At 41.0% G+C, this 288,358-nt stretch overlaps 5 protein-coding genes and 1 non-coding gene across 7 annotated transcripts; 3 read left to right on the top strand and 3 right to left on the bottom strand.

Annotated features, from left to right (window-relative positions):
• Nucleotides 1-6,920: 6,920 nt before the first annotated feature.
• LOC140212056 (acyl-CoA desaturase-like) lies at nt 6,921-23,235 on the top strand. Its single transcript, XM_072282521.1, has 5 exons — nt 6,921-7,312; nt 7,705-7,835; nt 12,595-12,800; nt 14,752-14,984; nt 20,579-23,235. The coding sequence occupies exons 1-5, from the start codon at nt 7,060-7,062 to the stop codon at nt 20,776-20,778; spliced, it is 1,023 nt and encodes a 340-aa protein (XP_072138622.1). The 5' UTR covers nt 6,921-7,059; the 3' UTR covers nt 20,779-23,235.
• A 59,325-nt stretch (nt 23,236-82,560) lies between these two features.
• On the bottom strand, nt 82,561-82,633 carry trnaf-gaa (transfer RNA phenylalanine (anticodon GAA)). The gene has a single exon. It is a non-coding gene; the product is annotated as a tRNA-Phe (tRNA).
• An 8,994-nt stretch (nt 82,634-91,627) lies between these two features.
• Nucleotides 91,628-99,697, top strand: wnt8b (wingless-type MMTV integration site family, member 8b). The gene is made up of 6 exons (XM_072282003.1): nt 91,628-91,695; nt 92,008-92,041; nt 93,091-93,229; nt 95,108-95,233; nt 95,335-95,477; nt 99,134-99,697. The coding sequence occupies exons 1-6, from the start codon at nt 91,628-91,630 to the stop codon at nt 99,695-99,697; spliced, it is 1,074 nt and encodes a 357-aa protein (XP_072138104.1).
• Nucleotides 99,698-113,610: 13,913 nt separating this feature from the next.
• sec31b (SEC31 homolog B, COPII coat complex component) lies at nt 113,611-206,988 on the bottom strand. Of its 2 annotated transcripts, XM_072282519.1 has the most exons (27): nt 206,884-206,988; nt 202,907-202,999; nt 201,079-201,202; nt 199,284-199,470; nt 197,590-197,685; nt 192,704-192,844; nt 191,538-191,680; nt 190,235-190,334; nt 189,881-190,042; nt 187,874-188,026; nt 185,823-186,053; nt 174,902-174,976; nt 174,253-174,345; nt 168,398-168,503; nt 165,337-165,515; nt 164,345-164,471; nt 157,621-157,766; nt 156,989-157,162; nt 154,137-154,322; nt 153,222-153,423; nt 151,917-152,315; nt 148,257-148,295; nt 146,161-146,219; nt 125,124-125,270; nt 123,081-123,200; nt 117,400-117,471; nt 113,611-114,346 (listed from the first exon to the last, which is right to left on the bottom strand). In XM_072282519.1, exons 2-27 carry the CDS (start codon nt 202,983-202,985, stop codon nt 114,167-114,169), a joined length of 3,720 nt encoding a protein of 1,239 aa, XP_072138620.1. In that variant the 5' UTR covers nt 202,986-202,999; nt 206,884-206,988; the 3' UTR covers nt 113,611-114,166. The 2 variants fall into 2 exon arrangements, with proteins under 2 accessions (XP_072138620.1, XP_072138621.1); XM_072282520.1 differs by lacking the exon at nt 148,257-148,295.
• A 5,037-nt stretch (nt 206,989-212,025) lies between these two features.
• On the bottom strand, nt 212,026-223,351 carry ndufb8 (NADH:ubiquinone oxidoreductase subunit B8). The gene is made up of 5 exons (XM_072282518.1): nt 223,202-223,351; nt 221,477-221,603; nt 217,781-217,880; nt 216,931-217,086; nt 212,026-212,222 (listed from the first exon to the last, which is right to left on the bottom strand). The coding sequence occupies exons 1-5, from the start codon at nt 223,290-223,292 to the stop codon at nt 212,130-212,132; spliced, it is 567 nt and encodes a 188-aa protein (XP_072138619.1). The 5' UTR covers nt 223,293-223,351; the 3' UTR covers nt 212,026-212,129.
• A 201-nt stretch (nt 223,352-223,552) lies between these two features.
• On the top strand, nt 223,553-262,968 carry hif1an (hypoxia inducible factor 1 subunit alpha inhibitor). The gene is made up of 8 exons (XM_072282515.1): nt 223,553-223,824; nt 241,877-242,121; nt 249,483-249,631; nt 251,121-251,266; nt 252,176-252,282; nt 254,854-254,917; nt 255,305-255,415; nt 257,844-262,968. The coding sequence occupies exons 1-8, from the start codon at nt 223,696-223,698 to the stop codon at nt 257,898-257,900; spliced, it is 1,008 nt and encodes a 335-aa protein (XP_072138616.1). The 5' UTR covers nt 223,553-223,695; the 3' UTR covers nt 257,901-262,968.
• The last annotated feature ends 25,390 nt before the right edge of the window (nt 262,969-288,358 follow it).

Here is a 288,358-nt window from a genome sequence, read left to right as displayed (position 1 = left end):
AATGAGACTCATAAATTATCACTATATGCAGATGATCTACTATTATATATTTCTAACCCAGGGAAACCTATTCTGGCAGTATTAACTTTGCTTGCTCAGTTTAGTAGTTTTTCTGGTTATAAACTGAACCTAAGTAAGAGTGAACTCTTTCCATTAAATATGCAGGTTGCCTTTTATAGAAACTTTCCATTTAGAGTGATTACTGATTATTTTACTTATTTGGGAGTTAAAATTACTAAGAGACATAAGGATCTATTCAGTTTCAACCTTTTACCGCTAATTAATCAGGTTAAAACAACTGATTACTAAATGGTCCCCTTTGTCTCTATCATTGATTGGCCGTATTAATGCTTTTAAAATGATTATTTTGCCCAAATTTTTATATTTATTTCAAGCAATACCGATTTTCATTCCTAAATCTTTTTTTGATATTGTTGACTCTAAAATTTCCTCTTATATATGGCAAAATAGAAATCCCAGATTAAGTAAGAAATACTACAGAAATCTAAGAAAGAGGGCAGTTTGGCATTGCCTGTCCTAAGATTTTACTACTGGGCAATTAATATCCGATACTTAATATTTTGGACACAAGATTGGAATATAATTCCAAGTCCACATTGGGTAAACCTTGAAGGCCATTCTGTAAAGGGTTTTCTTTAGGTTCCATTTTAGGAACTTCACTGCCTTTTGCACTATCTAAATTGAATAAACAAATTTTCAACCCCATAGTTAAACATACATTGCGAATATAGTTTCAATTCTGTAAATTTTTTGGCCTGAATGAATTTATGTTATCAAGCCCTATTATATCTAATTTCTTCTTCCAACCCTCGGTAATGGACCAAGCCTTTTTGATATGGAAAACGAAAGGTATAATATGTTTTCGTGATCTATTGCTGGATAACTGCTTTATGTCTTTTGAGCAGTTATCTGAGAAATTTGATTTGCCTAGATCCCATTTTTTTAGATACTTACAAATAAGAAATTTTTTAAATACTACGTTGCCTACCTTTCCGATTTCAAATCCTTCTGGCATTTTTGATAAAATTTTAGGTTTTAATCCTTTGCAGAAGGGATTAATAGCAATAATTTATGATATAATTATGAAATTATAGCCAGATATATCTGATCAAATTAAAAATGATTGGGAAAGGGAACTTCAACTTTCCCTACCTATAGAGAAATGGGATAAAATTTTTCAATTAGTTAGTACTTCTTCTATATGTGCCAAACATACTTTAATACAATTTAAAGTAGTACACAGAGCTCATATGTCCAAAGATAAACTAGCTCGTTTTTATTCCCATATAAACCCTACTTGTGATAGATGTCACTCTAAAGTGGCTTCTTTAACTCATATGTTTTGGTCCTGTCCTCTTTTGGAAAAATATTGGCAAGACATTTTTGATATTATTTCAACAGTCTATGCTTTGATTTAAAACCCCATCCTATTACGGCAATCTTTGGATTGCCAATGGTAGAACATAGATCTTTGTCTTCTTCAGCCTCTCAAATGATAGCTTTTGTTACTTTAATGACGAGAAGATCTATTTTGTTGAACTGCAAGGAGACTAATCCTCCAACTGCATTCCAATGGTTTTCTCAAACCATATTAAGTTTAAATTTAGAAAAAATTAGAAGTGATATTTTTGACCCTTCGGTTAAATTTGAAGATACTTGGAAACCTTTTATGCAACATTTTCATATGATGTAATCTGACCTTTCCAAATGTTTTTTCTAAAATTATATGATGAGAGGAGCGGAGTTAACGACATTATTGATCATGTCTGATACAAGCTGTTGCTCTAGCCCTGTTTTGCCTTTTTTTGGGGTTTTTTTTTCTCTTTTTCTTTTGGGTTTTTTTGTTTATATATTTTTCTTTTTATTTCTTTGTTAATGTTTAATCTCATTATGAGTTTGGAAGTCTTTTATTTCTATGTTACTTAAAATTTATTTTATATATGCTGATGAACATTTTTCCAATCTCTTTGTACCAACTTTGTTAATGAGTTTATAATTTTGAAAAACTAATAAAAAGATTTAAAAAGAAGGAAAGAATAAAGGCCAATGTACCAAAAGCTCTCTTTACGACCCTATCTACCTGTGATGCCACTTTTAGGGAATTTTGTATCTGTATTCCCAGATCCCTCTGTTCTACTGTGCTCCTCAGCGCCTTACCATTTACTCTATATGTTCTGCCTTGATTTGTCCTTCCAAAGTGCAATACCTCACACTGGTCTGTATTAAACTCCATCTGCCATTTTTCAGCCCATTTTTCCAGCTGGTCCAAGTCCCTCTGCAGGCTCTGAAAACCTTCCTCGCTGTCCACTACACCTCCAATCTTTGTATTGAATTTCCCTTCTCAAACATCTTATCTACCTCTGCTGCCACCTTGGACATGTACCAAGGTCCCGCTCTTCCTCTGTACTTTCCAGGGCCCAACAATTCGTTCAGTCTATACCCAGCTTTATGAGTTTTCCCAAAATGTACCAACTCACTTATTCCATGATCAAATTCCACCTGGCAGTTCTCTGCCCATCTTACCAACTGATCAATATCATTCTGAAGCCAAAGACAATCTTCCTCACTGTTGACAATACAACATTATCAATCTTTGTCTTATGCTCAGAATTATTAAACACACCTCCAACTTTCATTACTGTACAAACAAACAGCAAGGGTCCGACTACCATGCCCCAGCTTCCAATTGTAAATACCATAAGACCATAAGTCATAGGAGCACAATTAGGCCATTCAGCCCATCGAGTCTCCTCCTCAACTCGATCATGGCTGATTTATTTTCCCTTTCAACCCTATTCAAAGTTTGCAATTTCAAAGCAAAATTTATTATCAGAGTACATACATGTCACCACATACAACCCTGAGATTCTTTTTCTGCAGGCATACTTAGCAAATCTACAGAACAGTAACTGTAAACTGTAAACATCAGGAACTGTTAGCTGTAAACAAACTGTGCAAATGCAGATATGAATAAATAGCAATAAATAACGAGCATCAAATAACAATATAACAGAGCCCTTAAATGAGTGTAGCTACCCCCTTTTGTTCAAGAGCCTGTTGGTTGAGGGGTAGCAACTGTTCTTGCACCTGGTGGTGTGAGTCTTGAGGCACCTGTACCTTGTACCTAATGGTAGCACAGAGAGAAAACCATGGACGGGGTAGTTAGGAATTTTGATGACAGCAATGTTTTATGCAAATGTGCTCAAGTGGTTGGGAGGGTTTTACCTGTGATGTACTGGGCCAAATCCACTACTTTTTGTAGGATTTTCCACTCATTGGTGTTCCCACACCAGGTTGCAATGCAGCCAGTCAGAACACTTTCCTCCCCACATCTATAGAAGTTTGCCAAGGTTTTCAATGACATGCCGAACCTCCACAGACTCCTGAGGAAGTAGAGGCACTGCCGTGCTTTTTTTGCAAGAATATTTATATGATGGGTCCAGAACAGGTCCTCTGAGATAGTAACACCCAGGAATTTAAAGTTACTGACCCTCTCCACCTCTGATCCTCTGATGATTACTGGCTGGTAGACCTCTGGTTTCCCTCTCTGGAAGTCTACAATTAGTTCCTTGGTCTTTTTGACATTGAGTGAGAGGTTGTTGTTTTCAGTCAAGTTTCAGTCTCCCTCCTCTTTGTTGATTCATCACCCCCTTTGATGCAGCCAACAACAGTGGTGTTGTCAGCAAACTTGTATATGGTTTTGGAGCTGAACTTAGCCATACAGTCATAGGTAGAAAGGAAGTACAGCAGAGGGCTAAGCACACAGCCCTGTGGCGCTCCTGTGCTGATGGAGATTGTGGAGGAGATGTTTTTGCCAATCCGAAATGACTGGGGTCTACAAGTGAGGAAATCTAATTGCATCAAGGGGGTATTGAGGCCCATGTCTTGGAGTCTAATGATTAGTTTTGAGGGGATGATGGTGTTGAATGTCGAGTTGTAATCGTTAAAGAGCATCCTGATCTTTGCAACTTTGCTGTTCAGATGTTCCCGGGTTGTGTGAAGAGCCAATGAGACAGCATCTGCTGTAGACCTATTGCTTCGGTAGGTGAATTTGGATCCAAGTCACCATTCAGGCAGGAGCTCATATGCTTCAACACCAGCTTCTCAAAACATTTCACCACTGTGGATGTAGGTGCTACCGGCTCTGTGGATATAAGTGCTACTGGTTATGTGGATCTAGCACAGAGGAGGCAAGGGCATATCACCTATGATCAAATTGAATGGCTTGTGGGAACCCACTCCTGTTCTCCTCATAACCTTTGATACTCTTACTAATCAGGGACCTATCAACTTCCACTTCAAATATACCCATTAACTTGGCCTCCACGGACATCTGTAGCAATGAATTCTACAGATTCATCACTCCCTGGCTAAAGAAATTCTTCCTTATGTCTGTTCTAATGGGATATCCTTCCGTTGATGCGCCCTCTGGTCCTAGACTCTCCCACATTTGAAAACATCTTCTCCACATCCAGTCTATCCAGGTCTTTCAGTATTTGGTGGGTTTCAATGATTCCCATTCTTGAAAGATGGCGTACACAAGATACACATCATTTTATCACAATAGTACCCTCTCATTCTTCGAAACTCCAGTGAGAACAGGCCCAGAGCCATCAAACGCTCCTCGTACATTAACCCTTTCATTTCCAGGATCCTTCTTCTAAACCTCCTATGGACACTTTCTGTCCTTCTCCACAAGAGGCCCAATTCTCTCACCCTAAAGGATTAGATCTTTGGAGGTATTTAAAGAGGAAGTAAATATATATTTTTAAAGATCAGAGAATTGAGTTGATCTGAAACAGAGGAGGAGTTGATCCTGGGGCAGATCAGCTATGGTCATACCGAATGGCTTGATGGAATCCACTCCTGTTCTGATTATTTTATGACCTCGCCATAGTAAACACAGGTGAAAAGTCTTCATTTCTCAGGCTCCAGCTCCATCCAGATTGCTACTTTGGGTCTTACTCCTTCCCTGGTTAGCCTATTGTTCTTAATATACCTATAAAATGCTTTGGGATTCTCCTTAATCTTGCTCACCAGTGCTCTTTCTCTACTCTCAATAGTCTACATCAAATATATATGATTCATTCCACCTCACATCATCTAATCAAATCAGTCCTGCTAATTATGTTATTGAACCTGGAATCAGAATGCAAAGAATTTTGGAATGTATTTTCCCACTTGAATTGTTGTGGATTCTTTCAATTGCCTTTATTTTTAGATCACTTTTGTTTAATTGGAACACACTAGTAGACGATGCACACGAACATGAAACAGGGAACACACACTCAATGCTGGAGACACTCAATGCTGGAGGAACTCAGCAGGCCAGGCAGCGTCTATGGAAAAGAGTAAACAGACGACATCTGATAAAGGGTCTCGGCCCGAAACATAGATTGTTTTCTCTTCTCCATAGATGCTGCCTGGTCTGCTGAGCTCCTCCATCATTTTGAGTTTGTTGCTTGGACTTTGGATTTCCAGCATCTGCAGACTTTCTCGAGCACGTGAACATGGATTGGTTTCAAACTGCAACATTTACTGCCACCCCTCTGAGATTAGATTTGTAGAAATTTCCAAGTATTCACGACTCATGAGATGTATTAGTATCGTTGAAAGATAAGGAGCGAGGTATGTTGTAATTGAAAGGACGGTGCCAATCCTGCTGTTGTACGCTATTCTTTTAACGCGTTCCGACGAAAAACGCGAGACGAGGGAGTGTGTCAAATTTCACCTCTCGCTTTTACTTGCTCAACACCGCCGGAGGTCCCGCCCAGGCGATCACGTGACCAGAGACCGCGGAGGTTACTATCGGATAAAGTTAAGTCAGGCCGTGAGCCAAGTAAGAACATGTAGGAATCAGCGAGCACAATATGCCTTTGATTGTAAATATCAAAGTGAATCGTATCGTTCCCTCCTGCCTCCTCGCGTAACCACATAATGGTAACCACATGTAGCTAATGTAGTGCAGTTAAAGGTTTGGGGGAATCTTAAAAAAAACTCACATGGCTACAGCGCATGTTGTGCTTGTTTGGGAAAGAAATGCAGCAATATCAATGAAGCTGGAAAAAACCCTTTCGCATTATTTAGTATGCTTCACCAACTCCAAACTGTATAAAAATATTGCTTTGCCACCATGTTGAGTTACAGAAAGTGCAGTTTAGATTTCCCCCACTGGCCGTGCCTCCTATATACATTTAAATGTCATGGACTGAGTTCCGCGGAGATTTGATGTCTCTTCGAGGTAATAATTTCATCAAAGCGCCAATAAACAAATTTTTTTTGTGTTTCAGTATTATAACGTGAGTGAATTATAAATGTGCTATATTAGTATAACAATTTTTAAAAATAAAATCTGGGTTCAGAAATTGTGATTTAATTTTATAACATATGCTTACAGGGCATCGTAGGGAGCAAAATAATAGGATAATATTTTTTAAGTCACTAAAATGGCATAAATTTCAAGTTTCCGACGAGAAATGGTGGACGCTAGGACCTGCCGGAAATCCTGGCACAATGACCCACATTTTCCTTGGGTTACTGTAGGCCGTTGACTCGCCCGCTCAGGTGCTGCTTCGCTGCCTCCAACCAGAAAGGCACGTTGCCTTACAACAACTGAAAATTAAAGAGTGCTGCAACATCAATACATGAAATAAATTTATTTTTAAAGTTTTAAAATAAATTTAGATCATTAATTCTCTGCATTAATTGAAAATTTATAAGCTATTCCGCCCTCATTTAATGCATAATTCAAAAATTGCATTGCGTTGCGCGTATATTAGATATGCAATTGCTTCTATACGGGAGTGTTGCAAGCATAACATGCCACCAATATAGAACCAATCAGGACTGGGGTGTGGTGGTACCAAACCAAGCTGGACCAATGAATGCAATGCGATTCCGTCTTCCGAAAAGTATCAGCCGGCTTTATTGATCATCTTCATCCCCAACAACACCCACTTGTCTATCAGTATCTGGAAGGCAGCACAGCGCCACGGACGGGGATCTGGAGTTCCTTCATCTGCAATTTGCCGCGGCGACATGACTACCACCGCCCGCAGTCAGAACCAAGCACCGGCCGCCGACTCCGACTCCGAGCTCCCAACCCCGTCAGACTTAGTGGACGACCGTCCGCTGGTCGACGATGCCTTCGACACCACGTATGTGGAAAAGAAAACCAAACCGCCCATGAGGCTGGTGTGGCGGAATATCTTCCTGATGGGGGCCCTCCATCTCTTGGCAATCTATGCCGTCACCCTGGTGCCTTCTGCCAAGCTTCTGACCTGGCTCTGGTGTAAGATAACCTTTTATTTTATAATTAACCTTCATATTATTCGATGTAGTTTCATATTTTTACAGCCATGTGTTCAAATATTAAAATTTGTAACGTTCAAGTAAAACAACATGCGTCATAGTGGTTTAACCGTTGCGGTTCGATTGAAATGCTATTTAAAATGAACGCGCTGCTTGAACGGTTGGATTGACTTTCGTTCTTCGATGTAATCCAGGTGCCGAGCTCTCAATGGCGCACGGTTTCAGTCTGAATGTTCGCTGCGTATTAGTATTTCGCACTATCCTTTGTTCTCCCTCTCTCTCTCTTCACCCTCAGTGGTGGAAGCCGGGTTGCAGTTGTTTTATCGAGGTTTTCACTGGCTGCTTCAACTACGTCTTTTTCTTCCGCTGCAGCCGCCTTCTGTTTCTTGTTGAGCGCCCTTGGGGTGACGGCGGGCGCCCACCGACTCTGGAGCCACCGATCCTACACTGCCACCACGCCGCTCAGAGTGTTCCTGGCCACCGCCAATTCAATGGCTTTCCAGGTAAGGTGGGGGGGGGGGGGGTCCCATTATAATTTTTCGCTCAATGATTACAACAGAGGACGAATATAATAAATTTGTCCCGGCCAAGCGTGGGGGGGGGGGGGATGGAAGTAACTGCTAGAAGCATTCAGTACATAGAAATGCAGTTAACTAACTCAAGCTTGCCTTCCTACAGATGATTCTTGACCTGCTTGTTTCCAGGATTTTTTAAAAATTTCAGATCAATATTGCATTTTAAGCAAACGGAGTCATGTTTCACTTGTTTTCCTTCCCGGCTTCATCCATTGGAGAATTTTGAACTCAGTAAAATAGCCTCCATCTTTGGAGCAACGGAATGATAACGACGGAAGACTTTATTCATTAAAGGGGTGTTCTATGCATTCTTAATTCTTGATACTGAGCAGAGTCATTGATCAACTGAGGTAAAATAACGAAGGGAGGATAGCGGGTGGGAGAGAGTAGCACAAGTTGCTTGTAACCTTGTTTCATTGCTGTCATTTACTGGAGCTTGTACATTTTCCCTATAACTGTGTGGGTTTCCTCCCACACAATGAAGATGCGCTGGTTGGTAAGTTAATTGGTCCCAGTAAACTGCTTCTGGTTTATGTGAGAGTGAAAAGGTTACAGGGGAAGCTAAAGTGGGGTTGCTGTAAGAACTGGGGTATACTTGAGGGGCTGAATGGCTGCCATCAATGTTGTAAGAAATTAGGAGCCAAAATTCTGGACCATTGATCCAGAGATGAGAGTTTAAACCCTGCATAGTAGTTGAGGGATTGAAATTAGAGTAATTTAGAATTTTAAGTTGATTCTATAATAGTAACCATGAAACTCATATAAATTGTGGTTTTAAAAATGCATCTGGTTCACCAACGTCCATTGAGGAAGAAAATCCTTTACCTAGAATGACCTTTTGAGTTTTCAGACCTATTAATGTTAATTCTTGGGGATGTACAGTAATGAGAGTACTACTTGACTGTCTTGCTAGTGACATCCGTGTTCAATGAATGAATTGTAAAAATCATAAAACAGTTTTATCTTCATTGATACATCGGAATATCATTTAACAGGTTAGAAAAAGAGCAAAGAAAAAGTAACAAAGTTAGAAATCTCCCAATGGTTCTAATGCCACTGAGTTGGAAATCGCCTGTTAAAAGGAAGGCTCAAGATTCCTGGGGGTTTGGGACATACTGTACTGTCCATGGGATTGTAGCTCAAAAAGATCTGAACAATGCTGTCATGGCTAGAGTTGAAAGTGTCCTTGGGGAGGGTTTAAAGTAGTTGGACGGGGATGGGAACCTCATGTTTTAAATGGGAAGAATGGGATGAGGAGGCCATTGGTTTCCTGAGGAAAAATTGAAAAGCACAAGTTGGAAAATACAGAAATGGAGTCTAGTTGCGCTAAAGTGCATGGTGTTTTTTTTTAAATAATAGCTAAAGGGACAAGTTCAGAAGCTTCATGTCCTGGCTAGATGAGATCGAGGTATAGCAACATTGGCTAAGGAACGGTCACTGATGTTCGGAGGGCCATGGTGAAGGTATTTGGATTGAAGAGCAGAAAAAACTCACATTTGGAAGCAAACTATAAACTTCAAGGGCAGTAATAGTGGAAAATTACAGTTATCTTCAAACTGCAATACAGTCAGTGGGGGGGGGGGGAGTGGTGTGAGCACAGCAGTGGGAGAATGATTTTATAGCTAGAATATTAAAGTCCACTAAGAGGGTGGTCACTTTTTGATTTGTTTTCGGGAAATGTAGCTAGGCAAAGGGAAGGAGTAGCAGTGAGGGCATTCTGTTTAATATGGTTATGAAAGAAGGCAAGATTAAATGGGAGCAAAATTTCCAGACGAAGGCCAGTCAGGCTGAAGTGAATTGGGGAAAGGCTACTTGAAATTAATAGGAATTTTAAGAGGTGGTTTGAGAGATTTGGAATAGACATGTTCTCACAAAGCAACCAAAACTCATCCTCTAGATAATTACATGCGTGAGGTTAGGATAATCAAAAGGAGAGACTATGGAAGGGCTTGTGGAGCACAGTGAAACTGAAAAGTATGAAAGCAAATGTTTTGTTGTAAATTAAGTCAGGATCAAAGCAGTTTTAATTACATAAAAAATCAAGAGGTTAAACTAGAGAGTAGTATCTATGGAGGACCAAAGATGACCTGTAAGCAAAGGCAGAGGATGTGAATAAGGTTCTTAATGAGTATTTTGTGACTCTGTTCACAAAAGAAGATAGTGATTTTGTGGTTTAAAATGAAATGACTGCAAAATATTGAATGGATTAACATTAAGAGTAAGTATTAAAGAGACTGAGTTTTTAAAAGGTGGATAAGTCACCAGGCTTGCATGAAATGCTTTCTAGGCTGTTCTTATAAAAGCAAGAGAAAAAATTGTAGAGGCTTTGACTTATTTTTCCTTTGGCTACATGAATGGTGCCGGAGGACAGTTCATGAACTGTTATTAAAATGGCAATAGGAGCATGAGAATTACAGGGCAGATTGGTTTGATTCGGCAGCAGGCAAATTACTGGAATCCACGCAGGGGTTCAGAATAAATTTTCATTGAGGAAAGCCCAAATAAATTACCCTCTAGGTTTTGGGAAAAGTTGTGCCTGACTTATTTTTTAGCTGATAGTAAGTAGTGAATTCTGTGTATTGGGATTTTTGGCAAGGCCCCGTGATTGACTAGTCAAAAGTGAAAGTTCATGGCATTCAGAAAGAGCCACAAGATGAGAAGATGCAGAGTAAATGGCCTGATCTTGAGTGGAGGAGTTGAGGGGGCCTTGGAGTGTTCAACGGGCTGTTCAAAATGCTTATGGGATGGTTAACTTGTATTAGCTGAGGCGTACGTTAAGAGAGCAAGGAGACGGTTTCAGAACAGGTCCGGATGGATCAAAGCTGGAGTGTTATACATAGCTTTGGTCATCACATTGCAAGAAAGATGTGGCTGCTGAAGAAAGTGCAGAGGAAATCTATCATGTTGCCAGCACTAGAAATTTGTTAACTGAAGGAAAAATTTGATGAGCTGCTTTAGAACAGAATAACACAGAGCAGTACAGACCCTGTGGCCCACAATGTTGTTCCAACCTTTTAACTTACTCCGAGATCAATCTCAATGCTTGCCTCCCAAATAGCTCTTTTTTTTCTTTCATCTATGTATGTTTCTAAGAGTCTCTAAATGTCCTTAATGGTTTCTTCTTTTGAGTATAAAAGACTAATGTGAGGGCCATAAAACTGAGAGGTCTAGATAGGTCCTTATTTACTCTAGTTTTTCTTTAGAAATGGGGTCAAAAATCAGGGACATAATTGATAAGATTAGAGATTGTGTGATGCATTAAGGTGCTCTTCCACTGTTAAAAGGCAAGCACTTGCCATAGTGTGTGTTTTTTTTAAAAAAAAAGCAAAAGCTACCATAAATACACTTGGAGAGTTGACCTCCAGGCCTTTGTGCTCCTGGGGAAAATATTAAGCTGCCTACATGCACAATATGCTGGAGATTTTCAGAATCTCTTGTGTTTATGATTAGGTTGGGTTGCTCTTTATCAATCAGCACAGACACAATGAGCCAAGTGACCCATCTCCTATATCCTGAATTCACTATCATTCTTTGGCTGTTGTAAGAAATTACACAGATAAATCCAAACTTGTGTGATATTTATGAAAATAAAGAATATAGTACTGTAATTCAGTTAAGCTATTGCTATTCTGCAAAATGATTGTTCTTAAAAGCTTTGTCATTGTTAATGAAATCAACGATTACACTCACTTGTGTTCTTTCAAATCTGACTCTGTCCTTGGTTTACTGTACAGTACATTTGCTCTGTTGTACAACTGAGTTCTACAGTTCCTTTGCTTCTTTAAACCCTAACTGACTACACCCATACTTCTACAGCATAGGTACATTTTGTACTGTTTTTTTTTTATCAGTAGCTCAAGAAATGTTCCTAGATTACAGATGCTGTAAAATTTCCTGTTTTTTGTTTCACCCTGAACAGTCCACAATAATGTTGCAGTGTGAATTATAGTACTCTGTGAAAGCTATACTCAATACTTTAAACTTTAACAGAAAATCCTAAAAGCAAGAAAATCTACATTTGTTGAAAATATGTAACCAGAGATGTTTAGCAGGTGAATGTTCGTGGTGAAAACTCATTGACCTGTAATGAGAACTTACTTTCTACAGACAACCTGACCTGCGGAGTATTTACAGTATTCTACATTGGTGCACAAATGCAATGAAACTACACCAGCTTGTTGGCATCTGATGTAGCAGTGTCTGTTTACATTTTGTGCAGCATGTTAGATTTGTGCTGTGCAAAATTTAAACTACCCTGAGTCCACTTGGCATGCAAGGATGTTAAAGTGACAAGATCTTATACCAAGAGAGCACTTGAAAAAGCACAAAATTCTGCCTTGCTGCTTAACCCAGACAGTGTACGTGCTACAAACACGAGAAAATCTGCAGATGCTGGAAATCGTAAGGCAAAAACATCCAAAATGCTGGAGGAACTCAGCAGGCCAGGCAGCATCTATGGAAGTGAATAATCAGTCGACATTTCAGGCCGAGACCCTTCATCAGGACTGCTTATGTGTATGTGGTATTGGTTAGCTGGTGTGAGAAGGAACGCTGTAAACTAATAGACTTTGGGTAGGAATGTCCTGGCAGCATTGGATGGTAAGATGCATCGTGGAGGAAGGGGTAAAGGAAAGACATTTGAATCGCCTGTGTTGCATTTATTAACTTAATTTTCCCTTTCATTTAGAACCATATTTATGAATGGGCAAGGGACCATCGGGTGCATCACAAGTTCTCTGAGACAGATGCTGACCCTCACAACGCCTCCCGTGGCTTTTTCTTTTCCCACATTGGTTGGCTGATGGTTCGGAAGCATCCAGATGTGATTGAGAAGGGGAAGAAGCTGGACCTTAGTGATCTGAAGGCAGACCCTGTTGTCATGTTTCAGAAAAAGTTAGTAGTACTTCTAGTGTCTGCAAGTTTTGCACATGATAATGTTAAACATAAGATACTCCAAGTGACACAATTTTCATCTAATCCAATGATGAAATGCAGATCTATTCTGTTACTCATTCCAACTTCATAGAAACCTGCTACATATCTGCCTGTGGTTCAGCATGGTTCGGGTGCAATGGGAGGACACAAGTATCTATGCATAACTAAGGGCAGAGTGTAGAATATGGGAACATTGGGACTTTAAGTTTAGAGCTAAAACCATACTGAAGCAGAATGTGTAGGAACGTTCCTCTGCAGTGGGGTTCCCAATCTTCTTTATGTCATGGACCCCTACCATTAACCAAGGGGTCTGTGGGCTCCAGATTGGGGGCCCCTGCTCTACAACTTGAAACGTGAAATGCTGAAGGTTGATACCAGATCTGACATAGTACTACTGAAATCCTAATTTCAAGGCAGCATTAATTAAATACACAGTATGCGCAGCTATTCTTTAATGTAATCAAGTCTGATGGTGATGGGTATTAGATATGGAATGCATGGTCTTCACTGCATCTTGAGCTTTCTGAATTTGTGGAGAATTGTGTTTGGCCCTGTAGAGCAGATTTGTTAGCTTTTTTTTTAAATGTGATCTGTCTCCTTTTCACAAGTTGAAAATGGCTTTCAATGAAAATAGCAAATGTCATCTTGGGGGGTGGGGGGGGGAAGGTTTGGATGTTCACTATGCCAAGCTGTCCAGGCATGGCCCACTCTTGATAATTGTATTAACTTAGGCTTTGAGCTGCAATATCATGTGTAACCCAATGCAACAACCAGTCTTCAGCAGAAAGTTCTTTATTGCTCCAATAACTGTCCAACTTTGGAATTTAGCATATGTGGTGCACCCTAAACTCTGGGATGAAAGCCAGAAAAAAGTTGCCCATTGTTATCTTTACACTAATTAATGGGAGCAAGAGTGCACCAGGGTTCCTTGGAACCAGAGGCTGTCTCTGCGCTCTGCACCACCTGATTTGTTTAGCTAAACGAAAAATGGAATTGGATTGCCTTGGCAAGCTGGTTTTTCCAACTTGGCTCCCCATACAAGAATGCTGAGGCTGTTTAAATGTTACTTTTCCAGCTGCAATTTACCATAAGTTTGTCTTAATGGGATGAATACTTAATATTTGCCTCAATTGGTATTTGATCTAAAATGATCATGGGAGCTACACTGCAGGGCCATTAAGAGTATTTTCACCTGAAAATATTCCAGGGTATCTCTAAGCTTGATGGTAGATTGGCAGCTAATTTATGTAAGGTGAAGTGAATAAAACCATTGGTTAACATTTATTTTCCAACCAATCACTGGGAGGGAATCCCATGTTTCTTGAGATAACTTCCTGGGATCTTCATACTTGACTGCTGATAGGGTTTCCAGTTGTAACATTTTTTTTCCCCATAGTGTCAGGTAGTTAATAATGCAGCACTCCATGTAACTGTTGACCTAGGTGTGGTTCTTAGATCTCTTGAGTGGGACTTGAAAGCTTGCAGACTGAACCTCAGTATATTGAGTTAACCACAACCTGGCACAGGAATTAGTGGTACAACATTAGTGAGGGTTTTTTTCTTTTTAAGCAGTCCTCAGCTCCACTCCTTTTGACAGTGCATAAGGTATCGTGTGTGTTTGCTACTTAAAACTGAGTTACTAGTTTGGTATTGTAGCTGCCATCATTTTGCCCAGTTTGCAGCTGAGGATGTACTGTGCTGGCAGTGGGTAAAATAAATGAAGACGTAGAGAGACTGAATTGCATGTTTTCAATTTGAGGGATGATTTTTTGCTACAGATGCCAATTTGCCTATACAGTAACCATTTGACAACCAGTTATAGCCATTTACATCCAGCCAATCACAATGTCGGTGTATTTAATCATCAATTCCGGGTATTTTTCTTGTAACAAGTACCACCTTCTTTCAGGTACTATGAACCCTCTGTGGTGCTACTGTGCTTTGCCCTCCCAACGTTTGTTCCCTGGTACTTTTGGAATGAGACCCTTTGGAATTCCTACTTCCTGGCTGCCATTCTGCGCTACACGTTGGTGTTGAATGCCACCTGGCTGGTGAACAGTGCAGCTCACATGTTTGGCAATCGACCTTATGACCGAACGATTAATCCCCGGGAGAACAGATTTGTTGCATTTGGGGCAATAGGTAAGAAATCTGCCTGATTTTGCATAAGTCTCTGGTCCTCCAATGGACACTACCTGCACTTCTAATTTTATCCAACTTTCTTTCAGATCTTTACAACTTCAGTTGCTGATATTCATGTAACCATCTCTGCTTGGCTGTCATGGTTTTCCCTGTCCACAATAATGCTTATTTGGCTTCTTTATTCTTGAGCTAATCTAGTCAACTGTTGTACAAGTACAGTCAGACATAACTTTTGACTTTGCTATCCAAGAGGAGGTATGACCAGAAGCTTGGTCAGTCTTCTTGAAGGCGAATCTTACAGGAGAGATCGAAGTATGGAGCATGGGCATCTGAAGCCACAGATGGTAAACAGGGACAAGCCAGGATGCACAGACTGCCAGAAAGGGGAATGTGAAAGGGTTTGAGGGCTGTACAGTTGCACAGGATCCAGAAACTGTATGGATCAGGTCTTGGAGAAATGGTTTTAAAATCTGAAACTTTCTGAGAAAAGAACCATGGGGAGAACAAGTGAGTGAACGGTTGCATTTGGATGACGTCCATTTAGGAGGTGCCTGGTGGGTAGCTGTCTTGCAGTGTGAGTCGGTTCCATAATAATTGTGGACTACCTTTATTGCCAGTGCTGAATAGGCCCAGTCCTTCAAGCCACACTGTACATCAACCACCTATTTAATCCTGGCTTTATCGGAGGATGATTTATGATGTCCAATTAACCTACCAACCAGGATGTCTTTGGACTGTGGGAGGAAACCAGAGCACCCAGAGGAAACCCACGTGGTCATGAGGAGAACGTACAAAATCCTTACTGGCAGTGGTGGGAATTGAACCCAGGTCTCTAGTACTGTAAGGTGTTGCGCTAACTAACTACACGACCATGCTGGTCTTTGTGTATTATCTCCTGCTAGCTGACTTCCGTATTCAATTTGGTCATTGCGCAGTAAAAATTGATTCTTTTTTTAAACTTGAGTGTAGAACATGTATTCTTTTTGCTCACAAAGAGACTAAGAACTTGGCATTGGGTTATTGGGAGAAATGTGAGCATGCCTATAGCTCTGGCTGAGGGAAAGAGTAGACTGTCACAGTGTAACCTGCTTGAAGGTTGTCTCAATGTAAAGATACAACCGAGCACTGAGAAACTATCTTGTTGTTCATGTTCTTTCCACTTTTTATTCCCTGTTGTATTTTCAACCCACTTAAATCTCTGAAGGAAGAACTAAATAAATATTCCCTCAGCCTCCAAGGCAATCCAGCAAATCTTTGAAAAATTAGCATCTGAAATTGTTTGACTGTGGTCTGCAAATCAATTTGAAGTGGCCAGTGTTTCTCCTATAAGAACTGTACCTATGGTCTTGCACAGGACGAATCTTGTTTTGGGTTAATTTGACATTTTTAAGAAGTTTTCATTAGGGTTTTTTAAATCGAAATCTCTGATCAGCCCTGCCCTTCCAGCCAACACTCAAACTACAATTTAAAACAACCAACACTAATTTTTCCCCTCGTGGTGTAATAGACTTCAAGGCATAATGGAAGAGAAATTGGATAAGATTTAATTCTGCCCCCCATCTATTAAAAGCTTAATGGAGATACTAAAGCTTCAAGCCACAAAATGCATGTAGCTTGACAGAACTGGGCTTTGAAGACTCTTAAAGAAAAGAGACAAGAGTATAGAAGAGAATTCCAGAGTATGGGGGCTTGTGGTAAAGCCACAGCACTACCATAGTGAAAATCCAATGAAGGTTGTAATGCTGGGTTTGCTTATCATAAGGAAATACGTGCTATACTTATCAAAGGAAATGATGGTCAATCGGCTTTGAGTAGGAAAACATTATTCACACCTCGTGAGCCAGTCAAAATATTTGAGCTGAGAAATTATTAACCATCAACCATATAACCTGTTTAAAGGTCTGGTTCTGAATTGAATGCATCTCAAAGGCCACTTCAGTTGTTTATCATTGGTTCTTTTTTAAATGTAGACTAAGGCTTTGAGTTATTGCTGACAAAATCAACAAGATTTCATAATGTGTATTTAAGCTTCTGGGAGTATGTTTTTCAAATAGCAAATATTTTTCCCTGAGCAATGCATGCTATCTCAGCCGATGGGCTGTAGGCAGTGCTGAGAGAAATGATCATTTCTGGGTTATCAGTAGGCAGTTGGCAATGTCTGTTAAAGTCAGAGTTGGGCCATGGTCAGAGTTTTCGTGCTATTGAAAAATGATGGAAACAAGTTAACCACACTATCAGTGCTTATATCGCATGGGGATGAGGGCAGACTTGTGGTAAGAGGTAATGAAATTCAAGCTGCTGAAAATGGTTGAACTAGGGAGCAGGTGTGCAGGGAAATATATTCATGCCAGTTTGCCTGGTTGGAGCTGGGGAGGTTGGATTCCAGTTCTGATGTGCTGAGTGTTTCCAGCACCCACCATTTTGCATTTGTTAAAAGCAACATGACCGGCTGGTGGCGCAGTGACATCAGTGCCGGACTCCGGAGCAAAGGTGCCCGAGTTCGAACCCAGTTGGGCCGCTCCCGGCACTCTTTCCATCCGTGCCGGGTTGAGTATCGAGCTCACAACTCAGCCTCGTAAAAAAAAAAAAGGACTGCGCTGTGAGAAGGACATGGAGGACCACTCACAGAATCTTTCCTCCAAGACAACCACTTTAAAAAGTGGTTGCTGAGGCTCTTGCAGAGTATGGCACACAAAATTTTAAAAAAGCAACATTCATCAGTTTGTTTCAAAAATACTTACTGTTGTACTAGTGTCACTGACATAAACACAGAAACTGGCTTTTCATTCTGCTGCATCCATGCTGGTCTCTTGGCACACTTAACAGATTTGTCTGCATTAAGACTGTATCCTATATTGACTTACCTATAAGTCTTGTCTTATATGCCTCTTAAATGTAGTAATTGTATTTCATCCTACCACCTAAGACAGCATGTTCTAGGTATCATCTTTGCTGTGTGTATATATAAAAGAATTTCCCCTCAGATCCCACTTCAAAACTACTCACCTTGAACCTATCCTTTTTTTTTGATAATCCTACCATGAAAAAGGGTTTTGACTATCAATGCTTTTCGTCATTTTATATACCGTGGTTATCTTCACTCCAGTGTGAACCAATCCAGTCTAGCCATCCTAACTAAATCCTCCAATCTCAGCAACATCCTTGTGAATCTCCTTTATGTGTATATACAGACTTGAAGATGTACTTCTATTAATGTAAACCCATCAAGACCATTGTTATGTCTTACTTGGCACAGAACTACCTAATGGTGACTAGTCAAAATAGGTTTTCTGGAACATCTTGAAGGAGAGGGGAAGAGGAGTTTGATGGTGGGGCAAGGTGCTTGTTTTGGAGCCAAGATGAGATGCGGCATAGTTTGATTTGCAAGACTGAACTGAAGGAGTAATTAGATCCTCAAGTGTTTTAAAAGTCCCAAAGGAATAATGTTTTAATGGAATTTTAGTTTTGAAGTGGTATTAGACTAAAGCGCGCAGAGAGATTTAGCAAATAACACATGAAACAAGTCAGAAATCAGGCCAGAGTACAGGCTTTTGGACAAATTCTGCTTTATGCAAAAGTGGGTGTTAAAATTATTCCATCTGGAGCTACCAAAATGTGGACAATGGCCAGATCTTCCAGACTCCACCTACTGTTTTAGTCATTGGATCTGTCTGCAAATTGCAGTTGTACATATTTGCGTTCAGAAACAAGCAGCCTGGTATGTTGTTCAGATGCCATGTTCTGGTTGTACCAGACACTGGCCAAGAAAGCATATAGTGCCTCTACTTCCTCAAAAGCAAAGGTAATTTGGCGTGTCTCCAATGACCCAATTTTCATACGCCGTAGAAAGCTCTGCAACCAGATCCTTGACTGACTTGCGGAGAAAACATCTCACTGACAGCCAACACTGGTACACCTCAAGGATGCATGCTTAATCCACTGCTTTACTGTCTACACCCATGACTTTGTGATTAGGCACAGCCCCAACATCTGCAAATTTGCTGATGACACAACTATCGGCAAAATTTCAGATGGTGCTGAGATGTACAGGAGTGGGATAGATCAGCTGGTTGAGTGCTGTCACAACAGCAACCTTGCACTCGATGTAAGTAAGACCAAGGAATTGATTGTGGGCTTCAGGAAGGGAAAGTTGAGGGAACATGCACTTGCCAAGGGATTGATCAGCAGTGGAAAGGGTGAGCAGTTTTAGTATCAACATCTCTGAAGGTCTAACCTGGACCCAACATACTGATGCAGTTACAAAGAAGGCACAACAGTGACTGTTATTAGGAATTTTGAGGAGACTTGGCATATCATCAAAGACACTTGCAAATTTCTGCAGGTGTATGGTGGAGAACATTCTATCTGGTTGCATCGCTGTCTAGTATGGAGGAGCTACTGCACAGGATCAGGAAAAGGCTGCATCTATCATTAAAGGGACCCGCATCGCCCAGGACATGATCTCTTCTCTGGGAGAAGGTACAGGAGTCTAAAGAGAGGTGCTCAACATTACAGGAACAGCTTATTTCTCTCCTCCAGATTTCTGAAAGGACAGTGAACCCATGAAAACTATTTTTCCTCTTTGCACTAATTATTTAATTTATATATTGTAATTTAGTTTTTTATTGTGTATTAGAATATACAGCTGTAATAAAACAACAAATTCCATGACCTGTGCCAGTTGAAATGAACCTGATTCTGATTTGTCCAAATCTACTGCACCCTGGCATGCAACCACTCTGCTCAAGACCACTACAAATTGCAGAGTTCAAAACACGGCCCAGTTCAACACAGAAACCTCCACTGATTCTGTCTATACTATCTGCTGCCTCAGGAAAGTGAAGGCATCCGTTAGTCTTGTGAGATCATGGATCTGTGCCTGGAAAGTCTTCACTCTCCAGGGTGCAGGCCTAGGCAAGGTTGAATGGAAGACCAGCAGTTGCCCATGTTGCAAATCTCCCCTCTTCACGACACCGATGTTGTCCAAGGGAAGGGCATTAGGACCCATACAGCTTGGCACCAGTGATACCAATATGTGATTAAGTGCCTTGCTCAAGTTCACAACACGTTCCCTCGGCTGGGGCTCGAACTCACGACCTTCAGGATGCTAGTCCAATGCCTTAACCACTTGGCCACGTGCCCACACCTCAGGAAAGCAGTCAGTGTAATCAATCACCTTTTTTACCTCAGTCAGTTTTTTTGCTCTTCTCCTCCTCCCCTGACCCCCACACCATTGGATAAGATAAAAGCTTGAAAGCATGTATCACCAGGCACGAGTTCAGCTTCTATCTCACTGTTACCAAACTCATGAACAAGCATCTTGTACAATAAAGATATGTCAATATACTTTGCTATGGCCATTGAACTTTGTCTACACCCCACTTTTGCAACTGTAGCAGTATATTCTGCATTAATTTTTAATTTTGTGCTATCTTAATGTAAAAGGAGTGATCTGTCTCAGTGGCATGTAGAACAAAAGATTTTTTTTCATACCCTATCTTGGTTCTTGTTATAATAAACTAATTGACAACTAATTGAATTTCTGGATGCTGCTAGTAAATTGGATTTGACAAGTTTCTTTTCCTGCTTTACAGGAGAAGGTTTCCACAACTACCACCACACGTTCCCGTATGACTACTCAACCAGTGAGTATGGCTGGCGAGGGAACATCACCACCTGCTTCATCGACGCTGTGTGTTGGCTCGGGCTGGCCAGTAACTGTAAGAAGGCCCCGCGGGAGGTGGTTATGGCCCGCAGGCGGAGAACTGGTGATGGCAGCATCAGAAGTGGCTGAGCGTGCTTGAGTGAGCAGACTGTCAACATACTCTATTGCTCCCCCAATGCCAAAGACTCCACCAGTCACGAAGGCAGTTTTGTCAGCAGTTATGATTTTTAAGGTGGAATCCTTTTTAAGAAGTCTTCTATCCACATACCAGTAAACTGATGAAAGACCTGAGAATAGAAGGCCGCTTTAAATATAACAATTGTGCTTCATTATTGATAATAGACATGGTTCATGCTGAATTTTGGAATTGGCACCTTGCTGAAAGGTAATCTTTGGGGCATCAGGTATACAGCTTGTTGTTTTACCAGAACTGTTTAGTACCAATGTGTTAGTATTGTAAGCTCCTAACCCCCTTCCACACATACCCCTGCTTCAAAGATTCCTTGCACAGGTAAAAGATTTTGCATTTAAAGGATTCCATCTTAACTCCCTCAAACAGGTGCTAGGGATACAAATTTAAAACAAAAACCTGGATTAGAGGGAAGTATTTTTGCAAATATTTGGCGCCAAATGCCAGCATTAATGATACAGAAAATGATTTGGATTGAGATTGAGGTGCCTCAAATTCTGGCTACTCTAGAGTCCTTTCAAAGGTTGATGGCATGCCATTAATTGCTGTCTATTCAACATTTCAAGTTTGTCACATTCAATAACCATGCAGTATATCACTTTTACCCATTGCCTTTTATAATTTTTGATTTTCTTTAAGTTTGTAGTTGCAAAACTCTGTACCCTAGATCATTAGTTGATTTTTTTAAAATTTATTTTGTCAGCATTTGAGTGGGGTATTGGCCTTAAGATCACCCAATCAGTTCAATCCACAACCTTGATCCCCCTCCATGCTGACCAGTAATATTGTTTTTGACCCAAGGAAGACAGATGTTTAGTTACTAATTTTTTTTTGTGTGCATCAAACATTCAACACTACTGCATTTTCCCCATTCCCCTCTCCACCTCACTTTCTCATGAACGTAAATAACAGTTCTAATAAACTGAAAGCCAGAGTTTAGCTTCCTTTACAGGGGAACGGGGAGAATTGAGCATTAGCACACATTGTGCTCTGTACACTTGGATAATGATTGATATGATAGTTCACACCAAACTTTACTGAGGGTGAGGATCTACCTGCACCAAACACAATCTTTGTTTCAACTAATTCAGTGTATCAATGTACAGGATTGCCTGTGGATTTTTTTTTCTCTCTGGAGATGGAACTTAGATGGTCAAGAATGCATATGAAGTTTCCTTTTGAAAGATGCTTTATTCTTGATTTTTTTTTTCCCAAGTCTTTGAATTTCCTTTTTGGTGTAAGGTGTGATGCCATTGTTGTATTTTGTGAGACAATGTTGTGCTTCAATAATCATGCTGAAATACTAATATAAAACACTGCAGAAAAAAAAACTCACTGTTGAAACTGTCCCAGGTCTCCAGGGTTGATTTAAGTTTCCTAAAACTCGGCTTGCTGCACAGCATTGTTCCAGAACCTGTGAAACAGCAGCTCTTGCATCCTCCCACAGTACAATGTGAGCTACAGTGAATGCAGAGTAGGTTGGGCTTCAATCCAGAAATGGCTGAGCAAATGTTTCGGGTGCCTCATAAATGGGTAATAGCTGAAGTCAGTTTGCTCTTTGAACAGCAGTAATGACACTTACGAGATTTTTATCCCCCCTCCAGCTCCTGCTCTTGCCTCTGGAATTTCTCCTTTCAGATAACCCTCTAGTGCAGAGTTAAGGGTTGGTAATTTCCCCTGGATGTGGTCTGGGCATGAGTTGTTCCAAATAGTTGGATTGAAGGGTTAAAGTAAATTCTCGTAAAGTACCTGACTTGCTAGATGCTTGTAACAAAAATTCCACCAGTAATTCATTACTTTTCCACTTATTGCTACTTATATTATTGCAAGCTGACCTTGCCTAGTAAACAAACTTGGTTTTACACAGGTTGTGAAACTTAGCTGGGTTATGAGTTGCAATGTGCTGTGATTTAAGATATTCCCTTAATTTGAAGGAAGCCAAACCTATCACTTAATTAAGATATTCCTTTCACCTACAACCTTAATGATTCATCTTGGGAGGAATGAGGGGAGAAGGTTTAACACCACCAAGTTGCAGAGATGTACTGCTCCACTGTATTCAAGTGAAACGCTTACATCCCACAATAATACTGGCAATGGGTCTGCAGATGCTGGAATCTATTAAACCATGGGACAGAATCCCAACTTGCCTTTGCTTGATGTATCCACTTTAACAAGAGCTTGAAGAACAACTACTAATCATGCCAATCAGCAACTCTGAGCAGAACACTCTGTAAAGTCAATATCCCAAAAGTGTGGCAATCTCCTGTTCACCAACACTGTCGTCTGGAACCTGCTGTGAGTCATGTTATTGTGTTGATCTTTATGCACTTGTATCAGTGCCACTTGTTCCTGTTTTAACAGAGGCAATATTTAAAATAAACAATTTAACTTCCTTTCTCTTGCATTTTATTTTTTTGCCATTTTCACTAATTGGTTGGGGGGTTTTCGAGTTGGTTGCTGGAACTGTTCTCTGCCGGTGCCTTGTGTGGAAGCACTGAAATAAAGTATTCTCAGACTTCAGTGTAGGGTAGTGTAATGGGTGACAGATGACACATATTGTTCATAATAGAAACTCTTCTACATAATTCACAGGCATTCAAGTCATTGCATTGTGTTCACTTTAAGAGACTGTGACACAATGATGTCAGTTCAAGGCAACTGCTTTTGGTTTGTAATGGTGGAAAGCTGCAGCTTTTGTTAAGCACATAAAACAACTCCCGTTTTATTCACTAAATCCTACAGTAGCATTCAGAATGGTGTTTGAAAACAGCTCTTAAAAGCTTTAGCATAACAAACTTTCATTGTTTCTTGCAGATAAGTTGCTATTGTCCAGCACTTTTGCAGGTTTTCATTTATACTATGAATCTTTTGATTTTATATTAAGATGAATATTCTTACTGATCTGATAGAACGCAGCAAGTCTGCTAGGAATTTCTGTAGTATGTGCACGTGATCTAGTGCAGTTTTAGAAATAAATACTTTGCTCTAATTTGTTTAATTAATGAACTATGAGTAATTATGCTGCACCTCATCTTGGTAACCTTACATTACATAGCTGTTGAGTCTTTATCCTCACAAAATACACACAGTACAAATTTGCCTCAAAGTACTTTAGAAGGGAATGATGCCCTTGATAACTAAGGAGGTCTGAAGCTGAGAGCTTCCCTACTATTTTGAAGCACACCTATTTGTTTCGAACTTCCACTATCTGCACCTTGGATGTCTCCCACTTACCGGTTTTCAGGGAAGCTGCTGCTTTTCTATGTTCTAGTGAAGCATGTCTCAAGTCAGTAAAATGAGCTTTGGCCCTATCTTTATCCTTTCCATAATCCAGTGAATTATGATTACCACCACCCATAACCTCTCCCACTGCCACGTTTTCCACACAAGTAAACCTGTAGAATTCTCTACCTGGTGAATTCTCTTGAGAGTGAGTTGTGGAAATTGAATAGGAATAAGGAACCTTAGTTCTCAAGGGATATTGCAACTCTGATAAAGAAGAAGCGGGAGTTGTATGAAATGTAAAGGAAACGGGATAAATCAGGTGCTTGAGTATAAGAAGTGCAAGAAAATACTTAAAGAAATCAGGAGGGCTAAAAGAAGACATGAGGTTGCCTTGGCAGTCAAAGTGAAGGATAATCCAAAGAGCTTTTACAAGTATATTAAGAGCAAAAGGATTGTAAGGGATAAAATTGGTCCTCTTGAAGATCAGAGTGGTCGGCTTTGTGCAGAACCAAAGGAAATGGGGGAGATCTTAAATAGGTTTTTTGCGTCTGTATTTACTAAGGAAGCTGGCATGAAATCTATGGAATTGAGGGAATCAAGTAGTGAGACCATGGAAACAGTACAGATTGAAAAGGAGGAGGTGCTTGCTGTGTTGAGGAAAATTAAAGTGGATAAATTCCCGGGACCTGACAGTGTGTTCCCTCGGACCTTGAAGGAGACTAGTGTTGAAATTGCGGGGGCCTTGGCAGAAATATTTAAAATGTCGCTGTCTATGGGTGAAGTGCTGGAGGATTGGAGAGTGGCTCATGTTGTTCCGTTGTTTAAAAAAGGATCGAAAAATAATCCTGGAAATTATAGGCCGGTGAGTTTAACGTCAGTAGTAGGTAAGTTATTGAAGGGAGTACTAAGAGACAGAATCTACAAGCATTTGGATAGACAGGGGCTTATTAGGGAGAGTCAACATGGCTTTGTGCGTGGTAGGTCATGTTTGACCAATCTGTTGGGGTTTTTTGAGGAGGTTACCAGGAAAGTGGATGAAGGGAAGGCAGTGGATATGTCTACATGGACTTCAGTAAGGCCTTTGACAAGGTCCCGCATGGGAGGTTAGTTAGGAAAATTCAGTCACTAGGTATACATGGAGAGGTGGTAAATTGGATTAGACATTGGCTCGATGGAAGAAGCCAGAGAGCGGTGGTAGAGAATTGCTTCTCTGAGTGGAGGCCTGTGACTAGTGGTGTGCCACAGGGATCAGTGCTGGGTCCATTGTTATTTGTCATCTATATCAATGATCTGGATGATAATGTGGTAAATTGGATCAGCAAGTTTGCTGATGATACAAAGATTGGAGGTGTAGTAGACAGTGAGGAAGGTTTTCAGAGCCTGCAGAGGGACTTGGACCAGCTGGAAAAATGGGCTGAAAAATGGCAGATGGAGTTTAATACTGACAAGTGTGAGGTATTGCACGTTGGAAGGACAAACCAACGTAGAACATACAGGGTTAATGGTAAGGCACTGAGGAGTGCAGTGGAACAGAGGGATCTGGGAATACAGATACAAAATTCCTTAAAAGTGTCGTCACAGGTAGATAGGGTCGTAAAGAGAGCTTTTGGTACATTGACCTTTATTAATCTAAGTATTGAGTATAAGAGCTGGAATGTTATGATGAGGTTGTATAAGGCATTGGTGAGGCCAAATCTGGAGTATTGTGTTCAGTTTTGGTCACCAAATTACAAGAAGGATATAAATAAGGTTGAAAGAGTGCAGAGAAGGTTTACAAGGATGTTGCCGGGACTTGAGAAACTCAGTTACAGAGAAAGGTTGAATAGGTTAGGACTTTATTCCCTGGAGCGTAGAAGAATGAGGGGAGATTTGATAGAGGTATATAAAATTATGATGTGTATAGATAGAGTGAATGCAAGCAGGCTTTTTCTACTGAGGCAAAGGGAGAAAAAAACCAGAGGACATGGGTTAAGGGTGAGGGGGGAAAAGTTTAAAGGGAACATTGGGGGGGGGCTTCTTCACACAGAGAGTGGTGGGAGTATGGAATGAGCTGCCAGACGAGGTGGTAAATGCGGGTTCTTTTTTAACATTTAAGAATAAATTGGACAGATACATGGATGGGCGGTGTATGGAGGGATATGGTCCGTGTGCAGGTCAGTGGGACTAGGTAGAAAATGGTTCGGCACAGCCGAGAAGGGCCAAAAGGCCTGTTTCTGTGCTGTAGTTTCTATGGTTCTATGGAGACTAGACTACTGTATTTTTAACTTAAAAGTGAAAGAGCTGGAAATTGAGGGCTATGCGGAACTGGTATAGAAGAGGAACAAAACTTGGAATAGGTCAGCCGTGGTCATATTGAACCACGGCGGGGCCAAGTGGCCACCTCCTTGTGGATACGTTTCCTGGCCCTTGGTCAAGTGCTCCTCCATCTCACCACTCCTCCCTCCAAGCAGGTGACTGGGCTATCACATGCTTTTAGGGTGCACGTCAATGTATTCTTAAGTCGTTTCAAAAGCTTACTTCTAGTGCTTTCCCAGTTACTCTACTCTGTACAGCTGAGTTGACTCTGGTTCTACTCCCATCATCTCTAGTACTCAGGAGTCAATATTTTCATTAGATACCAGCCATCCATTCCCTCTCTGCCTGCAATGTGGTTCTTTACGGCTGTGGTCCCCATCCTGTGGTTACAGAATAATTGAAATCTCCAACTATTCCTACTATGTTGTATCTCAGAAATCTGCTTAAATACTTGCTCATTAATTTTGTTGTGACTGGATGGTCTAGACTACACTCCTATCAATATAATTGTTTTGTTGCTTGTTTGGGCCATCACATGACCTCCTTTGTTATTTCTGTTTCTTGGTATCTTCTCAGAGCTCTAATTGCTTCCTTCACCAATATTTCCTCACCCCTCTTGCTATACTTCACATTTTCATCTGAAAACCCTGTAACCAGGAATGTTCAGCCTTTGCTCCTGCCCATATTGCCATAATGACCAGAGTCTGTATAGTTCCTGTTTGTCTGTGCTCCCGGTTCATCACCTTTGCTGCCTAATTATCATTAAGAGCTAACAGACCCAAGCCTCTTTAAAACGTCCTCACCAGCACTAGCAAACCACCTTTGCCAGGAGGTAGATCCCAGCCCTGTTGAACATCTCCATGACTCAGTGATTTAGAGCTCAATTTATTTGGCCATTATTATGTAAATTATTGTTTTCTTCCATATGTCCATTAGATTAGAAGTTACTACCTTTTGAGGTCCTATGCATTTGCCTATTACCTAGGTTACTTAAATGTACCAGCAAGTTCTTATCAATATGATCTTAGACAGCAAGAAAACAAGCCCTTTGGTCCAACTGATCCATGCTGAGTACAATGATTTCAAGCTCTTCCAAACACTTGTCTACATTTGGCCCAGATCCTTCTAAATCATTGTACCTGTCCAACCCCTTGGAATATCCCTGAGTTTAGCACTTGGAACACCTACCTGTGTCCATAGAAGCAGCTATCTGGCCTCCTAACTACTGAATCTCCAATCACTGCAGCTCTCCTGTACTCCTTATCCCTACTCTGTACAGCTGAGTTGACTCTGGTTCTACTCCCATCATCTCTAGTACTCAGGAGTCAATATTTTCATTAGATACCAGCCATCCATTCTCTCTCTGCCTGCAATGTGTTTCTTTACGGCTGTGGTCCCCATTCCCAGAGCTCACCACCAGCCGTTTTCGATATCCATAGGAAGCAGCCTGAAAGACATGCGCCTTCGGGGTAAGGCCCTGCGGCCTTGAGGATGAGCAGATTCCAAGCTGGAGTCACCAACAGGCGTTGCGGGAGAACGGAACGTTGCTACAGCGCATGCAGCTGTTGAAGGCCCCAACTCAGGCAATCACTCTCTCGCTTTTGATGGTGGGGGAAGAGTTTGCTGCCGATTCTCAAGTCGGAGAAGCTCAGAATAAAAGCGACACAGCAGACTATAACTTTGAAACAGCAATTGCTTGTTTTGTTGGTCTCTCCTCACTCTGGAAAGGGTGACACCTCGCTGTCCCTTGTTAGGGAGAGAGCCTGTAGTATATCAAATTGCCGGGTGAAGAATAGTTTTTGTTGGACTGCAGATCGTGGTCTCTCCTTGGGGGCTTTGCTATTGCCTGCTTGGTAGTTAGTGGGTGCTGAAGCTTCTTGCTGAAATAAGTTGGAGGGGGAGGACTGATGTTTTGCTGCTGCTTGAGTGTGAGAGGGGGCCTTGGGGTTCTCACGTTTTCTGTCATTCATTCTTAGGGGTTCTCATCTGTTTTCGTGGATGTCTGCGAAGAGTACAAATTTCAGGTTGTACACTATACAATCTCTGATATTAAATGGAACCACTAAACCGTTGAAAATGCTTAAACGATGGGGCAACCACATCCTAGAATGTGCAAAGCAGGGGCTGGCAACCTTTTTGCCTCTGTGGGCCAAATTGTGTGTTAATAACCAGACAGTGGGCCAGATAAATGCCATAAAAAACTTGAAATATGGGAATTATCTATTTAAGTACATATAGTTATGTTTGGCCTCAAATTAATGAATAACACATGCTAGAAAATCATTTGTGCTTAAGGTTGCCTACTCCTGGTGCAAAGCATATAATGCTTAGGCTTGTGAAAGCACTGTACTGATGCAAGCTATTGCTAAATTACTGCAAGTTCAGCTTGTTTAATTAAATTGTGGAACAGTTCTCCCAGTTTGGACACGGATCTCTAATGTTCTGTATGAAGGACCTTGGAGAGCTGGCTTGGATGTATCCTTGTTTAACCTGGTACCCAGGTCTGACTAATAGGTTTCTGACTATTTTGCAGAGTGTTTTGCTAGGCCATTTCACAGCTTACTTTGGTCAGGGGTTATTTCTACATCAGATAAGAAAAACGAGTTTCCTTTTCTAAAGGAAGTTGGTCAACCAGAATCATTTTTTTTATCAATCCAGCGGTTTCATGGTGACCATTACCGTAGTGATATTTTTTATTACTTATTAATTAACTGAATTTTACATTTCCCAGCTGCCACAATGGAATTTGAATTAAAGTAAATCATTCATTTAGGCCATTTCATTTCTATTCAAGTAACATTACCATTTTGCTGCTGTACTCTGGGACTTTGGAGAAACCAAACATTAAGGTGCATTTTACTTAAAAGATTGCATAATTGAGATCCAAGTCTTAAATCGACAAGGTGGAGTTAATTCAAATCACTCAGAAAGTTTTGTCAATGAGGGGTCTCGACCCAAAATGTCAAATGTCCATTTCCCTCCACAGATGCTACCTGACCCAATGAGTTCCTCCAGCAATTTGTTTTTTTTTTGCTCCAGACTACAGCATTAGCAGTCTTTTATGTTTTTGTCACTTTTATTCAGCTCTAACATATTATCTCACTACTTACTGATGGCTATTAAGATCGAAACTCTGAGGAATAACCAAAGTCATTTGAGCCAAGTCTGGGAATCAATCAACTTAATTCTTTCCCCTCGTTCCCTCTCTCAAAAAGACATAATGAAATTTGTAAATGAATAAATATTTGCCTATAAGCTGTCAGCAACACACCTACGTACTGGTGACTCACATAGACTTTTACCCAATTAGTTGCTGATTCTGGGTACATCACATATAAGAACATACAGGGCCAATCAAATGTTAAATCAGTCACGATAAATTAAAAATTGGGACCGGAGAAGTCACTGCAAATAAGCAATTTATAAAATCGAGGCTGACACTGCTGAACACATCTAATACCGAATTAATGCATTTGCTGAAATTGGCTAACAGAAGTGTTCGCTGATGTGAGTATGTGGACTGAAACCTCTACCATTAATTGCACTGATAAACTTGAATGATTACAAGAACCGTTAAGATTGCCCAGTACAAACTAGATTTAGGCTGTCTAACTTAATTTCAGAATCAGGTTTAATATCATTGACATATGTCATAAAATATGTGGTTTTACGGCAGGAGTACAATGCAATATATTTTTTAAAAACTATATTACAATATATATAAAATACAAAATTAATTTAAATAAGAAGTGAAGAAATAAATAGTGAGGTAGTGTACATGGGTTCATCTGATAGCAGTGGGGAAGAAGCTGTTCCTAAACGTTGAGTATGTACCTTCAGGCTCCTGTACCATCTCCTCGATGGCAGCAGTGAGAAGAAGGCGTGTCCTGGGTATTGGGGGTTCTTAATGATGGATGCTGCCTTTTTGAGGTATTGCCTTTTGAAGATGTCTTTGATGCTGGGGAGGCGAGAGCTCACGATGGAGCTGACTGAGTTTGCAACTTTCGGCAGCATTTAAGATCCTGCGCAGTGGCCCCTCCATACCAGACAGTGATGCAACCAATTAGAATGCTCTCCACAGTACATCTGTAGAAATCTGCCAACCTTTGATGATGTACCAAGTCTTCTCAAACTCCTAATTAAATATAGTCGCTGTCGTAACTTATTTGTAATTGCATTAATATTTTGAACCCAGGATAGACCTTCAGAGATCTTGACACCCAGAAACTTGAAACTGCTCACCCTTTCCACACTGATCCCTTGGTGAGGACTGGTTTTTGTTTCCATGACTTCCCCCTCCTGAAGGCCACAATAATTTCCTTGGTAATACTGACATTGAAAGGACATTACTGCAACACCACTCAACCAGCTGATCTATCTTACTCCTGTACGCCTCCTCATCATCATTTGAAATTTTGCCAACAATAGTTTTGTCATCAGAAAATTTATAGATGGCATTTGAGCTGTGCCTAGCCACACAGTCGTGGGTGTAGAGCAGTGATTCCCAACTTAGGGTCCACAGACCCCTTGCTTAATAGTATTGGTCCATGGCATAAAAAAGGTTCGAAACACCTGGTGTAGAGAGAGTAGAGCAATGGGCTGAGCACACATCCTTGAGGTGTGCCAGTGTTGACTGTCAGCGATGAGTTGTTTTTTCTGATCTGCACAGACTATCGTCTCCTGATGAGTAAATCGAGGATCCAGTTGCTGAGGGAGGTACAGAGGCCCAGCTTTTTTGGAGCTTATTGATTAGAACTGAAAGTACGATGGTGTGAAAACTGCAACAACAGGTTGTTGTTGTTGTTGTTGTTGTCCAGGCAATCCAAGGCCGAGTGGAGAGCCAGTAAGACTGCATCTGCTGCAGACTTTGTTGTGGTGATAGGCAAATTGCAGCAGGCCTAGGTCCTTGCTTAGGCAAGAATCGATTCTGGTCATGACCAGCCTCTCAAAGCATTTCACCAGAGTAGATGTGAGTGCAGCTCGGTGACAGTCATTGAGGCAGCTGGAATGAACGTCAGCCTCTAGAAGCAGGTGGGAACCTCTGACTGCAACTGTGAGAAATTGAAAATGTCTTTTAACTCTCCTGCCAGTTGGTTGGTACCTGTTTTCAGAATCATACCAGGTTTACCATCAGGGGTGTTATTTACACAGGTGATATTTTATCCTCCCTTTCAAAGTGTGTATAAAAGGTACTGAGCTATCTGGGAGAGAAGCAGCGCAGCCATTCATGATGTTAGGACATAATTGTCTGCAGACCCTGCCAGAGCTGACATGCACCTGATTCTGTCTCTAACTTAAATCAGAATTGATTTTTCGCTCTTAAAATAGCCCTCCATAGGTCCTACCCAGACTTCTTGTATATTTCTATAATGTCATAGATCTAGTCCTCAGCAGACTATGCATCTCCTGGTTCATCCAGGGCTTTTGGTTTGGGTATGTCCAGTATGTTCTCGAAAGCACGGTTTTTGATTGAATCGGTGCCAAGTCAAATCAATGAATATGTTGTAAAAAATAATCACTCCCTACTTGTACATAGTTTTCTCCTTTTGCTTGTTCTTTCTTTCCTCATTTCTATAGGTGTATACCTCAGATAAATATCATGTGGAGATTTGTGGCAAATATGATTATATGATAAATATGTACAAGATCTGAAATACCTCTTATGGAAATGTTTGATGATGAACTTCAATAAAAAATAAATTGCAAAAAAAAATAAAAATAAGAAATCGGTGGCAACTGAAATGTATTCATTCAGATTCGAAGATGAATTCCTGAATATTGTACTGCCCACGGACTCAAAGCAGTCATGTAAGTGCTCCTCCACCTCCCTTGACCATATCTTTTTGGTCTTCACCACTGGCGCTATGGTCTTTAGTCTCTGCCTATACCCTAGGAATAGTAATACAGCCAGGTGATCTGACTTTCCAAAGTGCACGCATGGGATGCCATGGTAAGCCTTCTTGATGGTGGTATGATAGTGGCCCAATGTGTTGGCTCCTCTGGCTCCACAGGAGATATATTGGTGGTATTGTCAGAGACTTCTTCAAACTGGCCTCATTGAAATCCTCCGCAATGATAGTGAAGATATCTGATGCACTGTTTTATGATGGCTGATTATGATGCCCATCCCATCCAGTACCTGCCTGATTTTGTCCTGAGGTGGAATGTACACCATTACAGAAAACTCCCTCGGCAGATAAAATAGATGACACTTGACCGCTAGATGTTCCAGGTCGGGTGAGCAGGACTGAGACAGAACCATCACATCATGGTACACAGAGTTAATCATGAAGTGTGCCCCCCCTATCTACCCTTAAAAGACCCAATTGACCTGTCTTTACAGTGAATGGTGAAGCCATCAGGCTGCAACGCCGTGTCTGAAATAGAGGGGGATAGCCATGTTTCTGTAAAAAAAAAGTACACTGATGTTCCTCTGGTACTGCAATCTTTCTCTGAGGTATTCAGTTTTATTTTCCTGAGACTGTACACTTTCTGGCAGGATAGTCAGGGGTAGAGGTCCAAGGCCATTGCGTTTCAATCGTACCTGTACCCCATCCATCTTCCCAGCTTCTGTTTTGTTAAAGGAGAACCAAACTGAGTCTGCCATCCAGGGTCCATCAATTTTCAGGATTAATGGATTTTTTAAAGTCTTAGAATGATGTTGCTTACTCAGGTACCCATGGCTGTGACTGTGCATTTCAGCTGTAGTGGTCCTAAATGGGAATATTTGACGCTTCCCATCAGAGCTGAATGCAAAGAGTCCCCAGAGTCCCCACTTACCAGGGCCATCTTGAGTTAATTACAGCTGGCAAATAAAGCAAAATGTATAATTTTTCACCAGAAGTATCACCAGAGGAAAAGGAAAAACCTTTTTACATTTAGCCCATTAAACTTCTTCCTTCATTCAGTCAGGATGTAGCTAAATGGTAGTCCAAATCAATTTTCTTACCTTTGTTCCATATATCTTGCACAATAAAATCGATCCATATCATGTGGAACCTCAACATAACTCTTCCTGAGGTCACTTATTGACTGGCCAGCCCTAAGTTTAAGTTTGTGCTTACTTTTACTGGGAGCACCCAATGGACAAAATCAATTCCATGCATCTGCCTTTGTTATCTTACACTTCGCAGTGGGTAGAGTTCTCACTGAAACCTATCGAATATTGAAAGGCCTAGATAGACTGGATATGGAATGTATGTTCCCCATAGTATGGGAATCTAGGAAGAGAGGACACGGCATCAGAGTACAAAATCATCCCTTTATAACAGAGATGAAGAATAAGTTCTTTAGCCAGAGAGTGGTGAATCAGTGGAATTCATTGCCATAGATGGTTGTCAAAGGTCATGGGGAGAAGGCAGAAAAAATGGGGTTGATCAAATGGCAGAGCAGAATTGGTGCACCAAAATCTTATGGTCTTATTATCCCTCAAACTTTTAACTGTAAGTGAAAACAAATCCCATGTCATCCAACTTCAAACAAGAAGGCTATTTTTCTGAACATGTTGGCTGTAATTGTTAAACTCAAAATTAAAATAATTTCCTGTTAACAGCACTAGAGGAAGTCAAATTTATTACATTCAAGTTTTTTTTTCAAACAACACCTACACTGTATAATATTGGTGCCTCTCATAAACAGAAGCATTCATAATAATTCTCATAAAATACTCCCTCTTCTCAATGTTACTATCAGGAAGGAGATACAGAAGCCTGAAGGCACACACACAGTGATTCAGGAACAGCTTTTCCCCACTGCCATCAAAATCCTAAATATACGTTAATCCATGAACACTACCTTACTTTTTAAAAATATATTTTATTTCTGTTTTTGCACTATTTTAATCTATTCAATATGTATATGAATATATTTACTGTAATGGATTTACTTTTTTTCTTTCTATAATATCATATACTGCTATAATATCATATACTGCTATAATATCATCCATTGTACTGCTGTTGCTAAATTAACAAATTTCACAACATCATCATGGCTTGGCTTCGCGAACGAAGATTTAAGAAGGGGGCTGCCCATGTCTGCTGCAGGCTTGCTGGTGGCTGACAAGGCCAGTACGGGACAGGCAGTCCCGGCCACAGCGGCTGCAAGGGAAATTCTGTTCTGGGTTTGGTGCTGCTGTGTCACGGTTCTTCCTCCCTCTCCTTTTGTCCTCAATGCCAGCCCTGCATGCGGTCTTGAAGGAGGAGACAGACTGGTGAATGGTGTGTCGCCAGGCCTCGCAATCGGAGGCTAGATTAGACCCCTGGCGATGGTCAATGTGACAGGCACCATGGGATTTCTTTAGAGAGTCCTTTTACCTCTTCTTCAGTGCCCCTCTGCCACGGTGGCCAGTGGAGAGTTCGACATACAGCACAATCTTAAGCAGGCAATGACCCTCCATCCTGGAGACGTGGCCTGCCCAGCGCAGCTGCATCTTCAACAGCATGGCCTCAAGGCTGGTGAGCTCCGCCTGTACGAGGACTTCGATGTTGGTGGCGAAGTCACTCCAGTGGATGTTGAGGATGGTGCGGAGGCATCACTGGTGGAAACGCTCAAGGAGTCGTAGGTGATAACGGTAGGTGACCCACGACTTAGAGCCGTACAGGAGGGTGGTCAGTACACACTGATCTTTGTGCCTTTCTTCAAATGCTTGTTGTTCCAGACTCTTTTGTACAGCCTGCCGAATGCGCTGTTTGCCTTTGCCAGTCTGTTGTCAATCTCTTTATCGATCTTGGCATCTGACAAGATGGTGCACCCCAGGTAGCTGAACTGGTGGACTGTCTTCAGCTCTACCTCACCGACGGTGATGCGGGGAGGGTGGTAATCTTCCTGAGGTGCGGGCTGATGGAGAACTTCTGTCTTCTTCAAGCTGACTTCCAGTCCAAAGAGCTCGGCAGCCTCTGCGAAGCAGGATGTTATACGCTGCTGGGCTGTCTCTGTGTGGGCAACAAGGGCAGCATCATTGGCAAAGAATGGCTCTCGGATGAGTTGTTCCAATGTCTTGGTGTGGGACTGTAATCGCCTCAGGTTGAACAGGCTGCCATCGGTGCGGTATCCGTCCTCATCATCAAGGTCTTCTGTGGCCCTTTCAAGCATCATGCTGAAGAAGATGGTGAAGAGAGTCAGCGCAAGGATACAGCCTTGCTTTACTCCGTTGCCTGTTGGGAAGGGTTCTGAGAGGTCATTGTTGTGTCTGACTTGGCCATGCCAATCTTTGTGTAGCTGAATGACCGTGCTGAGGAACTTTGGGGGGCATCCCAGTCATTCCATGATTTACCACAGACCTTCTCTGCTCACAGTGTCGAACGCTTTGACAAACATCACATACATTGTTCTGTCCCGTACATTTCTATTGGAGCTGCCTGAGAACAAGTACCATGTCAGTGGTGCTTCTGCTGGCCCTGAAGCCACACTGGCTCTCTGGGAGGTGTTCTTCTGCAATGATGGGCACCAGTCCGTTCAGGACCACTCTTGCGAGGATTTTTCCTGCGATTGAAAGCAGAGTTATCCCCCGGTAGTTGGAACAGTCGGACTTTTCTCCCTTGTTCTTATACAAGGCGATAATGACTGCATCACAGAGGTCTTGTGGTAGTTTACCTTGTTCCCAGCAGCAGACAAAGAACTCATGGAGTTTGGTGTGTAACGCTGGGCCCCCATGCTTCCAAATTCCAGGTGGGATTCCATCAACTCCTGCTGCCTTGCCACTTCTCAGCTGCTCTGTGGCCTTGACTGTCTCTTCTAGGGTTGGAATTTTGTCCAGTTCTGTTTTCTCTGGCTGTTGTGGGATGCGATGAATTGCTGAGTCTTGGACCATGCGGTTGGCGCTGAGGAGAGTCTGGAAATGTTCCAACCACCGGTTCAGGGTGGACACCTTGTCTGTGAAGAGCGCCTGACTGTCTGCACCGCACGATGGACTCTGGACCTGATGCGAAGGGCCATACACTGCTCTCAGGGCTTCATAAAACCCTCTGTAGTCACCAGTGTCTGCGCAAAGCTGAGTACTCTTTGCGAGGTTGGTCCACCACACGTTCTGAATCTCTTGAAACTTGCACTGGAGGTTGCTGCATATGAGGCGGGAGGCTGCTTTCTTATCAGGACAAGATGGCTGAGCAAGGTGCACCTGGTGGGCGGATCTCTTCTTTGCCAGCAATTCTTGGATCTCCTGGTTGTTTTCATCAAACCAGTCCTTGGCATGTGTTATTATCACACATGCCAGTGATAATAAACCTGATTCTGATTATGTCATTCTTTGACATTCTCTTTCTCTGAAGGAGAGTTCAAACCTTATTGAGATAATTGTCACCTCTTAATTCCGTTCTGAATTTTTACAGTGCTTCTTTTACATTATATGCAAAGACCAGAAATATGCACAGTTTGACCATATTGTAACCTAAGTTACTTGTAATCTAATGAAAAATTAAAGGCAAAAGATTGCACAGCTTGCTTGTACATTGTAACAGGTATGAAAACCATTATTATTGAGGTTTTGAAAACAGGTCAGATATGGTGCAGGTCAAACTGGCACTCAAATGGAGAGGAAAGGCTTTAAAGAAGTAACTTTATTACATATTTTAGCAATGACTATAACATATTGTTTATAATTCTTTTGGGGGTGGGGAGGAGAATGGGACAGAGGCTGGGTGGCTGAAGTGGACTACTAGGCTATATTTTAATTGTTCTTGTATATTTCTGAATGCCAGTTGATCCATATTTTTTGCTAGGCATCATGATCTGGCTTAGCTAATATCCTTCAGCCTTTCTGTGTGTTGGCCACACCTGGTAACTCCAAAAATGTCCAAGTCTCCCACTACCCGGATTGGAGCTTCTTTTTGTGTTGACTCTGCGGTCAGCACTAAGTTATCTCTCTTAATGATGCTGTTAAATGCAAAAAAAATTATTATTTTAAGAAGTCCAAAATCCTTTGTGATTTCATTGGTTCGAGGAGATTTTCTATTTAATGAGTGCATTTTTGGTCACCATTTATTCCTGGATTGTTGATCGAAGTAAACGCTCTGTGTAAAATTCCAGAGATGCGCAAATTCTATTATCACATCTATTGTCCAAATCTCAAGTTAAAAAGCAAATTATTATAGAATGAAGGCATGCAGCAAGAAGGGCACTTCACGCCAGTGTTACGGGCCTGAAAGATGGATCCAATTAGCCCCCTTCCACATTTTCCTTAACCTTGGCCCTGTAGATATCTGTTTTTCAAAAGCTATTCCCAGATTCCTTTCAAAAGTTTGCATTGAATCTGTTCCATCTATGTCTTCATTTACTGTGGTGAGGGAGAGGGACAGACCTGGGAGGGAGAGGTAACAGTTTTGCACAGCAAATATTGAAGCAACATACCAAGTCCCTTTACATGGTGACTGGGACAGTTGATCAATACCCCGCCTTATTCTCATACCGCATTGTCTATCATTCTCACTCACCCCAGCCACCCAGCCTCTATCCCATTCTCCTCCCCACCCCCACCCCCCACAACCTTTGAACCACTTTCATTCTGATATTTGGAATTAGCAGGATGCAATCAATGGGCTTATTTGAACAGAGTGTTAGAAGCAAGGATGTAAAGGACACTCAGGAGAGTGAATGCCTGTGTTATGGAGCTTAGAATCCTGTTGCTCTGCTAATGAATCCCAAGGTTAAAGCACCAATCAATTAGAGCATGGTTGCTATGTTACTGAGTCGAGAGGTGATACAATGGTGTCTCTTGGGTAGAGTTGTTGTGTATTTGCCTCGATTTGTGTAACTCTGCAGCTGAGCTCAGTGAGTGAGTAAAACCTCTAAATTCTCCACTCAGTAAAACAGTACTATTGAATATGTATTGAACCCCTATCCCCAGTTATAAAGGAAATGACCCTGTTTACAGTTCAGCATAGTGCTCTTGCATCTCACGCTCATGGCCAACTTTAGACTTCAGCACTTACTCCCGACTGGTTGTGAAAGGAACAGACCAAACCTTACCCAACACTAAAAACACTTGCACATTTTCCAATCAGGGTCATGTGAGCAGAGACAGAACTCCCAAGACCCTACTAATTAAGGTATTTGGGTATGAAGACTGTGGTCTTCAAGGCATATGATCATCTCTTCTCATCGCCATCAGATTTCTGAACAGTTCATGAACCGATGAACACTACCTGATTATTCGATTTTTGTACTATTTACTTATTTATCTTTATTATAACATAGTATTTTCTATATCTTGCTCTACTGTAAACTTCCGGTTTAAGATGGTGCTAGCAAACGCCTGTGACAGCTCACTAGTAGTTCAAAAGGAAAGATATTTGACTAAAAACATTCCTAATAACACCTTTTCTGAAATAAATTGTAGGAAATTATCACTGCAAACGGTGAAGTGGTGAGCAAAGATGAAGCAAGTTCGAGGGATGATCTGTGCTGGTACGTTGCAGACTTCGATGCAGATGGAGTGAGCCGTTCCAAGAGGAGAAGTCAAGGCAGAGCAGTTCCAATGCCCGAACTACTGGCCTGGGTGCGAGGTTGGATTGCTCTGGAGGCCAAGCCTATTTTAAGAAACCAAGATCGGCTTCAGGTTGGGCAGAGAAACCTGGGCCAAGAGTGAATCGCTGGGCAGTGTGTTCTAGGCCTGGAGCCTTCCACTGCATCAGTGCCCAGGCCATGGTGTGAGGTATGATGCGCTCTTTGGACAATTTAAACACCGGCCCACATATACTGGAAAGACAGGGTGTCGGGATCAGAGGTGAGTGGAAATTGTGCTCACCTCTCCCTCAATGTTACTCCTCTCTCCATGGTGCAGAGGCTACGAAGTCTGCCCCTGCCTACTGTGCTCCATGCCTGCTAATATGATGGACTGATACCGAGGCTTTGGGCCTGCTCCAAGCTGCTCTGGGGTCTGGATCTAAGGACTCATTTTGGTTCAGAATGTTGTTGCCCACTTCTATTGTTTGCATGATTTGTGCTTTTGTTTCCCTTTCTCTGTGCATCGGGTGTCGGTCTTTATTTTGTTTTAGTTTAATTGGGTTCTTTCGGGTTTCTTGCTTTGTGGCTGCCTGTAAGCAAACGAATTTCAAGATCATGTAACTGATACATTATTTGATAATAAATGTACTTTGACTAATGATGGCAACAAGCAACAAATTCCACAACGTATATTAATGATCATAAACCTGACTTTCGCTGTGATTCTGAACTGTCATAGGAGACAATCAGCTGCATCATTAAGGCTCATAAAAAACAAGCTCTGCATTCCATCCAAACAGAATTTAGGTGGCCATATACTTCCTCCCTCACCTCCGTTCAGGGCCCTAAACAGTCCTCCTAGGTGAGGCAACAATTCACCTGCAAATCCGTCAGGGTATTTACTGTATCTGGTGCTCCCGATGCAGCCTCCTCTACGTTGGTGAGACCCTGCGTAGATCGGGAGACTACTTTGTTGAGCACTTTCACTCCATCTGCAAAAAACAGGAATTCCCAGTGGCTAACCATTTTGATTCCAATCCCCATTCCCGTTCTGACATGTCAGTCCATGGCTTCCTCTACAGCCAAGATGGGGCCACTCTCAGGTTGGAGGAGCAACACCTCATATCCTGTCCGGGTAGCCTCCAACCTGATGGCATGAATATCGATTTCTCCAGCTTCTGGTCATTTTCCCCCTCCCCCTTCCCTCTTATTCAAATCCCCACTCTGGCCACCCTCTTCCTTCTTTGCTTCTCCTCAACTGCCCATTGCCTTCCCCTGGTTTCCCTCCTCCTCCTTCTCCCATTGAGCACTCTCCTCTCCTATTAGATTCCTTCTTCTCCAGCTCTTTGCATTTTCCACCTACCACCTCCCAACTTCTTATTTCATCACCCTCGCCCAACCACCTGGCTTCACTTACTTATTCTGGCTTTTCCCTACTTCTTTTCCAGTCCTGATGAAGGGTCTCAACCCAAATGTCAACTGTTTATTCATCTCTATTGATGATGCCTCAGCTGCCGAGTTCCAGCATCTTTTTTGTGTATGTTCTGCATTCTCTTATTGGTTTTACCTTGTATTACTTCAATGTACTGATGTGATGAAATAATCCATCTGAATGGAATGCAAAAGAAAGTTTTTCACTGTATCCTGGTTCATATGACAATAATAAACCAATTTACTAGTTCTATACTTCACCTTCCCCATTAGACAGAGATGTTAGATTTGCTGGTGCATTAGCTGGCTGTAGGAATATAATCTCTTGTGTGTGCTACTAATCTGCTAATTCTGACTCCCCGACAACAGTGCCAAGCGTGGAACAGGTCCAGCTTGATAAAGAACTGCCAATTGCACAAAGGGCAGGGGGACTGACCTTGCATCCTGATCCATACTTATCTCCTATTCGGTATTTCTGACATGACCTGACCCTCATTGCATTCTGTCTACAGGATCTCAGACTGTGGTCAGAATGGCTTTGCCCTTTTCTGAGGTTACTGAAGTGGCTGGTATTCAGTTACATAATTGACGGTAAACAGGTGTGCAGTTGCGAAAGGCACCACATAAATTTATTACTGCTTTACTGTGGTATTTCTAAACCATGGAAACAGCAGTCTTGATGGTTGGGAGCAGTTCTCCATATTTTCTTTGCTTCCCTTCATCAACATCAGGTGCCGTGCCCAGTTTGAGCTTTGACTGCCATGGCCCACACACTCCTGTTTCGGGTCAAGTGGATCAATTCATTGGTATTCATTTCCAGTTCTCTGGCTGCTGCCTAAATCATCATTTGTCTTTGTTTTCCTCTTAAGGCATTTAAATCCACAAGACACAAGGATCCGGATCTTGACAGGCACAGCTTGTTTGTCAATCCTCCCCACATTCCACTCCTCACTGCTGTCTTGACATGTCTCAGGCACCCACAATCATTACTGTGTTAGTGACTTACAGTAACCTTTGGAGGAAGACCGTCAGCAACAGGCTCTTTCTTCCTTTGCAAATCTTTTTATTATTATTATTATTCAAAAAATAACACGAGTACATCGAATGAAGCAACACTTAAAATGTTTCAAGAAAAAGAAAACATTATTTTAAAGATTGAGAATTTTTTGTGATAATAAAAAAAAGGCTACTAAGCAGAAAAGTGGGAAAAAAAAACCCAATTAGGTGTACAACCCCGGAGCCATGTGTCATACAAAAAGCTTCTAAAGATAATCAAACTGCCAGCAAGAAAATAAAATACCCGAAATTTATGCAACACACATCAAAGTTGCTGGTGAACGCAGCAGGCCAGGCAGCATCTCTACGAAGAGGTACAGTCGACGTCTCAGGCCGAGACCCTTCGTCAGAACTAACTGAAAGAAGAGCTAGTAAGAGATTTGAAAATGGGACGGGGAGGGGAAGATCCGAAATGATAGGAGAAGACAGGAGGAGGAGGGATGGAGCCAAGAGCTGGACAGATGATTGGCAAAAGGGATATGAAAGGATCATGGGACAGGGGCCTAGGGAGAAAGAAAAGGGGGAGGGGGGAAGCCCAGAGGATTGACAAGGGGTGTAGTGAGAGGGACAGAGGGAGAAGAAGGAGAGAGAGAAAAAGAATGTGTGTATATAAATAAATAGATAGATAGATAAATAAATAAATAAATAGCGGATGGGGTACGAGGGGGAGGTGGGGCATTAGCCTCACCTACCACCCCACCAGCCTCTGGGTCCAACATATAATTTTCTGTAACTTCAGTCACCTCCAACGGGATCCCACCACTAAGCACATCTTTCCCTCCCTCCCCCCTGCTTTCCGCAGGGATCGCTCCCTACGCAACTCCCTTGTCCATTCGTTTCCCCCCCCCCATCTCTCCCCACCGATCTCCCTCCTGGCACTTATCCGTGTAAGCAGAACAAGTGCTACACATGCCCTTACACTTCCTCCCTTACCACCATTCAGGGCCCCAGACAGTCCTTCCAGGTGAGGCAACACTTCACCTGTGAGTCGGCTGGGGTGATATACTGTGTCTGGTGCTCCCGATGCGGCCTTCTATATGTTGGCGAGACCCAACACAGACTGGGAGATCGTTTCGCTGAACACCTACGCTCTGTCCGCCAGAGAAAGCAGGATCTCCCAGTGGCCACACATTTTAATTCCACATCCCATTCCCATTCTGATATGTCTATCCACGGCCTCCTCTATTGTAAAGATGAAGCCACACAGGTTGGAGGAACAACACCTTATATTCCGTCTGGGTAGCCTCCAACCCTGATGGCATGAACATTGACTTCTCAAACTTCCGCTAATGCCCCACCTCCCCCTCGTACCCTATCCGTTATTTATTTATTTATATACACACATTCTTTTTCTCTCTCCTTTTTCTCCCCCTGTCCCTCTCACTACACCCCTTGCCCATCCTCTGGGCTTCCCCCTCCCCCTTTTCTTTCTCCCTAGGCCTCCTGTCCCATGATCCTCTCATATGCCTTTTGCCAATCAACTGTCCAGCTCTTGGCTCCATCACTCCCCCTCCTCCTATCATTTCAGATCTCCCCTTCCCCCTCCCACTTTCAAATCTCTTCTTTCAGTTAGTCCTGACGAAGGGTCTCGGCCCAAAACGTCGACTGTACCTCTTCCTAGAAATGTTGCCTGGCCTGCTGCGTTCACCAGCAACTTTTATGTGTGTCGCTTGAAATTCCAGCATCTGCAGATGTCCTTGTGTTTGTGGATTCAAATTAACTGAAGTTCCACAAAGAATACGTGACTACTATAATTTGTAGTGTGCCAGTCCCCTGTCTGAATTGTGAATTGGTAAGCTAGATCTAATCTAAATTGTAAATCTGTTTATTACTGCCACATGAACCAAGGTGCAGTGAAAATCTTTGTTTTACATACCATCCATACAGTGCAATTGAAGTAGTAAAAAGGGGAATGAATAACACAATGCAAAACATGGTGCAACAATGACAGAGAAAGTGCCAGTGCAAACGTACAATAAGGTGAGAAGGTAGACTATGAGATCCAAAGATAGTGTTATAACAATTAGATAGAAGCTGTCCTTCAGCCTGGTGGTACATGCTTTCAGGGCTCTGTACCTTCAGCAGGGTTGGAGAAAAGAGCAGAGAGAAGTCCTAAAGGGGTGGAGTTTTTGTTTATGTCCACTGCTTATACCAAGACGGTGACAAGGGTGTACAAAGTCCAAGGACGGGAGGCTGCCTTTTGTGATCTGCTGAGCTCTGTCCATAACTCTCCACAGCTTCTTCTGGTCTTGGGTGGAGCAGTTGCCATACCAAGTCATTAAGAATCTGGATAGGCTGCTTCTTATGATGCATTGCTAAGAACTGGTGAGTGTCAACAGCATTATATGAAATTTCTTTAGCCTCCTGAGGATGTAGAAGCACTCATTTGATTTCTTGCCCATAGCATTGAGGTGATTGAACTACTACAGGCTATTGGTAATATATTTACCTTGGAACTTGAAGCTCTCAACTACCTTAATTTCGTACCATTGACGTAAATGGGAGAGTGTACACTGCCCTCCACTTGCTGAAGCCAATGACCAGCCACTGAGGGAAGGTTTATTGACATGACACTATGCCACAAGGCTATCTCCTTCCAGCACTCCAAATCATCATTATCTGAGATTCAGCCCACTATGCAGTGGTGTCATCTGTAGACTTGCAGGTGGAGTTACAGCAGAATAGCACACGGTCCTGAGCGTACCGACATTAAGTAGGGAGCTGAGTTCACAACCTTACAGAATGCCAGTGTTGAGGAAAATTGTGGCAGAGGTGTTGCTGCCCATTCTTCCTCATTGCCATCTGTTGGTCAGGAAATCAAGGAGGTCCATTTTAAAAAGCAGGTAGTGATTCCCAGGTCTAGGAGTGTGGAGATGAGTTTCTCTGGAGTTATGGTGTTGAAGGCAGAGTGTAGAGTCAGGGAGATATCGTTCATCATTGATCTGTTTTGGAGCAGGTGAATTGCAGTGGACTGAGGTTGCCTGGGAGTGTGACATTGATGTATGCCCCAACTAGCTGCTCAAAGTATTTCTTCATGGTGGATATCAGAGCTACTGGGGGGGTAGTCATCAGCAGCGTCCTTAGCATTCACAGCACAGACAGAGAAAGTCAACTCAACCCAGCAGCTTCATGCGGGCATTTACATTTTATACGTGCTTCCCTGCCATCTTCACCTGAACACTAACATCATTCCATTCTCCATCACTTGCATGTCCAGCCTTACGTGTAATACCTCTTCACCGTTCACGATCCTCTTGAATTTCTGATTACATTTATCTCTCTCCTAAATTTATGTTTCCTAGTCCTGGCCTCTGGGCAAGTTGTTTATATAATCCTCCTCAATCACTGCTGGTCTGATGGTGTGAACCAGGATGGTTAGGTAGTGTGGAATCATGCTCCTGCTGCATTTTAAGCAGTAGAGGCACCCTGGATCTGGAGATTAGTAATGGGCAACACAGCCAGTACAGCAGCTGCTTCACAGCTCTAGTGAGGCAGTTTTAATCCTAAGCAACACACACAAAATGCTGGAGGAACTCAGTGGGACACGCAGCATCTATGGAAATGAATGAACAGTCAACATATCGAGCCGAGACCCTTCTTCAGGACTGGAAAGGATGGGGAAGATGCCAGAATAAAAAGGTGTGGGGTGGAGGGAAGGAGAATAGTTAGAAGGTGATAGATGAAGCCAGATGGGTATGAAAGGTAAAGAGCAGGAGAGGAAGGAATCTGATAGTAGAGGAGGGAGGACCCAGGGGAAACAAAAGGAGGAGGGAACCCAGGAAGAGGTGATAGACAGCTGAGGTGAGAAGAGAGAGGAAGCCAGAGTGGGAAATAGAAGAAAAGGGGGAGATTTTTGTTTACCAAAAGGAAAATTTGATATTCAGGTTGGAGGCTACCCTGATGGAATATAAAGTGTTACTCTTCCACCCTGAGGGTGGCCTCATCATGGCACAAGAGGAGGCCATGGAGTGACATGTCAGAACAGGAATGGGAATGGGAATTAAAATATTAATCCTGTCCTCTGGTGAAGAGTTTGCACGTTCTCGATGTGACTACATGGGTTTCCCTCAGGTGCTCCAATATCCTCCCTCATCCCAAGGATGAGTGTGAATTGACTCACTGTAAAGTGAGTGGTTGAATCTGGAGGGAGCCGATGGGAATGTGGAGAGAGCTAAAAGGCGGGACTGTAGGATTAATATAGATAGGAGCATGTCTGTCATTGCAGTTTCTGCAGTTTATGATCGATGACTTAACATAACAGAGCAATGATTGAATTTACTGGATAAAGGCCCTGATGTTTCATTTCTCTTTGCTCTCATCTTCATTTATACTATATTTTGTAATCTCCCTCCTCTGCCTAAGTGTACAGCTCCACGGGGAGTCAATAGCACTTCGCTCAGATGACCATTCATGATTTGCAACAAGATGCAGAGTAAATTTTTCTACCAATGGTTCTGTGCGTTTTCTACCCAGATACAATGGGAGATTTGTTTGCTGCTTCACTTCCCCTCTCACGTATTGAGACGTGTGTTAGTGACCCCCCACCACTGCTTCTGAAGGAAGCGTTTGGAAATAACGTTCTCACTTCATAGAGGTTAAACAATTGACTTCTCTCCCAGCATCACCTCCTCTCCCCTCCCAATCTCCATGACTTTTGCTATCCTTTCACCCTCCAGGATCTCTCTGTGTCCTAGTGTCCACCCTCCATTTCCTACCCCCGACCACCTCCCATCACCAACCCCCCCCAACACCAACAGCTGGGTCGTCAGCTGCCTTGATCTACAAGGCCCCCGCACTCCGCAATTTTCTTCTTCTCCATTGCTGTCAATTTTTGTCTGATTCTGCAACTGGGAAGTGGCCTGAGACTTTCTTGACACGGCATAAGTGTACGTTCATACTGACACTCAACTATCAAGGCTGATGCAGGGTGATCTTAAACACAGCCCATCAGCAGTTAGCAAAAAAAAAGTTCAACTTTGTACTAATGTCATCAGTGAAGGATTGTGGATTTGCATAACCAGTATCACAGGGGAGGATCTGAATAAAGTGGAGACTGACTTCCACAACATAGCCATCATGGATTCATAGAGGAACTCAGTAGGCCAGGCAGCATTTGTGGGGGGAAAAAGTACAGTCGATGTTTCGGGCCCAAACCCTCCAGCATTTTGTGTGTGTTGCTCAGATTTCTGCAGATTTTCTCTGCTTTATGGATTCATAGAGCATTGAAACAGGCCCTGCATTCCACCCAATCCAAGCTGACCCACCTACACTGGTCGCATACATACTCAATCCATAGGCTCCTGTGTCTGTGATTAAAGTGCTCATCCAGACAACCTACATGAGCGTGTGGCTCCACTACCCACAGATTTTGACCACCTTCTGGTGAAAGATTCTTCTTCAAGGACCTTTTACACCCTTACACCAAAACTGCGCTCTCTAGTTTTAGACACCTAAGCTTTAGCTCTGTGGTTTTAAGACTGTCTATGCGTGGGTTACTGTTAACTGAATCATATGTTCCCAGCAGAGAAAAGCCACCTCAAGGCTGAGATCTGCACAAAGCACGATATGGTGGGTTATTAAGGGGAAGAGTGGATGTGCAAGTTTGTTCGCAGCCAACGTTAATGGCTCTCCGGCTCTGCTGTAAACCCTGTGACTGCCATCCACCAGTGCCTGAGTTTACCGTTCTTGCCCTTGCTGTGGTCCACCTCCATCCAGGCCTAGTTCTGATGTCCAGACAAGCAGATTGGCGTGTGTGTGTGTGTGTGTGTGTGTGTGTGTGTGTGTGTGTGTGTGTGTGTGTGTGTGTGTGTGTGTGTGTGTGTGTGTGTGTGTGTTACTCCAAACACAAACCCACACACAGACACAAATCAGCAAGGCATTAATGCACTTTCTGGAGAGCTGTGCAGTGACAGCTAAATGCAACCTTCCCTCTTTATGAGTTGAGACTACGATCCACTCTGAAATTTAAAATGATATCTTCTCCTCCCCCACCCTGTGGTGGTGTTTTTTTTTAAATAAACAGTAAGGTCTGTGTCAATGGTGACAGCATCCCTCAACCCACCGAGCGTTACCCTGCGATGGGTTATAAGAAAATGAGCGCGGGTGGGAGGTGCTGGACAAGGAGGACACGTCGGGCTGGCGCTCCTGCCCGAGTGCGAACGCCCCCCGGCTGACAGGGCCGGGGACTCGCCGCGGGCCCACTGCGCTTGCGTCAGCCGGCGGCCGGGTTACTGCCGGTCAGCGACACCATCACACCGGCTGGCGGCCGCCCGACAGCGCGAGAGCTCCTGATGGCAGCGCGGCCAATCAGGAGCAGGCAGGACGCTTGTCTGATGCGGCTCAGCCAATCGGAGCGGACTGGCGCAACCTATTAATTTCAACATTCCCCCAGCGCACCCCCGAGTGCGGGTGGTCAGGTGTTGCTGGGGTGATGGATGGCCCGATGTGGTTGCTGAATGATCTCTAAAAAATAGATCACAGCTTCTGAATTTGCGGAAGTTCCCCGTTTCTGAGAATCAGCAGGATACGAAATTATTTCCGTGTCTGCTGATCTTAAATCATTGCATGTTGTCTCATTCCCGGGAGGCACGATTCACACGTACTCAACGTACGTTTTTTTCAGCGCTTTAGTAGGGGGAAAGGTTATACGATCTGAGCAGAAAGCAGAGTACAGCTGTGCATATGTATGGGCGCCTTCTGTTTCTGCTGACAAATTCCCAGAGCCCCCAGTGTATATCAACATAGTGTACCTCCCTAAACGAAATGCTTCCCCTTGACCAACCAGCAAATGTCAATGCATTCCTCCAGACCCCTGGGTCTATCGACATTTTCTCGATCACAAACCTCTCCCCAGTATACTTCGACACGCGTCCTTGAAATAGCCCCAGGGGCCAGGAAAAGTCCCAAAGCAACAAATGCATCAGTGAAAAGTCCCAGACAGCAAATGCCCCTGCAATTTGATCACCTGTGCAGGGAACCATAGAAACTACAGCACAGAAACAGGCCCTTTGGCCCTCCTTGGCTGTGCCGAACCATTTTCTGCCTAGTCCCACTGACCTGCACACGGACCATATCCCCCCATACACATCCCATCCATGTATCTGTCCAATTTATTCTTAAATGTTAAAAAAGAACCCGCATTTACCACCTCGTCTGGCAGCTCATTCATACTCCCACCACTCTCTGTGTGAAGAAGCCCCCCCCAATGTTTCCTTTAAACTTTTCCCCCCTCACCCTTAACCCATGTCCTCTGGTTTTTTTCTCCCCCTGCCTCAGTGGAAAAAGCCTGCTTGCATTCACTCTATCTATACCCATCATAATTTTATATACCTCTATCAAATCTCCCCTCATTCTTCTACGCTCCAGGGAATAAAGTCCTAACCTATTCAACCTTTCTCTGTAACTGAGTTTCTCAAGTCCCGGCAACATCCTTGTAAACCTTCTCTGCACTCTTTCAACCTTATTTATATCCTTCTTGTAATTTGGTGACCAAAACTGAACACAATACTCCAGATTCGGCCTCACCAATGCCTTATACAACCTCATCACAACATCCCAGCTCTTATACTCAATACTTCGATTAATAAAGGTCAATGTACCAAAAGCTCTCTTTACGACCCTATCTACCTGTGATGACACTTTTAGGGAAATTTGTATCTGTATTCCCAGATCCCTCTGTTCCACTGCACTCCTCAGTGCCTTACCATTAACCCTGTATGTTCTACGTTGGTTTGTCCTTCCAACGTGCAATACCTCACACTTGTCAGTATTAAACTCCATATGCCATTTTTCAGCCCATTTTTCCAGCTGGTCCAAGTCCCTCTGCAGGCTCTGAAAACCTTCCTCACTGTCTACTACACCTCCAATCTTTGTATCATCAGCAAACTTGCTGATCCAATTTACCACATTATCATCCAGATCATTGATATAGATGACAAATAACAATGGACCCAGCACTGATCCCTGTGGCACACCACTAGTCACAGGCCTCCACTCAGAGAAGCAGTTCTCTACCACCGCTCTCTGGCTTCTTCCATCGAGCCAATGTCTAATCCAATTTACCACCTCTCCATGTATACCTAGCGACTGAATTTTCCTAACTAACCTCCCATGTGGGACCTTGTCAAAGGCCTTACTGAAGTCCATGTAGACAATATCCACTGCCTTCCTTTCATCCACTTTCCTGGTAACCTCCTCGAAAAACTCCAACAGATTGGTCAAACATGACCTACCACGCACAAAGCCATGTTGACTCTCCCTAATAAGCCCCTGTCTATCCAAATGCTTGTAGATTCTGTCTCTTAGTACTCCCTCCAATAACTTACCTACTACTGACGTTAAACTCACCGGCCTATAATTTCCCGGATTACTTTTCGATCGTGTTTTTTAAACAACGAAACAACATGAGCCACTCTCCAATCCTCCGGCACTTCACCCATAGACAGCGACATTTTAAATATTTCTGCCAGGGCCCCCGCAATTTCAACACTAGTCTCCTTCAAGGTCCGAGGGAACACTCTGTCAGGTCCCGGGGATTTATCCATTTTAATTTTCCTCAAGACAGCAAGCACCTCTTCCTTTTCAATCTGTACAGTTTCCATGGTCTCACTACTTGATTCCCTCAATTCCATAGATTTCATGCCAGCTTCCTTAGTAAATACAGACGCAAAAAACCTATTTAAGATCTCCCCCATTTCCTTTGGTTCCGCACAAAGCCGACCACTCTGATCTTCAAGAGGACCAATTTTATCCCTTACAATCCTTTTGCTCTTAATATACTTGTAAAAGCTCTTTGGATTATCCTTCACTTTGACTGCCAAGGCGACCTCATGTCTTCTTTTTGCCCTCCTGATTTCTTTCTTAAGTATTTTCTTGCACATATTATACTCCTCAAGCACCTGATTTACCCCCTGTTTCCTATACATTTCATACAACTCCCTCTTCTTCTTTATCAAAGTTGCAATATCCCTTGAGAACCAAGGTTCCTTATTCCTATTCAATTTGCCTTTAATCCTGACAGGAACATACAAACTCTGCACTCTCAAAATTTCCCCTTTGAAGGCTTCCCACCTACCAATCACATCTTTGCCAGAGAACAACGTGTCCCAATCCACGCTTTTTAGATCCTTTCTCATTTCTTCAAATTTGGCCGCCTTCCAGTTCAGAACCTCAACTCTAGGAGCAGATCTATCCTTGTCCATGATCAAATTGAAACTAATGGTGTTATGATGCTCCCCTACACAGACTTCTGTCACTTGCCCTAATTCGTTACCTAACAGGAGATCCAAGGGGTAGTCAGCTTGGCATCTTTAATGTCACTCAGTTCCCAGGCCTGGCCATCGTGGCCAATCACAGGTCCAGGCAGCCGGCCACTGACTGAACCAACTGGGGCTATTCTTCTGAGATTTTGCTCCCAGCAGGCTATTCCAGGGAGAGGGTGTAATGTTTGCTGGGGGACTTCCAGGTTTGGTGGGCAATACAGGGACTGGAGTGGGTGCTGTCCGGAGAGGGTAATGTTTGTGCTGTTAGTAATGCTGTAAGTAAAATCATGGTAACATAATAAATAAAAAGATGCTCAAAATAACAGCATGGGGATGAAAGCCAAAATAAAAGGGGGAAAAAGCCCCTCTGAAACGTGGGTGCTCAGCACGACGCTATTACGGGTTGGGGCATCAGAGTTCAGGGAGTTCAATTCTGGCGTGCGCTGTAAGCAAGTTTCGTATGTTCTTCCCACGTGCTTCAGTTTCCTTGCACTCTACGAAGACATGTTGGTTAATTGGTCTCGTGATTAGGCTAGGGTTAAAATCGGTGGACTGCTGGGTGGCATCGTTTGAAGGGCCTGTTCCACACTGTATCTCGAAGTGGAATAAAATTAAATTAACCGTCACCCTGCTGCTCGGCCCGGCCAACGTGACCATTCACAGTTGCAGGGAGCAGGCTGCTGAGGTTCCATTCATGACCAATTGTGTCTTGTATCGGTTTATTATTCTCACATGTACCAAAATACAGTGAAAACCTTGTCTTGCGCACTGTTGTTACAGAACACTACACAGTGCACTGGGGTAGAACAAGGTAAAACAATAACGATGCAGAATAAAGTGTAAAACCGCACACACAAAATGCTGGAGGAACTCGGCCGGTCAGGCAGCGTCTATGGGGATGAATAAACAGTGGATGTTTCCGGCCTGGAAAGGAAGGGGTTAAAAATCCAGGATAAGAAGGTGGGGGAGGAGAAGGAATACAAGCTAGAAGGTGATAGACAAAGCCAGGAGGGTTGGGGAGGAAGTAAGAAATAGGGAGGTGATAGGTGGAAAAGGTAAATATAGAATATAGAACAGTACAGCACAGTACAGGCCCTTCGGCCCACAATGTTATGCCGACCCTCAAACTCTGCCTCCCACATAAGCCCCAACTTAAATTCCTCCATATACCTGTCCAGTAGTCTCTTAAACTTCACTAGTGTATCTGCCGCCACCACTGACTCAGGCAGTGCATTCCACGCACCAACCACTCTCTGAGTAAAAAACCTTCCTCTAATATCCCCCTTGAACTTCCCACCCCTTACCTTAAAGCCATGTCCTCTTGTATTGAGCAGTGGTGCCCTGGGGAAGAGGCGCTGGCTATCCACTCTATCTATTCCTCTTATTATCTTGTACACCTCTATCATGTCTCCTCTCATCCTCCTTCTCTCCAAAGAGTAAAGCCTTAGCTCCCTTAATCTCTGATCATAATGCATACTTTCTAAACCTGGCAGCATCCTGGTAAATCTCCTCTGTACCCTTTCCAATGCTTCCACATCCTTCCTATAGTGAGGTGACCAGAACTGAACACAGTACTCCAAGTGTGGCCTAACCAGAGTTTTATAGAGCTGCATCATTACATCGTGACTCTTAAACTCTATCTCTCGACTTATGAAAGCTAACACCCCATAAGCTTTCTTAACTACCCTATCTACCAGTGAGGCAACTTTCAGGGATCTGTGGACATGTACCCTCAGGTCCCTCTGCTCTTCCACACTACCAAGTATCCTGCCATTTACTTTGTACTCTGCCTTGGAGTTTGTCCTTCCAAAGTGTACCACTTCACACGGCTCCGGGTTGAACTCCATCTGCCACTTCTCAGCCCACTTCTGCATCCTATCAATGTCTCTCTGCAATCTTTGACAATCCTCTACACTATCTACAACACCACCAACCTTTGTGTCGTCTGCAAACTTGCCAACCCACCCTTCTACCACAACATCCAGGTCGTTAATAAAAATCACGAAAAGTAGAGATCCCAGAACAGATCCTTGTGGGACACCAATAGTCACGATCCTCCAATCTGAATGTACTCCCTCCACCACCACCCTCTGCCTTCTGCAGCCAAGCCAATTCTGAATCCACCTGGCCAAACTTCCCTGGATCCCATGCCTTCTGACTTTCTGAATAAGCCTACCATGTGGAACCTTGTCAAATGCCTTACTAAAATCCATGTAGATCACATCCACTGCACTACCCTCATCTATATGCCTGGTCACCTCCTCAAAGAACTCTATCAGGCTTGTTATACACGAATTGCCCTTCACAAAGCCATGCTGACTGTCCCTGATCAGACCATGTTTCTCTAAATGCCTATAGATCCTATCTCTAAGAATCTTTTCCAACAGCTTTCCCACCACAGACGTAAGGCTCACTGGTCTATAATTACCCGGACTATCCCTACTACCTTTTTTGAACAAGGGGACAACATTTGCCTCCCTCCAATCCTCCAGTGCCATTCCCGTGGACAACGAGGACATAAAGATCCTAGCCAGAGGCTCAGCAATCTCTTCCCTCGCCTCGTGGAGCAGCCTGGGGAATATTCCATCAGGCCCCGGGGACTTATCCTCCTAATGTATTTTAACAACTCCAACACCTCCTCTCCCTTAATATCAACATGCTCCAGAACATCAACCTCACTCATATTGTCCTCACCATCATCAAGTTCCCTCTCATTGGTGAATACCGAAGAGAAGTATTCATTGAGGACCTCGTTCACTTCCACAGCCTCCAGGCACATCTTCCCACCCTTATCTCTAATCGGTCCTACCTTCACTCCTGTCATCCTTTTTTTCTTCACATAATTGAAGAATGCTTTGGGGTTTTCCTTTACCCTACTCGTCAAGGCCTTCTCATGCCCACTTCTTGCTCTTCTCAGCTCCTTCTTAAGCTTCTTTCTCGCTTCCCTATATTCCTCAATAGACCCATCTGATCCTTGCTTCCTAAACCTCATGTATGCTGCCTTTTTCCACCTGACTAGATTTTCCACCTCACTTGTCACCCATGGTTCCTTTACCCTACCATTCTTTATCTTCCTCACCGGGACAAATTTAAAGGGCTGGAGAAGAAGAAATATTGGTACCAACGACATAGGCAGGAAAAGGGAGGAGGTCCTGAAAGCAAACTACAGGGAGTTAGGAAGGAAGCTGAGAAGCAGGACCACAAAGGTAGTCATCTCAGGATTACTCCCTGTGCCACGTGACAGTGAGTATAGGTGTAGAGTGAGGTGGAGGATGTGCGTGGCTGAGGGATTAAAGCAGGGGGTAGGGATTCAGATTTCTGGATCATTGAGACCCCTTTTGGGGCAGGAGTGACCTGTACAAAAAGGACGGATTGCACTTGAATCCCAGGGGGACCAATATCCTGGCGAGGAGGTTTGCTAAGGCTGTTGGGGAGAGTTTAAACTAGAATCGCTGGGGGGGTGGGAACCGAACTGAAGAGACAGAGGAAGAGGTGGTTGGCTCACAAATAGAGAAAGCTTGGAGGCAGTGCGAGAGGGAGGATAGGCAGGTGATAGAGAAGGTTTGAGATGTGTCTATTTTAATGCAAGGAGTATTATGAACAAAGCAGATGAGCTTAGAGCGTGGATCAGTACTTGGAGCTATGATGTTGTGGCCACTACGGAGACATGGATGGCTCAGGGGCAGGAATGGTTACTTCAAGTGCCGGGTTTTAGATGTTTCAGAAAGGACAGGGAGGGAGACAAAAGAGGTGGGGGCGTGGCACTGTTGATCAGAGATAGTGTCACGGCTGTAGAAAAGGAGGAAGACATGGAGGGATTGTCTATGGAGTCTCTGTGGGTGGAAGTTAGGAACGTGAAGGGGTCAAAAACTCTACTGGGTGTTTTTTATAGACCGCCTAATAGTAACAGGGACATCGAGGAGCAGACAGGGAGACAGATTCTGGAAAGGTGTAATAATAACATGGTTGTTGTGGTGGGAGATCTTAATTTCCCAAATATCGATTGGCTTGTCCCTAGAGTGAGGGGTTTAGATGGGGTGGAGTTTGTTAGGTGTGTTCAAGAAGGTTTCTTGACACAATATGTAGATAAGCCTACAAGAGGAGAGGCTGTACTTGATCCGGTATTGGGAAATGAACCTGGTCAGGTGTCAGATCTCTCAGTGGGAGAGCATTTTGGAGATAGTGATCACAATTCTATCTCCTTTACCATAGCATTAGAGATGGATAGGAACAGACAAGTTAGGAAAGCATTTAATTGGAGTAAAGGGAAATTTGAGGCTATCAGACAGGAACTTAGAAGCATAAACTGGGAACAGATGTTCTCAGGGAAATGTACAGAAGAAACGTGGCAAATGTTCAGGGGATATTTGCGAGGAGTTCTGCATAGATATGTTCCAATGAGACAAGGAAAGGATGGTAGGGTACAGGAACCGTGGTGTACAAAGGCCATTGTAAGTCTAGTCAAGAAGAAAAGAAGAGCTTACGAAAGGTTCAGAAAACTAGGTAATGATAGAGATCTAGAAGATTATAAGGCTAGCAGGAAGGAGCTTAAGAAAGAAATTAGGAGAGCCAGAAGGGGCCATGAGAAGGCCTTGGCAGACAGGATTAAGGAAAACCCCAAGGCATTCTACAAGTATGTGAAGAGCAAGAGGATAAGACATGAGAGAAAAGGACCAATCAAGTGTGACAGTGGAAAAGTGTGTATGGAACCGGAGGAGATAGCAGAGGTACTTAATGAGTACTTTGCTTCAGTATTCACTACAGAAAAGGATCTTGGCGATTATAGGGATGACTTACAGAGGACTGAAAAGCTTGAGCATGTACATATTAAGAAAGAAGATGTGCTGGAGCTTTTGGAAAGCATCAAGTTGGATAAGTCACTGAGACCGGACGAGATATACCCCAGGCTACTGTGCAAGGCTGAGCCTCTGGCGATGATCTTTGCATCATCAATGGGGATGGCAGAGGTTCCGAGGATTGGAGGGATGCGAATGTTATTCCATTATTCAAGAAAGGGAGTAGAGATAGCCCAGGAAATTATAGACCAGTGAGTCTTACTTCAGTGGTTGGTAAGTTGATGGAGAAGATCCTGAGAGGCAGGATTTATGAACATTTGGAGAGGCATAATATGATTAGGAATGGTCAGCATGGCTTTGTCAAAGGCAGGTCACGCCTTACGAGCCTGACTGAATTTTTTGAGGATGTTATTAAACACATTGATGAAGGTAGAGCCGTAGATGGCATTTGATAAGGTACCGCATGCAAGGCTTATTGAGAAAGTAAGGAGGCATGGGGTCCAAGGGGATATTGCTTTGTGGATCCAGAACTGGCTTGCCCACAGAAGGCAAAGAGTGGTTGTAGATGGGTCATATTCTGCATGGAGGTCAGTGACCAGTGGTGTGCCTCAGCGATCTGTTCTGGGACCCCTACTCTTTGTGATTTTTATAAATGATCTGGATGAGGAAGTGGAGGGATGGGTTAGTAAATTTGCTGATGACACAAAGGTTGGAGGTTTTGTGGATAGTGTGGAGGGCTGTTAGAGATTACAGCGTGACATTGATAGGATGCAAAACTGGGCTGAGAAGTGGCAGATGGAGTTCAACCCAGATAAGTGTGAGGTGGTTCATTTTGGTAGGTCAAATGTGATGACAGAATATAGTATTAATGGTAAAGCTCTTGGCAGTGTGGAGGATCAGAGGGATCTTGGGGTCCGAGTCCATAGGACACTCAAAGCTGCTGCGCAGGTTGATTCTGTGGTTAAGAAAGCACATGGTGCATTGGCCTTCATCAATTGTGGGATTGAGTTTAGGAGCCGAGAGGTAACGTTGTAGCTATGTAGGACCCTGGTCAGACCCCACTTGGAGTACTGTGCTCAGTTCTGGTCGCCTCACTGTAGGAAGGATGTGAAAACCATAGAAAGAATGCAGAGGAGATTTACAAGGATGTTGCCTGGATAGGGGAGCATGCCTTATGAGAATAGGTTGAGTAAATTTGGCCATTTTTTCCTTGGAGTGACGGAGGATGAGAGGTGACCTGATAGAGGTGCATAAGATGATGAGAGGCAATGATCGTGTGGATAGTCAGAGGCTTTTTCCTGGGGCTGAAATGGCTAGCACGAGGGGGCACAGTTCTAAGGTGCTTGGAAGTAGGTACAGGGGCTGGCTGGTGGTGCAACGACATCGGTGCCAGACCTGGGAGCGGAGGTTCCCAGGTTCAAAACTTGTCGGGTCCGCTTCCAAGTACGCTTTCCATCCTTGCCGGGTTTAGTGTCGAGATCGCAACTCGATGTCGTAAAATAAAGGGAAAAATACTGCAAAAATGTCTGTGTGGGGAGTGACACGCCACACAGTCTCTCTCTCGCTCCGTGTGTTGTAAAAGCCATGAAAAAGACATTGTCACTGGCGCGCGCGCACACACACACACACACACACACACACACACACACACACTCACACTCACACACACACACACTCACACTCACACTCACACTCGCACGCATGCAGGCACATGCCAAAAAAAAAGGAAGTAGGTACAGAGGAGATGTCAAGGGTAAATTTTTTTATGTAGAGAGTGGTGAGTGTGTGGAACGGGCTGCCGGCGAGGGTGGTGGAGGCAGATACGATATGGTCTTTTAAGGGACTCCTGGATAGGTATATGGAGCTCAGAAAAATGGAGGGCTATGGGTAACCCTAGGTAATTTGTAAGGTAAAGACATGTTTGGCACAACTTTGTGGGCCGAAGGGCCTGTATTGTGCTGTAGGTTTTCTATGTTTCTAAATCTGATAGGAGAGGAAAATGGACCATGGGAGAAAGGGGATGACAGGGGACACTATGCGGTGGTAATAGGCAGGTGAGGAGATGAGGACAGATTAGAGGGGAGCCAGAGGGAAAGGAGAGGAGGAAAAATTTACCAAAAATGCCTGCTGGAGGCTTTCATCAGTGTAAAAGAAACGAAAGGGGGTCTGTTGATTAAATTCCAGAGAAAAAGGCCCCTAATGTCCCAGAAACCAGAAGTTCCAGATATCAGAAGAGCCAGACCAAGTTTCAGTTAATGGTTTCAGATAGGGAATAGTTCCAGTAAAACAGTAAGTGGATCCTGTCAAACTATTTACTGTCTAGCTGGAGTTCAAGATCAATATCAAAGTTCCAGAAGAGGCACATTGAAGTCTGCCAATTACTATTTACAGGTCCTTCCCAGATTACAGACACTCTGCTTAAGGATACTCGTACATACAGACAAGCTCCAAGACGTGAAAAATTCAAAGGTCCAACAAATTGACTATACATTGTTTGTTCCTATGGAGAATTAGTTTCCTCTCTCTACTTTCAATAATTGTTCTTTCTTATCAGTTTTATATGCCTGCTGTGCCATCCACCTCAGTACTGTAGATTGTATGCTACTATTGCGAGTAATTTTTGTATATTTTCCAATTTACAGACATGAGTAAAATTGAAATCCCTTTTTTAACTGGCAATGGTCTGTATTTTTTTTTAGATTATGAGAACATTCAGTCCTCGTTTATTGTCATTTAGAAATGCATGCATGTATTAAGAAATGATACAATGTTCCTCCAGAGTGATATCACAGAAAAACAGGACAAACCAAAGACTAACACCGACAGAACCACATAATTATAACATATAGTTACAGCAGTGCAAAGCAATACCATAATTTGATAAAGAACAGACCATGGGCACGGTAAATAAAGTCTCAAAGTCCCAAGTCGATCGACTCCCAAGTCCTTGACAGCAGGCAGCAAAAGGAGAAACTCCCTGCCATAAACCTCCAGGCACTGACAACTGCCGATGCCATGGAAGCACCAACCACAGCCGACACTGAGTCCGTCCGTCCGAAAACTTCGAGCCTCCGACCAGCCCCTCCGATACAGCCTCCCGAGTGCCATCTTCTGCCGAGCGCCTTCGACCTCTTCCCGGCCACCGAATCAAGCAAAGCCGAGGATTTGGGGCCTTCTCCTCCGGAGATTCTGGATCACACAGTAACAGCGGCAGTGAAGCGGGCATTTCAGAAGTTTCTCCAGATGTTCCTCTGTACTCTCATATCTGTCTCCATCAAATCAGAATTGTGCACGGTCCCCTACTTGACAAATAACAGACATCACCACCGAAGTGGCCACGCGCGCTGCCTCGCACCGCCATCTTCTCCTCCTCCTCCCCACGTATTTTATATATTATCAGCATCCAGACGTTTAGGTTAACTGAACCGATTTTACTCGTGCTCTGCCCAGTGTACACAAGGTGGCTGTGCTTTATGTCCGCCAGGTGACACCGTAACCCACACATCACGCGGCTCCTGCTTTTCCTGGGGCGGGGTAGGGCAGGTGAGCATGGCAGTTAATGCAAAGCTATCCAGAGCCAGCTGTAAGGTCGAGGTTCGATTCCCACCGCTGTCTGTCCGTATGTACTCCTTGTGACCATCCTCTGGGAATTTCCTCCCACATTCCAAAGACATATGGTTAGGGTTTGTAAGTTATGAGCATGCTATGTTGGTGCTGGTGGCATGGTGACCCTCACAGGTTACCCAGCACAACCCTCACAGATTTAATTTGATGCTAATGATGCATTTCACAGTATGCTTCGATGTACATGTGAAAAATGAAGCTAATTTCTCTTTACATAAAACAATATTCCTGCTACTCACACATACTGTACAAGCTCACCTTTCTGGCTCTTACTTCCAGCCTCTTAAAGTTCTGTCTTTCAATTGGTTTCCTTATTCTTAGAGATCTTCTAATAGGAACAGCATCTCCTGTGCCTCAGGTGAAGTAGTGCCTTGGCCCTGCCAACCTCCCCTCTCCTCTCAGGGTTGCGCTGTGATTCTTTCTCTCCTTCGGAAGTGGATGCAGTGTAAATTGTGTTGAGTTCAGCCTCCACTTCCAGACTACCTGCAGCTGAAACCACCTGGTCTACACGAAGCACCCTGACACCCACATCTTGAGGTTCAACAACATCTTCTTCTCCACTGTCATCAGGTTCATGAACTGACCTAGAAAAAAGCCTACCTCAGACTCTAATTCTCAATCTTGCACTAGTATCATAGATTGCTCTTTATTTTTGTACAAAATGCAAATGATGTATAACTTATGTTAAAATTATAAGACCATAAAATATAGGAGAATTAGACCATTTGGCCTATCGAGTCTGCTCCACCACTCAAACATGCCTGATTTATTCACCCTCTCGACCCCAATCTGCAGCCTTCTCCCTATAACCTTCAATGCCGGTACGAACCAAGGGCCGATCAATCTCTACTTTAAATACACCCAATGACAGCTGCCTGTGGCAACAAATTCTGCAGATTAAATTCTGACTAAAGAGGTTCCTGCTCATCTCCGTTCTAAATGGACGTCTCTCTATTCTGAGCCTGCGTCACCTAATCCCATCATAGGAAGTATCCTCTCCACATCAACACTGTCGAGGCCTTTCAACATTCAATAGATTTCAGTGAGATTCCCCCCTCATTCTCTGAATTCCAGTGAGTTCAGGCCCAGAGCCATCACGTGTTCTTCATATGGTTAACTTGTGTATGTAAGATCCGTAATGTACTATGCTGCTGCTGAAAAGAAAGTTAACTTTCATGGTATTAATACTCAGCGTATGTATGCCCGAGCAAACAACGAACTAGAACCACTGCTCTGCAAGGTGCCGCAAGTACAAACAATTCTGACAAATTTCAAAGGGTGCTCAGGCTGCATCAGTGATAAGCAAGGGCCTTGGCAACATCACAAAATTCTAACCACCTTTCTTCCCTCTCCTTTCATGAGCCAGCACTTTATTAGATGTTATTCGTAGTGTGCAGCACCAATTTCAGTGACAAAACAAAAAGTACAAAGTAAACTTATTATCAAAGCACATACATGTCATCATGTACTACCCTGAGATTCATTTATTTATGGGCATACACAGTGAGTAAAAGGAACACAACAGAATCAATGAAAAACTGCACACAACAAAGATGGACAACCAACCAATGTGTAAAAGACACAAACTACGCAAACACATAAATTAAAAAATAATAATAATATCGAGAACATGAGATGAAGGGTCCTTGAAAGGGAGCCTATAGGTTGTGGACCCAGTTCAATGTTGGGGTGAGTGATGTTGAGTGAACTTGTCCCCTCTGGTTCAAGAGCCCAATGGTTGATGGGTAATAACTGTTCCTGAACTTGGGGGTGTGGGTTCCGAGGGTCCCATACCTGCTTGCTGATGCCAGCAGCAAGAAGAGTACATGGCCAAGTTGAGGGGGGTTCTTGATGTTCTCCTGCAACAGCGCTCCCTGTAGACATGCCCAATGGTGGGGAAAGCTTTACCCATGATAGACTGGGCCGTATCCAACACCCTTTGTAGTAATTCCTCTTTGCTGCCTCCATTCTAGCTGTGTATGTGTGGGTGCCAACAAGGTGATCCATCTCTCACACTGCAGGCTCTCAACAAGCTCCGACCTCTGATTCACTTTTCTCCATCCACCTCAACTGCACTCCCTTCTTCCGAGTTTGCCGATTCTGTTTGCATCACACTTCACTGCTCCGTGGCCTCAAAGACTGTAATCTGGTGCCATCACCTTGATATTTCTTCTCCTGCAGAAATTATTAAGTGCATTCGTCAGTTCTGTAAATTTCTCTCTGTGTTCAAATTTCATACAAATGGAGATTCCTTGCTCTGCAGACAAGATCTCTCCATTCCTAACCCGATCCTCATTTCTCTGTGCTTTAACCAGATGAAAAGGAGGTAAAGGAAGAGGTAGTGTTGGGACTTTTAAAGAGCATTAGGGTAAATAACTCCCCAGGGCCTGATGGAATATACACCAGGTTATTGAGATTGCTGGGACTTGACCAATATCTTTGTGTCCTCTCTATCCAAAGATGAGGTGCTGGAGGACTGGCGAGTAGCTAATGTTCTTCCATTATTCAAGAAGGGAACCAGAGAAACTATGGATCAGTGAGTCTCATGTCAGTAGTAGAGAAGTTACTGGGGAGAATGTTTAGGGATAGATTTATGATTTGTGATCATTTGGAAAACTATGGCCTAATTAGAGAGAGTTAAAATGGCTTTGTGTGGGTTAAGTTGTGTCTTACTAACTTGATAATGTTTTTTGATGAGGTCACAAGGGTGATTGATGAAGATAGAGCTGTAAATGTTGTCTACATGGATTTTAGTAAGATGTTTGACCAGGTCCCTCACGGGAGACTCAGCCAGAAGATTAAGATGCATGGAATCTATGGTGAATTGGGCATATAGATTCAGAACTGGTTTGTCTGTAGAAGAGAATGGGTAGTGAACAAAGGGACTTATTCTAGCTGTGCCATCTTCTTTATTTAAAGATACAGCACAGAAACAGACCCTTCCGGTCCAGCGGTCCCTTGCCGTCCAAATACACCCACTTTATTGGGTACAACGGTGGAACCCAGTCTTCTGCTGTTGCAGCCCATCCACTCCAAAGTTCAACATGTTGTTCATTCAGAGGTGGTCTTCCGCACACCACTGTTTCAGCTTGAACCAGTCTTGCCATTTTCCTCTGACCTCTTTCATTAATAAGGCACTTTCGCCCACAGAACGGCCACTCACTGGATGTTTTTTGTTTCTTGCACCATTGCCTGTAACTCTAGAGACTGTTGTGCGCAAAAATTCCAGGAGATCAGCAGTGTCTGAGATACTCAAACCACCCCATCTGACACCAACAATCATTCCGCATCAAAGTCACTCAGGTCTCACTTGTTTCCCCGAACAACAACTCTTGACCGTGTCTGCACGTTTTCATGCATTGAGTTGCTGCCTTGTGATTGGCTGATTAGATATTTGCATTAAGAAGCATACAGGTATACCTAACGAAGTGGCCACTGATTGTTGATCAATGTCGTGAGGGTCCTATATTTCCCCCCTTACATTTGACCTCTTAAAGTGCAACACCTCATACTTGCTCAGATTAAACTCCACCTGCCACCTTTCCACCAGATCAGCTACAGATATGGGTGGGAAATTGGCAGAGGGGGTTTAATGAGACATATGCACAGAATTAGGCCTTTCAACCTGTTGTGTCTGCTCTGCCATTCCATCATGCCTTTTTTTAATCCCTCTTATCTCCAGTCCCCTGCCTTGTCCCCATGTGCTACGATGCCCTTAGTAAGCAAGATCCTATCAGCCTCTACTTTAAATATACTAAATGCCTTGTGCTCCACAGTTGTCAGTGGCATTGAATTCCACAAATTTACCACCTTATGGCTAAAGAAATTCCTCCTCTAAAGGGACATACTTCTATTCTGAGTCCGTGCCCTCTGGTCCTAGACTCTGCCACTATAGGAAACATCCTCTCCATTCCACTCTGTCTAGGCCTTTCAATATTTGGTAGGTTCCAATGAGATCCCCTTCATTCTTCTAAATTCCAGCAAGTGCAGGCCCAGAGCCATCAAACACTTCTCACACATTTAACCCTTTCATTCCAGAGTCATTCTCATGAACCTCCTCTGAACTCTCTCCAATGCCAGCACATCCTTTCTTAGATAATGGGCCCAAAACTGCGTGGTTTGACCAATGCCTTGTAAAGCCTCAGGAATGTTATCCTTGCTTTTACAGTATATTTCATTCCTCTCGAAAGGAAGGCTATCATTACGTTTGCCTTTGTTAGCACCAACTCAACCTGCAAGTTAACCTTTAGGGAATCCTGCATAAAGACTCCAAATTCCCTTTGCACATCTGGTTTCTGAATTTTCTTCCTGTTTAGAAAGTACTCCATGCCTGTATTCCTTCTGTCAAAGTACGTGACCGCACACTTCCATCTGCCACTTCTTTGCCCATTCGCCTAATCTGTGCAAGTCCTTCTGCAGAACCCCTGCCACCTCAACACTACCCGCCTCTCCGGCTATCTTTGCATCATCCAGAAACTTAGCCACAAAGCTATCAAGTAACCCAAGATGGCGCCGGTGAGACATGGTGACGTTTTGTGGGCAGCGAAAAGAAACTACCAACTATTCTGTTAATTGTACGTTTTCTAGACTACAATCACTGCAATCCACAGCCTGTCATTTCCCTTTGGGAGTTGTGCTTTTGGACCATCTGTATGACCTGGTGTTTTTTCAGTATCCTAAGGATTCAGCAAACTGGACTTGCAAGAATGCCGTGCTGGCCTTTGCTGGAGCGGACTCTGGATTAATGTTTAGCCGACTGAAGTGCCAAACCAGATTAAAAAGATTAAGGTGTCGAGGTCGAGGGTGAAGGATGAAACGATTCAGCTGACTACTCTGTGAGGCTCTACGCCTCAGCACTGAACTATTCTACAGCTGCGGCCAGCAGCCATCGGCACTCAGCTCAGCATTGAACTGGCTCCATCTGTGGCTGTGGCCTGCAGCACTGAACTGGCTCTGTCTGTGGCTCCATCTGTGGCCTGCAGCACTGAACTGGCTCTGTCTGTGGCTCCGTCTGTGGCCTGCAGCACTGAACTGGCTCCGTCTGTGGCTGTGGCCTGCAGCACTGAACTGGCTCCGTCTGTGGCTGCTGGGGACTCTGTGGTTGTTGACCTGTGTATTATTTGTTTTCTTGTTTTACTGTTTGCGTGGTTTTTTTAATCGAACATTGGATGTTTGACGGTCTTTGTGCTGGTTTTTACTGTGGATTCTATTGTTCCTTTGTCTTATGACTGCCTGCAAAAAGATGAATCTCAAGGCTGTAAATGGTGTACATCCTTTGATACTAAATACACTTTAGAACTTCGATCGAATCAGGTCACACTGACTGCACGGACAAACTCTCAAGCAATCACATTCTAAGTTCACCAGTGACATGACAGTGCCGAGACATCACCAACAACAACGATGAGGCAGCCTACAGAGAGGAGGTGGAAGAGCTCGAGGCCTGGTGCCAGGCAGGTAACATCTTCCTTAATGTTAACATGACAAAGGAGATGGTTATCAACTTCAGGAAACTCACACCACTCACACACCCTTTACAGCAGTGGAAACTGAGCAGTTTCAAACACCTGGGAGTCCACATCGCACACGACCTCTTATGGTCCCAGAGCACACCCTACACAGACAAAAAAGGCTCACCAATGCCCCTACTTTCTGAAGAGAGCTGGATTATGCACACTCATAGTCGTGTCATTCTGCAGATACACACTACAGAGCATTCTAACAAGTTACGTCACTGCTTGGAACAGAAACTGCACTCTGGCGGACAGGAAGGCTCTACAATGGGTAGTCAAACCAGCCCAGTGCCTTACTGGTACCAACCTCGTTGCCATAAAGGACATATATACAGAAAGGTGCCAGTAAAGGGCCAGTAACATCATGAAGGATCCCACAAGCCCTGCTCATGGACTGTTTGTCCCATTCCCATTGGACAGGAGGTTACATAGCATCCACACCAGGACCTAATAGGCATCCGTTAGTCTCATGAGACCATGGATTTGCACCTTGGAAGGTTTCCAGGGCACAGGCCTGAGCAAGGTTGTACGGAAGACCAGCAGTTGCCCATGCTGCAAGTCTCCCCTCTCCACGCCACCGATGTTGTCCAAGGGAAGGGCATTAGGACCCATACAGCTTGGCACCGGTGTCGTCACAGAGCAATGTGTGGTTAAGTGCCTTGCTCAAGGACACAACACGCTGCCTCAGCCAAGGCTCAAACTAGCGACCTTCAAACGAACGCCTTAACCACTTGGCCACACGCCAACACAACACCAGGACCACCAGACTCAAGAACAGTTACTTACCCCGAGCAGTAAGCCTGATCAAAACCTCCACCCACTAACTCCACCACTACTTTATTATTTCCCATCAGTCACCTTATGTACAATCTACTGTCACTTTATGGATGTACTATTAGTCTATGTATATAAGCTATTACTTATTTATGTTTATTGTGTGTTTTCTTTATTATTATTGTGTTCATTATTTTTTGTGTTTCTTTGTGTGCTGAATTGGATCCAAAGTAACAGTTATTTTGTTTTCTTTACACTTGTCACAGGAAATGATACTAAATAATCTTAAATTCTGTTATCAAAATCATTGACATATAACATGAAAAGGGAAGTCCCAACACCAACCACTAGTCACAAGCAGTCGACCAGAACACCCCAACTTCTCAAAAATGCCCTACTTATGTGTTACTTATGTCCTACTTGGTGTCTATTGCCCATGTGATCCTACACTGCCAACTGCGGAAAACCAGCCACCAGTGAACCTCAGTGATGCTAAAGCTCCATCATGAACACATGATCAGCAATACATTCATTCCTTGCACTCAAAACCAAACTGTGGGAAACAGCGCCCCTAGGTGGAGTAAGCTGTAAATTCTGAATCTCTGTACTCAGCTTGAAGTTGTTGGAGGGAATTCTGAGGGACAAGATCTACATCACTTGGATAGTCAAGGACTGATCAGCATAGTTTTGTGTTGGGAGATCATATCTGACAAAGTTTTTTTTTGTTTCTTGAAGAGGTAAAATTCCAAAGTTTTACTCTGGGGATAGTTGAAGATTTACTGGGCAGGAGATGTTATGGTCTGTATATGAAGCAGCTTCAATTATTCCAAAAGACTGAGGTTTGGTAAAATACTGAAAGGCTTTTATTCGCTGTACAATACGACCTCCACAGTGAGTGTCTGCCCCCGGACTGAGGGGGAGGGGCAAGGCGAACACCTTTATAGAGGACTCTGTGGGAGGAGCCACAGGGGCAGTCAGCAGAGGGGTGTGTCCAGACAGGTAACCGAGTTACAACATATATACATGCTTTACCACAGTATGGCAGGCTGATCTGGAAGGTTAAGTCACATGGGATTCCAGGACAGCTAGCAAGGTGGATTAAGAATTAGCTTGATGATAGCAAATCACACTATTGAGGGTAAGAATAGGAAAATTTGGCAGTTGACTCACATCACCAGATTCAGAATTACCCCTCATCCATCAGGGTCTTGAACCAGAGAGGATAACTTCACTCAGCTTCGCTCAGCCCATCACTGAACTCTTATAGACTGAAGTTCAAAGACTCGTCATCTCTTGTTCTCAATATTTATTGCTTATTCATTTACTGAGGCCCCCTGTTGGTCGAGGTTGACCAGCAACGTTGTGTCCTAGCTGTCTGCATGATATGCAAGCCAGGCCACTACAATATGGAGAGCAAATTGTTGCCCATGCAGCAGGCTCCCCCTCTCCACACAACTGTTGAAGGCAAAGGAACAGCAGAGACCAGTGCAGTTTAACACCAGCGGTGTTGCAGGAGTTTCCAGTCAGCATTAAACTCAACGTAGAACTGCCTTAGGGACTCCAGCTCTAGATCTTTCCTCAGGATTTACTCCTGAAGCCTTCCCCATGAGTGTGTATAACCACAAGGCAACAGAGGTTTTAGATCAGAGTTTTCCTGCAATAAAATAATTGATTTTTTATTATTATTATTTTTCTTTTTGTATTTGTTTGTTGTCTATTGCACATTGGCTGTTTGTCCCTCTTGTTAGGTGTGGTTTTTCATTGATTCTATTGTGTTTCTTGTAATTACTGTGACTCCCGCAAGAAAATGAATCTCAAAGTTCAAAGTTCAAATTTCAAAGTAAATTTTATAGGATGTATATGATGACATATATGTACTTTGATAATAAATTAACTTTGAACTTTGAATGTGTGGCTGAGGAACTGGTGCAACAGGCAGGGTTTCAGATCTGTGGATCATTGGGATCTCTTCTAGGGAAGTTCTGACCTGTAAAATGGATGGGTTATACCTGAACTCGAGGAAGAGCAATATCATTATGGAGAGGTTTGTTAGAGCTATTAGGGGCAGGGGGTTTAAACTAGTTGGACAGGAAGATGGGAAACAGAGCAATGGGCCAGACTTAGATAGGTCATGTAGACAGGGCAGTTGGTGCAAAGGTAGGTGTAGAGAAAGACTGAGGAAGGATAGGCATTAGACAGGATATAATTGCAGTCAGTTGGATGGGTTGAAATGTGCCTAATGTGAGAAGTATAAGGAACAAAGGTGCTGAACTTAGAGCATGGATCAGTAAATGGGACTGAGACATTGTGACCATGATAAAGAATGGCTGATGGATGTTCTGGGACTTAGATGTTTCAAAAGGGGTAGGAAGGGAGGTAAAAGAAGTGGGGGAGTGGAATTGCTAATCAGGGACAGTAATATAGCTGCAGAAAGCGAGGATGTCTGGAGGATTGTCCACTGAGTCAGTGTATGTAGAAGTCTGAAACAGGAAGAGATCATTCTCTCCATCAGAAGTATCCTATAGGAACCCCCCCCCCAATAGGAAGAGACACTGAGAAGCAGATTTACCGACTTCATACCCTACTGACATCATCGATAAAATTTTAGGTTTAAATCTTGGCATATGACAAGATCTCTTTCTTTATCAAGTATAAAGTATAAAGTATTTATGATATAATTATGAAATTTTACAGCCAGGTATATCTGATAAAAATCAAAAATGAATGGGAAAGACAATTTCAACTTTGCCTACCTATAGAGAAATGGGATAAAATTTTTCAATTAGTCAGTACTTCCTCTATATGTGCTAAACATACATTAATACAATTCAAAGTAGTGCATAGGGCCCATATGTCTCAAGATAAATTAGCCCATATTTATTCCCATATAAACCCTATTTGTGACAGATGTCACTCTGAGGTGGCTTCTTTAACTCATATGTTTTGGTCCTGTCCTCTTTTGGAAAAATTTTGGAAAGATATTTTTGATATTAACTCAACAGTTTTGCATTTTGATTTACAACCGCATCCTATTATGGCAATTTTTGGTTTGCCAATGGTAGAACATAGATTTTTAACCTCTTCAGCCTGTCGGATGATTGCATTTGTTACTTTAACGGCCAGAAGATCCATTTTATTGAACTGGAAGGAGACCAATCCTCCTACTACATTCCAATCGTTTTCTCAAACTATATTATGTTTAAATTTAGAAAAAAATCAGAAGTGACATTTTTGATCCTTCAGTTAAATTTGAGGAGACTTGGAAACCATTTATTCAACATGATGTAATCTGATCTTTCCGAATCCTTATTAACTTAAAATATATGAATAGAGGAGGGGAGTTGACAACATTATTGAACGTGTTCGATTTAAGATAATGGTCTAGCCTTGTTTTGTTCCGTTTGCTTTTTTTGGGGGGGTTAGTATTTAGTTTTTTTTTTGTTTCTTTTTGGGCTTTTTCTTTGTATTTTTTTTCTTTTTATTTCTTTTTTCTCTATGATTAATTATATCAAGCATTTGGAAGTCTATTATACTTGTATTATTTGAGATCTTTTTTGTATATACTCATCAACAATAAGATTATTCCAATCTCTCTGTATCAACATTGTTATTCTGTTTATAATTTTGGAAAGTTAATAAAAAGACTTAAAAAGAAAGGAAGCAGATTTTGGAAAGGTGCAGGTATAACAGGGTTGTTGTCATAGGTGATTTCAAGTTCCCTATTATTGGTTGGCATTAATTCCATCATCCAAATCATTGACATATAACATGGAAAAAAATGGTCCCAACACTGAACCCTGTGAAACCCTACCAGACAGGCCAACTAGACAAGAGGCCATACTGGGTCTGGTATAGTGACCACAACCCCCTGAATTTTACCACAGCCTTGGCCAGTGATAGGTGCAGACAGTACAGGAAAGTATTTAATTGGGATAGGGAGAATTATGATGCTATTAGGCAGGAACTTGGGAGCATAAATTGGGAACAGGCGTACCCAGAGAAATGCACAATGGAATTGTGGAAGTTGTTTATGAGGCACGAATGGGGTTCTGGGAATTGAGCCAGGGAAAGGATGGTAAGTAAAAAAAACCATGGTTGATAAGAGAAGAGAAACATCTAGTCGAGAGGAAGAAGTATATTTAAAGTTTAAGAAGCAAAGATCAGACAGGGTTCTTGAGAGTTATAAGGTAGCTTGGAAAGAGCTTAGGAGAGTTAGAAGGGATATGAGAAGTCCTTGGAGAGTGGAATTAAGGAAAACCCCAAGGCTTTCTACATGTACAGTAGAACAGGAGGATGACTAGAGTGAAGGCAGGACTGATCAAAGGTTAAAGAGGAAACAAGAGGAGGTAGGAGAGGTCAATAATGAATACTTTGCCTCAGTATTCACCAGTGAGAGGAAGCTTGATGACGTGAGCTCAGGACAGAACAGGCTAATGTGCTACAACATGGTAATATTACAAAAGAGAGTGTGCTGGAAATTTTTAAAAATATTAGGATAGATACCCAAGGTTACTACAGAAAGCAAAGGAAGAGATTGCTGTACTTTTGGCAATGATCGTTGTGCCTTCACTGGCCACAAGAGTAGATTCAATAGATTGGAGGATGGCAAATGTTACTGCTTGGTTCAAGAAAGGTATATGGGACAATTCTGGGAGTTAAAAACCAGTGAGTCTTATTTCAGTGGTGGGCAAATTGTTGGAGAGGATTCTTAGAGACAGGATTTATGAGCATTTGGAGAGGATAATCTGATTAGTAGTCAGTAGGGCTTGGTGAGAGGCAGGTTGTGCCTCACGAGCCTGACTGAATTGTTTGAGGAAGTGACAATGCAAGATAACAAGAGATTCTGAAGATGCTGAAAATCCTATGTAACACACACAAAGTGCTAGAGGAACTCTGCAGGTCAGGCAGCATCCACAGAGAAGAATAAACAGTGGACGTTTCATAGAAACATAGAAAATAGGTGCAGGAATAGGCCATTTGGCCCTTCGAGCCTGCACCGCCATTTATTATGATCATGGCTGATCATCCAATTCAGAACCCCGCCCCAGCCTTCCCTCCATACCCCCTGATCCCCGTAGCCACAAGGGCCATATCTAACTCCCTCTTAAATATAGCCAATGAACTGGCCTCAACTGTTTCCTATGGCAGAGAATTCCACAGATTCACCACTCTCTGTGTGAAGAAGTTTTTCCTAATCTCGGTCCTAAAAGGCTTCCCCTTTATCCTCAAACTGTGACCCCTTGTTCTGGACTTCCCCAACATCGGGAACAATCTTCCTGCATCTAGCCTGTCCAATCCCTTTAGGATTTTATACATTTCAATCAGATCCCCCCTCAATCTTCTAAATTCCAACGAGTACAAGCCCAGTTCATCCAGTCTTTCTTCATATGAAAGTCCTGACATCCCAGGAATCAATCTGGTGAACCTTCTTTGTACTCCCTCTATGGCAAGGATGTCTTTCCTCAGATTAGGGGACCAAAACTGCACACAATACTCCAGGTGTGGCTCACCAAGGCCTTGTACAACTGCAGTAGTACCTCCCTGCTCCTGTACTCGAATCCTCTCGCTATAAATGCCAGCATACCATTCGCCTTTTTCACCACCTGCTGTACCTGCATGCCCACTTTCAATGACTGGTGTATAATGGAGTTTCATGCTGAGACTCTTTATCCGCAGTGGATGTGGTGTATATGGATTTTAACAGCCCATTTGACAAGATTCCCCATGGTAGGCTCATTCAGAAAGTTAGGAAGCATGGGATCCGGAGAAACTTGGCTGTACAGATACAGGATTGGTTTGCCAGAGGGTGGTAGTAGATGGAGCATTCTGGCTGGAAGTTGGTGACCAGTGGTGTTTCACAGGGATCTGTTCTGAGGCTCCTGCTTTCTCTGACTTTTATAAATGACTTGAATGAGGAAGTGGAAGGGTGGGCTAATAAGTTTGCAGATGACCAATTTGTTGGTTTGTCATCTGCAAAAGGTTGTTTTTTGTTGTGGATAGCGTAGTACGTTGCTGTAGGTTACAATGGGACATTGATAGGATGTAGAGCTGGACTGAGAAGTGCAGAGTTGAATTCAGAAAATTATAAGGTGATTCACTTTTAGAAGGTCAAACATGAAGGCATAGAACAAGGTTAATGGTAGGTTTCTCAGCAGGGTGGAGAGAAGAAGGATCTTGGTTCACATCCATAGATCCCTCAAAGTTGCCATACAAATTGGTAAGAAGGGTTGTTGAGAAGGCATGGGGAATGTTGGCCTTAATTAGTCAAGTGATTGACTTCAGGAGCCATAGGGTAATGGTGTGGCTCCATAAAACTCTGGTTAGACCATACTTGGAATATTGTGTTTGGTTCTGGTCACCTCATTATAGAAAGAATGTGAAGGCTTTACAGAATGTGCAGAGGAGGTTTATTAGGGTACTGCCTGGATTAGAGAGCATGTCTTACAAGGATAGGTTGAGCAACATCAGGCTTTTCTCTTTGGATGGAAGGAGAATGAGAGATGACTTAATAGAGGTGTACAAGATGATAAGAGGCTTAGATAGAGCAGATAGCCAGAGACTTTTTCCCAGAGCAGAAATGGCTAATCTGAAGGGCTTAATGTTAGGGTGATTGGAAGGTAGTATGGGGAGGGGGATATCAGAGGTAGATTTTTTTTGGTGCATGGAATGCACTCCCAGGATGGTGCACAGACAGATACTCTGGGGACTTTTAAGAGACTCTTAGATAGGGACATGGATGAAAGTAAAATGGAGGGCAATGGGGGAGACTTATCTGGGAGCAGGTTCAAAGGCTGGCAGAAGATCATGGGCTGAAGAGCCTGTACTGTTCTATGTTCTATAGGAGACAGGGGGTGATGGCCGAAGGTAGTTTCTTCAATTGAAGCCTTGTGATCAGTTATGTGCCTAAGAGCTTTGCACAGTACTGCACATGGCACAAGTCGCAAGGTTTCTCATGATACCAAATTAAAGGGTCTTGTCAAGGTTCAATGGAAAGGGGTCTTGAACATGGGCTGATGATGGCAAACAGCTTTCAACTTTGATAAGTGTGAGGTGATACATTTTGGACATTCCACGCAGAGTAAGACATAAGCAGTGAATGGCAGGGAACTAACAAATATTGTGGGACACCGGGACCCGAGACTACAAGAGCACAGTTCACTGAAAGCAGCCGGTCAAGTAGACAGGTTGGTGAAAAGAAGGTGTTCAGTACGCTGGCCGTCGTCAGTGAAGACATTGAGTTTAAGAGAAGGGCATTATTCTGGAGTTATGCAAGTCATTGGTGAGGCTGCACTTGGAGTATTGGAACAGTTTTGGTCACCCTGTTATAGGAAAGACATTGTCAAGCTGGAGAGGGTGCAGAGGAGATTTATGAGGATGCTGCCTAGACTAGGAGGACTGAGTTATGGAGAGACACTGAATTTTTATTCCTTGGAGCATAGGGGACTGAAGGATAACCTCACAAAAGTTTATAAAATCATGAGAGGAAGGAATGTCATAGTCTTTTCCCAGGGTGGGGCAGTCCAAAACAAGAGCACACAGATACAACGTAAAAGCGGAGAGCTTTAAAACAGACTTAGAGGTAACTTCTTTACTGAGTACCTGGGTGAGCTGACAGAGAAAGTGGTCAAGGAAAGTACAATTGCAACATTTAAGAGGCATTTAGATAAGTAAATGGAGGGGAGGGGTTTTGGAGTGTTATGACCATAATTGGACAATTGGACTAGCAGTGAGGATGCAGCACTCAGATTAGACAGGTTGCAGGGCTGTATTACTCGTGACTTTGTGAATCTAAGATCCTTGATTTCCACTGGCAAAGAATGGTTGAGGTCAGGGTACTGTTGTCAATGGAACTGTTCCTCCTCATTATCCTTGTAGCTAAAGGGATCAGCGGGTATGGAGAGAAAGCAGGTACCGGGTTCTGAGTTGGTGGTGCAGGCTCGAAGGGCCGAATGGCCTACTCCTGCACCTATTTTTTATGTTTCTATCCTTTCCTCATTTTGATTTCAGGTGCTGACCTATTCATGGAGCACATGAGGGAGGTTGAGAAGGATGTAAAATCAGAGCAAGAGCAAAAGGTACATCAGAGAGTTTATGGGGACCTTGAAACAGGTTATTAGTTCTTAACTATTGCTAGCATATTCAGCAAGTAAGAATTACATTTATTAGCATATCTCATGGCTCCAGGATATCCTAATGTTTGACACTGTATTAAGATGCATCTTAGTGCAATCTTTGCCATAACCTGTGGTAATAAACAGTCCCACAATCAGCAGGCAGCCTGTTCTTCATGATTAGGAAAAATCTTTTTTTATATATCTTTTTTTAAAATCTTTTTTTATATATTTATTCAAGAGCTGTGAGCTTCACATGCTGAGTCAGCACTTAGTTTTCCCTCCCTGGTTGCCCTTAAGAAGGTGATGGTGAGCTGTCTTCTTGAGATTTGGGTCAAATCTATTAGGGAGGGAGTTCCAGGATTTTGATCCAATGATGGTGGAGGAACGGTGACAAATTTCCAAATCAGAATGATGTGTGCTTTTGTGGGCAACTTCCAGGTCATAATGTTCCCCATGTCCTACTGGCTGGTAGAGATTGTGGGATTAGAAGGTGCTGGCTAAGAAATCTCAGTGAGTTGCTGCAGTGCTGTAGATGGTACACAATGCTGTTTCTGTGTGCCAGAGGTGGAGAGCCAATGTTCATGGGTAGGACGCCTATCAAGTAGACTGTTATGTCTAATATGGATTATTAAGGAGTTAAGGAATTTTGGAATACAGCAGATGCTAAATCAAATGAGAACCAGTTTTCAGTTCTTAATGTAAATTGTAAGCAGTAATCAATTTGAAGAAACAAAGACAATTTTGCAAACAGTACTGTCTACAGAGCATATACAGCTGGACAACAGCAGGGGACTGAAGACTAAGAGATATCGTTTGTAAAGTGGTGACTGTGAGATGTTCTCATAGTGCACCAGTCAATCATTAGACAATAGGGTTATATTAACTGGCTTGCATCAAACCAGGCAACTACAGCTTATGTTATTTTTACCATTGTATCCAAAAGTTCAAGGATGGTGCTAGACCAGACTAAAATTTTGTCACTTAGCTTATCAAATATGCTCCAACAGCAATTGGGATATTTGCCTGCTCAGGTTCAGCCCCTCACAAATACTAACCTTGGGCATCTAGCACCAAAAGCTTTTAGACAATTAGATGAATTAGTTTGTCCCAACAAGTTGTTTGGATCTTTAGATGTGTCTTATTAGTTACAAGGTAAATATGTATTCCACTGTAAACATGTACTTGTCAGGACGTTGAAGCAGGAACCCAATCACAGACCAAGTACTGTGCGCACTGTGATATTTACTGAGTAGCAAATCCAGAGGAGCAACAAAATTGGCATCAAAGTTCAGGCGGAGATCAAAAATTCCAGAGAAATCCAAAAACCAGAATTGAGAGACAGGCAGAGTCAATATTCGTACGGATAGAGTTCAGATATGAATGCTGGAAAGTCTCAGGAAAACTCACTGGCACAATCTGGCAATAAACAGGTGGAAACACAGGACTGAAATACACTGAGCAATAAACAGGGAGGCAGATGATAGGTGGAGCACAATGAGACACAGGTGGCAAAAAAACAGGCAATAATGAGGTGGAGTACTCAGCAATACAGGGACCGGAGTACAGCAGGAGAGGGGGTGACAAGAGCACATGAGGCATGAAAACAAGAGCACATGGAAATACAAAACCACAGACTGGCGGCTAGGGGGAAAACACACAACTGGAGGTGCTGACAGTACTGTACTTCAAAGGAACCATTTGTCAGACAGAAAATATGGATGTAAATGATGTCATTATAGCTTCTGAAATTGTGTTGAGTCACCTACCATTGTCCTCAAGAGCACAAGATCTTGTTCTATTTTGAGTCTGAGAGACCGTACTGAGAGAGTCTCCAAGAGAATGCCTCTTTGTTGTGATGAATAAAGACTTTCCTATCCATCTTCTCCAACTCCTTCAGTGATTTACTCACAATCACGACAATGTCCTGTGTGGTGTTCAGCTTCTTGACTGTAGTCATCCAGGCAAGTGGAGAGTGTTCCGTCATCCCTCTGACTTGAGCCTCAAAGATGGTGGGATTTTTGGAGGCGAGTTTCTCACCACAGGATTCCTCTGACCTGCTCCTTGGAATGACCTCATGCAATCTTTCTGAGGGAAGAGGAGGCAAAACTCAAAAGGCAAGAAAGGAGCTGCTGGTACAGTCAACCCTTTTCACAGTGTGGTTAGTTCCCCCCACCACTCTCACCACATGCTACATTGCCTTCTGGAACAGATTCTAGTAATGACAGTAGAGGTAAAACAAAGCACGTCTACAAGGATGTTGCTGGATCTTGAGGACCTGAGTTAAAGGGAAAGGTTGAATAGGTTAGGTCTTCATTCCCTAGAGCGTAGGATAATGGAGGAAGATTTGATCAAGGTATACAAAATGATTGGAGGTATAGATAAGCTAAATGCAAGCAGGCTTTTGCCACTGAGGATGGGTAAGGCTAGAACTATAGGTCATGGGTTAAGAGTGAAAGCTGGAACATTTAAGGGGAAGATGAGGGGGAACATCTTCACTCAGAGGGTGGTGAGAGTGTGGAACGAGCTGCCAGTGAGAGGTGGTGCATGCAGGTTCAAGTTCAACATTTCAGCATGGATCAGCTTGTGGAATTATGACATTGTAGCCATTTGTGAGACTTGGTTACGGGAGGGGCAGGTCTTGCAGCTCAGTGCTCTGGGGTTCCCATTATTTTAGTCATGATAGAACGGGAGGGATTAAGGGGAAAGGGGGGGCATTACCAATCAGGGAAAATGTCATGGTAGTGCTCAGACAGGATAGCCTGGACAGCTCGTCTGCTGAGGCTATATGAGTGGACTGAGGAATAAGAAGGGGTTCACCACGTTAATGGGACTATCCCATAATCAGTGGAATTTAGAGGAGAAAATTTGTAAACAGAACGTAGACTATTGCAATAAACAAAAAGTTGTGATAGTAAGTGCTTTTAACTTTCCACGTATTGATTTGGGTTCTCGTTCTGTAAGAGGGCTGGATGGGATAGAATTTGTCAAATGTGCTCAGGAAATTTCTTTAATCAATACATAGAGATCCCAACTAGACGGGGTGTGATACTAAATCTTCTATTAGAGAATGAGACAGGACAGGTGACAGAAGTTTGTGTAGGGGAACCCTTTGCATCTATTGCTCATAATGCCATTAGTTTCAATATAGTTATGGAGAAGGATAGGTCAGGTCCTTGGGTTGAAGTTCTAAATTGGAGAAAGGCCACCTTTGATGGTATCAGAAAGGATCTGGTGGCTATGCATTGGGACAGATTGTTTACTGGCAAACGCGTGCTTCGGCAGCTCGCAGCAGCCACTCCGGTGGTGATGTCTGTTATTTGTCAAGTAGGGTGCCGTGCACAATCCTGATTTGATGGAGATGGACGTGAGAGCACGGAGGAACATCTGGTGAAACCTCCGAAATGCCTGCTTCGCTGCTGCTGCTACTGTGTGGTCCAGAATCTCCAGAGGAGAAGGCCCCGAATCCTTGGCTTTGCTTGTTGCTCGGCGGCTGGGGCAGGGTCAAAGCGCTCGGCAGAGGATGGTGCTCGGAGAGGCTGTGTTAGAGGGGCTGGTCGGAGGCTTGAAGTTTTCAGACAGAGTCCGCTGCGGTTGGGTGCTTCCAATGGTGCTGCATTGACAAGTTTGCGGCACTTGGAGGTTCATGGCAGGGAGAGTTTCTCCCTTCTGCCGCCTGCGTGAGATGATGAGTCTATTGAGACTTTAAGATTTTTTTTTACCGTGCCCATTGTCTGCTCATTATCAAATTATGGTATTGCTTTGCACTGTTGTAACTATATGTTATAATTATGTGGTTTTGTCAGTTTTAGTCTTGGTTTGTCCTGTGTTTTCTTGTGATAGCATTCTTGAGGAACGTTGTATCATTTTTTAATGCATGCATTTCTAAATGACAATAAACGAGGACTGAGTATCCTCATAATCAAATCTAATCTAAGTGGGACACCTTCAAAAGTGAAATTTTGAGAGTATGGAGTTTGTATGTTTCTGTCAGAATAAAAGACAAGGATAACGGGTTTTGGGAACCTTGGTTTTCAAAAGATATTGAGGCCCTGGTTAAGAAGAAGATGGAGATACATAGCAGGTATAGGCAAGAAGGAACAAATGAGAACTTGAGGAGTATGAGAGATGCAAGAGAACACGAGAAATGCAAGAGGACATTAAGCAGTCTAAAAAACAGCATGAGGTTACTCTAGCAAACAAGGTGAAGGAGAATCCCAAGAGCTTCTCAGATAATATCAAGAGCAAAAGAATAGCAGGGGACAAAATTGGTTCTCTTGAAGACCAGACTGCTCATCTATGCATGGAGCCGGAAGGGATGGGGATCTTAAATGGATTTTTTTGCATCTGTATTTACTCAGGTGAGGTGGTGGGGTGAAGATACATCTTTACCAAAGGAGGGAAGACATTCCTTCCCTCTGCTAGGCTCAAGATCACTCTTGGGCAAGGTGTAGCACCTGCTTAGCCCTCTGATCAGGGTCATGTGAAGCCATGAGACCAAGTAGTGGATGGCCCTATGAGTAGCTGGTGCATATCACAAGTCCTGGTTATACAACCACTGAAGAGTATTGATAATGGCTGGAGTCACATGTCCTGTCAATACACTGCCCAGAAGAAGGGAGTGGCAAACTACTTCTGTAGAAAAATTTGCTAAGAACAATCACGGTCGTGGGAAGACCATGATCACCCTCATCAAACAACATGGCACATAACGAATGTACAATTTACTCAGGAGATGCTTACAGAGTCTATAGAAGTGAGACAAAACAGCACTAAGGTCACAGATTGTATATAAATTACAGAGGAAGGGGTGTTTGCTGTCTTGAGACAAATTAGGCTGGATAAATCCCTAGGACTTGACAAAGTGTTCCCTCAGATCTTGTGGGAGGCTCGTGTAGAAATTGCACGATCCCTGGCAGAGATATTTAAAACGTCCTTAGCAATGGGTGAGATGATGGAGGATTGGAGGATAGTTAATGTTGTTCTGTTGTTTAAGAAAGGCTCTAAATTTAAACTGGAAATTATCTGCCATTGAGCCTGACATTAGTCATGGGTAAGTTATTGGAAGATATTCTAAGGGACCAGGTATATAAGTGGATAGACAGGGACCGATTAGGGATAGTCAGCATGGCTTTATGCATGGTAGGTTGTGTCTAACCAATCTTAGAGAGTTTTTCAAAGAAGTTACCAGGTAGGTTGATGAAGGCAAGGCAGTGGATGTTGTCTACATGTTCTATGTTCATGGGTTTATGGACTGTTCAGAAATTAGTTGGCAGAAGGGAAGAAGTTGTTTCTGAATCACTGAACATGGGTCTTCTGGCTCCTATATCTTCTCCCAGATGGAGTTCCAAAACTTGGCTGCTTTGATGGTGGCAAAGAAAACCAAGGTCAGAGGAAGGGCCAGGTTGATGAGGTTATAAGACTGGAGTGGATTGAGAGACAAAGAAGGATAAGATAATGGGGGGAGTGGGATTTAAATCAAAGGAATTTCACTCTTTGAGATTGGAAAGCAGAAAGGCAATGTACATCAGTGGGGGACTACAGTGATGAACGAGCAGAACTAGAGTGGGACAGAATGGAGACAGCAAATCGAAGGGGATGTGGAGGGAAGATGGGTTGAGTGAGCAGTAGGAGAGGCAGCAAAGGGATGAATGAAGGCTTCATTGTAGCAGGCCAGTGCTGGGGCAAGAACAGGCAAAATTACAGAGGTGGATACGGGTGGCTGTCCCAACAGTGACAGTTAAATTGGAAGCCAACTTTTGTATGAATGAGACATTGAATTTGCAGACAGCTCATCAAACTTCTCATTCAAGATTAGTTGTCAGTAAACCAGTTTAGCAGCACTAATACTGTGACAAGGTTGAGGGAGGAAGAACATAGAAGTATTTTTCAGCACACTACAGGCCCTTCGGCTCACAATGTTGTGCCAACCTTTCAGCCTACTTTAAGATCAATCTAACCCTTCCCTCCTATATGGCCCTCCACTTTTCCATCATCCATATGCCTACCTAAGAGATTTTTTTAATGTCCCTAATGTATCTGCATCTACCACCACCACTGGCAGGACAGTCCATGCACCCACCAGTCTATATAAAAACTGTACCGCTGACATTTCCCCTATACCTTCTTCCAGTCACCTTAAAAATATGTGCCATGTATTAGCCATTTCCACCCTGGGAAAAAGGCTCGGGCTATAAAAATACCTTGGTGATATTTGTGAGAAAACTACCCTATGTTTACAGATGACAAAGAGCATCCATGGAGATTAGGAGAAAAGAAGGGCCAAAAATTTGGTGGGGGCATCTACAGGGGCAGAAGGCACTCTAAATATAAATGGAAACAAACTGAGCCAACCAAAGGAGAGACTTTGAAGGAAGAAGCAACACCTCATATTCCATTTAGGTAGCCTCCAACTTAATGGCATGATCATCGATTTTTCTAACTTCCAATAATTCCCACTCTCCCCAATGCCTCTTCATCTATTCCCCACATGGCTCCCCTCTTTCCTCTTCTCCTCCCTGCCTATCACCTTCCCCTGGTACTCCTCTTCCTTCCCTTTCTCCCATGGTCCGCTTTCTTCTCCTATCAGAATCCATCTTCTTTTGCTCTTTATGTTTTCCACCATTACCTCCTAGCCTGTACTCCTTCCCCTCCCACACCTTATTCTGTCTTCTTCCCCCTTCCTCCCTGGACTTGATGAAGGGTCTTGGCCGAAAACATGACTGTTATTCCTTTCCAAAGATGCTGCCTGACCTGCTGAGTTCCTCCAGTATTTTGTACTTGTTACGCCCTCTCACCCTTTCTTCTCCCCAACCTTCATAACCTGCCCATCACTTCAATCCAGTTCCTCCCTCCTTTCGTTTATTTCTCTGTCCTCTCCTATCTGATTCCTTATTCATTGTCTTTTCCACTTCTACCTTTTCCCTTCCTAGCTTCTCACATCATCCCCCCTCCCTCACCCACCCATCTCACCCCTCACCTGGTCTCAATTATCACCTGCGTGCTTATACTTCTTGTCTTACTCACCTTCTTATTCTGGCTTCTGCCCCCTTCATTCCAGTCCTGATGAAGGGTCTTATTCTGAAATGTTGACTGCATTCCCCTCCATAGATGCTGCCTGAACTTCCTCCAGCATTTTGCAAGTTGAGGGAAATAGGCGAATATGGATTGGAAAAGACATGTTGTCAACCAAAGGATGTTTGAAATGAGGCATTATCTTAGAGGGCAGAGGTGTCTGTTTCGGATGTGGGTGTCAGAGTCCTGAATGCTTACATTAAGAGGGTGGTAAATACACCATAGAACAGTACAGCACAGTAACACACGACGGCCCACAAACTCTATGCCATCACGATAGCAATCCAAACTAATCCACTCTTCAAGAAGGGAGAGAAGCAATAGAAAGGAAATGGTGGGCCAGTTAGTCTGACCTCAGTGGGCTGGAAGATGTTGGAGTCAATTGTTGAGCATGTGATTTTGGGGTACTTGGAGACACAAAGTAAAACAGGCCAAAGTCGGCATGGTTTCCTCATGGGAAGATCATGCAGAGAGGCTGCAGAGAGGCTACAGAAAGACTTAGACAAATCAGGAGATTGGGCAAAGAAGTGGCAGATGAGGTACAGTATTGGGTGGTGTATGGTCATGCACTTCAGTAAAGAAATAAAAACATAGATTATTTTCTAAATAGATAGAAAATCAAAAATCTGAGGCAAAAAGGGTCTTGGGGGTCTTCATGCAGGATTCCCTGAAGGTTAATTTGCAGGTTGAGTTGGTGGTGGGGAAGGCAAATGCAATGTTAGCATTCATTTCAAGAGGACTAAAATATAAAAGCAAGGATGTAATGTTGAGGCTTCATAACGCACAACTGAGGCCTCACTTGGAATATTGTGAGCAGTTTTGGGCCCTTATATAAGAAATATGTACTGACATTGGAGAGGATTCAAAGGAGGCTCACAAAATGATTTCAGGATTGAAAGACTTATCTTATGAGGAATGTTTGATGGCTCTGGGCCTGTACTCACTGGAATTCAGAAGAATGAGGGAGAATCTCATTGAAACCTATCGAAAGTTGAAAGGCCTTGATAGAGTAGATTTGGAGAGGACGTTTCCTATGATGGGGGAGTCTAAGACCAGGGAACACAGTCTCAGAATAGAGGGACATCCATTTAGAACTGAAATGAGGAATTTCTTCAGCCAGAGAGTAGTGAATCTATGCAATTTGTTGCCACAGGTGGCTTTGGAGGCCAGTCACTGCGTATATTTAAGGCAGAGGTTGATAGATTCTTCATTATTCAAGGCATGAAGAGATACGGGGAGATTGGAGCTGAGAGGGAAATGGATCAGCCATAATGAAATGATGGAGCAGACTTGATGGGCCAAATGGCCTAATTCTGTTCCTATATCTTATGGTCTTAAGGTCTTATGATCTACATCTCTCCATACCTTGACTGTCCATACACCGTCTAAATACCTCTTAAACGTTGCTGTTGCAGATGCAAGGAGAGAAGAAGAGATCTGAAGCGGTGAAAACTGTGGGTCGCAATGCCAAGACAGAAGGTTTCAGCAAGAGGTGAGCTGAGTGAGGTGGCGAGGAAAGGGGAGTGCTGGAGAGGAGTTAAAGTCAGAGTTCAGCTCGGGAAAAAAACAAAGGCTGCAAGCTGTCCACTTCACACTAATACAGCCCCAGGCAGAGGAAATGGGGTAGAATCCTAAAGCCACAAATGAGAGTCAAATGAAAGGAGTAATTGAAGAAGAAACTAACAGTTTCTAAGAGTGAGAGTCTAATCCCAGGAAGTGTTGAGATGTTCGAGCTCAAGGCTGGAAGAACTGACTGGTCCAACTATCACACAGGTTAAGCCTGAATGTTGTCGGAGTCTTACACAATGTGGAAAAGTTATCCGGAAAAGTTGCCGAAGGAACTGAACCCAGTTCCCATTGACTGTTGAAGATTGCAGTTCCTGGGGCGTCGCTCGAGGCATCAGCAACAGGTGTCTTTTTTAACAAAATGTATTTTTGAGATAAAGCAGGGTAATATGCCACGAACTCATGCCGCCCAATTACATTCATGTGCCAAATTAACCTACTTAATGTGGGGGGAAATCAGAGAACCCGACAAAGATGATATACAATTGAATTCCGGTCCGGTAGCTGCGCCGCCACGTTATCCCCCAAAACACATATTCACACTGAATACGATGCCGAAACCCGGGATTGAACCAGGGACCTTTAGATCTTCAGTCTAACGCTCTCCCAACTGAGCTATTTCGGCTCTTCTGCAGCTGCCGCCAGTGAGTAATTTCTGTTTGCTTCCGACAGATTTTAATCATACTATCGTTTTGATTTTGTTTTCTGACATTCAACTTGCTTGCGCAGGTCTGATCAAAACTGTGCTGACTCCTGGCGAAACTCAGACACCAATTACCGATGACTGTAAGCCATCTGATTACAACAATTAAATGGATTGGATTGATACCGCTTTTATGGAGAGAATTTACCTGGGCAATTTTCACACATATTACCGTGTTGCAACTATAGTGGGACAGCTTGGGTGAGTATTCAGTTAGATCTGGAGCGCTGGTTATCAGTATTACAGTGGGAGATTGTCTCATCCGTACCTTCATTGTATCCGTGCTCTTAGCCATTTCTTGCTAACACATGAAGTAAATCGAACTGGCTAGACAATGACTTATGCTATGGTGGGGCTACTTGAGGTTCCTCATCAAGAAACCTAACACCCAGGATTAAACCTAGATACACCACTAAATCTACCTTCCGACTGTATGAATGCTCAAGAAATCAAGAATTCTTGACAATTATTATTAGCATCAAATATAGAGCCAGCAGAGTGGCTTACAGACCCGAAGGGAAATTCCACAGTAGGAGGAATTTGGTGGTTGCCAAGATTGTCATGGGGGGGGCGGGGTAGTGGGGATAAGCTCCTACTACCTATTAAATGCTCCCAGTGGAGGGCGTCTCAAATAGCCACTGACAGCTCCTAACGTGAACGTGTGGCTTACCTTCTAAGGCTGAAGGATCCCTTTCTACTGAGAAGGGCAAAGGCAGAGTCACTGGCGCCTTAAAACCAGTCGCTTCGGACGGAAACGGCTCGTCAGCCGTGGTTGGCAGCTCATCTAGAAGGAAAACTCTGATCTCAAACCCCACTGCCTTGCAGTTATACCCACTTCGAAAGTAAACCCCGAGAGAGAGAGAAAAAAAATAGGTAGCTAGAGTCCCTAAGGCAGACCCACGTTGAGTTCAACACTGACCGGCAACTCCTGCGACGCTGCTGGTGCCAAACTGCATCGGTCTCCGCCGTGGCTTTTGGATTCATCGGCTGCGAGGAGAGGGGAAGTCTGCTGCGTAGGCAACAGCTTGCTCTCCATACCGTACTGCCCTGGCTTACGCATCGCATTGACTCAACATCCACGGTCGACCCCGACCAACGGAGGGCCTGGGGATGGTGAAAAGGATTGCGAACCTGAACAGTTAACTGTTTCTCATTCCTCAGATGCTACCTGGCCTGCGGAGTGTTTGCAGCGTTTGCTGTTTTTATTTCAGAATTCCGATCTTTGCAGATATTTGATTTTCACTCTCTAGTATAAATCACCTGGTTTTGCTGTGATGCACCCTAGGGATGCATAATGTTGAATATCAACTACAATCATCTAAATATCTATAAATACAGGGGTGGTGTGGAAAGTCTAGGCAATTGAAAACAGTGAACCAATGTTTCCAAAATTGTTGATGGATAAACACAAGAAATGTGATTATATTTGATTTTTGTGGAAGACCAGGTTTGTTTGAAAGGAGAATAGAAATAATAGTTACTTGGTCAAGTATGGGTTGATTAGAGAAAGATAGTTTGAATATTTAAAGGGATATCGTGCTGATGAGTAACAGAGAAAATCAATGAGGGAAATGCAGTTGATGCTTTGTATATAGACTGCCTAAAGCATTTCATAAAAGCTGCATAATCTATTTATCATCAGGATTAAAGCCATGGAATACAAGAGGCTGTAGCAGTGTGGATAGAGAATTGGATAAGTAGCAAGAAAAGGAGAATGGTAATGTTCAGACTGAAGAGAAAGGGTACAACGGAAACTCTCAGAAGGACAAAATTCCAGACGCAAAACTTCAAAGCGCAATAATGAACAGTAAGGAGAATTATTAAAGGACTCTTGAGGATGGAAATAGGCTGGTGAAATTGACAGAGTGTAGCAGATAAACTTAATGCACAAGGTTTTTGAAGTTCAGTAAAATGAACACGGAGAGACAACAGAAACAAAGGCACAATTGTAAAAGAAGGACAGGAAGAGGGATCTGGGAAGATATGTATAGGGATTGTTGCGTCGGCAAAGTGTGCTGCAGAATAAGTTAAACTGTTGTATAGAATTGTTTGTTTTATAATTAAGAGGTATGTAGTGCAAGAACAAGGAAGTCATGATGGGCTTTTATACAACACTGGTTCATCTACAAATGGAGTATTATGTTGAGGTCTGTGGAGCCACGCTTTAGGAAGGATATATAGAAGTGGCTTTGAAGAGGTTTATCAGAATGATTCCGGATGTGCAGTATGGATAAAATGGGAAACGAGGGTATTCTTCTTGGAACAGAAAAGGCTGCAAGGGGATCTGACAGAAATATGGAAGAACTGTTCACAATGTTGCAGAAAGAGCAGAAGTTTCCCAGAGCAGTGTCCTATGCCCAGCCATCTTCAAATCCTTCATCGATGACATTGTGGTTTGATTTGTAAGTGGGGGCTGTTTGCTGATAATTACAAAGTTTTCAGTTCCATTCCCAGCTCCTCACCAAATTAAACTGTCAATGCCTGCACAAAACAATTTGTGAAGAGGAAAATAACATTCATGTCACTAACGAGCTAGGCAATCACCGTAACCAAACAAGGACAGTCTAACCAGCCATCCCTGACATTCAATGTCATTACTATTTCTGAGACTCAGAGTCAACATTCTGGGTCACCTTTGGCCTGAACCTCAGATCCTGCACAATTGCCATGGCTCTGTCAAAGATTGGGGTTCCACAGCCAGTGAATGCCCCAAACCGTGGTGAGTTATCACTATCCACGAGAAGGGTACTGGAATCCTCCCCACTTATCTGGAGAGCTCCTGCAACTCTCAAAACTCTCAGCACCATCCAGATTAAAGCACTTCGATCCACTTACCTAAATATTCATCCCCTTCAACTCTTCACACAGTTGCCTTAGGGTACACCATCTAAAAATGCACTGTTCTTACTTGCCTAGGCCACTGAAGCATCATCGCTAACCCACCATCCTCTATCACTGCGAAGGACGGCATGGTAGCGAAGCAGTTTCCGCAAAGCCTTACAGGGAGCACCGGCTGTATGCTCCTGGCTCAACTCCTCACCCCGCGATCTCTGTAAGGAGTTTGTACGTTTTCCTCGTGATCCACGCGGGTTTCCTCCGGGTGTTCCGGTGTCCTCCCACATTCCAACAACGTACGGGTTAAGCCCAGTTTATACTTCTGCCTCAAATGTACGCCGTAGGTACCGCGTAACCTACGCCGTAGGGTGATCTGCGCCTCCCCAAAAAGTTGTGGGCATGCTATGTTGGCGCCGAAAGCGTGCGACACCTGTGTTACATCCACGACGCAAGAGACGCATTTAACTCTTACGTTTCGTTCTACGTGTAACAAATAAAGTTAATCTTTTTAACCTTTAAGACCAAAGGTGCACGGGAACACCACCACCTGTGAGTTTCCCTTCGTGTCACACACCATTTCGTCTTGGAAATATATCACTGGTCTTTTATCATTAGTGGGCCCACATCCAGGAAGCACCGTGGGCGTACTTCATTGGAAGGACTGAAATGCTCAAGAAAGTGACTCACTAGCACCTCCTGAAGACCAGTCAGGGAGGCGCAACAAATGCTCCCCAGCCAACAAAGCCACCCCTCTGAAAACGAATTTAATAGAGCATCAACCACAGGTAGCATTGGATGACGGTAAACAGTAAAAGAACCGAAACAGACAAGTGGGGAGAGGGGACAGTTTTACATAGATGAAAGGGTGGAGACCAAGAGAGGACTGGAAGGTGCGGATGCTTCCTGCTGTAGAGGGCAGTGAGTGTCTGTTAATTCAGATCATGAGTTTGCACGGAGGAGGTACAGATGACGGGCCGAGAGGTCTCTGCGTGTTGTATTATGTAACTCTGGTATAAAACAGCGCACGTGATTGACTGGTATCTCCCCAAGTATAAAGCGCGTACCCGTTGTCGTCGGTATACCACCTACAAAAAGCGTGCCATTATAACGTGCAACCCTGGTGTGGGACATATCTCCAAAAGTGGCTTGCCGCGGTGCAAAATCATTGCGCTTTGCCCTCCAATTACAACAGCGTCTCTATGATAATATTTCAAAGCACGGTCACAACACATTATTATTATAAAAGTACGCGTTATTCTGAATACATGTCGTATTTACTGTATATGCAAAATCTTGAAGACCATTTCCTTACTGCTGTCTATGGGGCTTAGTTTCCGAGGACAGTGAATCCGGGCCACGGGAAATCCGATATCTTTGTGCATTGAAATCGTACAGGAAAAGGAACCGAAGTTCAATGGAAAGTTAAACGATTTTCTTTCAATTATTATTGTTGTAGTTGATTGCTGATTCATTGAGTGCAATATGGGAAACTCTTGCGCTTAACATGTTACCCATTCGGAGAGCGAACGAAGGCAAGTAAACTCTGGGTACAAAACTAGCAATTGAGAACCAAGTTGTATTCCGTTGGAGACTGCGCTGAGGGAGTTCCCGGCCTTTACCATTAGAGCCAAAGTCATGGGCTGTGCTTAAACGGAGGTATCGAACAGAATTCACTCGGCACCGACTGAAAAACAGAGATCACTTGCAAAAAAAATTTAAATGATTGAGTTTATAACCAAGCCTTTAACGGATATAATTAAAGCATATTGTGTGCGTTAATTATGTTTAACGTAATGCCTTAACTTCTATGTCTAGTTTTAGATCAAATAAAATATTTTACTGATTTTATTTAAATATATTCAGCGCCTTAATTTCGACTTGCTAAATTCTAATAATACATTTAAGATGCCGATCAATTCTAAGTACAATCACCTGGTCAAATACACAGAAAGCATCAAACTAAATACCAACGTCATAAAATACAGGATACAACGAGTGACTAGGTAGTGTAGATACCTACAAAGTTGGTGCATGGTGAATAAATAAATGCACGCGAATAAAATATGCACAGAATAAACGTGCGCACATTGAATAAGTAAAAGATACGCAATGTGAAAATGTGGAGATTAAATGTGCACCTGCTGAATTAATAAAAGCACACGGAATAAATGAAAAGTCCCGCGTGTATCAATGCCAGGTGGACGAGCGCTCCGGATAGACAAACAAACACGCCGAAACATGCAAGGTGTAGCCGTACGCACACAATGAAAATAGGTAAATACTCACCGCGAATATTTATAGAATAATATACACTGTAAATATATACACATTGCAAACATACTGTGGATCGGGAACAATTACGCATACAGATTGAACAAGCAGAACATACTGCAACATGTAGTGACAATTTTCAATGAACACGAGCGGGAACTTAATCAACAAATATAGAAGTAAATATCTGTAAATAGTAATTAAAGATTCTAATACACGCATATTATATGCAAAGTTTAAATATATTGATACTATATACGTGGTCAATACATATATACAGTACGTGTATACGGTGAATACGTTTTAACCACATCGCCACTCCTGATGAAGGGCCTCGGCCCGAAACTTCCATTCTTTATTCCTTTCCATGGATGCTGCCTGAGCTGCTGAGTTCCTCCGGCATTTTGGGTGTGTTACTCTCGAGCTAAACTTATTTTTACATTTAAACGGGTTGAAGGCACGCACAAAGGTGCGTATATTAAATGTGCAATCGAGTCATGTATACAAAACAGAATAATTGGCACCCGGTAATTTCATCAGAACCCTCGTAGCCAAATACACAACGTACGCTACAATAAACAATCCCAAGCAAATATCTACGACAAATATACGTAATTGAGGAAAATTAACACAACGTGCACACAAATAGGCGCACAGAAAATAGGCAGGAGAAATCCGCAATGTTAATAAATACAAAACGATGGCATGAACATCACGAAGTAATGATATTCGCAAAGGAACCCTACACGGCAGAGTATTCGTCACATCACTTGCTGCACACATATTTCCCCGTAAATAATTACCTTCATTTTATAATTACAGTAGTTGAACTTTGAGAAGGAATGACTTAGATTCTTTGCGTTAAACCTGGTCCGCGGCAAAGCGGTTGGTGGATGTGGGGTGTTTTCACACAGATCCTTCTGATCGCACGCGGGAGACGTAGCCCTTTAATGCTTATGTCTTTTTGATCTCCATCGGTTTAATATAAAAATTTAATTATGCCGAAACTTCAGAGCTGCTCTCATATCTTGAAGTCTTTTTCCCGATTCTCCAAAATTCACACCTCTGTCTCAAGCACTCAAGCTCACCCAGCAGCCAATCGCCTTGAAGCGGACGCCCGTAGCCTGTCCCTTCACGTACTTTCCCGGGGACTCCTCGCCTCTCTCCGCCCTTAGCTTCAGGTTTTGTGAAGCCCGCCTTCTTCACTCTGCACTTCCTCCACCTGTGAGGATGCTACGACTCGTGTGCTTCTAGTTCTAGTCTGGATTCCGGACAAAGAAATGTAGGCAGAAATAGAGAGAGGGAGAGCGACACACTCACTGGCCAAAGAACCCCCATTTTGTGCACATCCTTTGCCGTCGACACACTTTTCTCTGTCCGTTGAGAAAATTCCAACGAACTCAGTACAGAGGAGGGCTGCCTTCGGGTTATTCCTTTCAAAATTTTCTCAGGTGACCTCGCCTCCCTCAACCTGGTGCTGCTGGGGATGCGGTGAATTTTCCCGAGTCTCCGCGCTGGCTCCTTTCCATTTGCAGGGGTTGCGGCTGAAATCAGTGACACCGAAACTGTCCTTGTGGATTCCCCGACTGTCGGGGGACGGTGCGAGTCACCGATAGGATTCTTTCGAGGAAATAAGTCGCAATTATATAATAAATTATCTGAAACCATTGACTCTGGACGGATTTATCTTCGTATCTAACTATTTACCCGTTGTTTATTGATCTATTCTATTTTTATTTGCGCCTCTTGTCTCCTTTTGCATATTTGTTGTTTGTCAGTATTTGTGTGTGTGTAGTATTTCATTGATTCGATTGTATTTCTCTGACCTACTGAGAATGCCTGAAAGATAAAGAATCTCAGGGTAGTATAGGTGACATATACCTGATTTGATAATAAATTTATTTTGAACTTTGGATTGCTCTAGTTCCGGTCTGCACCGTAGGTACCACCGATCTGAGCATTTAAACAGAACATAGTAGAGAGTAGAATCAGGTCCTTTGCCGCACGATATCTGTGCGAACCATGATGCCAAATTAAACTGCACATCTTTATGTAAATGGTCTGTATCCCTCCATTCCCTCTCTGTTCATGTGCCCGGCTAAACGTTGCTGTCGTATCTGCTTCTACAACCACCCCTGTTAGCGAGCTCCAGCCATCTACCTCTCCCTCTGTAAAAGAAAAATGCCTCCTAAATCTTCTTTGAACTACCCTACCCTACCTTAAAGCTCTGCTCAATAAATAGCATTTTGATATTTCCATCTTAGAAAATATCTACCCTATATATGCCTCTCATATTTTTATAAACTTCTATCAGCCACCAACGCTCCGGGGGTGGGGGTGGGAGTGGGGGTCACGTTGGTCCAACCTCTCCTTACAGTTAATACACTCTACTCAGGTAACAGCCCAGTCAACCTCTTCTGTTCCCTCCGAACTGAGGAGCGCTGCCGTTAAAACCCTTCTTACATAGTAGCTTCGCAACTATTCGACTAGGATCTAACATTACAACAGGTGAGCCTTCGCTTTAACTTGTCGCAAATCTGGTCAGTGTGCATCTCATATATCGTGCACTTTGTACATTCGAAGTGACTCTCCAAATTCTAGGACACGTTTGCTGCTGCTGGTGATCTCCATCCTGCAGTCCAAAGGCATTGGTCGATTATTTCCAAATTCTCCTTTCCACCGTGTGGTCTTCCACACATTCCCCCGTCCCCTATTCAGTTCCCCTCGCTCCCGCGATTTTCCACTCGGCGTCACAGACTCTCGTACTCTGCCTCGAAGGTAATGCCTACAGCTCCAATGCTCCCAAACATGGCGCATTGTACGCAGTGTATAAGTACGCTGGCCTTGTAGAAATTTATAAACGTTGCAGGGATTATTCTGAAGTTATTCAGCAGTTGAGTAATATTTGGGAGCAAAGGTCTTGCAGTTGTGTACAGGAACGAACTCGTTGCTCTATTACACCTGAGCATGGTGAATCCACACTATAACCATCTTTAGGCCTTGCTCTGTAGCTTGAGAAACGCCTGATCCGACTTCCCAAGTACTCTTGATATCTACAATGACCGAGCATTCGTCTGCGGTGGGAAGTGAGCTCCAACATTTCCTTACTCTTGATATAGAGAAAGAAGTTTCCAGATTTAATTCCGCCACTACATATCTCGACCAATAGATTTTATTTTTAATCTTTGGTGTAACATTCTGCTATAAAATCAAAGCCGTGTGCATTGAACTGGCCCGTGGCTGTTTACATCCAATCTAATGGCTCCATAAACAACTTCACAAATACAGGTCTGAGGGAATAATTATACCTCTGAGCCTATGTTTATCTTTAACGCGGCTCATTTCCATTTTCCTCTGACTGCCTGCCCCTCTATCTCTTTCCCTAACACAGTCTCTCTTCTCCTTGTAATCCCCTTATTCTTCGCTTTCATCTCCTCTGGCAGGTTCTGTGCTCTACTTGCAGTCTGCCCAACACCACCCCCCCCCCCGATCCTTTCTCTCCCACACACTCACTCTCTCAGCCTTTCTGTGGTTAAGAGCCTGTATTTGGTGTTTGATCAATTGAACAACCCCTTCCCACTTGAGGCCTGATTGGCTGACTCGCAGAGAGAAGGAAAATCCGCAATTAAGTAGCTAATCTGATTCCGGGATGAGTGGAGCTCCATTTCACATCAGTCTTTCACACATGGTAACTTTACACAACAGAATCTGTCTTCAGACCGCCCCGTCATTCTGAGGGATCCGCCGCCGCTTTCTCCCTCCTTTCTTGGGATTCACCTCTGATTGTTGTGATTGCTGCTCCCGTGGACGATGTTTCCCCAAGACACGCTCCACTCACTGTTACTCCTAACCATCTATCTAAAGCTGTGCCAAGCCTGGTAAGTGAAGCCCTTGGGATCCCTCCATCTCTGTTCTCATGTTCGATCCTCCTCGCTCCGCACTTACCCACAGAGGTTAGAACCTTTTCTTTAATTCTTACTCCCCGTCACCACATGATGGGTCGATATCAAAGGTTATCAGCTTAAGTTTTCAGACAAAACGTTAATGAGCGGGATGGGGTTGGTAGAGTCTCATCAGAAGAGCTTTGAGGGATTTAAGACACGAAAGAACCCCTAAAAAATCCCAAAAATTTTCAGAGGGCAAGGTTGGGAGCTTTCCACAACTTAATCGTTCGACTCTTGGTTTTACAGGTCAGTGAATAATTTTCTTATGACTGGTCCTAAGGTAAGAAAGATTCTTTTTGATCTTCATTTAATGAATACATTACAATAATTGGAGATATTTTTGTTTAAGTAATTACAGTTCAAACGCGGCTTAAGGGAGTATTTCACCCTCTATTTTGTGGGTTTAAAGCTTTATTGTGGATATTTTGGAAACATTTTGGGCACTGTTCTACTGGTGTAAGTGTAGGAGCCCTTTATCAAAACTAGGTTTAATTTCATTTGAGATGAAGCAGCGGGCAGAAGAACGGGTTAATTTGGATAATTGAGCGATAACGAAAAAAAACCCCGACCCTCCGGCTGGTGAAACGGATGAGGAATTATACATTGCTGATCATTTCGCCGAGTAAAGAAATGATTTCACATCTCTCACATGGTCTCACATTATCAGACCACTGGTAGGGATATCTAGGAATGCTGGAAGCACAGGTCGATATCTCCGGCATCCCTCACATTTGTGCCGTGGACAGTAGTTGATTTTGCATAGTCCATGATTATATATTCCATATTCTATAAAGGGAGGGGGTGGTTAATAGTTCGTTCGTCCCTGCTCTCTAGGTTTTGCGCTGATCTCTGTACTATCCGTGTGATGAGTGGAGGTTGCCCACATCTTGAATTGCACATTATAAACCGCGATAAATGAATTCGCTCTTACTTGTCCGCATCAGAGTAATTGCCCGTCCGAGAAGAACGGAGACGTGCGGAAGGGAGACTGAATGATAAGGAAATCCGACCCTTTCCCTGCTATTCAGACAAACTGCTTTGAACTTCCCTTCTGATCATCGCCGTGGCGGTCCACTGCCGGGAAAGGAAAGTCTAGGTGGAACGAACGGTCCATCGGATGCTCGGCACAATTTTCTGTTTGTCCTCAGACACAGCAGACTACTTGGGGTTGTAGAGACCGCGTATATTAACCCGTGTAAACGAGGGTTATGGTAGACCATGGGATAGAGATAGGTTTGTCCCCTGATCCCCTTTCCCTTGGTCTCTTCATTTGGGATAAGTGGGTATGTTTGGACTCTAGCTCTGACCTGGCGTGTTTGTTTGCTGCAGGCTTATCTGATTTACTCCAGCAGTGTAGCCGCGGGGGCCCAAAGCGGCATCGAGGAATGCAAACACCAGTTCGCCTGGGATCGCTGGAACTGCCCGGAGCGGGCGCTGCAGCTGTCCACGCACAGCGGTCTGAGGAGCGGTGAGACACGTTTGGCTTCAGTGGGGCCTGGAATCCTTCCTCTCTCTTCTGTATCCCCAACAACGACCTGATTCTTCCATACATGCGAAACCAGCCTTTCCGAATACGGAATCACCTGGAAACAGGGATTCCCAAATTCCCGCACATCTCTGCAATCTGAGAAAGAAGACCATCTCTGATTCAAATCGTCCTAAAACTGATCACGTGCTAATCCACAGAATATGAATATTCAGAGGGTCAGGCGGCATTTGTGATCACCTTCCCAGCTTTACTGATTGTATTTCAGATTTCCAGCATCTGCTGTGTTTTTTTGGGTGAGGGGGGATTTTTATATGCAATGTCAGAATCCCGCACACCAATAATTCAGATTCGTCTCCTTTCGACGTTACCTCAAAAGCAAAATACTGTGAATGTTGGAAACCTGAAATAAATTGAAATTGCTGGAATTATTCAGTGTGTCGGGCAGCGCTCCTGGAGAGAGAACAATAACCTGCCCATTCCTTTTCCTCAGAAATCGTATCTGCCGATCATTTCTTTTTCTTGTTTCAGACACTTCTCACTCCCGGGGGTGGGGGTGGGGGGAAGGTCCCTTCTTCACGCCTCTCTCTGGGTTTCCCTCTCCCTTCCCGACACTCCACATTCATTGGTGCAAGCGGAAACAGCTGGAGAAACTCGGTGGGGCCAAACAACACCTGGACAGTCTCTTTCGTTTCCACGTTTTACTGACGCTCTGCCCACCTCTTTCTCTGTTGCGCTTTACGCCAGTCTCAGACCACGGGTAACTTCCAGTTTACATTTTCTTACACCTACCTCTTAGTGTTGTTGATAATTTGCTGCGTGCCTCTGTAAATCTGCCGTGAGCGGGACGAGGCCAGGCAGCCCTGGAGCCCGTTCTCTTGACTGATGAGTGCCACATTTACTTATCGTTAGTCTGTGCCCTTAGACAGTCCCACACCGTTCTATTCAGATTCGTTTATTATCATATACACTAGGGTGCATTCCTTGCTCGCAAGAAGCTCACGGAGTAAACAGCAATACATGGGAATAATAAATAGAAAAATAAATAGAGCGACGGGCGCAAAACAACAGATAGCTGCAAGGAATGTTAGTGCAGATTGAGGTAGTGGAAGAAGGAACGCTAAAGAGGCCAAGAAGGATAGGGATGCAATTACGGGTATGTGAACTGGCAGTCCCCTTCTGAGTTCGATCCTTACTGTTCCCGTGCCCCGAATAACCCAACTCAGGCTCATTTAGCCCAGTGAGCTGGTCGAACGTCCGGAGCAGGTTTTCAACCTTTTCCCATGGCGGAAATGGCGAATACAAGGGGGCACAATTTTAAGGCGATTAGAGGAAAGTATGGGGTGGGGGGGGGGAATGTCAGAGGTACAGAGCATTTTTTACACGGAGAGTGGTGGGTGCGTGGATTGCCCTGCCAGGGGTGGTGGTAGAGACAAATACATTAGGAGCAGTTAAGGAACTCTTCAGTAGGCACATGGATGATAGAACAATGGTTAAATGTAGAAGGATAAGGGTTATGTTGAAAGGTCGGCACAGCATCGTGGGCCGAATTGCCTGTACTGTGCACTGTGCCACAGATGCTGCTAGACCCGCTGAGTTCCTCCAGCGGATTGTCTATTGCTGCAGATTCCAGGGTCTGCAGTTTCGCCTGTCTTCACTGAGCCCTGATCAGCAATGCCGCCGGTTGCCTTTGTTCCGCTCCGCTCACCCTCAATGCCGTTCCCTCGCCCATCCTCTCTCCTCGCCTCTCACTGCCTGTCCTGGTAACGTCGCACGATCCAAAGAACTGTTCTTTGGTCGTGTTGTCGACTTCATTGATAACAAACACACGAGGTAACAATGATTAATTTTCCCCGACAGCAAACCGAGAGGCTGCCTTCGTTCACGCCATTAGCTCTGCAGGGGTGATGTACACATTGACCAGAAACTGCAGTCTGGGCGATTTCGACAACTGTGGCTGTGACAACTCTCGGAATGGGCAACTGGGTAAGCGCTGGCTGACATTGCCTGGGATGAGTTGGGTGTGAACTGTTAACCCGGCATAGATGAGTGTAGTAATCGAGCACTTTGGTCCTTGATTGCTTCAGGAGGACAGGGCTGGTTGTGGGGAGGATGCAGCGATAACGTCGGCTTTGGAGAGACAATTTCCAAACAGTTTGTTGACGCTTTGGAGACTGGACAAGATGCTAGAGCAGCCATGAACCTTCACAACAACGAGGCGGGTCGAAAGGTAAAGTTAACTCCTAATCACAGATAGAAGGATAGCAACCAGGAACCAAAGGACTTCCCCGCTTGAGCCTGAAAGGTTCCGGGAAGCACTTTGATCACATAAAGATTAGTGAAGCGAAGGAACTTGCTTCCCTCATGGCATTTTAAAGATTGCGATACATGGATTGACATAGTCTGGAGACACAAGTGTAGAACGACTGCACCTAAACGGTATACATCGCCCTGGCATTGTATTTAAACCACACAAACACATCTTCAACCCAACATGTACCTTCTCCAAATATTCATTCATCAAGGAGCTTCTGCTAAGGGTCTGGATTGTCTTATTGCACCAATTACTTTTGACCCATTCTTTTCTAATCTGTTTTCTATTCATGCGCTTTATTTTGTTGAAAACATTTCATGTGGCGTCTCACCAATTCCACTTTGAATACCCAAATATACACCATCTTATGGTGTATCACCATCTTTCCTCTTATCTAATTTCCCTGCGGGCATCCTTGGAGTTATCATACACATTGCATACAGTACATACAAAACGTTTTTAGAAAGTCCTTGAATTGGGACACTCTGAACCCATTAAATTGGTTAGAATGGTTTATATTCCTACCCCTCCTAATCACAAATTTATCTACCATGTTTCATTTGCCACCTTCCTGCACATTTCATCAATCTGCAAAATCCACTGGCAAAACTTGTTTACCTCATGGTTTACACTCTCTCCAACCTTATGGTCAACAAAGTTGGATTTGCCCTATCAATTAAACAATTAATATAAATCGTTAATAACTGAGGCTGATCATTGTGAAATAAATTGCCTCTTTGAAATCCAAATACACTACATGCACTGGTTTCTCCTTATGTACCTCACCCATTTATAATCGTCAAAATACTATAGACTGAGCAAAGACGTTTCTATATGATTTTATATTGTGCTGACTCAGCTTCATCATAATTTCAAGGTGCTTTGCAACCACTCCCTTAATAAAAAATTTTAGTTACATAAAAACCATATTTGCATACTTTCTCTCTCTGTCCCTCCATTCCTGAATACAATGTTAATTTGCCTATCTGTTGTATGGAACCTAGGGAATTCTGATAGATTACAACAAATATCCAATATCCAAGCAATCACCAGTTTTAGAAAGTTTAACCATCTGGTTCCAGGAATTGTTAACCTTTTACTCCCATTAATCTCTCCAATACTTTTGCTTCATCATTAATTATTTGAATTCCTTGGTTTCTCAGCCCTTTGCACTTTCTATTGTGAAGACAGGTACAAAAATGTTTGAAATTTCAGTTATTTCCTAATTTCTTTTGTTCCCGCTGCAGACTCTATTGATTTTTGATTTCTTCTTTTACACATATGCAGAAATCAGTTTTTATATTTTGCTCGTTTACCTTTAAATGTTATTTATTTATTTTCCCTCTTTTACCTGTCTTTTCACCATTTTCTAGTTCCAACATTTTCTCAGTCCTAAGTTTTGTTACACTTCTCAGCACATTAGGAACCTTCAGTTTTAATATAAAGGTATCTTGGGTTGGGAACGTAAGGGTCACTTTCACTGATCATGAAGATCTCTCAACAAAAGGCAGCTTTGGATGAATATGAAATGATCTATTTATTTGTTTTAAAATGATGATTTAAACTGAGTTTAAAAAGAAATATAATCAAAATCCAGAGTCAGGTAGATTAGCCCACATTGAATCCATTCCATGTAAACCAACATATTGAATCAGTTTCCCCTCTGGAATCTGAATGATATAATTGTATGACATACATGGAGACCTTCTGGGTGATTGTACCTCATCCAATTCACTGCTATTTCTTGGAAGTTTTTGATTTTTCCACCTTTTAAGCAACCTTGAAATTGGTTTTTGAAAGTTATTCTTGAAACTGTTTCTGTCACCAACAGTTCTTCCCTGTCTTAAAATGCACTGCATAAAATCAATTAATCATACCTCTGCTTCTTGATTAAATAAACTTATATCTTGTAATTGCTAGTGGAAGCAGTTTCCCTTATTTAATTGTCAAATCCTGCCATCTCATTGAACTACTCCATTAAATCTTAATTTAACCTTTTAGGGAAGGTTTCCTAAGGAGAACTTCCTTTATCTTGTCACATAATGGAATTTCCTCCTCCTTGATAGCTATCTAATAAACATTCTCTGAAACCTTTGCAGAGGGCTGACTCTGTCTCAGCTGTGGAGCCTGGAACTCCATGGAGATCTGCTGAGTGGCATACATCATTATATATTACAATTTCTATTTCTTGCTACACTCTTTTAAGGTCACTCTATGGCATCCATTTCCAGTGAATTTCAACAGCTAAAAGCCAAGTTAGGGAGTGGATGAACATTGAACCTCACAATGGCCACAACTGTTTGAACGTCAGCATGGTTCAGACAAGCACCATATATAGTGGAAAGTAGGTAGAGAGAAATCAGAGAGAGATTGTCTGCAAGCTATTTTTGGGCATCCACCTGTTGGACATACATTGCCGTGAGGTGGTACCTGATTTTTTTTGTATCTTCAGGAATAAAGTTCTGAAAGAAGAGGATATTTAAGAGGAGAAAGGTGAGAAAACAAACTCAAGAGGTTTACTTTAGAAGTTGGTGGCATTTTCTTAGGCTGGGTGCCTTTGCACAAATATTATTCCATTTTAGCCATGTCCTGTAAGTGATCAGCATGTTCAACCAGATACTGTTAATGACTCGACAGCAATATTGTTGCTGAGAGCTAGATTGGTTGTACTTGGTTTTGTTATTCCATCAACCATAGGAGATAACGAGAAAACTATCATAGTTTCAAATTATAGAGTGATGTACTAATACGTACTGGGCACTGTTTTTAAATGTTTTGTATACCATAATTATTAATATCAGAAGTTTTTGACTCATAGGAGACAGAACAGCACAGCACACAATCATGTCCTTCAGCCCACAATGTCTGATCGCACCATGAAGCTAAAGTAAAATAATTCAATTTGGCTGCACACGGTCTATATCCCTCCACTCCTGCATTTTCATGCATCTGGCTAAATGCCTCTTCAACTCTGCTTTAATGTCTGCTTCCACTTTGCCCCTGACAGTGCATTCCATGCCCCAACCACTCTCTGTGTGAAAAACCTACCCTGCACACCTCCTTTAAACTCTCTCCCTCCCTCCTCAAAGCAATGCCTTCTAGTTTAAGAAATTTCCACTCTGGGAAAAAAGCGTTAATTCAAGTCCCATTCCAGAGGACCATAATGATGCTCCAATATATCATCTTGAGAAAGGCGAGCTCTGTTTAAGAGATATCAGTCAAATGTGACATTAAAATAAGACCCTTCTATCATCTCATCTCAAATTGATACAAAAGAACTTGTGGCACCATGGAAAGATCATATGAGGTCTCCCCAATGTCCAAGTTCATATTTATTTTCCCATCAAAATGAATACAACATGTTACATTGTTATTGTTCATGGGAATTTGTTGTATGGAGAATAACAGCACAAGTGTGACTGCATTGCAAATGTACTTCAAAGGCTGGAAATCACCTTGACAATACTGAAGTCATGATAGATGTAAAACATAAGTCTGTGCTATTATTTCTATGATAATAAACACTGGTCTTGTACTTACTAATTTGAAATATTTATATTTTTGTCCTTCAGGCAGTTAAAGGCACAATGAAACAGACCTGTAAGTGCCATGGTGTGTCTGGGAGTTGCACCACACAGACCTGTTGGCTTCAACTACCTGAATTCCGAGAGGTAGGTAACTACCTGAAGGAAAAGTATCAAAAAGCCCTGAAGGTTGACCTTCTTAAAGGGGCAGGCAACAGCGCAGCCAGCAGAGGAGCGATCGCTGAAACCTTCAGTGCCATTTCCAAGAAGGAGCTAGTTCACCTGGAAGATTCCCCAGATTACTGCCTGGAAAACAAGACCCTAGGTCTACAGGGGACAGAAGGAAGGGAATGCGTCAAAAAGGGTAAACACCTGAGCAAATGGGAGAAGCGGAGCTGCAAGAGGCTGTGTGGGGATTGCGGACTGTCTGTAGGGGAGAGACGAGCACAGATGATGAGCAGTTGTAACTGCAAATTCCACTGGTGCTGTGCAGTGAAGTGTGAACAGTGCCGGAAAACCATCACCAAATATTTCTGTGTGAAGAAGGATAAGAAATCCAGGAATGAGAGTGCATCAAAAAGGAAGGAAGCACGGCCTGCCAGGAGACACTAAGATCGTCCTTTGAACCAATGTGTCCCTTGAGTGACAATGATACAGATCATTAAAAATGGCAATTAAATAAAGTGGCAACCCTATTTGGTCTCAGCATTAGCGAAGCAGTAAGTAGATGTAAGAAGAAGCACCATGCTCCTTTTAAGAAGATGGACAAGTTTCTTTCAGTCATAGAGCATTGATCCATTTTTTTGATGTTTTGCAAAATACTAAGCAATTAAGTGAACAACAACCTGTGAGTACACCAGTGCGGTTATTGATGAATTAATGTGTTATTAGGCTGCATTTCTGTCCACTGTAAAGCATGCATCAATGATGGCATTAGGACCAGTTATACTCCCATGTCTGCCATTTAGAACACCCATGTCTTTTTTTTATTATTAATATGTTTGCTGCCTTCATTTTGACCTTCCCCTCTCTTTTCAGAGTATTGTTCTTTGTTTTACCTTATTTCTGTCTAAAAAAGTGAAGGCTATTCAATTCACACCTTTGTCAGCCTCAAGATGGCCCAAATGTTTGACAACAAATTAAGTACTTCAGAAGTGCAAACACTCTTGTGATGTAACATCATAATGCTACCTGGTGGGCAATACAATGGGTATGGACTTTTGTCCAGATCCTCTATCACCTCAAAGGTTATGGGAGAGGGTATCCATTGTGTGTATGGGAGGTGAATTTGGTCAAGATGCCTGTTCAATCCCATGTCTGCAGCTTGTTCCCATCTGGTACACATGAGAATTCATAAACTCTCTGTATAAGATATCTGAAAACCTTTTGCCAAGACATTAGAAGATACAAGCCACCAACACTATCTCCTCCTCATTGAAAAGGTCATAAAATATACTAAGAAGGAAATGAGTTCTATTGACAGCCCTGTAAACCTAAATATGACAATGGAACCTCTATGGTGTGTCTTAGTTTCCACAGCTCCAGTGTTCTTTTTGATGGACACAGTGAAATAAAGATTTTGGAGCTGGATTTCTGAGATTATAACTACAATATATATGCAATAAGGAATTCTAGAAATTTGAAGTAATTTTTATTTACAGTAGTTTCTCATTGAGGCTGGACTAGTGGAAGGGAATTAGCCAGTGGCTGAAGAAGCACCAAGGAAAACAAATTTTTTAAAATATAGACAAGAACTGAATTCTATTTTCTAAAATGGATCATATGAACAGGAGTGGGCCATTCAGTCCCTTGAACCTGTTCTGCCATTCAATTGGATCACAGCTGACCATCCTGGCTAGCCAGTGTTGTTTCCCCATCAAGTTACCATTCTCTTTACCTGAAAATATTTAGCTCAGATTGGCAGAGGCTGAGTGCAGGGAGACAATATAAATAATATTAACCCAGGTCTTGCTGGAATCAGGGAAGGTATTTCTGGTTTTATCCTGATGCGGAGTTAGTTACCAAATTCTTATCTCCTCCCATTATTTCTGCAATAAAACAGGGTGCAGCTTCTGAGGGCCTCAGCTGTGTCTTGTAAAAAAATCAGAAGTACTGATTTTCCCGGTCATTTGATATAGCTTCAAAATCGTATGGGTAAAACATGATAGTTTTTGATGTGAAGAGATCGCAGATTATATGTAATTATGTGTAACACTGGGCTGATGATTTTGCTCTAAAGTGACAATGAAGGTAAAACCCCGCAATGATCCGCTAATTCTGTCAAAACGGCACAAGCAACGCAATGCAAATTAAGTATAAGCGATTTTGCCGATATTACTATGCCGAGCTTCTTTCAACTTGACGGAAAAGGACTATTTAATTGTGTTATACACAACAACACGAAGCACTTTGTACACCGTTAAGTTATTGCACCGGTTTGATGCTCTGAGATTTAGTTGATTTTCAGCGTTAGATTTGATTAAATGTAGACATTGTGCAGTTTGTAATTAAAGAAAAATAGTTCTTGTTCCGCCTTTGACTTAAGAGTGATGCCATTAATATAGGGCCGCGGTTATTTCCAGATGCTGATTATTCTTTGGTACAAGGACCGCTGACATTCTCGGCGAGGCTCAGCTTCGTTTCTCATTATGCCGAAATCAAATATTACATTACAATTTTTATCGTTTCTTTTAAGTCTGTATGCATTTCCTTTAAAAATTACGTCAGAGAACAACAAGCAGTATTAATAACAAGAACTATTAATGTCAATCGTGCCCTTTGTTAGGTTTCCCGTAAAGGTTTAAATTTACCATTAACAAATGTATATTTAAATAGATAAATAAGCTTGCAGTTTTGTTTGAGGAATCTAACGTACAGCGTAATTTAAAAAATCTCCTAACGTATTAAGTTCTGACAATCTATGCATCGTCTATCGAAACAGACATGTGTAGACATTTTAAATATGCATACACCCCCCCCCCCACACACACACACACGATTTATTCAAGCTCTACGTTTACATATAATCGATAAAGACAATTATTGTATGTGTATATTGCTGTGTACTGTTGTATCTCCAACGTTGGTCTACAGGCGTGAAAATTTAAGCTTTAATTCACACCGATACAAATTTAAATTTCTTTATAAGCGCATTTAAACGCAATAATGCGATTATAATTGGCATTTTAAAAGTCAGGCTAAAATATCTCCTTGAGATCCTGGCATTATTATTTCGGCCTTTCAGTAATTACAATTTAAGCATCTGAGAATTGAAAAACCGGCATGAATCCCTTCCATTTGTATTTTAATAGCTTTAAAAAAAATTAATGTAGCTCGGGCGTTGTCCATGAAATGCCTAAGACTCTATTAACTGGGAGAAGCGGGCAGGGGATATACGTTTGCATGATGCACTAACCAATCTAATTTCGTCAGACTACTGGTAGCTGGAAGATTTATAAAACAGCATGCTTCTGAATTTTGGGAGATTTCCATTTCTATTACAACGTCCCCTCGGAGTTTCTCCTGTCCTCACAACTGTTCAACAGTTGCTTCAGTACACAACAGGTAGGTTTCAGATCCATTTCCCTAAGATCCTACTGGAGGGAGCAGTAGATCAGCGGTTAAATACACTCTCCTCGCACCAACTCGCTCAACATTTAAATTCAGTTTCTTAATTCTGAATCCACTGCAAATCTCTCCCAACTTTTGCTTAGGGGTTCCATTCAAAACGGGGCTTAAAAAAATCGCCTTGAAATTTAAATGCAGAAATATCCAAACACATCACTCCGGTGATTAGGTGCGTCCTCGACCTTACTGAACACTTCTCCCAAAGTCAGGGGTGATCTCAGAACAGGGACCATTGTAATTCGCATTTTCCAGCGATATTTCTGTCAGCAAAAGAAAAAGCAACTGACAACAAACGGCGATAGCAGAAACTTTAGACAATCAACACACAAAGATTCTGCAGTCGCTGGAAGTCCGGAGTAACTGACACAAAACTGGAGGGACTCAGGGGGTCAGGCAGTATCTATGGAACGGAAAAAAACAGCCGACGTTTCGGGCCGAAACCTTTCATCAGGACCACCAACCCTCCCCCTATAAATATCCAAACTAGGCACGTGTGTGTGGCGATTTTACTCTTTAGTATACAAACATTGGATCTGTTAGCCTTGAGAGGCTATCCGGCTTGTTTTCTCCGCGCCGTCTCTGAAAAATCACTCTTCTTCCTTTCCCATGGTAATTTCATCTCGTTTCTCTTTAAGTGCTGATCCAATTCGCGTTTAAAACGTCTTATTTAAATGTCCTTTCGCTCTCATTCGAGACGGACTATTTAAGATCATCAAAATCAGGTTTATTATCACTGGCATATGACGTGACATTTGTTAACAACAGCAGTTCAATGCAATACATCTAGCAGAGAGAAAAAAATAATAAAAACTAAGTAAATCAATTACGTATATTGAATAGATTTTAAAAAAACATGCAAAAACAGAAATACTGTATATTAAAAAACGTGATGTAGTGTCCAAAGGTTCAATGTCCATTTAGGAATCGGATGGTAGAGGGGAAGAAGCTGTTCCTGAATCGCTGAGTGTGTGCCTTCAGGCTTCTGTATCTCCTACCTGATGGTAACAGTGAGAAAAGGGCATGCCCTGGGTGCTGGAGGCCCTTAATAATGGACGTTGCCTTTCTGAAACACCGCTCCCAAAGATGTCCTGGGTACTTTGTAGGCTAGTACCCAAGATGGAGCTGACTAGATTTAGAACCTTCTGCAGCTTCTTTCGGTCCTGTGCAGTAGCCCCTCCATACCAGACAGTGATGCAGCCTGTCAGAATCTCTACTCGCTTTGGGGACTGATCCCTCCCTTTGTATTTCTCCGTTCTTAGTCCCAATAAATCCCATATAGCACCTTGATTCCTTTCGAATTAACATGTCTCCCAAAACCTGTTTCTGCGAAGTTTCTACCTCCCATCACCCCCCCCCCCCCATTCGGTTTTCAGTTTATATGTAGCGTTGATAGTGAATTAGAGGAAGGGGAAGAGGGCGGTTGTGCTCGCGGACAGAGACTAGGACGATGAGCAAAGCAGACCAGAGCAAACTTCACCGGAGGGGAGACAGGAGTGAACCTCAACTCCAAAAGAACAGGATAGGGACGAGAAAAAGACAGAAAATAAGTTATCCAAGCAAGGCAGAATTTTCCCCCAAGGCTCAATCGGGTTTATTTTATCGGTATGTCCTTTATGTTGTTCACTGTTAAAGAAAGTGTTAAATTGTTTAACATAGACAATGCTCTCAACGATCTCCCAAAGTTAAAATACGGTTGTGGTTAAAGAGATTTAATAGAAAATGTTTATTTAACTGAATTTCCTGATGAACTTTAATCAAGTATTTCCCTAATACCATACAGCAATTGAAATTCATCTTAACGGGTCACACGAAAAGGTGGCAAGTTTCAGTGAACCAGGCGTTCTACTGGAAAGCAATGACGAGGACGGACAGTGCACACCCAACCATTGATATTAATGGCCTAGGGACAATCTCAGTTTATTGGTGAAGCCTCTGGCCCCAGACTGAAAAGTATGCATTTTGGAGGATTGGAAACGGACTTAGCAAAGGCGGTGGAGAGGACCATCACGCGTCAGTGCACATCATAATAGAGATAGAACTCAAGTTTTAAGAAGCCGTCCTCCTATCAAAAACTACAGGGTCCATCGAAAGCCACCTGGCACAGTGATTAATAACTTGGTTTCTCTGTCGGAATTGCAATTTTTTATCTACTTTAGCTTCTTGCCAAATAAAATTTATGTCCGCTTAGGCGGCAGAGAACATTCCCTCCCGATTCTTTCTTTGTTAAATGGAACATTTGTGTTTCTAACAGTGTAATATATTACAATTCAGCTGGTGGCCATCAATAAGCTCACTTCCACGTTAGATGTACTGAACTATACGGCGAACATCCTTTACCACCACGTTTTATGGCAGGTCTCCCTAAAGGATTGTGTCGAAGTTTGGAAATGGAAGTAACATCAAAATTTGCAATACCAGTGTGATTCAAAGTACTATTAAACGTATAAAAGTTTATACTTTAACTCGTATGGCTCCTCTGGACCCTATCCACGCTACAAGCTCTCAATCTAATTGGTCATATTAGCATTTACCATGTAAATTATATTCCTATTGTATGACCCTTAATCTCCATGGAATACCTCAACATTAGCGCGATTTCAAGTTGCTTTACTGTATAATGCAGGTTTAATTAACTTTTGGGAGGATTTAAACCTAAGCAAGCAGGCAAGACGTATCCCTGCGTTGCTTCATTTGACATGCAAATCCCTTTTTCACGCTACCTTAGATCTCTCCCTTAAAGTTTGGGAAAATGTGTATGGCTCCTGAGGAGTTCCGTGCACATTTCTTGCCCTGCACATTGCTCTTTCACTCATCAAGGCTCCCTTTATTGACGTGACAATGACTCACGACTTAAATCAGCCTCCAAATCCGCAGCTGCTGAACAATGTAATCTCCTCTTTCTTTCAATGAGCTGGCTGCTTGAAAGGACTTGGGAAAAGTATTTGCATAGTCTCACACTGTTCACTGAATAGAAGTTAGTGCAAGTATTATACGAGAACAAGTGGCTTTATCAACAAATGCTTGCAAACAACCTCAAAACACACACGATCACTAAACCCAACTGAGGGGACGTGATGTTATCTCAATCAAGGATTAAAGTTCCATTCACCTCTCTCAGGATACATTTTGCCCACAGTTCCAAAAAATGAGATTTTGTTTGAGAAGTGGGTTATTTTATTCTTGGACTGGTGGAGCCTTTAAGACAAAACAACCATTTTTAAAGGAATATAATGCCATTAATTTTACTTGGAGGGACGCTTAATAGAATCAGCGTTTAGACTTCTTAGCAATAGAGAAAAAGTATAAAGTGCAGGAAGAACTCAGCGCGTCAGGCAGCATCTGCGGAGAAAACGTTTGCGGAGTAGACGTTTTGGGTCATGGTCCCATATCAGAATAATTGACCATTCTTTTACCTCCAGCCTTTGAACTTCTGAGTTATCTCATCAGCTTGTAATTTTGCTCCTAACTCCAGCACCCGCAGCCTCTCTTGGTTCTTTAGAGTATTATAAACGTCGCATAGATTATCTTTGGATTCGCGGAGCCTGCCTTGTGGTGACTCTTCATCGGAGACGAGCTTTTAAAATCCCGAGTTCTCTACACTTTCCTATATCGTTATCCAACTTCCTTATCCAATTCCCTTTTAAATAATGTTGATAACCCAGAATCTTGGCTCATCATCATCCGATCGTGTGAGAGAAAATACGCTGTTCCACGCTTCTCCGACATTCAGCGCATAGTCTCTGATTTATAAGACTAATAGCGTGGAAGTAAGAATCATTCTAAAACAGCTACTCCCAAATAAGTGGCAGTCAACGGGCCAGGGAAATGTCCCGTGGGAGGAAGAGAAGTGGGTGGGACGTTTTGCACGCTATTACAGAAATTATTATAAAAAGATAGGCTGCTATTTCAACCCTGATTTCTGGACTTGCTCTAGAATTCAGCCAAGATCATTAAACCATCCCTTTATTTAGCCTAAACGTGGATATCAGACGATATATTGAGTAAGAGTTTAGATCTTAATAGGGCCCGGCCATTGGCCCAATCAGTTGAACTGGAGGTTAAGCATGAAGATGGCAAAAAATGGTGACGTTGTAGATGGCAAAGTGGATTGCCTAAGGCGAGAAAATGTTGATTCGGTGGAAAATTGCGCAGAGTTTAATCCCAATATATGCAAGGCAGTATACTTTGGGAAGTCAAATATGAGCAAGGACACATACAGTAAATGGTGGGGCACCTAGGAGTGTTAATCAAAAGGACCTTGGCATTCAAGACTATAGTTTCACAAAAGTGACAGCAAAGGTAGATAGGGTAGTGAAGGAGGAATATGATCTGCTTGTTTTATTGTTCAGGGCAAAGAGTATAAAATTGCAACCTAACAAATTAGTGGTTAAACTGCTCTTGGAGTATGTTGGGCAGTTCCAGTCACTGCACCACAAGAAAGATATGGTTGCACTGGAGAGAGTGCAGATGAGATTCCAGGTTGCTGTTTACATTAGAACCTTTAGATGTTGTCGTTTGCACTGGAGTGAAGGAGGCTGATGGGCGAAGCATCTAGGGTGATGAAAGTGGCAGACAGGAAAGGGAATCAAAAATAAGAGACACACGTTTAAGATGAGAGGAAGCAGTTTTATAGGGGATCCAAGGGCCAAGTTTTTTTTACACAAGGAGAGTGGTGCCAGAGGTGGTGAAATCAGATACAACCACAATATTTAAGAGGCAATTATACAGGCACCTGGAATGTTATGGTATCAAAGGATACAGATTTAATGCAAGCAAATAGGATTAATGTAGATGAGCTGTCCTCATTGAAACCTATCAAATGGTGAAAGGCCTTGATAGTTTGGATGTGGAGAGGATGTTTCCTATGACGGGACAGCCTAAGACCAGAATAGAGGGGTGCCTTTTTAGAATGGAGATGAGGAGGAATTTCTTTAGCCAGAGAGCGGTCAATCTGTGGAATTATTTGCCACTGGCAGCTGTGGAAGCCAAGTCTTTATGTATATTTAAGGGAGAAATTGATAGATTGTTGATTGGTCAGGGAATGAAGGGATATGGGGAGAAGGCTGGAGATTGGGCAGAGAGAAAAATTCGATCTGTAATGATGAAATGGCGGAGCAGACTCAATGAACCAAAATGGCCCGATTCTGCACTTATATCTTGTGGTGTTATGGAACATCAAGACAGGCTTGAGAAGCACTGGATGTCTACTCCTACTCTTTCTGAGATAGTAGATATTTTAATCAACATTAAAATGAATTGGACACCAGAGAAATGCACTTTTGCTTTGGCATGTCTACTTAAAAGGTATAACATCAAATTAAAAATGTGCAATTTAATACATTATATTTCCATTCTGATTAATACTGCAAGGGGATCACACAGTGCCCAAACAAAAAGTGAAAACACAATTTACAAAAAAAATTTGACCCAAACATCACGTCAGAACATACTCAGCACATTGTTCTAATCACATCCACCTAATCACCTTCTATGTTCCTTTAACTTCTTTCCTTTAGTTTGCTATCCTCTCATTTTTAGTGCAATCTTCCCAATAGCATATCAGTATTTTCCTTAAGCTTGTCACATCCAATGTACATACTGTATTTCTTTCTTTTTCCTACCCATCACCCCATATGGAGTATAAGCTGCAAATAGCAGCTCACCAGAGTCCTCTGACCTGTGCCAATAGAAGGTTGATCGGCCCTGTGGTTTCCACTTTCACCACATGACTTCATACATCTTCAAGGCAAAGATCCTTCCTCTCCCAGAGATGAGGTCTTTGGAGTTTCTGTTGGTGCTCTTGTAGCTTTTGGTTTTTACAGAATGGGGCTGCAAGTCCCATGCCCGACCTTCACTTCACAGCTGGGCTTGGCAGGGTTACTTGTACGGTATATCTACATTTATTTATATTTCAAAGTGCTAACATTTATTATTTCTCTACTTTAAAAAACACTGTCAAGATAGATCATCACCTTTTCTTTGCTTTATCCAGCTATAATGACACTATCATTATACCTGACATATAATTGGGTGCACACTTTACCACTTACTGCACTCCAACACACAAAAAGAATTGAGGTTCACAGAGCTACAGGGCATAGAAATAGGTCTTTTAGGGTTTTACCAATTTCTTACTTCATATTATATAATGTACTTTGTTTTTTTATTCAATTACTTGATTGTTCTTTTACCTTCTTCATTCAGTTTATTTTCAACCAAAGTTTTCCATCCTTTTAGAAATCTTCATTAATCAATACCAACTTAAACTATTAAAATGTTTTGGCTGTTTTTCTCATCTACTCCAATTCTCAAAGTAAATGTATTATTAAGTACACACATCACCATATACTACTTAGATTCATGTTCTTGCAGGCATTCACAGCAGGCTCCTGTACTTCCTTTGATGGCAGCAGTGAGAAGAGACCATACCTGGGTAGTGGATACTGCTTTCTTGTGGCAGCGCTCCTTGTAGATGTGGGGAAGGCTTCGCCTGTGATGGACTGGACTGAATCCACCACTTCTTGTAGGCTTTTCCATTCTTGAGCATCAGTGTTTCCATACCAAGTTGTGATACAACCCATCAAGATACTCTCCACTGTGCATCTATAGAAATTTGTCAAAGTTTTAGATGACATGTCAAATATGCAGAAATTTCTAAGAAAACTGAGCTGTTGTCAGGCCTTCTTTGTAATGGTACTTAACTGATGGTCCAAGAACAGATCTTGATCTGTTAACACCAAGGAATTGAAAGCTACTGACCCTCTTCACCTCCGATTCCCCTAATCAGGATTGGCTTATGGACCTCCAGTTTTCTCCTCCTGTATTTAATAATCAGCTCTTTGACTTTGCTGACATTGAGTGAGAGGTGGTTGTTGTGGCACCATTTAAACAGACATTCAATCTCCCTCCTATCTGCCGATTCGTCATCACCTTTGATTCTGCCAACAGTGGTGTCATCAGCAAACATAAATATGGCACTGAAACTGCACTTCGCCTCATTGTCATACAAATAAAGCAAGCAGAGCAAGGGCTAAGCACCTGCATGATGGTGATTGTGGGGGAGATGTTGTTGCCAATCTGTACTGACTAGGTGCAAATGTAGAAACTGAGGATGCAATTACACAAGGAGGTATCGAGGCCTAATCTTGGAGTTTAGTGATTAGTTTTGAGGGGACGATAGTGTTGAATGCTGAACTGTAGTCAATGAAGAGCATCCTGATGTATGCATCTTCACTATCCAGACACTCCATAGCCAATGACCTATTGTGATGGTAGGCAAAGTGGGGCGGAATCAAGTCACTTCTTAGACAGGAGTTTATATGTTTCATGATCACCCTCTCAATGAACCTCATCACAATGGATGTAAATGCTACTGAGTGACAGTCATTGAGGCAGGTTACCATGTTCTTCTTGGGCACTGATATGACTGAAGCATATTTGAAGCTGGTGGGTACCTCAAACTGCTGAAGCGAGAGGTTAAAGATGTCAGTAAACAGTCCAGCCAGTTAATTAGTACAGGTCTTCTGTACTTGGCCAGGTACACCATCTGGACCAGATGCTTTCTGTGGTTCACCCTCCTGAGGGATGCTCTCATGTCGAGATCAAAGATTGAAAAAGGCTTTGAGCTCACCTGGAAGTGAAACCTTGTCACATACATAGCTTGGTTTTGCTTTATAGGGGGTGATAGCATTCAAGTCCTGCCACAGTTGTTGAGCATCCTTTTGTAATTCAAGTTTGCCAGTTAGCATGTAAAATGGCTTTCTGGAGGTCACACCTGGACCTCTTCGTTCATCCCAAACTTTTAGTTGGGGAAAGACCCTGAATGATTTTGTGGGGACACAAAATGTCTTTGACAGCCGTGGTGTATTCATTCAGGTCCTCTAATAAGTTCTTGAACGTGGCCCAAACGACTGACTCAAAGCAATCTCATAGCTGCTCCTCTGCATGTATGCAGGTAAGAGGAGAACTGCCAGATGATCTGATTTCCCTAAATGCAGTCTAGGGAATTCTCTGTGATTGAGCTCAGTTTTAATAATTCCTATTCATGAAATACTTTCCATCATTTCATGGATTTTTGATGATTGGTTACCATTTCTTTCATTTCCTATACATAACATCTGTTCCTCAATTGTCCTGTGATCAATTTCTCCTCCCAACCTTGGTTTGCGAACTCAAATCTCTATCTTTGTAAGTATTGCCCAATTTAAGCTTGTGTTTCAGAATTTGAACCAAGGCAACTTTTTTCCTAGTTAGATGTTGAAACTTAGTTACAATTTCCAAGGTACAGTATTCATCCACATTTAATCCTTCTATCTGATCTACCTCATTACTCAAGCAGGGCTTTCATTCATGAGTATTTCAGCACTCTTTGCTCTCACTATAGGATTCCTAATCTAATCTGTCCTATATGAAATACATGTCAAAGGATCCATTCTCTTCTCAAATTTCACTTCTTAGCACAGGTAACATAGGAGTCACAGAGTCATAGAGCACAAAAACAAACCCTTTGGTCCACCAGACCCATGCTGATCATTGTATTTTTCCAACACTATTCTCATTTGCTTGCATTCAACCTGTAGCCTTCTATGTCTGGGCAATTCATGTGCTCGTCTAGATAATTGGATGCAGTGAGAGTACTGTCTCATCACCTCTTCGGGCAATGCATTCCAAATTCCAGCTACTCTATGTGGGAAAAATTCCCCTTCATGTCCCCCTCTAAATCTACCTCTCACTGTGCATCTTCTGTATGCCTTTTCTGTCATGGTCCAGTCTGTGAAGTCCGCATTCCGGTTCACGGTCCAGTCCATCGACCCTTGCTCCAGGTTTTCCTGTCTACCATATTTCTGTTCCTGTTGAGCACTAATTGAGGCAGCTGATTCTTATTGGGGCTGGCTGCATAAATACCTCCAGAGACCAGGGCATGGCTGCTGGATTGTTCTTGTCCTTACTCCTTGTAGCCCTTCCCCTGCCTGAAGCCTTGCCTTGTCTTGCCGGTAACCCTCGCCTCGCCTGAAGTTCTTGTCTCGCCTTGCATTGCCCGAAGCCTTGCCTCGTCTTGCTGGTAACTCTCGCCTCGTCTGAAGTCTTGTCTTGGAGCCACCCTGAACCTAGCTCCCTTCCTGTCCCTTGCCTCCGTCGGGTAAACCAGGCCAGATTTGCCGTTACCCTGCGGTGGGTCCTGTCCCTTCCTGTCCCGTGCCTCAGTCGGGTAAGCCAGACCAGATTGCCGTTACCATGAGGTGGGCTCTGTCCCTTCCTGTCCCTTGCCTCCGTCGGGTAAGCCAGGCCAGAATGCCGGTACCCTGCAGTGGGTCCTGTCCCTTGCCTCAGTCGGGTAAGCCAGGGCCAGATTGCCGTTACCGAGGTGGGTTCTGTCCCTTCCTATCCCTCGCCTCCCTCGGGTGGAGATCCGCGCCCTGCCCAGGAGGAGCTTCAAGACCCCAAGCCTCTAGTCGCAAGCCTCACCTCAAGTCTCTGGTCTCGCACCATGCCTCAAGTCTCTGGTCTCGCGCCCCGCCTCAAGTCTCTGGTCTCGCGCCTCGCCTCAAGCCTGAAGACTCCAGCCTCGTCGTGCCTGCCAGCCGAGTCTCGTCCTTGCCTAGTTCTGGGGTCCGAGCCAGAGGCAAGATCCAGGTACTGGGTCCTTGTCCTGTCTCTGGCTTGGAGTCCAAGCCCAGGCTCCTAGCTCTCTGGTCCAGTACTGTTCCGGGTTCCTGGTTTTCGTGTCCATGTCCTAGCCCTCACCCTGTATCCTAGTCCTGTCCCTAGTACTTCAGTGTCTGTGTCTTGCACTTGGGTCCGTTCCCAGCCACCACCTTATGACACTTTTGTGTTACACACAACCACCAAGGGAAGGAAGTTTTTACTACCTCTCCCCATCAATTTTATATCTCTTTCAGGTTACCCTCAGCTTCCTCTGTGGAAATAAATACAATCTCTTCTCATCACTGAAGTCAGGCAACATCCTGATAAATCTCCTTTACACTCTCTCCAATGTAATGGCGCCCTTCCTACAGTGTGGTAACCAGAACTGTGCAAAATACTATATTAATACACAAGTTGAATAGTCGGTAATAGTGGTAAGCATTGCAGAAAATTTCCAAGTTTCAATTTGAAAAAAATTTATTTTAATTTTCATATTCACAATATTGAATGAAAAAATATGCTATTGTGGCAATGTCATAAATATTTGTGCAGAGAAGGCAGCATTTACGCATTTGAGACAGAATGACTGGATTTCTTGCGCAATTTTGAAAAAGCTGCTTACACTGTTGTCACAGAAGTAACCAGAATGTTTTCAGATGCCTAATTAATGGCTACTTTGTCTATTGTTTAATTCCTTGAGGTTACTTGGGACAACAGTAGGTAATACAGTCCAATCTCTCATTGCACGTTGCAAATCAGGAGTGCGAAGAATTTGACCTCAAAATGTCCTGGCATTTGCAAAGTATTCTACAGAGTATGCATTTTTTAATACTCTGCCCATTGCTGTAGTGCCAATTTTAGGGTTCCATAATTGAAGCTGACAGCCAAATATCTGCATTAACAATAGCACAATGATTCCTGAAAACAGACATACCAAATCCACCATCACGACAATGGTGAGGCTGAGTTCCACCAGTATAATGTGGCACTAGTTTTAACCCGCTGATGTAAATTCACTATTTAGTATAAAGTTTAATGAATACAAAAAGTTAATGCTTTTTGTTTTTAAAAAAAGTGTCCTTGTATTTTGCTCTAAGCTTTTCCAAATTATAAACAGACATTAAAACTTGTCCTGTCTCCCAAGTAAAATGTTTTGCTATAACCTTGGATTAAACCCTCCCCTGAGAGTTTGAGAGTAACTTCATCCTATTTCCCCTTAAATACATGGCAGATTGAAAAATCATTGCTGTGGATTTTGGATAAAGCCAATTTATTTGATAGTGCTATTTCCAAGTCAGATGCTGCAACAAGAGTATAAGAGAGCAATATTTAACCAATATAGTATAGCTTCTCTGGGCATTTTCTAGCTATTTGTGGAAAAATCAGTGGGTACAAGGGAGAAGAATGATGAACCGTAGCTTGAAAGTCTATACAAATAACTCATGACTGCCTAATTGACCTTCAGGAAAGAAGTAGCTTATACCTTTCACAAGGCAAGTACAAATCAGAAGCTTGCTGCCTGGACCCTGTCAACAGGTGTTGATCAGATTTTCTTCTGAGATCTTAAATTTAGAAATGAACCAGATTCAACCCAGTTCAGTGCATTTACAAGTGATGCACTATTTGTGTGATGCATTTCACAGAAAAGCTGAACTTTCAAAGACAGGCTTCACTAAATACCGCAAATATTAACACTTTCTTCGTATTCAACGATTTAAAACACTGAAGAAAAGAAAAAAAGTAAACAATTCAAAATTCCAAGTATTCTCATCCTCAAATGTGAAACCCTGCGGTTGGTTGGCAGCTTATTCAGATGTTGAGCTTGTTGGCGATTGTCACAATAACTTTTAAAACTGGCATGAATGCAGAGATCTCACTGAAATTGCTGCTACTCACAACATGTGTGTGAACAGCCAGCGCTTGCTGGTAATTGCACACCTCGATGTTCCGCACAATTTCATGTAGTCCACTTAAAATGTGTGGAGAGAGCTGGATATCAGAAAACAGAGAGATTAGTAATGCTTTTGGAAATAGTGTTTCAGCACAAAATGCTCCTCTACACATTTCATTCACAAAATAAATATAAGTATCTTTTCAACACATACTGCACTATTTATTGGCCTCAGCCGTAACAGAACAGAGAAATACTGTACGTGCTTCAGATTCCAGATACAAGTCAGTTAGTGGAATTACAATGGAATCACAAATATAAATCCTCCAACAATGTGGGCTTTTTAAAATAAAATATCTATGTGGTTCTTCAGCCCAAGAGTTGATTAATCTCCTATTTAGTCTCCTAATTGGTCACTGATCTTATTTTTTTTAATGCTAGTTATATAAACTGTTAAATGTAAAGAGACCATTGTTATTATTGTGCAAATCATTGCTATGATTTGCATGCATACGCACATGCATTAGTGCACCAAAGAATGAATGAAAAAATAGTTCTATATTTTGCCCTATTCAGTCTAGTTTATTAGTTCATTCAGTGTGTTCAATTTTTAAGTCTATTTTGCATTAGCAGAATGGTGATGATGGCCAACTCATAACTGCTTTTGTGATACAGGTGTAGGAGGAGTTGTAACAGGGAGGATAGTTTTTGACATGTTAATATGTAGCTACCGTCTTCCCTCCACATTTACCTATCCATTACATGTGAATGTTGTGCTGCACAGGACTGGATGGGGTTTAAATGGGATTTTCTATGGTTGAACTGCCTACCAACATTTATTGTCCTGTATGATATTGTGGTGATGCAACAGAGTAGCCATAAGCTCAGAACCAATAGGTTTGAGAGGCAAGACTGGGAACAATATAGTCAAAGAAAATCACACTTCAAAATTAAACTGGTACCACAAATTAAAAGAAATAGGCTGTGTTATCTGTATGTTTATTTTCTAGTCTAGATTTCACATGCAAATCATAAGCAACTCTTCCCCACACCCCTCAGAGAGAGTAAAAGTTGTGTAAAAATGACATTTGGCAACGAAGTATTTTTAATACACTTTGCATTCAGTGAAAGACATTATGCAAACTGAGTATTCTACACTGTTGCACATTCCTTTATCTTATTTGAGCTAGTTTAACTATCGATTTCCCATATCGGATATTCCTTCTGATAAAAGCAAGGTTGGTTATTCAGTTTAATTATAGGTAGTTGCTGCGTATCTCAGAGCAATTATTATAATTCCCCAACTGGCTTCCCAGAACGAAAGGACAGCAACTCTCTACACAGAATAACACAGGAATTGAGATGCCTTAGAAATATGAAGGGTGATTGATATGTTCATGGCCTAAGGTAGGAGGAGTCAGTTTTAGAAAACCTAGCACATTTATTTTTCAACATAGCCCCCTTCTACATTTACACACTTAGTCCAGCGGTCGTGGAGCATACGGATCTTGGACCTCCAGGAAATGTAAACAGATGGGTGATTGATAAGTTTGTGTCCTAAGGTAGAAGGAGACGAGTTATACAGCTCTCATTACATGCACATGCAGGTCAACTCTTTGAGTGATTATGCAGAAAGTTGGAAGTTAATAACTCATCTCCTTCTACCTTAGGCCACAAACTTATCAATCACCCCAGATGAGTTACTAACTTCCAACTTTCTGCACAGTCACTCAAAGAGTTGACCTGCATGTGCATGTAAAAAGAGAGCTGTATAACTCATCTCCTTCTTCCTTAGGTCACAAACTTATCAATCACCCCTGCTGTGGAAACTTTCTGAAGATCTGTATGCTCTACAACCGCTGGACTGTGTGTGTAAATGTAGGAGAGGACTATGTTGAAAAATAAATGTACTAGGTTTTCTAAAATTGACTCCTTCTACCTTGGGACACGAACTTATCAATCACCCTTTGTATAATAGGTCTGGCAGTATCTGTGAAAGGAAATGGACAGTCAACATTTTGGATTGAGACCTTTCATCTGTACTGAAAAACTGAGGGGAAATTGCCAGTATAAAGAGATGGATGGAAGGGGTTGTACAAGTGCTGCATGTGACAGGTGGATCTAAGTGGAACTGACAGATAGATGGTGCAGGAAAGAATAGAAAGAGCAATAGTGCCTAGGTGACTGACTGGTGGAGGGAATAAAGGGCTGATAGGAGAGGAAGATGGATAACAAGATCAATTCAGGGAAGAGGGATTGTACCTGTCTTGAATCATTTCACTCCATTGATCATTAAATCACCTACAGCCCTTTGTTATCTCCATCTATTATCTCCCAGCTTCTGACTTCTGACACTATTTTCATTCTTCCCTTCTTCACCTGCTATCACCTCTCCTTACTTGAAACAACTTAGAGCTTGCCAGCTCTTGCTTCCCCCCTTCCCCTTACCCATTTACATTGGCCATCTCCCCTCTATTTTTTCAGTATAGACGATGGGTTGTGAGCTGAAACATTGATCATGATTCCCCTCCACAGACACTGTCTGACCCACTGAATTCCTCCAGCATCTTGCTCGTTGATCGAGATTCCAGCATATAGGCTCTCTAAAATACTGCAGGTAATAGAAATGGCTGGAAACATTCAGAAGACCAAGCAGCAACTACACTTGAGTTTAATGATTCAGACATCTGTTCACCTTTTATTGTCAACAGATTTTGCCTGCCATGCTGAGCTAATTGCAATCATTACACCACATCAGTCATTTGCATTCACCTACACCTGTACTATATAAAAGCACATTATGAATTCTGGGTCACAGCTTTCAAACCTCTTTCTCCCTCATCCCATCTACCTACCACCATGAATTAATCTCAAAACTATTCTTGTTTGTAATGAAAGAATCTCTTGTCTGGGAGCAACCAGAATAGGATAAACATTTATCCTCTGCTCCTTTCAGTTCCATCTCTCTCATACATATGGATAACCAATTTAAAAGAAGTATTGACAATATTTGCAAAAAAGTCTCTTTTCACTGCTCACTTGTTTTAAAATAAATATTACATTTTGCAGCCAAATCCCATCATATTTTGTGGAACTTCTGCAAAAACATACGCATTTACCACAGATTTATATTAAAAGTATTCATACTTACAGTATGCTCTCTCAGTTTATCGTACAGGTAATCCAGTCGCTTTGCAGCATCATCCAGCTTCCTCTTAGTTTGCTATAGAATAATTCAGAATTCAATGAATTAACATGGTTTGAAATGGAAATAAGTTCTCTAGAGCCCTGTCTATTCAAATCTCTGCCAAGAATAAGTTAAGATAGTGCATAATGCATTTCTACACTTTGCCTCATGCATGTAAACATATGAACAACAATGCACTCTTTGATACACACACTCCTTTGGTTACAGGATACCCGAGGTGGTATTATTTGTAATGCCTTGTGACACTACAACATTGGGTTAAGTGTTTCATTATGTGAATTGAAAATGCCAGGGTCAGGTGCAAGAAGCCTATTACCATGTCTGCAAAACAAAGAGAAAAAAGGTAAATGAGGAAATGATTGAGTGATGATAGACTTGAGTTTTAACAATAACCCCAAAGCAAACTACTGAAAATGCTGGAAATCTGGAAAAAACACAGAAGATTCTGGGAACAACCAGTGGAACAGCGTTTGTGGCAAGAGAAACAGTTAACATTTCATATACCCATGCTGAAATCGTCAATTTCATCAGCTTTACCTCCAACTTCACTTGGTTCATTTCTGACACCTCCCTCCCCTTCCTCGATCTGTCTCCATCACTGGAGACAAACTGTCTTTGACACTTAAAATAAACACATAGATTCCCATGGTTATCTGGACAATATATGTTCCCAACCTGTCTCTTGTAAAAATGATATCCCCTTTTCTCAGTACCTTAGTCTCCACTGCACCTGCTCCCAGGATGAGGCTTTCCTTTCCAGGACATCAGAGATGTCCTCCTTCCAAGAAAGGAGTTTCTCTTCCTCCACCATTGCTACCCTCATCTGTATCTCCTCTATTTCCCGGACATCCACGCTCACCCCTATCTTCTTGCTGCCTAACAGTGATTTCTTGTCCTCACCTCCACATCCAACACATCATTCTGCAATTCCTACCATCTCCAAAGGGATCCTACCCCCAAACACATATTTACCTTTCCCCCACTCTCCGCAGGAATCACTCCCTCCATGATTCCCTTGTCCATTTGTCCCTCCCCACTAACCTAGCTCCCAACACTTATCCCTTAAAGTGCCCAAAGTGCTACACCTGCCCATTCACCTCTTCCCTCACCTCCATTCAGGGCCCGAAACAGTCCTTCCTGGCGAGGCAACACCTCACCTGGGAATCTGCTGGGGTCACTAATTGCATCCAGTGCTCACAAAGTGGCATTCTCTACATTGGTGAATCCTGTCGTATATTGGAGGACAACTTCATTGAGCACCTCCGCTCAATCTGCCAAAAGCGGATCTTCCCGGTGGCCAAAGATTTTAAATTCAATTCCCGTTCTGACATGTCAGGCCATGGCCTCCTCTTGTGCCATCATGAGACCACCCTCCGGAAGGAGGAGCAACACCTAATATTCTGTTTGGTTAGCCTCCAACCTGATGGCATGAACATCGATTTCTCCCTCTGGTGAAAAAATTTCCTCCCTCCCCCTACTTCTATTGCTCACTTCATTCTGGTCTCTTACCTCGTCTCCCTTGAATATCATCTCCCCGTGCTCCTCCTCCTTCCCTTTCTCCTATGGCTCACTCTCCTCCCCTATCAGATTCCTTCCTCTCCAGTCCTTTACTTTTCCCATCCATCTGGTTTCATCTGCCACTTTCTAGCTATCCTTCTCCTCCCTCCCACCTTTCTTCCCTGGTATTTCTCACTTCCTTTCCAGTCCTGAGGAAGGATTTTGGCCCAAAACATCAACTGTTCATTTCCATGGATGCTGCCTGACCTGTTAAGTTTCTCCGTTGTGTGTGTGTGTGTGTGTGTGTGTGTGCACGCGCGCGTTGCATGTTGCTTTGGATTTCCAGCATTTGCAGAATTTCTACTGTTTAACACTTCAGATCAATGATCTTTTACCTGAAAAGTTAGTTCTACATCTCTACAAATAATAACAGCTGAAAAATTTAATTGTTTTCCATTTCATTTTTGTATTTTATCAGCTTTAAGACTGTGGGAGAAAAGAAACACAGGCTATAAAATAATTCAAAAACATGGAAGTTCTACAAATAAATCGTCCGATTAGCCATGATTTGAAATTAGATGGAATGGAGGAAAAATGAAGCTTGTATGAGAACATACTTGGGAGTCTAAAAAGCAGTCATAAAACTGCTGACCATATTTGATTGGAGAGCACAGGTATCCGACGATCAAGAGTAGTATATGGAGAAACTAATTTAGCAGAATTGCCTATCAAACTGACCTATAAAATCGTGACCAGAAATCAATGATAGACATTTTAGGCATTCAAGCTAAGAGTTAAACTGGGTAATAACAATACTGGATACAAAACATCAAACTAAGCTTCTAGAGACACATTTTGCAATGGTGATATGAGATTTCCATGTGGATGGATTCAGCAAGACCAACAATGTTATTGGACAGAGAATACTGTTGGTGGTTAAAGACTTAAGCATTTGCTCAGATTAGCATGATGTTGAAACTGCCTTTGAGGAATGAATATAAATTTTATTTGCATCCCACTGAAAGGTATGAAAATGTATTTGCTGAACATTAGCAACTTCATGCAAGAGGAAGAAAGGATGTAGCAACTAAAGAAAATTTAATGAATACAATTAAGCATGAAGAACATTATGAACGAGGATGGAAAGTGAATGGAAAATGTTAATGACATGAAGAGCAAGTTGGAAAGCAGAATAGTTCTGGCATAAGACACATCAGCAGAATTAGACTATTTGGCCCAATGAGTCTGCTCCACCATTCCATCAAGGCTGATTTATGATCCCTCTTAACCCCACTCTTCTGCATTCTCCCTAGAACCTTTGATGCCCTTACTAGTCAAGAACATATCAACCTCTGCTTTAAATATACTCAATGACTTGGCTTCCACACTCATCTGTGGCAATGAATTCCATCCTATATCATAAATGATGAATAGTGTGAGACAATGATCCAGCTACAGTGAAGACAATGCTATTAGAGATAATTGGGCAGGCACATAGTAAAATCAGATGGCCAGAAGATAATTATATGGCTTTTGGATAAAGTGCATTAGTTACAATACACAAGACAATGCTGTTTCTGGGACATGAGGTGGACAAGTAAGTTTTTATTTCACTTTTCTCACAGGCAATCAAGACTTGGTATACCATGAGATGACAGCTTTGATATTTTGAAAATAGTGCTCATAACAATGAACCAAAGAATCACACTAGCACAAAGCTTGATTACTGTTATAGTTCCCACAGTCATTTAGGAAAGGCAGACCACCTACACCGGTGTTAAGTTTCTGGTAATATTTTCTGTTTTTATTAATGGCTTGTCTTCAAACCATTGCATGACTTCAGATAATGTGGATATTTATTTTCGGACAGTAAATAAACAGTATAGTCAATCCTAAATGGAAGGTAACTGACTGCAGAAAATGTGAAAGCATGTGTTATATTCACGTTATTTCTCGGAATAGTTCCACCCTGTTTATACGACAATTATAATATTGACTTAGTTGAACCTTCAAAAGTTTGATGTTGGGGGTAAATTCTTCAATTTTAGAGGAAACGGAGCCTACAGCTAGCTACAATTGGCACTATATCCAGGATATAAAATATCAAGAACAAGGTACACATAGAGTTTAAATCCTCTTTTAAGTAACTCCCTTTGTTCTTGTCCCGCTCCGTTACAAGGAATATAATGACAAACAGCTGATTTGCTTCAGATGAACAAAATTAAATCCTAATCAGAATTTATGTCTGATAAAATCATCATTCAGATGCAGAAAATCATTAGTGAAGCACTAATGTTCAGTGTCCTTTCTCAAAATAATCCAGAGTAAGCTCAAAACTACAATCTTGAGTCAGACTGTTCAACACTTAATCCAGTGAGTCATGGGGCACCCCTACCACCCAGAAAGGGGAAGCCTCAGTTCACAACAACTGAAAACTGCAATGAGATTTGCACATTAAAATTCAAAGGTCTTCATACTTAAATGTTGCGTCAAGTCTGTCCCTTACATTAACATTTGAAACGGGTGGAAGGTTCATAAATGAGAAACTCTATGAGATTGTTAGGGTTGATCATTTACATGGTTGCAGGAACTTGCACTGTGCTTTAGGATACTACAGATGGGCACCCTCCAGTGGGACAAATCATTAGCATAAAACTGCATTAACCGGGCGGAGATGTGAGAAGTGTGATATCTCAGTTTTTTCTAGAATTTAGAATTAATCCACCAATAGCGAAATTGAACCTGATGTCTTCAGAAACAAAGTTTAAGATATTTCAGAAAAAGTCCTAATGAAGGGTCTTGGGCCGAAACATCGACTGTATACTCTTTTCCATAGATGCAGCCCGGCCTGTGCAGTTCCTCCAGCATTTTGTGTGTGTGCTAAGATATTTCAGGTTGAAATTTCCTTCTGTTTATGAGAAAAGACCAAGAACATGTTACCCACTATTGTATCAGGGCAACACTCACAACACGCTGGAGGAACTCAGTAGGTCAGGCAGCATCCGTGGAAACGTTCAGTCAATGTTTCAGGCCGGAACCCTTTGTCAGGACTGTAGAGGGAAGGGGCAGAGGCCCTATAAAGAAGGTGGCGGGAGGGTGGGAAGGAGAAGGCTGGTACGTTCCAGGTGAAAAACCAGTAAGAGGAAAGATAAAGGGGTGGGGGTTATCTTCCTTCCCCTCCCCCACTCCTTTATCTTTACCTTTCCTGCCCATCACCTCCCTGCTTCCCCTCCCCCACCCCATTATCTTTACCTTTCTTGCCTATCACCTCCCTGGTTCCCCTCCCCCACCTCCTTTATCTTTCCCCTTACTGGTTTCTCACCTGGAACCTACCAGCCTTCTCCTTCCCACCATCCCCCCACCTTCTTTATAGGGCCTCTGCCCCTTCCCCCTACAGTCCTGACGAAGGGTTCCGGCCCGAAACGTCGACCGATCCTTTCCACAGATGCTGTCCGACCTGCTGAGTTCCTCCAGTGTTTTGTGGGTGTTGCTTTGACCCCAGCATCTGCAGGTTATTTTGTGTTTATGATTGTATCAGGGCAGGATCCCTCAATGTTCATATTAATCAAGACATGGAATCCTGTCGTAAGGCAGAAAATCACCTTTCACTGGTACTTTGCTGCAGCAGCATTGTACATCACAATTTCCCTTATGTGGAGAGTAATGGCACATTCCTGACAATTCATTTTTCTGTATGAATTATTTGAAGGAAGATAATCATGTTGAAAAATAAATCTTTTCAGATAAAAATTAAAAGTAAAAAAACTCAGTTTTTACAGTAAGGTTGAGGGAGGCATATAAAGAGAATATAAACTTTCCAGTTAAAAATCTTGCAATATAATTTCTACAATACATTAACTATTCCTTATCTGTTTTCAACTAAGGATAATTGGGGCAAATGAATCCATCAATTTTAGCAATGGAAATACCGAATAACTTAAATTCCCCATCTCTCATACCTGATTTTCCATGGTAATTTAACTAATTTCATTGTGCCAGTGGTTTGCAGTCCCTACACCCCCTTTAAACACACACACACAAAACATATAAAAACACTTTTTTGTAATACAAAGGAATGCACTATAATCTACTTTTTCAAATAACAAGATTATTGCTCAGTGACATACAGGGTCAGCAGCAGCTAAAAGGCATCGTTGTACCAGCCCATCAAACGTGGTCTTCAATATCATGTGCTCTTCTGGAATTTGCTTTTTCACAATCTTCTCTGTGGGCAGCTGTTGTAGTGGCTGGAAGTGAAGCACAGCATTTAGGTCACTAATACAGAACCAAAAGACTGTAGGAATATGGCATTACAATCCATATCCAGCTGCAGTCCACAGCACATCAGTACTCAGCTCAGTAGGAAGGTACACAGGTACAGACTGGCTGTGCAATTCATGGAATAAATTGTCTGTAGAAGTGCTCTCTGGCATCAGCACAAAGGGTTAAGATGTTAGGACCTCAACATTTTTTTTAATCCACAAAATCTTTCCAGCAGTGGCCATCCTTGTCAGTTTAGCCCTGTTTTTACTTCCTACAACCACATGGATACAGTAGTTTCATGGTTCTGTTGCTTAACCATGACTCAGGTCAAGTTCAAACTTTACCATGTATCAGGTAAATTGCATGTTGATTGAGTCACTAAAGGAAAGAAGATTACCATATAAATTATTTGCACTGAAAGGACCGCTGCAATTCTGCTTCAAACTACTAAAAAATTAAAGGAGCTAAAACAACCCAAAGAGACAAAATACCTTTGAAATATTAATAAAATTCTCTACTAAGTCCCTCTCCCCAGAAGTTGATTATTTCTCTTTCCATAGGTCACTGAGCAAACTTAGAGAAGTCTTAATTTGATGAAGCAAAACAAATACTGACACTATGAAAGTGATGAGTCACAGGAGGAAAGTATAGCCTTCACATGCCTTTTCACAATATCTGATCAGTAGTCATTTACAATCACGTTACCCTTTTAAATTTATATATCTGACAACATATTGATAGTATTATTGTTCAGTACTGAACATAACCATATCCAAGACAAAGGAAGAATGACTGTTTTATGATGTGAGTTCTACAAGTATTGAAGAGGAGAAAAATCACATAAGTTGAGCAATCAGGGAGGCAACTTCAGACTGCAAGGTGGGATATTTCAAGCCACAGCCTCAAAGATGGGGTGAAGGATATGGGGAAGATGAGGCTCAAGTTGCAAGATGGTGAATGGACTATAAAAGTGATTGGGATAAAAGATTTAAACATGAATTAAATTCAAAGCTCTGGGAGCCAACAGAGGATTAATAGATTAGCAAAGCCTTGAACTTGGATCAGACAAGAGCTGAAGATGAAGAAGTTGGAGGCTGCCTATGAGAGGATTGTAAGTGATAATCCTACAGATGACAAAAATATAGATTAGAGATGCAGGAGGAGGAGGCAGATTAAGGCAGATAGATGATGTTATAGAGGTACAAATAAGGCATACTGAGATGGCAAGGAAGCTCAGTTCCAAGTCCAAAGGACACTAAAGCTGCAAACTTCCTTGTTCTATCTGAGGCAACGGCCACGGAGAGCTAAAGATCATGGCTTTTGACCTTCCTAATACATTTGTAAATTAATGGAACATATTCCACTACTTCCATATTGTTCTCCATGTTTATAGTTTTGTGGCCACCTTTCCCTCTCACATATATCATACAATATATTTTGATTTGGGGGTATATTGCAATTGTCACTACAAATCAATGTAGACAATGAATTACAGTACACAAGACTACGGGAGTTTTGCTGCAATAGATTACTTTTACCAAACAACTATTTTTCATTTCATTTTTCCTTTTACTGTAAAACGTAGGATCTTTAATTTAAAATTGGGTGGACAGCAGTACAGCTAATAGAGGCATTGTCTTGCTTTGACAGAGACTTGGGTTCAATATTGAACTTGGGTACCATTCATAGGTCTGTGCATTCTCACTGTGACTCCTTAGGTTTTTGAATTATGTTACACAAGACATAGCACATACATTTTTAGTCTATATAGCTTCATAACAGTGCCAGACTACAAGAGTGTACTTTGACCCCTTAGCATTACTAGCACATAAATTATGTCATAAGTACAACCTAGGCATAATGCAATTGCAAAAAACAAAACCATAGACTTTCAGCAAAGAACACACCTGAAAGTTGCCCTCTTTTGGTGCCCCTGGAGGTCCTTGACTGGTTTCCTGAGAAGATAGGCCTTGGAGTTGGGCCTTTTGTGGATCCACAGAGAAATTTACAACAGGAGCTGTTATAGGAGCTGGAGGAGTGTAGTTGTCTTGAATCTGAAAGATTACAAAGAGCATGTTCTAAAGCAGAAGCTACCACAAAAAGGTTAACAACTTTATCAAGTTAATTGTTCAGGAAGACCTAGATTGTGATTCTTTCTGCATTAACACATCTCTAGTTAACTGTACAAACCAATACAAGTTATCCTTCAAGATTTGAATAACAGCATATCAGTTGGATTTTGTAATATTCCCATATCGTCTTTAAAATGCTTCATAAAACTAAACTTTATGACCAATCTTATGGCAATGTCTTTAATACTTTATTAAAGTATTGCACGGTTCATTACCTAAAATACTGCATGGTTTATTATCTATTTTTGTTTGACGATACTTATGAATTAACTTGGTAAGTGTAAAATATCATATAAATGGAGCATCTACTATTTTTGCCTTAGACCGTCCATGGGTGTTTCGCTTTTATGAGCTTGAAATAACTTTGGGGTACTATCATTTATTTAGCAATTCAAGATATGCATACCTTTGTCTCTATAAAGTGCAATTAAATCACAATGTGTTAACTAAAATCTTCAGCAAACTATACTTTTTCATGTAATCATATTTTGTTCTTGCAAGTATTTCCACCCAAGTTTGCGTTTTCCAGTCTTTTATAGCAATGACCAGCTCATTCAAAGATAATATGGGGCAATCAGCATTTCAAGGATCTAAGTTCAAAGTAAAATTTATTATAAAGCATATACTTGTCACCAGGTACAACCCTGAGATTCTTTTTCTGTGGGCATACTTAGCAAATCTACAGAACAGTAACTGTAAACAGGATCAATGAGTGTAGTTATCCCCTTTTGTTCAAGAGCCTGATGGTTGAGGGGTAGTAACCATTCTTCAACCTGGTTGTGCGAGTCCTGAGGCATTTGTACCTTCTACCTGATGGCAGCAGTGAGAAAAGAGCTTGGCCTGGTTGGTGAGGATCTTTGATAATACTGCCAAAGTAAACTCTGCATGGTTGACATTTATTGCTGGCATTGCTTTTTACTGATGAGAACTGAAGAGCTTTTTAGGTAGGTCCTTAATGGTGGTTTTCAATTTATAATGGTCAAATTGCATAATTTGAACCTTAACTATTCCGAGTTCATGCCAAAATTACAGCATTTTAAAATAAAGATAATTTAATTTAGTGAAGTATCCATTTCTTTGATATGAAAAGGTGAGAGATACAAGTACTTTTTGAATTATGTAACAGTTGCACAAAAGGTAGATTCTGAAGAACAAAGTTTCCTGAACAATTAATGTTGAGAAATATCAATCACCTTACTTCAAAACTATTTACAAAGCAGTGACTGGCATGTTGAACTGAATCTATTACTGAACACATCTAACTTTCGAGTTCAGTACAATCACTAGTTGGGTAAATAAGTTCCTATAGATTGCTGCCTGGCCTGCTGTGTTCCACCAGCATTTTGTGTGTGTTGGGTAAATAAGTTTTGTGATCTAGCTTGGAGCATTAACACTTCATTAATATACAAAACTATATCGCTGGAATCTAAATCTAAATATAAATGATAATGAATTTTCACACCAGAACTGAATCACACAGATCATTTACAAAGGAAAGAATTATTATTTTTAAATGCTCAGATCCTGATGTCCATCTATGTTTTTAAATGTACCATTCACAATACAAATGCATTGTTCCAAGTATACTTAAATCTATGAAAGATACTTAAAGTATATTGGATTACTGTGGCTATCTCAGCTAATGATGCAATGAGGTTACATCACAGGGTTCCAACACTTGTTTAGAAACAGTTCCTGCAGAGTAGAAGTCAGAGAACTCTATAGCTGGGCAGTATGGTCTGCCTAAAGTACTCCAAGTCATACTGTTCCACTAATATCAATAATTTATATTCAGTGGACAATTAAAATGCAGTGAAATATCCCAAGGTGCTTTGCAACACCATAATCAAACCAAAATTGACAGAATGCCATATAGGAGATATGGAGACAGATGATTTATAGCCTGGTGAAAAGTCCTGGCTTTATTCACAGACTGCTGTTGACTAAGAAAGGCCTCCACCAACCATATTTTGATAAAAGAACAATAGGAAAACAATTAAGCTAGTCATGTGTTTTTTTAAAAGCTGGGCCCAAAGTTTTGATATTATAATCAAAGCACATGAATTTAGATCACACTGTTAACTTTGGATAACTTTAAAAAAAATTAAGTTCAGGATTAGAAAACTGCTGATCATGATTAAGAGAAACAATGCTCTCTGAGAATTAGAACACTGTTACCTAGGGAAGCTCCACAATAGAGTGAGTTAATGTTAAAATCACAACTGAATGACTTTAAAGCAAAACTGTTTAAAGGGAATGTTTTAAACCTTCCGCACTAAGAACCAGGAAAAATAATTCCAGTTTACTAATTGTAATTATATCCTGGCCCTCAAAGGAGGAAAATATACCATTGAATTTGACAGAAAATATTCAAAATAACAGTGGTACGGCTAGTAACTCTTGTGATCCAGGTTCAATCCTGGCCTCCGGTACTGGCTACGAGTTTGTATGTTCTCCCAATCATCACATAGGTTTTCTCGTCTCCTCCATGTGCCAAAAATGTACAGATTGGTATGTTAATTGGCCATATGGGGAGAATAAAATTGGTTGGAATAGGATTAGTGTAAAAATAGGTGCTTGATGATCTCCACGTACTCACTCAGCACAAAGGGCCTATTTCTGTGCTAGATCTCTCTATGATCCTGGCATGTGTAACAGTGCTCACATTGCATGTGAGACTTATACAATAGGTGTAGTTGATGAATAATAGCAGTTTTAACTGAGCTGGAAAAGAAATTAGATAGAATAAATTTGGAAACAATTCATATCCAGTGTTCCATCTTTCACATTATTATACACAAAGCTCATCCACAAAGTGTGAAACACAGTGGAAACAATTCCTCCAGTTCTAGCCCCTTACTCATTCCCAATTTCCCATGTTCGCCCATTAACGATGCTTTCAACCAGCCAGAGGGATCTGGAATACCTCTTAAGTATTTCAGTCCCTACAGTCTCCCTTAAAGGTTCTCCTCGAAATCGACATTTTTAGGCTTATATGTGTCCGCAATGTACCGTAATAGTCAGCATCATGTGGTTTGTTAAAATTTACCTCCACAGATGGCAAAATGCAGATTCAAGTTGTTACTATTAAAATAAATTGTGCATAACTATGCCGCAACTCAATGAAATTTCACTCTTAAATCACAGTTCGTTCCTGATTTCACTTTGTCTCCTGTAGAAAATCTCAAAAGTTATGCTTCATCATGGAGCATGAATAAAGCACAAATCAATTTGAAAATTCTTCCAAAGAATGTTTTTATTTGTGTGGATAGGATGATGATGCAAGTGATCCTAATGGAGAATTGTACAAACGTGAGATCCTAGGAAAATCTTGTGGCAGTGTTTTGGGTCTTTTTATAGATCATTTCCTTTGCTTTTGACTTTACTTGTGCATCATATCAGAATATCAACTTTGTGAGATTTATGAGATCTTCACTTTCCTTGAATACATTTGAAACTAGCCATACCAATATCTACCATTTGAAGGATTAACATCACTGGCAAGCGCTAACACAACTAAAGTAATTATAAATGACACAGGCGAACTGAACTACAGGCACATCACGACAAACTGAAATTGCAGTTAATGGTTCCATGAATCCACAGCTAAAAGGATTTTCAGATTAACCCTCTAAGCTCATCATGTCCAGAAGAGGTCACTCTGCTGAACTGTAAAATCCACTGGAGGAAAGTGATTACAATCACAGCAAAATAGATGACATCTTTCTCCTTCAAAACAGCTAAATAACTTCAAGTAGGGCTAACAAACACTTGGATATTCAGTAGTGTTTCTCATGTTGAATGAATACAATCTGCACTTAAAAGTAATCCTGATCAATTTAGGGTTTGCAAATTTGCTTTAATTGAGTAAAATGGCTTCATTTTCTCGTGCTATCTACAGGGAAGGAGGAGGAGGGATTAAGGTCGGGGATTACTGCAGACATTTAAAAAAAGGATACCTCCTACTTTGACTGGTATTATATTGTGGTACAAACGAACAGCCCTAGTTTCACATGACTGGTCCTTCTCTCGCACCATTTCTAATCCCTTCCTTGGATCATTCTCTTGATTCTTCACCCAATGAAGTAGATATACTTGACAATAACATCCAATCAAAACAGACTGGAAGCTTTAAAGACTTAAAACAACTTCCTTGGGGATCTGACTATATTACAGATGTGTTTTTTTTTCAAACTCCTTTTCCCCACAAAAGCATTTGGAATTCTGAGCACAAGAGATTCTGCAGAAGAAAGTTCTCAGCCCAAAACATCAACTGGAATCTTGCCCCTTCAACTTTTACTAAAAACTCCATCTAGCATTGGTATGGGCATGAACGTGGCTTAAAAAACTTCATAGCCTTGATTTTCTAGCATTACATAGATAGATCAATGGCCAGTGGTGTTTCTAGTGTTTGGCAGTAGGATGGTTACATTACTGAACTAGTGATCTAGGGTTTCAGGTTGGTAATCCAAAGAATACAATCTCAAAGATGATCCAATGAGATTTGATAAATTGAATGCAGTTTAAAAAGGAAAGTGAAAATAACAATAAATTGGTATCAGCAAAACACAAACACAATAGATTCTATAGATGCTAAAAATCCAGAGTAATCCACACTAAATGATGTAGGAACTCAGCAGGTCAGGCAGCATCTATGGAAATAAATAAAGAGTCAACATTTCGAGCCAAAACCCTTCGTCAGGACCATCAGTTTTTGTGTGTTACTCTGCATCAGTAAAAAATAGCTTCAAAGTTTTTATTTTATTTTATTTAGCAATGCAGCGCAGAATAGGCCTTTCTGGCCCTTCGAGCCACCCAACAACCTATCTATTTAACCCTAACAACAGGAATTCTGCAGATGCTGGAAATTCAAGCAACACACATCAAAGTTGCTGGTGAACGCAGCAGGCCAAGCAGCATCTGTAGGAAGAGGTGCAGTCGACGTTTCAGGCCGAGACCCTTCGTCAGGACTAACTGAAGGAAGAGTGAGTAAGAGATTTGAAAGTTGGAGGGGGAGGGGGAGATCCAAAATGATAGGAGAAGACAGGAGGGGGAGGGATAGAGCCAAGAGCTGGACAGGTGATAGGCAAAAGGGGATACGAGAGGATCATGGGACAGGAGGTCCAGGAAGAAAGACAAGGGGGGGGGGGGACCCAGAGGATGGGCAAGAGGTATATTCAGAGGGTCAGAGGGAGAAAAAGGAGAGTGAGAGAAAGAATGTGTGCATCAAAATGAGTAACAGATGGGGTACGAGGGGGAGGTGGGGCCTTAGCGGAAGTTAGAGAAGTCGATGTTCATGCCATCAGGTTGGAGGCTACCCAGACGGAATATAAGGTGTTGTTCCTCCAACCTGAGTGTGGCTTCATCTTTACAGTAGAGGATGCCGTGGATAGACATGTCAGAATGGGAATGGGATGTGGAATTAAAATGTGTGGCCACTGGGAGATCCTGCTTTCTCTGGCGGACAGAGCGTAGATGTTCAGCAAAGCGGTCTCCCAGTCTGCGTCGGGACTTGCCAATATATAAAAGGCCACATCGGGAGCACCGGACGCAGTATATCACCCCAGTCGACTCACAGGTGAAGTGTTGCCTCACCTGGAAGGACTGTTTGGGGCCCTGAATGATGGTAAGGGAGGAAGTGTAAGGGCATGTGTAGCACTTGTTCCGCTTACACGGATAAGTGCCAGGAGGGAGATCAGTGGGGAGGGATGGGGGGGGACGAATATTTAACCCTAGCCTGATCACAGTATCATTTACAATGACCAATCAACTTACTTACTGGTACACCTTAGGACTGTGGGTGGAAACCAAACATCCAGAGGAAACTCGCGCATTCCACGGCGAGGATGTACAAACTCCTTACAGAGAATGCTAGGATTGAACTCCAAACTCCGACGGCTTGAGCTGTAATAGCATCGCACTAACTGCTATGCTATCATGGCACATAAAGGCTCAATCAGCAAAACGTCCTTTAGGAAATATATTTACAGTCCTAATTTAATATGGCTAATTTACACCGTTCTCTGATAGATGCCAGCCAAGACTATGTGGAACTCAAGCGATCAGCAGCATCCTTGTACAGGGTCAGAAGACTGAGGGTGGATTTAAAACCCACTCCAGAGACAAAAATCTAGTTTGCAACTTTGTGTGGTACTAAGGGGGTGCTAGACTATTGGAGGTTCTGTCTTCTGAATGGGTCATTAAACCAAATCCGTTCATGCTCTCTCAGGTAGTCATATGAGATTTCATGGTGCTATTTGGATGAGAGACAGGGCATGACTCCCAGTATATTAGCCAAAGTTTATCCTTCATTCAACATCACAAAAACAATAGATTATCTGAATTTTACCACTTTGCCCTTTATGGGAGACTATTAGCTGCAAACTGTGCACCGTATTTTGCACAAGACAATTTAGTATCCCCATTGGATTATAACTGTTCAAAGTGAAGGACCACCCGCTTGTGAGGCCAGTGAGAATCAGTGTGTCAGGGAAATGTGGACATCAAAAGAAGTGTCACTTCACAAACTACCCACTGACAGGAGCCCCCTGGCCTAACAGTGCTATAGTCTGTGGTCTGACAATGACCTCAGAACTGCAGTGGAAGCAAGTTATTCTCAATCCTAAGAGACTACTTAAGAAGATGGTAGCAAACAGAGCAAATATAAACCACTAATAAACAGAAGAATTTTTAACCACCACTAAGATATCATGTCCTGCCGCTTCTTCTATTAGATGCTTACCATAAGAATATGGTACATGAAATACACTTTATAAGAACATGGGATTAAAGAATGTTACTATTATGAAATATGTTTCATAAAGAATACCAAATCAATCCCCTTTACCATAAACATCAGGCAACTACACTGGGGTGGAAGGTTGTACTGAGGTAGTCAGAGGTCATAAGTATAAGCCCCACATGAGACTTAACAACTTAATCTAGCAAGCACATTGGCGCAGTACTATATAGGCAGCTTTGAAGATGAAGCATTTTCACTTCAGCCCCAGTTACGCTGTCAGCTTGATGTAAAAGATTTTGCAGCACTACTTAGCAAGTTTGCAGGTTCTGTGTCCCAGGCATGCACTGTGGGTCTGTGGCTCGTTGCCATAGGTCTGTTATGTGAGACCCCACTCACAGCCTCTTTGCTCAACTCCAGATGTTTTGGGTCAGAAAGATAAATGCTCTTGATTCAGGTAAGCCAAGTTCAGGAGAGTGGCAATCATGGGTGGTCAGTACACAGTGAACTGTGGGCCTGAAAATTACAAATTATTTCTTTGCTAATGGGATTCTGAATAACACTGTCTTGAATTCACTTTTTTTTTTGTTAAGACTGCATGCACTGTACATAGAGGACACTTCTCAGAAAACCATTTATATCCTGGTTAAGTATCAAAATCACTGTTAAGGAGGAAATTATACTCTTGGAGACAGATATGTAGAATACTGTCAGTAGTTATTACAGAGAACTACTGCTTGTCAAAGAACATCGGAAAATTTTTAAAAATATTAAAAGATGGCAATATCAGCTTGAAGAACAAAGCACAATTTTTCAAACAATATTATAGACCATGTAATAAAAATAAGTAGAAGGCAATTACAGAATAGAACATTTATGGTCATTCAACCTGTTGACTCCATACTGTTTCATTGTAGAGAAATTACATCATTCCAGTCTCCTATTTCTGCACTGAGCCAGAGTCATACAGCACAAAAACAGGCCTTTTGGCCCACTGTAATCATGCCAACTATCAATTACCCACCCACACTAATCCAATTTGTGCGGCTGGTGGCATAGTAGCATCAGCGCCGGACTTTGGAGTGAAGGCTCCTGAGTTCAAATCCAGCCGGCTCCCTTGCATGCTTTCCATCCGTGCTGGGTTGAGCGTCAAGCTAGCAACATGGCCTCATAAAAATAAGAAAGCCTGCTATAAAAAAAAGGCCGTCATGACGGCGTCCCGGTGACTCACAAGGGCTTTCTTCTTCTTCTACTAATCCAATTTACCAGTCCAAATCGAAGACTGAACCAAAATGTTGACACCCCTGGGATCCAAAGTGATGATCCAAAATCATGATGATGTAGGGTAGATGTTATGACTATGGGCTGTTTTTTTATATATTGGAAGCCTGTCACCAGGCATGTTCCACAGGGATAAATGCTGGCACAATAACTGCATGTCATATCCATTTAAAAACGTAAACACGAGGAATTCTGCAGATGCTGGAAATTCAAGCAACACACATCAAAGTTGCTGGTGAACGCAGCAGGCCAGGCAGCATCTCTAGGAAGAGATACAGTCGATGTTTCGGGCCGAGACCCTTCGTCAGGACTAACCGAAGGAAGAGCTAGTAAGAGATTTGAAAGTGGGAGGAGGAGGGGGAGATCCAAAATGATAGAAGACAGGAGGGGGAGGGATGGAGCCAAGAGCTGGACAGGTGATTGGCAAAAGGGATACGAGAGGATCATGGGACAGGAGGCCCAGGGAGAAGGAAAAGGGGGAGGGGAGGAAAAACCCAGATGGGCAAGGGGTATAGTCAGAGAGACAGAGGGAGAAAAAGGAGAGAGAGAGAAAGAATGTGTGTATATAAAAAAAATAACGGATGGGGTACGAGGGGGAGGTGGGGCATTAGCGGAAGTTAGAGAAGTGAATGTTCATGCCATCAGTTTGGAGGCTACCCAGACGGAATATAAGGTGTTGTTCCTCCAACCTGAGTGTGGCTTCATCTTTACAGTTGAGGAGGCCATGGATAGACATGTCAGAATGGGAATGGGATGTGGAATTAAAATGTGTGGCCACTGGGAGATCTTGCTTTCTCTGGCGGACAGAGCGTAGGTGTTCAGCAAAATGATCTCCCAGTCTGCGTCGGGTCTCGCCAATATATAAAAGGCCACATTGGGAGCACCGGATGCAGTATATCACCCCAGCCGACTCACAGGTGAAGTGTCACCTCATCTGGAAGGACTGTCTGGGGCCCTGAATGGTGGTAAGGGAGGAAGTGTAAGGGCATATGTAGCACTTGTTCTGCTTACCAGGATAACTGCCAGGAGGGAGATCAGTGGGGAGGGATGGGGGGGACAAATGGACAAGGGAGTTGTGTAGGGAGTGACCCCTACGGAAAGCTGGGGGGGGGGGAGAGGGAAAGATGTGTTTAGTGGTGGGGTCCCGTTGGAGGTGGCGGAAGTTACGGAGAATAATATGTTGGACCCCGAGGCTGGTGGGGTGGTAGGTGAGGACCAGGGGAACCCTATTCCTAGTGGGGTGACGGGAGGATGGAGAGCAGATGTGCGTGAAATGGGAGAGATGCGTTTGAGAGCAGAGTTGATGGTGGAGGAAGAGAAGCCCCTTTCTTTAAAAAAGGAGGACATCTCCCTCGTCCTGGAATGAAAAGCCTCATCCTGAGAGCAGATGTGGCGGAGACGGAGGAATTGCGAGAAGGGGATGGCATTTTTGCAAGAGACAAGGTGAGAAGAGGAATAATCCAGATAGCTGTGAGAGTCAGTAGGCTTATAGTAGATATCAGTAGATAAGCTGCCTCCAGAGATAGAGACAGAAAGATCTAGAAAGGGGAGGGAGGTGTCGGAAATGGACCAGGTAAACTTGAGGGCAGGGTGAAAGCTGGAGGCAAAGTTAATGAAGTCAACGAGCTCAGCATGCGTGCAGGAAGCAGCGCCAATGCAGTCATCAATGTAGCGAAGGAAAAGTGGGCGACAGATACCAGAATAGGTGTGGAACATGGATTGTTCCACAAAGCCAACAAAAAGACGGGCATTGCTAGGACCCATATGGGTGCCCATAGCTACACCTTTAGTTTGGAGAAAGTGGGAGGAGCCAAAGGAGAAATTATTAAGAGTAAGGACTAATTTCGCTAGATGGAGCAGAGTGGTGGTAGAGGGGAACTGATTAGGTCTGGAATCCAAAAAGTAGCGGAGAGTTTTGAGACCTTCCTTTCTTTTTAAATCTTTTTATTAAATAAGTATACAAAAGGTAAACCATATAAGCACTAATGCACTGTTAGAAATTACAGGAGATATTAATACAGAAAAAAATTGATACAAACAGTGCAGTTTAAACATAAAATAATAAGGTAAATTAATAGTATACTAATTTTATATATATATATATATCTCAATAGAGAAAAGGAAAAAAAAAACCCCAAAAAAACCCCACCGTGCAACTAAACTAAAAGCAAAGCAATGGGCTATCTTGGAAACAGGTAGAGTTATAAAACTTAAAATCATGTCCTCAACCCCCAGCTCCATTAAAAACAGTTAAAAAAAGCAAGAAGGGAATATAAATATAAAACAAAAGAGAAAAAAAAATAATTACATTAAATGAATATATTGAATAAAAGATCTCCAGGTCTGTTCAAATTTAAATGAGGAATCATAAAGATTACTTCTAATTTTCTCCAAATTTAAGCATAATATCGTCTGGGAGAACCAAAAAAAGGTAGTTGGAGCATTAGGCTCTTTCCAATGTTGTAAGATACATCTTTTCGCCATTAAAGTAAGAAATGCAATCATTCTACGGGCTGAAGGAGAAAGATTACTGGAAATTTTAGGTAGTCCAAAGATAGCAGTAATAGGGTGAGGAGAGATATCTATATTCAATACCTTTGAGATAATATTAAAAATGTCTCTCCAAAAAGTTTCCAGAGTAGGACAAGACCAAAATATATGAGTTAAGGAAGCTATCTGCCCCGGACATCTATCACAAGAAGGATTAATATGAGAATAAAAACGAGCTAATTTATCTTTGGACATATGTGCTCTATGGACAACTTTAAATTGAATTAGGGAATGTTTAGCACAGATAGAGGAAGTATTGACTAATTGTAAAATCTGCCCCCAGTCATCCACAGAAATAACAGAACCCAATTCTTGTTCCCAATCTGACTTAATCTTATCAAATGGAGTTTTCCTAAGTTTCATAATAATATTATAAATAATACTCGTTGCACCTTTCTGACATGGATTAAGGTTAATTATAGTATCTAAAATATATGTAGGAGGAAGCACTGGAAAGGAAGAAAGTAGAGTACTTAGGAAATTTCTAACTTGAAAATATCTTAAAAAAAATGTATTCTTGGTAAATTATATTTATTAGATAATTGTTCAAAAGACATAAGGGAACCATCTAAAAATAAATCCAAAAACCGTGAAGTACCCTTAATCTTCCAAATTTGAAACGCACGATCCGTGAGAGAGGGAGGAAAAAAAATGTTACCTAAAATCGGAATCGCTAGTCCAAATTGGTTAAGATCGAAAAATTTTCTGAATTGAAACCAAATACGTAAGGTATATTTAACTATCGGGTTAGAAACCAGTTTGAGGCGTTTCAAATCCAAAGGAAGAGAGGAACCTAAAATAGAGCCAAGTGCATAGCCCTGAGCAGATTGTAATTCCAAAACTACCCATTTAGGGATGGATAGTGTATCTTGGTCAAATAACCAAAATTTCATATGTCGAATATTAATTGCCCAGTAATAGAATCTAAAGTTAGGTAATGCTAAACCTCCATCTCTCTTAGCTTTCTGTAGATATATTTTACCCAGTCTCGGGTTTTTATTTTGCCAAATAAATGAAGAAATTTTAGAGTCAACTTTATCAAAAGAAGATTTTGGAACAAAAATCGGTAATGCCTGAAATATATATAAAAATTTTGGCAGAATAAACATCTTTACTGCATTAATACGACCAAAGTTAAACATAATGGAAACCATTTAGATGAAAGTTGAGTAATATGATCGATTAAAAAATTAGGTAAAAAATTAGTCTTAAATAAATCTTTGTGTTTATAAGTAATTTTAATCCCAAGATGTGAGAAATAATTATTAATCAATTTAAACGGAAAGTTATGATACAAGGGAAGTTGTTTATTAATCGGAAAAAGTTCACTCTTACTAAGATTTAATTTATAACCTGAAAAAAGACTGAATTGTGCTAATAAATCTAAAGCAGCAGGGATAGATTTTTGAGGATTAGAAATATGTAAAAGTAAGTCATCAGCATAGAGTGATATTTTATGGGACCTTAAGCCCCGAGTTATCCCAATAATATTTGGAGATTCTCGAATGGCAATTGCAAGAGGTTCTAATGCAATATCAAATAATAAAGGACTAAGAGGACAACCTTGTCGAGTACCTCGAAAAAGAGGGAAAAAAGCTGAGCTTAAAGAGTTAGTACGGACCAAGGCCATAGGAGAATGATATAACAGTTTGATCTAAGATATAAATTTCGAGCTAAAATTAAACATTTCAAGCACCTTAAATAAGTAAGGCCATTCTACTCTATCAAAAGCTTTCTCAGCATCTAAAGAGATAACACACTCAGGAACATTTTGTGAGGGGGTATAAACAATATTTAAGTGTGCGAATGTTATAGAAAGAGTAACGACCTTTAATAAAACCCGTTTGGTCTTCCGAAATAATAAAAGGGAGAACTTTTTCTAACCTGTTTGCTAATAATTTAGAAAAAATTTTAGAATCAACTTTTAATAAAGATATTGGTCTATAAGATGCACATTGAGCAGGATCTTTATCCTTCTTTAATATTAGAGAGATTGACGCTCTATACAAGGATTCGGGAAGTTTACCAAGTTTTAATGAAGCCTCCAAAACCTACCGAACCAAGGGATTAATGAAGGTGCAAAAAACCTATAAAATTCCACGGTAAACCCATCAGGGCCAGGAGTTTTCCCCAGGTTCATAGAGGAAATAACATTCTTAATCTCATCAGTGGTAATGGGAGTATCTAGCATAGAAGACATATCCTGTGAAATCTCAGGGAAATCTAGGTTATCTAAAAAGTCACTCATATATTTAGAATCTCGTAAAGACTCAGATTGATATAAGGAAGAATAAAAATCAAAAAAGGTTCGATTAATCTCCGCATGATCAAATATCAATCGATCATTTTGATTATAAATCTGATTAATTTGAGATTTAGTATAATTAGACTTCAATTGGTTAGCCAACAATTTGCCAACTTTGTCACTGTGTACATAAAATTCACTTCTTGTTTTCTTTAATTGGTTTACAATCGAAGATGAAAGTAATAAACTATGTTCCATTTGAAGTTCAGTTCTTTGTTTATACAACTCCTCAGAGGGAGCTGTAACATATTTCTTATCAATTTCCTTAATCTTGTCCACAATGACCAGCTCCTCCTGCTTCAGCTTCTTCCTCAATGCAGCAGAATACGAGATAATCTGACCACGAATATAAGCTTTAAAAGTATCCCAAAGAATGTTCACAGTAATATCCTCTGTGTAGTTGATTGTAAAAAAAAGATCTGTTCATTCATAAAGTTAATAAAATCCGAGTCCTGAAGCAGCAACGAATTAAAACGCCATTGTCTATTATTTTGTGCATTGACCTGAATTTTAATAGAAAGCTTAAGTGGAGCATGATCCGAAATGGTAATAGAGTCATAATCACATTTAATCACTGAAGAGATAAGCCGAGAATCAATAAAGAAATAATCAATTCTTGAATAGGAATGGTGAACATGTAAAAAAAAAGAAAAATCTTTTTCCTGAGGATGCAAAAAATGCCAGATGTCCATCGACCCAGAATCAGAGAGGAATGAGTTAATCAAAGTTGCAGATTTATTGGGTAAAGTCCGTAAAGCAGCCGAACAGTCCAAAACTGGGAATAAGCAAGTATTAAGATCTCCAACCCAGATCAATGAAAACTCATTCAAATTCGGGAACTGATTAAATAATGATTTATAAAATTCCGGACAGTCCATATTGGGTGCATAAACATTGACCAAAACTACCTTTTTATTAAATAGTAGAAATCTACCATTCGGATCAGAGATAATATCATGTTGTACAAAAGTAACTGAGGAGTCTATAAAAATAGAGACGCCTCGAATCTTAGCGTTAGAGTTCGAATGAAACTGTTGTTCCTTCCAGAATTTAAAAAAATGTAGTCTGTCCCCCATCCGCACATGGGTCTCTTGTAAAAATAGAACATGTGCTTTAGGTCTCCGGAATACTTTAAAAGCTTTTTTCCTTTTAATAGGATGATTAAGACCATTAGTATTCCAGGAGACAAAATTAATAATAGACTCCATAAACCCTAAAGTCAACCCGCAAAAAAAAGGATTGACGATAGGTTCGACCCACAAACCCGGAAAGGGAGCAGAACAAACCAGAGATAACGGGAAGGAGAACGCAACCGATACTTCAGTAATGTAAGTAGCCCAAGAAGGAAAACACTAAAACATGAAGCCCCTCCCACCACCCCCCATCCCATGACCCCAAGGCTAAATCTAAAGCAGACCAGCCAGAAAGAAGCAAGCACTAAAAATACCGTCATGACTTCAGATAGACGCTCACTAAAAAAAGCGTAAATATAAAAAAGATCAGCTAGTTATAAAACAGTAGAAGAATAAAAAAAGGTAGATCAATTAAGACAAGCACAATGTAGAACAGAGAAAAAGCCAGAAAATATAAAGAAAACCGTACCAGACCACAGATCCAATGATTAACCAAAAAAAAAGAAACGAAATTATTAATATAAACTAGTTAGGAAAACCTATAAAAAAAAGTACATTTAAAGACTACGAAATTTAAGGCCTCAAAGGAAATACACGAAATGATGCTGAGGGAATAACCACCCATAATCCCCAAGGAAAAAGAAAGGAATGACGCAGTTAGAAAGAAAGTTTGGCAACCATATTAATTAATCAAAAATAAACTTTTCTGCCCATATAAAGCCATCAAAAATTAAACCCAACAGATTCACAACCTCCGATCAAACCGAGATAGTTAAAAATTACGATTAAGATGTTGAAGGTGAAAATTGATCCGGATAACTCTGGGCATCCGATGGAGATTCAAAAAAACGGAGAGCTCCGTCAAGTGTGCGGATCCTTAAACGCGCTGGGTAAAGCAGCGCTGGTTTTAAATCCATCTTGTAGAGTTCCGACATCACAGATCTGTAACGAACCCGTTGATCCCGAATCTGTTTGCTGAAGTCCTCCAGGAATCGGAACTGAAGATCCAAAAAATCAATGTAACCTTTAGATCGAACAAATCAAAGCAGTTTCTCCTTGTCTTGAAAGTAATGAAAACGTAAAATGACATGCCGAGGTTTATCTGACTTAGACGAATATGATGGAACTCTGTGAGCCCGATCCAATAACAGTGGTTGATCAGGAAATACCGCAGGAAATGCATCTTTTAAAAGTTGAGAAAAAAACTTTATAGGGTTGGCAGATTCAGCAGCTTCACGAACACCAATAATTCGAATATTTTGCCGTCACATTCTGGATTCTAAGTCAGAGTTTTTAAAAGTCAGAAAGTCAAGTTTTTTCTTCATTATAGTAATTGTTTCTTCAATTTTCTCCAACTGAAGTTAATCTTGTTGCGTGGATTTTTGAAGATTAGATATAGCCGACTGATGTTCCATGATAGATGTTTGGATTTTATCGATTGAATCGGCAATTTTCTGGAAATTAATTGAAATTTCCGCACGAATCAGCTCCTTTGTAGAGGTTGATATTTCCTTTTGAATTAGATCCGATATAGCTTTCAGAGTCAAAGGTGGTTCAGTGGGAGGGAGATCGGTACCTTTCGGTCTAACCAGAGGTTTGCCGTCTTTCCCATTTTTTCCGTTCTTAGACATAGCAGACCTTAAAAGCATCCAAATATCAAAAAGCCCAATTTATTTCAGATTATTGTAAAAGTCAATGCCTTAATGGTTAGTTAAATATAGCTGATCATAGGAAAAAAAACTCAGAGGTGATGGAGCGAGTCAAGAACACGACTTCACTCCATGAGCTCTACCGGAAGTCCTCCGAGACCTTCCTGATGGGGGATGGAAGTATATAGGGACTGGACATCCATGGTGAAAATAAAGCGGTGGGGGCCAAGGAATCCATGGTGAAAATAAAGCGGTGGGGGCCAGGGAATCCATGGTGAAAATAAAGCGGTGGGGGCCAGGGAATCCATGGTGAAAATAAAGTGGTGGGGGGTATCCTCCTTTTTTTAAAGGAAGAGGCTTCCCTTCCTCCATCAACTCTGCTCATTCCAGGATGAGGGAGATGTCCTCCTTTTTTAAAGAAAGGGGTTTCCCTTCCTCCACCATCAACTCTGCTCTCAAACGCATCCCCCCCCATTCTACACATTCCAGGACGAGGGAGATGTCCTCCTTTTTTAAAGAAAGGGGCTTACACTTACCCCCTTACTACTATTCAGCGCCCTAGACAGTCCTTCCAGGTGAGGCGACACTTCACCTGTGAGTCGGCTGGGTGATATACTGCGTCCGGTGCTCCCGATGTGGCCTTCTATATATTGGCGAGACCCGACGCAGACTGGGAGATCATTTTGCTGAACACCTACACTCTGTCCGCCAGAGAAAGCAGAATCTCCCAGTGGCCACACATTTTAATTCCACATCCCATTCCCATTCTTATATGTCTATCCATGGCCTCCTCTACCGCAAAGATGAAGCCACACTCAGATTGGAGGAACAACACCTTATATTCCATCTGGGTAGCCTCCAATCTGATGGCATGAACATTGACTTCTCTAACTTCCGCTAATGCCCCATCTCCTCCTCGTACCCCATCCGTTATTTTTTTTATATACACACATTCTTTCTCTTTCTCTCTCTCTCTCTCTCTCTCTCCTTTTTCTCCCTCTGACTATACCCCTTGCCCATCCTCTGGGTCGTCCCCCTCCCTTTTCCTTCTCCCTGGGCCTCCTGTCCCATGATCCTCTCATATCCCTTTTGCCACTCAACTGTCCAGCTCTTGGCTCCATCCCTCCCCCTCCTGTCTTCTCCTATCATTTTGGATCTCCCCCTCCCTCTTTCAAATCTCTTACTAGCTCTTCCTTCAGTTAGTCCTGACAAAGGGTCTCGGCCTGAAACGTCGACTGTACCTCTTCCTAGAGATGCTGCCTGGCCTGCTGCGTTCACCAGCAAATTTGATGTGTGTTGCATGTCATATCCATTAACTGTTTGGATATGAATGAAGGGATGATTAATAAAGTTTTCAGATGACACAAAAAGATGTACTGCAGAAGGATATAACCATATAACAATTACAGCACGGAAACAGGCCACCTCGGCCCTTCTAGTCCGTGCCGAACTCTTACTCTCACCTGGTTCCACCAGCCTGCAGTCAGCCCATAACCCTCCATTCCTTTCCTGTCCATATACCTATCCAATTTAACTTTAAACAACAATATCAAACCATCTCTACCACTTCTACTGGAAGCTTGTTCCACACAGCTACCACTCTCTGAGTAAAGAAGCTCCCCCTCATGTTACCCCTAAACTTTTGCCATTTAACTCTCAACTCATGTCCTCTTGTTTGAATCTCCCCCACTCTCAATGGAAAAAGCCTATCCACGTCAACTCTATCTATTCCCCTCATAATTTTAAATACCTCTATCAAGTCCCCCCTCAACCTTCTACGCTCCAAATAAAGACCTAACTTGTTCAACCTTTCTCTGTAACTTAGGAGATGAAACCCAGGCAACATTTTAGTAAACCTCCTCTGTACTCTCTCAACTTTATTGACATCTTTCCTATAATTCGGTGACCAGAACTGTACACAATACTCCAAATTTGGCCTCACCAATGCCTTATACAATTTCAACATTACATCCCAACTCCTATACTCAATGCTCTGATTTATAAAGGATATTGATCAGTTGGTAAAATAGACAGAACAATGGCAGATGGAATTTAACCCATACAAGTGCAAGGTAATGCACTTTGAGAACTCTAATGGAGGGGGCATATATATTCAGGACAAAGGACCTCAGTATTGAAATCCAAGAACATCTGAAGGTTACAACACAGAGAGATAATGTCATGAAGGCACTGCATTTGATTAACAGGGACAGAGTATACAAGACAAGCGAGGTTATGGCTCAGATCAATAAAATAATGCTTAGCTCAAAGCTGGAGTTCCATGAGCATTTCTGATCTACTACACTATGAAAGGATTTAATTGCACTGGAGAGAATGCAGAGGAGATTCATTACCAGGTTGCCTGGGATGGAGTTTTTCCTATTATGAAGAGAATGAGAAGGCTGGGCTTGATTTCCTAGGTACATTAAAAAAATGAGTGTCACCTGATAAAGGTATACAAAATCATGAGGAGCATAGACAAAGTAGACAGCAGGAAACTTTCCCTCACAATAGAAGTGTCAAGAACTTGAAGCTTAGACTACGAGGAAGAGATTTAAAGGGAACCAAGGAAGAATTGGTTTACCCAAAAGGTGACTGGAATCTCTCACAACTTTTAAGTACAGGTCGACTTTTACTAATCCAGCACCATTGGGATCTGAGGAGTGTCGGATCAGTGAAAATGTCGAATTACAGAAGGATCACATTAAGCATAATCAGTGCCGGATTATAAATAGTCAGATTAGTGAAGGTCAACTTGTATCTAGATGAACACTTGAATTACCACATGCAATGTACAAAGCATCATGTAGCATAGAAAGATATACCACAGAAACAAGCTCTTCACCCCACAGAATGTGTACCACCATGAACACCCATTTACATTAGTCCCAATTCTATATTTCCTCACATTTCAATCAATTTGCCCCAGAATTGACTAGTGCTGGTAGATAAGGATTAGTATAGATATGGCAATTACATGGCAGCTGGAGGGCCTGTTTCTATGCTATGCAACTCAGTCATAGACTCTTATATATTTTACATTGTTTATCCTTCAAAGAGCATGAGCTTTGTTACTTTTGTTTTGAGAGTGAATCTATTGTACATCTGAAATACCTTCTTAAAAGTTCAGCTTTATCCGTCAGTTTTAACCACTAATATTTCATTCTACTTTTCCCTTAGATTCCTTCCAAAGTAAGTTGTTCTACATTATTGCTTCTTCCACATCTCCATTACTAACCTAAACTTTACGATCAATTATCTCTAAGAGTTCGCCTCCAGCTATTTGGCTCATCTCACTTCCCAGATCCAGACATGACCCCTCCTTCATTATTCAAGTTGCTCTCCTGAACATAGTCAAGAAATTCCTTTCTTTCTTTGTTCTTTACATTATTCGACCAATACTGAAGCCCCTATAAACCACACTCCACATTCTTTGCACATTACTGTAATTTCATTGCAGATTCCTCTTTTACCCTCCAAGTTCAAGTTTATCATTCAACCATACATGAATACAGCCAAACAAAACAGCATTAACTCCAAGGACAAGGTGCAAAACGCAGTATCAGCAGACACAGGCACACATAGCACATATAACATATCAGTAAATTATAATCACACAAAAAATATATAGTCTAAGACCTTGAGTCCATGAATGTGGCAGAAATCTGCAGTTTATCACAATATAGCTTGTCTTCTGCCAAGTGAACATGGGGAGGGGCAGCACCCAATCCAGCTTGGACACTGTGCCACATCGCCTCTCATACAGCACACCAACTCAGACTCCTCTCTCCTGGGTGAATGTAAGCAGGTGACACCACAGCTTGAGGCCTAGTTGTCACTATGACCAACGCCACACAGCTCTCTTGCCATCTACCAATAAATCAGTGAATCGGAAAAGACCCAGGCAGCAACATGATCCACACCAAGTCAAGTTTCTTCAGTTTCTCCACCAATGAGCAACTCACTGATGGTGTAGGCGTGCAGTACATTTAAGTTCTTAATATCCAGCAGGGTCTTGTGATCATAAAAAACTACATGCAAAAAGGATAATAACACCTTTGGTTGACCCCGTAGAAGCCACATTGATCGAACACACTGCCATCTTACCAAAAATCCTTTCATTTGATGATAAGGAATACTCCAATTACATGACAGATCATTTACTTCTTCTTAATGAATTCTGTCCTTGACTCCACATAGATGTCCCTCTCTCTAAACCTATAAAAACATCTTTCTTAATTAGTACTGCCAATCTGTCTCCTATCCTTCCATTTTCAAACACCTTACATGTAGGAATATTAATGTCCTGTTTTTTTCCTTTTTTGAGCCATGTTTCAATTTTCATCTCACGACTCTCTCATACACCACTCTGCATTTACACACACTTTGTAAAACTGGCCTTTCCAAGCCATTGCTGGTCAACAAAGCATATTACATAGCTATGAATTACAATAGTCAACCCAGTGGCTAAGACATTGAAGGCTAAAGACCCAGTGATGGTAAACGGTATTAGTATAAATGGGTACTTGTTACTTGACATGGATATGGTGTGCTCAAGGGCCTGTTTCAGTGCTGAGTGACTCTATGACAATGACAAGTATCAATTTTATAGCTACAGCTTTGGGGGCGGGGGGGGGGAGGTGGAGATTAGGAAGTGCAGTTCTCAAGAATGACCCAGATAAGGATGACTCATGGACTACTCTGTTTCCCAGAAACAGTCCCTAGGATCAATATAGTGGTGGAAATAGTAAAACAATTACTATTTGGTGGTTCTGTAATAATACATTTCCTCAACACAAACTCATTATAAGGCAATTCACACATTAGGGAATGCTATTTGCATTACACAGATTACATTGGTTATAATGCCAATCAGGAAAGCCTGTTTACATCTGTGCTTTGAAGGCATCTGATATAATGCAATTTTCTACACTCAAGATTACTTAGGAACATAACTATCTTGTTACAGCTACAGCAGAACTACCTGTAAACAAAAATGTTATTTTAGTTCCTTTTTTCACGTATGACTCTTTCCAGTTTTACAACCAACAACTGGATTAGTTACTTATACAGTTTGTTCTAGCCGAAAAAATAAGATACAATTTTATCACAATTACTATAAACTAGGTTGTACAGATTAACATGCATAACTTACCACCTTCTTTCTCTGCCCTGCCCGCACTGCTGGAGGATCATTCCATCCATCCTGGAACCCTATTAGAAGTAAATAATATGAGACTATGTTTCTACAAAGAGGTCTTGGGCAAAAAAAAAAGGTTTCACTCCGAGGCTTCACTCACTTCAACGGTGTTAAACAAGCTAACAGCAGCACTGTTATTTTAAGCATTAAAAGTTAACATAGTAAAGCTTCAATATTGTAATGCTCTCAGTCACAGCTTCCTTGTTATTGGTACCAGGAAGTTCTTTGGTAATCACACTTAAGCACCTGGATGGGATCTTTACTTAGTAAGTGGATGGGCTAATGATATATTTTAAGGATTTCCAATGCTGCTTCAGGACTTCCAATACATTGCCTGAGTTAGTAATAATCTCAAGGTGAATCTCAAAAGTAATTTTAGCACTAAGGCATTGTACTTTACAACTTGTCATGTGATATGGTGTCGGACTCATTATAAAACAAATCTAAAAATGAAAACACCAATAACAATAAACACAAATATGCAAATTGTTATTTATTTATTTTGCGGTGCTGTGTGGAGTAGGCCCTTCAAGTCACACCGCCTTAGCAACCCCCAATTAACCCTAATCTAATCACGGGACAATTTATAAAGACCAATTAACCTACCTAGTACATCTTTGGAATGTGAGAGAAACCCAGAGCACCTGGAGAAATCCCATGCATTCCATGGGGAGGATGTAAAGAGGCGCCAGAATTGAACTCCGACACCCTGAGCTATATTGGCACTGCACTAACCACTACACTGCTGTGATGCCTTCTGCTTCACTAATGGAAAATTGTCACACCTGTTTGGATTGACCTATGTGTGATCCCAGACTTCCAAAAATATGTTTGACTTAAATAAAATTGTTCAGTAGGCCATTCAGAACAGTACAAACACTGGAATTGCTTGTAATGTCCATATTTCATGAATGAACAGAAAGTGGAAGGATCACTGAAGCCTGCTCTGGATCAATTATCTCCAAAAGAAAACTAAGACATTTTCATCGTTATTCCATTCATCAGTCTTCCTCATGCACTTTACTTCCATTTGCTCTAAATATGGTAACTTTCCACGTGAAACCTAGTGGTATTTTATTCAAACCATTAAATTGTTTACTGTAGCAGAAATTGACATTGAATAAATTCTGCACAGATTATAAACACAAGAGATTCTGAGGATGCCTGAAATCCAGAGTAACACTCAAAAAATGTTGGAGGAGCTCAGCAGCTCAGGAGGCATCGCTGGAGGGGGATATAAAGCTGAAATTTGGGCTGAGATCCTTCATCAGGCAAGTCTCACCCCGAAACCTTGACACTTTATTCCTCTACGTAGATGCTGCCTGACCTACTGAGTTTTGCACTAATTATTCTTTATGCCTACTGTCTGGATCCAGTCTCTATTTCCAAATATTAACTTGGCCGTCTTATGGCATTAGCTGGGACACGGGCCTACTGATGCTCTGTTTCACAAAATATGAATGCTGTCCTGCAACTCTCTTCAAGGAGAAGAGATAGAAATGAACAATGAGCCCCAGCAAGCCAAAAGAAAACAATGCCAATTGGGAAAGAAACACAAGATTTAATCCAAGTACGTATCCTACCAGTTGCTCAAGAATAGAATACACTGAGTTTGCAAAAGATCACTAGTTTCTCAGAAATTAGAACAGTCGCTAAGGATCAATGAGAAGTCGAAGAGGGGAATGTATCAATTTATACAATTACCAATCAAACTTTCAGATTAAGTGGACTGGTGCAACATAATGATGAAACGCTACTCAAAATGTGTTAGTTGCAAAAGCAACTTCCAATTAAATCTCAAAATTTTTTGACCATGTTTTACAAAGCATGCAAACTGTAAAAGGAAAATTAGTTCTTCTGTGCAATCCTGTGCAATATTATAGGATCATCTTTAAATTGCACAGAATAACCCTTTCTGCCTTAATTGGACAAAAAAATCTGTGCAATTTGAACAACTCAGATGTAGAAAACAGACACAAGCCATGAAGAACACTAGCATTTCAACATAAAAGGCATTAAACAAGCCAGGGCACTCGTTATTATCCTTTCACCTGATGTATAATGTCGGTTTTGTAGCCATGGCAGGAATCCTGAAAAATCAAAGAATGTTGGAAGGTTCGAGGAATAACCTAGAGATCACTGTATCACAATATATGCAACTAGAAAAGCAACAATTTTCCCAACTAGATATACTTGAACACACAAATAACAATTTTACAGATGTTTATTACATAGTCCCAACAATGTGATAGTTTGCTTTAGATTATACCATCTTTGCAACATATTGCCAAAAGCATCCCACAAGTTATCACGCCTATCATGGACAGAGCATGCAATACTACTTTATGTAGAACTGACTTAACAATTCAGTTTTTGCAATTTATATTGCAAAGTCAGGCAAAAGACAGACATCAAGTCAAGGGAAATAAAAAGGTAAGGCCCAGAAATCCAATATGGTACAAATGAAATTAATTCAAAAGAATAACTTATTAGCAATTGACAACAACTAAATAATCCCATGAAAAGTGAATATGAATTTGTAGTTAGACATCAAAGTGCTTGAAGTTCACTTCAGGTCAGATTTCATTGTGCTCAATTAATTTAAAACTATGCCAATGTATTTCTACTCAACTTCATACACTTTTTAATTAGCCAAATCCAAAATGCACCTTCCATATTTAATCATGAAAGCAGTCCTTACATGCTTTTTTAATACATATAAAGGAGATTTTTTCCTGAACTGCTAAATTATGAGATCTGGATAGATTATGTGCATATTATTTACGTTTATTATATATTGCATGCACAAATATGTTGACAATATGAATGACTATATAAAGACCATATGAAAGGTGTGATAACAGATAAACAAGAGACTCCAATCTTTTAAACATATATCTACCTACATCTGCTAGTGGCCACAAATTCTTTGCAGACAAAAGGCCAAACTGTCCCATTAGTCCACTAACAGAAAATGACCAGTTGTACTTGCAACAGTCGATAGACGCATTCATTTCATTTTATGTAAACCTCGAATCCAATAATCTGTGAACACTTTTGTGAATGATTAATGTGGCAACACCTATCAAACATTGATATGAATCATTACATGTAGATACAGTCTGTTACAAATTTTAACTCCCCTTAAAAAAAGTATAGAGAGATGGATATGGGATCCACCAAACTATAAATCACATGAGAACAGTAATTTTAAAAACAGCAATATATCATACAATTTTTCATTTCATAGTTACAATTTTAAGATTTCTTCTCAAGTTTAAGTTTAATTGTCATTCAATCATACCCATGAATACAGCCAAACAAAACAGTGTTCCTCTGGGGCCAAGGTACAAAACAGTACCAACGGCATACAGCACATATTACACATAAAGTTAAAACAGCAGAAAACCATACGGTCACAAAAAAAATATAGCCCAAGTAACCGAGTGACATGGTTTGTAGACTGGTGTATGGCATATTGTCCTGGTACAACTTGTCTTCCACTGAGTGAATACTGGAGAGCAGCACCAAGCAAACAGTGGAGGTTAGAACCGACAGAAGGGGCCAGCCCCCAACCTTGTACAGACTCCAGCGTACCCACAGAGGCCTCTGCTCTCTCCCACATCACCTCCAACATTCCCTCTCATGGGTGGCTGCAACAAGCAACACCGCAATATGAAGGCCTAGTCTGTGCAGCAACTGAGATAATGTAACTCTCCCGTTGTCGGTTTCACCAATGAAACTGGCTTGCAGTATTCTACATTACCAATATCCAACAGTGTCTTGAAATCACAATAAAAATGTCCAAGACAATAATTTGCATCATTTGTTGGACTGCAAACTGCCTCTGTACAACAGTATTTAACAAATTCAAGTGACAACGTGGTACACAAGTCCAGCTCCATTGCTGCTTGAAGCTATTTGCCTGTGATGTACAGTTTGGATCTGGACCGAAGGATCCAGTGCTATGCTGTGTCCGGAGAGCTGCTTTGTGGAGTTCAGAGACAGGGGGCCAAGAAGGTCTGAGAACAAAAGCTGACTCGTGGAAAAGACCAGAGACAAGGCATGGGGTCATGAATGACTCCATCTTGAAAAGGCAAGGAAGATTGAAGCATCGAGGTGAATGTGGAGGGTGGCAGCAATGGCTCCCAACAAAGTCTGTCAGCAGCTGGATTGGCAGCATTAGGAATTTATGTGATTATTGAATTGTACCTTATATTGGTTTCCTTCAGTTTTTTGGTGTTCTCTTTCTTGTGGACGACTGGTGAATGGGTGATCTGTTAGTTTTTGTGTGTGTATGGTGTTTGATGCTACTGTCGCTGTCCTTCTCAGCGAGTGAGGGGGTCAGGGATTGTTATGTGTAAGGGGTCGGTGATTGTTATTGTGGCCGCTTTTTGCTGTGAGGAAGGGGATTTTGGGGTCTGCATGTTTTGCTCCTTTTCTTTTTCGTGTGGGGGGAGTTGTCTTTTCTTTCATCAACACCCATGGTCTTTCTGTATTTAATGGCTATCTGGAGTAGACAAATATCACAGTTGTATTGTACATGCATACTCTTTGACAATAAAATAAACCTTTGAACCTTTTATTGAGCAACTTGCCGATGGAGTGGACCTGTAGCACTAGATGATCTTAATATCCAGCAGTGTCTTGCAATCATAAGAGAAATATAAAGGACGAACAATTACACTTTAGGATAGACCCAGAGAGGCCACTGCGACGTTGGCGCCGCCATCTTACTGGAACCACCTACATGGTGAACAATTTAATTGTAACTTGAGAAATGTGGTGGACCATATTAAACATTCTACCTAATACTTCAGGGAACAGTTCGTCAAAGTGGCATCTACCCTGATGAGGAGGACTAAAGTATTTTTTAAAATTCTTATTATCCTAGGACATTTCAATGTCCTCAAGGTAACGTACCAGCACAGATATTATTGGAACTGTTGGAAATTAGCAATGACTCATATACTCCTGCATCATTTTGCAAAGTTTTACTTGTCATATCTCAACTGTAACCTTGAGAAAGACTAGCAGGAAGATTCATCCAAATGTAACACTGTTCTTCAGCCAGATAGCTGGACTACTAGAAGAGCAGCACAAGTTGATCCCTGTTTTGCAAATGGAACTGAAACAGCAGGGGGGAAAAATAAACATTTTTGTAAATTTAAACCTTAGAAGTGCAATGTCTAAAACTAGTAAAGCAGTGAATTGTTGAAACATGTATATACGCTCACTTTCATGTTGCTTTGAGATTTTCTACAATAGACTTTCCTTCTTCACTTAAACCAAGTCCCAAAGAATTAGTTATAGACCAAAATACTAACAGTTGGAAATCTAAAAGGAAACAGAAAAATTCTGGAAATTCTTTGGCCATCTGTGGGAATCAGAATTAACAGGTTAATTTCCTGCCTTCATCAGCTCCAGTCTGTTGCTCTCATCACAGCTGGTATATGATGTGCTGAGCCCTGTCCATAATTTAATTATTTTAGTATAGAATTATGGAATACGTTCATGGATTACAATTTAATTCCAGCTTCAACTTTTCTTTACCTAAGTAGATTTGCTGTGATTTCTTTGTACATGTTTCCTATGTGTGGATAGACAGGCAGACAGACACAAACAAAGTAGTAATGAGAAATATAGTCAGACTAAGTATGCCATTAAACCACACAAATAGTCATCTTGTGGTACAGTTATTAACTAAATACCTGTTTGAGGAGGAGGAGGAACAGCTGCAGTCGTGAATGGTTTGGAAGGAGCAACTCCTGGGCCTCCTGTTCCCGAGGGATGGGGAAAAGCAGGATGAATGCCTGATAGAGATGTAGGAGGGTGAACTTGATGCTGGTGTTGTCCTGGGTAAGCTGGCATTGGTCCAGGCTGTGTACACGGTGGCAAAGTGCTGGAGGGCTGATAAGATGGCACTGAAGCAGGGGCCATTAATAATGGCCCTGACATAGATATACTAGGCATTGTAGGACCACTCAGCGAGGCTGTAGGTTGAGACGGACCAGTTAATCCTGAACCTGGCAAAGGTTGCTGTAGAGAATAGGATGGGAATCCACTTGAAGGAATTTTTGGCTGTCCATAATTCTGGTATTGTGAAAATACTATGGGGAAAAAAAGAAAAACACAAAAAATATTTAAATTAAGTGAAAATATATTAACAAAACTACATAACATTTTTTTCTCTTTCCTGACATTCACCTTTCAGCACAATATCCTTCATTTAAAACTTCATCAAATCTCGAAGAGCAGAGCATTTCTCTTTATTTATATGCCATCCCCAATTCCATAGAAAACGGCAGGCTCAGAATGAATTTCAGTGGATACTAAGAGTACATTGAACCAAAAATGCCGAAAATCTCAAGCAGGTGAAAATGCACTAAACCACCAGAGCTACTGGGAATTTGCAGCCGAGAAAAATACCTGGTGAAACTGAAGATCTGCAGTTGAAATGGCACATCGTTTTCATGTTTTTCTATTTAATATATGTTTCAGTTACTGCAACATTAAAGTCCTGGATGAACTGGTAGCTTAGACCACCAGACTTTCTTTTTTTTGGGTTCAACGCAGCCACGTTGATGGAATTAAAACATTGTATGTGGGTGAAAGTGGACAAATATTGGTGGACTGTCTCAATGGATATTGTTCAAAACAGACATTTATATGGAAAACAACTGGTCGATAGAATGGAATTGTCCTTTGTTAAATCTGAGTTGGTATTACTGACAGGGAAAGGCTGGAGAAGTGCTTACTGTATATTTATGACTCATCACAAGCATCAACAATTGAAGACAAAAAAAATCCCACTTCCCATATGATAAACACTGATCACCACTAAATTATAAAATAGGATTATACACGTATGATATTTTAATAGGAATTAGTTTATTCATACCTAAATGAATTTATCCCTTAAACATAGCTCCTTCCCTATGATTAAGAAAATAACCATTTAACACTATTTCTGATTAATTTAAAAGGCACACCAACCCATCTACGAAACAGATTACCTGGTGCTGACATTGTGGTAGGATGTTGTGGATAGGTGGGGTGTGTTCCTCCTGATTTGGAGTAGATATTAGTGGTGCTTCCAGCAATGCCCTGAGCTGAGGGAGCAAATGGAGGTACTACAGGGGCAAGCTGTGGAGTAAATACTGTTGGAGCTGATGGACGGACTTGGGTCTGGGGACAAAACGGCACCTGATATGGAGACTAAAGACAAAAACTGAGATTACAAGTGGGATCAATATACATAAATTTACTCAACAAGTCTCACAAATAACTTTATTAATTCAAATTTCAATCAAAATAGTCTTGATTGCACACTGCAATTTCAAAACTTTTTAAAGCAAGTTAAAGCAAGTTTAAAAAAAACAAAAGTTAAAGGAGCAAAGAGACAAAATGCACATATACTAAAAATAACTCATGCAGAATATAATGGATGTAATGAAAGGTATGAATTTAAAAGTTTGGACAAGTACAAGAGAGCAAGTCATGCAGAGTGCACAATGTAGCTGGGAGCAAATGTAGAGAATGTCGAGAATATCAACAGAAAAGTTACCACAGCAAGTTCAAGAGAGGTAACGATAAATTACACAAATATTGAAGTACACCTAGGAATAAGTAATGAAACACATTTAACGTAAAAAGTGGTAAATAGTTCAGATGTTTTTGAGCATTCAAATCTTTGTTTACCCATCCGGTGAGTTGTAGGATGTATTCATAGTGATACCTGAGCCAAATGTTGAAACGTGCAACCATACTAGGCAAAAGGTAGGGTGAAAATATGTAAAATCCAGCAAAGAATGTTCATGAAGATGCAGGGCTAAATAAACAGGAACAGAACAAGGCTCCAAAGATGTGCACACAGACTGGGGAGAAACGTCACAAAATAAATTCAGCTGGGATGGCACTGTGCTACCTACCTGCTGGGACGGTTGCTGGTTTGCCCGCTGAGGTGGTGTCTGACAAGCTGGAGTGGCAGCAGGAGAAGCAGTTGGATGTGGTCTTCTTGTCAAAACACGGTTAAACGGAAAAGGAGGCGGCTGTTGGCCCATCATAGTTTCACCTTGAGCGTGGAACAGTCTATCTCGGAGCTGAAGTATCATAAGCTAAAAGAGGCAATTGAGTCTTTTCAGGTAAAGTACATTAGGATACTTGAAAAACACGAAGGCAAAAATAACCAAGATTTGATGGGTGGCATCCTGTTGTAAAATTTCTTAGTAGAACACAATTGTGAAATACTAATTTCAGAGGAACTTGTTTCTTAACAACATATTAAAGACTATTCAGCCCATCAACTATATGCAGGCTCTCAGATCCAGATCTTGAAGCTTATTTGTGAGGGTATGATAATGTTGAATACCGAGTTGTTGTCGATAAAGAGCATCCTGATGGATGCTGTCCATATGTTCCAGAGTTGAGTGAAGAGCAAATGAGGTGGCATCTACTGTGGACCTATTGTGCCGGTAGGCAAATTGGAGTGGATCCAAGTTGCTTCTCAGGCAGGAGTTGAAGTTTCATCACCAGCCTCTCAAAGCACTTCATCACACTGGATTTAAGTGCTATCGGACGATGGTCATTGAGGCAGGTTACCGTATTCTTCTTGAGCACCAGTGTAATTGAAGCCTGCCTGAAGCAGGTGGGTGCCTCAGACTGCTGAAGCACGAGGTTAAAGATATAGGTGAACACTCCAGCCAGTTGATTAGCACAGGTCTTTAGTACTAAGCCAGGTACCCCATCTAGGCCGGATGCTTTCTTTGGGTTCACTCTCCTGAAGGATGCTTTCACTTCTGCCTCAGAGATTGAAGTCAAAGAGTCACTGGGAGCTGTGGGAGTTCCTGAAAGTTCCTTCAAATTTTGATGGTCAAAGCCAGCACAGAAGGTATTGAACTCATCTGGGAGCAAATCCTAGTTGTCATCTATGCCACTTGTTTTTACTTTGTAAGAGGTAGTAGCATTCAAGCACTGCCACAGTTGTAGAGACTTAAGCTTGGTCTGGAATTGCAACTTCACATGCAAGATGGCTTTCCAGAGATCGTACCTGGAATCTCACTTGGTTGCCAGACCTGAATGCCACTGATCTGGCCACCAGCAGATTGCAGATCTTATGGCTCGTCATGGGTTTCTCATTGGACAAGACTCAGAATGATTTTGTGGGGACACGCTTGTCCATGAGCATTATAATAAAGTCCATGACAACCATGGTATATCCATTCAGATCCTCAAACAATTCCCTTAAACACAGCCTAATTCAACTCAAAGCAACGCTGTAACTGCTTCTCTGCCTCCCGCAACCAACTCTTTATTATCCCCATCTCTGGATCCTTGGATCTTCGGCCTCTACCTGTATGTAGGTAGGAGGAGGGCAGCCAGATGATCAGATTTCCCAAAATATGGTCATGGCATGGAATGGTAGGCATCGCTAATCATAATATAGCAGCTGTCTAGTGTGTTGGGATCCCTGGTGCTGCAGGTTATACGCTGATGATAATTGGGCAAAGATTTCTTCAAACAAGCCTGATTGAAGTTCCCGACTATGATCTGAAATGCACTGGAGTGGACATTTTCTTGCTTGGTGATGGCAGCATTCAATATCTCGTGGCTGGTTAATGCCGGCTTTTGGTAGCATGTAAATTGCAATCAGGATCATGGAGGAGAACTGCCTTGGTAAGTAGCATGGTCAGCATTTAATTGTTAGATGTTCCAGGTTGGGAGAACAAGAGTGCAACAAGACCAAGACCACTGCGTCCAGGCACCACAGGGATTCTATCATGAAACACAGACCCCCATCTTTTATCTTCTCCGAAACTGCAGGTTGATTCACCTTGTGTATCAAGAGGCCCTCGTGTCTGATTGCCCAATCCGGCATGCTTGGAGTGAGCCATGTCTCTGCGAAACAGAGAAAGCAGCAATTCCTCATTTCCATCCAACACTGCAATCTTGCCCTTATGTCTTCAATCTTGTTCTCCAGCGATTGTACATTTGCTAACAAGATACTGGGTAGAGGAAACTTCATTGCTTGGTGTCTCAGCCTGGCTTGGCGCCTTGCCCTCCTCCAGCTATGGTGATGTTAACATGCCATACCTGCATGCCTGAATCCATCAGAAGATTGTGATATTGCTGGTTCATTAAGACAGTTCAAAAGTATGTTGCTTGAAGAGAAACTACAGGCTGCAGATTACATGAATATAATTCAGAGGTAGATTTAGAGGTCTTGCAAGCTGCCCACGGTTCACCGGCGCCATCTTGGGCCAGTGAATAGGGTAAAAGACTGTGCCTTTAAGTAACATATAAAAACTTAAGCCCTTGTCTGTCTATCTGCTAAACACTGGAAGGTTTGCCAAAGGCAAGCCTTGGTTGGAACGATCAAGGCAATTGAGCCATCAGAGAAGACATGTGGGCACACTGCCACCAGATATTCAGTCCAATCCGTTCCAGCGTAATTGTACCTGCCTGTACAATATGCCTACAACATTTAGCACACTTCTAATGCAATGATTAAATGAATAAACTGAATATTTCTTCAAACAAGCTTGAATTAAAATCATAAAATCTAACTCTTCAACTTCAACCCTCAATCTTCTATACAAACTTACAGAAAATACAATAGCATTTACATAATCAATTAGTGGTTTGCATAATAAGAATCCTGCCAGCTTCTGCATATCTATTAAACCTTGATGTTATAAATGATTGGGTACTAGTATGAATAGCCATATGATCTTTTTATCTTATATTACAAATACAATAATACAATAATAACACCAAAGCAAACCTGATCTGAAGTGGAAGGGAGGTAGCTCATGGCTGCTTCCAAATTCCCCTGAGCAGCCAGTAAACTGGCATATTGTGAGAGTTTCTTTGCAAAGACTGGGCCCTCTGCAGCCCTGTCAGTGCCCTGGAGTAACTCAATCGCCTTCTGCAAGATCATAATCTTTTCCACTAGATCCTGATAAAGAGAGAAAAGATGACTAACACTGTAAAGTGTCAATTACTATGCCCACTATAATACTGCATTTGTCCGAACTGAACACTGTGAACAAGTCATCAATTGCACTAACACCGCAGTTATTTACCATTTGCCAGAAAAATACTACATTAGAAGATCTAACTATATTCACTTTGTTTTAGATTATTTTTATAGCTAGTATCAACAGTAAGCATTTCAAAATAAGTGTAGCACATTTTCAATACTGAGAAAAGAATGTTAAATCAGGGCAATTAACATGTGAGAAAAGGGGGAAAGACAATGTTCATTCCAATATTCATTTTTCCTGATTTTAAATATGTTTTTAATTCACTGCAGTTAAATCTACCCTCTAAGCTTTGCAGGAATTTAATTCTGGAAACTGCAGGTGACACACTTTGAAAATTAAGTAACTAACGATCTGAACCATGACCTCTTACCTCTAGTGAAAGTGGAGTAGAGCTTTCATGAGTCTTCACCCAACATTCTACTAGTTTCTCAACATTTCCAGAGCAGATATAACAAAGGCATGCCTGCATACACAGTCGCCCGTCATTTTCCATCTCTAGCCGGGATCCTAGAGTATCTGTAGAAGAGAACCCCAAAGGACCCACAGGTTAATAAAGAAGACCGTTCATTGGAAATATTATTTTACTGTGCAGACCTTCATCTGCAGATTAAAATGAATTTGGCTGATGGAGAAATCCGAATTTATTTTATACATAAAAACACAGACACACACACACAAATAAAAAATGTTGGGACGACACACAAGTCAGGCAACATCTGTGGAAAAAGAAATTAATGATTTTAGGTTGAAGATACATCCTCAGGGCAGAGAGAATAAATTAGTTTTTTGTTAAGAATGATATTGGTTTACTGCAAGAAATTGGTACCGTGTAAAGATGACACACAAGCTCACTAAATGCTGGTGCAAGCAACAGAGGCCAAATAGCCTAAACCCTGTTACTGTTTATGAGTACTTGCCTTAACATGTCATCTTACTATACTCTTCTATACCTATCTTGGGATTAGCTGAACTGCAGAGGCCAGAAAAATCCAGGATTTAATAAGATAATACCACCTCCATCTTGTACTGGAATTTTGCGTACAAGTCTCTGCAGTAAACAAACCTAAAACCTGACTTTCCCAACTGAACCATGACTGACACCTAGTGGAATACATTGGATACTATGTGAAATGGGAATAGGTCATTCCGTCAAAAGCATGTCCTCTAATTGTATATTGACAACTACATAACATTTGCTGAACAATACCAAGTATATTCTACACTGAACAACTAGGATCATACAGGTAGAAGTGCTGTTCACTCTTATCATAAATAACAGTAGCGGTGTCGTATTAATTTCAGAAGCTGCCCATTACTGTTTATGAGTACTGGCCTTAACACCTCATCTTACTATACTCTTCTATACCTATTTCAGCTGCTGTTCTCCTGTCCTGTACTGTAGGTTTCCCTCAGCCTAGGCACCAAGAGGGAACATTAAACTAATCCATGCGCCATGTAAGGACAAGACAAATCAGTTACTGGTTTTATGTCTAAAGGGTATCCAATTAACACTGGCTTTTTATCAACTTATGGTTCATCAGGAAATGATTCGTCCCATTTACAAATGGTCAAATCACCTGTATGCATTAACCAGAAAGATCACATTTAAGTACAACTTGTTTAGGCGATGAGCTTCCTGCATCTATAGAACTACTTGAGGACTTCCACCTGCTGCCTAATGGAGTAACACACAATTTTGTGTGGCTGCATTTAATTCTCCCTTTTCCCCAGTTTAAACTCTGAATTTTTAACTTCTATTTGTCAGATCTTAGAAGGGAATAGTTGTTATTATGTCACAATCTTTAAGAAGTGGAAAGCAGCTTTCTGAATCCAGCAATGGAAAGGGAAAAACTTCGAAAGAAAAATCAGAAGATATGCCTGTTTGGGCTGAGCGTTTAGAACATGAGTTGATGACTCTCGACAAAAAAATAGATACCAACACTTCTGAGATTAAGTCGTTTCAACAGAGTTTTCATTTCGTAGAGGAAAGTATTATTTCTTTGAATGCTGAACTTAAAGAGTCGAAGCGTCAGGTAGCGGATTATTTCAGCCCACTTGGAACAGTCTCAATGCAAGATTATCGATCTGGAAGCAAGATCTCGTCGGAATAACATTCGAATTGTTGGACTGAAGGAAGGATCTGAGAGTGGGGATTTATTGGACTATTTTGCTAATTTGTTTCAATCTCTGTTTCCCGATATTTTACCTCAGCCTCCCGATATTGAAAGAGCGCACAGAATTTTCACTTCAAAATCTCAAGATCCGAGTAAACCAAGGTCAGTCTTGGTCAGCTTTCTTCATTTCAAAGTTAAAGACCAAATCATAAAATATGCAAGGAAACAGAGTTTTTAAATTCTAGAGTTCCGAGATTCATTTTTATGAAGATTATCCACGGGAAGTTATGGAACAGCGGTTCAAATTCGTTCCAGCTATGAAAGTAGCCCATGATAAGGGATTATTCCCATCACTTCGCTATCAAGCCCGATTTAAATTATTTCCTAAAGATTCGACTCCATGTGTTTTTCTGGATTCCGAAGCGGCATTGGACTATGTTAATTCTATTTTGGAGGTGGCCGAGGTTTGAATGGCATTAGGTCTGTTGAATAATTTTCTGAAAGAAAACAAGCTTTGAAGATTTCTGTGGATCGATGGACCATTTAAAGACGATGTGAACTTCTTGATTTGACTGATGAATGACTTTTCCAAAATCTCTTTGGTATACTGAGTGAATTAACACAGCGGACAGATTACTAACTGGTTTGATTATTTGTTTTTATCTTTCCTTTTCTTCATTAATTAAGTGATTCTCATAGTTTACAAGGACTTTTTCTTATATAGCGAGGAGTGCTTAGTAGATAGATAACTAGTCTCAGTTTATCTTCCAAAAACAGTTTTTTTTATTGGGTAGTAAGTCAAAGGGATAATGGCGCCAATTTTTCTTCGTTAGAGATTACATAGACATTTTTCTGTTCGTTTAATTTTATTATTTTGACGTCTTTGGAGATTGTTTTTGCATTCTCCAGTGTATTTTTAATGATTAAGCATAAACATCTTTTTTTCCCTCTGCAGGGCTTTCTTATTTTAAATTATTTTCTTATTGTGTCAGATACTAATGGTAGATTTTTAATTGTCAAAGGAACAATTTGTAATAGAAAAATTGTCCTGGTTAATCTATATGGACCTAATGTAGATGATCCTTCCTTTTTTAAACACATATTTGGTTTATTGCCGGATTTAAATGAATATATGTTGTTAATGGGTGGTGATTTTAACTGTTGTTTAAATCCTTTGATCGACAAGAGTTCAACCAATCAGCGGCTTCCGAGTTGTTCTGCATCACTTATTAACTCTTTTTTAATCGATTATGGCCAGGTTGAAATTTGGAGACATCTACATCCTAATGACAGAGATTATTCCTTCTTATTCACATGTTCACAAAAAACATTCAAGAATCAATTATTTTATAGCTGATTTCCGATTTTTGTCCGAAATCCAGAAATGTGAAACGTTGTTTCAGATCATGTGCCTTTAAGCTTAGCTTTTGAATTGAATGATGTCGGTATTGCAAATTTGCCTTGGCATTTTCCAGAAAATTTATTACAAAGTTCGAACTTTGTCAAATTTATTGAGACTCAGATAAAAGATTTTTTTCTTCTTAACAATATGGGAGATGTGTCAAAATTGATTATATGGGATACATTTAAAGCATATTTGCAAGGTCAGATAATCTCCTATTTAGCTAAGCTTAAAAAACAGACAAGAATAGAGTTAGATAAGATTTCAAAACAAATTAAAGACGGTTAATATTTATGCAACCTCTCCTAACATTGATTTATTTAAACAAAGGGTTGAACTTCAATCACAATATAATTTAATATTAACTTACCTATTGAAAGAAATTTGCTTAAATTGATAAGTCAATTTTATGTGTTTGGAGATAAAAATAATAAGCTATCAGCATCTCAATTAAAAGCAGCTAGAGCTAAAAGACAAATTTTAAATATTCGTAAGAGAGACGGCAGTTTACATTGTAATTATGAAGACATTAATAAAATTTTTCAAGACTTTTACATTGAACTTTATAAATCTCAGTTTCCAGCTGATCCTTTTAAAATGAATGCCTTTTTACAAAAGATTGATTTTCCTGGAATTTCTGTTGAAGATCAACAAACTCTTGATACTCCTATTACTGAAAAAGAAATTCAGAAAGCTATTCTTTCAATGCAATCTGGTAAAGCTTCTGGATTGGATGATTATTCTGTAGGATTTTATAAAAAATTTGAAAAATTGCTTTCTCCATATATGATGGAAACGCTTAAAAGATTCTTTTTTGATAGGAGAGTTACCTCCCACATTTTATGAAGCTATTTCTTTAATTCTTAAGAAAGATAAAGACCCTACTGACTGCGCTTCATACAGACCTATTTCATTATTAAATGTGGATGCTAAAATTCTTTCAAAAATAATGGCTAATCGACTGGAGGATATTCTAGCTAAAATTATCCCTCAAGACCAATAACGAAGGAAGCCGTTATTCCTTCTCTAATACTCAGAGACTGTTAAATGTTATATACTCTCCTTTTCTAAGACCCCCCAATGTGTTGTTTCTTCTCTTGATGCCGAAAAGGCATTTGATAAGAGTTGAATGGAAATACTTATTTAACGTTTTAGAGAAATTCAGCTTTGGTACTAATTTTAATAAGTGGATTAGAATGATAAATAAAAGCCCTATTGCTACTGTTATTACTAATAATTGCAGATCTCTTTTTTTTCGACTCTCACAGGGTACGAGACAAGGATGTCCGTTAAGTCCCCTGTTATTTAATTTGGTGTTGGAACCCTTGGCCATTGCACTTCGTGAAGCTGAAGATATCCACGAAATTTTCACAAATGGGACTATTCATAAGATCTCCCTTTATGCTGATGGTATCTTAGTTTATGTTTCGAATCCTGAAGAATCCATTCCTAGTTTATTGAAATTATTAAATGAATTTGGAAAGTTTTCGGGATATAAATTAAACCTTCATAAAAGTGAATTATTTCCTCTAAATGACTCTGCTTTTCTATATGATGACATTCCTTTTAAAGTTACGGACTCCTTTAAATGATTAGGTATTATTATCACTAAAAATCACAGAGACCTTTATAGAGCTAATTTGGTTCCTTTAGTGGATTTTATGAAGCAATTATTTTGTAGTTGGAATTCACTTACACTTTCATTAGCTGGCCGAACTCATGCAGTTAAAATGATGCTTTTACCAAAATTTTTATAGGTATTTCAAAATATTCCTATTTTTTTAACTGAGAAGTTTTTTGATCAGGTTGATTCTATTATTTCATCTTTTGTTTGGAATAATAAAAGACCAAGAATTGGAAAATATCATTTACAAAAATTAAAAAAGGATGGAGGTCTTGCTCTGCCTAATTTAAGAATGTACTATTGAGCTGTTAATATACGTTATATGTGTTCCTGGTTATATTAGGTTGATAAAAATGAATGACCACCTTGGATTGATTTGGAATTGAAAGCTGTGAAACAATTTTACTTAACCTCATTATTAGGAGCTTCTTTACCTGTACAACTGGCCAAAATTTCTAATCTAAATTTATATCCTATGATTAAGCAGTTGTTATGAATTTGGTACCAGTTTCATAATTTTTTTAATCTCAAAATATTTAACCTTCTTAGTTTAATTTATCGAAATTATTTATTTAAACCTTCATTAAGTGATCCTACCTTTTTTCTTTGGAGGAATAAAGGAGTCTATACCTTCATGGATCTGTTCCAAGAAGGCCGATTGATGTCTTTTGAGAAATTAGTAACAAAATACTCTCTCTCGTACTCACATTTCTTGCAATATCTTCAGGTCAGACATTTCTTACAAGAATATTTAAGTAATTTTCCATATATACAGGATTCTGACCTGTTAGACATTATTTTAACAATGAATCCTTTAGTGAAATGTTTTATTGGGAAAATTTATATTTACTGTTACAACAGTACAATTACCCTTCACTTAAGATTAAGCAAGATTGGGAAAGAAAGCTTAACATGACCTAGATAACAGAGGATTGGTTGCAAATTTTGAAGTTGGTTAATTCTTCTTTGATTTGTGCCAGTCACTCTTTAATTCAATTTAAAATTGTACATCGTTACTATCTGACAAAGGAGAGACTGTCTAAAATTTTTCCCAATGTTGATAGTCAGTGTGATAGATGTAAAAGCGAGACAGCAATACATATGGTTTGGTCGTGTTCTGTATTGAAACAGTTTTGGAAATCCATTTTCTCTACAATTTATAAAGCTTTAAAAATTAATTTACAACCTAATAAATTGACAGTTTTATTCGGTATAATATATTCATGGTATTTCTATATCAGACCAACATGTAATTGCATTTGTTACATTATTGGTCAGAAGGGCTATTTTATTGAAATGGAAAGACATCTCTACTCCCACTTTGATACAATGGTTCTCTCAGGTGATGTTATGTCTTAGGTTGGAGAAAATCAGAAGTCAAACTTTTGATCCTCAACTTCACTTAGAGAAAAGATTGGGTTCTTTTGCCCTCTACTATCATCTGATTTGAGCTAATTACGATGGCTTCCTTCAGGTTCTTGTTTAAATAGATCTGAGTTGGCGGATTGATGTTTTTCTTTTATGGAAGCTTGTATGGCGTATAGCTCCGGGGTCGTGCTCCCAATGGGTTTTTTTTTTACTCCTTTTGGTTTTTTTTGTTGGCAGGGATTTTTTTGTTTTAGTTAGTAGGGGTTCTTTTTTTCTTTCTTTCTTTCTGAAAAAATATTCTTAACACTATTTTTTCTTATTATTATTGATATATTGTTCAGCTTTGTTAATCAGTTATTTGGTAATTTAATTCCTCATTGTACATATTGATATGTTGACTTGATTACTTTAAAGAATTTTTTTGTTGATCTCAATAATAATCAATAAAAAAGATTTAAAAATGAAATGAACTACTTGTAGGTACTTCAATCCCTATTACATATTTACAATTCAGAAGCAATTCTTTAAAGAGTACAACATTGGAAAGGAAAGATAAGCAAAAACAAACATGGAGGCAGCAACCTACCACATAGAGATGGGAATGCTTCTGGTTTGGCATAAGTCAAGAGAGCAGCCAAAGCTTCTTTCCAATTGTCCAGATCACACGATTCTACAATGTCCCTCCAATTATGGGTAACTATAGAAGACACAAGCTGCAAGAAGACAGTTACTAAATTGTGTATTCCATCAAGATAAAGTTAGCACTATACTCAAGAGTTACATAATATTCCTTATTAGTCCAATCAGTTTACAAAATGTGCTGTCAAGAATCTCTATCACCGAGAAAAATAATTTTAAAAACAGGTCCACTGAATCATTGAGCAAGTGTAGTAGTGAGATCGCTCAGGTCGAGTATAATATTCTAAGGGGTTGTCTATTGGTAGGTACTCAGCCAGCTGTAGAAGCTGATCCAGGATCCACATATTCTGGTGCAGTATGAGCAAGAGTAAGTGGTGGCTGTGGTTAATTGATATACGATACTAAATTAAATGCCATCAACTTTCAGATGAAATTGAATATATATAGTCCTGTAATCATAGTTTTTGCTCCAGAACAATTCTTTCATACTTTGCTGCTTTTCTATCGTTGTGGATAATGGATACAATATAGGCAGCCAGTAAAGTATTCCCACACCAGGTGGTTGTGAATAACCATATCCCCACTTCTTTTGCAGTATCAGCATTTATCATTTTAATACAGGCTATACACTGCCACATTACACTACAGTCAGATCTACTTGTACTCTATTCCAAAGTGTTTACCCCAAACATACAGAGAACCACCACAAACTTAATCTGACACTATCCACCACCAGACCAGTGGGATGCTCATATCAGTGCAAATTGTATTGGTGTTATGATTTTTTCAGCATAATTTAGTGAGAAGCATAGTAGCCTCAGATGAATTTAAATTCAGTTCACAAGAGTGAAAGAGCTAAAACACATCACATTGCACATAATGTTTCTTCCTGAATGCATTATTTTAGAATGAATGAAGACAGACTGAAGTGACATTTACCCGTGAAATTTTGGTCTTCCTTTTAGCAAAGTACCTATTCTGTGTCTGTGCAAGAAGCTCTTCACCCCCAGCAATAGCAAGTATGATGGCGTCCGCAAAACGGTCATCCTTGAGACATAATTCAACAGCACCTTCAAAGTTTCCTATCAGCAAGGCTTGGCTGATCAACCCATCAGTATCTGAAAAATACATAAATTCATCCTTTAGCAAGTAGACCTCTGTGGGGTCAAGAAGAACCCTTTTGATCTTAACCCTCTCTAGAATATACATGGCACATAACTCGGGTATAATGGACTATTTTAATTAATTCACTCTAAGAAATAATAACATTTAATCCCAAAACATTACGGTTGCTGAAAATTAAAATAAAATGCTGGAATTGTTCAAAAGGTCTGGCATCAACGTGAAAAAAACAATCCTTCTGGTTTCCAACATTTACTTTTTTTAGATGCTTAAATATAACATTTTCATAAAACTCTTAGATGTGAGGAATCAGTTATTGGGTAAACACTGGAGGTGTTCCAAGAAATGACAAGAAAAAAATATAAAACCATGTTTTAAAATACCTTACGGAAAAAGTGGGATCAAGTTGGAAGAGCTTGTGTTTCTGGGTGGGTGAAAGCATGACCGTCAATAGTGAAGTTATCATGAGATGACTGCAAAGAGACTGATTATGTTTATATTCATTTGGAAGGATGAAAAGGGAGTCTAATTTAAAATTACAAAATTCTGATAGGGAAAGGTAGACTGGGCAGATGTTCCCCGTGGATGAGGTATCTCATTGCTCATCTCAGCCCTAAATCTTCTGTGGCTTGAGACAGAGTCTTTGGTATTCAAAAGGTGGGGAGCCTGTGGAATTTACCAGCAGAGGACTATAAATGCTAAGTAGCTGAATATGTTTAAAATGGAGGCAGATAAAATTTCCTCGGCACAAGAACGGTGTGGGGAAAATGCAGGAGTATAAAACTGGAACAGATGATATGCCTTGGTCTTCTGGTAAGATGGAAGCATCTTTGGTCGCAGTAGGCTCTCTGGGCCAAACAAGTGGTGCAGGTGTTTTTCTTGTGACTGGAAGACCTTGTTGCACAATGCAAGTCAGGTTCATTGCTGAGACCTACAGTGGGCAATCTATGTGGCCTCAGTTGTGCAAACCAGGTTCTCATGCCATGGCGTCACCTGTTACAGCCAACTGGGAAGGAAGCGCTGGAGGCGGTGTGGGAAAGAGTAGAGACATGGCGGGCGCACTGGAACCTGTGTTGGGTTGGGGACTGGTCCCTGCAGGCCAGCTGTCCCTTTGGTGCTGCTCTCCAGTGTCTGCACCATGGAAGACAAGCTGGACTGCCTTCGTCTGTGGCTGACCCAGCACGAGATGAAGAACCACAGTGCGCTTGTTCTGGCAGAAACATGGCTCCAGGACAACATCCTATACACCATGAATCTTCAGGCCATGCCACTCAGAGTCTTCTGCTAATACTATTTCTTGACTGTATGTAGTATCATAACTATATGTGCTGTGTGTGACTGTACGTCCTGTTTTCTGCACCTTGGCTCCAAAGGAACAATGTTTCATTTAGCTATATACGTGTAAATGGTTGAATGACAATTAAACTTGAATTTGAATTTATTGAATGACAGAGTGATACTGAAGAGCCAAATGATCTACTCAGGGTCTCATAGTAAACAGAAGGAGAAGCACAATTTGGTACAGTCCTTGAAAGGGTTGGAGTAAGTTAGAAGGGAAGCCCAAGGTTAGCAAAGTGTTTAAAATTTAGGATAAATTTAAACATGAAATTGCAAGATCAGAAGGAAAACATTGGAAGTCTTTGAGGACAGGAATAATTGACAGGGGTCAGGGCAACTGAAGCAGACCTTAAACACAACGGGGGAAGAAACTGGTTGTGAGCACAATGTAAGCAAAGGAGATATTCAATAGCCTAGTTCAACCAAAGCATTGGTAAATGAGGGGCTCTAAAAAACAGGACAACTGCAAGTTAAATAAAAATTAAAATCACACAATAGCAAAATCTCATCCGTTTGGAATTCCAAGAGATCAACAGCATGATAAAGTGCTACAGTTGAATACAAAATGAATTTGGTGTTTCAAGTCTAATTTTAGCAATCCACTGGAACCAAAACCAGTCAGAAAAGATTTTTTTTAAAGGGTCTAATCCAAGAGTCTGCTCAGGCACAGATAGTGCAGGCCTTCAATCAGAGCAATGATTGGGATTCACAATCTCTGGAACAAAAAGGAACAAAAATACTCAGTTCTCTCTCCTAACCAGCACAGTAGATAAAATGTCACCATAGGCCTCAGCTCCCTTGGATTAGAAACAGGATAAAGCAAGAAAACATGAGACAAAGTCCTGACATTCAGTGGCATTTAATGGAAATTGCATTTCGATATTGGACAGGCTCAAGCAGCCTGCTGATGTAATGGCAAGATTCAAACAAAAAAAAAATTGCACTGCGCAAGAAAATGGCAGGCAGCCAGTTTCTGGGGCATGAACCTAGTCTACATCTGAGCCTTCAGAAGAGAAATTATCAAGGTTGAAAAAGCAGACAAATTTGCTTTCTCACGCAGACATTTTCAAACACGTTAAGAAAAATGTATCTTTACTGTTGTTGTGTTTTTGTAGACTAGAGGAGATCAAGGGGAAAATTTAACTGAGGTGTATAAGTTTCCCCTGGAGTAGCTAGACAGGTGAAAAGAAAAAACCTAATTCCCCTAGCAATAAGGCTAACAAACAAGGGGCACAGATTTAAGCTCGTAGGATGAGAAGATAACTGTGACCTTATTTTAACCAAGCATAGGAGTCTTGAAAGACTTATGGAAAACAGCACTCTCCTATATCACTACCTGAATGGACACCTGATGTGCTGCTATCTACAAGGTAATAGATCAAATGTTGTAAATTAGGATTTGTCTCACTAGTATTCTAGGTCAACATAGATACAATGTACCAGATAGTGTTCTACTGTGCCATATATTTGTACAATTCCATAATTTTGGGATCTTACATTTCTTAAAGTCCTAATGCTAGACCATCAGGAAAGTATTTACCTCCGGTCACAGGAATTTCAAAGATTGGTTTTTCTGCCGGAATATTATCAAAGAAGTCAGTTGTTGAGGCATCTCCTGCTGCAATGGATTCCTCAGAACTTGAACTCTGGAAAAGCAAGTGAACAAAAATACAAGTCCATAAAAGTTCATACATTAAAAATCAAGATACAAAATGTTACTAGTTCCTTATACAACAATGCAAAAAGACTCTTAACCAGATAAACCTGCTCAGAAATCATCATTTCCTCATAAAAGGTATTGTAATTGTGATCCATCATATCAGTAACGGAAACAGGATCAGCTGCTCATTAATCTCAGGTGTTTTTAATCACAATATTTGTGCTGATTAACCTTCATTCAACTGAACTTCAAGCCTAATACAATTACTTCAGCATTGTTAGTAATCCATGTTTTGGGTTGACCAACACTGAAGATCAATAAACACAAAGAGCAATGACAGACAATTTAAACATAGAACATTACAGCATAGTAAAAGCCCCTCGACTCCCCCCCTTCCCTGCTACATAACCCTCCGTTTTTTTATCATCATTCATGTGCCCATCCTTATAAGTTTAAAGTCCCATATCTTCATAAATTCTTCTTTTTATGACCCTTTACCTTCAATCCTGAGTGGTAGGCATTTTGGAACAATTTCTAAACCTTCATTTACCTCACGCAACAATGTCTTTGAGAGTCTAACAAGGCACTCTCTGCTTTCTCCTTATTCAGCAGGAAGCCCACCAGCCCTTAATTCACTCTGCTGCCCAGCACACAACTGAGGATAATCTTGCCAATGATCTTCCAATCTGCTATCTCACTCTATTAGGAAGTAATGAAATAACTCTTAGCACTGCAATAGAGAACAGGGGGATGATCTTGTAGTAGAGAGATAAAGAGAGAATTTACAGAGTTGGTACCGGAGAGGGATAGCTCAATACAGTTCAAACTCAAACTGTAGGTTGAAGTGAACCATAGCAAATCCTTACTTGGTTACCAGCCAAAACTGCAAGACAGAAACTTGCCATTATACATATAAAGTAATGACTGAACTGCACACAACTCATGTAGCACATAGGTGTGAAAGGTAACACTACAAAAGGTTTACCTCACTCTATGCATATACAGAACATGTAAGATAGAGTTAAAGGGGGCAAAGAAATAGAAATAGTATAATACAGTAATAATAATGGAAACTTTGGATTAGGGAGCATTTGCTCCAGGAAGAGTGTCTCCCCTGTTAATGTCGGCTTGTAATAAAAAGCAAGCTTCCTCTGAAGGGAAATACCCATTTTCTATGTAAATTTTTTCCATCTACACTCACCTATTAATGATCCTGCGGATTTAAACATAACTTAGTTATCAACATCTTTCCCCACTGCTCTCTCCAGATAGCTTTTCATTTGCAAACAGACTTCTTGCTTGTTGTGAATTACAGCATTATCATACACCCAACAAAAACTGGACATCAGTTTTGACACCTTTGCTTAAATGATGCCCCAGCTGATTGCATCTTCCATCACTTACTTCAAGGAAATTGTCATGGCAAGTGTTGGCTCATCATCAATAAATCCCTAACTTCTATGGCAATTTCACACCCTTTTTGCTGTTTTAATTTAAAATTCTTATTCTTCATCACCTTCCCTACCATCATTAAATTTCTTTTAGATAACTTTCCCATTTTGTCTCAGTATTGACTTCTCATCATGCTGAACATCCTCTATGTTGATTAGCCTCTTGTCCACATTTGCACATAAACACTCCCTCCATGCCAACTGTTTTCAAAATTACTCTCTTAACACTTGAACAGTGGCCTCACCAATTCCATTAATACAAGTATAGATAGAACCTCTCTATCCATGTCTTTGAATCACCGATCAGTCACATCTTCTTTCCTTCTCCCAACCAAAAACATCCACTCCTTTCCAGTTCACTTACACATGGGTATTTAGAATCTCAAAAGGCCTTTTCTGCCCCAAGATATCTACAGCTATGAATGTGCTCAGCCATTCTCTCCCTACTGCTGTTCAAACTTTTATTCTGTCACCTGAGCCTTTTGTGTATACACTCAATGCAATGGGTGAAAGACTAGCTCAGCTATGATGGACAAGTAATTTAGCTATTCACAAGATTTAACTGGAATGCCCCCAAAATTGTTCACTATTCCAGGATCATCAGGGGTGCATGGTTTTGGCCTTTAAAATTGACAGTAATTTGTCATTTCCCTCCATTCCCCTGACCACCATGCCAAAACTCTTAGGATCCCCATGCATAAGTCTTGGTCTTTTATTTTTCTGTAGTTTCTCCATCTCACCTCAAGTCCTTCCCATTCCTCTTGTGGATGAGTTCTACACGCTCCTTCAACCCTAGCATTCAAATCTCCCACTTCCCTGACATTATTAGAGATTGTCATAGAGTTAGAGTCAAACAGACCATTCAGCCCACCATGAAAAGTTCAAACTAAAATTTATTAACAGCGTACATACATGTCTCCACATACAACCCTGAGATTCTTTTTCTGTGCGCATACTTAGCAGTTCTATAGAACAGTATCTATAAACATTAGGAACTGTTAACTGTAAACAAACTGTGCAAATGAAGATATAAATAAATAGCAATAAATAACAAGCACGAAATAACAACATAACAGAGTCGTTAACTGAGTATAGTTATCCCCTTTTGTTCAAGAGCCTAATGGTCGAGGAGTAGTAACGGTTCTCAAACCTGGTGGTGCGAGTCCTGAGGCACTTGTACCTTCTACCTGATAGCAACAGCCAGAAAAGAGCCTGACCTGGGTGAGGAGGATCTTTAATGGACGCTGCTTTTCTACAGGAACGTTTCATGTAGATGGGCTCAATGGCTAGGAGGGTTTTACCCTTGATGTACTGGGCTGAATCCACTACCTTCTATAGTATTTTCCACTCAAAGGCATTGGTGTTCCCATGCCAGGCCATAATGCAGCCTGTCAGCACACTTTCCACAACATATCTATAGAAGTTTGCCGAGGTTTTCGTTGGCATGGTGGACCTCTGCAAACTCCTGAAGAAGTAGAGGCTAATGATACCTCTATGACGACCTACTAAGTCTTCTCTCTAACAAAAATAACTCAGCCAACCACGTCTCTTCTCAGAAATATAACATTCCATCCCAGGCGATTTCTTGATGAATCTCCTCTACACTGTCTTCAATGCAATCATGTGCTTCCTATGGTATGATGAAAGAACTATACACAGCACCTCAACTATTGCATAACATTGTACTACAACTTCCCTGCTTTTCTTGCTTGTTCCCTTGATAATGAAATATTTCATCTGGCTTCTTCACTACTGTGCTGCCATCTTCAAAGATCCTTTACTATACATTGTTTCTCAGTATCTTCTGAGGCCCCACCATTAATTATATTCTACCATTAATTCTCAAACAGCATCACTTCACACTTATCAGGATTAAACTGCATCTGCCAATGCTCTGCTATCTGATTAATATCATCCTGTCACCTAAGACTATCCTCTTCACTATTACTTCCGATTCTTGTGTCATTTGCAAATGTATCAATCATACAACTTGCACTCATATTCAAATGCATATAACAGTAACTGTACCGGCACTGATCACTGTGGTATACTACCAGTCAGGCTTCTGGTAAGATGGCGGCACATTTGATTGCAGAAGCTTCTATGGGGTCATCCAAAGGTGTAATTCACTATTTTATACATATTTATTATGATCACAAGACCCTGCTGGACATTAAGAACTTTAAATACCAGGTCTAGCCAATCAATGAGTTGCTTGCTGGTGCAGAAACTGAAGGAGCTGAGCTTGGTGCAGATTGTGCTGCTGTCTATGTCGGAGGAGTCAGTGCACAAAGGCAGTGGGCAGTCTAACAGCGAGTGATCCGCTTAGTCACTTTTCGTGTGATCTGTTGGACATCGTTAATGCGGAGTGCTGCAAGTCTGATTCACTGATTTACTGGCAGACGATGGGCGAGCTGTGTTGTCTTGGTCGCAGCGAGGACTGGCCTCAAGCCACGGTGTCGCCTGTTTACAGCTGCCTAGGAGAGAGGCGGAGTCAGTGTGCTTCACCAGAGGCAGTGTACACAGTGTCCAAACTGGAGTCAGTACTGCCTCTAGTGTTCACTCGGCAGAAGACAGGCCGTATTGTGTGTGATGGCAGACTGCTGCAACAGTCTTCTCCATGGATTGTCACCCTGTCATGGTGGAGAAGCTTGTGTGGTCCCGTGATCCCGAGAGCAATGCCGTCTGGAGCTATGCTCCTGGTAGGGTCACCCATGGTGATAAGGTCAAGAGTGAGGTCTCTGACAAAGAAAAATCCAACCAAGACCTCAACGGTGGAACAGGCAGACGAAGTTACTTCGAACTCAACGGCTGTGAAGGCGGATGAAGGCTGCAACAAATCCATCAGCTCCAATCGTCGTGGTTTCCATGCCATTGGAATCAGTTGGTTGATTTGTGAAGTATCATGTGCTTCTTGAAGTGCAACATCAAGTACACGTTAAACAAATACACGCACAGGCAACTTCGCTCTGTGGGCCATTCCTCACAACAAAGACCATCATCCTCGACCTCGAGGGATAGCCACAACAACGGCAGCAGTCACGGACTCAGGGTATTTGACTACACATTTTTTGTATGACTGTATTTTAATGATATCTTATATGTGCTGTGTGTGCCTTGTGGTGTGTGTTGGTACTACATTTTGCATCTTATCCCCTGGATTCATGGGTATTCATGTATAGATGAATGACAATTAAACTTGAAACTGAACCCGGCTGGCTGACCCTCAATGTATTTTATGTAAACCTCAATTCATCCTTATCAGGACATGAAGAGTATAGGGCCATAATGTCTTCTCCATTAATGTTGCTTGCTCTGCAGCACTTTGTGTATGTATCTCAGGAAATATAAATGGACCTGGAAAGAGGAACAATGCAGATTTACAAGCACAATACCTGGGGTTTCCTGTCAACTTTGGCTTTTATTTCCTTTCGATGGTTAGGGTGCAATCCAAAGGTTAATTATACAGTAATTACAAAATTCAATAGACTACTCAATGGGTAAACTATTGTTCTTGGTGAAGTGAAGAACTATTATTCTCAGTAAACTTCAAGAATTACTTTGGCAGCATGCTGTGATCAATGCTGTTGCCTCAAGAGCTCCAATGACCCATGTTGGGCTCGGACCTCAGATGTTGTCTGTATGGAGTCGGTATATCCCATAGATGCGCTGGTAAGTTAAAAGCTGCTTAAAATTACTCCTTCACGTATGACAACAGTAAAAGGAATCAGAGATGGGCATGTATGAGGGAAGCTGTGAGGTAAAAGGGGAATAAGAAGAGTTGGAATAGGGGTTAATGGGGTTGCTCCACAGGAGTTGGCAGCAATTTGTTAGGTAAGGATATCAAGGAAGCTGAAATGCAGTACATATCAGCCAAGATGGAAATTCAATAGTAGAGCAGGCTCAAAAGTTGACTGGCAGTCTCCTATTCCTGTGAAAAGTTTCAGTCAACAACAGCAGCTTAAATACCACAATGTAGATGGTCAATCACAATTACTCAGTCTGACCTACTGAGTATTTCCAGCATCTATTTTATTTCAGATTTCCAGCATCTATAGATTTATTAACACTTATCCATGCAGCTTTAGCAGTTGCATTTTGATTTTACATTTCAGCTTCACTACTCTGCAACAACGTTAAACCTTCTGGCTGGCAAATGAACTGAATGACCTCCAGTGCAATTTTCCTTTTTCAAAGAAAGCACGCCGCTGCCAAACATTGCCATGCAAGTAATGAGCATCAATATCAGATAAGCTTTGAGACAACTGCAACCAACTGTTATACCTGACTAGAGACTCCCGGCATCTTCTGTATTCGCTCATTATTCTCCACTGGTAGATTCTTCAGTCGTGTACTGTTGCCTAGACTTGATGTGATCTGGAAATAGCAATTTGAATGTGGTGCTTAGTTATTAACATTGATAAAGAATTGGGATAAAGCATAAAATACATTGTTGAACTAGCCAAAGGCAGACAACATGAGAAATGGAAAAATGATACCAAAAGACCAAGCAGGCATTAAAGAATGTATAACAAGCAGCAGGTTTATCACTTAATGTTAAAAGGGAACACAAGTGGGACACAGAGCAAACATAATGAAAGAGAGAAAATGTCATGAAGTGCAGGAGCAAGCAAAACAAGATACTAGAAATGGATATACTTACAGAACAAAAGAAATAGCTTGAAAGAAACTTTCAGTGGGATTAACCAGCTCAATTTCAAACAAAAATATTTAGCTTCTTTCTTCTACAAGAAAGGCTGGTCTTCCCCAATTAGTCAATATCTTTTCTTGCATGGATGCAGAAAGATGGAATTTTGATAATTAGCCTTAAGCTCCCTTACACTAATATTCACAAACAATATAAATCAGCAAATCTACAGAACTGAACCTCACCAGGTAACTTCAGTTAATCAAATTTTTAAAAATATGTTACCTTTTTTTCCAGCCCTTCCTTACTGTAGCCAAGCAGATTCAAGTATTTTGTACGAGGATCTTGTTCAAAATTTACCTGGAGGAATGGGAAACAAATATTTAAAACATTTTAACCTCTTTTTTGTTAGGTTGTACTTATGGAACAGACAAGAGGACAAGGCAATGCACACATGATAAACATTACTCTAAGGGGGCTCCTCAGAGAATATGACAAAAAATTTGAAATGGGCTAGAAAATAAAAAAATAACAGAAATTGTTTGAAAATCAGATTCTGGAACAGCTAATCTACTATGAGCAATATCTGCCTATTCAAATAATTGCAGGAATTTCAGAAAATTCTTTCGCATCCATTTTTTGCTTGTAGATTCGTAGCTCAGAAAAAAAAAACAGATTAATACTGCTGTCAAGCATAGACTGCTTTGTCAGAAAAATACATTTTTTAAATCTTTAAACAAGTTTGAAGGTATTAGGCATTCACATGAAAACAGAAATTACATTTAATTGCCTATTAACAGAAGTTTATATAAAATAAACACTTTTAGACACTCAAAGTTGCTGTGCATGTTGACTCTGTAGTTAAGAAAGCACTGGCCCTCATCAACCGTGGGATTGAGTTTAAGAGCCGAGAGGTAATGTTGCAGCTATATAGGACTCTGGTCAGACCCCACTTGGAGTACTGTACTCAGTTCTAGTCGCCTCACGATTGGAAGGATGTGGAAACCATAGAAAGGGTGCAGAGGAGATTTACAAGGATGTTGCTTGGTTAGGGGAGCATGCCGTATGAGAATAGGTTTGAGTGAATTTGGCCTTTTTTTCCTTGGAGTGACGGAGGATGAGAGGTGACCTGATAGAGGAGTATAAGATGATGAGAAGCATTGATCGTGTGGATAGTCAGAGGCTTCTTCCCAGGGCTGAAATGGCTAGCACGAGAGGACACAGTTTTAAGGTACTTGGAAGTAGGTACAGAGGAGATGTCAGGGGTAGGTTTTTTTTACGCAGAGAGTGGTGAGTGCGTGGAATGGGCTGCTGGCGACAGTGGTGGAGGTGGATAAATAAAACATTAAATAGTACAGCACGGTACAGGCCCTTCAGCCCACAATGTTGTGCTGACTCTTAAACCCTGCCTCCCATATAACCACCCACCTTAAATTCCTCCATATACCTGTCTAGTAGTCTCTTAAATTTCACTAGTGTATCTGCTTCCACCTCTGACTCAGACAGTGCATTCCACGCACCAACCACTCTCTGAGTAAAAAACCTTCCTCTAATATCCCCCTTGAACTTCCCACCCCTTACCTTAAAGCCATGTCCTCTTGTATTGAGCAGTGGTGCCCTGGGGAAGAGGCACTGGCTGTCCACTCTATCTATTCCTCTTAATATCTTGTATACCTCTATCATGTCTCCTCTCATCCTCCTTCTCTCCAAAGAGAAAAGCCCTAGCTCCCTTAATCTCTGATCATAATACATACTCTCTAAACCAAGCAGCATCCTGGTAAATCTCCTCTGTACTCTTTCCAATGCTTCCACATCCTTCCTATAATGAGGAAACCAGAACTGGACAGAGTACTTCAAGTGTGGCCTAACCAGAGTTTTATAGAGCTGCATCATTACCTCGCGACTCTTAAACTCTATCCCTCGACTTATGAAAGCTAACACCCCATAAGCTTTCTTAACTACCCTATCCACCTGTGAGGCAATTTTCAGGGATCTGTGGACATGTACCCCCAGATCCCTCTGCTCCTCCACATTACCAAGTATCCTGCCATTTACTTTTGTACCCTGCCTTGGAGTTTGTCCTTCCAAAGTGTACCACCTCACACTTCTCCGGGTTGAACTCATCTGCCACTTCTCAGCCCACTTCTGCAAATTATCAATGTTTCTCTGCAATTTTCGACAATCCTCTGCACTATCCACAACACCACCAACCTTTGTGTCGTCTGCAAACTTGACAAACCACCCTCCTACCTCCACATTCAGGTCATTAATAAAAATCACAAAAAGTAGAGTTCCCAGAACCCATCCTTGTGGGACACCACTAGTCACAACCCTCCAATGCGAATGTACTCCCTCCACCACGACCCTCTGCTTTCTGCAGGCAAGCCAATTCTGAATCCACCTGGCCAACCTTCCCTGGATCTCATGCCTTCTGACTTTCTGAATAAGCCTACCGTGTGGAACCTTGTCAAATGCCTTACCAAAATCCATGTAGGTCACATCCACTGCACTACCCTCATCTATATGCTTGGTCACCTCCTCAAAGAATGCTGTCAGGCTTGTAAAGCCTGATTTATACTTCTGCATCAACTCGACACCGTAGCCTACGCGCGTTGTGAGCCATTTATACTTGTGCGTTGGTGTGTCTGCGTCGCTCTGCAATTCGCGCAGGTCACGCATGCGCACACACCTGCCCATGCAAGGCTTCATGGTCATGATAGTCTTCCTCGGGGTAAACAAGAAGCGAGCGTCTTTTTTCGTAAAAGCGAAATGTGTCCTCCATAATTTCGGAGGTCTGTAAGGCTTTATGGAAAGCACTGCAGCCAGAGTTCCTTCCCTGCTCTTCAGTCGCCCAACGGGAAGCTATTGCAGCGTAGGATGAAATGCGATGCTACCAAGCGGATCAATCACAGTTCTTACGGTCTGCGTTGCTGCGACGTGCAGTTACATTTTGGGAGAGGTGCGCGGCGCAGCAACGGAGGCCCTGGTGTAGGGTTTGCGGCGAAGCAGTACTTACGGCGTCGCGTTGATGCAGAAGTATAAATCAGGCTTTAGACACGATCTGCCCTTCACAAAGCCATGCTGTCTGACCCTGATCAAACCATGATTCTCAAAATGCCCATAGATCCTATCTCTAAGAATCTTTTCCAACAGCTTTCCCACAACAGACGTAAGGCTCACTGGTCTATAATTACCCAGACTATCCCTACTACCTTTTTTGAACAAGGGGACAACATTCACCGCCCTCCAATCCTCCAGTACCATTCCCGTGGACAATGAGGACATAAGGATCCTAGCCAGAGGCTCAGCAATCTCTTCCCTCGCCTTGTGGAGCAGGAGTCTTTTAAGAGACTCCTGGACAGGTACATGGAGCTCAGAAAAACAGAGGGCTATGGGTAATCCTAGGTAATTTCTAAGGTAAGGACGTTTGGCACAGCTTTGTGGGCCGAAGGGCCTATAGTGTGCTGTAGATTTTCTATGTTTCTATATTTAAAACATAGACCCACTGGCTGAGATGACATTTAGCTGTGTAAATTCCAAACTCAAAACACTTGCTATGAAGAACAATTAATTATCTTCTCTGCTTCAGCTCTAGTAAGTAACTTTTTCCCCGACAATATTGTTATTCTCTTCTTCAGTGATTTCAATTGTTTTCTAATGAGATTTTTGACAAGAAATACAACATGCAATACCATCCAAAAATAATTACTGGTTTCAAGACAAATGGAATAAATGATCTGGATCTGAAGTTTTTCCCAATTACATCGTCACGTTCAAACTTCTGCAATGTACTTTATGTACTTCCATTTTCTGAGTGTTTTATAACCTTGACTGTCTGTACCTTTCACTTTTATATCACATCATTCCAGTCTCCTGCATCACACATGCTGACCCTTTTGTCCTAAGACCCTCCATCTTTGCAAAAGTATTTACTACCCTTTACTTCTCACATAGCTTCTGGTCTCTTATTATCATCTCTTCCTTCAGCTCAATTTTTGAGTTTTTTTAAAAACAGAGGTGCAATTCGCTGTAGAAAGCTCCTGTGTGAATGTATTTTTTTTTTGTAGCAATCAGGTCCTTTATCTCAGGCTGTTTTAAGTCAATCCCATTTTTAAATGAGAGAAGACAGAGTTTTCAGGCCGAGACCCTTCGTCAGGACTCACTGGACTAGGTCCTGACGAAGGGTCTCGGCCTGAAACGTCGACTGTGCTTCTTCCTATGGATGTTGCCTGGCCTGCTGCGTTCCACCAGCATTTTGTGTGTGTTGCTTGAACTTCCAGCATCTGCAGATTTCCTTGTGTTGGAGAACTATTATCAAGCTATCTTAGCCTGCAATCAACACAGAATCACCTCAAGAATGCATACCTGGCCCACTGCTCTACTCTATCTACACTAATAAACGCATGGTTAGGTACAGCTCAAACATCATCTATAAATTCACCGATGATACTACTGTTATTAGCAAATCTATTAACAGCAGTATAATCAGCAACGAGGAAGCAATCAGGAGTGAGATGGATTGGCTGATTAAGTGGGGTCGCAACAACAAACTCACTGTTTCATTCAAGAAAAGGAAGTCAGGAGAAAACACATCAATCCTCCTCGAGGGAACAGCAATGAAAAGGGTGGTCAGTTTAAGTTCCTAGGCACCAACTTATTAAGAGGATCTACACAGGGCCCAACACATTGATGCAATCAAACAAAGTCAGCATGGATTTGTGAAAGGAAAATCATGTCTGACGAATCTCATAGAATTTTTTGAGGATGTAACTAGTAGAGTGGATAGGGGAGAACCAGTGGATGTGGTATATTTGGATTTTCAAAAGGTTTTTGACAAGGTCCCACACAGGAGATTAGTGTGCAAACTTAAAGCACACGGTATTGGGGGTAAGGTATTGATGTGGATAGAGAATTGGTTGGCAGACAGGAAGCAAAGAGTGGTAATAAACGGGACCTTTTCAGAATGGCAGGTAGTGACTAGTGGGGTACCGCAAGGCTCAGTGCTGGGACCCCAGTTGTTTACAATATATATTAATGACTTAGACGAGGGAATTAAATGCAGCATCTCCAAGTTTGCGGATGACACGAAGCTGGGTGGCAGTGTTAGCTGTGAGGAGGATGCTAAGAGTATGTAGGCTGACTTGGATAGGTTAGGTCCGTGGGCAAATTCATGGCAGATGCAATTTAATGTGGATAAATGTGAGGTTATCCACTTTGGTGGCAAAAACAGGAAAACAGATTATCTGAATGGTGGCCAATTAGGAAAAGGGGAGGTGCAATGAGACCTGGGTATCATTATACACCAGTCATTGAAAGTGGGCATGCAGGTACAGCAGGCGGTGAAAAAGGCGAATGGTATGCTGGCATTCACAGCGAGAGGATTCGAGTACAGGAGCAGGGAGGTACTACTGCAGTTGTACAAGGCCTTGGTGAGACCACACCTAGAGTATTGTGTGCAGTTTTGGTCCCCTAATCTGAGGAAAGACATCTTTGCCATATAGGGAATACAAAGAAGGTTCACCAGATTGATTCCTGGGATGGCAGGACTTTCATATGATGAAAGACTGGATCGACTAGGCTTATACTCGTTGGAATTTAGAAAATTGAGGGGGGATCTTATTGAAACCTATAAAATCCTAAAGGGATTGGACAGGTAAGATGCAGGAAGATTGTTCCCGATGTTGGGGAAGTCCAGAAGGAGGGGTCACAGTTTGAGGATAAAGGGGAAGCCTTTTAGGACCGAGATTAGGAAAAACTTCTTCACACAGAGTGGTGAATCTGTGGAATTCTCTGCCACAGGAAACAGTTGAGGCCAGTTCATTGGCTATATTTAAGAGGGAGTTAGATATGGCCCTTGTGGCTAAAGGGATCAGGGGGTATGGAGGGAAGGCTGGTATAGGGTTCTGAGTTGGATGATCAGCCATGATCATACTGAATGGCGGTGCAGGCTCGAAGGGCCGAATGGCCTACTCCTGTACCTATTTTCTATGTTTCTATGTTTCTAATCACAAAGAAGACATGCCAAAGGATCTACTCTGTTAGGGAGTTTGAAATTTGATATGCAAACAAAGACTTTTAAAAATTCCTATAGACCAAGGATTCCCAATCTTTTTTTACACCATGGACCATTACCTTTAAGCAAGGTTCCAAGGACCCCAGGTTGGGAACCCCTGCACTAGACATATGGTGGAGAGCTTTCTAACTGGCTGCATTACAACCTGGTATGGAGACTCCAATGCACAGGATTGTCAGAGACTGCAATGGGTTGCAGACTCAGTCAGATCCATTACAAGAACAGCCCTCCCTGCCATCAAGAACATCCTTAAGAGGTTGTGCCTCAAGAAGGTGGCATCCATCATCCGGGACGTACACCCTTCGTGTTACTATTATCAGAGAGGTACACGAGCTTGAGGATGCACACTCAAATTTCTGAATGATCCATGAAAACATGAACACAACCTTATTATTCGCCTTTTGCACTATTTACTTTTATAACTTAGAGCAATTTTATGCCTTGCATTGTATGACTTGCAAAACCACAAATTTTATGATTTTAAACATGAGAAGAGTTCAAAAGGTGACAGTTATTTCTTCAGCGGTTTGAACGGGGCACGACTGTGCAAGCGCATGGAGGTTAGCCAGTGAGAACAGTTTAAAAAGACAGATTTATACACCGGGTGTCGGAGTAGAGGGAGACAGAGTAGGAAGACTATGGCTCAATGAGGCTTTGGCGATAAAGGATCGAGGCGAGGTAGGTTGCTTGTGTAGAATACTGACAGAAAGTATGTGTGTGAGGCTGGTTTTCTGTCTTGGTGTCAGATGTGGGAGGTCTGGGAGACTCGCAGCCTCCTGGACAGCCACACCTGCAACAGGTGTATCGAGATGCAGCTCTTCAGGGACTGCGTTAGGAAATTGGAGATGCAGTTCGATGACCTTCATCTGGTCAGGGAAAGTGAGGAAGTAATAGAGAGGAGCTATAGGCAGGTGGTCACTCTGGGCCCTGGGGAGACAGGTAAGTGGGTAACAGTCAGGAGAGGGAAGGTCAGGAGGCAGATGCTAGAGAGTACCCCAGTGGCTGTCCTCCTTAACAATAAACACTCCTGTTTGAGTACTGTTGGGGGAGACGGCCTACCTGGGGGAAGCAACAGTGGTCGCTCTTTCTACACTAATAAACGCATGGTTAGGTACAGCTCAAACACCATCTATAAATTCACCGATGATACTGCTGTTATTAGCAAATCTATTAACAGCAGTATAATCAGTGACGAGGAAGCAATCAGGAGTGATTGCTCAGAAGGGTACGAAAAGGAAGAGGGTGGCAGCAGTGATAGGGGACTCTATAGTTAGGGGGTCAGACAGGCGATTCTGTGGACGCAGGAAAGAAACGCGGATGGCAGCTTGCCTCCCAGGTGCCAGGGTCCAGGATGTTTCTGATCGTGTCCACGAAACCTTGAAGTGGGAAGGAGAACAGCCAGAGGTCGTGGTACGTATTGGTACCAATGACACAGGTAGGAAGAGGGAGGAGATCCTGAAAACAGACTACAGGGAGTTAGGAAGGAAGTTGAGAAACAGAATCTCAAAGGTAGTAATCTCAGGATTACTGCCTGTGCCACGTGACAGTGAGTGTAGGAATAGAATGAGGTGGAGGATAGATGCATGGCTGAGGGATTGGAGCAGGGGGCAGGGATTCAGATTTCTGGATCATTGGGACCTCTTTTAGGGCAGGTGTGACCTGTACAAAAAGGACAGGTTGCACTTGAATCCCAGGGGAACCAATATCTTGGAGAGGAGGTTTGCTAAGGCTATTGGGGAGAGTTTAAACTGGAATTGCTGGGGGGTGGGAACTGAACTGAAATGACAGAGGAAAGGGAGGTTGGCTCACAAATAGAGAAAGCTTGGAAACAGTGCGAAAAGGAGGATAGGCAGGTAATAGAGAAAGGACACGCTCAGACAGGTGGTTTGAGATGTGTCCATTTTAATGTGAGGAGTATTATGAACAAAACGGATGAGCTTAAAGTGTGGATCAGCACTTGGAGCTATGATGTTGTGGCCATTAGAGCCTTGGATGGCTCAGGGGCAGGAATGGCTACTTCAAGTGCCAGGCATTAGATGTTTCAGAAAGGACAGGGAGGGAGGCAAAAGAGGAGGGGGCGTAGCACTGTTCATCAGGGATAGCGTCACGGCTGCAGAAAAGAAGAAAGTCATGGAGGGGTTGTCTACAGAGTCTCTGTGAGTGGAAGTTAGGAATAGGACGGGGTCAATAACTCTACTGTGTGTCTTTTTTTTTTAAACAGACCACCCAAAAGTAACAGGGACATTGAGGGGCAGATAGGGAGACAGATTCTGCAAAGGTGTAATAATAAAAGGGTTGTTGTGGTGGGAGATTTTAATTTCCCCAATATTGATTGGCATCTCCCTAGAGTGGGGGGTTTAGATGGGGTGGAGTTTGTTAGGTGTGTTCAAGAAGGTTTCTTGACACAATATGTAGATAAGCCAACAAGAGGAGAGGCTGTACTTGATCTGGTACTGGGAAATGAACCTGGTCAGGTGTCAGGTCTCTCAGTGGGAGAGCATTTTGGAGATAGTGATCACAAATCTACCTCCTTTACTATAGCACTGGAGAGGGATAGGAACAGACAAATTAGGGAAACGTTTAATTGGAGTAAGGGGAAATATGAAGCTATCAGGCAGGAACTTAGAAGCATAAATTGGGAACAGATGTTCTCAGGGAAACGTACGGAAGAAATGTGGCAAATGTCCAGGGGATATTTGCATGGGGTTCTGCATTGGTACATTCTAATGAGACAGGGAAAGGACAGTAGGGTACAGGAACCGTGGTGTACAAAGGCTGTTGTACATCTAGTCAAGAAGAAGAGCTTACAAAAGGTTCAAACAACTAGGTAATGATAGAGATCTTGAAAATTATGGCTAGCAAGAAGGAGCTTAAGAAAGAAATTAGGAGAGCCAGAAGGGGCCATGAGAAGGCCTTGGCAGACAGGATTAAGGAAAACCCCAAGGCATTCTACAAGTATGTGAACACCAAGAGGATAAGACATGAGAGAATAGGACTAATCAAGTGTGACAGTGGAAAAGTGTGTATGCAACCAGAGGAGATGGCAGAGGTACTTAATGAATACTTTGCTTCAGTACTCACTACGGAAAAGGATCTTGGCGATTGTAGGGATAACTTGCAGCGGGCTGAAAAGCTTGAGCATGTAGATATTAAGGAAGAGGATGTGCTGAAGCTTTTGGAAAGCATCAAGTTGGATAAGTCTCCAGGACCAGATGAGATGTACCCCAGGCTATTGTGGGAAGTGAGGGAGGAGATTGCTGAGCTTTTGGCGATGATCTTTGCATAATCAATGAGGACGGGAGAGGTTCCGGAGGATTGAAGGGTTGCAGATGTTGTTCCTTTATTCAAGAAAGGGAGTAGGGATAGCCCAGGAAATTATAGGCCAGTGACTCTTACTTCAGTGGTTAGGAAGTTGATGGAGAAGATCCTGAGAGGCAGGATTTATGAACATTTGGAGAGGCATAATATGATTAGGAATAGTCAGCATGGCTTTGTTAAAGGCAGGTCGTGGCTTACGAGCCTGATTGAATTTCCTGAGGATGTGACTAAACACGTTGATGAAGGTAGAGCAGTAGATGTAATGTATATGAATTTCAGCAAGGCATTTGATAAGGTACCCATGTAAGGCTTATTGAAAAAGTAAGGAGGCATGGGATCCAAGGAGACATGGCTTTGTGGATCCAGAACTGGTTTGCCCACAGAAGGCAAACAGTGGTTGTAGATGGGTCATATTCTGCATGGAGGTCGGTGACCAGTGGTGTGCCTCAGGGATCTGTTCTGGGACCCCAACTCCTTGTGATTTTTATATATGACCTGGATGAGGAAGTGGAGGGATGGGTTAGTAAATTTGCTGATAACACAAAGGGTGGGGGTGTTGTGGATAGTGTGGAGGGCTGTCAGAGGTTACAACAGGATATTGATAGGATGCAAAACTGGGCTGAGAAGTGGCAGATGGAGTTCAATGCAGATAAGTGTGAGGTGGTTCATTTTGGTAGGTCAAATATGATGGCAGAATATAGCATTAATGGTAAAACTCTTGGCAGTGTGGAGGATCAGAGCGATCTTGGGGTCCAAGTCCATTGGACACTCAAAGCTGCTATGCTGTGGTTAAGAAGGCACACGGTGCATTGGCCTCCATCAACCGTGGGATGAGTTTAAGAGCCGAGAGGTAATGTTGCAGCTATATAGGACCCTGGTCAGACCCCACTTGGAGTATTGTGCTCAATTCTGGTCAACTCACTACAGGAAGGATATGAAAACCATACAGAGGGTGCAGAGGAGATCTACAAGGATGTTGCCTGGATTGGGGAGTATGCCTTATGAGAATAGGTTGAGTGAACTCAGCCTTTTCTTCTTGGAGCAACAGAGGATGAGAGGTGACCTGATAGAGGTATATAAGATATTGAGAGGCACTAATCGCGTGGATAGTCAGAGGCTTTTTCCCAGGGCTGAAATGGCTAGAGCATGAGGAGGCATAGTTTTAAGGTGCTTGGAAGTAGATACAGAGGAGATGTCAGGGGTAAGCTTTTTACGCAGAGTGGTGAGTGCGTGGAATGGGCTGCCGTCGGCGGTGGTAGAGGCGGAAACGATAGGGTCTTTTAAGAGACTCTTGGATAGGTACATGAAGCTTAGAAAAATAGAAGGCTGTGGGTAACCCTAGGTAGTTCTAAGGTAAGGACATGTTTGGGACAGCTTTTTGGGCCAAAGGGCCTGTATTGTGCTGTAGGTTTTCTATGTTTCTATTATGTTAGCAATAATAAAACTGATTCTGATCTTGTTGGTTAAAATTCAAGTATGTTTGGCTAGTCAAACAACAAGATGTCTCTGTGCACAATCTATACTTAAATAAACATAAGAGTCAATGAGTATTATGGCTCAGATACAAACCATTCAACTGAGTCTGTGTCAAGCATTTTAAATTGCAATATAATTAATATTCTGATTAGTACTGAAAGAAGCTGTACTCCCATTTAAAGCAAGCTAAGAAGGGTGATCATCCACTACTTTGACATTTGTTTGCTCTAAAAAGGATTTTGTTATATATCCTTTAGGAACAATTTCAATGACGTCAATTTTTACTGTTCTTATCCAGCAAATTCTAACATTTATAAGAACTTGCTAAACAGTACGCACCTTTAAAAAGTTCCAGATGTTCTTTTCAAATTCTGTTCCAGCAACATTAATCTTGGACTGACAGTAATGGATAAATGCCTCTGACCGGAGTGCAGTCTGTAACTCATTTGAACGGCGCAAAAACTCTGTTTCCGTAGTAACCACACTAACAAAGACCTGGCGTGAAACAGGCTGCTGTACCTGTGGAGCAGCAGCTTTGGAGTTGGCAAAAGTAATCAACTTTCCTCCGAACTGCAAATGAAAATGCAGTAGCAAAAGACAGTGAAAAATACAAATTCTCTCAACTTGTTTGTACATAACAACAAGACCTGGAGCATATTATTCTCTAACAGTCTTATGTTTTCATAAATTTATTTCATAAATAACAAAATCTCAATACAGGTTTCCCCCGCCATCCGAAGGTAGAGCATTCCTATGAAACGGTTCGTAAGCCGAAATGTCGTAAAGCAAAGAAGCAATTACTATTAATTTATATGGGAAAATTTTGTGAGTGTTCGCAGACCCAAAAATAATCTACCAAATCATGCCAAATAACACATAAAACCTAAAATAACAGCAACATATAGTAAAAGCAGGAACTATATGATAAATACACAGCCTATATAAAGTAGAAATATTTTTCCACAATCATTGCCGGCATTGTTCTCCGAAGCGAAAATCTCACACAAGCGCTCTCAGCAGAAAATCTCACACAAGGGCTGTTGGCAAAAACACTCTCTCCAGTAACCTTTAAGCTATGAAGCTGCCAAATCATACCAAATAACACGTAAAAATACACAGCCTATATAAAGTAGAAATAATGTATGTACAGTGTAGTATCACTTACTGGAATTGGGAAAGCGCGGAGCACAGTGATGATGGTGTGTTAGGCTGAGTTGTCGGAGTTTGGCTGGTGCAGTGGCCCCCACCCTCTGGGTCACCAACCAATACCGATCCACGAAGCATGCAGGAATGCAGCGGTAGCCGGGAGGCACACAGCACATCTTTAAGAAAAAAGCCAAAATAAACAAGCTAATTAATTAGGTGCCGCCCGACACATAATTGTCCGCCCAATTCAGTGCCGATTGTCGATTGCATCGCCTCTGATCTGGGCCGACAATTACGTGTCGGGCAACACCTAATTAATTAGCATGTTTATTTCGGCTTTTTTCTTAAAGATGTGCTGTGTGCCTCCCGGCTACTGCTGCATTCTCCGCAAATCGGTATCTGTCCGTGGCCCGGGGGTTGGAGTGGTGGGACACTGGGGTGTCACCTCGTCGTCTGTTTCCATTAGAGCAGGCAGCTCATGTTCTCCTATGACTGCCCGCCTCGATGTCGAAGGTCGAGGTTCGTTGTCTGCTGTGGCTGATGTGGAAGGCTTGCTTGACTGCTGAGCCTCGCGCATTTTCTATCATACAGTTCTTTGTAAGCACTCAAACCATCCTGCAAATATCCCCTAAACCGACGTACCCTCTCAAAATTAAAGTCGTACTTTATCATTGCAGCGAAAATCTCAAGCAGCTGCTTCACTTTCACTACTGCATACGGTTTCGATTGTTATCCTTTCCTTTTACAATTGCATCAGCTCTTCATCTATCAGTTCTTGGTTATGGGATGCCAAAACCTTTTCAACATCATCTTCGTCAGCTTCCACAAGCCAAACTCACGTTGTCCTTACTTAGTTCACCACGATTGAAACTTAATTATGCTTAATTATGTCTAGTTTTACACTAAGTGTAACACCCTTACGAGCTCTTTTAGGCTTTTCCGACACCTTAGAACTCATCTTGCAAACGGCTGCTCACAGGCACGTGTTTCAGCAATGCCGGCGAGAAAGCCGTTCCGAATCCCGGGGAGAGCGGCTGCTCGGGGCGCGCACTGCCTTTTATCGCGCGCTGATTTTTTTCGTAACAGTGAAAACACCTTCTGAAAGCGAAAACAGGGTACTAATGGAGGTCTTTCGTAACAGTGAGGTTTCGTAAAGCAAACGGTCAAAAAGCCGGGGACATCTGTATAGTGAATTATTAAGAAAGGAAAACGACAAGACCAATGCTAAAACTGGTCTGACTCACAGCAAATGATGCTCCAACGGGTCTCCTGATCCACTTGGGAGGCTTTTTCAAGGGAAGGATTACAGTGGGCTGAACTGCTTTCTGAGGAATATCTAGAGGTGGAAGTATCTGCCCAGTGCCAAAAGGGTCCAAATTTTTGAATGAAGAAGAAATCTAAAATCAAAAGACACAATATTTTAAAACATTCAAAGTTAAGTATTGCAGAAAACAAAATAAAAGATTCAAATGGCTCTCCATACTTGGGATTTTTAGAAGACATTTGATAAAGTGCCATATCAAAACTAACAGTGTAGGAGGTAAAATTTTAGCATGTCTAGAAGACTGGCTGGCTTACAAGAAACAGAGAAGAAAAACTGATTCTTTTTCTGGTTGGCAATTCGGAAAAAGTAGTGTACCACAGGGATCACATCTGGGGCCTCTAAGTTTTACAAGGTACAGATGGCATGGTTACTAATTTGCTGACAACATAAAAATAGATCCGAGAGCAGAAAATCATAAATACAAGTGATTCTGCAGATGCTGGAAATCCAGAATAGTACACACAAAATGCTGGAAGAACCCAACATGTCAGGCAGCATCCATGAAAAGGAATTAAGAGTCAACATTTCCTGCCTGACCTGGCAGGGGTAGGGTGTGTGGGTGTGTTTTTAGATCAGGGATCAATTTGTGAAATACTATAAAGGACACTACAAAGGGTTGAGGGAGCAAAGATCTAGCAAATGGATAAATGTGTAATTATCCTTTTGGCAGGAGAAATACAAAATGATCTAGAGACTGCAGAGCTCTGAGATGCAAATCATCTGACAGTCCCACAGCATGATTACAATAGGTTTGCATGGAAGCATAGCAAACATAAAGGAAAGATAACAGAATAATATTGTTTATTGGTAAGAGAATTGAATATCTCAGTTGACAAGTTTTACTTCAACAATAGGTGAGACCATATTGTAAGAACTGTGTACCATCTTACTCTCTTTAGTTAAAGGCTGTTGTAAATGTATTGGAAGCAGTCCAGAGAAGGCTTATTGGACTGATTCCTAGAAGGGGTTGGATGCCTTATGAAGAAAGGTTGATATCTTCTACAGTTCAGAAGAATGAGGTGTGGGGTCTTAATTTTAAAAAAATAGATCCTGAAAGGTTTTTACATGGTGAAGGTGGACAAAATCTTCCCTCTTGAATGATCGTGAATCACTGTAGGTATCGCTTTTTAAAAATATAATGAGGTGAGACAATTCTTCACACCCCCCCTCCCCATAGAGCATCAGGAATTTTTGGAATCGTTTTCCTTAAAGGGTTGTGGAAGACAGTGAAGATAGATTCTTGATAAGCAAGGAAGCAAAAGGTCACTGGAAACCTGCAGGAGCTTGGAGCTAACTGAAGAGCAGAGCAAGCATTAAGAACCAAATAGCCCACTCTTCTCCCTCAGTTGTATGGATTTTGAAATGGCAATGAATTATTAACCCAATGTTCAAAGCTATAAACAATCACAGCTCCTTATGGCAGTCAATATATTATCAGTCAAAAATGTGAATGCCAGATGAGATATTATGAGGGATATTAAGAATTTTGCAGAGTTGGGCAACTGCATCAATAAACAGTATAAACCATGAGGTTTGCTAGTAGATCAGAGAGAACAACATCAAAGACATGTTCCTGCTTTAAAGCTGGAGAGAGCTCCAATTTAACAAGAAACTTACTGAAAATGGAGAGGAATGGGGAGGATGAGGAACCATGTGGGGAAAGTTGCAGGGTATGGTGAGAAAACAATTTGACACATTTATAGGAAATGCATTAGCAAGGAGCAATTGAGAAAATTGCATCCATGTTCCCTTAAGAAATCACGCATAATCCATCATAATAAAAAGGAAAAAAATTAGTTACTTTTGATGAAAGTTAATGCAAGTACAATTCCTAATTACTCTGTGTCCTGCACTTGGTTTCTTAAGCTCTCCAACTACATCCCTTAATGATGTACTACACTATCTGACTACAGAGAAATTCACCTACCTTGTCAACATGGTCTTGATTCTGTGCTTCAAGACTCCCTCCCATTACAGAGTAAATACTGATGTGTCCATCAAAGGAAGCAGCTGACAGAACTGCAGGATTACGAGGACACCACTGGACATCAAAGCACCATTGAGTGCTTGTTGGAAGCTCATAGACTACCTGAAACCAATCCACAGAAACATCAAATCACGTCACAAAGGTTAGCAAAACCATTCATTAATGTATTGACAGTTGAAGCAGAAAGTAACAGATCAACCACCATGGCTTACATAACAGTTAGTTCTTTATATCATCTAGGAAAAAATTAGCACTTTTGCATTGTTGTACTGACTATAAATGACAGTCACCCACCTCTCCACTGTTAGGATTCCAGCACAAGATCCTATTATCTTTTGCACTGCTAAGGAGCAACTCTGCATCAGCTTGACACCACGATATGGATAGAATACCTCTATGATAAAATGGAAACTATCAGAAAATCATGCAAAAGCTGTACTCAAAAATAAAGAAACATTAGACCACAAGATTCAGTTTAATTTTCCATGATTTCTCATCGAGTTGAATCTAGTTTCAAGCATCAGAGTTACAGTGATAGGGTTGTGGTGAAAGGAGGACAACTTGAACAAGAAGAGCCTGGAGCATCGTTTCTAAAACGTAGAAGGATCAGGAAAAAAAATACACAGGAAATCTTAAAATAATACCACCAAATTGAAGATTACAGTCATTTTCAGGCAGATTACTTCTGACAAAATTTTAAAACGATTAGAACGCACACAGCATTTTCTAGTCCAGTGCCTTATATTCACACTGAATGTTTTGTTTTACACACACTTTACACCGTAATCAGCCATGATGGAATGACAGAGCAGACTCAATGGGCTGAATGGCCTAATTCTGCTCCTATGCCTTATGGTCTTATAATTAGCTCAAAGCTTAGCAACTCTCTAGCTGGCAAATTGGTCTTGTAACCAAGCATATATCCCAATCAAATCAGTCAAAAATGTTACTTTTTTGTCAATATGGTGGCTTCCAGCTAACAGAGTACCGTTTTCAAATTTTGCAACACAATTATTAGACCCAAGGTGCTAAAACAGCTCAGTTCCTGCTTTACAGGAATCTTGTTAATTTCAGATGTTTAATACATTCTATAACACTTTACGGTATCTAGTTTTACTTTCATGGTAAAAATGAAGGTAAGCACCAGAGATAATTATATAGGTAGCACAAGGAAGGGGAATTTTTAAGTAGAATAAGAGGGTTTGATAGATCATATACATGATTAGGGAGAGAGTGACTGTGATTCAAAAGCTGAGGAAAAGTGAAATATATATAGGCAGAATGAGGAAACAGAACAGCTACAAAAAACAAAAAGAAAATTTTAATTATTAGTAAATAACTGTGTACATAAATTTCTAGAGGGGGAAAAGTCATATTTAAAGATTGCAAACAACTTACCACTGAAAATATGGATTACAATTCTCCAAGACCCATTCATAAACTTTTGATTTGTTTGTAATCATACTGACAATTTGCCACTGCCACATTTTCAATGGTACGTAACAAATTTCCTATCTCCTTATCCACCACACCCTTTTGTTGCCTAAAGGCAGCAGATATGCAATTGCAACACTGTCCCCAATCAATATTTCAGTACCTGGTGTGATTCTCTAGAACTTTGAGAGGGGAAGTTGCAAACCGCAAGTCCCATATTTGTAGCACAGGCATACGATCATCTTCAGATGCAAGAACTAGTTGAGTGGCAACTTCAGGGTTCCAAGCCATTCCAGAACATCGCATCTATGAAAGACAAGTGAAACCATGTTGGTTACTTTACCTGGGCAAATTTCAGTGATCATCTGATAAAAGATCTGAGATAATCTGATTTCACAAAATTAATCTTAGCTAGAATAACACAAATTATGTTCAGAAAAATCTTTTCATTGCCTCAGTTAGCTCACAGGAAAACCAAATGATTAAAATCCCAACAGTATTTTTTTCTGGCATTTGTGTGTTCAATCAGTCTTAAATTGAAAACACATATGGCTATAGCTTGCACCAACGAGGAGCTGGGGTAATATTAATGAAATCTATTTCCATACTAGTGATGCAAGACAGACATTCTCCTAAGGCTCATTAGAACCAGTGAGTGAACTAAGAACTAACCTATTGTTTTTGAAAACAGACGCAGTTTTTACAATTGATGAACGTTTAAATGTTAGTTGGGTCATGCCTGATCTGACCCACCTTCCACACTTACTCTCCATAGCAGCACAGCTCCCCACAAGGCCTTGGTTCCATGTCTCCCCCAACTACAGTGAGAAATACATGGCATCAAGGATTCTGGATAATATATTATGAGACCGCATCCCCAGCATCAACCTGATGATCTTTGACAGCCTATGCTATCAGTTCTCTGTTTCTAAATGTCTGATCATCAGAAACATTTAAAATCAGTTGGCATTAACTTAATTATAAATGTACATATATTGAAATTTTAAAACCCCCTGTGGCAAATTTAATAAAGCTCAGCAACCCCATTCAAACTAAAATAGCCCACTATGTGGCACTATGGCTGGCATAAAGCAGAATAGCTACATATGGTTTATTTCCCCCTACCCCGGCTCAGCTCAGAATATTCCAGAACACCCTGGGTTTTGATGCCTCACAAAAATACTGCTAGCAGGCAGCTTCCTACAGAGTCATTAATTTCAAATTAATTTCTCTATGATTAGGCACTAAATACAATCTTACTTTCACCCACCAGACACAAAAGCCCTTAGCAACAAAAGATACCTTTGGGATTTCAACCAATTTACTCACCCTATTGCTGTGATCACTAACTTTGATGATAGGTTCATTCTTTCTCAGATCCCACACCACAGCTCTGCCACTTGGATGAGCAGAAGCCAAGATATGCTGCACTTGTCGATTCCAGGCCACACAACTGACGTCTTCAGAAGGCTGCATGAATTCAAAAGGTCCAATTGAAAAAGAAACAAAACCTTCAGTGCAAATTGTCTATAATGTCAAGATACAACACGTGATTTCCCCAACTGTGCCACAGACCTCAAACAGCCTGAATCAAAAGTTCACCAAGCACCAACAAATCCACAGAATCAAATGAGAGAAATACAAAATAAATTACAGCTTCCACTTAAATACCAAATTTAATAATAGAAATTCCCCACAGCATTTCACAAATAGTAGACAGACACCAAGGGTTACAGGGATGCAGGGATGTCTAAAAGCTTATATTAAGTTATATTCAACAGTGATAAAGCTCATGAACACAGGATTTAGGGCATTGCAAGGATAATTGAATTCAAGGATTAAAAACAGAAAATGCCAAAAATACCCAACTGGTGGGGCAGGATCTTTGGAAAAAATAGCAATACTATTGCTGCTTTGGCCAAAGATTGATGACCTTTTATCAGAACATTTCTGTTCCAGTATTTTCTATTTTTATCTATAAACAAGCCCTGGACAAGACAGTAACTTCAAAATTTAAAAGTTTTGCATCTTTAACCTTAGTCTGGCTTTATTTGGTAAGAGGTAGGAAGAACTTCAAGTGCAACAAAAGCTTAAATGCAGAAGAAAAAATAAAAGAACTGACCAAACATGGCACAGACTTTCAATGAAGATTTAACATGGACATCTAGCTTAGACTCACTTCACACTGAAAAATACAATGGTAGCAAGCTTATCCATCTCAATCATGGGAGAATAAGATCAAAGAGAAACACAACTCAGTTTGAAGGATCGGCAAAACACGAGATCAAAAAAGAATTTAGCTTCATTTACATCTTCAATAGTCAAATAAAGAGCATCAAAGAGCAAATGATCGATGGAACAAACGTGCCTTCAATCTTAGTTATGCACAGCTTAAACTGAAAACTTGCCAGTTAACTGGGATATACTTATCAAAAATGAAACATAAGAGGCAGAAATTTTAGCAACACACACAAAATGTTGGAGGAACTCAGCAGGCCAGGCAGCATCTATGGAAAAAAGTACAGTCAACGTTTCAGGCCGAAACCCTTTTGCAGGACTAGAGAAAAAAAAACTGAGGAGTAGATTTGAAAGGTGGGGAGGGGAGAGAAACGCCAGGCGATAGGTGAAATTCGGTGGGGGAGAGCTGAAGCAAAAGGCTAGGAAGTTGATTATGAGACAACTCCTTGGTGAAGGTGACAGAAATTTTGCTTCCCCTCGCATTGTGCATTTACCGATTGGCGTTACATACAGCTATGTGGTTAAATTACTGAACTATGAAATGGCTTGGCAAACCACCCAATTCAACGGCAAATTTGGGACAGATTGAAATAAATAAATGTCAGTCTTGCGAACAACATTTACATCCTGTGACAAATAAACTCAAAAGTTGATTCTTTGTTCATATCACAATTCAATCTGACAATCACATCACCTCACATCCATAACTTGAAAAAATGGCAGGTGGTCATTCAATGGCAACTTTCATAAGGAAAAGAGGGAAGGAACAACAGAAAAAAGTAATAATTGGTTCACATTATTTTACACAGACAAGAGAGGATCAGTGTGCCCAACGATACCCCTGCCCCCACTTTGTGCTTTATCATTTTATGATTTACTGAAAATGTAATAATCCACTTCCATCTTCTCTACTCTCTTTTTCCTACAAGTTAATTTTTGGTACAGATTACTATATATTTTTGTTTAAAAATGCTGCACTTATGCTCATCAAGATGTAACTTGTCAAAGTTGGTGATCAGAATGCTTTCATACTTTCTGCCCTGGACATCATCAAGAAACAGAAGCCAGTGTTGCCAAATGCCAAAACAGTTCAAATCTAAACTCAGGAGGTAAGATTTCTAGTCTCATTAACAGTGATAACCAGTGGGCAGAAATCCAGAACAAAATTTAGCCAAGTTTGTGTCTTAATTAATCTGGATTTGCACTTAAAATACAATTATCTAATTTCTCATTAAAAAAAACTCCTAGTCAAAAAACAATTAAAATAAAAATAAAACAGACAGCCTTCCAAATACAAACTGTTGAGTATCAAATATGAAGGCATACAGAAGAGTCTATCTGTCCTCAACAAATATTGACACTATTTCCATTAAAATTTAATTCCATTTAAAAAAAAGTCTGAATGGATTGAAGTGTATTCCTGCCAGGAAAGTTGTATACAGGCAGTCAACAGATTATGTAAGGGCTCCATCCCTGAGAACTGTCAGCAAGTTCGAAATGTCCATTTTCTCTAACAACCCATACCATATCCTTCTACATTCTATAGTGCCAGAATTACTATAATTCCTTCATTTCAGTTGGTAACCATCCAAACAGTACCCATCATTAAACTAATTCAATATACTGTATATAGTCATGATTGAATACCATGAAACATTATTACCTTCAAAAATCCTTTACAAATGTATGGGAGAATTTGTGTAAAGTTGCATTTTCATGAGTCAGGTCTCTCGAGCCCCTGCACATTATCCCACAATGCCAATGTGAATTTGGTTGTATGTACATAAACAAATTTTAGATTAGACATCCTACGTATTGGTTTCACCAACCTCGGACTCTTAGGGACATTTTCGCTGAAGTTAATCTATCAGTTAGATTTTGAAGATTACTTTTATCTGCACCTGATTCTGTTTTCTTGCTCATATGGGTGTATTCTATCAACAACCACCTTCTTCACAGAAATGGTGTCTTTTGAACTATAATGTAACACATCTACCTTTATACACCCAAGTCCTGTGTACTTCTTTCAATACCATTTGTATCTGGCTCTGCCAATTTTAATGTGATTTTTATCATCTTATACCATAAATTTCAACTAATAATTTGAGACTACATTATACCCAATATATCTCATATGTACAACAGCAATGAATTAAAATTTTAACTTCTGGTACCAACAAGGAGCAACTTTGCTCCAACTTGCACAAAATATATACATTAAATAACATGAATAAAGTTAATTAAGAAACAACCAATTTCCCCTGGGATTAATAAAGTATATGACTAATACTCTTATAAATGGTTTCAAAAATTATGTGAACTGCAAATCTAGTTGATATCTAACTGAGAACAGAATCCAGAGATGAACAATGGCTGAAATGAGAGAAACCCTAATGAAAGATGAGCAGAGATATGCCAACAGAACTAGTACTCACAAAATAGCATCACAGATACCAGAAAACATTCAGATTGAAAATGAGTCCATGTGAACTAAAGGGCAATGAGATAGGAACAAAAACTTGAGCAACTAGAGATAGGAAGAAAATGTTAAAGGGAAGAGAGGTAATGGAGATTACAGTGGAGCTACACATATTGAATACAGTGCGAAGTTTAACGTGAAGTAGTTAATAGATTTGTATGGTTGTCAACATAAATGTTCCTTCTATGGCCATAAACCAACGAATGTTTATAAATCCAATAATGACAAGAAGAATTCATGGACATATATAAGTCAGAAAATTAATGAACGGTAGGGAGGTGAGGCAAGGTAGCTATACAAATCAGTCATGATTAAATGATGAAGCCGACTCAAAAGGCCAAATGGCCTAATTCTGCTCCTATGTCTTAAGGTTGCACATTAAAAAAGGTATGAACCTCCTCTCACCAGGACTGTCAGAAGCACAAAGTAAACTTTGTATCTGCTAATTCATGTCATGCCACTAAATCAAACTACCCAGTCCAACAGTTCACCAGAACCAAGCAGCAAAAGGCACATGCACTCAGGGTAATAAACACACCTCAGGGTGACCCACCACAAACAAGAGAAAATCTGCAGATGCTGGAAATCCAAGCACCACACACAAAATGCTGGAGGAAATCAGCAGGCCAGGTAGCATCGACAGAGAAGAGTACAGTCAACGTTTTGGGAAGAGACCCTTCATCAGGATTACAGAATTGATGAAGGGTCTCAGCCTGAAACTTCAACCGTACTTTTTTTCCATAGATGCTGCCTGGCCTGCTGAGTTCCTCCAGCATTTTGTGTGTGTTGTCAGCGTGACCCACATTTATTCGATGTTGAGAAGAGAGCAAATTCACAAAACCTTTATGCAGAGGGAGCTACACACCCATTACGACCAACAGGAAAGAAACATAGATGATACTGTACTTAAAGCCACATTACATTGTAAAAAAAAAGCTGCAGAATAAAGCAAAAGGGCAGAAAAGAGAATAGGCAAAGCACATAAAAAGGAGAGATTCTGCAGAGTTAATTATGCAGATCCTTATATTACAAACAGAATTCTCAATTCAAACCTTACCTCTCTTTGCTGTATATGGTTAGATAGGAAAAAAGAGAGCAAAAGAGTTGTGTTATTTTCATTGCAAAAGAAGATTAAGTAAATATTTTTATGTGGTGTCCAAATATACAGAGTTTGGAAAAATACTGCAGTTTCTATTTATTGAGCTTTAAGTACTGAAATCAGGACAATTTAAACATATTTCAATATATATAAAAATTCATTCACAATATTAAAAGTAGGGTATCAGTTACGATTGCTATTCTAATTGTGTTGTTTATATACTCAAAAAAGGAGGCTAAAGTATCATGAGTAATGATCAGGAGTTGGCACTTGAACAAATCAACACCCCATTGCCTCCCTCCTGTGAACCAAGGAATTTCTGTCCAGCAATTATCTGTACAATCAACAGAAACTCGATACGATGTGCAGTATACATCAATGTCGATAATTGCAACATACCTGTGATTTTGCTCCTGGTGTCATTGGTGTACTGAAGTTATTTAAATCCCAAATATATATCTCAGAATCATTAGCTCCAGAAGCAATCAGGTTGCTCTAAGAAAAACAAAACAATAATTCAAAGGTCAAACCCAACATTTCATAATACAGCAACAAGGTTAAAACATGCTGTAACCACCCCCACCCCCGGTGTCGGGTCTGATATTTAATTATACCAGGAATTGATTTTTAGCCATCCACATACCTTAACGTCCTACAGAACAAATATCTATTAATTTAAATTATTTTTCCCTCCCTGTTGTTGACTCCCTCACTACAGGAAATGGCTTCTCTCTAACTAACCTATCAAATCCTATAATCATCTTAAACAGTACAAAGTGATATAACTTGGGCTATACACAACCTATCCTTTCAAATTAAGCCCTTTGAATGTCAGTACATTCTGTCTACCATCCAGAGTGACTGAAATATCAAAATCTAAATAGACATAGGGAACATTTCTGAGCATCTTTATTGGCCGTATCTTTGTTACACATTTTTCCCCCTTCACGAACTTCTTTGATAAATTCAAATTGCATTATTCTTGTCACTGCTAAAAGTCATGTCATGTTGCAGAAATATCAATTAACCTGACCAGCATTGCAGTTAACTTGGATAAGTACGGTACAGTGTTTCCCTGCCTCCCAAAACCATGCTGCTGTTTATTATTAGATTACAAGTTTCCTTTAGACAATTGAACCTCTTCAAAATCATATCTCAACTCTTTGCCATGTTTGTATAGCAGAATAAATAATTCATTCAAAAATCCCAGAGTTAGACGGAGGATATTTGGGATTGTGTCAAAAAATATAATGCCAGATCATTCTGTACAAGTTAAAACTGCTTGAACAGACTTCTATCTAAAGATACCATCAGCATAATTTAAGTGATATCACATTTCCCACAAACTGCATTGAGCACTAATGAATAAAGAATCAATAATTTTTACTATTCTTGACAATATGCCTTGAATTATTATCCACCAAGTCATACTGAATACAGGAGGAGGAATGCTGGAGGAATCTACCAACTTTTGGAAGTATGTATTTTGTACCCCCCCCCCCACCCCTTCAAGTTGTTATTACCCTCCTAACAGAAAAACTAGGCAGCCCAATTGAAAACTGAAGACCCTTGCAAGTCTTTGGATAATATAGAAAGAATTTTTATACAGCAAATTTGTGTTAGGCACGTGGCCAAGTGGTTACGGCGTTCGTCTAGTGATCCGAAGGTCGCTAGTTCAAGCCTCAGCTGTGGCAGCGTGATTGTGCCCTTGAGCAAGGCGCTTAACCACACATTGCTCTAGTGATTAGTGATTGCTGTAGTGTCTGTGCGAGGAGTGGCGCCCCACACAGACTTCCAATCTGCACCTTGTAAGGCATGAAAATGCCTGACGCAGGCCTCTCATGGTCTAAGTCAATGTTCCCTCCCCTTTTGTTACAGCGTACTTCTGTAATCAATTCATGATTTTTTTTTTAAACGCACAATAGATGCCAGGGAGTAGTAGCCTACAAACATATTAATTACTTTGCAAAAAAAATGACAAAATAAAAGTTTCCTGCTATTTTGTAAAATGATAAACAGAGCGGCAAGTAATACTATATATTACTCAGTAGTGAAGGTGCTTTTAAATATAAGCAATACCACAGTTTCAATACCTGAAAGGGGTTAAAATCCAACCCTCGGACAGGGCCCCCATGTTTCGAACTCTGGCCGATGATGGGATCGTTTCCAGCTGTAAGAATCTGTTCTGCGCTATAAAGGGTGATGGTCCCAGTGTCCCCTCCAGCTGCTATGACTCCGTCAGAACTTATACCATGGTTGCTCCAAATAAGTTTGTGAAATCTGTAACATTTACCACATACAATTTCTTTGTACATCCCAAGGAAACTTTTGAACCACATTAATCCTCATACAAGTCATCTCGCCACTTCTGTTCTGCTGAAGTTATACAGAATAATGCTAGCGATTCTATTATTTCCTCAAAATTATGCTACATAACAAGAGTTCCTTGAACAACTAATCTGCTGGAGAAATTCGATGGGCTGAGCAACATTTGCTGAAGAGTACACGGGGAGAAACTGTCAATGTTATGGATCAGAACCCTGTATGTGTGGAGAGGAGAGATGGTCAGTATAAAAAAGGGAGGGGAGGTGGTGAAAAGAAGCCAATGAAACAACAGGGAAGGGGAAGGAGGGAGGAAGAGATGGTGGGAGCTGGGGTGGGGCATGGAGAGTGGTGATGATAAGGGAGAAGGAGAGGAGGAGAGAGGGAGGGTGGGAAAAGGGGGAAAGCACACCAGAGAGATTGGTTACCTAAAACTGGGAAACTCAATGCTCATGCTATTGGGTTGTAGACACTATAAGGGAATATAAGTTGCTCATCTAGTTTGTGTTGGGTCTCACTCAGTGGAGAAGGCCGAGCATGGACAGTTCAGCATGGAAATGAAAACAGGAATTGAAATGGCCTTCAAATGAGAGCTCAAGATGAATGCAGCTGCTCTGCAAGTTGGTTTCCAGTCTGTGCTTGGTGTCGCTGATGTAGAGGAGACCACACTGGGAGGCTATCCGCAGTGAATGAAGTTGAAAGAGGTATATGGGAACCTTTGTCTCACCTGGAAGGGCAGTTTAACATCCCCAGATGAAAGAGAGGAGGGAGGTATAAGAATAAGCATTACAACTCTTGGAATTATACAGGAATATGCCAGGGATAAGGGAGGGATAAGTGGACTACGGAGTGGTGTAGGGTGCAGTCCTACAGAAAGCAGAAAGAGGTGGGGAAGGGATGAGGCTGGTAGTGGGATAACAATGCAGTTGTGGAAATGACTGAGGATGGATGAGCTGGACACAATGGCTAATGGGAGTGAGAGGTGAGGAGAAGTGGAACTCTATCTCTGTTCCAATTGGAGGGAGGTGGGGCGAGTGCAGAAGTCCAAGAAACAGAGGCCATCAGAAAGGGCTTCATGAATCACAGCAAACAGGAACCTCCATTTCCTGAAAAAGGTCAGTATTTCAGACATTCTGTAATGGAAGGCCTCATCTTGAGAGCAGATGCAGCAGACATAGAGAAATTGGGAGACAGGAATGGCAGCCTTACAAGATATAGTCAAGGTAGCTGTGGGAGTCAATGGGTACTTTGTTCTCTAAGATGGAGTCTAAGAGAGTGGTTCTGGAAATGGTCCACATGAATTTGAGCGTGGGGTGGAAGTTAGAGGCAAAGGTGATAAAATAGATGAGTTCAGCACAGGTGCGAGAAGCAGTACCAAAGGAGTCAGCGACGTAAAAGGAGGTATGGATCAGAGACTGTTCCAAGTAGGCAACAAGTCCCTCTATAAGAATTTAGCCCAATAGTCAAACAGCTAGGTTCTACTACGAACAAGTGCCATTTGCCCAGGAATTCTCTTTAGTAATTTATGGATTATTACCACGTTGGGTATGTACACCACATATTTACCTGGTGGTCGCAGGTAGACAGCCCCGCAACTTTACATCCAATGATGGATCTGAAAAATCCAGCTCATAGATCTCTAATGCTGCATTTGTACTGAAGGTAGCATCCAACTGTTGTGCTGAGGTACCTATAGTTTAAAGGATAATAGTATAACTTACTCTACAATAATAACTGATAGATTTAAGCAATTTAAAAGTGATGTTAATGAACTATTCAAAAGTTACCCATAAGTCCATGACCATTGTTTGAACAATTTGAAAAGCAGATAGGATCTGGAAATGTAACATATACGGTGAAGAAAACAATAAAGATAAAAAAAACTCCACTTTTATAGCTCTTTTCACAACATCAGGATGTGCCAAAGCACCTTGTTGTAAATTCAGTGCGCTGAAGTCACTTATGATATGGACAAGGACCATGAACTAAGGAATCACGTTTTCTGATTGCCTTTATATCCACATTCCTATGTTGTGTTGAATATATACAGATGTGCTATTAAATATTGTGTTAAGTGCCCAAAGCTACAATCATCAGTCTTGAGCTGTATGCCCTGCGTAACAAGAGATGGGGGCCAAGAAAATTATGTTAATGATGTTGGCTGAAAGCATGAAAATGCGTTGCTGAATGGGGGATTAGTTAAGTAACACAGTCACTATTATACAGGTTGATAATCATGTTGCTGAAATGAGCAATATTGAATCCAACTGTAATATCCTGAACAGTCAACCCTGATAATATCTGGAGTACATTATCAGGGTTAACTGTTCAGAATACTACAGTTGGAGTGTTATATTGTGAAAGCTGCCACTTTTCATCTGAGATGTCAATTTTAGTAACTCTGTGGGGCGTATCTGGTTGTTTTATATGTTAAAAATTTTATGCAAATACAGTTGGTTATTGTTGAAATATTAAACCAAGACTTCAAGTGCAGAACACCATTACACTACTCAAAGAGACGACTGCCTTCCTGGTCCCTTCACTAATATTTATCCTTCCACCATTACCACTACAAGTTTACACACGGTTGTTACTGGGCTAGACCTCTGCATAGAAATCACTTGACAATGTACTTAATTAACTATAAGGTACTTAGGAAGTAGCGCTCAAGAAAGCCGCTATTTAAATTCACACTTGCTCTTTTTATACTTTAGTAATACTTTACTGACATTCAAATCTATCTAATATGTCCTGATCTTGCTTACTTCAACAAGGAGTTCTGCTGTATGACAATAAAAAGCTGTAGACTCTTATAACACGCCTTTGGACACAGACCCACAGTAAAACCATTATTTGGTCAGGTACAAACAAGAGAAAATCTGCAGATGCTGGATCTGCAGGTAATCCACTGAAGTACAAAGAGTAGTTCAATAAATGCTATGGTCTGCCAGTGCTGTCAGAGGACAATGCACACTGCTTCATGCACTAATGTTCAATCAAGTCATTCAAGATTGTATAATGTGCAAATTCCTTTCACACAATTTAAAAAACTGCTAAGAGAATTAAAATGTCAAACTTATGCAGCAGTAGTGTTTGCCGGATATTGATTTTCAGGCACTTTTAGAGATGCAGAACATACTGTATCTTGACCTAGTTAATATTAACTAACACCAAATGACTATAATAACTAAAATCCAGTAACAACGCTTGAAAGGCACATTTAGAAGTTATGATCACATATATTTACAAAAAAGATATTTTGTTAACAACTATACCAAAAGAAAAATATAAGCAAAATTGCTTATAAGAATACCACCAATTCCAAAATGGAAGCAATTTTTTAAAAACTTTACATTGTAAGATACTTGTGATTTGAAGCATTTTCTGCATTTACCTGTGGCCAAATAAAGGGGATGATGTGAAGCAGGGCTCCAGGACTGAACAGCTGTCCTCTCAATCTCCTTCAGCTTCATTTTATCTTATTAGCCTGAAACAAAAAAAGTGATCATGACAAACTGCCCAATATTAGAAAGTAAACAATGTTCTCGTCAAGGTCACCTACCATCATTCACAGAACAGACAACAGTACAGCACAGGAGCAGGCTATTCGTCCCACAAAGTTGTGCCACACCAGGTAAAAAGCAAATCAAAAACACCCAAACACTAATCCCTCCTCCTCACCCCTTGACCATATCCCTCCATCATCCTTACATCCATTTGCCTAGATGACGTAGACTAGATTTTCTATTAATCTATTGATCTTCTATTGCTATTATGCCCAGATATTAATTTTGAAGAATGAATTCCTTGAGATGGAACCAGTCAGCTTCTTAGCAGCTGCCAACTCACTGTGCTAAAAGGAGGCAAGAGTTCACAGTATCAAGTGTGCAAAGATAAACCTGTATGTATATATATGCAAAGCTATATTTTATATATACAAACACATCCAAAACTTTTGCACAGTACTGTATAGACACACACACACAATACTGTGCAAAAGTCTTCAGCACATGTAAAAATATTCAGTGAAGAGAAGATACTTTCAAAAATAATGAAGTTTCTAAATATCAAAAAAAATCACTAGAAAAGCCCAAAACAGTAAAAAGCTAAATCAAATCAATATTTGGTGTGACCACCTTTTGCCTTTAAAACTGCATCAAGTCTCTTCGATACACTGCCATGCAATTTTATAAGAAAATTGGCTAGTAGGTTTTTCCAAGCATCTTGGAGAACTTTGCAGACTTTGGTTGTCTCACTTGCTTCTGTCTCTCCAGATAATCCTAGACAGCCTCGATGGTGTTAAGATCAGGGCACTGTGGAGATCATACAAAATTCCTTGTTCTTTTTTTCACTGAACAGAACTCTTTATGATCTTGACCAGGTGTTTGGGGTCATTGTCCTGCTGTAGAGTGAAGTTGGAATTGATCAGATGCCTCCCTAACGGGTATTGCGCAATGAATGAGAATCTGCCTGTAATTCTCAGCATTGTGGATTCCGTTAATTCTGACCAGATCACTAACTTCATTTGCAAAAATGCAGCCCCAGAACTACAGAGAACTTCCAGCATGCTTCATCGTTGGCTGCAGACATTCATCTAGCTCTTTTACAAACAAACTGCCTCCTGTTTGAGCCAACAATTTCAAATTTTGACTCCTCACTCCAGAGCACTTGCTGCCATTGTTCAGCACCCCAGTCCTTGTCTTTTTGTGCATAGGTGAGTCTCTTGGCATTGTTTCCACTTTGAAGGGATGGCTTTTTGGCAACAATTCTTCTATGAAGACCATTTCTGACAAGACTTCTCTGGACTGTAGAGGGGTGTACTTGGTTTCCAATGGTTTCTGTGAGTTCAGAGCTGATAGCAGTGGTGGACTTCTTATGATTTAAAAGGAACATCAGTTTGATGTCTTTCGTCTGCTGCACTCAGTTTCTGTGGCCGAATACTGTGTTTCTGGTCTTCAACCTTGCCTATTTCTTTGTGCTTCTTCAGAAGAGTTTGGACAGCACATCTTGAAACCTCCTGCCTGCTTTGAAATGTGTACTTGGAAGACACATTGCTGATTCAGGGTGACCTCCTTGTGTCTTGTTGTTATGCTCACTTTTACCATGGTATGGAATTGATGTTTCGAAGGCTAGACTGTCACAGGTGCCACACCCTCACCTTTTAGTTTGGCTGTCTTCGCCCAGCTTGATTCCTTCAACCATTTCTGTTTCAGTTACTCAGTTTAGTTCATTCAACTCATTATGTCATTGATTATTAGCATCCTGTTTGTCATCTTTGTTTGATCATGTGCTGGGCTATATACCCAAAAAGTAATCAAGTTTTTATTTGAAAAATGGTCTATTACTTACATGTTACTTTCTTTAACAAAATACAAAAAAATTCTCTAACATTTACATTTTTGAAAATTAATGCTTGCAAAGCTAAAATTTGCACTTTTCTATTGATACACTAATGCAGGAGGCAAAAATACACATCTAAAACAACATTTACATTAAAAATCTAGGGTGCCTAACACCACAAAATACTGTATACACAAATACATACTGTATATACATATATAGACACAGAAAACTTTAAAACCAGTGTTAACTGCCAACATGCTGTAAATCTGAAATTTAAAAAAGATGCTAGAAATATTCAATAGATCAGGCAGCAGCTAAGTTACAGATTAGTGATTTTTCATTAAAACAAAGAAAAGTTAGAACTTAAATATGTTTTAAGATGAAGAGATCAAAGAAAGGGAGGCAAAAACAGAGGGGATATGTTGTTAAGGTGAAGCCAAAAGCCTTAAGGATACAGCTAGTGGTGGTGCTGCCAACTGACAGACAGTGGTGAAGGCTTATTAATTTACTGCTAATTGATCAGGAAGAGAATGAAACAGAATGAAGGGTTACTGAGGAAGGAAACAAAGTTTAATGCTTCATCAGTGAGACACAAAACACTACTGTTGTAAATCTGAAATAAACAGAATACTAGAAATACTTAGCAAGTCAGGCAGCAGGAGGGTAGAGAAAATCTGAGTTAATGTCACAATTTGATGATCTTTCATCACAACTAGACAGCTCTGATACAAATTGGATAGACTACAAGTCTGCAATTTTAAATTCAGTATTAATTCCCAAGGGCTGGAACGTTTCTAGATGTAAGCTATCTGACAAGTTTAGCCTGGCCTCATTCTACAGTGTAAAAGACCAAAGACAAATGTCAGAGTAGAAATTAAACAGAGAATTAAAATAAAAGGCCTTCTATTTACACATTTTCCTTACAGACTAATTTACAGTGATCAACAAGCCATTCAACAGTCCCTCTCAGCTGACACCACCACTTGTTTAACATCCAGTCTTTCATCCTCCAGCCTGGCACAAACATCACTAACTCTTCTCACAGTTTACAACATTTGCTTTTTAATTTAGCCTTGTTTTGATAAAAAGTCATCTATCAAAATGATAAAATGCTTTTCCCTCTACTCAATCTGCTGAGCAGTTCTAATTTCTTTGGAAATTTAACAAATTTGGAAATAATTTATAATGGGAATGGGATTAAATGACTATTTGGAATTGATTCTAAAATAAGTGCAGACGCAGATTCAAAGGGAACTCCAGATTTTAAGTTCAGTTACATAGTGGCACCTCATCTGAGAAGCAATTATTCTTGAGGGGAAGAGGTGTTGGAGGGGGAGAGGATTGCAAAAGGAGGAATTGAGAGTCCAGGATACCAGGACAAGATTTAGGAAGATTAGGGTGGGGCTGGGAGAAGGGGAGGGACCAGGACGGCGCAAATTACGGGGACTGGGACAAGAGGAATGTCAGAGGGTAGAGGACAAGGGTGAAGTGGGTAAGGGCAGAGGGGGTGATGGGTGGGATAAGAGTTTGATCAGATTCTAAGTTTGGGACTGGGAGAGGTTGGAGGCAGAAATCCAAGGTATTTACACATATATTAAAATAGAGATGTTAAAAGTCATTCAGGATCGCAGAGATTGGGCTGTTAGCTGAAATATTTCGTGAATCAGAACACAAGGCGACAGTGATTCCAAATGCAAAAGTTTATAAAAAGGCGGGGATTCCGAGCTCGACTACAGGAGCTGAGAAGTTGTATGGGAGTTTCTCAGAGTCATTAGTAACAGAGAAGCCTGGAAACTGTAGCCTCCATGGCTGAGGAAGGGCTGTGGGGAGTTGGGCAGGAACCACGGGTAAAGCGGCAAGAGATCGCTCAAGACTCCAGCGCTGTCATACGGCGGGCAGCAGGGTCGGGGCCTGTAGAGGGACTAAGGCCTACCCCCTTGCCCACTGTTGCGCGCTCCTGGCTCGCGTCAACCGTGCCACGCAGCCCGGCCGGCCTCTCAGCGCCCCACCACGCAGGCCGCCGCTTACCGTCGGGACATCGGCAGTAATCCACACAGCGAAGGGACCCCGCTCCCTCACGCCGCTTCGCCGCGACGTGGCAACTGCGCCGGCGCGCAACCTCCGTTCCGTCGTGGGCACGTGACTGGTGGGCGGAGCCACATCTCGACCACCTTGGTGAAGCATCCTGCGTCGGGGTTCATTGACATCGAATCTTTCCCGTCTGAAAGCAAAGTAACTATCTTCAGAAAGGAAAGCTGAAAATGCTGTAAATACTCAAAAAGTCCGGCAATGTTTGTAGGGAGAGAAAGATCAAAGTTACAGTTTGAAGGGAATCAGGTTTATTATTATTGACATAAATCGTGAAATTTGAGTCTCCCCCGAAACGTCGACTGTGCATTTCTTTCCACAGATGCTGCCTGACCAGCTGAGTTTCTCCAGCATCTTGAATGTGTTAATCATTAAACGTTGCAACACACACAAAATGCTGGAGGAACTCAGCAGGTCTGGCAGTATCTACTGAAAGGGATAGACAGTCGATGTTTCGGTCCGAGAGACTTCTTCAGGACTGGAAAGGAATGGGGAAAGACGCCAGAATAAAAAGGTGGAGGGGGGTGTTGGGAAAGGAGGATAGCTGGAAGGTGATAGGTGAATCCAGGTAAAGGTAAAGGGCTGGGGAAGAAGGGATCTGACAGGAGAGGAGAAAGGGAAGAGGTGAGAAGAGGTAAGAGGCAAGATTGGGAAAAAGAAAAAGTTATTACCGGAAGAAGAAATCAATATTCATGCCATCAGTTTGGAGGCTACCCAGACGGAATTCATAAGGTGTTGTTTCTCCACCCTGAGGGTGGCCTCGTCTTGGCACAAAAGGAGACCATGGACCGACATGTCAGAATAGGAATGGGAATCAGAATTAAAATGCTTGGCCACCGGGAAGTTCTACTTTTGGCGGATGGAGTGGATGAAGTTTATTGTTTCACAGCAGAGCTACAGTGCAAGACATAAGTTACAAAAAATAAATAGTGCAATATGAGTGCAGGAGCCATGAATCTATTTTCTACCCATAGGAGCCATGTATCTATTTCCTGTCTGTATCGTATTTTGTGCCAAACCCGATGCCAATTTATAATAAATGTCCACCTCCCGTGTATCATCCATGTTCCTCCATTCCATCAGAAATACGAAATGCTAAAATATTCAATATACTTGTAATAATGATCAGAGGCACAGAGAGAATCTGTATTTACTGACAGGTAGCCTTCAATGTCTCAACTTAAAAGCACGTGGGTTCACAAATTAACTACATGTGTGCACACCCACTAGAATTCCCTGACCTTCCATGAACAATGAAAAGAAAAGGCATTACCCGGGAAAGGAATCTATGCTGACCAGGGATTCCTCACGGTCACAATCTCCACATATCCGTGGGATCCTCCACTTCCGTGATGGCTGGTCTCTGGAGAGTTGTCTCCCTTACATGTCTGGAGCTCCTGAATCTTATAGTGTTCCTCATCAGTTGAACTGATGGACCTCCATCCCATTGCCTTAAAGTCACCTGACCTACCTGGGTCACCTTCTTACTAGCTCTAGTCCAGGGCTACAACCAATGTTGTTCAACATTTCTGCTCACCCCCTGTCCTTGATTAATCCCAATCTATTGATTTGTAGATTGTGGTTCCTTCTGGCCAACAACTAATCTGTAGAGAAAAATAGACGAATAGAGAGAACAAAGGGATTGCTGATGGGGTGACACCGAGAGAAGCATTATGACACAAATTAGAGCAGGATGGCTTTTTAATTGTAGCTAAACTATCCAGGGATGTAGCAAAGGGGGAATGAACAAGAACAGAAAGCAAAACCATGAAGTGAGAATGTTGAGGCTAAAAACAAACTGATTAGAGTGGAAGTGAAATGGAGAACTAAAAAAAACAAGTAGCAGGTTAAGATTCACCTTTCTGGATTAAATACTGTAGATGTGTTTTGCAAACTGGACACTCAACCGTAATACGTTTTTCCATTGTTGAGGAGATATCTTCCTAATTACCTATTGTTCTTTCCTGCTAATTTTTTGTACTCATGCACTAGGACCCTCAGATACCTTTGTACCACAACATTTTGTAAGTTCACCTTGTTTGAAAATTCGCTTTTTGATTCTTTCATCCAAAGTAAATAAACTTATAATTCATAATACTTGGAATTGTAGCTAAACTATCTGGGGATGAACTCATCATATTCCCAACTGCCTACTTTTCCCCCACATATGACCTGTCTATATTCCTTCACAAGGTCTTTGTATTCCCCTCACAATTCACAAACCTAAATATTTTTGTACCATGAAGGGGTCTAGCTAAGGACACTTGGTCCCTCTGAGCCAAGCGAATCATAAATAGTTGAAACCCCAACACTGATCGCTGTGGCACCCAGCTGTAGTGAACATCTGATAATCTGCAATCTCTGTATTCAGAAATCTCAATGCTTTAGCATCTCAGCTCACCAGGTGATAGTGTGCTGCACTCACTGGGTTCCTTCACTTCACTCCCACTTAGCAAGGCTCCAACTCGCATGCTCCGTGCCGTTTGTTGGGATCCCAAATCTTGTACTCAGCAACTGCATGTCAGGACCTAGTTTCCAATGCTCCCTATGCATTCACCAATGTCCTGCAACCTGATAACTCCTATCAGGGTCTTTTTACCCTTACAGTTTCTTAACTCTACCCACAAGGATTTCATATCTTCCAATCCTTTGTCACCCATTTCTATGCCTTTGACTTCATTTTTTTCCCCAACAGAGTCATCCCATCGCCTCTGCTTATCTGCCTGTCTTTTCAATACAATGTGTATCCTTGGATGTGAAGTTCCCAATGATTAATTTTCTTTCATCCACAACTCAGTGAAGGTCACAATATCATATTTGCTAATCTCTTAACTGTGCTACAAGATCATCTAACTGACAGTGATATAAAACCCGATTCTGATTTTGATTCTTGCTTTCTGTATTTGGCTTTTCTTGAATTTTGGTACTTGGCAATCTTCTTGGAGTTCTTCAAAATCCAGACAATTTTACATAATTACCAACAAAGCCTTCTGCACTTTCACTACAGTTGCATTGTAGATTCAGAAGGTGCAACTCCTTGCTCTTTTCCCTCTTTCCTTTTTACAAACACTCCTTCCAAATAAAGCAGTGATTTATTTAGTGGGAGCAAAGGATTTTGGGAATGGCAAGGGTGTGGGACAGAGGAGTGCCAGAGCAGGAGGTGGCGTGGATGACTGTGGGAAGGGTGTGGGACAGAGGAGTGCCAGGGCAGGAGGTAGCATGGGTGCAGACACACCCAGCCCTGAGACACAGGCAAGGTCATTTGATTCCAAGCCATTGGTTTATTGATCATTACAGGATGTCTCACTGCTGCTTCCTGCTCCGTCCTTGGCCCACTCCATTTCTGATCTTCCAATGAGGTCTGCCTTATGGACCTCTGGTTGCCTCCTCCTGGTCAATAATCAGCTCCTTTGCCCTGATGACATTGAGTAAGAGGTTGTTGTGGCATCACTCAGCCTGATATTCAATCTCCCTCCTATATGCTGCTTCGTCTTCACACTTGATTTGGCCTATGACAGTGCTGTCATCTGCAAACTTGAATATGGCATTGGAGCTGTGCTTAGCCACATAGTCATAAGCATAAAGCGAGTAGACTAAAGGCTAAGCACACAGCCCTGTGGTGCACTTGTGCTGATGGAAGTTGTGGAGGAGATGTTGTAATCCAAACTGACTGGGGTCAGCAAGTGAGGAAATAATGGATCCAATTTCACAGGGAGTTAGTGAGGCCAAGGTCTTGAAGCTTATTGATTAGTTTTGAAGGGATGATAGAATTGAATGCCAAACTGCAATAGAAAGCACATCAGCATTTTTACTTTCTTAGGAGGTTAAGAAGGTTCAGCTCATCACCAAACACTTTAACTTCTACAGATGTACTTTGAAAGTAGCTTGACTGATTTCATCAAGGTCTGGTACAGTAACTTGAATGTGCAGGAACATAAGCAGCTTCACAGAGCAGTGGACTTTACCCAATACGTCACAATACGTACCTCCCCACAAATGTAGAATTTATAGGACATGCTGCCTCAAGGAGGCAACATCCATCAAGGATCCCCACTACCTGGGCCAAGCCATCATCTCAAATGTACCAAGGGTCAGGAGGCAAAGAAGTCTGAAGCTACATGTTCAACAGCTACTTCCCTTGAAGCATTCTCCTCTTAGACCAATTGGCACAACCCTAATCATGTTGCACTAAAATGTACATTTTGTTTGTTCTAATTGTGTTCTTTCTCAGACAAATTGTGCGTAATTATTTTAAAAATCTCTTGTGAATGCTGCTTGTAGGCTGCTATGTGCCTGCAAATGCTGCTGAAAGATTTTTGTGCAGACACATGCTTGTGCATATACTAATAAACTCAACTTTGACCATTTAATAACTTTAGTCTTCCTGTTTAGAAGATATTATTTCATTGCAGGCAGTTCAGAGAAGGTATACTTGGATGATCCTGAGTATGGAGGGATTGTTCGATGAGATGAAAGGTGGTGAGATTCTACTCATCAGAATGTAAAAGAGTGAAAACCAATCTTAATGAAATATAGACTTTTCAGGGATTAGAGAGGGAAGATGCTGAAAAGATGCTTGCCCTCATAGGACAGTCCGATTATACAGTGTGCCCTTTTAAGACTTAGATGACAAAGAATTTCTTCTCTCAGAGGGTTGAGTCTTTAGATCTCATTGCCATAGAGAGTGGTATGGCCAGAGTCCTTGGCATAATATTTAAACCCAAAATATTTAGATTTCTAATCAGTAAAGAAATCAAGGGTTATGGGAAAAGAACAGAAAAGTGGACTTGAGGATTGATGGATGAGTGATGATTATTTTGAATGATAGAGCAGGTTCGAAGGGCTGAATGGACCTGTTCCTATTTCTTATAGTCTAAGTGAATAAGAAAGGTTGTTTTAAAAGCAGTGCTACTGCAATGAAATCTGCTCTAATTGATAGTTCTGATTCATTTCAAAAGTGTAATTTGAGTATGAAAGACAACTGAAACATAAAACACTATTGGATTAATTCATTTTCTGGGACCTAGACCTATTCCATTACAGCTACTGGATTCATCCTGAAAAGTAACTGGAACAATTTTTTCATAAATATGATGACAATTTTATTAGTTAGTTATTTATTTAATTATACATACAAGAACAATTCCAAATTGACATATACCCAACAATCAGTGATAGAAATCTGGTCATATTTCATAGTGGATCACTTCAGCTGGTTCTTCATCAGGTGAACCTCCATTCTCCAGATACAGGTTATTGTAAGGATACTGTTTTGGTGCCTGGAAAGAGAATTTAAGTCAAAACTCAAGTCAATTTCCCCACTCCGATTTTTCTCACTCATTCAAAAAAAAAGTTGTTTTATATTCACCAACTTGAAATTAGTGCCAGTGCTTAAAGCTACATTTTCTGCAATCGGTTCAAATAATCGCCCCCTTACTTAGTTCAGTCATCAGAACAGAACTCACAATCCTAGACTATACTATCTATTGACTCAAATGTTTGACCACCTTACAATAATGTCTTCAACATGGAGTATAAGGAACCGTAATTTACAGAACAGGGAAATGTTAAATGTTTCACCACACTTCTACTTAAAAGAGTCTGTCTTGTAAAATGCAAGGAAGCTGCCATCTATCAATGGATGAGTGAATAAGACAAAGATTAGGAGTTAGAACGGTCAGCATAGTAGTAATCCAGTTTGGATCCCAACATCGGATACTGTCTGTGCAATCTGTGTACATTTACTCCCATATCCAAACAATGTTCTTATCAGTTAATTGGTTACAATAAATTATTGCTGTTGTATGTAAGTAGCAAAAGAATCAAAGGGGAGGTAACAGATGTGTGAAAGCATCCAAATCTTATATAAAACATTAATTACAAGGGTCCCAATTCCGACTTCTGTGGCAACATCATTGGTTACTGGTCACCATTCCAAATAACAACCTTCAACCACCACCCTCTGCTTGTAGCCTCCAAGGCAATTTTGAATCCACCGAGCTATCTCTCCTTGAATTCCATGGGACCTAACTTTCCAAACCAGCCTATCATGCAGGACCTTGTCAAAGCTCTTGCTATAGTCCAAAGAGACAACATGCACTGTCCTACCCTCATACAACTTTTTGATTACCTCTTCAAAGGACTCTAAAACGTTCATCAAGTACAACTTCCCAAGGGCAGTCATGCTGACTCATCCTAATTAGACTATCTATTCAAATGCTGGCAGAACAATATTAATCTCCTTTTAGTACTCAGGAATTTTACTAGTGAATCATTATGAAGCACATACCTTCCCAAAGGCCTCTGTAATTTCCTCTCTAGACTCCCACAAAGTCTAAGGATACACTCAGTCAGATCCTAGAGATGTAGCCACCTTAATGCACTCTCTGGCAATATGACTGTCCTCCAAAATATTTCTATTTGTTTTCTTTATCTCATGGTGTTCTCATTAGTAAACAACAAGAAGAAATCCCATCCATCCCTGTGGCTCAAAACATAGGCAGCCATGATAATCTCTCAGGAGACCCAACTTTCTCCCTAACCACTCTTCTAATATATTTAAAGAACTGCTTGCCATTTTCCTTAACCTTACTTGCCAGATCTAGCTTATACCCTCGCTTTACTCTCCTGATTTTCCTCTCACGAGTATTCCTAATCTTTTTATACTATTCAAGAGATTGGCTCAATCTTGACTTCCTAAACCCAATATATGCTACCTCATTTTTCTTACAAAAGCATCAATATCATTTGTCAGCTAAGATTCCCTAAACACTTCAGGTTTGCCCTCCACCCTAACAGGAAAATGCTCTCCTGGACACTTAAAAACCTCCCATTTGCCATTTGTTCCTTTCCCTTCAAACAAGCACATTCAATTGGGCTCTGCCAGATCTAGTCTAATTTTCCCAAAAGTAGCCCTGCTCCAGTTTAGGACTTAAATCTGTGAACCTGTCCTATTCTTTAATTCACTATCTTAAAACTAAGAATTACGATCACTAAAGCCAAACTTTCACTTCAGGTACTTGCCCATCCTTGTTCATTATTGCACCATCTCGAGCAGAGCCCTCTGTATATTGACTCAGGAAACTTACCTGAACAATATACATATCCCCCTTACTAGGCCCTTAACAGTCCGGATAACTAAGTCAAACACGATTGCACATCTTTGATGGTTTATCTTCTGAATCAGATTGTTATTACACTTATTACACAATTATTACACTTAAAAGGATTCTTGCATTGCTAATAATTAAACCTGACTAGTTCATTGAGCAATCAGAGTGCAGCAGATTCACAAAAGGCCTACGTTTGTTAAAAGAGAGATGCATATAATGAAACATTTGCAGCAATACAGAATAAATGGGGTCCGCTTCCTTGCCAGAGATCAGAAAGAAGCTTATCATCAGAATCAGGTTTATTATCACTGGCATATGATGTGAAATTTGTTAACTTCACTACTGATTCTTTCACTACTGGACCTACTGATTCTTTCTCACTTTTCCCCAAAACCTGCATTGCCATTACAATGCATCAGCTCGTCAACCATTATCTCATGTAAGCCAATTCACTCTAACGCACCTGCTCACACTTGACTTCTACCACCTCATGTCCATTGGTCACAGCTCTGTTCCATTCATCTAAATTCTCCATCCTCGTCACACCTTTTACAACAGCACCTTCCCAACCATTGCCATCCTTTCTCCTTAAATGAAGAATCCCCTGGACCAATGTTGAAAGGGTCTTTGACCATACTCAATCAACTTCCCACATCCCCCTTGCTCCACCCCTTAAGCAAAACAACAAGATAGCATCTCCACAAACTTTACCATCAACCTAACCAGTCTCCATATAGAAAATAATCTCTAAGACCTTCAGCTGATGAAGTACAAATTGCCCTTTCAGCATTCTAAGGAGAGTGCTTCCTCAGTGACATATGAACCACAATTCAAATCGCTCCAAAAGCCAATGTCCCTTCCCAACCAAGCATAGAAAAATACAATATTATTTTTTTAAATCCCCCTCTTTAGAACCTCAAAAATCACCTTTCTGGTTAAATTATGTACTATTGTCTTCAAATGACATACACATTCTCAGCTCACAAAGTAGTCATGTCTGCGTTAGGGAGCCCAATTGTGTTATCAATTTGAAGTACAGGTCCATAATTTCTACATGCTTAACCCAGTTTCTAATCACTGATTTCAAACTTCCACCCCCCTCTCACTTTCACCTCTACTTATCCCCTGGACGCCCTTCTTTATTCTAATAAAGCTAAACTGAACAGATCTCTTTTTTTGTCAGTCCATGACCTCCTCTACCCTACTCAGGTTGAAGGAGCAACACCTTATATTCCAACTGGGTAACCTCCAACCTGATGGCATGATCAATATCTCAAACTTCCGGTAATGGACCCCAGCCTCCTCACCATTCCCACTATCTCTCACCTTATCTCCTTGCCCATCCATCACCTCCTTCTGGTGCTCCTTCCCCTTCTCTTTCTTCCATGGCCTTCTGTCCCCTCTTAACAGATTCCCCCATCTCTAGCCCTTTTATCTTCCCCCCCCCGTTTCACCTATCACCTACGACCTTGTATTTCTTCCTCCTCTCTCCATCTTCTTACTCTGACTTAGCTTTTTTCTCCAGGGTCTCAGCCCAGAAGTTCAACTGTCTACTTTTTTCCATAAATGCTGCCTGGCCTGTTGAGTTCCTCTAGCATTTTATGTGTGTTTCTCTTTTTTTGTCTGCATAGTTTGTTAGTGTATACCTTCAACAATGCCCAAGGATTAAAATCAAACATTGGTTCCTATATTGATTTGACCATTTGAGGGTAAAGACTGCTATTTTTTTCCTTTCTTTCCTATGAGAATTCACTTTAACTTAATATAACTTTTGAATATTAATTCCCCCCCCCCCCCCGTCCACCACAGGACAAACCTTCAATTTTCCTGAAAGAAGGAAGGACAATAAAGATAAAAGAGAAGAAAATTTACAGCACAGACGGTACCATTTAGCTCATTAAGTTAGTACCAGTCTGAAAAATCTAGGTTTATGGTCCTACAGGTAAGAGCTTTTTGAATACATATCCAAATATTCTTTAAACCCGATAAAGCTTCCTTCTTTTAGCGTCTTTCAGGCAGTGAATTCCAGACTCCAGCCATTTGGGGAAAAAAGATGCTAATTTCCCTCCTCCACTTCTGGTTCAAGTAGCTTCAAATTCCTGCACAGGATAGCAAGAGGCTGCAGGGTGTTGTTGACTCTCATGGGCACAACCCTCAGTACCATCGTCATCATCTTTTCCACACATTGAACACCCTAGTTGCTGTGGTCTTTCATTGATTCTGTTATGGTTGTTATTGTTATAAATCTATGAACTTATTGAGTATGCCTGCAAGGAAATTAATCTCAAGGTTGTATATGATGACGTACATGTACTTCGATAATAAATTTACTTTGAACTTTGACACCTTTAAGAGTCAATGTCTTAAGGCAGCATCCGTCACTGAAAACCACCACCATCCGGGAAATGTCATCTTCTCGTAACTACCATCAGAGATGGTATAGGAGCCTAAAGATCCACACTCAACCATTCAGTAACTGCTTATTACCCTCCATCATCAGATTTCTGACTGGCCCACTAACACTGCCTTGCTATTCCTTTCTCTTTTTTTCTCCACTATTTTGTAATTTATAATCATGTAAAAATTACTTCGAACTATAAAATTAATATATTTCATGTCATACAAGACAGCGATGATAAACCTAATTCTAATTCTTCATGTCCAATCCTTCTATTGATTACTTGAAATCTATTATTGGTTTCTGACCCATTGCTCTGCCCAAGAGAATTAGGGGCCTTTCTGTTTACTCCATTTAGGTTCTTTATATCCTGCCACTATGCTTCTATGCTTGAGTACATAGGAGCAGTGTCTTAAAATGATAAAATTAGATTATGAATGAGAGATTAACAAAGCACAACTTGCAGCAAGAACTTACCACTGGCTGGTATGAAGGAAATAATGCGCCAACAAAGAACATGAACAACATAAATCCTAGAAAGCCACTAAAATGTTTAACCATAGTAGTCCAGTCCACAGGACTTGGAGAGGTATCTACCCGATTCCGAATGAACATGTCAAAATCCCAGTGCATCTGGAAAAAGCAATAAGGAATAAATGTCAAGAGGTTTAAAACAGGACACCCAAAAAAATCATACATCAGCCTCAAAATATTTAATATGAACATGTTCCAGTTGGATAGATAATACAGTTGAAGTCATATGTGCAATTCAGTTTAAATTGTATGAACTCAATTAAAGGTTCTATCTAAACTGGGCAGGCTTTATATCTTTCAACTTAATTATCAAGAGCAATTAGTGTACTGAGCAACATTCATTCCCCAGCCAAAAACTTAGTTGTTCAGACCTCTTGCATGTACATCTGGATACCTCCAAGGAAATATATATAAATGTAAATTGTTTTCCTTTTCTCTAAACATGTTCAGAATATTTAAATCAAGATCAGAAGTTTTTGGTCTCCACTGACTCAATATATGATCGCACGTACTTTGAAGATGAGCCACATGACCAGGAAAAAAAAAATCCCACATTGAATTTCAATGTCAGGTATTAGATGCAAAAATAACAAGCATGTTTTCATACTCCTAACTGGTGTTAAATTAAGAGTTGCAAACTGCCAACCAGTCAAGGTTAACCATGAATTGGGCAGAAAGGAAAAGGAAAATCACATTTTTTGTAGGAAAGCAGGTTGAAGTTGGAGAAAGGGTTTCCAGAAATACAATATTTTATTCAAGAACTGAATGGCAATCAGCCATTTCTTCTGCTCACCGGTTCACCCCAATTTCTTCGCAGGTCAGGTTCATCCCAGGTATACCACGGATCTCGCTCTTGCTGTGACCTGTCTGGTAGTTTTGGGTAGTCACCATATCTATTAAGGGGAAAATAAACTTTCAACCTTACAATGAGGATTTCTGTCGGAAGCTTCAATAGTTAGTACATGCTTTTGTTAAAATGTTCATGCATTGCAAGTTACAATACAGAAAAGAAATGAACACTAGTTTATTTTAAGAAAACATTGTCCAGCCCGCATTATAACTGCTAATGTAAATGACATTACTTCTTTAAATTGTCATTTTAACCTTCTTTAAGTTTGTCTGCCAACTTTGTATTCAGCCTTGCACAACAATATTCCCAACTTCACATCTGCTATAGGCAAACAGGAAATCATATTAAAATTCTAATATTATGAGATTTATCTGATGTAATGTTATTAAATTCGTAAATACTGTATCCCAACGCCACTACAGTCATTCTATGCAAGCCAAAAGAACAGCAAATTTTGCATAATTTTATATCTAAAGAATTAACTGATGTTGCAGCATTAATAACAGACAATCACAGGTAACACCTTCCCCACCACTGAGCACATCTACATGGAGCATTGTTGCAGAAAAGCCTCACAATTTTGGTTTTTAATTTTTAGTTAGTTGTTGAGAGGTTTTGGAACTTTTCCCTTTGATTTGACATGATGAACACTGTTTTGTAGATTAGATCAAAAATCCTATTTCAATATATTTTAAATTTAGAAAATGAGAGTAAAATGTGAAAATAGCTGTGGGGGCTGAATACTTCAAGGCACTGTATATTTTTTCTCACAAGTCTTAGGAGAGCAGATGTAAGAATGGCGTGTCCTCTGACTGAGAAGTGGAGGAACAAGAGGCACAAACTGAGACAAGAAGAAATTTCTTCACCTCAGTGATAACGAAACTTTGGAATTTCCTATTCAAGTCAACTGCAGAGGCTCAGTTCTGCACATATTGGAGATATACTTTTATTTCACCAATATCAGAAGTAATTGGAAAGGTGATGCAAGCCAAAGATTAACCACGATTATTTTTGGTGTCAGAGGGCCATGGACTGAATGGCCTACTCTTACTTCTATTTCTTATGTTTTATCTAATCTTTAATCAATATCTCTGGCCCTGGCAGCATTTTTATAAATTCCCTATGAATCTTCCCTAGAGAGTTTACAACCTTCCTATAGTGTGAAGGAACTATACACAGTAATCTAGCTGTGTCAAATCTAGTGTTCTGTACATTTTTAGCCAGTCCCAACACCCACCCCTATACAATATATTAAGGATTACGTTCCTATAAAATAGCCATGTTACAATTTTCCATAATGCAAAACTCAGACTATCTACACATGTGCCAAGAAACTCAAACAATTGTGTTGATTTATTTAGACATGAGAGAGACTGCAGATGCTGTAAATCTGAAGCAACACACAAAATGATGGAGAAACTCAGCGCATCAGGCAGCATCTGTAGAGTGAAATGTTCAGTCACTTTTCAGGTCAAGACCCTTTCTCAGGACTGGGAAGAAAGAGGGGAGGTAGCCAGTATAAAAGGGTGGAGGGAGCCAATGGAGTGAGAAACTGGAGGGTAATAGGCGAATTCAGGTGAGGGGGAGCTCAGGCAGGTACGTGGAGGGGGGAGTCGGAATAATGCATGAAGCTGGAACATGATAGGTGGAGGTGACAAAGGGTGAAAGGAGTATAAAACTAAAATCCCACAAGGGGCATCTATTTGTAGACCACAAGCAGCACTGGTAATGTAGGGCACAGTGGAAATCAGGAAGTTTAGGATACATGTGATGAGCAAGAGAACCGGAAAAGCTTTGGAATTAGGAAGGAAAACTAAAACTTGAGAAAAGAAGATACAAACAATTTATCAAGAAACACAAAAACAGACTTCTGTAGATGTGAAGTGAGGCTAAAAGCAGAGTGTAGTGTCTAACAGCCAAACAAGTACATACGACTAAAATTAGTTAGAAACTGTTCGGCAACAGTCCCCTGTCCCAATTAAGCAGCACAGTGTCCCAAATAATGAAGGAAATACCAGCTACATGCTCAATTAGTTTTTGTTCTTTCAGAGTTGTACTAATTAAATGGCTGATCAATTAACTGATGGTCTAATTAACTGGAATCCTGAAAGCTATCTCAATAAACTGTGTTGAATCACCAAGACACAGGGGCTATGGATCAATAGCTGTTAAATGGGATTATTATAGTTAAGCACTTGACGGTCAGCATAGATATGGAAGGCTGAAGGACCTATTTCTGGTCGGAGATTGATTCTTGAGATCATGTGTTTATCCAGAGGATAGATTAAGCACAGTGCTTTCTTGAGTTTAGAAGAATGAGGTGTGACCTCATTGTAAATAAAAAAAAAATTAAGGTGCTTGGCAAAGCACATATAGGGATAATATTCTGGCCAAATGATCTTGGCCTGAAATGTCGACTGTACTTTTTTTTCCCCATAGATGCTGCCTGGCCTGTCCAGTTCCTCCAGCATTTTGTGTGTGTTGCTTGGAATTTCCAGCATCTGCAGATTTTCTCTTGTTTGATATTTCCCATGGCTGGGTTGTCTAACTGCAGGGTGCAATCGCACACTAGGATGTCAGCTATTCAGGACAGCTGAGAAAAAAAGATTGCCTTCCCAGAGGATAGTGAATGTCTGGAAATCTTTGTTCTCAATGGTGATGGGGCCATGATGGAGCAGGCTGAGTCTATAACCCTTTGCAGACTCTTTCGATCCTCCATAGCAGGCACTGATGCAACCAGTCAGAATGCTCTCCATGGTATGAGGCCTCCATTGGTCAGGAACGACCATGGATGTTGCGTTCTTACTGTCTGGATAGCAGTACGATATGGAGAGCAAGCTGTTGCCCATGTAGCAGGCTCTCCCTCTCCACGCAGATGAACGGGAGAGACCGATACAGTTTGGCACCAGCAGCGTCGCAGCAGTTGCCAGTCAGCATTGAACTCAACACAGATTGAACTCAACATAGGACTGCCTTAGGGACTGCAGTTCTGAATATCTCTCCCCCCCCCCCCCCCCCCCCGCCCGGCAGTTTACTCCTAGAGCCTTCCCCATGAGTAGGTACAGCTGCAAAGCAGCAGAGGTTTGAAATTAGCGTTTTTCTTCTCCTAGATGAGTTGCAAACCACGGCTGATGAGTCCATCTGCCTGAAGCGACTCATTTTAAGGCGCTAGTAACCTACCTTTGCTCCTTCTCCTGTCAGTAGAAATAGTTCCACTGGGCTTGATTGCTAAGCCACACATGAAAGCCAGGGGCTGGACTTGGTTGTCAGAGGCTACTTGAGGCACACGCCATTGGGAGCATTTCAAAGGTAGTGGGAGCATATCCTATCCCCATTACCACCCCTACACCCCACCTCTGGCTATGACAATCTTAAGGAACCAAAGGTACATCCGTAGAAAATTGCTAGATTCTTTAGCAATATGCCAAAGATGATGGTGTTGAATGCTGAGCTGCAACCAATAAGCAGCAGCCTGATGAAGGTGTTACTGTTGTCTGGTGGTCGAAGGCTGAGAGGATAACCAGTGAGATTGTGGAAAAGGCACAAGACAAAATAGATACCCTCCTCCTGAGACAATTTATAACAGCCCTACTTTCTGGTGTATGATATTAAATCTATTTTAGAGAGAGAGAAGCTCACCCCATTCCATCATCAGGATACGGCTCATAATCTTCCACTCTCATGTTGTATTTCTTTGCCGCTAATGCTCTTTCCTCTTGTGTTCTGGGATATGGACCTGGCATCATGTCCTCCGAAACTCCAGAAGCTGTGAAACAAACCAAAACATAAAACATTTACGCTTCACCCTGATTTTTTTTTAATGATTTCCCCTCTATCAGTTTGGAAGAAGATGAGGAGCAGAGCAGAAGACTTTAGACTACCTGGTTCTGATCAGACAGACACTGATTTTGTCAGCACAACACATTTCTTCCCCCCCCCACTCCCCCCGGTACTTTTTCCACAAACTCCAAGATCTTAATGAACATGGTTCTATCTATAATTTTTTTTTTTTTAAAAGTACAAATGTTTCTTTTTCTGATCCTTTCCTCTGTCGTTTCTCTCAAATGCAAAGACTTAGAAACACACATACAGAAAATGCAATGGATGAAATGCATGGGACAGAGGAAGGAAAAGAAATAAGAATGGAACTGTGGAATGCAAAATACTAGCTGAACAGGGGATGCCGAAGACAATCCACAGGCTTTACAACATCAATGTAGAGAGAAAAGTAGCACTAATATCATAAGCTATCGATCTCTCATCAAAACTGTCAAGTCCTTACACACTGGACAGGCCTGCTACTTAAATTTTACCAATATGTTCTCAGGGCAGAGTTGCACCAACTTCCTTAAATTTATGCCGGGCTTCAATGGAAAAACGGGAAATTTGAAGTGGCAGGCAAATGGAAGCACAAGGTCACTGTGGTCTGCATGCAGGTGGAGTTTGAGAATCTGCATTTGGTATTAAGACTGCTTTTATTACAACCAGCAAATGCATTGTCCCAAACTGGAAGTAAAAATTAAAAAGCTACTTCACCTGGAAGGTGGGAAGAGTTAAAAGGTCAGGTATTGCACCTCCTGTGGTTGCTCGGTAAAGTGCCATGAAAAGTGGAAAGGTCTGTGCGTTTCAAAGGAAATGATTCCCAAATATGAATGAACTTCAAGGGGTTGAATGCAAGTTCTCAGGCGTTTCATCATACCCTCATCTGAGCCATAACGCCACCACACAATTATCTTCCAGTTATTGACCTATATTTCCTCTGGCAGTCTTCCCTCCACACACTCTAGCCCTCTGTTCCCACAACTATGTACAGCCTACTCCCCTCACCATCCACCTCTTCCCCAAGATCCACAATTAAGACTGTCCAGATTATATCAGCATATTCTTCCAAGAATACATTCCTTCCTATGCAGACTTCATTTTTTTCTCTCTTCTTGTTCAGTCTCTTCCGAGCTACAACTGCGACACCTCAAGCGTCCTCCTCCACTTTGAGGGCACCAACCCGTTTATTCCCATTTCCCGGTCCAACGGAACGCCTTTTGTTTCTTCTTTGAAAGGACCAAACACTCCCCCAGAATAGATGGGGAGGAATTGCGTTGTTGCTGCAGTTAGATAACCTACAAACCTTTCTTTGGCTTGGTTTTCAAAGTGTTTCCGGCTATTTGCCCTTACTTATAGCATCAAAAGCGAAAGCAACAGGCAGGTTACACTCAGGTCTGTCACAGGCAGGCACACCAATGTTTTGGTAGATGACCTTCCATTCGAACAGTCTGGGACTGAACCCTGGGCCTTATCCTCACCATCCCCAAGGTTAGTGTCACTAAACCACCATTGTCTTTACAAAAGATAAGGCGCAACTCTCACCAGCCCGAGCAGAAGTCCAGCTCCCAACCGGTTTCAGGCTCCTTCTTATGCCCCCAGTAAGGGTCCGGATCCAAGCGCTGCTTATGGCCATCTCCTCCAGCAAAGTGCAGCAACACCGCAGGAGCAGGCAACATTCACTGCGCAAGCGCCAGCAGAGGGGGGGGAGCAACTGCGCGCATGCGTGGGGTTAAGCGGCGGCGAGAATGATGGATTGAAGCTGAGGAGCGGGGGAGAAATTAATTCTTCCCTGCCTCTAGGTGGCAATGTAGATCAACGGTCGCCCACTCCAGCAGAAGGGGAGTGCGTTCCTCCAGGCCGACGGGGGCGGTGCACTGGGAGATTGTACCTGTCAAGCTAGCGACCTCCCTCTGCCTCCGCGCTCCTTTGCCTTCTCTGTTCTGCTGGCTCTAGGTAACCCTGGCGTCTGCCTGCTTTTCGCTCAGGATTCCTGCCTGCTTCTTGTTACTGGAGCGCTACTCGACAGAGAGGAGGCCATGGCAGAGCACAGAGGAGAAAACCGAGGATGGAGCGAGGCTCAGCTGAGGAAATACACCTTCCCCACCAAGGCCATCCCCAGGATGTCCTGCAACGATCCACGGGCTGATGCTTTAATAGACAATGAGGTAACGAAGCACAGGAATCGAGGGTGTATGTGCGGGGCAAGACTAGATAAGTGCCCTACATGGTGGCTTCCTCGGTGGGGGTGTGTTTGTGTTGCACCATTGGGGGAAAAAGGATGGACTGGAACTATTGCACTGGAAAGGTTAAACCTACGACGCTCTTCCTCGTTTTGATCATTTAAAATTAAAAAACTAGGGGAGTTCAACGTTGTGGCGTTGAAAAAAAATTACCCTTTAGCTAACTCCACCAAAACAAATTATGTAGCCGTTCTCTCCTTATTATTAATCTGACACCAACTAGCTCTTTCTGTTTCAACGTTGCTATAAGAAATACAGCCAAGATACACGATCCAAAACATCGCAGGTTCTGGAAATCAAATGCGCATAGAAAATACTGGAAGCTCTTAACTGCTCAGCCAATATTTACGGAAAATTGGAATTAGTTTTACTTTCCTATGTACTGAGGTGCAGTGAAAAGCTTGTTTTGCACATAGTTCATACAGATCAATTCATTACACAATTCATTGTGGTAGTGCAAGGTAAAACAATAACGGAATGCAGAATAAAGTATACAACAGCTACAAAATGCAGTGCAGGTAGACAATAAGGTGCAAGGTCATAATGAGGTAGATTGTGAGGTCACGAGTCCAATTTATCATTAGGGAACCATTTAATAGTCTTTGAGTCTGGTAGTGTGCACTTTCAGTTTTTTGTATCTTCTGCCTGATGGGAGGGGGAGAAGATGGAATGTCTGGGGTGGATGGGGTCTTTGATTATACTGGCTGTTTTACTAAGGCAGTGAGAAGTGTAAAGAGTACAGACAGGGGAAGCTGGTGGTTTCCATGATTTGCTGAGCTGTGTAGTTTCTTGTGGTCGTGGGCCGAGCAGTTGGCATACTAAACCATAATATGTACAGATTAGATGCTTTTTACAGTGCAGTCTTAGTTAGTGACGCGCAATGGGGACCTGCCAGATTTCTTTAACTTACTGAGAAAGTAATGATATTAGTGAGCTTTCTTTGCTTTGGTGTCTACATGGACAGGTGCCCAGGAACTTGAAGCTCAGGGTTAATGTTTCAGGTCAGAAACGCAAGGCAGAATCTGTGTTTCTGATTTCCAATTTAGTGCTAAATTGGATGTAAAGAGTACTGACTCTTCTGGCCATAGAAGGTGCTAAATCTATGTACTTATACACTTAATCTGTAACAGTGTCATTTTTAACCGTAAGTTTTAGATACATGTCAACTTTGGAAATATTGCTGTTTTATACCCACTGGGATCACGCGAACATCAGCGAATACATTTACCAATCACTTTTTAATTGATAATGATGAGATATGTTAATTCCATCTTTGATCACAATCAAGCGGTTCCCTTGGGACATTACTGTTGATATACACCACTTGAATAAGCAGCTGTGGTCTTGCTTCATTCAAAGAATGAAAAGAGAAGGAAGGAAAGCTGACCCAAAAAAAAGACTAAAAAATTTCTCTACCACCACCCCAGCTTGCTTCCCTACTAGGGAAATGAGTCTAAGTTCAGACTTTAGCCCTGAAGAAGGGTCTCAGCTTGAAACGTCAACTGCTCAATCATTTCCATAGATGCTGAATCACCCTCCCTCCCACCCCCATGAAATACTTTTCTATGTGTGAGGGCAGGATTGAGTTCTGATCTGATGCCTTCCCATTGTGAACAGTTAATAGCTTTATAAGCATCTCTGAAGTATACCCAGATCTGAGACTTTGTGGCATTTCAGCTGCTCTGTGGAAGCAAGGAAAATGGGAGAGTGTATTGGAGAAGATATGTAATTAGTGGTGAGCAATGTTAATCTTAAAATAGGAACTTGGAAAATAAGGTCATTGGAGAAATTAGATACATCAAGTGTAAAGAGATCAGGTAGAAAGTCCACAAGACTGAGAGAAACAGCAATGGACCAAAATCAGTACAAATAATTTGAGAGTTGAGGTTAGGAACACATTTTTGTTTTTTGCTCTACAGATATAAATGTGTCTAGTTACAACAATGCACGGAGTTGATTAGTACATGCTTGTAGCACTGATGAGTTACTTGCGCAAGAAGGCTGAGAAGCAGATTGATATAAAAACATGCAGCCAGCCAGAGGAATGTAGTCATGACTGAAACACAGGGTATCAGTGGGATCTGGTCTTGAACTGTGGTGTTAATGTATTAAAGTATTGTCACTTAGGGTTAGAAATGTAAAATAAAGGTGTGGTTGCTCTTCAGAACTGAATTGTTACTAATTTACTTTAATTTTTTACTGAGTATTAAAACTGATCCATCTAATGACGTGTGTCACCATTTGGAAAATCGTCCTCTGTTCTGAACTATCTTGGCAGCAAAGCTGGAATGTTCCACTCATCGGAAAGCAGGTGGCATGCTCTCCATTTCACTTAGCTGATAATAATAAAAAGGACAACACAAGTTTTGTGTGCTTGATCAATGTCTTGCTCACCCTGTCGTTCCCACATCATATCTCTAGTCATTCACAATTTTCTCACTTGACAGAATTTTGGTTGATACTGACTACTGAATCAAATTTTTGTAATCTACAATTAAAGAAAATAAAAAGTTTATTTTTAATTATATAATGCCTTACATTAGAGTTGGTGGCTCATGAACCCTCTCCCTTGCACTTCAAAGGCATTATTGCTGCCAACAGAGCTGCAGTTGACACAATGGCCCCATCAAATTGAAGCTCCTTCTATTCCTTTTCCCCAAACTCCATTTCCTTTATCTTTGACTCTTTGGTATTGTTCTTGCCACTGAATCAGTAGATTGTGGATTCAAACTCTATCCAGATATTAAGTGCAGTATTGAGGGCGCTCTCAGGTGCTGTTTTTGACCAATATGTTCAATGATGATGAACTCAGGCTTCCAAAAAATAGGTCACTAATTTCTGTTAAATCATCATCATCAGGTGCCATGCCCAGTTTGAGCTTTGACTGCCATGGCCCACACACTCCTTTTTCAGGTCAAGTGGATCAATTCATTGGTATTCATTTCCAGTTCTCTGGCTGCTGTCTCCATCATCATTTGTCTTTGTCTTCCTCTTGCTTCCTTCCCTTCAATCTTTCCCATAATTACCATGCATTCTAACTCCTCTTTCCTGATCACATGTCCAATGAAGTTACGTTGCCTTTTCATGATCTCATACATTATTTCTGTTAAATAAATAGTTAATTTTTATTGAGGTAATGAATTCTAGAATGTTGCCCCACACTTATGAAGTAGCATTCCGCAATTCCGTCTATTTACAATATAGCGCTTGATTTGTTTGTATGACATGGGATTTCAGAATCTTCAGCAATCTTTTGGGAATTTGTATTTCACAGAAAGAGTATCAGTGGCCTTGACACTAAATGTTTGCAAGCTTGTCAGCCCTTGCTGTAGTGTAAAATACTTGGCTCCAAGTCAGAATGTTATGAGTGTAAGCCTCACTCCAGGGATTTTGTTCCATAGCCTGGGTTGACGCTAGTGATTTCAAAATCTGTTTTCAGAAATATTGAATTGAATTTGCTCCTTAATAGAAACCATCACAAGGTTCTAGTCTAAGAAGAGTAGGGAGGTTTTTCAAGTGTCGTGCACAACATTTATCCTTCAATGAATATCATGACGGTATATCTAGTCATTATCTAATGGCGGTTCAAGGACCTACTTTGCAACATGACTTTTGTTTCCTGTGTTACAGTATCAACGAATACACTTCAGGTGTATGGATCAGGTCTGAATCCTGTTAAGGTTAGGGAAACGCTTGAAGTGCATGATCCTTTTTAATTTGTTCTAAACTATTCTATGATAAGCTGAGCTGGAGTAGGTGTTCTGGCTGTCTACCCCAATGATTAGGGAGGATGGCTAAACAAAACAATTGGTAACTAAGATTGCCAGTGCTGGAGGTATCTTGGAGCTTCCAGCACTTTTAATTAATCTTTAAAACTTGGCACAAGCAAGAATGAGGAAAAATTGCCAACCAGTTTATCATAATAGTGTTTCCTTTACTTTTACCCTTGAATCCAGATAATTATTAGAGTTGATAAAGTGGGCTGTTTATTGTAATTTCTTGAATAATTGGTTCAAATTTAGTTGGCAATTCCATTCCATTTAGTGGAATGTTATTGGTTATGTTATTCTGCAAAGAACTCTAAGAGCAAAACCCCCAAGATTTTTACTCCCACCACAGCAAGTTCTGAAATTAAATTTCATTAATCTGCATGAAAAAGAATGGTCGGAGTGACGTGTATATTTATCTCTTCAACAGTTTTATGTGCATTTGTGCGACAGTTTTATTAAAGCATTTTCACCTTCCTTCTGCTGCCAAAGTTGTACATTATTAATGAGTGTTAAGTTAAAACTTAATGCTAAATTAAACAATTGATCCAATCCATGACTTGGATAGTGGAGGGGTGGAAAATCTGATTCCAGTATCACTTTGTTACTGGACGTCATTAATGCGCAGCCAAATCTGCCCTTTATTCAGTGTGTACTCAAGTTACGGAGATTCTGAAACGTGTACAGCTTCCTATTTATCCTATAAATGCTTAGCACCTATCTGTAATATTTTGAGTCTGGGGGTCCACATCTCCAACTTCTGTCTGTTTGGTTTGTGAACCTTCAGTTATATAAATATTCTTCTCAATACACTGTGCTGGAACTTTAACAGTCACAACACTTCTTGGCAGGTGGTGTTCCTTGGATTTGAACTTCTGATTGATTATTTTGATGGGTAATGCAGATTGCGTCACTCATTCATACAATATTGGTGCTCTTCTTTAGGCATCTGTTAGTCTCGTGAGACCATGGATTTGCACCTTGGAAGGTTTCCAGGGCGCAGGCCTGGGCGAGGTTGTATGGAAGACCAGCAGTTACCCATGCTGCAAGTCTCTCCTCTCCATGCTACCGATGTTGTCCAAGGGAAGGGCACTAGGGCCAATACGCCTTGGCACCGGTGTCGTCACAGACCAATGTGTGGTTAAGTACAGCTGAGGCTCGAACTAGCGCCCTTCAGATCACTAGACCGACGCCTTAACCACTTGGCCACACGCCAACATGTGGTGCCCTTATTTAAGCTTTATTATCAGAACCCACGGAGTTGCTCAAAATCATCAAAAGTGCTTCTTGTTTTTAATCATGGGATGCATGGACAGCAGAGACATTGGCATTGGTGTAGTACAGTTTATAGGAGCCACTTATTTGTTCCGTTGAACATTATGAAGACCAAACCTATCATCTTCAGTCCTCATCACATTTACATCCATGATTTCCAAACTCTCTATCATGGATTTAACCAAGAAGTTGGAATCCCAGCATCTCTCAACTCTGAACTGAGAGAATGACCTTGTATCCTCTTCATTAGAAAGTTAAACAGGTTCTGAAAATTTGCCTGCCCCTTTCTCTGTTGACAACCTAAATAGATTACTTTTTCTCTGGTACAGTACTCATACATTTTGCCCTCACTCTTTCCCAGTCATACATTTTATCATCCACATTTAATAATCTCTAACCTCATTTAAGGGAGATGTGCAGGGTCAAGTTTTCTTTTTACAGAGATCAGTTAGGTGCCTGGAATTCATTTGTAGGATTGGTGGAGGAAGCAGACAAGATAGTAGTGTTTGAGGCATTAGACAGACACAGGAACCTGAAGAGAATGGAGCGGTATTTATCATATGCTAGTAAATAGGACTGGTTTTATTTGGCATCATGGTCAATCGTCGTGGCTATCCCTCGAGGTCGAGGATGATGAATTATGGTCAATACAGTTGTTGTGGTCCAAAGGGCCTGGTCCAGTGATAAACTGAAAATAGTTGTTTTTGACAGGGAGACAGCATGTGACCAAAAGTGGAATTAAGGGGACTGAGTAAAATGGAATTCAGTGGGCAACAAGAGCTGGGAATTTCCTTGCACAAATCAAGATTGGTTACCCATCGGTGGAGGAGGCACAGGCTTCTTCAGCTGCTTCATCAATGATCTATTGTATGGCCAAAGGTGTGGATGCATGCTGATAATTGCACAATATTCAATTCCATTCGCATCTACTCAACTATTGAAACTGTAAGTGCCTTCATGGTTCAAAACCTATGTAACATTCAGATTATCTACACTGATTCAGGTTATATAGACTGATGTAGCAAGTGACCTTTACACCTGGAAAGTGTCAGGCAGCGACTATCTCCAACATGAGAGAATCTAACCATTGCTGTTCAACAACATTATTTTTGCCAAATTGCTCACTACTGTGGGTCACATTGATTAGAAATTCATCTGGATATGTTGTTATAAATACTGAGGAGCAGGTCAGGAGGCTGGATGCGTTGTAGTGAGTTACTTTATCTTCTCATACCCAAAACTATTCTACTGTTTATTGGGCAATATTTATTTATTTATTTATTTATTCGTTCATTCATTTTTCTCTGGCAAGGCTAACTGTCTGAATACCCATGGCCAGACAAAGTAGAGGAACGTTTGGGATGATAAGAACTCAAGTATCTTTGGGAGAACTTAAGACGCCCAGTGAAAATGGTGGAAGGAGAGCAGCACTTCCCACTTTACCCACTCACCATCTCGGTTAAGTCTAGCTGTGTGCAGGTCCCACTTTGGCCTCTACAGACTCGTGGGTTTGTTGCTCAGACCGTGCAGAACTGGTGTGGGTACAAGTCATCCACAATCCTGAGAAGTATAATAAGCCTAAGAAGTATAGTTTGTGCCAGAGATCTGTGAATTATTAACATGGGTGCAGCTTGTTTAGAGTTTGATCTTTTCCTGGTAACTGTTCGGTTGAGAACAAAGTGGAAATGGCACAGTTTTAATAGAGTGGCTATATACATACAGTATGTTTCATGATTGTAGTTTCAGTTTCCTTTTTCCTTTTATCATGCTGCATGCACATTAAAGTCCAAACAAAATAAACCATAACCGTTTGATTATATTTATTTGGCAGTGGGGAAGTTGGGGGAGGCAGTACCTCAAGGTGCACCGAGCACCTTATAGCTAAGTTGATGATTTGATGTTTAGTTGCATTTGTAATGCGGAAAGCCTCGACATCAAAATTGCCCCAACAAGTGTGTCTTTTGTGATGTTGATTCATAGATTTTTATAATAACCAGATCACTTGAGAGTGCTTCCATCTCTTACTAGTACCTATGTTGTAATACAGAGATGAGAATCCTTTAAATGATGCATATGCGAGTACAGGGGGGGAAAAGTAAAGGTAAGAGGTTTTTCGTTTTATTCAAAAGCAAAATGTTGCTCAAATTAAAAACAATACTGGGAACCCTCAGCAAATTCAGATATCATTGAAGAGAGTAACAATTAACAGGACAGTGCCCTTTCATAAGATGCTAAGTATTTTCAGTATTTCCTGTTTTATTTGAGTGATTTTGAAAATGCATCGCCTTTTTGCAATTGCATCTCTTCTGTTTTTGAGATATTCCAGGCCTTCCTCTGTCTTTGGGGTGTGGCCTAGCCTGGCTAACAGCTTTGACAGTTTTAAATATCTTTAACTGTTAAATAGTTTTAACAGTTTTAAATATCTTAAGATATCTTTGGGAGGGGTTGGTGCTGTTGACTTTTTCTTTTGTTTGTAAAGGAACTCAAAACTAAAGAACAACTCTTATTGAACCGTTATCATAGCAAAACATTCAAGTTCAAGTTTAATTATCGTTGAACTATATATAAATACCGATGAATACAGCCAAATATAGCATTCCTCTGGGGCCAAGGTACAAAACACAGTTATACACAGCACGACACATATAGCACTTGTAAGATAGCAGTAACTATACAGTCGTGCAAAAAATATATAATATAGCCAAGTCCATGTGCTGTAGATTGATGCTGCCTGGGATGTTGTTGGCAAGTCCACAGACACAGATAAATGCAATCTAGCTTGCCTTCCAGCATGTGAGCACTGGAGGGCAGTACCAACAGGAGAGGCCAGCCCCCAATCACATGGACTCCAGTGTGCACCCTCCCCCCACACCACCTCCATGTCATTTTACAAGGTTGAAGTTATACTGATAAGGAAGGTGACCAAAAGCAACTATTTACTCTAGCCTTTTACCTGTTCTCGCCTACCTATCACTTCCCCTTGCCCCCTTCTTCCCTTTCTCCTATGGTCCTCCCTCCTATTAGATTGCTTTTCCTGCCTTTTACCTTTCCCGCACACCTGGCTTTGTCTAACGCCTACCAGCTAGCCTCTTTCCCCTCACCTTTTTATTCAGGCATCTTTCTCAGTCCTGAAGAAGGGCCTAAATCCAAAATGTTGACTGTTTACACTTTTTGATTGATGCTGCTTGACCTGCCCAGTTCCTCCAGCATTTTGTGTGTGTTCATTTGGATTTCCAGCATCTGCAGACTTTCTCGTGTTTATAGTTTAGAGAGTTCCTTGAAGGAGGTTTTGTTTTGGAATTTTGGTGTATTGGGAGCTGAAAGTAAGCTCACAATGCTGACACAACGCAATTTATGGATGGTCAAGTGACCAGAATAGGAGAAGTGCATTGAGGACCATAAGGTGGACAACAAATGTACTTGTCTATATGTACAAAACGATGAGGGGTGAGAGATCGGACTGTGTAGGGAATATTGGTTTGAAGAGGCAGGTTTCTAAGGATTTTACGGAAAACATGAAACTCAGACTGTTGTAGGTTCAACAATAATGAAGCAAGGGAATGTGTGGAGGGTATTGGAGTTTGTAGGCGATTTAAACCAGCCTAATTCGGTTAGTTTGTTCGCTCTCTTGCCGCAGCGAAACTGCGATGTTCCTGTTACTGTAGTAGCTGCGAGTTGTAACAATGAATTGAATTAAGTGCACGTGCTTGCCATTCTTCCTTCAGGAGCTGTCACTGAGTTGGGAGTGTTACTGATGCTGACCTGCGTATTTCACAGATTTAAAACTCTGACCTTGGGGAAGATGGGAATAAACGTCGGGGACCTTCAGTCCACCGTAGATAGAGATTTAGGATACACTTGCGGTATAATTATATTATCGGTGGAAAAAAAATGAAACCAGTTTGCTGCAATGCGAGTAGCGCAGACGCCTCGTGATTCTTTGACCGCGCTGCTGCAAAGGGGATGGCTCTGAACCGAGGATATTTTGAGGCTGTGCTTTTTCGATCAGGAATAATGTTGAAGCGATACTGCACTAACTGCCTTTCACTTTCTCTTCTCCCTTCCCCCTCCTGGTCGCAGTGTTTTTTTTAGCCTCCTCCCCCGTGTCCCTGTGTACGCTACCCCAGTCACGTAGCCTGGTCTCGATGCAGAACGGACCGTGCGCCATCTCGCGGCTGTAGGAGCCCCCAACCCGCGATTCTCAGTGACAGCGAGTGACAACACGGTGCGGAAGCGCGGGCACGCAATTTAATACTTTCTGTAATCTCAATGGCTAACCAGTATTTCGTAATCGGAGTCAACGAATGACATTCAATTTCCAATGGATTGGGAATTAAATCTGATGTGTACGTTAGTCCGCAAAGACCGAAAATCTAGATGCTGTAACACGCACAAGATGCTGGAGGAACTCAGCATGTTAGGCAGCATCCACGGAAGGGAATAGAGTCGACGTTTATTCCTCTCCATGGAGATGCTGCTTGACCTGCTGGGTTCTTCTAAACGTGTGAAGTGTGGTGTACATTTGATACTTGCGACTATATTATGATACTTCTGTGTTTTAACTACAATTAAAACAAATTGGGGTTTCGGAAAACAGGAATTCTTATAACGGTTGTGTTTTTGCGATTTAATCTCGACTCCGAACACTGATCAGTTGTGTTTAATTGGTTTGCTTTCAAATTCTCTGAACGAAATTGTTGAAGTGAAATATAAATTGTTTTTGCTTCAGAATTGCATTTCTTCAGCATTCAACTGGAATCAGTTCATAATTTTAGTGTATTTTTTTTAAAAAAACTATATACAGATATGACTAAAAGCAATCCAGTATGAATTTAGCCCCTAAAGGGATGTTCCCAACGAACACCGTGCGACCAATACTGCTGAGGAGTCTATGAAACTTATCCAAACAACATGACACAAATCGTAGCAGTCTACAAAAAGGGGAAAAACATGTTTTTAATAACAAGATCTTCGAACGCTTACTCGGACGTTAGGGATTGGCGGGTTGAATGTTCAATTATGTGTTCACTTTGTGATAGGTGTAGATAGATGGTACGTCACAATGACGGGCATACGGATAACCAATGGTGGGAAAGCAGGGCAGAACTGGAAGTAATTTCCAGTCCCGACAATGAAAGTCAAAGTAAACTTGGACAAGAACGTATTTTGTTCACCATACAAGCAACATAAAAGATGTAGCATAAAATGATAGAAAAGAGAGCATCTCGACAATGATATTTAAAACAAAGTGCATACTAAACCAATTTTTGCCTTTATAAAACTTAGCATCCTAAGACATACTTTAATCGAAATGCTGTTCTTTGGTATGAATAAGAACAGTTTTGAAAATTGGATTGATTAGTTGCAGGTATTTTTATTTCAATGATACTCGCTGAAAGCCAAAGTGAAAACAAAGATAGAAAAAAATAAAGCTGCACACGCTATATAAGACCATAATGTGTAGGAGCAAAAATAGGGAATTCAACCTATTGTTGAACCATGTACTTCACTCTCCTTCCTTCTCCCCTAAACCCGCTTACCAATCAAGAGCCTATCAGTCTCTGCCCTAAATATACCCAATGACTTGGCCTCCACAGTACTCTACAGCAAAGAATTCCACAGATTCACCACCTCTAGCTGTAGAAATTTCTCCTCACTTCAGTTTAATAGGTATGTCCTTTTAAATGAGTGCTAATATTGCATTTTTTTTCATTATTAGCTACTCAACCTGCAAACTAACTTTTACTGAATCCTGAATTAGCACTCCAAGTCTCTTTTCACGGCCGATTTCTGAATTTTTTTCCCATTCATGGGACATGTGGAATTCCAGTAGTCACTGAACAGCTATCCAGGAAAAGCCCCACTTATCTCCCCGTTTTGACTTCTGCCAGTCAGTCAATCTTCAATCCATTGCTAGTACCATGCCTCGAACAATATGGGTTCTTTTTTAGCATCCTTGTGTATGGCATCTTTTCAAAGGCCTTCTGAAAGTTCAAGTAAATTACATCCACCAACTCTGCTTTGTCTAATTTGCTTGTTACCTGCTCAATTTTATCAACATTTCTCAGGCAAAGTCTCCTCTTAATGAAGCTGTGTTGACTTCCTATGTTGTCATATACTTTCAAGTATGTACTCTGAAATTTGATTCTTAACAGTGGACTCTTAAAATTTTAAAGGTTATAATAATGCGTTTAGGAGGCTAACTGAAGTTTGCATAAACTGTTGGAACAATGCACTGTAAAACTAAGTCTTTTATCCCTGAGATTTGCTACTGGCTGCATGAGGTGCTTTGGTAACACTACGTGCAAATGAATAGTTGTGCAGAATCTCTGAAGAGAGAAATCACAAACACAATAGAATATGCAAGCTAACCAGCACAAAATATAAAATGAGGCATTCTACAAAAATGTGTAAGGAAAAAAACGCAGAAGTCTCAGAAGCCAAGAAAGGATGTTTGTTTACTTATTTTTTAAAATTATTTTTGAAATGGTTTCTTGAATTTGGGCAGTGCTTTTGAAGGTATTTCTACGATGCTGTTAGGGAGCAAGTTGCAGGATTTAGCCATAGCAGTGATGATAGAATACCATCAAAGATAATCTCAAGACAGTTGATGGTCTGAGACTTGGCAGTGGAAATGCCACTGAACGTGCAGGGTAGATGGACTGTGCCCAGGAGAAGCTGGCTATTGTCTGGTACTTTTCCTGCAGAAATATTACTTGCCACTTGTAAGTACATACTTGAATATTGTGTAATTCTTGTGGCATGGAAGCATGAACTGCTTCATCTTCTAGTGACTTGCAGGTAGAATTGAATGTTAGACAGTTGTTAGCAAGAATTCCTACCTTGCTTTAAAGCATTGATGATGTAGCTGATGGTATTTGGGCCGAGGACACTGTTCTGAACAATGCCCCCATTGATATCCTAGGGCTGGGATGATTGACCTCCAACAACCACCACCGCGTGGGATAGTCCTCCAACCATTAAAGTGTTTTCCCTTTGCTCATGAACTTCAGTTATACGAAAGCACCCTGATGCCATACTAAATCAAATGCTTCTTTCATGTTATGTCAGTCTCAATGTCCTCAGCTCTGGAATTCAGCTCTTCACTCTTGCTTGGAACAAAGATTTAATGAGATCTTGTGCTGACTGGACCTGGGGAAACCCAAACTGGGCATCAGTATATAAGTTATCAGTGAATGCTGCCTAATAGCACAATCATTAAGTGTAGAATGATTAGGGTGTGGGCTGGATTTGACTTATCCTACCACCTGTGAATGGGAAATAAATATGGAACTTTCTACACAGTCAAGTTCATACTAATATGTAACTGTACTCAAATAACTTAGCTTGAAACACTACCAGTTCTCGATTGGAAGCCAGAATGTTGTCTAGGCTCATAACCTTTTTGCAGCAACCAGTGCTGTAAGCATTTCCTTACTATTACATGGAGTAAGTCAAATTGGCTAAAGCAGCGGTCCCCAACCACCGGGCCGCAGAGCATGCGCTACCAGGCCACGAGGAAGCGATATGATTTGGTCAGCTGCACCTGTCCTCATTCCCTGTCACGGCCACTGATCAGCCATTACGCATGCGAGGTCATGACCCGCGCATCATCCGTGTCAGGGCGGGAAGGCGATCAACTCCTCGAGCTTGCAAATGACGACGGGCTGAAAAGTATGTTTGACATACATCTCTGTCAGCATTTTGGATCAAAGTCAAGGCTAAATATCCTGAGATAGCCACGAAAGCACTGAAAACGTTGCTTTCATTTCCAACATTTTTTTGCGAAGTGGAGTTTTCTACAATGAATTCAACGATAACTAAATTGCGGAATAGACTGGACATAAGGAACCCCCTTCGAGTATCGCTGTCTCCCATCACCCCTCAATGGGACCGTCTCGTTGCAGGGAAACAAGCCCAGGGCTCCCACTGATTCAGTGATATTGGTGTGTTGCAATGATTTTATATATTCATATGGGGAAAATATGTGCTGTGCGTTTAATATCCAAATATTACTTAAAATGTTATGATGCTATTGACTTATAAGTGACCTATATAACCATATAACAATTACAGCACGGAAACAGGCCATCTCGGCCCTTCTAGTCCGTGCTGAACGGTACTATCACCTAGTCCTGCTGACCTGCACTCAGCCCATAACCCTCCATTCCTTTCCTGTCCATATACCTATCCAATTTTTCTTTAAATGATCATATCGAACCTGCTTCTGCCACCTCTACTGGAAGTTCGTTCAACACTTCAAGCTCCCCTGATAATTGACTTATCGTTATATCCATGCGAGGAAAATATGCGCTGTATGTTTAATATTAAATTCGTTAGATAAACCCTTTTAGAAACAAAATTGAGTGTATTACCAACTTATCACCTACATTCCGGTAGTGATTAACACCCACCCCCACGAACAGAATCGCCAAAAAGGATTTGTTTTGGGGGGGGGGGGTGGAATCAGCAGGTCACGACGCGCATGCGTATTGGTGCCCGCACAAGGCTTCATGGTCATTGTAGTCTTCTGGGTAAACAACGTATTTGACTGCTACTCTTGTTCGTTGGCAACCCTACCCACCGCCCTCACTCCCCCGGTCAGCCGGTCCGCAAGAATATTGTCAATATTAAACCGGTCTGTGGTGCAAAAAAGGTTGGGGACCCCTGGGCTAAAGAATAGCTTCTGTAAAGATGGAGACCTCAAAAAGAACTGAAATGGATCATTGTCTCTGCACTTCTGGCTGATGTTTACTCCAAACATTTCAGCTATCTTCGATACTTAGTGATGTGGATTTCTTGATCTCCTTCCATTAACTGATTAACTGTTTACCACAGTGTGTGACTAGATGTCAGCAGTACCTATGGAGGGGGATAAAATAAGGACTCATGAAGGATCTTGGCCCAAAGTGTTGTTTGTCTATTCCCCTCCATAGGTACTGCTGACTTGTGGAGTTTATCCAGTGTTTTGTGTGTGTTACTCAATAATTCCAGTATCTGCAGAATCTCTTGTGCTTGTGACTAGATGTGGCAGAAGTTTGATGTGATCAGTTGACTGTGGGATCACTTGGCAATTTTGTTATTTACTCTGTTTAATGGCACAACTTTGCCAAATTAGTACCAGATTTTAAGGTTATGCCTCACATTGTTCCCAGCATACCCTTCCACATTCCTCAGTGAACCAGGCTTAACGATAGTGGTGGAGAGAGGGATATACCTAGCCATGAAGCTACAGATTATGGTGGAAGACATTTCTTTTGCTGCTTATGGTCCCTCAATGCCTCAGCTTCAGAAATGAGCTGCAAGATTTATTCGAAACCTATCTCAAAATATAATGAGCGGTATCCTTGTTGTGAAAATGCGCTTTCTGGATCAACAAGGGCTGTGTGGTGGTCAAACTTACCAATGTTAATTTGGACAGATGCTCCTGCAATGGTTGGATTGGGCAAGGTTTGTTACATTTACCTTTTGCTCGCTTCCTGCTGCAGATCCAACTTCGATGTTACATCTTTCAAGGCCAGTTCGAATAGTGGTGGTACTTTTGAACCATCCTTGTTGATGTCATTGAAGTTCTCCCACATAAAGTACCTTCTGTGGCCTTAGTAGTTGAAGTGCTTCTTCTGAGTGGTATTGGTATATCATTGTCATATATACTGAAATACAATGAAAAACTAGTCTTGCAATCTGTTCATACACACAAATAATTACAGTTCATTGAGGTAACAAAGCAAAGCAATAACAATGCAGAATGAAATGTGAAAGCTGCTGAAAAAGTGTAGTGCAGATAAATGAAAGTGCAAGAACATACGATAGATTATGAGGTAAGAAAAGATGGACTCTTGATAAGAGATGGGATTTTGCAGATCTGAAATAACATCTCCTTGCTGACAGTCAACACAGGTGCTCCTCAGGGATTCATACTTGGCCCACTGCTCTACTCTCTCTACACTTTTGACTGTGTGGATAAGTACAGCTCAAATGCTATCTATAAATTTATCTATGACACAGCTATGTTGGCAGAATATCAGAAGTTGACAAGGAGGTGTATGGGAGTGAGATAGTTCAGCTGGTTGAGTGGTGTCGGTACAACAACCAGGGAATTTATTGTGGACTTCAGGAAGGGGAAATTTGAAGATCACACAACAATTCTCATCGAGGGATCAGCAGTAGAAAGAGTCAGTACTTTCAAGTTAATCGGTGTCAACATTTTTGAAGAGATATCTTGGGCCTAATATATCGATGCAATTATGAAGAAGGCATGCTAGTGGCTATGTTTCATTAGGAGTTTGAGGAGATTTGAATGCCACCAAAGACTCTGGCAATTTTGTACTGATGTACCGTGGAAAGTATTCTAATTGGTTGCATCACTGGATGTGCCAGTTACACAGGATCAGGAAATACCGTGGAGGGTTGTAAACTCAGCCAGCTCCACCATGGGCACTAGTCTCCCTACTGTCAATGATGTCATCAAATGGTGATTCCTCAAGATCCATCCTGAGGGACCCTCACCATCCAGGACATATCCTCTTCTCATTACTACCATCAAGGTGAAAGTACGGAAGCCTGAAGATATGCACTTAACATTTTAGGAACAGCTTCTTTCCCTCCGCCATCAGATTTCTGAATAGTCCATGAACCAATGAACACTACCTGTCTACTTTTCTCTTTTTCTGCACTATTTAGATATACATATTTTTATAGTAATTTTTATGTATTTCATGCAAATTTCATGACCTATGTCAGTGATAATAAACCTGATTCTGTTTCAAAGTTCCATTCAATCGTCTAATAACAGGAGGACAGCAGCTGCCCTTGAACCTGGTGGTACATGCTTTCAGGCTTTTATATCTTCTGCTCAATTGGAGAGCAGAAAAAAGAATGTCTTGTGGGGTGTGAGGTGGTGTAATCTTTGATTATCCTGGCTGCTTTACTGAAGCAGGCAGAGTCCATACAGGGGAGGCTGGTTCCTATGACGTGCTGAGCTGTGTCCAGGTACTCAATGCAAAGGAGTAATGCTTTGTCGCTGAAAGATGCTGAGTGACATCAGGAGGAAATTTCTATGCCCATAATTAACTTGGCATTATGGGACTTCATGTAGTCTGATGTTAATGTTGGGAACACTGTTCTGTTTCCTCTTGTTTGCATACCACCAACTCTGCTAGGTCTTTACTGCTGATGGGACAAAACATATCCAGTAATTGTGGTTGAGAAATCTGTCACCTTGTCTGCAAGACTGTGTGAGCACAACTTAGTCACATTGTTTAGGGTTTGGCTCATTTCAGGACAACTTTCAGAATTCAGTACTCCCACAGAGGTTTCTGAGGAGGACTTTGCAACATGACTGGCTGGGGACAACTTTGCATTTCCAAATTCAGTGCCCAGTGCTATGACTGGTTTTATCTGGCCCCATTTTAACAAAGAATTTCTGTAAAATTTAAGTCCTTTTTTTTATCATGGATGGCATTTGACAATTATCTCCATCGCCGTTATCTAGAGTCACTTGTGTGGTGGAAGAGTAAGGACTTTGTGTTTTTTCCTATGAATGTCATTACCAGATGAGTCATTTTTAAACCAATCCAGTAAACTTTTGTGGTCACCAGCACTGAGCAGTTTGTTTAATTACTTGAATTCAGATTCCACAACTTGCCGTGGATTTTGACATCAGTCTTTTGGTTGTTCATATAGTTCTCCGGATTACAAGTCCATTAATTTAGTAGTAGCACTATTTGAAACAAATCTTTAGTTCTAATCTTCATGTTAGAGAGCACACATATACTGATAATTATGGGTAAATGTGGGGCGCCATAGTAGTGTAGCAGTTAGCACGATACTGTTACAGCTCAGGGTGTGCCCATTCCGGAGCTTGGAGTTCAATTCCAGCACCATTCTGTGAGGAGTGTCTGTACGTCCTCTCTGTGGAATGCGTAGGTTTTTTCCGGGTCCTCCAGTTTCCTCCCACGGTCCCAAGACGTACAGGATAGGTTAATTGGTCATTGTAAATTGGCCCAGGATTAGGTTAGGATTAGTCGAGTTTGTCAGGTGTTGCTGGGGCAGCGTGGCTCAAAAGACCAGAAGGGCCTACTTCACACTGTATCGCTAAATAAATAAAAATGGTCAAAAACAGCCGAAGGCCCGGGATCTTTGCAACCTTCAGACACGAAGCTCGAAAAAAGCGACGTATTGAACTTTTAACATTGTAAACCAGTGAGTTGTTTGTAATGTCTCCCTGCTTGCTGGGAAAATGGAGACACCCTTTTCTCCCTTGTTAGAGAGAGAGAGAATCTGTGGTATGTCAAATGCCAGGTGTAACGCAAAGTCTTTGGGGTAACTGCAAATCTGTGTCTTTGCTATCGCTTGGTGACGGTGCCAGTGCCTGCTTTTTTTGCCAGTGGGGGGAGGGGGGGATTGTTGTTCAGTGCCACTTACGTGCTGGAGGGAGGGGAGCTGGGGGGGTACTTTGGGGTTCTTGTGTTTATCTGTCGTTCATTCTTTGGGGCACTTCTCTGTTTCGTGGATGTTTGCGAAGAAAAAGCATTTCAGGGTGTACATTGTATACATTTCTCTGACATTAAATTGGACCTTTGAACCTCTGGAACAGCAAGAAAGTAAAATAATCGATGTCATTGGAGAAGTATTACTGAACAAACAAACAAAAGACTAACACCACTGATCAGCTGAGGCCTACAGTTCTCAGATAGTTGGCTGCTTTGATTTATGATGTTCCAAAATTACTTAGGTTCTGGAAAAGTTCCAGCTGATTGGAAAACAGTAATATAAAACCGCCTTGAGTGAGGGGAGGAAGAGCAGGGAACAGAGAATCTGTTTATTATGCGAAGTTTATGCAGTAATTCTGCAGTATTTGGAAGAGAATTAATATTGCCCAATTCCATCTATATCTTATGTATGTTATTTCTGTTTCTCTATTTCCATTTTAGGAGCCAGTGGTGCTGACAGATACTGATTTGGTTTACCCAGCCCTGAAATGGGATTTGGATTACCTGCAGGAGAATATTGGAGATGGGGACTTTTCTGTTTATGTTGCCAGTACTCACAAGTTCTTGTACTATGATGAAAAGAAAATGGCTAACTTCAGGGATTTCAAACCAAAGTCAAGGAGAGAAGAAATGAAATTCAATGAGTTTGTGGAAACACTTGGTAAAATCAAACAAGGTGATCCAAGGTAAATCCAAACCTCATACTGTTTTTTTTTGCACCCGATATGCTTTAATGCAATGTCTCCAGAGCACAGAATAATTTTCTATCAAAGATGATAGAAAGAACTTGAATTGGAGTTATTATTTTGTGACCTCACACCTCGAATGCTTTGCGGCCAATGTTATAAGAAATATGGTACCCAATTTGTTCTTAGAAAGAAATGTTGTTGTCCTTTTGCCTTCATTGGATTTGTATTGAATTTCTGTGATGAGAACATTGCCATGACCTTGCTTGCCAGCCAAATTTAAACACCCTGATGTGATAATAACTGTGAATGTGGATGATACTGATTCAATGTTGGGAAGGTTGAAATGAAATGTGATGTATAGTGACATAAGTAACTGCATTACGAAGAAATTCCTACTCTATGTTGCACATATTTATTGACAATGAAATAGTTACCTTGCAGTTAAAATTCAATGTCTTCAGCCGCACTAGAAACACATTAATAGGTGGATGGTAAATGTAGCTTTCTAATTGTTGTTTTGTGCATCTTCTCTGAAAAACTATGTCTGATGGGACTAGCCTTCACTATGACACCACCTTGAGTCTCCCAACAAGTGACAGTTCAGAGTGCAATCCAGAAAGTGGCACCATACTGCACAGACTACACAGGCAGGAAGAATAAAGCCTAGAAATACAGTTGGGAACATTGTTGGAAAAATATTATAAGATACTTCAAGACCCCATATCAGGAAAAATATAAAGACACAAACGTGACGTATTGGAGAAGGTGCGGCTCCAAGGAGGCAAATCATTTCCATATTTTCTGGGATTGCCCTAAATTAAATTTATATTGGAAAGGTATTCATAGAACATTAGTTAAGGTACTTAAGACCCAGATACCTCTGAACGTTGAGACGCTCTATTTGGGGCATGTATTGTTCCTTGAACAGAAGAAAGATATAAAGTTGCTGCAGGCCCCTTTAGCGGCAAGTAAGAAATCAATCACTAGAATTAGAAGATTGGCACGAAATTATCTTGGAAATATTTAAAATGGAAAAGATGACTTACTCTTTGAGAATTCAAAAAGAAAAATTTTATCAAATTTGGAATAAATTGATTGAATATATAACCCCAAAGTGAGCAGACTTTAGATGACTCTCCTAATGATTTATACTGCTCTCCTCATCAACGCAGTAATATTGCTAACATAAGCACCCTTGGTCCAAATGTTTACTGTTTTTTTTTTCTTTTTTTGGAAAATGGAGAATTAACACAAGTAAAGGAAAAGATTTGGGAAAGGGGAAAAATGATAAAATTAAGTAACTAAGTACATAGGGATTGGATAATTATGTTTTTTGGGGGTAGGAGCAAACATGAATGAGTTAAGATATAAACACCTACAATGGTAGTTACATAGGCTTTCATACAATATTTTGGACCAGAAAGAAATGGTCCAGAAGAGATGTATGGAAATTATTATTAATCCACTATTATTACTATTTTTCTTAACAACTAATATCATTACTTAGCCTAATAGAGTAGAATTACAACTGCACTTAATTATCTATTTAAGTGCCTAATTACTTTTTATATCATCTCGATGTGTACTTAGGAATGTATAAATAATTATAGATTTATACATATATTAAAAAAAAGGAAAAGGTTATACATGTGAAAAAAGTTCATGATACTTGTGAATTCCTTATCCAAATAAAAATAAATAAAAAATTTAAACAAAAGAAATACATTTAGGAGAATTTCATAGATGACAGGCAGCCAAGTGTTCCTGCAGTTGTCAAAAGTAGTTCTACAAAGCGGGTTGCCTCCCTGTTAGGGTTAACGAGCTTTGCCAGGATGGTGCAGAGCAGTCTGTGGATGAAAGGAACACACATCAAAGTTGCTGGTGAACGCAGCAGGCCAGGTAGCATCTCTAGGAAGAGGTACAGTTGACGTTTCAGGCCGAGACCCTTCGTCAGGACTAACTGAAGGAAGAGTGAGTAAGAGATTTGAAAGTGGGAGGGGGAGGGGGAGATCCAAAATGATAGGAGGGTAGCCTCCAACCTGATGGCATGAACATTGACTTCTCTAACTTCCGCTAATGCCCCACCTCCCCCTCGTACCCCATCCATTATTTATTTTTATACATACATTCTTTCTCTCACTCTCCTTTTTCTCCCTCTATCCCTTTGACTATACGCCTTGCCCATCCTCTGGGTTCCCCCCCCCCCACTTGTCTTTCTCCCCGGGCCTCCTGTCCCATGATCCTCTCATATCCCTTTTGCCAATCACCTGTCCAGCTCTTGGCTCCATCCCTCCCCCTCCTGTCTTCTTCTATCATTTTGGATCTCCTCCTCCCCCTCCCACTTTCAAATCTCTTACCAACTCTTCCTTCAGTTAGTCCTGATGAAGGGTCTCAGCCTGAAACGTCGACTGTACCTCTTCCTAGAGATGCTGCCTGGCCTGCTGCATTCACCAGCAACTTTGATGTGTGTTGCTTGAATTTCCAGCATCTGCAGAATTCCTGTTGTTTGTGGATGAAAGGAATTGATCCAGAAGTTGTGGTAGGACAATGTAGATGGTAAAAAGGGACTAGGTCCTGCAGGCAGGCTTTAAAAAGTAAGAAAGAGTTAAAGAAGGTGGTGATCTCAGGAGTATTCCCGGTGGCTAGCACTTTTAAGTATAGAAAATGGTGCATAATTAGAGAGTAGTGAGAAGAATTGCATACAACCTACAGCTGTGGCCTAACCAAAGCTTTAACATGACCACCATGTTCTTCTTTTCTGGGCCCTGGATAACGAATGCCAAGACCCGGTATACCTTCTTAATTACATTACCTGCCTATGCTGCCATCATTAGGAATATATGCATTTGTGGCCCAAGATCATGCTGTTCTTTAATAATTAGGGCCCTAACTTCCATGGTGTGTGTCCTACCTTATTAGACCTCACAAAATATATCACCTCACCCTTGATGGGATTAAATTTCATCTGCTATTAATTTTCCCTTATCAGCTAATCATTATTCTGTAACCTGTCTGCCTTCCTCACTACCAATAATGCCATTAATTTTCATGTCCCTTGCAAACCCTTCATAACTCCTAAATTTGTGTCCAAATTGTTAATGCATTTAACAAACAACATGGACTCCACACCAGTCCCTATAGTATTTTCACTAGTCGCAGGCCTTCGTTCACAAAATCTTTCCAACATCACTCTCTGTCTCCTGTTACCAAGACAGCTTTCATCGAGAAGGGGTCATAAAAGTTGGTGGCAACTAGTCCATTTGGAGGAGGTGAAAAATGGAGAGAGAATAGTAGAGAGAAGTAAAACAGAATCATACTGGGTCTGAGATACAGATCAAAGCTGTTGCTGAAAATCTGAAATAAATGAGACTGCTGGGAAGACACTACATATCAGAATGTGAAGAAATAAAAGCAGACATAGAGATCTCGCTGAGGCTGCGAGAACATGCGTTAATGAGAACAGTTTGCAAATCAGAATTGTGGCCACCAGCAAAATATTTAAATATATAAACATGGGCCAACTAAAGACAATGTGTAATTAAAGTAGGGTGTTTAACTTGAATATTCAAATACAATTTTCCCCACGTGGCAGAAGAAACCAACAGCCCTACAGCAGCCAGAGATGCATACCTCTGGCCCCCAAACACCCATTTGTATGTACATAAGTCAGGCATTGTAACCTAGGGAGGACCTACTTCTCAGGACTCATAAAGCTGCTGAAGCTGGAAATCCATTGCAGTAATCTCTGATATTTAAGATTTCCAGAAGCTCTTGGGTCCTGCTTCTCACAGTTACAGCATGTTTAATTTTGCTTCTCTTCTGTTCTCAATTTACATCCTGTCCAAAACACATTAGCAGTTTTTAACTAACTGCTTTATCCCTTTGCAGTTAAAACAATCTGTGTCATTCATTTTTCTCTTGATCTTCATCCTAGCAGACATTCTGATTTCTCTTTTCATCTGTTCCCTTTTCAGCAAAGTAAAAGAATCCAGAGTTTTTAATTGTTTCCTAATGTTTCCTCTCCTGATGTCATAGTCTGGAATGTTCTCTCCTTCTATCTCCACAGATGCTGCCTGACCTACTGAGTTTTTGCTACTTCAAGTTTGCATCATCTGCAGTGTTTTGATTTACCGGATATAAGGGTCATAATTTCATAAGGGGCAGAAAGGGAAGAATTTTGTGTGCTCCATAAACTTCCTCAACGAACACATTTCTTGCTCAATGAGGAAGGAAATATTTCTGGACTTGATTCTGGGAAATGTCAGAGATCATAAAGATCAGTGGGAGAACATTTATGGAACAATAATTATATTCTCTTAAGATCTAGCATAGTCGTCAAAAAGGATGTGGACAGTTTTAACTTGAAATAGTCAGTTGGGGCAGAGCCAATTTCAGTGTATTGCAATCCAGTCCAGGAAACAGAATTAATTGTTCAGACTTAATAATCTTATCATCTTTTTGTAAAGTGATTCAAAGATTGACCAAACCCTTTAATTGAACATTGGTGGCCTTTAAAGAGAAGAGTGGTTCAAGTAAATTCTAATGGGTGGGGGCAAGGGGGAAATTGATGTCCTAACAGAAAGAGAAAAATAAAGCAAAGACGGAACCAGCTGATCATAAAAAAATTCTAAGAAGAATTGACAAATAAAATGATGGCAAAAGAAGGAGAATGAGAAAAGACTGGCAATAGGTGTAAAAGGGAATCCAAAAATCACCTAATGTAAATAATAAACAGGAGAAATGGGACTGTTTAGAGAGCAAGAAGTAGATCCACCAGTTGGGGTAGAGGGTGTGACTGAAGTACTAAATTAATACTTTGTGCTCATCTTTAACACTGAAGTTGGTGCTGCTGCTGGAAAAAGGGGCAGAAAATTAAGGCTAGCTGAAATTGTGTTTAAACCATTCCGTCAGCATCCTAGCATGCTGAAGGACCCAAGGACAGAAATTCCAGTGGCATCAGCAGCAATTTTCTGAACCTTTTTAGCTACAGAGAAGGTGATAGTGGGAACCATTAGAGGAGAGGTGAAAGGCAGATGGGTGCAGCCTCCATCTATCATCAACTGTCCATCTCCCATCTCCACCACTTACTGGCTGATCTGTCTGTCATTCTTCTCCCAGTGTATTAGTTCACCCATCACCTTTGGCTCCTGTGTCACTGCATCCCCCCCTTGTTCTTTATAATGCCTATAAAAGGTTTTGATCTGAAATGCCTACATTTCCTTCCCCCCACCCCATAGATGTTACTCAGCCTGCTGAGTTTCTCCTGCTGATTGTTGTTCCAGATTCCAACACCTGCAGTCTCTTGTCTCCCAGAATAAGAACTTGCATATATACACTCAGTGATCATGTTATTAAGTACAGGAGTGGAAGCCGTTGTGGTCTTCTGCTGCTGTAGCCCATCCACATCAAGGTTCAACATGTTGTGCATCCAGAGATGCTCTTCTGAACACCACTGCTGCCTTGCTGTCAGCTTGTATCAGTCTGGATATTCTCCTTTGACCTCTCTCATTAACAAGACATTTTCACCCACAGAACTGCCACTCACTCCATGTTTCTTGCCCCATTCTCTGTAAACTCTACAGACCGTACCAACAATCATTCCACAATCCACTACTTCACATTCTGTTGTTTGGTCTAAATAACAACTGGACCTCTTGATCATGTCTGCAAGCTTTTATGCAGTGAGCTGCTGCCACATGATTGGCTGATTAGATATTTGCATTAATGAGCAGGCATACCTAATAAAGTGGCCCCGGAGTGTATATGAATTGGTGATTAAATTGCAGAATCTGCTGGACAACGTGGGGATGTGATACATTCATGTTCAACACTGAATGTAGCAGTTTTCCAAATTGTTATCCCATGCACAGCTGTCAGTTTGACTGCATTTCCTGGACCTTCTGAAAACTTTACACCTCTTGACAGTTCTGCTTAAATATATTCCTTTCTTAGATATTGTTCAGATTAATTTTGGTAAAAATATAAATGCCTTTTTTTAATTGTAATTTTTTTCTGTGATTCTGTTCCTTGGCTTTTCCTCTACAGGAGCTTGATCAGATTAGACATAAACTGAAGTCCTCCATAAATTTACATGGCATTTTTCAATCCTTCCTTACCTTACACTAACTACTTGCATGTATATAATGTATTTAATATAGCTGTGTTCACATGGAGGGCTTGAGAAGCCAGATTACCTACTTATTTTGTTGTGTAACACATCCGAAGACTTTATGGGAGCATAATCAAATAAAATTTACTATCAGCTTATGTAAACTCAATCAAAATGGAAGTTTCAAGTAGTGTTTGAAAATAAGGAAATAATGAAGATTAACATTTACAAGTCTTTAGATTTATGAAGGATGTTAGTAGAGTAGGTGTAAAAATATTTCCACATAGGATCAAAACTAGAGACCATAAAATACCTTCAATAATAAATTCAGTAGTAATTTCATTAAAAAATCAGAAGGAACTAATGGAAGAGATTTTGTATGTCATCAAAGACTCTTGTAAATTTCCTTAGACGTATGGTGGAGAGTAGCTAGCTAGTGGTGCAGTGGCATCAGCACCAGACTTCGAGGCAAATGGTCCCGAGTTCAAATCCAGCCAGTTCCTTGCATGTTTTCTATTGACCTGGCAACTCGGTCTTGTAAAAAAAAAACAGACAGATGCTAAGGAAACGGAAAGGTGCGGCACACACGGTGCCGGAAGGAATATATATAAGGTGGAGAGTATTCTGACTAGTCCAATGCACAGAATCGCAAGAGGCTGCAGAGTATTGTAGACTCCAGCTCCGTCACAGTTACAAGCCTCCCCACCATTGAGGACACCTTTAAAATGCACTGCCTTAAGAAGGTGGCATCCATCATTAAGGACCCTCACCATCGAGAACCTGTCCTCTTCTCATTACTACTGTCTGGGAGGATGTACATGAGCCTCAAGATGCACACTCAATGATTTAGGGACAGTTTCTTCCCCTCCACCTTCAGATTTCTGAGCAGTCCATGTACCCCAAAACACTACTTTTTTTTTACTGTTTACTTGTTTTGTAATTGCTAGTTATTTTATGTCTTTGCATTGAACTGCTGCTGCAGAACAACAATTTTCACATCATATAAGATAGTGATAATAATTCTGATTGTGAACAGGTCAGGCTGTATCTATGGAGAGAGACACACAAAGGTAGATAAATTATATATTCATGCTTGGGTGGGAGTGAGGATGATAGATTGCTATCTACTGTAAGAGAGTGGTCATCACCAGATAGCTACTATTTGATGTATTTGTCCCCTTGTATAATTTTCCTCTGATTATCTTGCATTAGAATCAGGATTAAAATGTATAATCTTTTTTTATTGCAGGTATTATTTACAACAAACATTGAATGACACTGTAGGGAAGAAGATTGTCTTGGATTTCCTGGGTTTTAATTGGAATTGGATTAACAAGCAACAGACAAAACGGAACTGGGGGCAGCTCACATCCAATTTACTTCTTGTAGGAATGGAAGGTCAGAGGTCAATCATCCTTTTGTTTGGAAGTTGTGCCTTTTGCTGTTTTGCATACAAGATTCTTAGTGCTTACAATAAAATTTCAATTGGCTAAGCTACATTCTGTTAATTACATACGGTGACTAATAAGTATCATTTTTTAATCATAGTGTTGTGTGAAATTTCCACCATGACTAAAGTTGAGTAAAATGTAAATCCAAAATCTGAAAGTGGTATTGATTGTGGGAATCTATTCATTCCAATCAATAGTGATTGATGACTTTATTCAAAGCCATCATCAGCCAAGGATGAATGGTGAGATTGGGAGAATTTGTGGAAGAATGTTAAAATATAGAATTTCCTTTTTTAAAAAGTGAAAGAATCCATGATTGCTTTTAAATATTTAGTGAATAAAAGTTTTGTGTTACTACATGTAATTAGATGAATAATTCATTTGGGCATTTGGCAGAAATGTGAGCTAAATGGCTTCTTTATTTGTCCGATGGCCACAACAAAGGAGCAGAAACAGAAATATGTCTGGAAACTGTCCACTGATCTGGTCCAACTAGACCTTCCTGCTGTTATTCATACTCACAGAGACACAAAGGAGATATTTAAGCACTGTTGAGAGAAGTGCTACAAGCTTGGCAGTGGACTGTAACAGGAAAGATGAGAACATTTTGGCTTCCCAGACTCCAGAGGAATAAGCAGGAGTTACCTTTTATTTAGTTTAATATAAAGTGGAAAGGAGGTCCTGAAAAATAAAGTGTGAGAGTTGGGGTAAGGGGACATAAACAAGTAAAAAGTAAATGTGCGTGTGATATCAGGAAGTTAGATTCCTGGAAAATTTATAGCACTGGAGGCCAGACCGTTATGTCTACCAATGGAGCAAAAACTATTCAATCTAATCCCAGTTTGTAATACCAGATCCGTAACCTAACAGATTTTGGCCGCTGAAAGTCAGTTTAGTGCATAGTGGTCATGGTGTTGCTATACTGAGTTAGTAAATAGGGTTATACGGGTTGTTCAAGAACTGAAGAGACCTGATTGTGCTGTATCTTTGATATATAAACCTTGGTACCGTGGGTGCAGAATACAGGGTGAATATATCTTCATATACATCGAGGTAGAATGAGGTTTAATTATATGTTACTAAGGGAGTAGTGGGATCCATTGAATACCACCATAAGATAACTGAAAGGTCTATTTGGATTGATAAGTTTAAACTGGTTTAATCATGTGAAAGAAAGGGAACTCCTTAGTTATTTTCTGAGTTATTGACATCACCTAAGGAAGCTGTGATAGTCCAAAAGATGTTCTTTGAATTAAAACAGGTAAATTTGCCTCTGACTGCTCGTTTTCTTTCAGTAATTCAAATCCTTAGTGAAAAGAAAATAGCCAACTTTGAATTAAAAGGAATGAGCTTTAAATGTTCTGCTGATTTCTGTTGCCATTTTTGATACCTGTTTAAATTCCGATAGCATGGTTTGTTTTCTTCTCTTGTTCCAGGAAATGTTACACCAGCACACTATGATGAGCAACAGAATTTCTTTGCACAAATTAAGGGTTTTAAACGTTGTATTCTCTTCCCACCTGATCAGTTTGATTGTCTATATCCATACCCAGTTCATCATCCTTGCGACAGACAGAGCCAGGTATGGAGTCCTTTAATCACACTGAATTTGCACTATTTACCTGGAGGTGACCCATTGAGCCAGTATTAATTTTCCAGAAAAAAGCTTTTAGGAAAAACATTTTAATATCTTGCCCTGTTTTATGGTATCTATAAATAATTTATACTTTGAAAGGGGTTTGTTTTCAACTTGATCTTTCATTAGATGCATTTGAGATGAAAGGTGACCTTATCTCAGGCTGTAGTCAACACTGATCATATGCAGCTTTGCTTATTACAGTTTGAGAGATGCCAAGGGGATCTAATATTGTTGTCTCTCTGGATCTTCACTCTGTTTTCCGTTTGCAGCATTGAGCCAGAAAGCTTAGCTTGGATGCATCTCTCCTCTTTATGGACTGATAGTGACATACTAAGTATGGATAGAGAAATACTAAAGCATTTAAACTTTGGATCAGAGTTTAGCAGAGTTTACCTTTCTTTGGTCAGTGGAAGCAGTGCTAATTGTTGAGTTCATCGTAAGGCATATTGTTAGTAACAGAACCGAAATTGCACAGACTGCTATCCTGCAGAAAACAGGGTATCAGAAGATTAGAAAAACTCTCAAAAACTGAGGCAGTAGAACTGACTGCTCTGAGAACTGGAGGAAATATAAGCATAAAGAAGAAACAGAAAATGAAAGTGAGAAACAAATAAAAGAAATAGACAAGTAAGACGTGGACAGGAATAATTATTGTAAGATAATCATGTCATTTCCTGACTTGACACATAGCAGAAACATAAAGAAAATGGTTTTGCTTGGATGAATCTGAAGTAATGAACTCAGAAATGTTCCTTTCCTGTCAGAATGACAGGTAATTTTATCTATATAGACGGTGGTAGTTTTAGGGTAATGTAATTTTATTGATGATTAAAATGTTTTTCTTTTATCTAGGTGGATTTTGAAAATCCAGATTATGAAAGATTTCCTAATTTTAGAAATGTAGTAGGATATGAAACAGTTGTTGGGCCTGGAGATGTTTTGTACATTCCCATGTACTGGTAAGTCAAAAATAACATCGGGTACAAACCAGTGCAGGAACATTTGGACCAAAACTGTATTTTAATTTTCACCAAGATTTTCACAAGTAAATGTGGTTTGTAATTAGTATTTTTCTTATCTCTTAAGTATCCATCAATTTAAGATGAAAAATAACTGGGACAAAATGCTGGTTTGAACACTGGTAATGCTACAACTGCTGATTGGAACAATATGAGCTAAAACGCATCATGAATTAATTACACATTAAAACTTTTATATGTGACATTCATACCATGGTAATGTGTACCCATTTCTTTAGGCTCTCAAGATATGCCCTGTTGGTCCTGTGCAGGTGTTTTGACCATTTTGCCTTGGACTAGGAGATATTCAGGAGTGATAGGAATTATATGTATTCCATCCAAATTACTCTTCTTATTAGAAGTGTGGTTTCTCTCAAAATTTTGGCAAACCTGGATTGTGAAGGGTGACCGTCACTGGGTAATACAGGCAGTGAATCTCCCATCACCGGCCTTCTGATATTGATGAAGGCAGGCTTTTGAAGTCAGTCAGGGAATTTGGACTTTGCCTTGGCTGTGTTGCTGGCTGGGATTTATACATAGGGAAAATTACACAGCAACACTTCAAGGGGTGTAGACAAGTTGGTGGAATAAATAGATGGATTTGTGAGAGTGTAATATGTGAGAATTTAATGATGACGAAGAAAAAGCCATTACATTTTGGGAGGAAAAATGAGAGAAATATAACCAGAGTACACAACTGTAAAAGGGGGGGACAAGAACTGAAAAAGGAGACAGCATGGGCACTAAGTCCTTAGAGCAGTGTAGAGAATGCAGAGTGTACTTTAAAAAAATCAGAGAAACAAAAGGGGAACATGAGATGCTTTTGGCATTGAGGAGAATCCAAAGGGGTTTTATGGGTAAGAGTAACTCAGGTGAGAATAGTGTCCCCCAAAGACCAAAGTGAATATTTATGTATGGAGCCAGAGGAAATTGACAAGGTCCATTGATATTTCTCTTCTGATTTTACTGTGGAGAAAGACCTGATAACTAGGAAACTCAAGGAAAATTAATGCAGCTTATCTTTTGGATGTCACATTACAGTCAAGGAGGTGCTAGTTATCTGAAAATGTATGACAATATTTAAATCTGTGGGGTCTAAACAGATACGTCTGAGATCAATGTAGGAAGTGAGAAGAAATTGTGGGAGGCCTGATTGAGATAGATATGTTAGTGTTAGTGCTAGGTGACGTGCTAGAAGACTGGAGGGTGGCTAATGCTGTGTCTTTATTTAGGAATGGCTGCAAAGCAAGGACTGGAAACTATAGACAAGTATAGGAAGCAAATTGTGGTGGTGGAAGTTTGTTTTTCAGACTGGAGGCTGTGACTTGTGGTGCTCCCCAGCGGTCAGTACTCGGCATTCATTGTTTGTTATCTAGATCAATGATTTGGATGCAAATGTACAACATGTGTTTGCAGATCACATTAAAATAGCTAGAATTGTAGACAGTTAATGACTGGGATCTCGATGAGCTGGGAAAGTGGGCTGAGGAATGGCAAACAAGACAAAATCTGCAGATGCTGGAGATCCAAGCAACAGACAAAATGCTGGAGGAACTCAGCAGGTCGGGTAGCATCTATGGAAAAGAGTACAGTCGACATTTTGGGCCGAAACCTTTCAGATGAAGGGTCTTGGCCCGAAACGTCGACTGTGCTCTTTCCATATATGTACCACCCTGTCTGTGAAATATTTAGGAAGTAGTTGAGGCAAGTACAATAGCAACATTTAAGTGACATGTGGACAGGTACATGGATAGGAAAGGTTTAGACACGTATGGGTCAAATCTGGGCAAATGGAATTAGCTTAGATGGACATCTTGGCCAGCATAGGCAGTTTGGGCTGAAGAGTCTGTTTCTGTGCTGTATGATTTTGGGAAGATGCACTTTGTTCATTGAAAATGGTGGGATAGATTGGAGAAAGGATTTAAAATAGACACAGGATTCTGGGCCTTATAAATAGTTACGGAGAGTTCAAGAACAGTGATCTTGATGAAATTTAGTAATAACTAGAACTTTTAATTTGATAATTAATATTGACTACCACACTCTGTAAAAGATCTAAAGGCTTTAGCATGAATATGAAGTTGCTTACCAAAAGATTCCAGGGGTGAAGGATAGTTAAGTGAACAGGCCGGAGAAAGTGGAGTTGTTCTCCTTAGAATAGAGAACAATCCCACCTACTCCATCTTAATCACATAATTCTGAGTTTATTAGTGAAGTTTGCAATTATGTATGGTAGAGACAGAGCAGAAAGAGATAAATTGTTTTCTTCTGCAGAAGACTCAGGAATAAGATGGCTTTGAATGTAGGCAACTGGCAAAAGATCAGAAGCGACACAAGAAAATCTACAGGTGGTTTGCGCCTGGAATGCACCACAAAGGAAATCACGAAGGCAGATTCAACTGTAGCATTCAACAGGGACCTAAATAAGTATTGAAAAGAAGTACATTAGCAGATTAGCTGATAGACAATAATAGTGTTTGCTGCATAGTGATTATTTAAATTTTATTTCAGGTGGCATCATATTGAGTCATTACTGAATGGAGGAATCACTATTACTGTCAACTTCTGGTACAAGGTAAGCGTCGAAGGAGACCGACCAACTTTATTACATTTAGCTATTTATACAAACAAGCATTATTAATTTGTTAAATACATTATTAATACATTTTAGAAGAGTACAAATAAAGCCTCCTTTTTCCTATAGTTAAACAATTTTCAGCAGTCATTTCATCCATTTTAAAATTGTTATCTACATAGAACAGTTTTTTCATCACTTAATAAATTACTGAGAAGTCTATGCTTCAGGCAGGGGATGCAAAATTCTTATATCTGTGTAATCCATGTAAATGCTGTCAGAGTATAATGTTTGAACCTTAGGGGGCTTGAGATGCTTTGCAGGTGTATTAGATAGATTTTCAAATGTACATGTGCAAATGTTGCTGAATGTATCTGTTTATCTAAGGGTGCACCAACTCCAAAGAGAATTGAATATCCATTGAAATCCCATCAGAAGGTTGCAATTATGAGGAATATTGAGAAAATGTTGGGAGAAGCTCTGGGAGAGCCACAGGAGGTAAAGCAGAATATAAATTTCAGTTTTTCTATGTATATTTTTATTAGCTCTATATTAATTTTAACATGTTAACAGTTCACATAAAGTGCACTTTAAACCCGAGCAAACCCATTTCAGAGTTATACAGCACAGAAACGGACCCTTCTCACCAAGTTCAGAGTGACCATCAGGAACCTAATCCCCTTTACTTCGGTATTCCTCGGCATCCAGGATTCCTTGAATTTGCTCCATTTACATTTCACCTTTATTAGAACTCTTTGACCCTCCATGTTCATTGTTATGCTTTTGAATGACTGATGTAGACACTTCGTCCATGCTCCCAGTCCACTATTGTCAGGTCCTGTTTCGGGTATTGAGCCTTCCCTTTTGTTTCATAAAGTTCTCCTGGACACTTTAAAAGTTCCATCCCTCTAATCGTATCACAGTAAAGTTACCCGTTTAAGTTTGCGGAATTTGAAATCCCATAGTGTTATTCACACCTCTGATTTTTCTACATATTTGCTCCTTCATCTGCTGACTCACAAAAGGCCAGTAGTATACTTTGGCAAAGTGATTGTCCCTTTTTTGTTTCTGAACTTCATTCATACAGCCTCAATTGCAGACTCTTCTAGGATATTCTCCCATGTTACTGTAGTGATGGATTTCTTAATTTACATTACAATGCCACTACTTCTTCAACAGCCCTTCTTCTGCCCTACCTTATACCCCGCAGTCAGGTCCCGGAGATTATAGACCCTGGAACGCTGAGTTGCCAATCCTGCCCATCTTTAAACAATATTTCTGAGATAGCAACAATATCATATTTCCTTGTGCCGCTGATTTTTAGTAAATAATTCTTCACATCTGATTTAATAGAAATCAGATTCATCTGGCCCCTCGATTATGTGCTTTTATCACTTATGAATGAATCTGTTCTCAGCCTATTTGCCACAGTACATCGCATTTGCAGTTTTCACCATGTAGAGTTGCCTACAGTTAAAGATCTTGCTTTCTCTGTATTAATTTATAAAATGCTTCATATTTATTACCTGACAGTAATGCAAACAATCTGGTTTCAACAGTATTTCTGATTCCTACTTTTAAATATCAACATGCATGCTTTAGGAAAATAAACCAAATAAAACTATATCATCTGTCTAATTAATCACGGCTGCATCTGGTTATTGCTGGAGATCCACTGCTTCTAAATTCTTTCCAGGTCCTTTAACCTAAAGAGATTGTGCTTTATGTGACCTTTTACCTACATCTTAAAGACATTGCAACTACCTTAAGCTGCACTGTCAGTTTGAATATTGGATCTCATGAGCTGCTGAAAAGGTAATTGCCAGTAGTCTTTGAAAGATGACTGCTGATGTCAACACCAGAAAAGCTTGTTAGAGCCGTGGTTTCTTCTACATCCACACGAAGGAGGAGGCACATGTTCCAGTCTGATATCTTCAAAATGTGGCATTCTTAATCTTTGTACTAAGACTGTCAGACTGCCTCCTCAAATATTGGAATAGGATTTGAATCCACTAATTTCTGACCAGACTAATATCCTTTTAAAAAGTCTAATGTTGTGTATTGTATTTTTCTCTACTTCCTTCTGTGATAGGCTTTCAAGTTACTGCCCTAATGCTGCCCAGTTGTTCCTTTCTGGTTTGCCCATTCTTGTGATCTACAACTTCAGTTATGTCATGCACAATTTACTAAAGTTTTTTGAAGTACAAAAACAACTACGGTAACTTTATCTCTCAGCTAGGCGGTAAAACAAGAGAAAATCTGCAGATGCTGGAAATCCAAGCAACACACAAAATGCTAGAGGAACTCAGCAGGCCAGTCAGCATCTATGGAAAATAGTATAGTCGATGTTTTGGGTAGTCCTGCCGAAGGGTCTTGGCCCGAAACGTCAAGTACTTTTTTCCATAGATGCTGCTTGGCCTGCTGAGTTCCTGCAGCATTTTGTATGTGTTGCTTGAAAAAACTAAGAGTTGTATTTACCTGAGATTCATGCAGAAAGTGACAATTTCTGGGAAACAATAATAACAAACAAACGGAGCCTTGATTTAAAATTGCAGCCTAAAGATCCCACCTGTGAAAGTGCAGCACTCTGAGCAGTCAGCTAAAGTGCTAACTTGTTTGCTGTTAGGTCCTGAAGTGGGACTTGAACCAAGAATCTTTGACTCTGACCAGAGTTATAAGTGACATTTGTACAAGTGAACAGCAGTAATAGAGAAACAAATTGCACAGCAAAACAATTCCTTCGAAACAGTGACCTGTATTAAGGATCAGAAAACAGATCAGTAATCAACATGGAATGCAGAAATTATAAGAGATTGCATGGGTGTGCTTGTGCTTTCATGTCACATTATCAGTTTTGGATAATACATCAGTTCCTAATTGCCTGGGCAATATACTGAAGCTCATTATTTGTTTCCTTCCTGACTAGGTCGGGCCATTATTAAGAATGATGATTAAAGGCCGATATGATCAACCTTACTCATAACGTTTTAAAAAAAATCAACTCTTTCTGCGGACTGTTCACCGATGCTTTCCTCAAGTAAATGGCGCCAGAGAAAGACTAAGCATACCATACCGTGAGCATTGTGTGCCTGCACTTAAAGAAATGCAGAAACTCTTTTCCTATTAAAAATAGGCCGCCATCAATCATTGAGGTGAATTTTTGTATCTGCCATCCATGTGCCCGTTGGACTGAAGCCTCTGAAAATGGAACTCTATTGTCAGTTAATTGGCACATTTCCCCTGAAATGTTTAACACTGAATGTGTATGTAGACCACTTTCCACCCATTTATAAAGGATTTAAGTTTATTTTCTTTAAACAATGAAGATCTTGTGCTCTTGCTGCTGGAGTAGTAAGAATGGACTAGGTGCTGTTAGTACACGGCATTTAAATATGAGGTTTATCACTGTAGGCCTCTATATTTGGATTTTTTTAAATCACTGGTCTGGATTTCATACCTTGTGATTGTGAAGAATTCAGTAACATGGTCAGGCCTTAAAATGCTTGATTTGAATTAATAACGTGATAACATTAAGTACTCTATAATTATAAAGTACTGTTGTCACTTGGTGAAACAATATCAAAAAAAAATTCTTAATGTTTGTCATGGGACAAGGTCAGTGTTTTATGTACAACACTGCCTCTCCTAAAATGTGGGGCAAAGCATCAGGCCATGAAATGGTAAATGTGATGTCACAATCTTTAATATTGTCTGTTGCCTCAAACAAGCTCCATTGCTATTAGTCTGAGAGACTATACAATGGATAAGATCATTTTGGGTAATTTTGTTTGCACTTATATAATTTAACTTTTGGAGCACTCCAGTCCATTTGCCTTTATCCATCTATCTCTTATCCCCTACCTCCGTTTTATATGCTTTTCTCTCATTACCCAACTGTCTCACTGTCTTCACCTTCCTCTCTTTGGGTTTGCACTCCCTCTGCCTGTCCTGCATTATATCCTCCACCCTAGACATAGCTTATATGAATGTCTTCCATTTCAAACATTGATTTTCTACATGATATTAAAACCAATAATAACAAACATACAGCACCTTTGCTGATGACTCCTATAGTTTTAATATCCCTATGAATTCTCTTCAACGATATAACAGAACTTGCATGTCTTTCCTCTAGAACCTCTATATCTGCTTGCAATGTAACATTTTGATCTTTTTCCACTTCTGCTGGAAAGTTATCAACCTGAAATAATTAACTTCTCTCTTTACAAGTACTGTGTGACCTGCGAAGTGTTTCCAGTGTTTTCTCTCTTTATTTTAGCTAATTTATTTTGCACCACTATGGCTGTTTCATATTGAGAAGTGAACTGGCTGTAAACTGATTAAAACCTTGGGAAATCCATTTTACTTTCCAGTTGAACTATAATGAACTAAAAGCAAACCTCCATAAGTGCTGTGTCTGAACTAATAACAAACAAAAATTGGAAACAAAGTCGATGAGCAACTGCTTTTTGGACACCCCAAAATATCCTTTGTTTTATTCTGATGTGGTAACCCAATTAGTTTTCATGTCTTTACACCTCTTAAGCTAATCCATAAGACATAGGAGCAAAATTAGGCCATTCGGCCAATCGAGTCTGCTTTACCATTCCATCATGGCTGATTTATTATCTCTGTCAACGCAATTCTTCTGCCTTCATCCCTTAATCTTTGACAGCCTTATTAATCAGGAACTTATCAATGTCTGCTTTAAATATACCCAATAACTTGGCTTCCACAGCCATCTCTGGCCATTAGTTCCACAGATTCACTCCTCTCTGGCTAAAGAAATTTCTCCTCATCTGTGTTCTAAAGAGATGTCCTTCTATTCTCAGGCTGTGAGCTCTGATCTTTGACTCTCCCACTTTCGGAAACATCCCTCTATGTCCACTTTATGTAGCTCTTTTAATATTTGATAGGTTTCAATGAAATTCTGCTCCACCCCCCATTCTTCAGTGAGTAGAAGCTCAGAGCTATTAAACATGCTGCATGTGTTAACCCTTTCATTCCTGGAATCATTCTCATAAACATCCTCTTGACCCTCTCCAATGCCAGCACATCCTTCTTCTGGATAAGGGGCCCAAAACTGCTCTCAGTACTCCATTCAGTCTGACCAATGGCTTGATGCCTCAGCATTACATCCTTGCTTTTATCTTCTAGTCCTCTCAAAATGAATACTAACATTGCACTTACCTTCTGTGCCAGCGACACAACCTGCAAGTTAACCTTTAGGGAATCCTGTGAACACTCCCAAATCCCTTTGCACCTCTGATTTCTGAATTTGCTCTCTGTTTAGAAAATAGGCTATGCTTATATTTCTTCTACCATACATTTCCCTGCACGATATTCTACCTGCCACTTTTTTGCCCATTCTGCTAATCTATCTAAGTCCTTCTCCAGACTCCCGACTTCCTCCATGTTACCTGCCCTGCACCTTTATATCGTCTGCAAACTTGGACACAGAGCCGTCAATTCTATCATCCAAACCTTTAACAGATTAACGCGAAAGGAAGCAGTCCCAACATCAAACCCTGTGGAACACCACTAGTCACCAAGGAGTCTTGACAACTGCCAATATTATAAATCTGAGATAACAAGTGGAAGTACAAAGAAAAAGCATTGGATGTGTGATAAGGACAGTTCCTGGATATACCTGACTGAGAATCTTAGCCCATGGTTTGGTGATTTCTCTTAAGACTCATTGTGGGGCTTGAGTAGGGAAATCGCCACTTTATGGAACAAGTGAGTTAACTGCACTGTAATTGAAACTGGCCCCTTTAAAAGATTAAAAAAGAGCAAATAAATATGCTGGTTAAAATAAAATTATACTTGACAGTGCCCTATCTGCACACCTTTCTCCCCATTGCTGTTCCTCGGCCAGAGCTGATTCAACGGCGTTGCCTTCATGGGAAAAATTAATAGCATTACCTAGCAAGTTTACTTCTGTTTTTTTTTTGTTACTCTGATAGCAGAGGATGGCTAGAGCAGTAATTTTGCACACAAGTCTGCAAGCTCAATACAGAGCAGGACTGGATTCTGTGACTTCTCTTTGGCTGTAAGGGTGTCTTTGTCAGATAGCCCAAATAGTTTATAACTATTGTCCAATTGCTTGGAAAGCTTGGCTCTCACTTGAAGCATGTTAAACATAGCATGTTAAACAGGTCACCTCTTCAGTCGGAGAATCAGTCACCTGTCCTTGAATAGTCCCTAAGCAATCAGTAGCTAAATGAGCAACTTTGTATAGCTTGGGTTTCATTCAAAATTTCTGCAATTTTTATCTGTGGTTGAAAACTACATGAAACATTATCTGGTTCTAATGATCAGTGTGTACAGGATGTAAGAAGCGCATAAGACTGAAGCTATTGATTCTTTGATTTTAGTTAAATGTTTGGTTTGCTCAGTGTCACTCATTATATCCTGATACAAGCACAGCGTCTGCTGGATGTCAGCGAGTGGAGTTGGGTAACTAGTTTGAGATTTCACCTGGTCATGTATTAGATCTGCAAGAATAATATCAGAAAGCCCAGAGCTAAAAGGTCAGGAGAGTCTTAACAGTTTGGGTGTCTTCTCTAAAAGACAGGTGGGAACTTGCAGAGTTCTTTAAAATGATGAAAGTGTTTTGAAGTGTCCAACATAATAATGTGGAGGAAACTGAAATGAAAGGTTATAATTAAAAAAAAATATTTAGGAGAAACATTTAATTATCTTAGCCCCAAGAGCTAAATGCCAGTAGAAGGATGGGGAATGGAATTACTCAATTGCCTTCTGTCATGGTGTAATATGATAGCAGTTGATTGTTGGACACTGATTCTGAAATTTGGTTCCAATGAACTAAATTTTTGGAGCAGAATACAGCGCACAGCTAATGCTAAATTGCCATTTCACACAAGTCTCTAGGACAGATTTCTACATGACAAAAGCTCCTATTACAGCTATTCTGTTGATTTATATTTCTGACATTTGACATCCTTTTGAAGAATGAAATGAATTTTTCCCCCCACTAGAATAAGGCGAATTGAAACTTGCCATTTTATCTCAACATATGCTTGTGCAGCCTAGCTGTTGCAGATTAGCAGTGGTGTTGCCTTATACTGAGAGCCTTAAAGAAGGGAATGACTGCACCAGTCAGGAGAATGTGCAAAAAAACAGTTTCTACCTGTTTTGCACAATAGGCTTGATGGTGACAGAGCTGAGGATAATTCACTTTTCAAAGTGAAATTTTATAAGAGTAAGTGGTGTTTAACAGTCCCCAGTTTCATGCACTCCACTAGTGATGGATGTGGAGCTTCAGCGGTTTGACCTTAACACTTTCCGATTGTGATTTTAACAAGACATTATAAGGATTTGGTGTCAAAGTGAGAACACAGAAGAATTTTGCAAAAAAAATGTTTCTGACGTGTAATTGCTTGTATGTATGATAACCTCTGACTTTCAAGTACAGTGTGATACAAATCAATGAAGTTAATTCCCCAGTCTCTTGATGACTCAGCAACTGTATCCCCCTTTGCTTCACATATTCAGAGTGCTCGCAGGAATGTACCAAACGGTGTTCAGAGTTGCTTCCCTTGTGATTTTAGCTTTGATTGTGGATTGGGATTTTAAGCATTCTTTGTAGAATTGTTGGATACACCTGCACTGGTATGTTTTGGCAATGAAGATGAATGCTCTTCAGTATCATACTGATTTAAGTGATTAACGCAAGAGGTCCTGCAGATGTTGGAAATCGAGAGTAACACACACAAAATGCTGAAGGAACTCAACAAGTCAGGCAACATCTATGGAAATAGATGAACAGTCAATGCTGCAGGCCAAGTTACTTCTTCAAGACTCATTGGAGGATAATTTTTTAAAACATCTGTTGCTTCCCTCTTTCTTCCTATGTATCTTGCAACCCTGGAAAATATAATTGCCTTTAAATATATGCACCCGATATATTTAAATTAATTCCCTGCATAAAATGCTCCAATTCTGTTAGTTTCCTGTAATTTTGTTGATACGAGTAAATTGTCCAAAACATGAAATAATTAAAATCAGTATCAATAGTTGCTGTGTTCGTGTCTTCAATCAAGTCATTGTTGATCTAGACATTGGGAATCATACCTGTCTTTGGTGACCTTAGCAAGAGCTACTGAACTTTACTCAACTAAATCAGCCAGGTCAAGTAATTATTTATTTATTTGTTGAGGTACAGCAGGAAATAGGCCTTTCCAGCTCTTCGAGCCACGCCACCCAGCAATCTCCAAATTTAATCCTGGGACAATTTACAACGCCCATTTTACCTACCGACCAGTGTGTCGTTGGACAATGTGAGGAAACCAGAGCATACAGAGGAAACCCATGCAGTTATGGGGAGAATGTACAGGCAGTGGCAGCATTTGAACCCGGGTCGTTGGCGCTACCGTGTCATCCCATATACTGAGTACATAGAGCATAAAAAATTGCAGCACAGTACAGGCCCTTTGGCCCATAATGTTGTGTTAATTGTTTTAACCTCTGATCAATTTAGCCCTTTCCTCCCACATAGCCCTCCATTCATACATGACCTGACAGAGTAGATTCGGAAACCTATGCAGTTAACAGTTGAGGCCAGTTCATTGGCTATATTTAAGAGGGAGTTAGATATGGTCCTTGTGGCTAAAGGGATCGGGGGTATTGGGGGGAAGGCTGGTACAGGGTTCTGAGTTGGATGATCAGCCATGATCATACTGAATGGCGGTGCAGGCTCGAAGGGCCGAATGGCCTGCTCCTGCACCTATTTTCTATGTTTCTATGAAACAATGTTTCACTTGGTTGAGATGTCTGGAATCAAAGGTCAGTCTCAAAATAAAGGGCCAGTATTTTGGGAAGACATAAGAATCTTTTGAATTCTCACCCCAAGTGGGCCCGAGGGCCTCAGTCACTTATAGCCAGGAAAGAAGTAGAGTTTTGAATATTTAGGGAAGTGAGACTGTAGAGTTGGTGCAGTAAGTAGTGTTGAGATCAATGATCAGCCAAGATCGTCTTGAATGGTGGAGTACAAAGGATCACGTGGTCTTTTCCTGCTTAGACGTTAAGCTTTTACTTTCATAGCTACTGAGTTAATAAGCAGTTTCAAGCAAAACTAATGTCTTTTATTCAGCTAGCAACTTCAGCTCACACAAGTGGGAGATGGGGACCACCATAGAAGTTTGCAACTGCGATTTGGTTGAAGTTGGAAACAACTTCAGGGGTTTGCATGGATGGAGTGAACATGAACTAAGTCTAAGGATGAACCTCTATTCTAAAGTTGTGCATGATTCATTTCCAGTGGAGATTCAGAAAACAAAATTCAAGCCAGCTGAACAGAGTAAGAGAACCCTCAAACCCAGCACCACACGGGACAAAAAGTTGATTCAGCACCAAAGCATTTTTCAAATTCTTCCAGATCTTCTCACAAGTTTAAGATATCTAGTTGCTTATTAAATGTGTATTATATATTTTTCTAAATGGCAGGAACACAATTTAATACTTGTTTAAGAATGGAACATGCTGTTCTCTCCTTGTCCTGTAGTTTATAGTGTCATCCAGTTAAACTGGAGATTTGCGTACTGTTCCTGCTTTGCAACAATGTGATAATCTCACAAACAGACACTCCATTTGCAACAACACTTGTGAGCTGCCATAAATAAATTTCTGCCTCTAAGGATAAATATGTTGTCTCTCAATGTATCATAACAACACTACATTGATCAAACTTAACTCATCTCCAATGGGAGCTGTGGAATTTGTTATTGTCATCTGGAACACTACTGTGGGTCATTAATGTGACAACAAAAACTTCAACTGGAACCAACCATCTTGGGCAGCATGTTTATCTCACATTGTGGTTTCTGGTTAATTGAGTCACATTTTGGCCCATTTAAGTGGCTGCCCCAATTAGCTGAAGTTTAATGGAAATAGTTAAAAAGGTATAAAAAAGACAAACTGAGTAACATTATGTATTAAATGAAATTCAGAATAAATTAGAACACTACCAATACTGCAGCACTATAAAACTGTGGATTAGATCATAATGCTTAATGATGGAGGAATTCATCTACATCACGTTCTTTTGACTGTAAATGAACAAAATTAGTGTGGACACCTAGTGCAGATAATGGACTGCCTTAATCCAATGCTTTCGATAATTATATCTTCCAAATCTTCATTTTCATTGTAGCATTCAAGATGATTGTCAATACCTTCAAATTCTTCAGTTTCTAACTTGTTATAGTTGTGAAATTGTTTTATATTCACTCTCACACATATCTAGCATCTCCATGCCAGAATGCTTGAAACCGCAATGAACAAAACAGTTCTGAATTGTCTTGCTGCTTATTTCTTGCTAACTATCAGTGACAAAAATCACAGCTTTTTGAACACAGACACACACAACTGACACTATTTAAAAACTGATTGAAGCACTGTGTTGTGCCCATTAGCCACATAAGTGCACATGACTATCACGAGTTCGAACCTGTTTGGCAACAGTCTCCTGCCCCAATTAAGCAGTATAGGGTCCAAAATAAATGAAGAGAATCCCAGCGATTTTCTTGATTAATTTTTGTTAAGAGCTGTTCCAAATAAGCGGCTGCCCCAAGTAACTAGAACCCATTGTATATTCTAACTCTCTTAAGTATGTGTGTGACACCGATTTTCTGTGCTCAGTGTCAGATGTGGGAGGTTCGAGAGACTCCCGGATGACCACATCTGCACCAGGTGCGTCGAGCTGCAGCTCCTTAGAGACCGCATTAGGGAACTAGGGATGCAGCTCGATGACCTTCGTCTGGTCAGGGAGAGTGAGGAGGTGATAGAGAGGAGCTATAGGCAGGTAGTCACCCCGGGACCACAGGAAACAGAGAAATGGGTAACAGTCAGGAGAGGGAAGGGCAAGAAGCAAGTACTGGAGAGTACGCCAGTGGCTGTCCCCCTTAACAATAAGTATTCCTGCTTGAGTACTGTTGCGGGGGATGGCCTACCTGGGAGAAGCAACAGAAGTCGCAGTTCTGGCACAGAGTCTGGCCCTGTTGCTCAGAAGGGTAGGGAAAGGAAGAGGATGGCAGCAGTGATAGGGAACTCTATAGTTAGGGGGTCAGACACGCGATTCTGTGGACGCAGGAAAGAAGCGCGGATGGTAGTTTGCCTCCCAGATGCCGGGGTCCGGGATGTTTCTGATCGTGTCCACGATATCTTGAAGTGGGAAGGAGAACAGCCAGAGATCGTGGTACATATTGGTACCAACGACATAGGTAGGAAAAGGGAGGAGATCCTGGAAAAAGACTACAGGGAGTTAGGAAAGAAGCTGAGAAGCAGGACCTCAAAGGTAGTAATCTCTGGATTACAGCCTGCGCCACGTGACAGGGAGTATAGGAATAAAATGAGGTGGAGGATAAATGCATGGCTGAGGGATTGGATCATTGGGACCTCTTTTTGGGCAGGTGTGACCTGTACAAAAAGGACGGGTTGCACTTGAATCTGAGGGGGACCAACATCCTGGCTAAGGCTATTGGGGACAGTTTAAACTAGAAATGCTGGGGGCTGGTCACTGAACTGAAGCAATGGAGGAAAGGGAGGTTAGCTCACAAATAGAGAAAGTTTGGAGACAGTGCGAAAGGGAGGATAGGCAGGTGATAGACAAGGGACACACTCAGTCTGATGGTTTGAGATGCGTCTATTTTAATGTGAGGAGTATCATGAATAAAGCAGATGAGCTTAGAGCATGGATCAGCACTTGGGGCTATGATGTTGTTGTCATTACAGAGACTTGGATGGTGCAGGGGCAGGAATGGTTACTTCAAGTGCCAGGCTTTTCAGAAAGGATAGGGAGGGAGGCAAAAGAGGTGGGGGCATGCCACTGTTGATCAGAGATAGTGTCATGGCTGCAGAAAAGGAGGAAGTCGTAGAGGGGTTGTCTATGGAGTCTCTGTGGGTGGAAGTTAGGAATAGGAAGGGGTCAATAACCCTACTGGGTGTTTTTTATAAACCACCCAATAGTAACAGGGACATCAAGGAGCAGATAGGGAGACAGATTCTGGAAAGGTGTAATAATAACAGGGTTGTTGTGGATGGGAGATTTTAATTTCCTAAATATTGATTGGTGTCTCCCTAGAGTGAGGGGTTTAGATGGGGTGGAGTTTGTTTGGTGTGTTCAGGAAGGTTTCTTAACACAATATGTAGATAAGCTTGCAAGAGGAGAGGCTGTACTTGATCTGGTATTGGGAAATGAACCTGGTCAGGTGCCAGGTCTCTCAGTAGGAGAGCGTTTTGGAGATAGTGATCACAATTCTATCTCCTTTACTACAGCATTGGAGAGGGATAGGAACAGACAAGTTAGGGAAACGTTTAATTGAAGTAAGGGGAACTATGAGGCGATCACGCAGGAACTTGCAAGCATAAATTGGAAACAGATGTTCTCAGGGAAACGTACCAAAGAAATGTGGTAAATGTTCAGGGGATATTTGCGTGGGGTTCTGTGTAGGTACGTTCCAATGAGACATGGAAAGGGTGGTAGGGTACAGGAACCATGGTGTACAAAGGCTGTTGTAACTCTAGTCAAGAAGAAAAGAAGAGCTTACAAAAGGTTCAAAAAACTAGATAATGATAGAGATCTAGAAGATTATAAGGCTAACAAGAAGGAGCTTAAGAATGAAATTAGGAGAGCCAGAAGGGCCTTGGTGGACAGGATTACGGAAAACCTCAAGGCATTCTGCAAGTATGTGAAGAGCAAGAGGATAAGATGTGAGAGAATAAGACCAATCAAGTCTGACAATGAAAAAGTGTGTATGGAACCGGAGGAAATAGCGGAGGTACTTAATGAAAACTTTGCTTCGGTATTCACTACAGAAAAGGATCTTGGCAATTGTAGGGATGACTTGCAGTGGACTGAAAAGCTTGAGAATGTAGATATTAAGAAAGAGGATGTGCTGGAGCTTTTGGAAAGCATCAAGTTGGATAAGTCACTGGGACCGAAAGGGATGTACCCCAGGCTACTGTGGGAAGCGAGGGAGGAGATTGCTGAGCCTCTGGCAATGATCTTTGCATCATCGATGAGGACAGGAGAGGTTCCGGAGGATTGGAGGGTTGTGGATGGCAGTAGGGATATCCCAGGAAATTATAGGCCAGTGAGTCTTACTTCAGTGGTTGGTAAATTGATGGAGAAGATCCTGAGATGCAAGGTTTATGAACATTTGGAGAGGCATTATATGATTAGGAATAGTCAGCATAGCTTTGTCAAAGGCAGGTCATGCCTTACGAGCCTGATTGAATTTTTTGAGGATGTGACTAAACACATTGATGAAGGTAGAGCCAAGGTATTCACAGAACATTAGTTAAGGTATTTAAGACCCAGATACCTCTGAACTTTGAGACTCTCTATTTGGGGCATGTTTTGTTTTTGGAACAGAAGAAAGATATAAAGCTGCTGCAGGCCCTTTTAGCAGCAAGTAAGAAATCAATCACCAGAAAGTGGTTAAATCCAATATCACTTACATTAAAAGATTGGCATGAAATTATTTTGGAAATATTTAAAATGGAAAAGATGACTTACTCTCTGAGAATTCAAAAAGAAAAATTTTATCAAATTTGGAATAAATGGATTCAATTCATAAGCCACCTAATGGTTATGACTCTCCTAATGGTTTATACTGCTTTCCTCATCAACATAGTAATTGTGTTAACGTAAGCACCCTTGGTTCAAATATTTACTGTTCTTTTTTTGGAAAACGGGGAATTAACACGAGTAAAGGAAAAAATTTGGGAAAGGAAAAAAAATGATAAAATGAAGTAAGTAAGTACATAGGGATTGGATAAGTATGTTTGTGGGTAGGAGCAAACATGAACGAGTTAAGATATAAACACCTACGATGGAAGTTACATAGGGTTACATACAATATTTTGGACCAGGAAGAAATTGTCCAGAAGAGATACATGGAAATTATTATTAATCCACTATCATTACTATTTTTTTACAACCATTATCAATACTTAGTCTAATAGAGTGGAACTACAACTGCACATAATTATCTATTTAAGTGCCTAATTACTTTTTATATCATCTCAATGTGTACTTGTGAATGAATAAATAATTATAGATCGATAATATAAAAAATGGAAAAGATTATACATGTAAAAAGAAGTTTGTACAATACCTTGCAAATACTTTATCCAAATAAAAATAAAATAAAAAAAAGAAGGTAGAGCCGTAGATGTAGTGTATATGGATTTTAGCAAGGCATTTGATAAGGTACCCCATGCAAGGCTAATTGAGAAAGTAAGGAGGCATGGGATCCAAGGGGACATTGCTTTGTAGATCCAGAACTGGCTTGCCCACAGAAGGCTGTGGTTGTAAACAGGTCATATTCTGCATGGAGGCCAGTGACCAGTGGTGTGCCTCAGGGATCTGGTCTGGGACCCCTACTCTTTGTGATTTTTATAAATGACCTGGATGAAGAAGTGAAGGGATGGGTTAGTAAATTTGCTGATGATACAAAGGTTGGGGTTGTTGTGGATAGCGTGGAGGGCTGTCAGAGGTTACAACGGGACATCAATAGGATGCAAAACCGGGCTGTGAAGTGGCAGATGGAGTTCAACCCAGATAATTGTTTACTTTCTTTTTAAATCTTTTTATTAAATTAGTACACAAAAGGTAAACCATGTAGGCACTAATACACTGTTGCAGTATAACTTTACAAGAGATATTAATACACAAAAAGAAGTTAGTACAAACAGTGCAGTTTAGATATAAAATAACAAGGTAATATAATAGTATACTAATTTTCATACATATCAATAAGGAAAAGAAAAAAAAACCCAAAAAACCCCCCAAAAAAACCCACCGTGCAACTAATCTAAAAAGCAAAGCAAAGCAATGGGCTAACTAGGTACCAAGTAGAGTTAAACAACTTAAAACAATCACGTCCTCAAACCCAACCTCCATTAAAAACAGTTAAAAAGCAAGAAGGGAATGTAAATATGGACAGAGAGAGAAAAAAAGTTACATTAAATGAAAATGTTGAATAAAAGATCTCCAGGTCTGTTCAAATTTAACTGAAGAATCATAAAGATTACTTCTAATTTTCTCCAAATTTAAACATAGTATCATCTGGGAAAACCAGAAGAACTAGTTGGAGCATTAATCTCCTTCCAATGTTGTAAAATACATCTTTTCGCCATTAAAGTAAGAAATGCAATCATTTTACGGGCTGAAGGGGAAAGATTACTGGAAATTTTAGGTAATCCAAAGATAGCAGTAATAGGATGGGGAGAAATATCTGTATTCAACACCTTTGAAATAATATTAAAAATGTCTTTCCAAAAAGTTTCCAAAGTAGGACAGGACCAAAACATATGAGTTAAGGAAGCTATCTCCCCATGACATCTGTCACAAAGAGGGTTAATATGAGAATAAAAACAAGCTAATTTATCTTTAGACATATGTGCTCTATGGACAACTTTAAATTGAATTAGGGAGTGTTTAGAACAGATAGAGGAAGTATTGACTAGTTGTAAAGTATGTGCCCAGTCATCCGCCGAAATAATAAAGCCCAATTCCTTTTCCCAATCTGACCTAATCTTATTGAATGGAGCTTTTCTAAATTTATTAATAGTACTATAAATAGCCATTACACCTTTCTGACATGGATTAAGGTTAATTATAGTATCTAAAATATATGTAGGAGGTAACGTCAGAAAGGAAGAGGGTATAGTACTTAGGAAATTTCTAACTTGGAGATAGCTAAAAAAATGTATTCTTGGTAAGTTATATTTGTTAGATAATTGTTCAAAAGACATAAGGGAACCATCTAAAAATAAATCCAAAAACCGTAAAATACCATTAGTCTTCCAAATTTGAAAGACACGGTCCGTGGAAGAGGGGGGAAAGAATATATTGCCTAAAATAGGAATCGCAAGCCCAAATTGATTAAGATCAAAAAATTTTTGGAATTGAAACCAAATACATAAGGTATATTTAACTATCGGGTTACAAACCTGTTTGTGGCATTTCAAATCAAAAGGAAGGTAATTCCAATACTACCCATTTAGGAATGGATAGTGTATCTTGATCAAGTAACCAAAATTTCATGTGTCAAATATTAATTGCCCAATAATAGAATCTAAAATTAGGTAATGCCAAACCTCCATCTCTCTTAGCTTTCTGTAGATGTATTTTACCCAATCTCAGGTTTTTATTTTGCCAAATAAATGAAGAAATTTTAGAGTCAACTTTGTCAGAAAAGGATTTTGGAACAAAAATGGGTAGTGCCTGAAATACATATAAACATTTTGGCAGAATAAACATCTTAACAGCATTAATACAACCAATCAAAGTTAAATAAAATGGAGACCATTTAAATGAAAGTTAAGTAATGTGATCAATTAAGGGTAGGAAATTAGTCTTAAATAAATCTTTATGTCTACAGGTAATTTTAATCCCAAGATATGAAAAATGATTATTAACCAATTTAAACGGAAGGTTCTGATATAAGGGAACTTGCTTATTAATCGGGAAAAGTTCACTCTTACTGAGATTTAACTTATAACCTGAAAAAAGACTAAATTGTGCTAATAAATCTAAAGCAGCAGGAATAGATTTTTGAGGATTAGAAATATATAAAAGTAAGCCATCAGCATAGAGTGATACTTTATGAGACTCTAACCCCCGAGTTATCCCAATAATATTTGGAGATTCTCGAATAGCAATTGCAAGAGGTTCTAATGCAATATCAAATAATAAAGGACTAAGAGGACAACCTTGTCTGGTACCTCGAAAAAGAGGGAAAAAAGGTGAGTTTAAAGAGTTAGTATGAACTGAAGCCATAGGAGAATGATATAACAGTTTGATCCAGGATATAAATTTTGGGCTGAAATTAAACATTTCAAGCACCTTAAATAAGTAAGACCATTCGACTCTGTCGAAGGCTTTTTCAGCGTCTAAGGAAATGACGCACTCAGGATCGTTTTGTGAGGGGGTATAAACAATGTTTAACAGTGTGCGAATGTTATAAAAAGAGTAACGACCTTTAATAAAACCCGTTTGGTCTTCCGAAATAATATAAGTGCTTTTTCTAATCTGTTTGCTAATAATTTAGAAAAAATTTTAGAGTCAACATTTAGTAAGGATATTGGTCTATAAGATGCGCATTGAGCAGGATCTTTATCCTTCTTTAATATTAAAGAGATCGATGCTCTATAGAAAGATTCGGGAAGTTTACCAAGTTTTAATGAGGCCTCCAGAACCCTGAATAACCAAGGGATTAATGAGGATGCAAAAAATTTATAAAATTCCGCAGTAAACCCATCAGGACCAGGAGCTTTCCATGGGTTCATAGAGAAAATAACATTCTTAATCTCATCAGTAGTAAAGGAAGTGTCTAGCATAGAAAATATATCATGTGAAATCTTAGGGAAATCTAGGTTATCTAAAAAGTCATACATAAATTTAGAGTCTCGTGGAAACTCTGATTGATATAAAGAGGAATAAAAATCAAAAAAAGATTGATTAATCTCAGCTTGATTAAGTATCAGTTGATCTTTTTGATTATAAATCTGATTAATTTGAAATTTAGTAGAGTTAGTCTTCAACTGATTAGCCAACAGTTTACCAACTTTGTCACTATGTATATAAAATTGGCTTCTTGTTTTCATTAATTGATTTGCAATCGAGGACGAAAGTAATAAACTGTGTTCCATTTGAAGTTCAGTTCTTTGTTTATACAACTTCTCAGAGGGAGCTGTAGCATATTTCTTATCAATTTCCTTAATCTTGTCCACAATAACCAGCTCCTCCTCCTTCAACCTCTTCCTCATAGCAGCAGAGTACGAAATGATCTGACCACGAATATAAGCTTTAAAAGTAACCCAAGGGATGTTCATAGAAATATCTTCGGTATAGTTGATTGTAAAAAAGAGATCAATCTGTTCATTCATAAAGTTAACAAAATCTGAGTCCTGAAGCAACAGCGAATTAAGACACCATTATCTATTATTTTGTGTATTGGCCAGTATTTTAATAGAAAGCTTAAGTGGAGCATGATCCGAAATGGTTATAGAGTCATATTCACATTTAACCACTGAAGAAATAAGACAAGAGTCAATAAAAAAATAATCAATTCTTGAATAGGAACGATGAACGTGTGAAAAAAAAGAAAAATCTTTTTCCTGAGAATGTAAAAAACACCAAATGTCCGTCGAGCCAGGACCCAGATAATTGTGAGGTGGTTCATTTTGGTAGGTCAAATATGATGGCAGAGTATAACATTAGTGGTAAGACTCTTGGCTGTGTGGAGGATCAGAGGGATCTTGGGGTCCATAGGACACTCAAAGCTGCTACAAAGGTTGACTCTGTGGTTATGAAGGCATACAGTGCCTTGGCCTTCATCAATCATGGGATTGAGTTTAAGAGCCGAGAGGTAATGTTGCAGCTATATAGGACCCTGGTCAGACCCCATTTGGAATACTGTGCTCAGTTCTGGTCGTCTCACTATAGGAAGGACATAGAAACCATAGAAAGGGTGCAGACGAGATTTACAAGGATGTTGCCTGGATTGAGGAGCATTCCTTATGAGAATAGGTTGAGTGAACTCGGCCTTTTCTCCTTGGAGCGACAGAGGATGAGAGGTGACCTGATAGAGGTGTACAAGATAATGAAAGGCATTGATCGTGTGGATAGTCAGAGGCTTTTCCCCAGGGCTGAAGTGGCTAACACAAAAGGGCATAGTTTTAAAGTGCTTGGAAGTAGGTACAGAGGAGATGTCAGGGCTATGTTTTTTACACAGAGAGTGGTGGGCTGTCAGCGGCTGTGGTGGAGGCGGAAACGATTGGGTCTTTTAAGAGTCTCCTGGATGGGTACATGGAACTTAGAAAAATAGAGGGCTATGGGTAAAGCCTAGGTAGTTCTAAGGTAGGGACATGTTCGGCACAGCTTTATGGACTGAAGAGCCTGTATTGTGCTGTATCTTTTCTATGTTTTTTTTATGTCTCTCATAATTTTATAACTTCCATTAGGTATCCCCATAGCCTCTGCTGCTCCAGAGAAAACTGCCCAAATTTGTCCATCTTCTCCTTTTAGCTCCTACACTCTAATCCAGGCAGCATCCTGGTAAACTTCGGACAACCAGAATTGCTCATGACAGTTCAAGTGCAGCCTAATCAAAGTTCTGTGTAGCTGCAAATGACCTCCATTACTCTTACACTCAATGCCCTGATCAATGAAGGCACGCATGCCATAAGCCTTCTTCATCAACCTAGCTGCAAGTGCAGCCACTTCCAGGGAGCTAGCCCCTTGAACCCAAGAACCCTTCAACTCACTGAGCCCTGGTTCCCATGCTCCCACAGTCCCTTCGAGCGCTCCATTGAAACTTGCCTGGTTCACTGGAAACAATTATAGTATTGTGTAACATCTAAGAAAAGTGAATTTAAAACTGTCAGTGTATGAATATTGCATAATATCCAATAGTCTGTAAAATCTGTTTACCCTGCACCAACACAGCCCTGAGCATGCCAGATTATTGAAATTTGAGATATTTCACCATGTTAAAAGCTTCACATGAAAAGCACAAAGTTGAGAAAAAAGGTATTTGTGAAACAGAATGAGAAGTGAATTTGCATGTATGTGGTTTTCCTTTCTGATACATGAATGTGTGTACGTGCAATCTGTCTCATATTCAGCCTGATGTGGAAGATCTGTCAAAACCACCGTTGCTGGTGCCTCGGGTTGAAACCCCTCACTTGTTTCTGAAGCTCTGCGCAGCATATCACTGGAGAGTGGCTGCATCATGAGTTCTCCGTGACTGTCTCATCCAGCTCAACAAACCTGAGCTTTGCACCTGTCAAGCAACAGCTGGGCATTTAGGCAGCAGCTGGCCCTATTCAATGCCAAGCATGGATGGGCTGAGCAAAGCTGTGGAGTGACTGTACACTGTGTACTGTTGGAACATGATTGACTTAGTTTGTCTATCCACTCCAAAGTGCTTCAGGGTATAATTTTCAATCACCGAAATAGTTCTTAGTCAAGGAGCACCAATCCTTGTTACTTTTTTTTTCCCATTACCTTTCTCCCTCATGGTCTTTAATGCCCAGTGGAAAACAGATTCCTAACCCCTAACTAAATGATATTAGTTCCATAAAGATTTTGTTTGTTAAAACAACATTAAGAATTAAAAGAAGTTTTTAAATGCCCCTATCATTTATGTTATGTAGTACCTGTAGCTATGCACTGGAGAATAATCAAACCATCATTTCTCATGACTACATTCAAGCTTACTGCATTGGGCCACTATTCTCAAGAAGTTTCTCCACCGACACTTAATTAGCATAGGTTGTGGTATTGAGTATAAGAGTTGGGACATCATGTTCAGTTGCACACAAGTTGTTTAGACTGTACATAGAGTATTGTGTGCAGTTCAGCTTGCCATACTACAGGAAGGATTTGTTTTTAATAGAGAGAGAGAGAGAGCAGGTGAGATTCACCGGGATATTGCCTGAATTGGAAGCAGTGCTTATATAAGTAAGTTAGACTGGATTAATTCCTACTAAAACATGGAAGGCCAAGGGGCGACATTTTAAACATTTTTAAAATTATGAAGGGATAGATAGGATTGATAGTTTTCTCCCCCCAGGGCAGGGGTGTCTAAAACTAGAGGGCATAGGATTAAGTTGAGAAGGGACAAATTTAAAGGAGCTTTACATTTCCAATCATTGAAACCAGTGAATTCTGGTTAATTGGGGCAACCGCTTATTTGAGACAACTCTTAAAGAACAAAAATAAATCAAGAAAATAATTGGGATTTTCCTTTTGTTTATTTGGGACAATGTGTTGCTTAATTGGGGCAGGAGACTGTTGCTGAACATTTTCTAAGAAGCATCAGTCGCGGGCATGTGCGGCTGTTGGACACTACAACGTGTTTTAAATGAACAGTTTTTAAATAGCATCAATTGTGTGTGTTTGTGTTCAAAAATCAGTGTTTTTGTCACTGATAGTTGATGAGAAATAAGCAGTAAGACAATTCAGAACTGTTTTGCACACTGTGGTTTCAAGCATTCAGACTTGGAAATGTCAGAAATGGCCAGGAGTGAAAATTAATTGATTTCATGACTTCAACAAGTTAGGAACTACAAAGAATCTGAAGGTATTGGCAATCATCTTGAATGGGCCTCATTGGGCATCCGTCTCTCACCTGTGGCTTCAAGTAGCTGTTTACATGTTTCTGCGGCCACACCCCAGTACACAGCTTCAACAGGTGGGCTAAACCAGCTGAGGGTAGCCAGCAGGTGCAGGTGTCATACTTCAGTGAGGAAGGAACATGTCTGTCCTAGCATGCAAATTCAGCTCTGGCGGACTGGGCGGGTGAGATCCAACAGCCAGGATCTACGATGCTACGTGGAGAGCGGATCGCTTGATGAGGCACAGAAGAAGTCATGATCATCCACTGCAATCGTGAAAGACCCCAATTGTGATGTCCCTCTGGATCCAGACTTCCAAGGTTCAGTGGGTGGAACGGCCCCAGTGCAATGGTTTATCCACTTTAAAAACTCTCCTGCCCAGGTTTCCTGTCATTGTCAGATACGGCGGACAACCACCAACAGTAAAAACACAAAATGAGAAATTCGCAGATGCTGGAAATCCAAGCAGCACACACAAAATGCTGGAGGAACTCAGCAGGCCAGGCAGCATCTATGGAAAAGAGTACAGTCGATGCTTCAGGACGAGACCCTTCAGCAGGACCACCGATAGTTTGGCAGCAGACTAACTTGTTCTGTATTTCATTTAAGTGCATAATTTATTACTCAGTTAAATGGTAGTTTGTTGTTTTTATATCGTTTTAACTATTTCCGTGAAACTTCGGCTAATTGGGGCAGCCGCTTATTTGGGCCAAAATTTACTGGTCCCAATGTGTCCCAATTGACCAGAGTCCACTGTACTTACCCCCTCACCAAACACATCATAGCTCTAAGACTGCCAGCCTACGACCCCAGTCTTTATGCAATTTAGCCCCTAACATTTTAATACAATTATTGTGTTACTCACTGGCCACCTCAAACCTACCCTTCCCCACAAATATATGCAGTGAATCCTTTCCAGAAGACTAGATATTTACCCCCAACTTCAAGACACAGCAGTTTTGCTTTGGATAGGTTTGAAGAAAATAAAAAGCACATGTTCCATTTACCAGTGAAACCAAATCTGAGGATGATGATAACGAAGACCCTACTCATGCACATATGCCCCGCAGAGCACTCCAATATGCTCCACTCCTTGATTTAGCAAGTACAGTATGTGAGGAAAGGAACAGGGCCCTATGGTGAAAAGACACTACGTCACTTTTCATCCCAGCTCAAACTACTCTGCCAGTTTACATAGGAAGAACAAAACACAGAAGGCAAAGACAAATGAGCATTGGAGAGCACAAACAAAACAAAAATAGCAATTACCAATAGAAAACTCAATTCACCAACATTCAGAACGTTGCACAGGCAATTGCCCTACTGACCGCACACCCACGACACGTTATCTAATCTTAAAATTTCAGTGGCACAGTATTTCAGTACTTTAATGAAATAAATACTTTTAAATGAACTGAAAGAGGTAATGCCCCCGGTCTGGGCTCTGATAAAACCAGTTATCTGCAATCAGAAACATTAATAAAATAGCTCTATTAAGCTGCAGACATCAAGGACAATTTAGCCCCTTTCTGTGTTATGAGCTATTTTTGGCAGCATTCCAACTACCATGTCTGAAAATGTAGAAAATCAAGTGTGTTAAACTTCAGGAATAATATAACTAAAGTACAAGAAGACTGGAGAAAGAATTTTAGGGAATACTGCACTGGGAGCATGAGAAAGCATGAATATTATGAAGACTTTATTGAATATAAAATAAAAATTAACAGAAAGGACAACATGGTGACCATTAAATCTCAAGGGCTTCTGCAGAATGAATTCACCTTCTAGCATTTAATCTGGTCATGCATCTCCACACACAGTGCCAGAAACTTGTGTACTGGTGGCTGAAAGAGACTTAGTACTGTACAAGCAAGAGCCAGCTGAAGAATAAACTTTAAATGTGCCTGTGGAATTTCAGGTTTCTCTTCCTAGCAAAGCTGAGCAAAATGTGATCATTCACTCTCCAGAGAAGTTTTTGAGAGCGCAGGCTGTACCGAAACAACATTTGCTGTGGTAAGTAGGTGCTGCTGGTGGAAAATTACCAGTACTAACAGAAGCTCAAACCCTGCATGTGTTTTCTACACCCAGGGATGAGTAACTGGTGGAGAATTTACCCATTGCCTCACATTGAACTACAGCCAAATTCAGTGGTGGTAAATATGAGACTTTCTGCAATCAGACAGTTTTATGTTCACTATATAAAAGATCCAGATCAAAAAAGGCTAGAGTCAGCAAACCTGTGCCCGCAAGACCATTAAGAGGCAGCCTGGTACGTTAACCCACTTTAAAGCCAAGCTCAAGACACCATGAAAAATGAAAATTGGCATCTAATTTTTTTTTAATGAAGACACAAGAGACTGCAGATGCTGGAATCTGGATTAACAAATAATTTGCTGGAGGAAACAAATAGGTTGAGCAACATCTGTGAAAAGAAAGGAACTGTGAACATTTCAGATCAAAATCCTGCCTCAGGGTCATTCAACACATTGACAATTCTTTTCTTCCCACAGATGCTGCTCGACACAATGAGTTCTTCCAGCAGGTAGTTTGTGGCTTCTAATTCATAAACCTGGGCAAAATAAATAGGTCAAATTCCATTCTAAAACTAGCTGACAAGATTGGGATCAAATATTGGCTGAAATTGAGATGCTTGCCCAACTTCTAATGACAGAACATAAGGAGCATTGGGTGAATTTATGAATAAGCAAGGTCTCACCCCACCATTGGAATTGTGTATCTTCCTCTGAGGCCACAACTCTGGACTTAAAACATTTTGGCTATTTCCTCAGTGACCTAGCCAGATAGGGTCTGGCCAATAGGGATATATTAAGGAAATAGATTATGGATACACACATAAATCTCGGCCCACCTTTAGAACACTCATCCCTGAGCCTTCAATGCATTCAGCTACAGCAGGAGATACCAATCTGCACAGCCGATTACCTGCAGATCTACCAGCAACTTCCACCAAGAATGGGGGCTCAGGGATCAAGTTGACGTGCCAGGCCCTACCACAGAGGAACCATAATGAACTAAAGCATTAAGCATAGACCAACCATCAGTTCTCCAGCCCTCTGATCAGACCACCATCAAATGGGAGGTGCATGTCTGACAGATCTATCTGCAGACATACAAGGGGAGTGCTGATAGGACAGTAGACCCACCATCATTTCTTCCCACTACAGACCTGCATCCTAAAAGAAAGGGGAGTGGGGGGTTCACTGTGATTCCAGGCACAGGGACAAAGAAGATACCCTGCTGCCATCATCATCAGTATCTGGATAAAATGTCACACCACAAAGAAAGAGAGGTCTGAGCCTGGAATAACCATTGTTAATATTTTCCGGCTCTTTACACGCATAGAACCCAAGGAGTTAGTTTAATTAAAGGCCTAACCCCCAAACCCCAGAACAGACCCAGTTGGAACTTAAATACTGTACATTTCATAGAAATATCAAAAATAAACTACTTTGTCCTCTAAGGAAGTTCTTAAAAACCCACTCACACTTCAAGAGACAGCACTTCCAGAAGGAGGTATCCATCACTAAGGACTCTCACCACCCAGGACATGGCCACTTCTCATTACTACCATAACGAAGGGGGTACAGGAGCCTGAAGACCCTCAGGCAATAACTTAGGAACAACTTCATCTCCTTTTCTATCAGATTCCTAAAAAGCATTTGAACCAATGAATACTATGTCATTATTCCTTTTTTAACACTATTTATCTGCTTTTATAACTTATAGTAATTTTATATCAGTGCAGTGCACTGCTGCTACAAAACAAGATATTTCACATTGTATAAGCAAGTCACTGACAATAAATCTGATTCTAATTTGATTCATAGAGTCGTAGAACACTGAAGCACAGAAACAGGCCCTTCAGCTGAACTATTAATTTGCCTAGTCCCATCATACCTCTCCCATCCATATATCTATCCAAATTTTTCTTAAATATTGAAGTCAAACCTGCATCCATCATTTTCGCTGGCAGCTTGTTCCACAATCTCACCACCCTCTGAGTGAAGAAAATACCCCTCACGTTCCCCTTAAATATTTCACCTTTCACCCTTAACCCATGACCTGTAGTTCTAGTCTCACACAGCCTCAGTGGAAATAGCCTGCTTGTGTTTATCCTATCTTTACCACTCATAATTTTGTGTACCCCTATCAAATCTCCCCTCTAGGAATAAAGTCCTAACCTGTTTGATTTTTCTCTATAGCTCAGGTTCTCAAATCCTGGCAACATCCTTGTAAATTTTCTATGCACTCTTTTGATTTTATTGACATCTTTCCTGTAGGTAGCTGACCAAAAACTACACACAATATTTTGCCTCACCAATGTCTTATACAATGTCAACATAGCATCCCAATCCCTGTACTCAGTACCTTGTTTTACGAAGGCCAAAAGCTTTCTTTACAACCCTGGCTATCTGTGATGCCACTTTCAAGGACTTATGAATCTGCATTTCCAGATCTCTTTGTTCTACCACATTCCTCAGTGCCCTACCACTCACTGTGTGACTCCAACCCCAGATTGTCCTCCCAAAGTGCAATACTTGCATTAAATTCAGTTTACCATTCTCCAACCCATTTTTCCAGTTTGTTTAGATTCGGCTACAAGCTTTGATAGTCTTCCTCGCTGTCCACTACACCCCCAATCTTGGTGTCATCCACAGATTTGCTGATCCAGTTTACCACATTATCATCCAGATCATTGATATAGATGACAAACAAACACAGACCCAGCACTGATCCCTGCGGCACACCACTAGTCACAAAGCTCCAGTCAAAGAGGCAACCCTCTACTACCACTCCTTGGCTTCTCCTACGCAGCCAATGTCTAATCTAATTTACTATCTCATCTTGAATTCCAAGTGGCTGAACCTTCTTGACTAACCTCCCATGTGGGACCTTGTCAAAGACCTTGCTAAAGTCCATGTAGACAACATCTACTGCCTTGACTTCATCAACTTTCCTGGTAAATTCCTCAGAAAAACTTAGACATGACCCATCATGCAAAAAACAACCATGTTGACTATTACTTTTTTAAAAAATAATTTATTTTCAAAAATTTCAAAAAAAAACAATGAGATCAACAAAAACATACCAGCTCAGACATGTATCAAAAAGAAATAAGCAAACAAAAGGGACATAACATTAGAGGGATACCTATTGTACAAAGTGCTCAAAAATACTAAACATTAAATCTCAAATGAGGGCCGTGAGAAATCAGCTGGGGGGAAATTGCTCATCCGCCCCTGGCCTCATCTAGGTAGGCAAGAAATGGATCCCAGATAGCCGAAAATTTTTTAATAGAATTGGTTCTCAAGAACCTAAGTTTCTCCATCTGTATGACTGAGATCATATCAACCATCCATCTCCAAAAGGAAAGAGGAGAGGGTGATTTCCATTCCATCAAGATAAGTCTTTTGGCAACAATCATTCCCAGCATCAGAGACTGCTGTATGCAGGGAAACAAACAGTAGATTGCGAGCAGCCAAATATGGTGAGACCTCCTTCCAAGGGGAAAGATCTTTTATAGGCCTTTGAGTACCAGTTGAATATTTTGGACCAAAATCCAGTCAGTAATGGGCAAAACCAAAAGATGTGTGACAACGTGGCTTCCGTCCCTTGGCATCTATCACACATTGGCCAGGCAGAAGGGTAAATCCTGTGCAATCTAAGTTTAGAGTAGTGGAGATGGTGGACAACTTTAAACTGGATCATTTGGTGCCGCTGTTAACAGAGCAAGCCTGTATCATAGACAAACACTTATCCCAGGCAGCTTCAGATAATTCAATGCCCAAATCTTCTCTCCAGGCATCTCTAATCTTCGCAGTAGACGCTACAGTGCAGTTATCAAACAAACGTACAAACTTAGAAACGAGATGCCTGGAGTCAGGAGGGTTCTTTAAAATACATGTTGACTATTCCTAATCAGTTCTTGTCTATCCAGTCCCTTAGAATACCTTCTAATAACTTCCTCATTAAGTTCTGCTTGTTGATATGTATGGGTAATTTTTACATTTCTGATTGTTTTTATTGATGGAGTTTAAAATCTCATGGTCCATATCATAGATCGGTGGGGTCCTTTATGATCAGAATTCACATTCTGTGTGCCACAGTTTCTTTCGGGATGTTGGATTTCTTTCTTTCTTTTTTTCACAATTAGAACAATGGGCATGCCAGGCAGGACACTGGAATGCTCCTCTTGTGGGATGTAGGAAGGCAGGGAGTCCTCCAGTGTCCCAGAGGACTACACCTGCAAGGTGTGCATCCAGCCGTAACTTCTTCCAAACCTAGTTGAGGAATTGGAGCTGAAGCTGGGTGAACTCTGGATCATTCAGGAAGCTGAGTGGTTGATAGACAGGACATACAGGGAGGCAGTTGCACCATGGTGCAGGACACAGGTAGGTGGGTGACTGTCAGGAGGGGAAAAGGGAACTGGCAGCCAGTGCAGAGTGCCCCCTGTGGCCGTTCCCTTCAACAGCAGGTATACTGCTTTGGATACTGTTGGTGGGGAATGACCTAGCAGAGGAAAGCCATAGCGATCAAGTCTCTGGCACTGAGTCAGGCTCTGTGGTTCATAAGAGAAGGGGAGAGAAGAGGAGAGCTATAGTGATACATTGGTTAGGAGAACAGACAGGAAGTTCCATGGATGAGAACGAGATCCCCAGGGGGTATATAGTCTCCTGGATGCCGGCGTCAGGGACATTTCGGATAAAGTCTGCAGCATTCTTAAGAGGGAGGGTGATCAGCCAGAGGTTGTGGCCTTTGTTGGTACTGATGACTTGGGTAGGAAGGGTGATAAGGCTCTGCAAGGTGAGTTCAGGGAGTTAGGTGCTAAATAAACACTGGACGTTTTTGTTTTTCACAGTAAACTCTAGAGACTGGTATGTGCAAAAATACTAGATCAGCAGTTTCTGAGATACTTAAAGCACCCAATCTGGCATCAACAATTATTTCACAGTCAGAGTCACTTAGCTCACATGTCTTCCCCATTCTGATGTTTGGTCTGAACAACAAATGAACCTCTTGACCATGTCTGCATGCTTTTGTGCATTGAATTGCTGCCACAGGATTGGCTGATTAGATATTTGCATTAACGAGTGGGGTACAGGTGTATCTATATTATTAAGTGGCCACTGAGTGTATGTTCCAATAAGGTTTCAGTAGTTTTTGGTAGGATAACCTTCTCATCTGAGGAATGAGTGAATCTCATCTGGTCTACTACCACTACAAGCATGTATATCTTATCTTTGATAAGGGCACCAGATGCAACCAACAAATGTCATTTGTGCAATCCAGTGCAAACAATGCCACATACAACAGAGGGAGAACAGGGAACAACTTGAGAATCAAATTCCCAGATCACATCAGTGCCATTAGAGCAGAACGGTTTCAGAGACATCAACAAGCTCTTTATAGAGCACTGATTCCAGTCATTGGAGATCTTAGGCTCAGAGCTTAGGAGGGTTAATGGCACCTAACAGCGACTGCTTTGCTTGCATCTTCAGAGACAGCTCTATATCCATCTTTAATATCTCTATTTTTCCCTTTCAGGGTTCTTCTGAAGACCCTGACCTGGAGCTAGCCGAGAATCTCGGGGCTCTGGAGATGGGTGGATTGAGGGGTGGTGTCACAACATGAGACCCGTGTGTCGTTGGGGGAGTCAGGATAGCTGCTGTGTGGCTGGAGACCCGGGGTCTTTGCGATCTTCAGGCACAGAGCTCAAAAAAAGCGACGTAATGGACTTTTAACATCGTAAACCAGCGAGTTGTTTGTTATGTCTCCCCGCTTGCTGGGAAAATGGAGACAGCTCTTTCTCCCTTATTAGGAAGAGAGAGAACTTGCGGTATGTCAAATACCGGGTGAAACGTGGTCTTTGGGGTAACTGCAAGTCTGTGCCTTTGCTATTGCTTTGCTCATGCTTGAGTACTTGGTGGCGGTGCCGATACTTGCTTTTTTTTTACTGGTGGGGGGAAGGGAATTGTTGCTCGCTGCTGCTTTCATGCAGGAGGGAGGAGCTGGGGGGGACTTTGGGGTTCTAACATTTAACTGTCATTCATTCTTTGGTGCACTCCTCTGTTTTTGTGGATGGTTGCGAAGGAAAAGCATTTCAGGATGTATATTGTATGCATTTTTCTGACATTAAATTGTACCTTTGAACCTTAGAATTGGACAGAGGGCCAAAGTAAAGGAGGAAGAAACACTGAATTAAAAAAAAAATCTCAATGTTCTTAATTAATTATACAGACATATAGGAACCTATTCACACAAAGAAGGAAAAACTGAGTGGTGAGCTGACAGAGGATAGACGGTATTAGGATTTTTAGTATAGACAGTAAAAAAAATCTATCCATGTTGGGGTTTTCAGTCCTGTCTATTAACTCTTCAGCCTTTCAAGCATACACAAAGATGTGGTAAACAGCAAGGCCCACCAGATGGCAGCAGCGAGGCAACGAACTCAGAGCAAGCCCTAAACTCTCTGTGGCTCCAACTGGTCTCTTCTGCGAACTGCAAGTAAACGTAAAATTGAAACCTTCAGAGAAATCGGCCAGGCAGTTATACAATAATGAAACAAGAAAAAAATGCAAATGTTGGACATGTGAAATAATAAAAAAGAAACTGCCAAAAACACTCAGCAGGTCGGGTAGCATCTTCTTGAGAGAGAAGCAATTAATGTTTCAGGTCCAGTTTAATGAAACCAGCTCCAGTGATGGGAGTACCCTTTGAAAGTTAAAAGTAACACACATGCCTAAAAAAATGTTTCCAGTTTTCAAAATAAATATAATATCAAAATATTTATACTATTGGTCACCATATACTACCTTGACATTCATTTTCTTGCAGACACTTACAAGAAAATAAAGAAATACAATAGAATTATTGAAGACTATACATAACAAATATTGACAAACATCCCATGTGCAGAAGTGGACAAATCATGCAAATAATATATTTTTTAAGAAAATAAATAATGCTGAGTTGAGGAGGGCTTGAAAGTGAGTGTATAGGTTGTGGAGTCGGTTAATGCAAATAATCCTGAATCATCGATCTGAACATAATTTTGCCTTCCAAACCAGCCAACTTGAAGAATGATTGCTGCTTCAACATCTACCTGTTTTTCAAAATTGGAATTTTAAATGTGAACTCTGTAGGTTAACTCATATCTGGGGTAAGGAAAGGCATTTGGAATTAGGCAAAAGGCGTAAAGCCATAAGCCAGATCACGGTGGTAGTCACCAGTGAAGATAATAATCTCGGGGATGAGAATGTCAGACACAAGAGAGGCAATTGGTTCTGCTGACCACAAACTGGCACCATAAGCCTGATCTTGATACATACACAGACGGAAGTTGCAGGAGGCCTTTGAGGTAACAGAACTTGGAGGGGGAATGAGTGATAGATGAAGTTGTAGTGGTATTTAGAGTTTGGGACGAAACAACTGATGCCTGGGTTGGAGATGACTGAATCTGAAAGGAGGAGAGTGCTGCAGGATAGTGACTAGAAATGGAGGATTCACAGTGAATGGGGTCACAAAAGGGCAGAAATATTGTCAAGAGACAGGATGTGCATTTTTATTTTACAACTTCTGCAGCTTCAGGATATTTCCAAGCACGTTACAGCCAATGAAGTTCTTTTGACCTACAGTAACTGTTGTAATATTGTCAATTTGTGAAAGTAAAGTCTGACAAACTGCAAGTAATCGTTTATTTCATTGAAACTAATTCAGTTCAGTTGCGACAAGGGAAAACTCTCCTGTCTTTTACAAGGCAGATGTAACTTTGGAAATACCTCACTTGTAAAATAACAGTAACCATACTCCCTATCACCAACCTGAAAGTTACTGATCTTTGTGCTTCAGTCTCTAGAGTGGATTAGAACCCACAACATCAGGTGAGAATTCTATCACCTGTCCCATGGAGAAAGACTGCTTGAATCAATTTTGGAATCTGTTATGGATTTCCAATTAGGTCTAAGCCAGAACTAAACTGACTTCTGTGCAATTATTTACAAATGATACTGAAATATTATGAAGTAATAAGAATTCGGAAAGCCACAGTATTTCAGCTAGCATAGTTCAATCTCTGCTTGCGTCTATGTACAATTTGCATATTCTCCCCATGAATTTCCCTAGTGACACACATCAAAGTTGCTGGTGAACGCAGCAGGCCAGGCAGCATCTCTAGGAAGAGGTACAGTCGACGTTTCGGGCCGAGACCCTTTGTCAGGACCCTAGCGCTCTGGTTTCCACAGAGACCCTGAATATGTGTTGGTTGGTAAGTTGATTCATCACCATCATCATCATCATTATGTGCCGTGTCGTATGACATTGGCGATCATGGTCTTTGACCGTGACTGTTCTTGGCAAGTTTTTCTACAAAAGTGGTTTGCCATTGCCTTCTTCTGGGCAGTGTCTTTACAAGATGGGCAACCCCAGCCATTATCCATTCTCTTCAGAGGTTGTCTGCCTGGCATAATCAGGATTTGTGATATGTACCAGTTATTCATACGACCATCCACCACCCACTCCCATGGCTTCACGTGACCTTGATCCTGGGGGCGGGGATGAGCTAATCAGGTGCTACGCCTTGCCCAAGGGTGACCTGCAGGCTAGCAGAGGGAAAGAGGGCCTCACACCTCCTTTGGTAGGGACATATCTCCACCCCACCACCCAAAGTCAGTAAATCAGCTGCTGTAAATTGCCTCCAGTGTGTAAATGAGTTGTAGAATCTGTGTGAGTGGGGGGGGGGGGTATTAATAGGAATGTGGAGAGAACAAAATGGGATTAATACAGGATTAGTGTCAGTGAGTGATTGAGATTTGATTTTGTACTCAGCACTATTTTCCTACAGGATTCTAATATCCCTCAGTAATCTGAATATCCAGAAATTTATCAACCTCTGTTTTAAAAGAACTGATTTACTGGATGAGCAGAGCCCTCTGGGGTAGAGAATGATGAGGGGTCCTTTGCCGTTCTACATCTTCAACCACACACTTCTGTATGACACTTGCTCGGCTTCAGAAGTGGAGTCGGCATTGCACCATCTTATCACAGCACTGTGCTTTGGGGCACCACGGTACCGTAGCAGTTAGCGAGATCGGGGGGTTCCGGAGTCCGGAGTTCAGAGTTCAGTTCCGGCGCCGTCCTGTAACGAGTCTCTGTGTGCCCTCCCCATGGAATGTGTGGATTGTCCCCGGGTGCTTCGGTATCCCCCACAGTCCAAAGGCGTACCGGGTAGCTTAATTGTTCATTATAAATTGTCCCAAGACCAGGTTAGGGTTAATCAGGTTTGCCGGGACGGTGGGGCTCAAAGGTCTGGAAGGACCTACTCGGTGCTGTATCACTAAAATTAAATATAAAAATTATGCTATGTCAGAGTTTGGCAGCACCACATCCCACTTCCACTCTCTGGTTGTGTATTTCAGGCATTCAGGCTCTCTTGGTAAAATAGGACACCCTCAGATACCCTCCAAGTTTATGGTCCCTGTTTTAGTCACCTAGCATAAGGATAGAAGTTTCCTTCGGCCTTCTGTTGTGATGCTCCCTCATTTGAAAGACATCCCCCACCCACCCATCCCATTGTGTTTCTAAGATTCAATGTACAATTATTATGAGGACAAGATTCAACATACAATTATTGTCAAAGTCTGTATACAGAATTCTACTGAGATTCATCTTCCTGTGGGCAGCCACGAAAGAAAGAAACAGCATGGAACACATTCAATGAAAGCATCAGACACCCAAGGCACGTTAAAAAAGAACAAGTTGTGCAGATGACTAAAAACGAGTGAAATACACACAGAATATTATGAGTCAAACCGTGCCCTAGAAATACTCCATTCAGTTCAGTTCAGTGAACCTTGAACTCTGAAAATAGCTGTAGTGAGAGCCGAGTGGACTCCCTGACTTCCTTCACTCGCCTACAGCGAGGAACTACCCACAACTCACTGCGGGGAATCTGCTGCGAGGGTAGAGCAAAGCTGCAACCAACAGTGGGCCCTGGCAATTCTGCTTGTTATGGCAGAGCTATCCCCAGGCTGGGGAGGGCTGTGCAGGCAAGGGCAAGCAAAGAGGGGATCCAGCAGTTTCCATCACACCCAACAAGAGGTGAGAGACAGATGGTCGACCCAGAGCAGGAGCTGCCAGTTCCTAGCAATGGTTGGCACGCGCCGTGCTGGCTGGGATACTGCCCTGAGTGGCTGCCCCTCTGGGGGTTGCACTAGAATACAAGCTTCAGTCTGGAGGTAGTAAAGTGGGGGGGGGTCAGTAAAGGAGAAG

This window comes from Mobula birostris, chromosome 18 (genome assembly GCF_030028105.1).
Source record: "Mobula birostris isolate sMobBir1 chromosome 18, sMobBir1.hap1, whole genome shotgun sequence".
NCBI classification, from domain to species: Eukaryota; Metazoa; Chordata; class Chondrichthyes; order Myliobatiformes; family Myliobatidae; genus Mobula; species Mobula birostris.
The sequence above is the reverse complement of the archived record's forward strand: the minus strand, read 5'-3'. Positions and strand labels throughout refer to the sequence as shown.

Coding starts and splice junctions, on each gene's coding strand:
- LOC140212056 (XM_072282521.1), top strand. CDS start 7,060: ATGACTACCACCGCCCGCAGTCAGAACCAAGCACCGGCCGCCGACTCC. Junction 7,313..7,704: donor GCTTCTGACCTGGCTCTGGT/GTAAGATAACCT, acceptor CTTCCGCTGCAG/CCGCCTTCTGTTTCTTGTTG. Junction 7,836..12,594: donor CCAATTCAATGGCTTTCCAG/GTAAGGTGGGGG, acceptor CCTTTCATTTAG/AACCATATTTATGAATGGGC.
- sec31b (XM_072282519.1), bottom strand. CDS start 202,985: ATGAAGCTGAAGGAGATTGAGAGGACAGCTGTTCAGTCCTGGAGCCCT. Junction 174,346..174,901: donor AGGAAGGGCTGGAAAAAAAG/GTAACATATTTT, acceptor TGCTATTTCCAG/ATCACATCAAGTCTAGGCAA. Junction 168,504..174,252: donor TGCCGGGAGTCTCTAGTCAG/GTATAACAGTTG, acceptor TTGCTTTTCCAG/AGTTCAAGTTCTGAGGAATC.
- wnt8b (XM_072282003.1), top strand. CDS start 91,628: ATGTTTCCCCAAGACACGCTCCACTCACTGTTACTCCTAACCATCTAT. Junction 92,042..93,090: donor TTCTTATGACTGGTCCTAAG/GTAAGAAAGATT, acceptor TGTTTGCTGCAG/GCTTATCTGATTTACTCCAG. Junction 93,230..95,107: donor GCACAGCGGTCTGAGGAGCG/GTGAGACACGTT, acceptor TTTCCCCGACAG/CAAACCGAGAGGCTGCCTTC.
- ndufb8 (XM_072282518.1), bottom strand. CDS start 223,292: ATGGCCATAAGCAGCGCTTGGATCCGGACCCTTACTGGGGGCATAAGA. Junction 221,604..223,201: donor CTGGACTTCTGCTCGGGCTG/GTGAGAGTTGCG, acceptor TTTGTTTCACAG/CTTCTGGAGTTTCGGAGGAC. Junction 217,881..221,476: donor TATCCTGATGATGGAATGGG/GTGAGCTTCTCT, acceptor TCCCCTTAATAG/ATATGGTGACTACCCAAAAC.
- hif1an (XM_072282515.1), top strand. CDS start 223,696: ATGGCAGAGCACAGAGGAGAAAACCGAGGATGGAGCGAGGCTCAGCTG. Junction 249,632..251,120: donor ACTTCTTGTAGGAATGGAAG/GTCAGAGGTCAA, acceptor CTCTTGTTCCAG/GAAATGTTACACCAGCACAC. Junction 255,416..257,843: donor CTCTGGGAGAGCCACAGGAG/GTAAAGCAGAAT, acceptor CTTCCTGACTAG/GTCGGGCCATTATTAAGAAT.